This window comes from Mesoplodon bidens (assembly GCF_964165515.1).
Source record: "Mesoplodon bidens genome assembly, contig: HAP1_SCAFFOLD_49, whole genome shotgun sequence".
NCBI lineage: Eukaryota > Metazoa > Chordata > Mammalia > Artiodactyla > Ziphiidae > Mesoplodon > Mesoplodon bidens.
Window position 1 is genome coordinate 498,485 of NW_027671810.1, and position 288,358 is coordinate 786,842.

The 288,358-nt window shown below is 41.3% G+C and overlaps 5 protein-coding genes across 15 annotated transcripts; 4 read left to right on the plus strand and 1 right to left on the minus strand.

Moving 5' to 3' along the window:
* Window positions 1-5,583: 5,583 nt before the first annotated feature.
* LOC308611014 (transducin-like enhancer protein 1) lies at window positions 5,584-79,612 on the minus strand. Of its 8 annotated transcripts, none has more exons than XR_014014746.1 (6): window positions 79,081-79,611; window positions 78,187-78,287; window positions 76,684-76,747; window positions 76,525-76,569; window positions 13,907-14,070; window positions 5,893-5,982 (listed from the first exon to the last, which is right to left on the minus strand). XR_014014746.1 is itself a non-coding variant. In XM_081259966.1 (5 exons), the coding sequence occupies exons 1-5, from the start codon at window positions 79,102-79,104 to the stop codon at window positions 5,878-5,880; spliced, it is 339 nt and encodes a 112-aa protein (XP_081116092.1). In that variant the 5' UTR covers window positions 79,105-79,609; the 3' UTR covers window positions 5,584-5,877. The 8 variants fall into 8 exon arrangements, 5 of the variants coding, with proteins under 5 accessions (XP_081116092.1, XP_081116093.1, XP_081116095.1 ...); XR_014014747.1 differs by lacking the exon at window positions 5,893-5,982 and adding an exon at window positions 14,702-14,819 and having other exon boundaries at window positions 14,008-14,070; window positions 79,081-79,606; XR_014014748.1 differs by lacking the exons at window positions 5,893-5,982; window positions 13,907-14,070 and adding exons at window positions 14,801-14,819; window positions 37,928-38,091 and having other exon boundaries at window positions 79,081-79,606.
* LOC308611016 (RNA-binding protein FXR1-like) lies at window positions 30,136-31,778 on the plus strand. The gene has a single exon (XM_081259971.1). It carries the CDS (start codon window positions 30,193-30,195, stop codon window positions 31,498-31,500), a length of 1,308 nt encoding a protein of 435 aa, XP_081116097.1. The 5' UTR covers window positions 30,136-30,192; the 3' UTR covers window positions 31,501-31,778.
* Window positions 39,876-49,068, plus strand: LOC308610986 (protein SPATA31F1-like). The gene is given in 7 exon segments (XM_081259939.1): window positions 39,876-40,482; window positions 41,442-41,558; window positions 41,560-42,607; window positions 42,888-43,802; window positions 43,806-44,678; window positions 44,680-44,994; window positions 44,996-49,068. Coding segments are annotated over 7 exon segments (3,654 nt in total). The 5' UTR covers window positions 39,876-40,369; the 3' UTR covers window positions 45,269-49,068.
* Window positions 60,542-64,057, plus strand: LOC308611010 (spermatogenesis-associated protein 31D1-like). Its single transcript, XM_081259961.1, is given in 3 exon segments — window positions 60,542-61,910; window positions 61,912-63,228; window positions 63,230-64,057. Coding segments are annotated over 3 exon segments (3,240 nt in total). The 5' UTR covers window positions 60,542-60,614; the 3' UTR covers window positions 63,857-64,057.
* A 1,122-nt stretch (window positions 79,613-80,734) lies between the features above and the next one.
* LOC308611012 (UDP-N-acetylglucosamine--peptide N-acetylglucosaminyltransferase 110 kDa subunit-like) lies at window positions 80,735-179,105 on the plus strand. 4 transcript variants are annotated; one of them, XR_014014744.1, is made up of 6 exons: window positions 80,735-80,828; window positions 109,985-110,076; window positions 116,167-116,278; window positions 120,286-120,397; window positions 156,369-156,444; window positions 156,908-156,986. XR_014014744.1 is itself a non-coding variant. In XM_081259962.1 (6 exons), exon 6 carries the CDS (start codon window positions 178,315-178,317, stop codon window positions 178,768-178,770), a length of 456 nt encoding a protein of 151 aa, XP_081116088.1. In that variant the 5' UTR covers window positions 80,735-80,828; window positions 109,985-110,076; window positions 116,167-116,278; window positions 120,286-120,397; window positions 156,369-156,444; window positions 178,306-178,314; the 3' UTR covers window positions 178,771-179,105. The 4 variants fall into 4 exon arrangements, 3 of the variants coding, with proteins under 3 accessions (XP_081116088.1, XP_081116089.1, XP_081116090.1); XM_081259962.1 differs by lacking the exon at window positions 156,908-156,986 and adding an exon at window positions 178,306-179,105; XM_081259963.1 differs by lacking the exons at window positions 116,167-116,278; window positions 156,908-156,986 and adding an exon at window positions 178,306-179,105.
* Window positions 179,106-288,358: the final 109,253 nt, after the last annotated feature.

Below are 288,358 nucleotides of genomic sequence, written 5' to 3' on the forward strand. Positions count from 1 at the left end.
TGGGGCTTGGATGGGGCAAAGGCTCCCTGTGGGACACTGGTGGGGGATGTTTGTGACACAGTCGCTGGTCCTTGAATGCCACAACTTTCTGGGGGTGTCTCTTCTTATCTCTGATCTGTCTTGTACTACTTGGAGGATAACTCTGGCCAGCAAAGATAGCTTCTTGATGGCAGGACTTGATATTTGTCAGTTTACAGGAGGGAGCCCTGTGGTTGAAAGGATGCCCCTGGACAGGCTCTGTCCAGACCTGCACTTGCGCCTTTTGCTGAGTTTTCCTAAACTGCACTGGGGAAGGAAGGGGCTCTTGAGGGTAGGTGACATCCATTGCATACTGACACCCCGGTTTCTCATCTAGGAACTTCCTGATGCCTGTCGCGATTTTCTGAGCTTCAGTTGTCCCAGTCAAGGCAGCTCTACTTTTAACTAGGCCTCTGTTCTGCACAGTTGATATGGGGCTGTCCTTTTCCTGGGCATCTTCTTGCCTTTTGTATTTTATCCCAGAAAAAAGCCATTGCAAGAAGTGCTTCATTCTTTTTCTGATATGGCCTTCAGGAAGAGGCTGTCCCTTCTGTGATAGGATCTGGGAAGACTTGCTCGCAAGTGTCTTCTCTAGTACCATCTCCTGAGTAGGGAAACGCTTCCTCCTAAGTTGGGATGTCCCGAACCCTTTATCCCCTCGATCAAGCTCTTCTGCCTTGGGCTCCAGAGGGCTCACTCTCTTTGCAGTTGGTGGGAAATTCTTATCCTGGCACCTCCTTAAGACGTGTTTAGGGACCCAAGGTTCCTGCTGCTGCTCCATCCTGATTCCTCTGTCCTCCAAATGGACATGCAGCACCTGGGAAGCTCCCATGTCCCCACCTGAGACACCCTGGGCATGAGTCAGTGAGGCCTCGTAAGTCAAGTTATCTGAAGTAAGGGATGTGTCAGTGGGTTGGCCTTGAGCCTGGCTACGCTCGCTGTTCTCCAGTTTAAAGTTCAACTCACTGAACAGTTGTTCTTTAAGGTCTAATGATTTAGGATCTTGGGGAACTGGTAATTTGGGTGGGGGGCTTCCAGTGGTCACGGTAGTTTCTACTTTATTCTCATTCACATTTATCATTTGGGAGCTCCCTGGCTTGCTAGTTGCCAACATGTCACTAGTTTTCAATTGAAGGGTATCAAGCTCCTCAGCCGTGAATACCTCCCTAGACCATCTGGGCATTGAAACAGGTTCTGACTTCTCCACCTTTTTGCCCCGTTGCATTTCTCCTTTATCACTGGAACGCACACTCTTATGCTTCGGCTCATATCTGGCCCCAGCTTGCTTTGCAAGCAGCTTTTGGGGATATCTGTTGGCTAGTTGAGTCTGTCTATGACCTGCTTTCCCTGTGATGCAGAGGGAGACAGGCAGACGAGTCTGTCTGGCATCCTTAATTCTCTGAACACCCTCTGCCAGCCCACGGTTGACATCAGAGCGTGGTTGTCTCAGGACCCTCTGTCCTCCTTTGCCCACAGGTGAGATGGCAGGGAGAGAACGATCCAGGTCAGGGGCTGAATTTGTTGTTCCCACTTTGTCTCCATGGAGAGATGCAGAGCGTCCTCTCAAGGACTTGAAGCTCCCAGATTTGGAGTCTGCCTCAGAAATCACATTGGTTGAGGAGGGCAAGTTGGCATGAGACAAGGACTGGCATGAGGCATCTTTCAATTTAAAGATCTGGATGGATTCAAGGACCTTGCGGGGAAGGGCCCACAACATCCTCATATGAAACCTTTTAATATGGGCTTCCAGCATCTGTTGTGGACTGGAATCAACAAAAGTCAGGTCCTGGAAGGTATTCAGGGGGTAGGCCTCACCCACTGATGAGGGCAAACTTCTCTGTTTTGTTCGGGTGTGGGATTTCACAGAAAGAAGCAATCTTTGCTTGATAGCATGCCATGAATTACGCACAGTCTCAGGGAGCCGACCCTCATGTATGTCCTCCAACTTCTTGCTCAAATGTACTTTTAGGACATTTTCAAGTTGTCTCCGACTTAGACTCTTTGCTGACACCCTTGAATTTTTCTCTGAGAGACTCACCATCTGACTGTTTAGGTCTTTCTCAGAGTCATACCCCAGATCCTTACCTGAAGAGCTCTTTGGGTCATTCAACAGGTGAGCTTTTGGGCCATTCTCTAGGCTGTGTCCCAGATCTTTCCCCACATCTTCCTCTAGCTGGAACATTACACCAGGGCTTTCTGGAAGTGAGTTCTCAGGAACAGGCTTCAGTAAGATGGCAATTGATTTAGATTGAGTGACAGATAAAGTGCAGTCTGGCTGTGGTGAAACAGACAGAGCTGGTGGTGCATGATGACAAGCAAAAGAATCGGGGTGATTCATTGCCTGGGACAAATCTGATAAGGGGTTGATATCTTGGGAAAGGGTGGGGTCAAGAGAGAAAATGGTATCTGGAGACAAAGTGGCCTCTCGTGGGAGAACAGGACCTGCTGTCTGAGTGTCACGTGGTAGGAGACGGGGAAAGGCAAGGGGTTGGGGTGGGGAGTAGTCCACAGGGAATTTGGAATCCAAGGAAGGAAAAGGCTCTGGTGCCAGAGAATGACCCAATGGGGAGGGTGAAAAAGAGTCAACTAAGGGGGTCATTGGGTTAGGGGAGAGAATGGAGGTGGGCAGTGTGGTAGGCTCAAGCAGAGAGGCTGGTGTTAGGTCCCTTGGAGGGACTGTTGAGAAGGCAGGGGACAGAGTAAACGATGACTCAGTCACAGAAGCTGTGGAAGCCAACGGGGACACAGAGGAAGTAGAATCTTCCAGGGCCTCTGGGAGTAGCAGCCGACTGACCTCAGCAGTTGCATTATTACACACCTCACAGAAGGGGTCTGGACATAAGAGTTGACGCAAGCGGGTGGTGTCATCGTGCCGGCCCAGGGTGCTGCAGAAGACAGGAAGTACAAAGGTGCAACCAGGACCAGAACAAGGAAAGGGGGACCTGCTGGCCTGGCAGGGGTGGGGTCACTGGAAGCCTGCTGCCCCTTCACATTGCTCCACATCCATGAGTTCACAACATGCTCAGTAGCCCTCACCTCAAGGCCTTCATCACATACTCATTCCTATGCTACCCCCTGCCATGACTACAGCAGGTTGCACTGAATCCCTGGAATTGCATAGAACATGCTAAGGGGGGATCAGGAAAGAAGGGGAAAGAGTCACCTTTTCAGAATAGAAATCAGCTGCGTTTTCTCCTCTGTTTCTGTCTGGTGACATCTCCAACCTGAGAAACCAGGAGAGTGGGTTATATGTAATGAAGGTAGAAGCACAGGGATAATAAAGGAGTCCCCTTATGGGAAACCCTTGGGATATTAGACTCTGAAAGACCCAAGAATTAGTAGATGAGGTCAAATGGTCAGTGATATTAACATGTGTATGTTGCTTCTTGTAAAGTACTTTCACATGCATTTTATCTCATGTGATGCTCAAAACCACCATGTGAAGCCCAGAGATCAGTGTTGCCTTAGAGAGGGATCTGATCATCCAGGAAGTCAAAGGACTTTTACAAAGTCAGGACACAGAAGTTCTGACTCTTGACATCTCACCTGGCCACCTGTTGGGAAACACCCATTGCCCAGGTCCATCACTGCTTCATGCCCAGCGATGAGCAGAGCAGGGAATCTGAGAAGTGTCTCAGGCTCTGACTGCCTTCCCACAAGCCTCTCCTCTGAGAACTCTGGTCTCTGAGAGAAACTGTACCTAGCAGTTGACATCCTCAGAGATCAGGGACCTTGGATCTCCTGGAAAAGGCAGGAAGGGTCACCCTTGGAGAGTTCAGGTGGGATAGGCAGAACCTTACCTTTTGGTGTTCCACCTTTCCTTCTCCTCTTGGCTCTGCCCTGATGCTGAGAACAAAAGAAAAGAATGAAGGGCTGGGGCTCATTTCTCTCACTCTTCTCTAGGAAACTCAGATATTCATTATCCGTGAATAATATGACTCTCTTTTAATTAACAGAACTTTATGTTCCTTCTTTTTATCAATTTTAAAGGTTTAAAATGCTTTCCATTTTTTTCTTCTTTGACAAACTCAAAGAAGGACTTTCGACTATGAGGTCCACACTTGATATTCTCAGTCAGAAGTCATCTGCCCAAGGAGGGCCTAGCATCTGAGGCCAACAGTTACGTCCATGTCCCTCAGATAGGACCCTGTATCCTGGAGCTCAGCCTCCAGCCTATGGTCAGAGGCTCAGCATTGCTGCTCTGATCAGCCCAGCACAAAGGAAGGCTTTGTCGAGTGATGCCTGACATGAGAATGTGAGGCATGATCAAGCAATGGGGAACTCTGTTCTCCTGCAGAGATCCCAAACTCTCTAAATAACCCAACCCAGGGCCACAGAATTACTGTTTGGGATTTTATCCTGGAGTCCTCCAAACACTCAGATGGGACATGGGCTTCCACTGGAAGCAGCCGCAGAGCACAGGGAGACCAGGTCGGTGCTTTGTGACCGCCTGGAGGGGTGGGATGGAGAGGGTGGGAGGGAGGGAGATGCTTGAGGGAAGGGATGTGGGAACAGATGTATATGTATGACTGATTCACTTTGTTATAAAGCAGAAACTAATAAAAAAAATGCACACACACACACACAAAATGTGGGAATAGAAATGGAAACAACAATAAAGAATCTCCGTTGGGGGCTCACCCAGGGCTGCTTACCTTTCGGATGTCTTTGGTTTTACTAAAGATAGATGAAAATGGCAAGCGCACCAGGTACCACAGGAACAGAAGAAGCAACCCCAACCCGCACAGGACGACGAGGTTTTGGTCAGTATCCAAGGATGTTGAGTCACAGCTCGGACATGGGTCAGTAAGCTGTTCAAAAACGAGAGAGCGTTCCATTTTCTGAATTCCGTTTTCTGAATCACAAGGCTGCTTGAAGTTACTGAAGTTATTGAGCAGTCCCAGGCCTGCATCACAGAGCACTGAAGAGTCACAAAGGGTTTCTGAGTGTGGGGGAGGGGACAACATGGAGAGGGTGTGTCCACGGCCCCTCCCCCACCCACCAGTCCAGCAACCCCTTCCGCCCCTGCTGGGCCTTCCAGGTCCCTCTGCCCTACCCTGCCATCCTATTTTCCAACTCCATCCTTTCATGGTTTCATATATTTACAGTAATGAAATTTTCTGCTTGTCCCATCGGTAACCCAGATACTACCTGGGTCCCCTCTACTGTTTGATAGAAACTTGACTTGGGTCTCACCAATTCCACTGCCTTAAGTGTCTGAAATACTGTCTGGAAGTTTTGCTTGTACCCACACATTTATACTCAGGATCATATATGTCCTTAAATCCATCTTTCCTATAGAATCTTTTCACTACGCAAACCCAGTTCTAAAGAACTTAAAAGTTCTTTTATCCAGTTTTGTGAATGTTGAATAGGGAATTTTGCTTTTTGTTGCAGTCAGCCGTTACCATCTTCAGTCAGAGGGGCTGACTCAAATAATTAAAATGAAGAATTCATTGTTCAACATTCATAAAACTAAAGTTACTATAAAATAAATGTAAATAATTAAACTTTCACGAGATCTTGAGGATAAGTCTGTAGCACTTATTTTTCTGAAGTTAGTGAAGCTTAAACTGCATAAAGACTTTTAGGACATGCTACACACACACACACACACACGCACCCTTTGACAAACCAATCTGGTATTTTCAAATCTAAGAATAAAGTGTTTTCTCATTTTATTCCAATCTTCCATCTTTTGTTTTGACCCTACTTCTTCCTACTCTACCTAAAATACAGACAGTCCCTGACTAGGGGACATCAATTTTCTAACATGTGCACAAATCCCTGTCCTAGTCAGTTTGGGCTGCCGTAACAAAACACCATAGACTGGGTGCTTAAACAACAAACACGTATTTCTCATAGTCCTGGAGGCTGGGAAGTCCGAAATGAAGGCAACAGCAGATTCTGTGTCTGGTGAGACCTACTTCCTGGTTCGTCAACAGCTGTCTTCTCCCAGCAACCCTGCAGAAAAAGTGGGTGAGAGAGCTCTGTGAGGTCTCTTCTATAAGAGCATTAATTCCATTCACGAAGGCTCCAGTGTTGTGACCTAATCACCTCCCAAAGGCCCCATCTCCTAATACTATGATATCATATTGTTGGCCTTAGGGTTTCAACATATGAGTTTGGTAGGACACAAATATTCTGTCCATAACACTACCCAAAGGCTGTGCTAAGTCCTCTGGTGGCACGGTGGGACCCAGGAATGTCAAAGCCTTAGAGAAGAATCGAGTCTTGAGCAGCCTTACCTGATTATCCTTGTGGGCCCTGTAAATATCATCTTTTCTTAAGTGTGCCTTGCCACAAAGGTTGAGAAGCTCTGCTCTATATAATCATCCCCATAAATGTTTGAAAATCAACTACCTGCCATGCTTTTTTTCAGGCTCCTCTTGTCAGGTTTAAATAATCCCAGTATTTCCCTCCCCTCTTCCTACATCTTCCTTTCTAAACTCTTTATCTTCATGATAGCTGTTCTCTGAACTGTCTCCTAATTTCTCATGTCTTTCTTAAACTGTGATGCCCTTTATTTGACACCCATGGCCTAGCACAGTTACTTGATCTCCTGTGAAAGGGTTAGACAGCCTTCAAACCCACAGAGTCTTCTTTCAATTATGCAGGAACAGGTAACCTACCCTGAGGATAAAATCTGCCAAGAGGCACCACTTCCTCCTGACCTTGATATGCAGCCTCAGCCAAGTTTTCATTTAATAAATATTTCCTGCTGGAAACTAGGAGACCCCAGTACCTGTAAGTCGCAGGCTCTGTCCTTAAGGACCTCATGGTGCAGTTTTAGGGGCAAGCCCTACACAGGTCAAGAGTTACATAACCGCACAGGAGAGGTCCCCCATGGCATTTGTGAATTGGCAAGTGATCTCTGGAATAGATCAGAGAAGGGACAGATGCTATGGGTGATAACTGCTCAGACATTTTATGCTCCTTAGGAAGGTATCCCTGCATGCCTCTCCAATTTTCTGATACAAATTAACGATCCTTGGAGAAGATGGTTATAGAAGAGCTTTTCTCTTTTAAAAGGGCACATGTTGGCTAGATATCCTTACATACATGTGTGTGCCTTGCGTGTAAAACTTACAAGAAGTTTCAATAAAAAGGCTTTTCCCAAAATGTTAATAAGATTCCTTTTCAGAACCTGGTAGAGCTCCTTCAAAATTGAAAGAAACAAAGGACTAAATGTACAGCACTTTTTTTTTCTTTCTTTTTTTTTTTGTACCAACCACAAATAAACTCCATTGGTATTTAGTAGGAGAAGTTCACAGCACTTATCCTTCCTAGACTAACATCAATGATAAATTATAAATTTATTTGTCTAATTTATAGAACATTTTGCTTTCAGCAATCTCAGTGGATTTTCACAAACATCCTGTGATGTAAACAGTACAGGTATTATTGTGCCCATTTTATCAGTAAATAAAAATGAAGCTCAGAGACGGGAAGAAACTTCCTTAGATCGTTCAGCAAGTAAGTAGTAGAGCCCTGCCTACTAAATTCCTCACATTCTCAATGTTACTATTTTAAACAATATAAATAAGTGACTTCTTTAAAAGTATGCCCTGGTACTAAAATTAAAGTGGTTATGTGATTGAGAATATTCACTTTATCCATTAAATGAGGCCAAATTTGGGAAGTAAAGAAAAGCTATTTTTGGCATCCTATCACCTCTTAGGTACCTTTTCCTTTTCATTCTCAGCACCACTATCTTGATAAGTTTTCTCTATTGCCCTCTTAAAACCTACTTTCAAGAACTCTATTACATATGATTCTCAGTAAGGTATAAATGAATAATAAAAGCTTAAAATGTCATCCCTCCCAGGAACACATGTCACACATTTTACATATATCTAACCCCAAAGCCTTGTAATAAAGCTCTCACCAGAGCATTTCAGGCAGCCATCCTGAGGTGGCAGTGGTGGCTTTCAGTAGAGTGAGATCTTCTCCTCTCCACCCAATGACATCTTCCCAGTTGACCTTCGTCACTACACAGAAGTCTGGTCCCAGATTTCAGGCTGCACATGGTTAGATTATCCCCAAGAAAGAGTATTTTCCAAAAGCTCTACTAGAATAGTACACTGCCTATTGGAGGAGACTCAGTAGGGATAAGTCGTTCGTCTAGGATTGTCACATGTCCTCAGTGCTCTCGCTCACACACTGGCCACAGTCCCAGGGATGAGCCACGTAGAGGGAGCTTTTTTTAGGTTACCAAAAAACCTGAAGAACAACAGATTCTATTTAAAACTGAACTGAACACTGCCGCTTTAAGATGTTCTTCGTTCATACACACACCACACTTTCATTGAACTCTACCATGTAGTATTTCTAGTAGAAATATCAAGAAAATAAGGCATTGCCTCTGCCCTCAGGCAGGTCATAGTTCAGTAAGTAAGGCCTGCAAACAAGTATAATAAAGTGATATGAACTATAAAAGAAGTAGGAATAAGAACACAATGAAAATACAGATGAAAGAGCAATTAATTCTTCCGCCAGGAGGGAGATGAGAGAGAGGCAGGGAAAATTTCAGACGTGGTGCCAACTGAGACGGGCCTTGTGAGGTCACCTCCTCCTCCTCTCCATCCTTGCCCTGGCCCTCTTCCTGTTCCTCACCCCCTTCCTCCTCACCCTCCTTTGCTTCTTTCTTTAGACTTTAATTTTTAGAGCAGTTTAAGGTTCACAACAAAACTGAGCAGAAAACACAGAGCTCCCATATGCCATCTGACCCCCCCAACACCCCTCCACACACACATATAACCTCTCCCACTATCAACATCCAGCACCAGGGATTCCCTGGTGGTGCAGTGGTTACGCCTGCCAATGCAGGGGACATGGGTTCGATCCCTGGTCCAGGAAGACCCTACATGCCACGGAGCAGCTAAGCCTGTGCACCACAACTACTGAGGCAGTGCTCTAGAGCCTGTGAGCCACAACTACTGAGCCCGCAAGCCATAACTACTGGAGCCCACACACCTAGAGCCCGTGCTCTGCAACAAGAGAAGCCACTGCAATGAGAAGCCCGTGCACCGCAACGAAGGGTAGCCCCTGCTCACTGCAACTAGAGAAAGCCTGCAGGCAGCAAAGAAGACCCAACACAGCAGAAAGGAAGGAAAGGAAAGGAAAGGAAAGGAAAGAAGGGAGGGAGGGAGGGAAGGAGGGAGGGAGGGAGGAAGGATATTAAAAAAAAATGCAGCACCAGAGTGGGACATTTGTTACAATCATACCTACATGGACACATCATTATCACCCAGAGCCCATAGTTTACGTGAGTCAGACAAGTGTATAGTGACATGTCTCCACCATTGTAGTATCACACAGAGTAGTTTCGCTGCCCTGGAAATCCTCTGTGCTCTGCCTCTTCACTGCACGCTCCACCCTAACCCCTGGCAACCACCAATCTTTTTACTGTCTCCAGTGTTTTGCCTTTTCCAGAATGTCATATAGTTGAAATGATACAGTGTGTAGGTAGCCTTTTCAGATTGGCTTCTTTCACTTAATGATATGCATTTAAGGTTCCTGCATGTATTTTCATGGCTTAATAGCTCATTTTTTCAGTGCTGAATAAATACTATTCAGTTGTCTGGATGTACCACAGTTGATTTATCCATTCACCTTAGACATCTTGTTGCTTCCCAGTTTTGGCACCTATGAATAAAGCTCCTATAAACTCTTTTTCTTAACAAAGCACGTTGTTGAGGCATAATTCACATACCATATAATTCACCCATTAAAAGTGTACAGTTCAATGACTTTTAGTATATTCACAATGTTGTGCATCCATCACTACAATCAATTTGGGAACATTTTCATCACTCTAGAAAAGAAACTCTGTTCCCCCTAGCCTTCACCCTTCAATCTCATCACTCTCCCCAGCCCTAGCTTACCACAAATCGACTTTCTCTATAGATTTGTCAATTCCAGACATTCATATAAATGGAATTATACAATATGTGGCCTTTTATATCTGGCTTCTTTCACTTAGCATAATGTTTTCAAGGTTAGTCCATGTTGTTCCATGTATCAGCACTTCTTTTCATGGCAAGTAATATTTCATTTTATGGATATACCACATTTTGTTTATACACTGATCAGCTGATGAACATTTGGTTTGTTTCCACTTTCAGCTATTATGAATAAAGCTGCTATGAACATCTATGTACACATTTTGCTGCAGACATATGTTTTCATTTCTTGCTTATTCATTTTTGCAATAACTTAAAGTCACACTTTGTCTAAGTTTGTTGTTTTCTGAGATTTTGGTAATATAACCATATCAGACTCCCTATGAAATGAAAGCTTTGGAGTCTAAATGCAGTTTTTGTCAAATGTCTGGGTGCATCAATTTGCCCTCCTGCCAACACTCTCAAAATTAGCCCTTGAGTCAGCAGGAATGATGGTGATGCATAATGCTTAACATTTAAAAGTAATGAACACCTTATGTTCTCAAGTTCCTATTCTTAGAAAATCAGAGGAGGGTGTGCGAAGAGAAAGTGCAATCCAGCCAAAGTGAACATGAGCAAACCTATAACATATATAAAAGTGCATGTGTGGTCACACTAAAGCATTGGGCATGTGTCTGAGGATGAGAGTAGCCAAAAAAATGAGGCTGAGAAAGAAGGGGACTCAACTGTGAATGACTTTGAATGACAGTTTAAGAAGCCTGAACTCTGGACCAAGGGAGTGGGAAGCTAAGGTTTTCATAACCAGAAGAATGGCATTCCCAGATCTCTGTTTTGGAAAGATGACTGGCAAGGTGACTGAGAGTTAGGGGGAAACATGCAAATTATATCACATAGGACTCTTTCTCTTGCAGATGATAGAAAACCTAATGAATACTAGCTTGAGCAAAATTTTTAATTTACTGGCTTCTATTTCTCTATAACACAGGAGCAGATTCAGTTTCTGACTTGCTACCTCTTGGTTCTGCTTTCTTGGTGTTGACTCATTCTCAAGCCACTTCTCTTATAGTCCCAAGGTGGCATCCAGCCAGGAAAAACAGAATTGTTGTCCCAGTTTCTCAACCAAAGTCCCAACATTCGAGTGACTGGGACCAGCTCAGGTCATAAGAACACCCATGAAATAATTACTGGGAACCAGAGAATACTACTGGCCTAGTCTAGGTCAGTGCTACTCAAAGTGTGGTCCATGGACCAATGCCTGTTTCCACATTTTTGTTACCATCTACACCAAGATAAGTTTAGACAATGGAATATTACTCAGCCATAAAAATAAACGAAATTGAGTTCTTTGTAGTGAGGTGGGTGGACCTAGAGTCTGTTATATGGACTGAAGTAAGCCAGAAAGAGAAAAACAAATACCATATGCTAACACATAGATATGGAATCTAAACAAACAAAAATGGTTCTGAAGAACCTAGGGGCAGGACAGGAATAAAGACACAGAGAATGGACTTGAGGACACGGGGAGGGGGAAGGGTAAGCTGGAATGAAGTGAGAGAGTGGCATGGACATATATACACCACCAAATGTAAAACAGATAGCTAGTGGGAAACAGCCGCATAGCACAGGGAGATCGGCTCGGTGCTTTGCGGCCACCTAGAGGGTTGGGATAGGGAGGGTGGGAGGGAGATGCCAGAGGCAGGAGATATGGGGATATATGTATATGTATAGCTGATTCACTTTGTTATACAGCAGAAACTAACACACCATTGTAAAGCAATTATACTCCAATAAAGATGTTAAAAAAAAGGTAAGTATAGAAACTGAGGAGGGTTAGAAACTTGTACTGCAATTTGAGAGAGTCATTAAATTTAATAATAAAAACAGGCTTATATTTTGTATGTCATAGTTTGTGTGTCATTTTTCCAGTGATTCATTTTTACTATATTATATACAAGTACCAGTCCACAGTGGATGGGGGTGTGGGAGATGAAGCAAACTGGTCCTTCACCACAGATAGTCTGAGAAACCGTGGTCTCATATACATGGTCCACTGTGAAGCCTGCGGGTGAATCAACATTCTGGAAGCACACAGGGAGACTTTGGGGAGCTCTTTCCCCTCGCCATGAAAGAAGGCAAAAATAAATGTCCACTATAATCGGGATCTTAGTTGGAGAGAGGAAGGACATTCGCAGACTTACTTTAGCTCTCTTATTTTCTCAAGCTTTTGTCCACGTTGATCTGCCCTTATTCAGAGTCCCTAGTAAGAATTTACTCTGCATAAGCTTTGGATATGGCCAGTTTAATAGGCTAAACATTACATGGGCATTCACCTGCCTTGCCCATTAAAACTTGTATTACTAGAATCAAAGCATTTGAATGGCTCTCTTAAGCCATTAAGAGAAAAACAACTTTGAGCTAGACTAGCACAAGGTAATTACTAAGCTGAGTGAAATTCCTCTGCCATGCTCTTGGCACTGAGGTATGGAAACTCTACAGCCCTATAAGAAGTCTGAAGGAAAAAAAATGTTTTATTCAAATTTCAAGGGTCTAAGTTTCTCATTAAAAGTACATTTTAGAAAGTTGTTTTAAGTTAACTTGCTAGGGCAGTTGTACGGCAAGCAGACGGATGTAGCAATTTGTCAAACTGCAGCTTTCATCTCTCTTTTAAAATAATATGGAAACAATAAAAACACAATTAAAACTAAAATTAAAAAAGCATAATCTGAAAGAGTATTTTGATTTTTTCTAATTAAAGCTCTGCAATTAAAGTTTTGCTGGAGAACAACCTGTGTTTTTAATCTCACAAAGCGCTAATAAATGCACAGAATTTGAGATGTCTGCTAAAACTCAGAGCTGGAAGTGACCTTGGAGAACCTTCTAGTCTGGCTTTCTCATTTAACAAATTGGAAACTGAGGCCAGAGCAGGTTTATTTCTTTTTTCCTTAATCCTTTCTTTCGTGTGTGTGCATGTGTGTGTTTTCTCTTGGTGTCTGCACATAATTTAGTCACTCAATATAGGACTTTCTTCTTTCCAGTATGAAGACAAGGACTCAACAAACACCAAAGTTTATGCAGTACTACCTCAAAATCTGCAATTTTTGCCTAAGTGAACTTCACAAACCATTGAGATAGTAATGCATTTTTGTGAAAACCAAATGGAAATACAGCATGTGCCTTCATGCCTTCTGCAATAAAATAAGCTGAATGTAACTTCAGTATTCTTTGGTGACCCCAGCTTAGTCTAATAAACAGCTGTGATACTGCAGAGGAGCAGGTGTAGGCTGTCTGGGACATGGACACATGTGCATTGTCTCCAGCAGTGCCCCACAAACCTGCTATCATTTTAAAAGTCCATCACCTGTATTTTAGGAGTTTACCTCTTTTTCATATAAACACAACAATTGTTTGCCAAATGTACATATGCAGTGCAAAACTGACCTATGACAGAACTGCCTTTAGCAGGTCACAGGGCTACCCTAAAAAGTTAATGTAGTTTGGATCACTTTTATCCCCTCAGGGGGTGAGGGAACGACAGGAAGGAAATGGAATATAACAAATAATATAAGATTTGGTGGGTACTTAATTTGTGCCCCAAACTTTCACTCATTTCATTTCTTAACTATCTTGTGAGAGAAGAAATATTTCTCTCACTCACAGATAACAAGACTGAGCCCCAGAAAGATTAAATAACTTGCCCAAGGCCATAAGAGCTAAAAAGTGAAAAAGTAAGGATTTGAACCAAGCTTGCTTTGGTCCCAGACGTGCGTCTTCAGTCCACACAATACTGTCTCAGAGAGTAGAGTCACTGGGTGTTGATCACTGACTTCATTTTAACATGCCAGGAGCTATATTTTGCTGTATAACAAACCACCCCAAAAATTAGTGGCTTAAAACAATGAACATTTTATTTGCTCATAATTCTGCAATCTGGGTTGGGCTTGGCTGGGTGACCCTTCTGTTCACCTTACTGATGGGCTACTCACGTGGATTCATCCAGCTGGCAGGTCAGCAGGGGCCTGGGCTTGACTGAGACACTGGGATGGCCAGGCTTGTCTCTCAGGACCTCTCCCTCTTATGTGGCTTTTCTGACAGCCTCTCCACATAGCTCCAGCAGGCTAACAGCATTCTTATAAAGCAGATCATGGCTCTGAAGAGAACAAAAGCAGAACTTCTTAAGGCTTGGAACAAGAACTGATAGAGCATCACTCTGCCACTTCCAGTTAATTAAAATAAGTCATACTCCCAACTCAGGTTCTAAGAAAGAGGACTACACAGAGGCAAATACTGGGAGATCACGTGGGGGCCAACAGTGTAACAGTGGTCGCTATACTCTTCTTGAACTGTGGCACAATCAACTGTAAAAGTTGCTGTTTCTTCTATACCTTCCATTTTTCTTATGTCCAGTTTTTCACTCTTTTCCTGTTTGTTTCTCCACTTTCTCCTACCATTTCTTAGCTTTTCTGCGTTGTAACTGGCCTTCCCTAGGCAGCCACAAATAAAGGATGCCTCTCCTTCAGAGCAGTGAACTGACCAATCGCATCTTGTCAACCCTTTTCTTCAGGTCATCAGTCTTTGCTAAAGTGTTCTACTGACAGAGGTTTCTTTGTCTAGGTTTTTGTTTCATTTTGCTTTGCTTTATAAACTGGGTTCAAAGCTGGAAGTCTAATTTAAAGGAAATAGGACATTACTGCCTCAAGAAGCAACTTAAGTGAGTACATTTAAAAGCTTCACCCTTATAAATAAAATTTAGAATCTATCATACTCCTCTTCAGTTTTACCTGCAAGAAGGCAACATGTCCAGTTCAATGGCCAAGGCAACAAATCAGTGTTTATCATGTTTTACATGCTTTAAATTCCTTTAGCAGTCATTCACCAGGGCAGAGAAGGAAGAGAGGCCTGTAGGAATCAGATAACTTCCAGCATTACAATTCTAGTTCACAGCAGGTTGCTTCTTACACATAGCTAAAATGAGATCCGATTAAATTTCCATTGAATCATTCAACCTGTCTGATCACTGCTTTCTGCTGTCAGGAGAGCATTAATGTCAGCATTCAGCCTTCGCTCATCATGTGGGAGAAGGATGTGTGTAGGGGGTGGAGGGTGGCTTGGGCATGGCTGGGGGGAGGAATGAGGGATGGCTTCTTAGTAAGGTCTGAGAAAGAGGGAGGTTGCTTTATTTGTTGAGATGGGGTGATTCAACTCCCAAAGTGAATTCTGAGAGACAGCTGCACACAGAAGAGAGATGGTGATTAGAACTAATTATTGTTGTTGTAGATGTTTTGCATTTCTATAGCACTTTGTATTTACAAAGAATTTTGTAATCACTTATTAACTTTCCTGCACCAGAACCTTGTGACATGGGCAACAGTACCACAGATGTTTGTATTTGTCTTCTGGGAAGAATTTTGAGCTGCTTTGGCCATATACTAGAATTAAGGAATCAAAATCCTTATTGCACCTCTTTTACTTCCTTTGTGACTTTGAGAATCCGAATAAGAAGAACTTGAACACTGTTTTATTCTCTAATTTTATTATGAAGAGTAACTCCTGAAGATGGTTTAGTACTTTGCTAAATTAAAAAAGATATTATATATAGGTACATAATAACAACACTAACTTCTCAAAAATTGTTTTCTTCAGATTTAAAAAAAATAAAATTAATAATAGTGTCTATATCATATTTTTACATATCAAGTGTTTAGCATAGCGCCTAACGTATTTACCTAATGAGTGCTTAATACATGTTATCCATTATTAATACTGTAACAAGACCCAAGTAACATATGCATTCTTATTGCCTCCACTTGATTTCTTTCTTTCGTGTTCCTGTCTTTGGGTAAAGATGCATGCAGATGTACCTTCACTTATTCAGCAATATTTATTGAGTGACTACTGTTTATCAAGCATTGTTCTTGGAGCTAGGTATAGAGCGGTGAACAAAAAAGGAGTGCCTGCTCACATGAAGCTTATATTCTGGCAGGATGGGGAGGACTCACATCATTGTGGAGGAGGGACTTACATTCTAATGGGAGTTAGGCTGGGATAGAGAATAGAAGCATGATTAGGGTATATTTAGAATATGTGTGGAAAAACTTGTTCCTGAAACATTTATATCAAAATAGTATTTTGTTATAGCAATAGGTTAAGTGTTTATGTTTAAGCTATTTATATAAAAGTATTTAAATATATACTTGTTTATTTTAGGAAAAATATACTTAGGAATTTATAAAATATTTAAAGAAAATATTATTTTATTTATTATAATATAAATAATAATACCACCATACTGAAATTTTTTAAGATAGAAAAAGTATCTATAATTTCATTACAATATTATTCCTTTTAAGTCACCTGCTTCAACGTAGGAAAAATGGGCTCAGTTTCCTGACATTTGGGCATGCCTTGGAGCAGCAGACAGCTCAGTGGGATGGCAGCCGTGGGAAAGGATATCACCTAAAGGCATCCTGAACTCCCTTAGCCCAGAGCCTGCTTTGAAGGGATGAGGTAAAGGGAGAGGAATATTGGCCATGCTGAAAAAGAGCAGGTAAAGATGAGTAGACTGGATCAGAATTAAGTCCCTGGGACATGCCAGGTGCCAGAAGACCAGAGAGAAGGTTCTGGAGGTCGAGAGGAGCCCCAGGTTCTCACTGTTGCTTTCTCAACCTCAGGTGATTTCTGGGGAAACAGCTGCCCCTACCCCCGCAAGGTAAAGACTTCACACTTTTCTTTCTGTTAGGGTATAAGGGCTGTGGATTGACATGCAAGCCAGAGTCCTTGCTTAGATGACCCTGAAATGAGTTAATTTGGAGTTCCACAATCTGTGATTTTGGCCTCTTGCCCTCTTTTCCAGCTTCCACCAATGTCTTCTCAGTCTGGGTTCTTGCCTGGATACATCCAAATTTTGATGCAGTTTCCCAATTTATTCCTCACTCTTCGGACACTGAAATGAGTTGATGAACAACTTGTAGATTTTTTTTTTTTTCCCAGTACGCGGGCCTCTCACTGCTGTGGCCTCTCCCATTGCAGAGCACAGGCTCTGGACGCGCAGGCTCAGCGGCCATGGCTTACGGGCCCAGCCGCTCAACGGCATGTGGGATCTTCCCGGACCGGGGCACGAACCCGTGTCCCCTGCATCAGCAGGCGGACTCTCAACCACTGCGCCACCAGGGAAGCCCCAACTTGTAGATTTTTAAGGTCAGAATTAGAGTTATGGAATTGAAAAATATGCCCAAAAAGGTCATCTGGGAAGTTTCTCTCCATGTTCCTGACCCTGTCTGAAAAGTTTGTTTGTTTCTTTGTCCTGCTTAAAACTTTAGTTCTCTGACAGCAAGATTTCATAAAATGAGACCAACAGTCACACAGTCACCAACAGTCATACCAGAAATCTTCATGAATATCAGGAGTAAATGTCCCCAATCTTGATGGAAATGTGTTGGGGGCTCTTCTGCCTTCTTCTAGGCCCCTTCCTGAGACACTCCCTTGATTCTGCTCTGGGTGTGAGCACTAGCTGCAAAGCCCTTAAGCTTTCTTTATTCTGGACACTAGGCCCACTGGCTTCCTGGCACCTCCTTTAATGGTGCAGCCTCCATGCTTTGTCATTCTGTTGGAAAATCCTATAAGGTTTAGGAACAAGAGATGTTGTTTTAGGAGAAAACTCCCAATGGTGTCTCTGATCTCAGGTTCCTTCTATGTTACCAAAGGAAAAGTCAGCCAGGTCATCCGCTGACATGAAGAGACCCAGGCAGGAGTCCACAGCAGCACTTCAGTGCACTGAGAAACCTGCATAAACAGATGCCTTGTCCCAGGTGCTGAGAATTTAAACTTCAGGCTTGGATGAAGCCCCTAGACACATTAGGGAGACGACCAACAGTTTTTCTATTTTACATAGAAATGCTAATCTCACTTGCAGAAGAGAAGTACCAAAATAGTATTATGATTATAACAGTAGAAATGTAGGAGTGTGGAATTTGTAATGTTATAGACAAATTAAGCACGAAATGCAAATACCACATCAGAGTGGGCTGTGTATCCAGATCTCAGCTGAAATTCTCGGAAAGGGTTACAATGGCTAACTAGTGCAGCTGACTAAAGGGCTACGATGTGAGGAGATGGAGTGGGTAAAAATAGGTGATGTAGAGAGAGGAGGAGGCAGTCTTAGGTTTGTGACATCTCCTCAGCTCTTCTGGGGAGGTTGTTCATAGATTTGAATATCTACAGTAATGAGTTCTTCCACTGAAATACATATACTTGAGAATTAATAACTGTTACTTGGGAGGGTAATACAGACTGCTGTGTATGATGACATGACAACTTGAAGACTTAGTACGTTTGGGCTTCTCTAACAATACCATAGACTGGGTGGCTTATATTTTATTTATTTATTTTTTTTTTTGCGGTATGCGGGCCTCTCACTGTTGTGGCCTCTCCCGTTGCGGAGCACAGGCTCCGGACGTGCAGGCTCAACAGCCATGGCTCACGGGCCCAGCCGCTCCGCGGCATGTGGGATCCTCCCAGACCGGGGCACGAACCCGTGTCCCCTGCATCGGCAGGCGGACTCTCAACCACTGCACCACCAGGGAAGCCCTGGGTGGCTTATAAATAGCAGGAATTATTTCTTTTGGCTCTGGAGGCTGGGAAGCCCAAATCAAGGTGCCAGTCAGTAGATTCAGTGTTTGGTGAGGACCCAGTTCCTGGTTCATAGATGGCCATCTTTTTGTTGCAATCTCAGATGGTGGAAAACAGAGGGGGAAGCAAGCTCTATCCTGACCCTTATAAGGGTACAATCCCATTCATGAGGGCTCCACCTCCATGACCTCATCTAATCCTAATTACCTCCCAAAGGCCCACTTCCTAATACCAATCACATTGGGGTTAGGGTTTCAAAATGTGAATTTGTAAGGGACATTTAGTCCATACAAAGACATTTGATAACCTGCAAATCTGATTGCTTCAATCCTCTGCTCAGAGTGCTCCAATGGATCCTAGTGCCAATAGCACAAGTCACTCATTATTTATTGGTTTGCTCATATTATTTTTTTCATTCTTTCCACAAATATTTGTTGAGTAGCAGTCTGTGCTAGGTGCTGGCGATGTAGCAGTAAAGAAGACAGACAAGGGACACCCACCCCTCTTGGAGCTTGTATCTTGTGGAGACAGACAATAAACAAATAATTTAAATGGAGGTGGTATTTTAATAATAAACTAATGTGGATTTGTTTCACAGACATCCTAACCCCAATCATGTTTCCCAAATCCAGTCGTATTCCCTTGTAGCCATTCCACCAGTATGTTCTCCACCATAAAGAACCATAAGATAGAGGGGAAACTCCCTCCAGAGAAAATGATGAAGTAAAAGAAAGCACTTTCATTGAGAGTAGGGGTGTGGAGGTGGGAGGATGTAACAGAAATATTCAGATAGTGCGAAGGTGATCTGAGACCCTTTGAGCCTGATGGCAGGTACAAACCTTGGAGAAGCTCTAAGTTTGATGTGGAGGTGGGGAAGGGGAGAGTAGACAACGAAGGAGCATCTGTGAAGGCAAGTGTCTGGGTAAAACTCCTCCCCAAATGCTGCTCGTTCTCAGTGGTCTGTTTTTAGAATGCAGAGGTTCAACAGTCCCTGTGTAGCCCTAGAGTACTGTGAGGAAAGCAAGACCAAGGGACACCGGAGCCACTGAGATGATGACCGTAATGGAGGTTGCTGGTGGTGCTTGTTGATCCCAAGTGGATTCCAGAAGGACAGAAACTAACAGTCAGGGATGGATTAGAGATAAACAGGGTGAAAGAGCTCAATTGAAGACCAGCAGAAAAAGAGTACGGAGACCAGCTGTACTCCCGTGTTTCCAGGGAAGAGTAGTAGACTTTCCCTGACACTGGGACACTGTGTTTGAGAAGCGAGAGGGGAAAGGGAAGAACACTCCTATGAGGGCTGAACTTCGAATTGGCTTAATACTTACCAGAAAGTGACTATCACATATGAGAAGATCAAGAGACAAAGGAGAGAATGAAAAGAAGCCTGGACTGATAGGAAAAGTTTAGCTCATGAGAGTCTTTTTTTTTTTTTTGCCACAAAGCAGAAGCATAATATTTGTCAATTGATTAATGTTTTAAAACACAAGTTTCATGAGGCCACGCCCCTACTTAAAATCCTTCAATAGTTTTCCATTACATTTAGAATGAATCCTAAATCTTTAATAGGGCCTAAAAACCTCTGTGATATTGTGGCCCTCCAACATCTTGTAGTACCGCTTCATTTTAATCTCACCAGTCAGAATAATAATAAGCTAATATTTACTGAACAATTACAAACACCCTATGAGGTAGGTATAAATGAGGAAACCAAGGTCCAGAGAGGTTATGTAACTTTTCCAAGGTCACACAGCAAGTTGGGGGCATAGCTGGGATTCAAACCCAGGCCATTTGACTTTGGAACCTGGGCACTTCACCACCACACTGTACTGTCTGTTTCAGTTCCTCATAGTGCAAGTGCTTTCCCACTTCAACCCCCTTGTGTACTTCCCTGTCTAAAACGTTCTTCTTCAAATAAACTCACTCTTTCAGTCTCAGCCTAAATGTCACTTCCTCTGCAAAGCTTTCCCTGATAGCCATATCCCCAAGGTTAGGCTGCATGTCAGTCCTATACACATCAGGATACCCTTCTTATTCCTAAGTAGCACTTTTTGTAATTTTATATTTATTTTGTGTGATAATATAGTGCTGGTGGGAGGTTGGGTCAAAAATTTTAAACTCGAACACATACACCAAAAAAAGTAGCTTTTTAAAAAAAAAAAAAAAAAAGCTGACCTAGGGAATTCCCTGGCGGTCCAGTGGTTAGGAATCTGCACTTTCACTGCTGAGGGCCCGGGTTCCATCCCTAGTCGGGGAACTAAGATTCCACAGGCTGCGGTGCTGCCAAAAAAAAAAAAAAAAAAAAGCTGATCTAATCTTACATTTGAGCCCCAGCCCCCTTGTTTGTATTTCTGACTTGTTTTGAAGAGCATTAGGAAAGTCCTTATATATATAGATAAGTGGTTGTAAAATTTAACAATTTATTTTTATGTACTGTCTTTCCGTCTCAGGATTTTCTTCAGTTAAACAGAGCCATTAGAGAAGTTTTATTCCAATTTTTGTAAAACTTCATAGTTTGGTAGTTTCCAGTGTGTTAAAAATTAGTAGAGGGCCCATTAGAGAGTACATGCTATTGTGTATTTATTTAAAAAAATGTTTATGGATAAAACAGAGCAATGGGCTTGCATGACATCATGCTTATAATTGAAACTAGTAGTCCTATGTGGAGTATTTGCTGGTGCTAGGGGTTATGTTCCAGGGGCTGATGCTAAGATGCGTAACTTACTGAAGCAGCAAAGAACAGGATGATTAGGAAGAGGTATAAAGAAAGTTTGTAAGAAAAACTGAGAGTCAAGCTGAGAAGCCAAAAGCAGTTGAGACATCTGGTGGCAGGATCAAGGCTGAAAATGAGAGAAAAATGAGAAAAATGCACGTACAGGTTTTTTGTGTCATCAGAGGCTTTCATTTCACTAGGTAAATACCTAGGACTGGGATAACTGGGCTGTACGGTAAGTCTGTTAAATTTATAAGAAACTGCTAAAATGTTTTCCAAAGTAGCTGTACCATTTTGCATTTCCACCAGCAATGTATGAGAATGAGAGTTCCAATTGTTCTACATCCTGACTGGCACTTGGTAACATCAGTTTTGTTGTTGTTGTTGTTGTTGTTTTGGTTTGGTTTTTAGGCATTCTATTAGGTTTATACTACTATCTCATTGTGGCTTTAATTTGCATTTCCCTAATGACTAATAATATTGAACATCATTTTACGTGCTGATTTGTCATCTGTGTATCTTTCTTTGGTTAACTGTCTGTCAAGGCTTTTGTCCATTACAAAACATTACAGATTATTTCCTGTTCCTCTACATCCTTGCCAGCATTTGGTGTTGTCAGTGTTCTGGATTTTGGCCATTTTAATAGGTGTTTAGTGGTATCTCATTGTTGTTGTGTTTTTTTTTAATTTAACATCTTTATTGGAGTATAATTGCTTTACAGTGTTGTGTTGGTTTCTGCTCTATAACAAAGTGAATCAGCTATACATATACATATATGCCCATATCCCCTCCCTCTTGCGTCTCCCTCCCACCCTCCTTATCCCTCCCCTCTAGGTGGACACAAAGCACTGAGCTGATCTCCCTGTGCTCTGTGGCTGCTTCCCACTAGCTATTTTGCATCTGGTAGTGTATATATGTCAACGCTATTCTCTCACTTCGTCTCAGTTTACCCTTCCCCCTCCCCATGTCCTCAAGTCCATTCTCTACATCTTCATTTTCATTCCTGTCCTGCCCCTAGGTTCATCAGAACCATTTTTTTTTTTAGATTCCATATATATGTGTTAGCATATAGTATTTGTTTTTCTCTTTCTGACTTACTTCACCATGTATGACAGACTCTAGGTCCATCCTCATTGTTTTAATTTGTATTTCCTTGATGACGTGATGTGGGGCATCTTTCATGTGCTTATTTGCCATCTGTATATCTTTTTTTGCCCATTTTAAAATTGGGTTGTTTGTTTTATTACTGTGGAGTTTTGAGAGTTTTTTTAATATATTTTGGATAAAGTCCTTTGTCAAATATCTGATTTGCAAATATTTTCTCCCCATTTGTGGCTTGTCTTTTCATTCTCTTAACAGTATCTTTCAAAGAGCAGAAGTTCAGAATTTTGATGAAGTACAATTTATCAATGTGATCTTTTATGAATCTTGCTTGGATAGTATATTTAAAAACTCTGTTCCTAGCTCAAAATCACAAAGGTTCTCTTGTGTTTTCTTCTAAGAGTTTTAGTATTATACTTTGCCTTTAGGTCTGTGATCAGTCTTGAGTTAATTTGGAGTGTGTGAGGTATAAGTCAAGAATCAGTTGGTCTTTATTGTGAGGGGGGTGCAAATGGATGCACAATTATTCTGGCACCATTTGTTGAAAAGTCTTATCATTTCTCCATTGATTTGGCTTTTCACTTTGATCAAAAATCATTTGTCCATTTATGTGTTGGATCTATTTCTGGACTCCCTGTTTTAGGAATTGACTATAATTTTTTTCCTTAAAGGGCCAGATATTAAATAGTTTAGGCTTTGCAAGTCAGATGGTCTCTGTTGCAACTACTCAACTCAGTTACTGTATCATGAAAGCAACTATAGACAACATGTAAACGAATGAGCATGACTATGTTCCATAAAACTTTATTTTCAAAATAGGCTGTCGGTCACATTTGGCCCACAGGCCACAGTTTGCCAATCCCTGCTCTGTTCTGTTCCATTGACTTTTGTGTCTCTCTTTTCTCCAGTACCACACTGTGTTGGTCACTGTAGTTAAGCCTTGAAATCAGGTAATGGGAATCCTCCACTTTACTTTCCTTTTCTTCAATTGTTTTGGGTATTCTACTTTCTTTGCTTTTCCATATAAATCTATAAGAAATCCTGCTGGGAATGTCCAGATCAATTTGGGGAAAATTGAAACATTAACTAAATTAAATTTTCCAGTCTTTAAACTTAATATGTCTCTTTGTTTATTTGGATCTTCTCTGATTTTTTTCATCAGCAATTTTTTTCCATCAGCATTTTGTAATTTCCAAATATTTGGGAATTTTCCAGAAATCTTTCTAGTCATTAAATAATGACTTGCAGTTTAATTATTTTATGATCAGACAATATACTGTGTACAATTTTAATTTTTAAAAAATTGTTAAGTTTTGTTTTACGGCCCAGAATATGGCTTATCTTGATGAATACGCCATGTGCACTTGAAATGAATGTGTATTCTGCTCCTGTTGAGTGGCGTGCTCTATAAATGTCAATATGGTCAAGTTGGTTAATAGTATTGTTCTGGTCTTCTATATCCTTGCTAATTTTTGGTCTACCTGTTACAGAGAGAGCGGTATTTAAATGTCCAGGTGTACTTGTGGATTTGTCTCTATCTCTTTTCTATCAGTTTTTGTTTCATGTATTCTGGAGCTCTGGGTTCTTAGGAGCATATACATTTAAAATTGTTCTCTTCTTGGGTAGTTGCCCCATTCTTCACTATAAAATTTTCCTCTTTACTGCTGGTAATTTTCCTTGTTCTGAGGTCTGCTTTTTCTGACATTGAAAGAGCCAATCCAGCTTTTTTTCTGATTAGTGTTTGCATTACCTATCTATCTATCTATCTATCTATCTATCTATCTATCTATCTATGTATCTACCTATCTATCTACCTAGTAGGTTTCTTGAAAGCAGCATATTGTTATATAGTTTGGTCTTTTAAAAATTGAATGTGAGAATTTCTTTGTTTTATTTGGTATGTATAGACCATTTATATTTACTGTGATAATTGAAATGGTTAGATTTAGTTGTACATTTTATTATTTTCTTGTTTGTCTTTGTTTCTTGCTCCTCTTTCCTGGCTTCTATTGGAATTTGTGCATATTTACTAATATTCTGTTTTAACTTATTTACTGGCTTTTGGCCATGTAGCTTTGCATCATTTTTAGTGGTCGCTCCAGTGATTATAATATATCATACATACCCAGCTCTCACAGTCTATTTAGATTTAATATCACTTCGAGTGAAACACAGGAGCCTTGCAACCACAAAGCTCCCTTTATCATGTCCCTTTATCAGTGTCTTATGTATTACATCTATAAATACAATGTTGTAATTGTTGGTTTCAACATTCATACATATATTAAAGTACTTAAGAGTAGAAAAATAGTCTATTTATCCTGATATTTACCTTTTCTGTTGTTCTTCCTTAATTCTTGAAGTTTCAGCTTTCCTTCTGGGATCATGTCTCTTAGGCCTGAAGAACTTCCTTTAGAATATCTTTTAGAGCAGGTCTACTGGTGACAGATTCTGTTAGTTTTCTTTCTTATGAGAATGTTTCTAGTTCATCTTCATTTAAAAAAACCTTTAAAATTAAGATATAGTTGAGGTACAATATTATATAAGTTACAGGTGTACAACATAGTGATTTATAATTTTTTTAGTGATTTACAATTTTTAAGGTTATACTCCATTTATAGTTATTATAAAATATTAGCTATATTCCCTCTGTGTTTGTATAATATATCCTTGTAGCTTATTTATTTTATTTTATTTTAATTTTTTTTAAACTTTATTTATTTTTGGCTGCGTTGGGTCTTCGTTGCTGCGCACGGGCTTTCTCTAGTTGTGGTGAGCGGGGGCTACTCTTCGTTACAGTGCGCGGGCTTCTCATTGCGGTGGCTTCTCTTTGTTGTGGAGCACGGGCTCTAGGTGTGTGGCTTCAGTAGTTGCGGCACGTGGGCTCTAGAGTGCAGGCTCAGTAGTTGTGGCGCATGGGCTTAGTTGCTCCGTGACATGCGGGATCTTCTCGGACCAGGGCTCAAACCCATGTTGCCTGCATTGGCAGGCAGATTCTTAACCACTGCACCACCAGGGAAGTCCCTGATTTTATACATAATAGTTTGTACTTCTTAATCTGCTATCCCTATCTTGCCCCTCCCCACTTCCCTCTCCCCACTGGTAACCACTAGTTTGCTCTTTATATTGTGAGTCTGTTTCCTTTTTGTTATATTCGCTGGTTTGTTTTATTTTTTAGATTCCACATATAAGTGATACCATACAGTATTTGCCTTTCTCTGTCTGACTTATTTCACTTAGCATAAGTACCCTCTAAGTCCATCCATGTTGCAAATGGCAAAATTTCATTCTTTTTTATGGCTGAGTAGTATTCCATTGTATATATATACCACATCTTTATCTAGTCATCTGTTGATTGACACGTTGCTTCCATATCTTGACAGTTTGAACACTGGGGTGCATGTTAGTTCATCTTCATTTTTGAAGAACATTTTAGCTGGAATGTGGAATTTTAACACTTTAAAGATGTTGTTACACTGTCTTCTGGCCTCTATGGTTTTTGATGAGAAATTCAGTCATTCAAACTGTAACGTAGTATTTTTCTTTTTTTTGTTAATTTTTATTGGAGTATAGCTGTTTTGCAATGTTGTGTTAGCTTCTATTGCACAGCAAAATGAATCAGCCATACATGTACATATATCCCCTCCCTTTTGGATTTTCCTCCCATTTAAGACACCACAGTGCATTAAGTAGAGTTCCCTGTGCTATACAGTATGTTCCCCTCAGTTGTCTATTTTATGCATAGTATCAATAGTGTATATGTGTCAATCCCAATCTCCCAATTCCTCCCACCTCACCCCTTTCAAAAGCCCCTTGGTATCCATACATTTGTCTCTACGTCTGTGTCTCTATTCTGTATTGCAAATAAGGTCATCTGTACCATTTTTCTAGATTCCATGTATACATATTACTATATGATATTTGTTTTTCTCTTTCTGACTTACTTCACTCTGTATGACACTCTGTAGGTCCATCCACGTCTCTACAAATGACCCAATTTCATTCCTTTTTATGGCTGAGTAATATTCCATTGTATATATGTACCACATCTTCTTTATCCATTCATCTGTCGATGGACATTTAGGTTGCTTCCATGACCTGGCTATTGTAAATGGTGCTGCAATGAACACTGGGGTGCATGTGTCTTTTTGAATTATGGTTTTCTCAGGGTATATGCCCAGTAGTGGGATTGTTAGGTCATATGGTAGTTCTACTTTTAGTTTAGTTTTTTTTTTTTTTTTTTTGGCAGTATGCGGGCCTCTCACTGTTGTGGCCTCTCCTGTTGCGGAGTACAGGCTCTGGACGTGCAGGCTCAGCGGCCATGGTTCACGGGCCCAGCCGTCCCGCAGCATGTGGGATCCTCCTGGACCGGGGCGTGAATCCGTGTCCCCTGCATCGGCAGGTGGACTCTCAACCACTGCGCCACCAGGGAAGCCCTACTTTTAGTTTTTTAAGGGACCTCCATACTGTTTTCCATAGTGGCTGTATCAATTTACATTCCCACCAACAGTGTAAGAGGGTTCCCTTTTCTCCACATGCTATCCAGCATTTATTGTTTGTAGATTTTTGGTGATGGCCATTCTGACCAGGGTGAGGTGATATCTCATTGTAGTTTTGATTTGCATTTCTCTAATTAGTGATGTTGAGCATCCTTTCATGTGTTTGTTGGCCATCTGTATGTCTTCTTTGGAGAAATGTCTATTTAGATCTTCCACCCATTTTTGGATTTGTTTGTTTGTTTTTTTTGATATTGAGCTGCATGAGCTGCTTGTATATTTTTGAGATTAATCCTTTGTCAGTTGCTTCATTTGCAAATACTTTCTCCCATTCTGAGGGTTGTTTTTTCATCTTGTTTATGGTTTCCTTTGCTGTGCAAAAGCTTTGAAGTTTCATTAGGTCCCATTTGTTTATTTTTGTTTTTATTTCCATTCCTCTAGGAGGTTGGTCAAAAAGGATCTTGCTGTGATTTATGTCCTAGAGTGTTCTGCCTATGTTTTCCTCTAAGAGTTTGATAGTTTCTGGACTTACATTTAGGTCTTTAATCCATTTTGAGCTTATTTTTGTGTATGGTCTTAGGGAGTGATATAATTTCATACTTTTACATGTCCCTGTCCAGTTTTCCCAGCACCACTTATTGAAGAGGCTTTCCTTTCTCAACTGTACATTCCTGCCTCCTTTATCAAAGAAAAGGTGACCATATGTGTGTGAGTTTATCTCTGGGCTTTCTATCCTCTTCCATTGATCTATATTTCTGTTTTTGTGCCAGTACCATACTGTTTTGATTACTGTAGCTTTGTAGTAGAGTCTGTAGTCAGGGAGCCTGATTCCTCTAGTTCTGTTTTTCTTTCTCAAGATCGCTTTGGCTATTTGGGGTCTTTTGTGTTTCCATGTAAATTGTAAAAATTTCTGATCTAGTTCTGTGAAAAATGCCATTGGTAATTTGATAGGGATTGCATTGAATCTGTAGATTGCTTTGGGTAGTATAGTCATTTTCACAGTATTGATTCTTCCAATCCAAGAACATAGTATGTCTCTCCATCTGTTTGTGTCATCTTTGATTTCTTTCATCAGTATCTTATAGTTTTCTGTGTATAGGTCTTTTGCCTCCTTAGGTAGGTTTATTCCTAGGTATTTTATCTTTTTTTGTTGCAGTGGTAAATGGGATTGTTTCCTTAATTTTTCTTTCTAAACTTTTGTTGTTAGTGTATAGCAATGCAAGAGATTTCTCTGTGTTAATTTTGTATCCTGCAACTTTACTTAATTCATTGATTGGTTCTAGTAGTTTCTGGTGCCATCTTCAGGATTTTCTTTTTTTTTTAATTTATTTTTTGGCTGCGTTGGGTCTTCATTTCTGTGTGCAGGCTTTCTCTAGTTGCTGTGAGCAGGGGTTACTCTTTGTTGCGGTGTGCAGGCTTCTCACTGTGGTGGCTTCTCTTGTTGCAGAGCACAGGCTCTAGGTGCTCAGGCTTCAGTAGTTGCAGCATGCAGGCCCTAGAGCACACAGGCTTCAGTAGTTGTGGCGCATGGGCTCAGTAGTTGTGGCACGCAGGCTCAAGGGCACACAGGCTTCAGTAGTTGTGACACACGGGCTCAGTAGTTGTGGCTTGCGGGCTTAGTTGCTCCATGGCATGTGGGATCTTCCCAGACCAGGGATCGAACCCATGTCCCCTGCATTGGCAGTGGGTTCTTAACCACAGTGCCTACAGGGAAATCCCTTTAGGATTTTCTTTGTATGGTATCATGTCATCTGCAAACAGTGACAGTTTTACTTCTTTTTTTCCAATTTATATTCCTTTTATTTCATTTTCTTCTCTGATTGCCGTGGCTAGGACTTCCAAAACTATGTTGAGTAATAGTGGTGAGAGTGGACACCCTTGTCTTGTTCCTCATCTTAGAGGAAATACTTTCAGTTTTTCACCATTGAGAATAATGTTTCCTGTGGGTTTGTCATATATGGCCTTTATTATGTTGAGGTAGGTTTCCCTCTATGCCCACTTTCTGGAGAGTTTTTATCATAAACGGGTGTTGAATTTTGTCAAAAGCTTTTTCTGCATCTATTGAGATGATCATAGGTTTCTTTTGTTTTTTGGTTTTTTTTTTTTTTGCGGTACGCGGGCCTCTCACTGTTGTGGCCTCTCCCGTTGCGGAGCACAGGCTCTGGACACGCAGGCTCAGCGGCCATGGCTCACGGGCCTAGCCGCTCTGCGGCATGTGGGATCTTCCCAGACCAGGGCATGAACTTGTGTCCCCTGCATCGGCAGGCGGGCTCTCAACCACTGCGCCACCAGGGAAGCCCGATAATATGGTTTTTATTCTTCAATTTTTTAATATGGTGTATCACACTGATTGATTTGCATATATTGAAGAATCCTTGCATCCCTGGATAAATCTCACTTGATCATGGTGCATGATCCTTTTAATGTATTGTTGGATTCGGTTTGCTAGTATTTTGTTGAGGATTTTTGCATCCATGTTCATCAGTGGTATTGACCTGTAATTTTCTTTCTTTGTGATATCTTTGTCTGGTTTTGGTATCGGGGTGATCGTAGCCTCCTAGAATCAGGTTGGGATTATCCATCCTCTGCGATTTTTTGGAAGAGTTTGAGAAGGATAGGTGTTAGCTCTTCTCTAAATCTTTGATAGAATTCACCTCTGAAGACATCTGGTCCTGGATTTTTGTTTGTTGGAAGATTTTTAATGACAGTTTCATTACTTGTGATTTGTCTGTTCATATTTTCTATTTCTTCCTGGTTCAGTCTTGGAAGGTCATACGTTTCTAAGAATTTGTCCATTTCTTCCAGGTTGTCCCTTTTATTGGCATATAGTTGCTTGTAGTAATCTCTCATGATCCTTTGTATGTCTGTGATGTCAGTTGTAACTTCTCCTTTTTTATTTCTAATTTTATTGATTTGAGTCCTCTGTGTAATGTAGTATTTTTCTCTTGTTGTTTTCAAGATTTCTTTATCTTTGGTTTTAAGAAACTTCTAAAAAACTTGATTATGATGTGTCTGGGCATGGTTTGCTTTTAATTTGTCCTGTTTGGAGCTCATTGAACATTTTGAATGTGTAAGTTTATGACTTTTATTAAGTTTGAGCAATTTTCAAGTCATTGTTTCTGAAATTATTATGAAATCCTTACAATCCTTACAATTCTAGAACTCATAAGCTAAAATTATATTTCCAGATCTTTAACCTGAAGAGCTTAATCATTAAACAAATGATTAAGTTAGTTAATAAACCATCTTTGGATACCTGAACTATTTCTAAGAAACAGATGCATAAATACCACTCACTAAAGCAACTGTTAAGAGAGTAAATATTTTGAGTGACATGCATTTGCGAAGTATTCGTACGAAGTTGATGCTTATGTCCAGAAATGAAGAGGCCAGTAAGCATTTAGAATGCACAAAACAACTTGCAGCAGCTTTTCATGAGGAATTTGTTGTGAGAGAAGATTTGATGGGCCTGGCAATAGGAACACATGGTAGTAACATACAGCAAACTAGAAAGGTTCCTGGAGTTACAGCTATTGAGCTAGATGAAGATACTGGAACATTTAGAATCTACGGTGAGAGTGCTGATGCTGTAAAAAAGGCTAGAGGTTTTTTGGAATTTGTGGAGGATTTTATTCAGGTTCCTAGGAATCTTGTTGGAAAAGTAATTGGGAAGAATGGCAAAGTTATTCAAGAAATAGTAGACAAATCTGGTGTGGTTCGGGTGAGAATTGAAGGAGACAATGAAAATAAACTACCTAGAGAAGATGGGATGGTTCCATTTGTATTTGTTGGCACTAAAGAAAGCATTGGAAATGTGCAAGTTCTTTTAGAGTATCATATTGCTTATCTAAAGGAAGTAGAACAGCTAAGAATGGAACGCCTGCAGATTGATGAACAGCTACGACAGATTGGTTCTAGGTCTTATAGTGGAAGAGGCAGAGGTCGTCGGGGCCCTAATTACACCTCCGGTTATGGTACAAACTCTGAGCTGTCTAACCCATCTGAAACTGAATCTGAGCATAAAGATGAGCTGAGTGATTGGTCATTGGCGGGAGAAGATGACCGAGAGAGCCGGCATCAGCGTGACAGCCGGAGACGCCCAGGAGGAAGAGGCAGAAGTGTTTCAGGGGGTCGAGGTCGTGGTGGACCACGTGGTGGCAAATCTTCCATCAGTTCTGTGCTCAAAGATCCAGACAGCAATCCATACAGCTTACTTGATAATACAGAATCAGATCAGACTGCAGACACTGATGCCAGCGAATCTCATCACAGTACTAACCATCGTAGGCGGTCTCGTAGACGAAGGACTGATGAAGATGCTGTTCTGATGGATGGGATGACTGAATCTGATACAGCTTCAGTTAATGAAAATGGGCTAGTCACAGTTGCAGATTATATTTCTAGAGCTGAGTCTCAGAGCAGACAAAGAAACCTCCCAAGGGAAACTTTGGCTAAAAACAAGAAAGAAATGGCAAAAGATGTGATTGAAGAGCATGGTCCTTCAGAAAAGGCAATAAATGGCCCAACTAGTGCTTCTGGCGATGAAATTTCTAAGCTACAGCGTACTCCAGGAGAAGAAAAGATTAATACCTTAAAAGAAGAAAATACTCAAGAAGCAGCAGTCCTGAATGGTGTTTCATAAACTGAAGAAGTTCCTAGTTTACAGTTCTTTTACATTACATTTTACAATAGTGCTTGTACAAGCTTGCCAAAGATAGAATATGGATCGCCAGTCTTTACATCGCACTTTCAGTTCCTCCATTTGGAATTCAGAAAGGGGAGGGATCCTGAAGAAATCATATGTTAAACATAACTTTGACACCTACTGTGTTATAAAATATATCATCAGATGTGCCTTGAGAATAGTATATGTAACATTAAAAAAAAGTTGCTGGCAAAAAACAAAACAAAACAAAAATACCACTCACTAAATATAATTTTGATTTACTCTCATTTCTTGGAATGACAGTATATTAACAAATACGAAAAAATATGCAAATTCACCAGATGATTATTTGCCACCTCAGTTTTTCTTAAGATGATATGTAGTAGATGCCCATGGAAAAACTACCTAAATCACTCTTGCTTTTCTGTCTTCTAGTTTTCTCCTATGTCTGGAGAAAAGAAAAGCTGGTTACTTTAGTTAAAGATGATCATTAATATAATTGGTTGACTATTCTAGGCATTTTTCTCTGTTTCTTCAGTAACTAGAACAATGCCTTTAACATACACCAAAGCACCCAATTTAAATCTGTTGATTCAACTGTGGCAGTGAAGATAAACACCAAGATTGAGCCTAAGCTATCTTTACAACAAGAAGTACCCCTTTCACAATGTAAAAACATTTGTTTTCTGGGGTATGGGTGGGGTATGGTATTAGCTCCATAAGTTAGAAGAGAAAGGAAAAACTTATAGAAAGAAAAAAACTCCAATAAAGAAATTAATAGGACTGGGAGGATAAGAAAATAAGACACCAAAAGAAAAAAAAAATACAAAAAGAGGACTAAATTGGGTGAAAGGAAGGACAAATGAAAAGACATAGAATGTGACGGATAAAACATAGCAGTTTGAAACACTAGCCTTTTACCAATGAATGTTTTATTATTAGAAAAAGAACTTTCCAAGGTCAATAGGACAATCAATTATCAACTACTTAAAATACTAATGATGTGTAGGAGTTTCACATTTGGGCTTTGGACAGAGGTTCAGCTCAACAGCTTCTCACTCCCTTTCCTCTCTTTCTTCTCCTCCTCACCTCTACTCCTTCCTCTCTCTTTCCTTCCCATTCCCTCAGGACTACCTGTGCACATACCCACAAAGATCAAAAAGTCTGTAGAGAAATGCACCCACGCAGACATTTATACCTAGAAACACATATGGTCAGATTCAGGAGACCCATCTACACAGTTCATGTCCACGTGATGCAGAAAAACACACCCACAAGGAGATATCCACAACCTCAGTTTTCACACAAAGACAAAAAGAAATCTAAACCTCACTTCATTGAGATCGAATATATACAAAATAAAATGTACCCATAGTAAAATAAATATTTCAGGAGTCCTTCTGTTATTTCCACATATCATTACACAGAGGCACCAGCCGCTTTATCCATGCTGACTGCTGCATGTGGATCACTCTCTTCAAATTCCACGTATTAAAATCCTCTGTCTGCTTCAAGCACCAGTTTAAATGCCATTTTCTACAACATGGAGCTTTCCCAGATCACTTCAGCCAAAAATAACCTCTCTCCTCTTTAGAGGAGATTTATGTAGTAGTTTATCTGTACCAGGCACAGTCTGAGATGTTTTGAGTGTTTCTGTATAACTAACTGTTATTTCCTGCTTTTAAGTTATCGGGATTCACTTATGGATAACATTTATTACTCTCCCCCCCACCCAAATGCTTTATTCAATAAATAGCCTTTGATAGATACTACTCTGTACTAATGGGAAAAAACTGAGGCACACAGAGGAAAGTAGCTCAGACTGAGAAATAGTGGTGCTGCTCTCCTCTGTGAGGAGGCCGGGGATTGTGGTCTTTGCAGCAGCCTCATGTTTAGAATTGCCCTCCCTGCCTCTGCAACTGGTCAGGAGAGTGGAGACTAACTAGGAGGAACGGAAAGGAGGGAGAACTAGGAGTCAGTGTTCCTCAGCTGTACAAGTAGAAAGACTACATCTTGTCAAGGTTCTCTGAGCCAGTTGGTTTCCTGAAGAAACCAACTGTATTTAAACTGAATTACCAACTGAAATTAAACTGAAAGGAGTCTGAGGCATAAAATCGTCATGCTAATTTACAAATTTATATTGAGAAATATAATCCCGAGGGACCTGGAATACTCCTACATGCTAGTCAGGTCATTCTCTTCGTATAGGTCCATTTACACTGTAAGTTACATTCTAGTCAGAAGGCACTTGATGAGCCTGTAATCAAGCCAGGCGTGTGAATGGGACAGTCTCAGATGCTAATGTCACTGGGCTGTTGCCCCTGGGGGACATACCTGATGAGAAGTAGGTATGACCTGGACGACATTGGACACCTTTGGACCCAGCCTTGCTGTTTGGCTCCTGTTTTAGAGTCCTTTTATTACTGTGGCCCTTCTTTTCAAAAACAACTGGACATGTGAGTAGTCTGCAGTTTCAAACATCTTATAATCATATGTTATGTCCATTTCCTCTCAACTTGATTGAATTGAAGGTTGCAAGACTTAGTGGAGTTTAGAAACAAACTTTTTATCCATCACTAAGTTGCTACGTGACCTCAGGCTAGTGTTACTTTACTTACAGGTGATTCAGTTTCCTCGTATATAACATGGCAAAACAGTACCTGGGTCTGGTTGAGGGTAAGGACTGAATGAGGTGATGTGTGTAAAGGGCCTGGCACATAGTACTTTTTCTCAGTCAGGGTCAATTCTCCTTTCCTCCTTGTGTTCCTGAATTCTTAACTTCCATTTACAGATCACTGTCTAAGTTAGGTCATTGCCAGAGATGGCCAAACTCACCTATTATAGGAGAATTTTTTTTATAACATCATCCGCAGATAGCTGCTTCAAATTTCATCCAGCAATCCCACTTCTGGTTATATATCTGAAGGAAGTGATATCACTATCTCCAAGAGATATCTGTACACGCATGCTCATTGCAGCATTATTTATAATAGCTAAGACATGGAAACAACCTAAGCGTCCACTGACAGATGAATCGATAAAGAAGATGACATCATGGAATATTTTTCAGCCATAAAAAAGAAGGAAATCCTGCCATTTGCAACAACACGGATAGACCTTGACAGCATTATGCTAAGTGAAGTAAGTCAGACAGAGAAAGACAAATATTGTGTGATCTCACTTATATATGGAATCCAAAAAAAACACCAAACTCATTCAAACAGAATAGATTGGTGGTTGCCAGTGTCAGGGAGTGTGGGTGGGAGAAATGGATGAAGGTGATCAAAAGGGACAAAATGCCAGTTATAAGATTAATAAGTTCTGGGGGTCTAATGTATAGCCTGGTGACTGTAGTTAATATATTTGAAAGTTGCAGAAGGAGTAGATCTTAAAAGTTCTTATTACAAGAAAAAAATCATAACTCTGAGGTGATGGATATTAACTAAACTTATTGTGGTAACCATTTCACAATACCTACATACATCAAATTATTATGTTGTTCCCCTTAAACTAATACAATGTTATGTGCCAATTATATCTCAATAAAACTTGGGTGGGAGGAAGAATTGTTGCTCTTTGGAGGCCATTTGCTCCCCAGTACACACCCCAAAGCCCAGTGCTCTATTGCTTGAGGATTATTTTTGACACTTATTTAATACATAGATTGAAAGACTGTGCCCCTAGAGATTCTGATTCATTAAGTCTGGGGTGAGGCCAGGAAATGTATATTTTCACAAGCTTCCCAGTGATTCTGATGTAAGGCCAGGATTGAGAGCCATTGGAACAGACGGCCTTTTAAAGTTCCTGAAACGGAGTCCTCGGGACTCATTGGGTGGGCACGTGCTGCCCTCTAGTGCCTCTAGCTGCTTGCTACACTTCTGCGTAGCGCAGTAACCTGCTGTGAAGCGCTGGTGGTCTTGCAGATACTACTCTGGGGTGTGTCCAACTCTTCCTGTCCAACTCTTGGGCATTAATAAAAATGCTAGCATATAAAAATGTTGCTTCTGAATGGAAGAAGCTATGCCTCTGTCCCCATCACCTGAGACATCTAAGGTATTCACTAGTATTTTCTGAGAATGAGACACAGCAAAACTCCTAAGTAAGGCTTGTGTGGAGGGACAAAATCACATCAGTGTCCTGTCAGGATTTTTCTTTATCGGGCTGTGATATGACCCATGGTGCATATGAATCAGTAATCACGAACAGTTTCCTGAAGAAATTCTACTATTACAGTAATTGTGGCACTGGAGCATTATCATGCAAGCAGGGTCCAGCTTTACCAAGTTTTCTAGAAACAGACGAATCTGAATCCTTTACAGTTGTGTAACCCTCCAGAGTCCACAGAGGCCTTTGATGTACTTCATCTCCCTTGTTTGCCGTTCAGGATACACCATGAGGCAGGAAGGGCAAAGCTGAAGGTCCACGCCCACATCATTAAAAGCAACAGTGGCCATGATCAAAAAATCTACAAACAGTAGATGCTGGAGAGGGTGTGGAGAAAAGGGAACCCTCTTGCACTGTTGGTGGGAATGTAAATTGATACAGCCACTGTGGAGAACAGTATGGAGGTTCCTTAAAAAAACTAAAACTAGAACTACCATATGACCCAGCCATCCCACTACTGGACATATACCCTGAGAAAACCATAATTCAAAAAGAGTCATGTACCACAATGTTCACTGCAGCTCTGTTTACAATAGCCAGGACATGGAAGCAACCTAAAGTGTCCATCGACAGATGAATGGATAAAGAAGATGTGGCCCATATATACCACGGAATATTACTCAGCCATAAAAAGAAACGAAATTGAGTTATTTGTAGTGAGGTGGATGGACCTAGAGTCTGTCATACAGAGTGAGGTAAGTCAGAAAGAGAAAAACAAATACCGTATGCTAACACATATATATGGAATCTAAAACAAAAACAACAAAAAAAAAACTGGTTCTGAAGAAAGTAGGGACAGGACGGGAATAAAGATGCAGACGTAGAGAATGGACTTGAAGACATGGGGAGAGGGAAGGGTAAGCTGGGACGAAGTGAGAGAGCGGCATGGACATATATATACACTACCAAATGTAAAATAGCTAGTGGGAAGCAGCCGCATAGCACAGGGAGATCAGCTCGGTGCTTTGTGACCACCTAGAGGGGTGGGATAGGGAGGGTGGGAGGGGAGATGCAAGAGGGAGGAGATATGGGGATATATGTATACGTACAGCTGATTCACTTTGTCATACAGCAGAAACTAATGCACCATTGTAAAGCAATTATACTCCAATAAAGATGTTAAAAAAAAAAACAGTGTGTGGACTTCCCTGGTGGTGTAGTGGTTAAGAATACACCTGCCAATGCAGGGGACACAGGTTCGATCCTTGGTCTGGGAAGATCCCACATGCCACGGAGCAACTAAGCCCGTGTGCAACAGCTACTGAGACTGTGCTCTAGAGCCCACGAGCCACAACTACTGAGCCCGCGTGCAACAACTACTGAAGCCCGTGCGTCTAGAGCCCATGCTCCGCAACAAGAGAAGCCACCACAATGAGGGGCCCGCGCACCGCAGCAAAGACCCAACACAGCCCAAAATAAATAGATTAAATAAATTAATTTAAGAAAAAAGAAGTGATCCATTAAAAAAAGAAAAACGATGGTGTGTTCATTACATGAATGTGCCCTTGTTTAGGAAGACGCTGATCCCACTGTCCTATCCACACAAGCACCCTCTGTCAGTGGGTACCAAATCAATAAATAAACCAGTACTAAAAGTCTGCTCTGCAGAAAGGCATAAGATTGTCATTTGACTCTACCTCAGCTCTGAGACAGAGGAGCAAGGGTGGATAAGTTGCTATAGAGCAGTTTGCAGCATATGGTTTTAACAGTTTGGTGGGATGACAGTGGCTGTGGATTATCTGTTAAGTAAATAGTAAACTCGTTGGAGCTGGTGCCAATGTTGCCAAATTTGGTGATTTTGTCTGGGGCAAAGAGGTCAGGCTAATGGAAGACTAAGCAGTGTTGCAGCAGTAGCTGCAGGAAGCAGGAGCTGGTTGTGTAGGAGATATAGTGTTCTATGCACCTCCTCTTCATTCCATTGGTAACCCTGGGGTTCTGGGGATGGCCGAACGAGCAACATCTGACACTGGACCTATAAGACTGAATGAAGTTTATTAATTACCTACATTCATAGTCCAGGGAAGGAGGACCCCAAGCACCACGCAGTGCCATACCGGTTCAGGTTAACGGGAGACTGTGAACCTTTGCAGCAGCATAGAGGCCGGCAGCAGCTGCAGGAAGCTGGAGCTTGGTTTGATAGGAATAACGACAGTAATAAAAGATTCAAGCCACTTTGTACGTATCTTGATCTACTGCTAAAAAGCTGATGCAAGATGTTTTTTCACTGATTATTGTTTACCTGTCATTCAGTGCTCTTTAGTTGGAAAAGTCTTCTCATTCCTGTATTATGGAATTTACAAGTTCAGGAAAGATGTTGAAATGGCTCAAATTCATCCCGTCTTCAGGGTGAGACTCTTCTTAAATTATCTTAAATGTAAGGATCTATTTTGTATTTATTTTGTTCTGTAAAAACAGGGCATTTAAGAAAAACATTCACGAATCCATTTTTTTGCCAAATTATTTTCAGAATATTCTTCCTTATAGGTAGCAAAAAATCCCCTTATGCTAACGATTGGGTTTTCTTGGCCTTTTGTTTTTTAAATTGTGGTAAAATATACTCAATATAAACTTTACTATTTTAACCACTTTTAAGTGTACTTGTCACTGACATTAAGGACATTCACAGTGCTGTGCAACCATCACCATCATCCATTTTCAGAACTTTTTCATCATCCCATACAGAAACTTTGTACCCATTAAATAACTCCCTACACCTCTCTTTCCCAACTCCTAGTAAGGCTGGTTCTTGATTCAACTCTTAATAAGGTGGGTTCTTGATTGTGAATTAATCTTGTCTTTGAAACTAGGTTTTTAAGTGTCTTGAGAGCAGGCAGGTAACATAACTCAAATGTCTTTGTACCTTTGACACTGTCCAGCTTAGGGATGAGACTGGGAGGACTCCTTCTTTAACTCTCAGTAAGTTATTTAAAAGAACAGAAGCTATGTCCTTTCCTTGACACATTAATCACTGTTCTTTTCCTGAACCTCTTGATACTGACCACCTATATTGCCTGTGGCATCAAAACCTTCACCGTCCAAGACTTAACAAGACAATGTGTGCACTGTCCTCTTGTGTGTTTTCTAGTTATCTTCCCAGTACAGGTGATATAGTTCATGGAGTTCCTCTGTAGTAGGAGGAAGAGAGACAGTAGCCACTGTCTGTTTTAGGGCAGACTCAGTTATCTGGGGATAGATGCCCGACTGTTATCTGAAAGAAGAAGGCTGAGCCAACAGGATATAGAGAATAGAGCATGAAAGAGTATTTGCTTCCTGTGACTTGGCACCTTTAGGCTCAGGCTCTACACTGTGTCACATGAGTTTCTCCTAGACAAATAAAGGTCTGTGATGCTATGCATGACGGGAAACAGGAGGGCTTTGTGATGCAGTCTACTGGTCTGGTTCTGTGCTCTGTGAGGCAGAGATGATAGGTCTAGAATTTGGAGGCATTAGGTTCTAAGACCCTGAAAGCCTAGGAAGCCTAGAAAGGGGGATGGCTAGTGAGGTTTAGATTATGTTGAGGCCTACCTTTATTCTGTGGGATGTTGGATATCCTCTTTACACTTATGGCTGCATCATCATTATTGCATTAATTATTTGGCAAGTGAGAAAGAATTACCAAGATTTAAGATTGGGACCTAACAGGAGCTGCTGCTGGGTAGGGAAACGCTATGACTACGACTGAACCAATTAAGCCTTAAACAAGGTTTTATCCCCTCACTGTCTCTTGTTACTCTTAACCCCTTACCCCCTTTTTGTTTTTTAATGGAGGAAGTTTCCTCATTGGATCCCAGAACAGCTTCATATTTGGGTGATTCTTCTGGTTGGTGGACATTTAGGGCCTTGGATGGCTAAAGTCCTTTGGCTACTGTGCCACCCATCCTTTATTCTGTTCCTCCCTTTCTCTTGTCTTATCCTGATCTCTCCACAGAACTTGTTCAGGGAATGGGGGTGGAGGTATGGAGTATGAAGAGCCTAAAAATGAATCAGAAATAAGAGAAAGGAAATGATGGTGTGAAAAAGGCAGAGTAGGAAAAAGCAAGGTAGGAGAATGCGTAAAATTGGAACACAGAAAAAGCTAGGGAAATATTTGCAGGTTTTGTCTCAGTTTAGACATGAAAAGAAGAGAGCACCCCAGCTTCACACTCTCTTTTGCCTTTCAGCGTCACCAGAGAGTCAAACAAAGGGCTAAAGATAAAACATCAAGAGGTAACGTCCCAGTCTCTGCTCTGACTTCTCTCCACTGTGGGTGAGGCTCCCATGAACGCTGTCCCTCAATGACCCCTGGTGCCAGGCACCAAGTGCTCTAACCACTGAAGGCCCAGTTCCCCAAGTGGACAAATTCTCCCAGAAGACTTTTTTGGGTGGGAAATCAGAGCCTGGGAATATTCCAGAATTCTCCACCTTACCCCTGGGAATGAAGAGGAAGTAGGGGAGTGAGTAAGTAAGGGCTCTGTCCTTAACTGTGTCATGTACTAGTTTTATGACCCAGTGAACGTCGCTTCAGCTCTCAGTCTTGTTATCCATAAAATGGGCACGGTGATGCTGTCTCACTCACAGTGTGGTTGTGAAGGTCGAAGGAGATTAGGTCCAGGAGAGCACGTCATACCTGGTTACGTTGTAGTCAGACGTGCGTCAGAGCACTGGCTCTCCTGTCATTCAAAGATCTCCAGCTTCCTGTAGGATGTCCCTGAATCCTCTCCCGTTCCATGTAACACTGTCTCCTGGTTTCTCAGCTAGGAGACTTTCCCGGGAAGAAGCTGAGAAGCCATGGGAGCTGCTGTCTGTCATGAGAAGGTGATCTCTTGCTCTTTGCAGTCTCCCACCTCCCAGCCTGGCCTGTGATCATTTCTCCACTTGGCCTGGGGCAGGGTTGGGGAGGAGCATAATGGCTGGGAGGTAGCCAGACACAGTGGAGCCTGGACACTGGTTGAGGGTTCCCAGAGAAGAGGGTGGGATCAGACGTCTCAGGAGACAGGAGTCCTGCAGTTCTGCTCTGGGCTAGGCTCACGAAGGTCCTGGAATTCAGGATTTGACTAGTGCAGGATTTAAAACTACATGGGTTTTCACTCAACCACAAGACAAGTTAGGAGGCTAGATAATTAAGTGCATACATCAGTCATCATTTTCATATTCTTTACAGCTAGACCCTTTCAAGGGCAGACCCCTGGACCCTGCTGACATACCTCCTCTGGTTTTATCTTCAGGGAGGCCAGTTCCTGGGACAGCCCTCGGGCAGGAGCTTGTCATATTATCCCCCTCTTAAGATCTCTAGAGAATAGGGATTGGCTTCCAAGACATGTTGTGTATGCCCTGTAATCCCCAGAATGCAGAGTTCCCACAAGGACCTTCGTAGCCCCAAGTGAGGCTGACTCCAGGTTCTATCTGGTGATGTTCCTGGTGCTGCACCATCAGGTAACCATGGGCTCCCCCATCTGCCTGGTTGCCTTCTCCTAGTTCAGCTTCTCAGCACAGGTCAGCAGAGAACTCACCCACCTCCCAGGCTCTCAAGGCCCTGCGTTCCTTTCAGTTGTCTGAGACTTTGCCCAACAAGCCCCAGGCTCTCAGCCCAGCACACCATAACTTGCCAAATGACATTTCCCTAGGAAGACAAGTAGATGAGTAAACACCCAGTGGGTGCAGGCCTCAGAGTTTACAGGGCTAAGGGGGGCAGTGTCAATCTCCAGGCCACACACTTGAAAAGAGGCAGATGTCATTCCATGAGTTACAAACGGTTGCCATGTTTCCCTTCCCAGCCAGGACTGGCTTCCTCAGGAGGGGAGCGTGCGGCAGATCCTGTGTGCAGATCCCTGCTGCCAAACCTGCAACGCTGTGGCTCTGGAGATTCAGCAGGTAGTGGTGGGTGAGAACACTGATCTCCCCCACTTCAGGGGGGTCATCGCAGGGCTCTTCTTGCCTAGAGGTTTTGTCCATGTCTAATGTGTCTTTTGAACAGAGTCTGGAGCATGGCCCACACTCCAAAGACCTTTCACTTCCATCTGCTACCCTCACAGTGTCACAGAAATCCTTAACCCAGTCAGCTGCGCAGTCAACTGGTGCAGCCAGCATCCATGATTTCTGGGCTGAACACCTCATGCTAAGGCAGGGATTTCAAGTGCCAGAGATGCCCAGGGGCCCAGAGACTATGTTTTCTTCAAGGATTGAGGAACCTAGGGTTTCAGTGAAGCTGCAGGAGATGATGCAGAGCAACCTCAACCTTGTCTGTGAGAACCAAGGCCATCAGCCTTTAAATTCCCAGGTCTCTCCGCTGACCCTGAACCAAGAAATTACTGCCCTGATACATCCTGTGGCCTTGCAGACGGTCACTGTCCTCCCTGCCCACCTGCCGTCCCTGAGTCCTGAAGTCCTGAGGCTTCTTGAGCTACATGTAAAAAAATGGATGCATTTCCAGAGGTGGGGGCTCCCCAGACGTGTGGAAGAGTCTCTGAGGCAGCTTATGCCAAATCCACCATTATTTTACCAACCTGTATATAACCAACCAGTTTCTTTCATTCAGAATGATACTTCTCAGTTCTCTGTTGAGAGATTTGGGACCATTTCATACCAGAACTGGGGTCCATGTATGGCTGGCCAGCCTACCCAGGCCTTCTGGGTTTCTGAATGGTCCATTATGGACCCAGAACAAATACACTGTTACCAGCAAATCCCAAACCATATGGCTCTTGCCGTGCCCTCTTCAGCCCTTAAGGAATTAAGTGGCCTTTATCTAATGCCTGGGCAACAGGCTAATGACTCAGTGGGCCATGTGCAGCCGAAATATAGCCAGCTATTCTGTGGTCTTCCTTCTCTGCACAGTGAGTCCCTGGGTGACGCCTTCTTGGGTCCTCAAGGCCTCTCCATGAATGAGAACATGTCCAAGCCCCGCTTAAAGGACCCTTTTTTTTTTTGCATTTTTTTTTTGCATTTTTTTATTAGTTTCTGCTTTATAACAAAGTGAATCAGTCATACATATACATCTGTTCCCACATCCCTTCCCTCATGCATCTCCCTCCCTCCCACCCTCCCCATCCCACCCCTCCAGGCGGTCACAAAGCACCGAGCTGATCTCCCTGTGCTCTGCGGCTGCTTCCCACTATCTATCTACCTTACGTTTGGTAGTGTATATATGTCCATGCCTCTCTTTCGCTTTGTCACAGCTTACCCTTCCCCCTCCCCATATCCTCAAGTCCATTCTCAAGTAGGTCCCATTCTTCCCGCAGCAGCATGCCAGGAGGCAGCTGGAATTCCACCTCCAGAGACAGTTGATTCACCACCGCCGGGGCCTGCCGCAGAAGATCCAACAGTCCATTCAATTGTTCCTGTCCCCCACTAACCAGCAGACTATGTCCCGGAGCAGCACATCCCTAGACAGTGTGAATGGTCCCCGGCCTACATCTCTAGAGGCCACTGGGGCTGATGACCCATTCTCACCCATTGTGGACCCAGTGACAGTCCCCCTGCCACACTTGTTTGACCAGACCAAGGCAATATTGCAGAGCCATATCGACTCCAAATGTGGGCAGATTCACCAGGGCAACATCCCTGCCTGTGTATATAGCCCTTGGGAGTGCATAATTCCTGGGGGCCTGGAAGTGGCTCCCTTCACCTGCATCCCAGAAAGCAAGCCCCTGGAACTACAGGCAGCAAGTGACTCGGACCTACAACAGAAAATTACACCCTGGATGCCAACGGCCCTTGATCAGCAGCAACAAACCTCACCAGATGCTGTCATTGAACGTCCTAAGCTGCTCCGAGCCCTGTCTGAGGGAGCCATTGAGAAACTGGAAACAACTTTACGGTACAAGTGTCTGGCCTTCTTGTTAGGGCTGCCGGCTCTTTATTATGTGGCTCCCTCTAGGGTCATGGCCCCAGCAGTCACTTCCCAAGCTATGATCACAGAGATGGTACCTAGGCCTATCAAATTCCCAACAGAACCTCTGACTCAGATGACCTCACCTGAAGAGCAGGGTCTAAGTCCTGGGTCAGGCTTTCAAGATGCCAACAAGGCTTGTGCAGACATTGCAGATGAATTCCAGGCTGAAGTGCAGGTGCAAGAAGTAATTGAGATGGTGCCTCTAGAAAGTCAGACAGAGCCTGCGAGGCCCTCCTCACTTGGATAACACATCTTGGCCAAACTAAATTTCCATCTGAGAAAGAAGAGGCTAGAGATACAACTGGGAATTCCCATAAAGTCAAGGAAGTCCAGGAAACAACTTGTAGCAACCTCAGAGAACATATGCACACAGGAGTCTCTTGGGAGTCTAAACAACCAAGGAAACACACTGCTCCAGGAACTCCCCATCCCACGAGATATGCCACGTGCCCCAGATCCAGAATGCCTCTATCTCAAAGAACAGCTGGCCACTGAGTTGAAGGCAGTGTATCAGAAACAGGAGCAACCCAGTTCCAGTGCAGTATCCCATGGTTCTGTCCACTGGGCCTCCAATATCTCGCAACCCAGTGGGGACCTGACAGAGGCCCAGGTGCTTTGTGGTCAGCTGGAGGCCAGTGTGAACAACCACAGCCTGAAGGAGACCTGGAGCCCTGAGCCCCAAAGCCCTGACAAGAGCAAGGACTTAGCCCAAGTACCCACACTGGCAGAAAAGAGAGAGGAACCAGGCAAACCCAAATCGGCCGGGGACCACAGAGAAGGGGATGCCGTGTTTGCAGTCTCCTCCACAAGAAAGAAAAGCCACTCTGCTGAAACCGAGAGGCCAGAAGGGATGCTTCTGAATGGGACACCCTGCAGCCCCTGGCGACGGAGACATCGCTTTCACCCTGGTGCTCTCTGTCAACACTGTCCCCAGCATCGCCCTCAGCTTAAACTCCCAGAGCTACCTCCTGGAGTCCCTGGGGGGAAAGACTCTGAGAAGAATGACCTGCAAGACAGTCAAGCCAAGCTCAATGTCATCCTCAAACCAGCAAGGGTTCCTGAGAATGCCCAGCCTGTGGTGCCTCAGGTGTCACAGGGCCAGCCTTTCCTGGGCCAACTCTCTCCGGGTTAAGCCGTTGCAGGGCCAAAGTTTACAAGGTCGGGTTTTTCAGGGGCAGGTGATGCAAGGCCGTACTCAAAAGAGGCCCAGCTTTTCAGAATCTGGCTGGAGAAATAAGATGAAATCTTTTCTGCACTTTATTAACCCCAAGACAAAAGGCAAAGGGCATGAGGAGTCCATGTCCTCCACATCTGAGAAAGTGGCCAACACCAGAAAAGAAAATGTGGAAAAGAGCCTGGCTTCAGCCAGAAGTCCCAAGGGGCAAACTAAGATGAAGACAAGAGGGGACCCTAAGGCCCAGTTTCCGCCCACTGAGAAAGCAGGTGGGCTTGGCGTTCTTGGATGTGCCCCACTCCCCAGACAGTAAGCTCCGGCACCGCCCCCGCTCCCATCAACTCCACTCTGCCTCAGTCCTGGGCATCCCCTGCCGCTGCCCTCGGCACTGCACTGTCCTCGAGTGGCTTGTGTCACCCAACCAGGGAACCCACCCTAATTCCCAACTCTCACCTCGGAGGGAAGCACTGGTCTGCTCAAGAAGACCCAGCTCAGTCAAGAGACTTTGTAGTCTATCCAACGTCAGCATTCCTTGAAGAGGACTGCTACTGTCATTTTCATTGACGTGCAGGTGGACAGAGGTGCCACCCAGAATACACTGTGTGTCTCTAAGTAGAGAGGTGTGCATCTGCTCCTTCTCTCCACTGCGGTGCGTTCAGGGAAGGCATAAGGGAGGTAAATGTCCTTCCTATCTGCGGAAGGGGCTTTAACCCACACTTAAGCTGCGTAGCATTCCACCCCACCCCCATCCTGGACTACGGGTAAAGGGACTTGAACAGAGAGGGAAGGCCCTTGTCTAAGGTACATTGAAGGTAGAGGTCAGGCTTGAATTTTATCATGGTGTCCTTCGGCCCAGAGGAGCAATGTGGACGTGAGGCTAGAACTGTCAAGGAGGAGTGGCCAGGAATCTCACAGGCAAAATTCACTGATGACTTCTATATGTGCCCACACTCTGGAAGGGAGGTTTTTAGGAGAGTGCCAGTGTTCCAGCCTTGAGCATATAGGTAATATGACAACAGTCAAAAGCAAATGATAGAGTCTCCCCTCTCTGCTCCCTGTTGGTTATTGGTTAGATATTTCTGGAGAACTCACTTGGGAGGCCGCTGTAGCTCTCTTGCCTCTATCCCACCTCCACTGTCTATCAGCTGCATGGACTGAATGACACTGGGAATGAAGATCACAGTAGAACATGGAGAGGGGCTGGTCCCCACTCCCAAGGGTAGGCAGGGAGAGAAGCAGGGAGGGAGAGCATGTAGATGGAGGTCTGAATATCTGGGGTAGAAGTTGACATGTTCCTGAAGAGGGCATGATAAGAGAAAAGGCTGGTTAGCTGTGCACTCTAAAGAACCTTGAGCCAGGAAGCCAACCCAATACCCAAGTGCTTTTAGGGGATGGAGATGAATAAACTGAGTTTTGGTCTGTTGTCCATAGTGTGATGAAGAGCAGTGAGTTGAGCCTTGTTTTCAAAGGCAATGCATATTAATTTACAATTTCTGAATACTCACCCTCAACCCCACAAAACTGTTTTCCAGTGTCAGGGATTGGTATAACTATAAATCTGTGTTTTTGCTCAGCTCAAACATGAAGTCAATGACTGTGTTCTAATCTTGATATATCTCAACTTTGCCCCCTTTTTTCTGTGTTTACTGCCTTTGCTTGTTAGATTACTCATCCATTCTTGCCTAAATAATACAATAGTGTCTCATATCCCCAGGGCTTAGGATAGTGGTGGCATAATAATACCTTAATAGTACTTGAAAGTCTGGGCTTAGGAGGCAGACAAATCATTACATTAGTATGATGAGTGCTATGGAATAGGGAATGCTGACACACGATTACTGGGTACTCAGCTCATGAGGACCTCAGGTCACAATAAAAATAACCTTGATTATGCTGTACACCTTAAACTCATACAGTGCTGTATGTCAATTATATCTCAAAACTGGACAAAAAAGAATTTAAAAAATAATTTTGAGAAATATCTTACACTCGGTTAAAATATTTACTTACTATATGCAAGGGACCATAGCTAACATGACAAAGACACAGGACTTGCACAATGGAGCTCATGATTGCATGGGATAGTCTCACATGCCCAAATTGTCTAATCAACACATATACTTGAATGTCTAATATTCACCTCAAACTATAGAACAATGAACTCCTGATTCCCTGCTCCAAGCCATCATCTAATTACACGTATGAAACAGTCTCCAATCACAGTATTCCCAACATCACTTAATGGCAGCTCCATCTTTCTAGTTGTTCAGGACAAAAACATTGGTGTCATCCTTGACATTGTTTCCCTAACTGTCCATATCCAGTCCATCCTGTTGTCTCTACCTTCTGAAATGAATTCAGAACATGATGACGTCTCTCACTCACTCTGCTGCTATGATTCCTGCAGTAGCGTCATAACTAATCTCCCAGCTTCTGCCTGAGACCATACTTCCAACAGTCTATTCTCAGCACAGAAATGTGATGGTCCTCAGGGAAGGTCCTGGCTGTAGAAGACTAGATAGAAAGATAGATTAAGATTGAATGATGTTGATGATGATGAAGATGAATATGAAGGAGGAAGAGGAGGAGAAGAATGAAAGAAAGGAAGGAAAAGAAGGAAGGAAGGAAGGAAGGAAGAAAGAAAGGGAGGGAGAGAAGGAAGGGAGAAAGATACGTAAAACCATGAGACTGGATAAGATCACCAAGGCAATGATTGTAAATGAAGGGAAGGTCTAAAGACAGGCTCCGGGATACCTCAACATTAAGAATTTGGAGGACAAAGTAGGTACGAATAAGCAGAGACTGAGAAGTAGCAGCCAGTAAGGTAGGAGGAAAACCAGGAGTGTGGCATACTGGAAGGCAAGAGAGGAAAGTATTTCAAGGAGAAAGTGATCAACTGCGTGAAAAGTCGCCAATCCGCCAAGTAAGATGAGGACTCAGAGTTGATCGTTAGATTTAACAACACAGAGATCATTCATGGCCTTAAGAAGAATAGACTCAGGTGAGAAGTGGAGGTAAAAGCATGACGGGAGTGGATTCGAGAGAGAGGAAGAGCAATTGGTGATAGCAAGTGTAATCAACTGCTTTAGGGAGCTTTGTTCCACAGAGGGGCAGAAAAATGAGATAGCACCAAGAGGGCTTTTTAAAGGTAGGAGATATAGCATGTTGGATGTTGACGGAAAAGATCCAGTCTAGAGGAATAAACTGATGATGGAGGAGAGAGAGGGAGAAATGCTAGAGCAATGTTGTGGTGCAGAAGTAACATAAGAGGAGTGAGTCACAGGTTGAAGGGTTGGCCTTGGCTAAAAGCACAGACGTTTCACTGATGGTTAAGTAGAGACAAGGTGACAGTAATGTGGAGGGACTCTGTGTCTCATGAGAAGAGTGGTTTTTCTACAATTAAGAGAGCAGGGCAAATACCTAAGGGGGCGAATGAGGAACTGGGAAGGATCATGGCTGGGGGGAGGGGCTGATCCATAGAGCCAAAGCCGGAGACAAAAAGGACTTCTGGAAGTTGCCATGGCAAGGTGTTTTATTAGGGCCTAAGGAGCTGATGGCAGCATGTGAGCCCAGGTGGGCAGGACAAAACGTTGAAGCTGGTGATCGCCTGGTAACAGGTACGGCATCCTAGTGTTCAGCCGGGGACCAGGGAGTTTTGGTGTTTGGAGGAGACAACTGGGAAGCAGCAAGACAAAGAGGCTGCCCTGAGTGGTTGGGAGGGAACTCTGGACACCTCATTTCTCTCAGAAGTTGGCACCTCTGTAGTCCCACTTTCTGACCTACCACAGAGGAGAGAGTAAGGGCAGAAAGTGCTGTGGCTTCCTCATGGTGAGGTATGGGGGACTGTGGGATGCCCCCGCCTCAGTGTTTCCTAAGGAAACCCAAGATGGCTCAACATACCATCAAACCAGGAGGTGGGGGCAGGAATCTCTTCCTCTGATAGGACTCAGCACTTAGCACAGTGTATCCACTCCTAGCAGGATGCAGAAAAGCCAGATGGGAAGAAGCATGAATGTGTCCCTCCTCTGAATGGTGATTCTGTGCCTAAGAGTTGGGGGCCCAGCCCCTGGGGGTAGAGAGATGAGCTGGAACCAAGACCTTCAGGATTCTCAAGTCTCAGCAGAGTTAAGAGCTGAGAGAAGACAGGGTCAGAGCCTATAATTCACGCAGGATGTTGTAGAGGGATGAAGCCTTGCTCATTCCATCCTGTAACCCTAGCACAAGCCCCACCTTCCAGCTCCCCCTAGGCTCAAGAGGTAAAATCAGAATGAAAACTCTCATGGCAGGGCACAAACTCAAGTATTTACTCTTCCAGAATTGGTGGTAGATTCTAGGAGTACATCAATGCCTGCCTGGGACCTTTGGAGTTTCCTCTGCCCTCTGAGGTACCACATTGTCATGGCGAAAGGTTTTGACCTTCTGGAGCCCTTCTCCTGGTCTCTGAGGAAAGCAATTCAGAATTCTATAGAGAGAATTTAAGGCAACTGCCTTCCTGCAGTGGAGGAGAATGGCTTCTCCACAAAATCACTTCTGTGAAACACTAAGTCCTAGCGAACAGGGAGCGTGGCTGCTTCCTTTTTGTACCTCCTCACTGCAGCCCACACAGAGAGGGCAACAAACACAGGACGGGCACAGGAATAAACCCCACAGAGATGCTGCAATCTGCACCATGTGAGAGAACAATAAGGATAATCTTATTTTAATAAGCCAAATCCTCTTAAATTTTATAAATATTTATAACACAAAAGTCTCACTGATCACTGTGTTTAAGGGTCAGAGCAGCAAAAATGTAAATGTTGGATTGGGCCAAACTGGAAGCTTCCATGAGAGGAGCTCAGAAATGTTCCAGCTAGAGGAAGATGTGGGGAAAGATCCGGGACACAGCCTAGAGAATGGCCCAAAAGCTCACCTGTTGAATGACCCAAAGAGCTCTTCAGGTAAGGATCTGGGGTATGACTCTGAGAAAGACCTAAACAGTCAGATGGTGAGTCTCTCAGAGAAAAATTCAAGGGTGTCAGCAAAGAGTCTAAGTCGGAGACAACTTGAAAATGTCCTAAAAGGACATTTGAGCAAGAAGTTGGAGGACATACATGAGGGCCGGCTCCCTGAGACTGTGCGTAATTCATGGCATGCTATCAAGCAAACATTGCTTCTTTCTGTGAAATCCCACACCCAAACAAAACAGAGAAGTTTGCCATCATCAGTGGGTGAGGCCTACCCCCCTGAATACCTTCCAGGACCTGACTTTTGTTGATTCCAGTCCAAAACAGATGCCGGAAGCCCATATTAAAAGGTTTCATATGAGGATGTTGTGGGCCCTTCCCCGCAAGGTCCTTGAATCCATCCAGATCTTTAAATTGAAAGATGCCTCATGCCAGTCCTTGTCTCATGCCAACTTGCCCTCCTCAACCAATGTGATTTCTGAGGCAGACTCCAAATCTGGGAGCTTCAAGTCCTTGAGAGGAAGCTCTGCATCTCTCCATGGAGACAAAGTGGGAACAACAAATTCAGCCCCTGACCTGGATCGTTCTCTCCCTGCCACCTCGCCTGTGGGCAAAGGAGGACAGAGGGTCCTGAGACAACCACGCTCTGATGTCAACCGTGGGCTGGCAGAGGGTGTTCAGAGAATTAAGGATGCCAGACAGACTCGTCTGCCTGTCTCCCTCTGCATCACAGGGAAAGCAGGTCATAGACAGACTCAACTAGCCAACAGATATCCCTAAAAGCTGCTTGCAAAGCAAGCTGGGGCCAGATATGAGCCGAAGCATAAGAGTGTGAGTTCCAGTGATAAAGGAGAAATGCAACAGGGCAAAAAGGTGGAGAAGTCAGAACCTGTTTCAATGCCCAGATGGTCTAGGGAGGTATTCACGGCTGAGGAGCTTGATACTCTTCAATTAAAAACTAGTGACATGTTGGCAACTAGCAAGCCAGGGAGCTCCCAAATGATAAATGTGAATGAGAATAAAGTAGAAACTACCGTGACCACTGGAAGCCCCCCACCCAAATTACCAGTTCCCCAAGATCCTAAATCATTAGACCTTAAAGAACAACTGTTCAGTGAGTTGAACTTTAAACTGGAGAACAGGGAGCGTAGCCAGGCTCAAGGCCAACCCACTGACACATCCCTTGCTTCAGATAACTTGACTTACGAGGCCTCACTGACTCATGCCCAGGGCGTCTCAGGTGGGGACATGGGAGCTTCCCAGGTGCTGCATGTCCATTTGGAGGACAGAGGAATCAGGATGGAGCAGCAGCAGGAACCTTGGGTCCCTAAGCATGCCTTAAGGAGGTGCCAGGATAAGAATTTCCCACCAACTGCAAAGAGAGTGAGCCCTCTGGAGCCCAAGGCAGAAGAGCTTGATCGAGGGGATAAAGGGTTCGGGACATCCCAACTTAGGAGGAAGCGTTTCCCTACTCAGGAGATGGTACTAGAGAAGACACTTGCGAGCAAGTCTTCCCAGATCCTATCACAGAAGGGACAGCCTCTTCCTGAAGGCCATATCAGAAAAAGAATGAAGCACTTCTTGCAATGGCTTTTTTTCTGGGATAAAATACAAAAGGCAAGAAGATGCCCAGGAAAAGGGCAGCCCCATATCAACTGTGCAGAACAGAGGCCTAGTTAAAAGTAGAGCTGCCTTGACTGGGACAACTGAAGCTCAGAAAATCGCGACAGGCATCAGGAAGTTCCTAGATGAGAAACCGGGGTGTCAGTATGCAATGGATGTCACCTACTCTCAAGAGCCCCTTCCTTCCCCAGTGCAGTTTAGGAAAACTCAGCAACAGGCGCAAGTGCAGGTCTGGACAGAGCCTGTCCAGGGGCATCCTTTCAACCACAGGGCTCCCTCCTGTAAACTGACAAATATCAAGTCCTGCCATCAAGAAGCTATCTTTGCTGGCCAGAGTTATCCTCCAAGTAGTACAAGACAGATCAGAGATAAGAAGAGACACCCCCAGAAAGTTGTGGCATTCAAGGACCAGCGACTGTGTCACAAACATCCCCCACCAGTGTCCCACAGGGAGCCTGTGCCCCATCCAAGCCCCACCCGCAGGCGTCAGGCTGGCCAGGCACCCACCACTGCGCTCAGCACTGCTGAAGGCCCTGTGTTCAGACATCTGTCTCTACTGTCTAGACAGAAAACACTTCCCCAGGATTTCCAGGGATGAAGACTTCCCATCCAGAAATAACTCCTTCCTTGTAGAGATTATTGATTCTCCCCAATAAATATTTATCTAATAATAGTGTATCTTTTCTGTGTACTGTGTACTGTGTTGGGGGCATGGGTTTTGGGTAACTCAGGGGCATGGGTTTTTGGGTAATTCAGGGCTTATGTGTAAGGGAAAGGAAGGAGATAGTTCAGCTCTTACTGATTGCTTCCTTTGGCTTTGGCTAAAAGGTGACCAGTCCTCTGGAGTTCTTGCTGAGAAATAGATATCGTGCCCCTTCCACCCCCACCACCCCCCCGCCCCGCCCCAAAGCCCATTTCCTCCCCGATGCAATTTGAGGAGATGGGCTTTGTCTTCTGCCCCTTAGCTTAGCCTTAATGAAAATGTAGAGCAGCCCACATCTACCCCCTCACTGAATGTTTTATATCCTGTAGAGAAGTAGGGGAGATAGGTCTTTTATGGAAAATGTCAGAGTCAATTGCTGATAAGCGTGACTCGGCAGTGTGCCTTCCCTTTTGGAGCAGCAAAGACAAACCAAAGGAGCTGCATGTGCATCAGCCGCCCCCATATCCTAAGACCCTGGAGGACCAGTTACAGCAAAAACCTATCCAGTTCTTCTGGGGTCTCCCGTCTCTGCACAGCGAGTCCTTGCCCTCTGCTGTTCATGTCTTGGCTGACAGTTCCTCAGTCTTTATTTTCAATGGAAACTCGAATGCCTCCACAGGCCAAGAATCACCAGTGCTTCCCGATCCCCTGCCTCTGTCCTTGCCTGAGATTCAGCCTGAACCCTTGCCTCAAACCCTGCCTCAATCTCAGCCCCTACCTCTCACTCAGGTCCAGTCCCAGGCCGACCCTCAATCCCCACTCCCAGTCATACCATCTGATCCTCTACCCCAGATTACGATCTGTGGAGTAAGTTTCCACAGACCTCAGGAGGAGTCAGAGTCTCTCTCCTCATCTGAAATTCAACAGCTGGAATGGAACATTTTGCAGAAACAACAGGAAAATTTGTGGGGTTTACCCTCTGTGGTCCAAAGATCTCGGGAAGACTTTTGTCCATCAGCTCCTAACACTCCTCGCCACTGGGCCCCCCAGGCCCATGTTTCAATCTCCGTCCTTCCTGGGGAGTTTCCTCTCAGTGAGGAACTTCAGAAGAAACTAGAGCATCACCTTCGAAAGAGGTTCATCCAGCACGAGTGGGGCCTGCCCCACGGAATCTACAAGCCTGTGTCACTGAGATTGCCTCCAAATGGTTTTTCAGAGGCATCTGAGTCGGAGAGCAATAATGGAGCCTCACTGATCTCTGTGTTTAAGGGTCAGAGCAGCAAAAATGTAAATGTTGGATTGGGCCAAACTGGAAGCTTCCATGAGAGGAGCTCAGAAATGTTCCAGCTAGAGGAAGATGTGGGGAAAGATCTGGGACACAGCCTAGAGAATGGCCCAAAAGCTCACCTGTTGAATGACCCAAAGAGCTCTTCAGGTAAGGATCTGGGGTATGACTCTGAGAAAGACCTAAACAGTCAGATGGTGAGTCTCTCAGAGAAAAATTCAAGGGTGTCAGCAAAGAGTCTAAGTCGGAGACAACTTGAAAATGTCCTAAAAGGACATTTGAGCAAGAAGTTGGAGGACATACATGAGGGTCGGCTCCCTGAGACTGTGCGTAATTCATGGCATGCTATCAAGCAAACATTGCTTCTTTCTGTGAAATCCCACACCCAAACAAAACAGAGAAGTTTGCCATCATCAGTGGGTGAGGCCTACCCCCCTGAATACCTTCCAGGACCTGACTTTTGTTGATTCCAGTCCAAAACAGATGCCGGAAGCCCATATTAAAAGGTTTCATATGAGGATGTTGTGGGCCCTTCCCCGCAAGGTCCTTGAATCCATCCAGATCTTTAAATTGAAAGATGCCTCATGCCAGTCCTTGTCTCATGCCAACTTGCCCTCCTCAACCAATGTGATTTCTGAGGCAGACTCCAAATCTGGGAGCTTCAAGTCCTTGAGAGGAAGCTCTGCACCTCTCCATGGAGACAAAGTGGGAACAACAAATTCAGCCCCTGACCTGGATCGTTCTCTCCCTGCCACCTCGCCTGTGGGCAAAGGAGGACAGAGGGTCCTGAGACAACCACGCTCTGATGTCAACCGTGGGCTGGCAGAGGGTGTTCAGAGAATTAAGGATGCCAGACAGACTCGTCTGCCTGTCTCCCTCTGCATCACAGGGAAAGCAGGTCATAGACAGACTCAACTAGCCAACAGATATCCCCAAAAGCTGCTTGCAAAGCAAGCTGGGGCCAGATATGAGCCGAAGCATAAGAGTGTGAGTTCCAGTGATAAAGGAGAAATGCAACAGGGCAAAAAGGTGGAGAAGTCAGAACCTGTTTCAATGCCCAGATGGTCTAGGGAGGTATTCACGGCTGAGGAGCTTGATACTCTTCAATTAAAAACTAGTGACATGTTGGCAACTAGCAAGCCAGGGAGCTCCCAAATGATAAATGTGAATGAGAATAAAGTAGAAACTACCGTGACCACTGGAAGCCCCCCACCCAAATTACCAGTTCCCCAAGATCCTAAATCATTAGACCTTAAAGAACAACTGTTCAGTGAGTTGAACTTTAAACTGGAGAACAGGGAGCGTAGCCAGGCTCAAGGCCAACCCACTGACACATCCCTTGCTTCAGATAACTTGACTTACGAGGCCTCACTGACTCATGCCCAGGGCGTCTCAGGTGGGGACATGGGAGCTTCCCAGGTGCTGCATGTCCATTTGGAGGACAGAGGAATCAGGATGGAGCAGCAGCAGGAACCTTGGGTCCCTAAGCATGCCTTAAGGAGGTGCCAGGATAAGAATTTCCCACCAACTGCAAAGAGAGTGAGCCCTCTGGAGCCCAAGGCAGAAGAGCTTGATCGAGGGGATAAAGGGTTCGGGACATCCCAACTTAGGAGGAAGCGTTTCCCTACTCAGGAGATGGTACTAGAGAAGACACTTGCGAGCAAGTCTTCCCAGATCCTATCACAGAAGGGACAGCCTCTTCCTGAAGGCCATATCAGAAAAAGAATGAAGCACTTCTTGCAATGGCTTTTTTTCTGGGATAAAATACAAAAGGCAAGAAGATGCCCAGGAAAAGGGCAGCCCCATATCAACTGTGCAGAACAGAGGCCTAGTTAAAAGTAGAGCTGCCTTGACTGGGACAACTGAAGCTCAGAAAATCGCGACAGGCATCAGGAAGTTCCTAGATGAGAAACCGGGGTGTCAGTATACAATGGATGTCACCTACTCTCAAGAGCCCCTACCTTCCCCAGTGCAGTTTAGGAAAACTCAGCAACAGGCGCAAGTGCAGGTCTGGACAGAGCCTGTCCAGGGGCATCCTTTCAACCACAGGGTTCCCTCCTGTAAACTGACAAATATCAAGTCCTGCCATCAAGAAGCTATCTTTGCTGGCCAGAGTTATCCTCCAAGTAGTACAAGACAGACCAGAGATAAGAAGAGACACCCCCAGAAAGTTGTGGCATTCAAGGACCAGCGACTGTGTCACAAACATCCCCCACCAGTGTCCCACAGGGAGCCTGTGCCCCATCCAAGCCCCACCCGCAGGCGTCAGGCTGGCCAGGCACCCACCACTGCGCTCAGCACTGCTGAAGGCCCTGTGTTCAGACATCTGTCTCTACTGTCTAGACAGAAAACACTTCCCCAGGATTTCCAGGGATGAAGACTTCCCATCCAGAAATAACTCCTTCCTTGTAGAGATTATTGATTCTCCCCAATAAATATTTATCTAATAATAGTGTATCTTTTCTGTGTACTGTGTACTGTGTTGGGGGCATGGGTTTTGGGTAACTCAGGGGCATGGGTTTTTGGGTAATTCAGGGCTTATGTGTAAGGGAAAGGAAGGAGATAGTTCAGCTCTTACTGATTGCTTCCTTTGGCTTTGGCTAAAAGGTGACCAGTCCTCTGGAGTTCTTGCTGAGAAATAGATATCGTGCCCCTTCCACCCCCACCACCCCCCCGCCCCGCCCCAAAGCCCATTTCCTCCCCGATGCAATTTGAGGAGATGGGCTTTGTCTTCTGCCCCTTAGCTTAGCCTTAATGAAAATGTAGAGCAGCCCACATCTACCCCCTCACTGAATGTTTTATATCCTGTAGAGAAGTAGGGGAGATAGGTCTTTTATGGAAAATGTCAGAGTCAATTGCTGATAAGCGTGACTCGGCAGTGTGCCTTCCCTTTTGGAGCAGCAAAGACAAACCAAAGGAGCTGCATGTGCATCAGCCGCCCCCATATCCTAAGACCCTGGAGGACCAGTTACAGCAAAAACCTATCCAGTTCTTCTGGGGTCTCCCGTCTCTGCACAGCGAGTCCTTGCCCTCTGCTGTTCATGTCTTGGCTGACAGTTCCTCAGTCTTTATTTTCAATGGAAACTCGAATGCCTCCACAGGCCAAGAATCACCAGTGCTTCCCGATCCCCTGCCTCTGTCCTTGCCTGAGATTCAGCCTGAACCCTTGCCTCAAACCCTGCCTCAATCTCAGCCCCTACCTCTCACTCAGGTCCAGTCCCAGGCCGACCCTCAATCCCCACTCCCAGTCATACCATCTGATCCTCTACCCCAGATTACGATCTGTGGAGTAAGTTTCCACAGACCTCAGGAGGAGTCAGAGTCTCTCTCCTCATCTGAAATTCAACAGCTGGAATGGAACATTTTGCAGAAACAACAGGAAAATTTGTGGGGTTTACCCTCTGTGGTCCAAAGATCTCGGGAAGACTTTTGTCCATCAGCTCCTAACACTCCTCGCCACTGGGCCCCCCAGGCCCATGTTTCAATCTCCGTCCTTCCTGGGGAGTTTCCTCTCAGTGAGGAACTTCAGAAGAAACTAGAGCATCACCTTCGAAAGAGGTTCATCCAGCACGAGTGGGGCCTGCCCCACGGAATCTACAAGCCTGTGTCACTGAGATTGCCTCCAAATGGTTTTTCAGAGGCATCTGAGTCGGAGAGCAATAATGGAGCCTCACTGATCTCTGTGTTTAAGGGTCAGAGCAGCAAAAATGTAAATGTTGGATTGGGCCAAACTGGAAGCTTCCATGAGAGGAGCTCAGAAATGTTCCAGCTAGAGGAAGATGTGGGGAAAGATCTGGGACACAGCCTAGAGAATGGCCCAAAAGCTCACCTGTTGAATGACCCAAAGAGCTCTTCAGGTAAGGATCTGGGGTATGACTCTGAGAAAGACCTAAACAGTCAGATGGTGAGTCTCTCAGAGAAAAATTCAAGGGTGTCAGCAAAGAGTCTAAGTCGGAGACAACTTGAAAATGTCCTAAAAGGACATTTGAGCAAGAAGTTGGAGGACATACATGAGGGTCGGCTCCCTGAGACTGTGCGTAATTCATGGCATGCTATCAAGCAAACATTGCTTCTTTCTGTGAAATCCCACACCCAAACAAAACAGAGAAGTTTGCCATCATCAGTGGGTGAGGCCTACCCCCCTGAATACCTTCCAGGACCTGACTTTTGTTGATTCCAGTCCAAAACAGATGCCGGAAGCCCATATTAAAAGGTTTCATATGAGGATGTTGTGGGCCCTTCCCCGCAAGGTCCTTGAATCCATCCAGATCTTTAAATTGAAAGATGCCTCATGCCAGTCCTTGTCTCATGCCAACTTGCCCTCCTCAACCAATGTGATTTCTGAGGCAGACTCCAAATCTGGGAGCTTCAAGTCCTTGAGAGGAAGCTCTGCACCTCTCCATGGAGACAAAGTGGGAACAACAAATTCAGCCCCTGACCTGGATCGTTCTCTCCCTGCCACCTCGCCTGTGGGCAAAGGAGGACAGAGGGTCCTGAGACAACCACGCTCTGATGTCAACCGTGGGCTGGCAGAGGGTGTTCAGAGAATTAAGGATGCCAGACAGACTCGTCTGCCTGTCTCCCTCTGCATCACAGGGAAAGCAGGTCATAGACAGACTCAACTAGCCAACAGATATCCCCAAAAGCTGCTTGCAAAGCAAGCTGGGGCCAGATATGAGCCGAAGCATAAGAGTGTGAGTTCCAGTGATAAAGGAGAAATGCAACAGGGCAAAAAGGTGGAGAAGTCAGAACCTGTTTCAATGCCCAGATGGTCTAGGGAGGTATTCACGGCTGAGGAGCTTGATACTCTTCAATTAAAAACTAGTGACATGTTGGCAACTAGCAAGCCAGGGAGCTCCCAAATGATAAATGTGAATGAGAATAAAGTAGAAACTACCGTGACCACTGGAAGCCCCCCACCCAAATTACCAGTTCCCCAAGATCCTAAATCATTAGACCTTAAAGAACAACTGTTCAGTGAGTTGAACTTTAAACTGGAGAACAGGGAGCGTAGCCAGGCTCAAGGCCAACCCACTGACACATCCCTTGCTTCAGATAACTTGACTTACGAGGCCTCACTGACTCATGCCCAGGGCGTCTCAGGTGGGGACATGGGAGCTTCCCAGGTGCTGCATGTCCATTTGGAGGACAGAGGAATCAGGATGGAGCAGCAGCAGGAACCTTGGGTCCCTAAGCATGCCTTAAGGAGGTGCCAGGATAAGAATTTCCCACCAACTGCAAAGAGAGTGAGCCCTCTGGAGCCCAAGGCAGAAGAGCTTGATCGAGGGGATAAAGGGTTCGGGACATCCCAACTTAGGAGGAAGCGTTTCCCTACTCAGGAGATGGTACTAGAGAAGACACTTGCGAGCAAGTCTTCCCAGATCCTATCACAGAAGGGACAGCCTCTTCCTGAAGGCCATATCAGAAAAAGAATGAAGCACTTCTTGCAATGGCTTTTTTTCTGGGATAAAATACAAAAGGCAAGAAGATGCCCAGGAAAAGGGCAGCCCCATATCAACTGTGCAGAACAGAGGCCTAGTTAAAAGTAGAGCTGCCTTGACTGGGACAACTGAAGCTCAGAAAATCGCGACAGGCATCAGGAAGTTCCTAGATGAGAAACCGGGGTGTCAGTATGCAATGGATGTCACCTACTCTCAAGAGCCCCTTCCTTCCCCAGTGCAGTTTAGGAAAACTCAGCAACAGGCGCAAGTGCAGGTCTGGACAGAGCCTGTCCAGGGGCATCCTTTCAACCACAGGGCTCCCTCCTGTAAACTGACAAATATCAAGTCCTGCCATCAAGAAGCTATCTTTGCTGGCCAGAGTTATCCTCCAAGTAGTACAAGACAGATCAGAGATAAGAAGAGACACCCCCAGAAAGTTGTGGCATTCAAGGACCAGCGACTGTGTCACAAACATCCCCCACCAGTGTCCCACAGGGAGCCTGTGCCCCATCCAAGCCCCACCCGCAGGCGTCAGGCTGGCCAGGCACCCACCACTGCGCTCAGCACTGCTGAAGGCCCTGTGTTCAGACATCTGTCTCTACTGTCTAGACAGAAAACACTTCCCCAGGATTTCCAGGGATGAAGACTTCCCATCCAGAAATAACTCCTTCCTTGTAGAGATTATTGATTCTCCCCAATAAATATTTATCTAATAATAGTGTATCTTTTCTGTGTACTGTGTACTGTGTTGGGGGCATGGGTTTTGGGTAACTCAGGGGCATGGGTTTTTGGGTAATTCAGGGCTTATGTGTAAGGGAAGGAAGGAGATAGTTCAGCTCTTACTGATTGCTTCCTTTGGCTTTGGCTAAAAGGTGACCAGTCCTCTGGAGTTCTTGCTGAGAAATAGATATCGTGCCCCTTCCACCCCCACCACCCCCCCGCCCCGCCCCAAAGCCCATTTCCTCCCCGATGCAATTTGAGGAGATGGGCTTTGTCTTCTGCCCCTTAGCTTAGCCTTAATGAAAATGTAGAGCAGCCCACATCTACCCCCTCACTGAATGTTTTATATCCTGTAGAGAAGTAGGGGAGATAGGTCTTTTATGGAAAATGTCAGAGTCAATTGCTGATAAGCATGACTCGGCAGTGTGCCTTCCCTTTTGGAGCAGCAAAGACAAACCAAAGGAGCTGCATGTGCACCAGCAGCCCCCATATCCTAAGACCCTGGAGGACCAGTTACAGCAAAAACCTATCCAGTTCTTCTGGGGTCTCCCGTCTCTGCACAGCGAGTCCTTGCCCTCTGCTGTTCATGTCTTGGCTGACAGTTCCTCAGTCTTTACTTTCAATGGAAACTCGAATGCCTCCACAGGCCAAGAATCACCAGTGCTTCCCGATCCCCTGCCTCTGTCCTTGCCTGAGATTCAGCCTGAACCCTTGCCTCAAACCCTGCCTCAATCTCAGCCCCTACCTCTCACTCAGGTCCAGTCCCAGGCCGACCCTCAATCCCCACTCCCAGTCATACCATCTGATCCTCTACCCCAGATTACGATCTGTGGAGTAAGTTTCCACAGACCTCAGGAGGAGTCAGAGTCTCTCTCCTCATCTGAAATTCAACAGCTGGAATGGAACATTTTGCAGAAACAACAGGAAAATTTGTGGGGTTTACCCTCTGTGGTCGAAAGATCTCGGGAAGACTTTTGTCCATCAGCTCCTAACACTCCTCGCCACTGGGCCCCCCAGGCCCATGTTTCAATCTCCGTCCTTCCTGGGGAGTTTCCTCTCAGTGATGAACTTCGGAACCTCTCATTTCTCAGTCCTGATGTCCCGACACTCCTGGAGACACAAATCCAAAAGAGGAGCGATTTCCTGATGTGGAAGGAAAAGGAAAAGAGAAAAGATTCTTTTCCAGAACAACTTAGGCCACACTACCAACTAAATTCTTCATGGAAAATGTCAGAGTCAATTGCTGATAAGCGTGACTCAGCAGTGTGCCTTCCCTTTTGGAGCAGCAAAGACAAACCAAAGGAGTTGCATGTGCATCAGCAGCCCCCATATCCTAAGACCCTGGAGGACCAGTTACAGCAAAAACCTATCCAGTTCTTCTGGGGTCTCCCGTCTCTGCACAGCGAGTCCTTGCCCTCTGCTGTTCATGTCTTGGCTGACAGTTCCTCAGTCTTTATTTTCAATGGAAACTCGAATGCCTCCACAGGCCAAGAATCACCAGTGCTTCCCGATCCCCTGCCTCTGTCCTTGCCTGAGATTCAGCCTGAACCCTTGCCTCAAACCCTGCCTCAATCTCAGCCCCTACCTCTCACTCAGGTCCAGTCCCAGGCCGACCCTCAATCCCCACTCCCAGTCATACCATCTGATCCTCTACCCCAGATTACGATCTGTGGAGTAAGTTTCCACAGACCTCAGGAGGAGTCAGAGTCTCTCTCCTCATCTGAAATTCAACAGCTGGAATGGAACATTTTGCAGAAACAACAGGAAAATTTGTGGGGTTTACCCTCTGTGGTCCAAAGACCTCGAGAAGACTTTTGTCCATCAGCTCCTAACACTCCTCGCCACTGGGCCCCCCAGGCCCATGTTTCAATCTCCGTCCTTCCTGGGGAGTTTCCTCTCAGTGAGGAACTTCGGAAGAAACTAGAGCATCACCTTCGAAAGAGGTTCATCCAGCACGAGTGGGGCCTGCCCCACAGAATCTACAAGCCTGTGTCACTGAGATTGCCTCCAAATGGTTTTTCAGAGGCATCTGAGTCGGAGAGCAATAATGGAGCCTCACTGATCTCTGTGTTTAAGGGTCAGAGCAGCAAAAATGTAAATGTTGGATTGGGCCAAACTGGAAGCTTCCATGAGAGGAGCTCAGAAATGTTCCAGCTAGAGGAAGATGTGGGGAAAGATCTGGGACACAGCCTAGAGAATGGCCCAAAAGATCACCTGTTGAATGACCCAAAGAGCTCTTCAGGTAAGGATCTGGGGTATGACTCTGAGAAAGACCTAAACAGTCAGATGGTGAGTCTCTCAGAGAAAAATTCAAGGGTGTCAGCAAAGAGTCTAAGTCGGAGACAACTTGAAAATGTCCTAAAAGGACATTTGAGCAAGAAGTTGGAGGACATACATGAGGGTCGGCTCCCTGAGACTGTGCGTAATTCATGGCATGCTATCAAGCAAACATTGCTTCTTTCTGTGAAATCCCACACCCGAACAAAACAGAGAAGTTTGCCCTCATCAGTGGGTGAGGCCTACCCCCCTGAATACCTTCCAGGACCTGACTTTTGTTGATTCCAGTCCAAAACAGATGCCGGAAGCCCATATTAAAAGGTTTCATATGAGGATGTTGTGGGCCCTTCCCCGCAAGGTCCTTGAATCCATCCAGATCTTTAAATTGAAAGATGCCTCATGCCAGTCCTTGTCTCATGCCAACTTGCCCTCCTCAACCAATGTGATTTCTGAGGCAGACTCCAAATCTGGGAGCTTCAAGTCCTTGAGAGGAAGCTCTGCACCTCTCCATGGAGACAAAGTGGGAACAACAAATTCAGCCCCTGACCTGGATCGTTCTCTCCCTGCCACCTCGCCTGTGGGCAAAGGAGGACAGAGGGTCCTGAGACAACCACGCTCTGATGTCAACCGTGGGCTGGCAGAGGGTGTTCAGAGAATTAAGGATGCCAGACAGACTCGTCTGCCTGTCTCCCTCTGCATCACAGGGAAAGCAGGTCATAGACAGACTCAACTAGCCAACAGATATCCCCAAAAGCTGCTTGCAAAGCAAGCTGGGGCCAGATATGAGCCGAAGCATAAGAGTGTGCGTTCCAGTGATAAAGGAGAAATGCAACGGGGCAAAAAGGTGGAGAAGTCAGAACCTGTTTCAATGCCCAGATGGTCTAGGGAGGTATTCACGGCTGAGGAGCTTGATACTCTTCAATTAAAAACTAGTGACATGTTGGCAACTAGCAAGCCAGGGAGCTCCCAAATGATAAATGTGAATGAGAATAAAGTAGAAACTACCGTGACCACTGGAAGCCCCCCACCCAAATTACCAGTTCCCCAAGATCCTAAATCATTAGACCTTAAAGAACAACTGTTCAGTGAGTTGAACTTTAAACTGGAGAACAGGGAGCGTAGCCAGGCTCAAGGCCAACCCACTGACACATCCCTTGCTTCAGATAACTTGACTTACGAGGCCTCACTGACTCATGCCCAGGGCGTCTCAGGTGGGGACATGGGAGCTTCCCAGGTGCTGCATGTCCATTTGGAGGACAGAGGAATCAGGATGGAGCAGCAGCAGGAACCTTGGGTCCCTAAGCATGCCTTAAGGAGGTGCCAGGATAAGAATTTCCCACCAACTGCAAAGAGAGTGAGCCCTCTGGAGCCCAAGGCAGAAGAGCTTGATCGAGGGGATAAAGGGTTCGGGACATCCCAACTTAGGAGGAAGCGTTTCCCTACTCAGGAGATGGTACTAGAGAAGACACTTGCGAGCAAGTCTTCCCAGATCCTATCACAGAAGGGACAGCCTCTTCCTGAAGGCCATATCAGAAAAAGAATGAAGCACTTCTTGCAATGGCTTTTTTTCTGGGATAAAATACAAAAGGCAAGAAGATGCCCAGGAAAAGGGCAGCCCCATATCAACTGTGCAGAACAGAGGCCTAGTTAAAAGTAGAGCTGCCTTGACTGGGACAACTGAAGCTCAGAAAATCGCGACAGGCATCAGGAAGTTCCTAGATGAGAAACCGGGGTGTCAGTATGCAATGGATGTCACCTACTCTCAAGAGCCCCTTCCTTCCCCAGTGCAGTTTAGGAAAACTCAGCAAAAGGCGCAAGTGCAGGTCTGGACAGAGCCTGTCCAGGGGCATCCTTTCAACCACAGGGTTCCCTCCTGTAAACTGACAAATATCAAGTCCTGCCATCAAGAAGCTATCTTTGCTGGCCAGAGTTATCCTCCAAGTAGTACAAGACAGATCAGAGATAAGAAGAGACACCCCCAGAAAGTTGTGGCATTCAAGGACCAGCGACTGTGTCACAAACATCCCCCACCTGTGTCCCACAGGGAGCCTGTGCCCCATCCAAGCCCCACCCGCAGGCGTCAGGCTGGCCAGGCACCCACCACTGTGCTCAGCACTGCTGAAGGCCCTGTGTTCAGACATCTGTCTCTACTGTCTAGACAGAAAACACTTCCCCAGGATTTCCAGGGATGAAGACTTCCCATCCAGAAATAACTCCTTCCTTGTAGAGGTTATTGATTCTCCCCAACAAATATTTATCTAATAATAGTGTATCTTTTCTGTGTACTGTGTACTGTGTTGGGGGCATGGGTTTTGGGTAACTCAGGGCTTATGTGTAAGGGAAAGGATCGAGATAGTTCAGCTCTTACTGATTGTTTCCTTTTGCTTTGGCTAAAAGGTGACCAGTCCTCTGGAGTTCTTGCTGAGAAATAGATATTGTGCCTCTTCCACCCCCGCCACCCCCCCACCCCGCCCCAAAGCCCATTTCCTCCCTGATGCAATTTGAGGAGATGGGCTTTGTCTTCTGCCCCTTAGCTTAGCCTTAATGAAAATGTACAGCAGCCCACATCTACCCCCTCACTGAATGTTTTATATCCTGTAGAGAAGTAAGGGAGATAGTTGTTTTATACCTGAGAAGCGTTAAGTGCAGGTATACTTTCTGAAAATAATGCTGTAGAAGAAATAACAGCTTAATCATTATTTAGAACTCAGTGACCAGAGGCTCCTACAGGGGGCTGAACCCTGAATGGCACTATTTGGGCAGAGGTGTTGCTCTACTGGACCCTGGGCTACTTGCCGTAGGGTCCAGGAACAGCACAGCAGCTCCTTAAGAATCTGTTATGTGGGTCATGTTAATATATCGGGAGAACATACTTTAAACTTGATATGGAGGTTTCCTTACTAGAAAGGCACCCTGGGGAAGTGGTTCCCCTCCCGGGGTATTTTTTCAGGCTGCTCAGTTAATGACTGTTTTTTTTTTTTTTTGCAGAGGAAAAGCACCACTCAGCTGTCAGTGGTAGGAATGTTGACCAGGCAGCCACCTACCTCCCAGGGTAAAATACAGCTGAGAGTAAGCAAAAGATGTCTTAAAGTGAGTGGGAAAGTAAGAAAAAGTGAAGGGAAAGAATGTCCTTACTGGTGGAACAAAGTTCATGCCTCATCATTCCCATATTCTTACCCTGTCCTGCTCCCCCATTCCTCAATCTGATCCAAGCACCATGTCCTTGAGGCTGACCAGAGAACTGCATCTGTGTCTTTATATTTAAAGTGGGTGTTTTGTAGACAACATATAATTGGATCTTGCACTGACAGTCTGTCTTTTAATTGGTGAATTTAGAACACTTACATTTAGTGATTTTTTTATATAGTTGGATTAATATCTGTCATATCTGTAACTGTTTAGTATTTATGTGTATTCTTTTTTTCTTCTTTTTTTCTGCCTTTTCTGATTTTAAACAAGCACTTTATATGATTCCATTTCTCTCTTCTCTTAGCATGTCAAGTATTCTTCTTTAAAAAATATTTTCATGGTTGCCCATGAATTTGTAATATACATTTCCAACTAATCTAAGGCCACTTTTATATAGAACATTATACCACTTCATAGGTAGTGCAGGTTCCGTTATAACAGAGTTCCCAATTCCTCCCTCCTGTCCCTTGTAACACTGATGTCATTTATTTCACTTATCCATATACTATAATCACCCAATACACTATCATTAGTATTATTAGGTCAACTGAGAATAAGAAAAATAGAAGTTTTGAGTTCCGGCAGAGAGCGCGGTAAGAAGCGGATCGCGGCCTTCTAGCCCGGGGCCCTCCAGGCCCTCCGGCCTCTGGTCGGCAGGTGAACTGGGGGGCCCCCGGGACAAGCTCAGGCTGCGTCTTGCCGAGCCCCAGAGCCCTCGCCGCAGCCGCCCACTGACAGGACCCGAGCCTGGAAGCAGCAACGAACTGCTCCCCCACCCCCACCTCCGCGACCTAATGGCGGCGGCCCCTCGGAGCCCAGATCCCGCTCACCGCTGGTCTCTTGACCCCACGCTGCAGGGATTAGGCGACGCCCCCGGCAGGCCACCGAGGACGTGGCGCCTTTGGGCGTCGGGCGTGGCAAGGTGAGAAGAATGGCGGCCACTGGAACGCCGCGGAGGGCCGTTAGAGCCTCGAGGGCCCGGGAAGGGGGGTCTACGTGGGCGCCAGCTCAGCCACCCTTAGGCCTTGGAGCCCGCGCGGATCCGGGACCTGAGGTGACCTCTCTGCCCCAGTTGGACGAGACCTCACCTCGTCCGGACAACGACGGACAAAGGCCTTAACGGGCCCGGAAGGTGAGCGGAGCCCCGGTCGACGACGGGTGGAACGTTCGCGGGTCATCGGGCGGTTGGTCGTCGTTCTACCAAGACCTCGATGTCGGAAGATAGAAATGGTAGAATAACGTACCACATGCGGCCAATAGGAAGTGCCAGCCACCCTTTGGGAAGATTTACTGGCCGTTTATAGAAGGCCTGTGTATATAATATGAAAAAGCTGCTCTCAACTTTCCCCCCAACCTTTCGAAAGAAAACTTTTCGCTACATATAGGCCTAGATGTGAAGAGGTTGCCGACGTACGATTGAGTTAAAGTCACATGTCTTGTAAATGCCCATTTGTTTCTTTAAAAAAAACCGTAGAAAAGAAATGTCTTCTGGAAATGACTTTTCGAAATGGTGTTGTTTGACCACCTCTAGAGGCGACATCAGGAGCCACAGAGGTCCACGTTTGTTCAGTGGGTTAGAGGACATGGAATGCAAGATGTTGAGGAGGAAGAAAAGAAGGTTCTGTGCCAGACTGGTCACAGTTAGAAGACATTTGCATATTAGAATCATTGTTTTGTGTGTGCATTTGACTCCTTACTACTGTATATGTAGTTGACAATAAGTACTTTTTTGAAATATCTAGTCTTTCTAGATGTTCTAAAGTGCCTGATATATGTTCAAAGTAGAGGTAGTAAAGGGACATTTTGTAAATATCTTTTTGTTAAAATTCGTATGAAATGTTGTTTTGGGGGGGACGGGTGGCCAAGCCACCTTTTTTTTTTTTTTGCGGTACGCGGGCCTCTCACTGTTGTGGCCTATCCCGTTGCGGAGCACAGGCTCCGGATGCGCAGGCTCAGCGGCCATGGCTCACGGGCCCAGCTGCTCCGCAGCATGTGGGATCTTCCCAGACCGGGGCACGAACCCGCGTCCCCTGCATCGGCAGGCGGACTCTCAACCACTGCGCCACCAGGGAAGCCCAAGCCACCTTTTTGAACAGTAGGCAGTATGCACTGTGTTTGTTTGTGCACTGGTTCAAGGTCGGGGGGAGGAGAAGGAAGTGCAAAGAGCTCTGTGCCAGTGTGTTTATAGTGAGGCAAGATTAACCATTGTCTTTTTTTATGTTCCTGCATTTTGTTTCACTTTGCTGTGTATATAGTGTATATAATGGACAAATGAGTCCTAATTTACAACACCTAGTCTTTCTAGATGTTAAAGAGGTTGCCAGTGTATGACAAAAATAGAGGTAGTAAATAATACATTTTGTACATTTTGTGTTAAAATTTCTAGGAAAGATTGTCTTCTGAAAATTTGAGCATGATAGCCCTCTGGGTTGGTGGAGGGGGGAGAGAGAGAAGGGGGTTGGTCTTAGAATGGCTAGAATGCTGGTATTTTGAAGACACTCTCAGATTATAACTGTTACATGTGTGCAGTTCATTCAGTACTGCTCTGTATATAGTGGACAAATTAAGTCCTTATTTGAAACATCTAGTCCATCTAGATGTTTAGAAGAAGTGCCCAACGTATGTTAAATGTAGAGGTAGTAAAATATCACTTTGTAAATACCTTTTTGCTAAAATTCACAGGAAGTACTGTCTTTGGGAATGTTAAATGTTAAACCACCTCTCTGAGCAGTATACTATTGTCTATACTTGTTCAGTGGTTTGGAGGAGGGAAGGAAAGAATTGCAAAAGGTAATATGCTAGTGTGTTCATACCTGGACATTTTCAGACAAAACCATTTATTGTATGTTCATTTTGTTTTCCTGTGTATATAGTGTGTATAATGGACAAATTGAGTCCTAGTTTTGCAACATCTAGTCTCTAGATGTTAAAGGGGTTGCCAGTGTATGACAAAGTAGTAAAATTAGCACATTTTGTATACTTTATTGAAATTCATAGGAATGCTTGTCTTCTGTAAATGACTTTTGGATATGAATTTGTTCAACCACCTCTAAGCATTACACACGCACGTACTTGTCCACTGGATTGGCGGTGGAGAGAAGGAAGTGAGGGAGGAAATGGTTCAGGCCAAAATGGTCATATTTAGAAGATACCTCAGATTATAACCATTGTTACATGTGTGCAATTTTATTTAACAGTGCTGTGTACATAGTGGACAAGTAAGTTCTTATATGAAATATCTGTTCTTTCTAGATGTTTAGAAGTGCTTGATGTATTTAAAAGTAGTTTTAGTAGAATAATGCTTCTTGTAAATAGCTTTTAAAAACTGATGGGAAATACTGTCTTTGGAAATGGAATTGTTAAACCTCCTCTCTGAATGGTATACTCTGTGCTTGTTCATTGGGTTTAGGGAGGGGAGAGGGAAGATTGCAAAAGATGTTTTGCTAGCAGGTACTAGAACATTACAACTTATCCATTGCTTTATATGTTACATGCATTTTGTTTAACTTTACTGTATATATTTTGTATATACTGGACCAGTGGGTCCCAATTTTATAATATCTAGTCTCTAGATATTAAAGAGGTTGCCAATATATGACAAAAGTAGAGTTAGTAAACTAACACATTTTGTACACTTTGTGTTAAAATTCATGGAAAGGCCGTCTTCTGAAAAGGGCCTTTGGAAGTGAAATTGTAAATCACATCTAAGTGACACCTGTGCCTGTACTTGCCCAATGTTGGATGGATGGCAGAAAGGAGGTACTGGGAGAAACGAAGTGTTCTAGATTAGAATGTTCCTATGTAGAAGACACTTTCAGATCTAACCATTGTTACATGTGTGCAGTTTATTCAACACTACTGTGTATATAGTGGACAAACTTAAGTCCTTATTTGAAACATCTAGTCTTTCTAGATGTTTAGAAGTGCACAAAGTATGTTAAAAGTAGAGGTAGTGAAGTAACATGTTTTGTAGATATATCCTTTTGTTAAAATTCATATGAAATACTGTCTTTTAGAAATGGAGTGATCAAAATGATCAAACCACCTCTCTGAGCAGTACACATTATTTTATTTGTGCTGGTTCAGGGAGAAAGAAGAAAGTGTAAAGGGCTTTATACCAAGACTAACCATTGTCTGGTGTGTCTCTGCGTTTTGTTTTACTTGGCTGTGTACATAATGTACATAAGGGACAGAGGGTCCAAATTTACAACGTCTCATCTTCCCGGGTGTTAAAGAGGTTGCCAGCGTATGACAAAAATAGCTGATAACTACATTGTGTACTCTTTGTGTTAAAATTCATTGGAAAGACTTCTGAAAACAACTGGAGGAAGTAAAATTGTTAAATACCCCCTAAGCATTACAGATGCTTATTATTCTTGTCCACTGGGTTGACAGAGATGAGAAGGGGAAGCTTCTAGGCCAGAGTGTTCCTGTTTAGGAGACACTTTGTGACTATAGCCTTTGTGTGCAGTTTCTTCAGTGCTACTACATGTATACATAGTGGACAAACTTAAATCTGTATTTGAAACATCTAATCTTTCTAGACGTGTAAAAGTGCACAACATATGTTGAAAATAGCTAAAAGTAAGACCTTTTAAGTATTTTTTTTCTGTTAATTCATAGGAATGGTTGTATTGGGGGAGTGGAAATTGTTAAACTTGAGTCTTGGAGAGTAAGGTGACTATTCACTGGGTGGTGGGGAGGCGGGGAGCGGACAGGGAAGGAAGTACAGAGAAGGGATCTGTGCCCATGAGTCTTTAGACAAGTTCAGATTGTGTAACCATTGTTCTATTTGTGTGTTTTAGTTAATATTGCTGTGTATTAAAGAATAAGCAAGTCCTAATGCCCAAGGTATATTAAAAGTAGAGGTAGTAAGATAACCCCTTAATAAATGCCCTTTTGTTGGTTTTTAGGAAGGGCTGTGTCTTCTGGGAGCGTCTATGTTAATCCACCTCTTGGAGCTAGATATAGTCCTGTACTTAGTTGCTGATATGCTGGGGGAGGGGTAAGAGGAAGGGTGAAGGGAAGGGCTCTTAGCTAATATCTTCATATCTAGAAGACAGTTTTAGGTTATAACCATAGGTCTAAATGTGCATTTTTGTAAAGTACCAATGCTTATTATGGACAAGGTTCATTCATTATTTTGCAGCATCTAGGCTTTTTAGGAGTCCTGAGGTGACAATGTATGATAAAAAGCAGAGCTAGTGAATTAACCAATTTGTAAATATCTTTGTTATAATTGGTAAAAAAAAGTGGCATCTTGCACATGGAATTGTTAAACCATCTGAAAAATGTACACCAGGACTTGTTCATTAGGTTGGCAGCAGAGGGGCAGAAGGAAGTATAAAAGGGAGGGAAGTATGTGGATGTGTTCCTTTTTATATTTTGATGATAACCATTGATGTGTGTGCATCTCTTAGCTGTACTATAGGAATACATTGTTAAGTAATTCAGTGGAAACATACCTCCTTGCTAATACTTTAATAGTTTAGATCAGATAATGAATCCTCTTAAAAGCATTATACTTTGGGTACTGTGTTGCTTTATGTCTCATTTTTAATTGAACTTTAAGGGAATGTAGTATTTTAATCATAACTCTGCCAAAATCTTTATCTAGAGGCCTGTTGCGATTTTTGTCTTTTCTGAAGCTTTTGTCGCCAAGAAAGGATTACATTTTTTTTCCTTCCAGATTGAGTTGGTGTAGTGTATTTTTGGTTATCAAAATACTCATAGCTTTGGGACTTTGAAATGATAAATATTCATGATGTGTGAAAAAGCATGATACATAACTGTATGATCTTAATTACATAAAAATGGATGCTTACTTGTGTTTAAATACACAAACAAGACCTAGAAGGATGCATCAGATGGTAAACTGCTTGTGATGACGGATGACTTTGTTTTTTGCTTCTTGTGTTCTTTGGTTTCCTATTATGCACATGTTAACTTTTAAGAAATAAATGTTATTTTGAAAACCTTAAAAAAAAAGAAAAAGAAAAGTTTTGTTTTACCTTCATTTATTCCTTCTTTTCCCTTCCTTTATGTAGATCTGAGTTGTCCTTTTCCTTCTCCTTGAAGAACGTTTTTAACATTTATTCCAGGGCAAATCCGCTGCTGATGAGTATCTCAGCTTTTGTTTGAGAAAGTTTTTATTTCTCCTTCACTTTTGAAGGATAATTTCACTAGACACAAAGTTCTAGGGTGATTTTTTTTTCTTGCAACACTTTCAATATTTCACTCAATTCTCTTCTTGCTTGCATGGTTTGTGATAAGCCCATAATTCTTATCCTTATTCCTTTAGAGGTAGGATATTACTTTCTTCTGTATTCTTTCAAGATTTTATCTTTCAGCTTCCTACAGTTTTAATAAAATATGTCCAGGTATAGACATTCTTCGTATTTATATGCTTGGTGTTCTCTGAGCTCCCACAATCTATGGTTAATCCGTCATTAATTTTGGAAAATCCTGGGCTGTTATTTCTTCAAATATTTCTTATTCTCTCTTTCTTCTCCTTTTGGTATTTCAATTACATGCATATTACACATTTTGAAACTGTCTCACAGTTCTTGGATATTCTGAGTTAAAGTTTTTTTTAAAAATTCTTTTTCTCTTTGCATTTCAGTTTGCAAAGTTTCTACTGACATATTTTCAAACTCACTTACTCTTTCCCTGGCCATAGGCAATATACAGGTTCCGAAGCCTGGTGGGGACTCATGCCTCTGGAGGAATGAGTCCCCTCTGGTGAGAGGAGCCCTACTTTAGGGCCTGCCTAGTCTAACCCTTTTTACAGAGTGGAAAACCAGGGCCAGGCAACTTGTTAATGACTCACCCAGTCACTAACTGAAGTCCCTAAATAAGTGACCTTAACCCACTCTATCTTACACCAAGGTAGATCCCAGAGATCAGCGGGGACATTCCGGCCTCAGCCCAGCCCAGCCCTCTGGAGATGGCAGAACAAAGGGGAGGGGAGGAGAGGGAGGTTCTCTGACCCAACACGTGCCTCCCTTGCCTCACCGGACCCTATCCCATCCTGTCCTTACATAAAATGCTGATATTTTGTTCCTCATGGGTTTTTTGGTTTTAATTTTGAACTTTAAAAATACTGTTCACCTTGAGTGCTAAACTTTTTGACACCTCCTTTAAACTCTGTGCCAGAGGCAAAGGCCCCACTCACCTCACCCTAGGCCAGGCCCTGGACAGAAATCTGCAACTAGCCCAGCTGTGGAAGGGGTCAGGAGGGTGCTGCTTAAGGAGTGAAGAATCTGCCCTGCTTGCCAATAAAAAACAAAGGCTAATCCTGCACCTCGGAATCTAGGTTCTAACACAGGGAGCTTTATCTCTTAACTCCTACTTGTAAAGGACAGGCCTGGCTAATGAAATCAAGTGGGGGACCACTCCAACCTTGAAGACAGCTACCTTCTTTGTATTACAAGGTGGAGCTTAACTCTAAGTTCCTATACTCCAGCTGGTCAGTGCCATTCTGAGATACTGACTTAAAAAAAAAATCTCAAAATGAGAAACTGCAGACCGAAAACCCAATGGTTTAAAAACAGGAAGAAAGGTAAAAGGCACAAATTGTAAGAGTCACATCTAAGGAATTAACCCACAGGTGAATCCCTAACAGTTCCACCTTAACACTTTTAAAACACTACTAAAGAACAATTTCTTTCTAAAGAGAAACTTTAAAGCACACATCAAAACTGTGAAAGCAGTTTCACTCCAAAATTTATATGGTCTGAGACACTGTGCTTGCTGAACTATCACACAGAGTTTGGAAATGTTCAGCTCTCGTCTGGTTGTTTTTCTCTTTCTCCTCTCCTTCCCCACCCCACAATCAGGATTGCAGAATACTTTCCTTTCAGAGCTAGTCCTTTCATTTATTTTTAAATTCTTCCACCACCCGAGAGCCCTAAGCACTCACTGCCTGCCTTCAGAAGAACACAGACACAGAGAGGCAAAGTAAATGATCAAACTCACCGCATTGCTGGGGCTCAACCAGAGCCCCGATAACACATTTCAAATTTTCTTTGGTTCTTCGACCCATTTTAACCTGCGGACAGTACTGCTCAGTTGGTTACAACTTCCTACCTACCCACAGCTGTGGTCCCCACAGACCAGTCAGTAATGCTGATTTTCCTAATTTTTAGAACGTGAGGCTCACCCCAAGGTGTCTCACAAATGATGAAGCTGATCAAAACAGACAAACACTGAGAACACGCACGCAGTGGGGTAGACTTGGGTCGCTAAGCACAGGCCCAAGGGTGATTCCACCACTGGCCTCCTGCTCCAGTGGCAGTGGGGGAGGAGGGAGACAGGGAAGAAGCGCTGAATTGGGAACCAGGTGAGCCAAACTCAAGCTTCAACAGATGCTTGGCCCTGACAAGTCCCAGACTCTGAGCACGCACCCAAAGTTGCAGGCAGAGCAAAACACCTACCCAATCTAACACCTACCACCCAATCTACTTCACAGGATGAGGCAAATCGCTTTTGAAAACTAAGTGCTATACAAAGTTGCCACCAATGACAACTCATGGCACGGCTTCATCAGTGTGCTGAAAAGGTATACAAGTGGGATAAATCAGGCTTATATAAGTACTTACAGTGCATCTTATTCCCCAAAATATCAAAGGAGGTAATACCACTCCACATGACAGAAAAAAAACTTTCAATATCACACTGCCAAACACACTAGGCACAGCCCTCAAACGCAATTAGACTCATGTTAACCTGCTACTTTTTCATGTACCCTAACACTGGTGGTATCAGAATTGCTCCATCTTTCATGAAAAGTCTCCACCTCTCTGTATAGAGATATCTAGAGTTTACACGACCTACCTGAAAAGAGGACAGGCAGGAATCTATAAAAGGCTCAAAGGAAAAATATTTTTGTCTTCATGCTACAATTAAAGATTTAAATATCCATGACCATCCTGATTTCGTTGACTTTTCGGTAACCAGCCACAAATAGAAGCAGAGGAAGTGAGGGGAAGGCTTATCAGGAAGTGTTGACACAACATAAACACAGACTGCGGGCACCAAACCAAGTAAGGAAACCACAATTATACCATTCTTGATTTGGATGCACTTCCACTTTAAAACTTCCACACGGAGAAGTTGGTGGTGAGATTTGACACTGAAACCTCTCAAACTCACTCCTCCAACAAAGCCGCTGAAAGGTGGGGAGGAGAGCGGTCATCACACTGGAGACAAATCTTAACAACATTAAAGCTCTCTCCGCGGAAAGTTTCCCCATCACTGCATTTTTTCAGTAACAAAGATGTTGTCAGAAATGACAATTTTTTGTCCCCTGATGATGCCTTGCTAGCATTTGGTTATAAGCCATAAAGCAGGACTAATTTCAGCCTGTCAGGAGTCTCACTAATGCCCAGTTTCCCCCTAGAGAGAATTCCTGTCAAATCTAATGAGAGCTCCAAAGGCCCTCTCTACAATATAATGAGCACTTAGGCCATGCTGGTGATCAGGCGGCAAAAAGCATCAGTTTGAGCCTGGCTACACCCTGGGGGCCAGACGTCACCAGTTTTAGTAAGAATTATGATTACTAGCTGCACCAAATGCCTCCTCAGAACTTATTATTAATGTGTGACATTCAGAAGCATGTTTTTCAAATGTAAGGCCACTATAAACTGAATTACAATTACAGCACTGTTCTGCATACCACTCTAGTTAAGGGTCTGTCAGCATTTACAATATAAACTAAATTTCAGGGGGCTTAATATCCTACTATGAAGAACACAGCGTCTCTCAGCTTTTCACATCTTTCAAATTACTAAGCATATTATTAATGCACACTGGCTCATGGACAGACAATATATACCCACAAATGCCCGATGGAATACAGAAACTCATTAGAAAACTATTTCCACACCATGGGGTTCCTGACCCTCCTCGCCCCTTCTTCCTTCTTCCTATGCGATAAAGAAGAGGTCACTCCACCAAGCAACCTACAGGAACCCAGAAGAATTTCACACCTCCTGTAGCTCCCCCAATAAATCCAGCACCAGCACACATCACATAGAGGTGGCATTCCCTTGTATGGAGTCGGTGAGGTTATTAAATCCTTTGAGTTCATGAGTTTAAGAGAAAGCTCAATCTCCTCTTACCCTTCCAGAATATTTGTTGGGGGAAAAAATGTGCCTTTAGGGTGACTTAAAAAAAAAAAAGTGGCACGTTAGAACTCCTTGACCAAGTCTATTTGCGTAATTAATTTAAATCATCATATATCTTCTAGCTTAATTACTATCAACAAGTTACAATTGCCTCAATCAGGCACTAGCCATTTAAGCACACAGAAACAAAGGCACAAACCCAACATAAACTAGGCTACCAACTTCGCAAATCAGAATAAAATCAGCACTTTTAAAGGCCCAATTACATTGTTAATGAAAGGCCCTAAACTTAACTATCTCCTTCCAAACAGATAACTGAGAACAGATCTAAGGTACATGACGATAAATTAACATTATGAAATCTATGATGAATTAAAAATCAAAGAGCGCAGAGTTACAAAAGCAGAATTCAACTCTGAAACACACTTGCTTAATGAAAGTCTTTGAATATAAGGGAGATCTGAAGGCTGAACTAATCAATTTCTCCACCGTGCCCCCCGCCGGTCAGCCATGCTCTTTAATTTAATGAAACAAGGGTTTGAGATGAAATAGCACATATACATCAAGTAAGAATTGTATTGTTGCACTTTGAAATGTGTCCAACTGTGCAACTTCATCTGATGATAATTTTTTAAGAGGCAATCGATTTCTAGAAGACTTACTGTACCAGAGTCTTGATGAAAAAGTGAATGTCAGCATATCTCCAAAATACTTACACCCTGCCATTAATGCTTTCTTTGGCAGACAATGACTACTCAATCGAGGGTCCTTTGGGCTGAGCAATCATTTAGCTTTTCTTCTCTTATGAGATCCTTAGTGCCTTGTTCCCGCTCAATATTCTTTTTATACACCATTATAGTAGCCATAAGTGTGAATTTTATGGGAACTTGCAAACTCGTAGTCATAGCTCTCGAGCTTTCCAGTCAGTAATCTTTTCATGCTTTTAAAACCACTAGGACTGAAGCAACGCCCAACATATGCTGTGGTCATAAAAGGATGCTTTTTTCACCTCCAAACCTGCATCAACTGAGACATTTTTCAAAAAGAGGTTTGCTAATAAGCCACTGATCCTGAGTGTCACTTTCTGTAGCCCCAAAGCATAGGGAGAACTCCATAGTTAGTCATATTCCTTGTTTAACCCGAATAAGGACACTCCCGAATACCCTTCTTTCCCACAGAGATTCACATTTCTTTCCAAATCAGCATAAAAACATTAGCTATTATGAACTTCAGAACTCTACAGGATACCCAGATCTTTCAAGAGGAAAATAAAGGTATCCAGGCAGAAAAGTCAAGTCAGAGCCTCAATTCCTACCTGCCTATAAACAGGCTAGTTTACACTTCCAAAGTACCTCTCACCCAGTAACTTAAACATTCTATAATTGTCAAGAAGCAGCTCCTGCTGCAGAATACTGCCACCAATTTGCAGGAAGGGAAACCAAGGCTGAAAAATGCCATACAAATCCCCCCCCTACTCCTGAGGACAAAGCCAGTATAATAAAATCATGACTTACTTCTCATTTCGAGATTTTGCTAAAGCTTACCTGTTTATGCATTTCTATGTTTAATCCATATGACATTTCATAATACTGTAAAAAGAAAAAAGAACCAAGTATTTCATTAACTCACATTTTGTAATGCCGAGAACCCATATTTGTTAATATTACGTGAAAAGGAAAAAAAGCCTAATCTTTGATACCTACCATCACATAGTGCCTCTGCATTTCTGTCTTTTCACTTGCCAGTTTCTCACATTCCAATTTAAGGCTACGAAAACAAAACAGGCAACTTAATGTAAACATTATGTCACTTGTTTTAACATCTGCCTCACATATTTGCACTTCAAGTAAAAACACAGACCAATTTGGAAAAACCATAAACTATCTAGGTAAACACCCAAAAGCTTTGTCCTTGCATTTAATAGGGAAAAAAGGAATACGATGAACAGTACAAGGTATCCACTCAGCAACTATTCTTTTCCTTCTTGGTACAGACCTGGTCTCATGCCAAGAATGAAAAAAATCTTTCAAAACCTCTGATCTACTCAGAAGACTGATTTCTCCTCCTGGTCATCTGTTCACTCGTACTTGCTTCCCTGCATCAGAGTTTGCTTCCCTGGACTTCACCAAAACCTGGCCTTTGCACAACCTTCAGTCTCAGGCATAGGCCATCTCTGCCAACTCAAATAGTCTCTAGGTTTGAAAACTGTACCTGTAAAGTTACTTCTACAATTGTTGGTCCCTTTTAAAACCTTTGTTTTTTAATTCCCTGCCGAAACGTGTTACATAGCTTCTGCAATTAAGTAGGTTGAAGTCTTCCCTGCTTGGTAAACATAGAGTAGGCAGGTATGCTTCAAGCTCTAGAGATTATCTTCAAGTAGACAAAAGGCCAATAATCACAAAGCCTCTGCAAAATAAGAAAATTCACACCCAAGCATCTGTGTTTTTCAAGTGTGACAAAAATAAAAACTGTCATTACACAGTTATTTCTTCACTCTAATCAGCTAAAACTTAATAGAAGCGGGAAGAAACTAACATTTCTAGCAAGTCCACTATGGACAGGGTGCTTTACAAATAATTTACATTTATAAATTTTCTGAAGCAGCTCTCATTAGATGAAGACGCTAAAGCTGAGATGGCTATAAATGTGACTCCAAGCCCTGTCCTACCCAAACCAATCCAGAATGAAGCCAAAGCAGGTGGGCTTCCCTCTACACACATCCACCCCACCGCCCCCCTCACCACCGCTAATGATGGGCACAGCTGAAAGCATCTACCCTCCATAATGGACTTTGCCTCAAAGAACTCAATTCTAGTATGGCCAACAGTGATTTCAACACCCGCTTTGCCTCCCTGAACCTGTACTCCTGAGCTGGGGCATCGACTGAACCAAGGTTTCAGCTCAGCCTGTTGCAAAATAAATAAATGAAGTGCAAATATTGACAGTTCTCATGCAACTCCTAAATACACGAAAAAAAGGCTCCCTGGAACAGCAACAAACGGGCAAAAGGGAAACAATGGGAGGAGGTGGAGACAAGAGGAGAGGCGGCCCGGGAAGAGCCGGGAAAGGGGGTAACGTGAATGACAGGTCTTAACTGCGACTCCACATGCCACCGCCTGGACGCAAGTACTAAGTACAGCCGCCGCCGCCACCAGGGGCACGGAGCTGCCGGGGCGACCGCTCACCGGGCGCGGCCGGACACGCACCTGTGATACTGCGCCTGCAGGAACTGAAATTCCTCTTTAATCCGGTCCAGGGACTCCGGGATAGTGAACTTGAAGGGCTGGCCTGCAGCCTGGTGCGGCGTCTAGGGACGACCAGCGAGGGGGACCGAGGGACGGATATGAGGGCGGTTGGATAGAGAAGTAAGTCAGAGAACAAAAGAGTGGGTGGGACATAAACAAAAAATAAAGTTAGAAGTGGCGGAAAACAGAGCCCCAAACTCGAGTTTGCGCTTCACTTTGGGGAGAGGAAAGGTAGACCCTCCCAGATCCGAAGCTTCTAAAGAGGCTTGGAGCCTCTTCCAGCCTCCAGGGCGGGTCCCGGTAAGCGCGCCCGGGTCACCTGGCTGAAGGGACAGGAGCTTCCCGGCGGCGGCCGCCGGGGAGCACCTGGCCAGATTGTCGTCGACACCGCCGCCCTCTGCCTCACCGGGGCGATAATGACCCCGGGCACCAGAGGAGAAAACCCCCTTACGCTCCTCGTTTCCAGTGTCGCTGGGGCCACCTCCAGGCGCGCCGGAACGGGGGCCGCATTGACATGTAAATAGGCGAGACGAGAAACAAAGGGGGGCCGCCCTACTCGTCTCGGGGAAGGGAGAGGATGTGGCCGCAGTAGAAACCCCAGTCTCCCCGAGCGCCCCGCCCGCCCAGTCTAGACGTCAAGTAGGAGGGAGCCCAGAGCAAAGGGGGGAAATTGAGTTTCAGTCCACTCCCCACCACAGGAGGGGAGGGCCCGGGACCTCCCAAGCCTAGCACCCCTGGAGGCCAGGGTCTCCGCCAGAATGCAGCAGCCACCCACCTCCTCACCCACAGCAATAGCGCCCACCCCCCACCCCGCCACTACCCTGCTCCCTACTCAACCACCCGACCGCGCCTCACCGGGTGCCGGCTCTGCGGGAACATCGCTCTGGCGGCGGCCGCGGCTCTGCTCCTGGGCAACTCAATTCTCTGCTCAATTTCCAACTTTAATCTCGCCGAGGAAAATTAAGCCGGGAAGCCAGGCAAAAGCGGGTAGCGCGCTGGCCACGCACGCAGGCGCGCTCGGCGGGGCGCACAGGCCACTCGGCGCCGGGCCGCTCCTGCTCCCGCCGGTGCGGGCTCCCGCGCTCAGGGCCACATCACGGGGCAACACGGGCCCGGCTGCGCCAAAAACCTGCGGGGCGCCGCCGTCACTCGGGAAGAGGGCGCGGGGGCTACGCTCCAATCCGCGGCCCTCGGCCTCCCGTGCTGGGAGGTGGGGGCGCGGTGACTCCCGCCGCGCTCCCCTCGGCGATCCGCGTGCGCCGCACCCGTCCCGGGCAAACAAATCCAGGCGGGCTGCCCTCCTTTGCTATTCTCCGGGTCCGCCTATTTTCCGGGTTTTCCCCGCGGCGCTGGCCGCCGGCGAGTTGCAGGTGGCGCGGCGCTCCGGGCTAACCCCACCCAAACAAACGTGACGGTGTACAGGCCTGACCCCCGCGGGTCCAGGCAGCGCCCACAACCAGGCACCCGCGGGCTCCCTGGAGGCGGCGGGGTGCGAGGTCCCGGCCGCAGCAGAGGCTCCGCGCCCGGCGCTCCGCAGCCTTAACCCGAGCCGAGGAGCGCGGGATGACGATGAGGCGGAGAAAGTGAGGAGGGCGCGCCGGGAGGCAGCTTGGCACGCCCAGTGCGGCCGGCTCTCGGTGTTCTCCGCGGTTAAACAAACCCTCCTAACCCTCCTGGGCTACTCCGCGGAGGGCAGTCCCGCAACCGCTCGCTGCTCCTCGAGCCCTGGGCGCATCCGGGCGCCGCGGCCCGCGCGCACTCGTCCTGCACGGCCGGCGCGACCGCTCCGGACCTTTCCTCCGAGCCTCTCTATAGACCCCCTTTCTTTCCTTCTCTTCGTCCGCCTCTCCGCAAAGGGCGCTCCAGCTCGCTGCAAAGTTCTCTCACGACGCGGGGAACGACATCCGAGATGGTGGGGAAAAGCCCAAGAGTGCTCTCCACCGCTCGGCCTCCCTCCCCGGCGGGCAAACTCCGCGGGCGAGTCCGGAGTATTTGCGGCGGAGGTTAAGTCGCCGAGGGACACCGGAGGTCCGGGTTGGTGGCGCGGGTCCCGCCCGGCCGTGCCAAGGTGGGGGTGGAACAGTCGGCTGCCTCGGGGACGCAGGGCACAGGGTACCCGCCGCCGCCGCCGCCGCCCCTGCAGCCGCCGCCGCCGCCCGCGCCTCTCGCGCCGGTTACATTAACACGCGGTTTCACTCTCTGGAGCTAACCAGCGCCGGCCCCACCCAGCCCCGCGCGGGCGGGGGGCGCGAGCGCTGAGCCGGCGGGGGACGTGGGCCCGCTCGGGTCGGGGGGAGCGGGAAGGCCCGCGTCAGCCAATCGCGTGCGCCGCGCCCAACGTGGGGTGCTGACGCAACGTCTCCTCAGAGCCTATGGCAGCGCGGCACCGAACGGACTGTCTCCCCCTCCCCCCCTCCTCTCCCACCCCGCTCGCTTCCATCTCCGCCATCTCCCCCGTCTCCCCTCCCATCCACCCCCACCCCTCCTCCACCAGCCGCGTCCTCCCGGGCTCGGTGAGGAACTGTTCCTGGAGGAGCCGCGGGACGCCGAAACCAGCCAATGGGAAGCGGCGAGACGCGGAGATCGGCACTGTAGATGGGAAGGTCAGTGAGAAGGAGAGTGGCGGGGCTGGGCTGTCAGTCAAAGTAACGTGGGGCAGCCGAGGGAGCGCGCGGGAGCGCGCGAGCGGGAGGGACCCGCGACTGTGCATCCGCGGAACCTGGGGGCTCGAGTGTGCAAAACTCCTGCCACTTGTTCACTTTCCCTTTAACGAAAATCCTCAGATCTCAGTGAAAGTAACTCAGAGACTAACCGCGGAGTTTCTAATGAGGGAGAATGGGTGCTTTTTGCTGGTTCGAGCCCAACGCCTCTTTCGAAGCTGGCCCCTTGTTTGATGCTACTCTTGAAAGTGAGGTCACATTCAAAAATTTCTCTGAGGATTGTTTTTCCTTGAGCTGCCTTTTCTCGGACTCACGAGGAGTGGACTGTGCACTTCGTGGAAAATGCATAAATGAGCAACTTATTGGCTGGCGTACGTACACCAGCGGCTTAAGACTAGGCTTCTGATGCCCACGCCCCCTTTTGCACCCAAAGTGGTAGGAATTGGTTTTTATTGGAGTATTTCAAACCACTTTGCAAAAAGATTGGCCTGACTTGGTTTGGCGGGAAGGATACCCGCGGTGCTGCCAGGGTAAGGCACACGCGTCCCAGTCACAGATGCGTTGTTTTGCCCGCGGCGCGAAATCTCGGGTCCTTCTCTTGATAGTCCTGATTTCGTTGTGTTGGGAAGTAGAGGGCTGCTGAGAGTTTTAGGGGCCTCTCAGCAACATGACCACGAGTCTGTTTCCAATTACTAGAAACAAAGGGAGACAATGGGATAAACAACACTGAGACCTGAAAAACCTGTCCTGCCCACCCCATCCCCATAGTTCGGGTGGTACACCCCCCCCCGCCCCCGGCAGAAATGTGTAAGGAGCTAAATGGGAAGCGTTGGGTAAAGGACGTGGAAAAAATTCTGATGAGGTGGAACTTGACTTTAAAAAGGATTTTAAATAAACAGGGCATACTGCGTCGATCTCCAGTTTTGTCTGTTTTTCTAAGTACATCCCACAGAAAACCTTCAATATTGCCGCATTTATACTTGAGTTTAAAGAGCAGTTCAGTTGAGCTATTTCCACATGATTGGTACGTGAATAATGCTGTTTTAGCCAGATGGTGGTGAATTCTTCTATGAGAAAGACACATCTTTGGCAAGCATTCATCTTATGTTGGAACATACTTAAGTTTTTGGTGTTAATGGCCTCCGTGTTACCATTATTTTACTTTCAAGAGAGTTACGGAAACGCATTTATTTAAACAGAAATACAATTTATTCAAAGATTTGCTTTTACAGAGATCTTTTTCTTGAAATATTAAAAGAATCATTTTAGATAATACATTTCACTGATGGAGTTCTTAAATATGTATGATATTGATTTGCCTATAATTGGATCAATCCCAAATATCAATATAAATGGAAAATTAGAGGAGTGATTTTAGCCAGTCTGTACAACACCATAGTAATTCTCAAACAAGTTCAGCATTGTGGCTCACTAAGTGGGGTAAGGGAGGGGTTCTATTATTCATTTTGCTGACATGAGAAATGAACAGGAAGAAAGCACTGCCCCTTTTCTTGGTTAAACTTGGTGATGACGAGAACAGGCTTGCTCCACATACAGAACTTTCTGAGTACTGCCATGGGCAACTAAGCTTTGCCCATTGGCAACCTGTGTGCCTTGAAATCATGTAGTGAATGGGCCACCTATACTAGTTTGTGGTTGGTTCATCCCATAATCACCTCCAGGATTGTATAGAAAGTGCTTAGATGCCACAAATATGCCTGTGAATGCTGGGACAACTAGGACAACTGAGACTTTTCTCTGGCTTACCCAAGCTTTACTTTGATTTACTGGCACACGCTGGTACTTAACTTTAAGTAGAGAAGTTAGAACAGGAACAAAACTGTTGCTACTTCTTTTTCTCTCCCCTCCCCATCCCCTTCAAAATCAGTTCTAACACATTGTTTTTAAATGTTCTCTAATATAACTGTTCACAGCAAACATGTCTACTCACCATATTTCCTAGTTTGCCAAGGGTAAAAATTGGAAATTCTCTTTTAACTAGTGCTTCTTTACCAGTAGAGTTTGAATCCCCAGGCCTTCTGATTTCCTTATGATGTAGTATCTGGAGAAAAGAAAGAGTACTGATTTGAAAACTGGAAGGCCTTTAATTGTTTGCATGAAGATGGTCGGGTTTTGATGGCTTCTTTCTCTTACAGCACATCCTCCTTAAGACAGAAGGCTGGGCCCTTTTTCAAGGTCATGTTTTCTATGTGATTGTCATGCTGTAATAATTATACTACAAAACTCTCATCAAACTGCATTACAAATGATGCTGTTTAAACAATCAAGTAGCTTTAATCTTATGTTTTAAATAAATAATATATGTGCAGATTGCCTACAGCCTTTTTAAAGGAAAATAGTCCTACTCACGAAATCTATAATTTTGGTCTGCTGTTTAAAGTCTGTTAACCACAATCTTCTTTACCTTTAACATATTCATATGTTGATGATGTTTTTTACATGAAATAATATTAAATACCCCTTGTCCATAGGAAATTGTCTCTGAAAAAAGTTCCCTCTTTATCCTCTGCAAGAGAAACAAAAAGATTGCCAGATTATTTATTTTATCATTGATGCATATATGAGTATATTTCCATTCATTTGTTGCTGAGTTATCAAATTTTCAACTCACCAATAGTATAAGTGATTACAAAAACTAGGTCCTATCTATAGTATAGGTGCTAGACACAATGGGAAAAATTATGAATGCTGATCATAGAAATTATTCATCTTTTAAATCTATTACTGTATTATTTGAAATAAATAATAATTATGCACATTTATAAAAGATCACTTTTGTTATTTTCTCTTCCTTTCAGCTGTTATACATTTCCTCATTTGACTTGTTTTTTTTTTAACTGGAAGTGTTCTTAAACCTAAGAATGTAGGGTCCAGAAGAAATCTTCCGAGCATTGCTTTAAAAAGCTTTTTTCCCCTCACCACTTTACCAAAGAAAAGGGCAGGATGGGCATGGTGGGTGGAGGGGAGAAAGCAGAGAAGAAAGAAAAAAAAAGTCAGTAGCAGATCCATGCAGCAGTAAAACCTCAAATAAAATCACATCCAAAGAATCTCTTGTGGTTTCACACAATATGGTCAAATTAGAGATTGCAGGAAACCAACTAAATTAAACTGGGAGCATTTGAAGAGAAACGAGCAGACTTTATGAAAATGACACATTGACTGACCAGTATGCTTTTTTTAATCAACAATTTCTTTGTTAAGACGCAGATCAAAGGAACCTGCATATGTTTTCATTTTGTTCTAACTAGAAAATTACATCCAGATGTTTAATAGGCATTTGGTTGGTTTTTCAGCATTGATTAGATATGTTGGTTCTGTTTGCTTACAAGTATAGCCGGATCATTAGCTAATGCAAAGAAATGTTTGCTGTGAGTTGCTAATTAGGGCTTTTGGAAACCCTCCATGCTCAAGAACAATTTGTACAGTGGCCAGAGAACTTGTGGGACTTGGGGAAGTTGTTTTCCTTTCTCTGTCAGGGTGGGGAGAAGCAGACAGCCCAGTTCCCTAATCTCTTTTTGCCTAGGGGGATTGCGATGCTATCCCCAAGGACTGGAGTGCAAATAAATTAGGAAGAGACCACACAGGCATTCCCAAACCCAGAGATAAATGTGCTCTTTCTGGAACCACCACCATGCTGTCTTTGGGGGTTGGGGGAGCGAACATCTAAAACGCTGAACGTTAACATGTCGAAGATGCTTGGTGCTAATGTTATCAAATACACAGCCTTTTAAAGTATACTTTAGAGACAGATGGGAAAGCCCTTTATGATAAATGAGTGTACTTGAATTCATTACTGTAGTACTTATAATTGAAAATGTCTCCTTCGCAATTTCAGTACTTTTACAGGGTACAAGAGACCAAGCTTTGGAAGGGGGAGGCTGAGGCTCGCGAAAGGAGTGAGGGCGTGTAATTTGGGAGAGGAGGATGAGACTGGGAGGAAATGCAGTGTTTACTTTCACAGCCCACCCATTTGTTTACCTTGTTGAAGCCCCAAAACTTGTCAGAGATCAGCTGTTCACACGGTGTTCAAATAAACTGAGAATTTGAGGCACCAGGCGGATAAACTTCTTAGCTGGCCAGTCATGTTTTTAAAAACACTTGGCCTGCGGAAGAACACCACCTCAGCCGGGGTGAATTTTGTTTATGTAGGTCTGAACTTCTAGAGAGGTGTAGGTCCAAAATAGTCTGTGTTTAGAAGTCATCCTAGAGGTGCAGATACAAATGTTCCTCTACATCTCACCGGCCCTTCCAGGCCTGCTTACCTCTCTTGCCCATGTATGGCACACGTGTTAATTTGTTAATGTGGACTGGTAAAAGTTGGGATAATACACTTTTTTTTTTAATCCTTTCGGTTTAGCAATAAGCTCAACAGAAGCTGAAGGGCATTTGGTAGACAAAAGAACAAGTAGTTAAAGGAAGCACCTTTGATGGCTCCTTCCTACATATTCGCATAATGGAGCAAACCCTGGCCACTTAATACCCTCTGCAATTATCCACCTTGCTGCAGGCCTTGGACTTGCTAGGAAACCAACCTTAAACAGGGGCACCTTTCCTCTGGCCTTAAAAGCCTTTGCTTTTGGCAGTATTATTTAAATAACTTTTCTTCCTGAAGCTAGCAATTTCTCTGAAGGGTTAAAGCTGAGTTCAGCTAATCTCTGCATCGCTTGGTGCTCCTCACAGTTGAAGGCAGGTGAACTCTGGAGAGGAGAAAGGGGCTAGAAAGCAAGTGAATATTCCAGATACCTCCATGGCTTCTAGAATGCTAAGTCTAGACCTAGATGAACAAGTCAAGTGACATAATTACAGAATGTTGGAACATTTCACAAGACAACTGGCCTGGGCTCTTTAAAATGTCAGCGTCGTGAGAGGGAGAAAAAAAAATTGGAGAAGGACTGTTCCCTAAAAACAAAGACATATGATGAAAATGCAATATCTGAATCTTTATTGGCTCCTGGTTCAAAAACCCCCAGCAACTATAAAAGATGTTCTTGGGCAGTTTTAACGTGAACTGGATATTAGGTACTATGGAATTATGGCTAATTTTTTTTTTTAATGTGAGAATTGTGGTCGTGTCACAGAATGTTCTGAGAGGATGCATGGTGATACATGCAACATCAAATGATGTCTGCAACTGCAGGAAAAAAGTGTGGAAAAAGAGAAAGCAAGTCTGACAAAAAGTCGACAGTTATAGAATTTAGGGATAGAATCTGCAGCTATTCTTTTTTTTTTTTTTTTTTGCGGTAAGTGGGCCTCTCACTGTTGTGGCCTCTCCCATTGCGGAGCGCAGGCTTTTCAACTTTTCTGTATGTTTGAAATGTTTCATGATAAAAAGTGGAAAGCCATTTTAGGTTCATTGTCTACATCTTTTTCTTCATATGTTAATGAAAATTCCCTTCGTAGTTGAAAGACTGGCTTATGGGCTTCCCTGGTGGCGCAGTGGTTAAGAATCCGCCTGCCAATGCAGGCGACATGGCTTCAAGCCCCTGTCCGGGAAGATCCCACATGCCGCAGAGCAACTAAGCCAGTGCGCCACAGCTACTGAGCCTGCGCTCTAGAGCCCACGAGCCACAACTACTGAGCGCGCACGCCTAGAGCCCGTGCTCTGCAACAAGAGAAGCCACCGTGGTGAGAAGCCCGCGCATCACAACGAAGAGTAACCCCTGCTTACCGCAAGTAGAGAAAGCCCGCGCACAGCAACAAAGACCCAACACAGCCAAAAATAAATAAATAAATAAGATTGGATTATGATGTTTCTACTTTTAAAGAGTACGAAAAAATTGGCAGTCGTTTTCTTTTTTTCCCCAGATCATGTTAAAGATATTGTACTAACACCCAAAGTATTACCTGGTATTTTTCTCTGGATCTTTTAGTTCTTGTATTATGTATGATATTTTATTTTTGTTTGTTTTTTCTGCAGTCTCAAATGTCCCTTAGTTATCAATTAACATACAATGGAAATCTTTAAATAAATTAGGACATTACATTAGCAATCCTCTAATGCATCGTTTTGTGGGCCATCAAGCTCTGAATCACCAGAAAATCTACCATAAAATAAAAAAACTGCTTACATATTAAGAATAAGGTAGTAGCAAATAAATCTTATTTCAGTTTCTTAATTCCCATTATAAATAGTTGTTCTCCTGACCTTTTCATCACTTGAACCCAGAAATGAAATTTATAGATTGTTAGTTTGATTTGGAAATTTCCTTAGTATTTTGAAATATAATGCTGAAACAGATTATTGCTCTGTGTACTAAGCTTTAAATATTAATCTTATAAAGAAATGAAAATAGCACTAAATCTTGTATGCTGATATTATGATCATCTAGAATCACAGAAGCACATATTTATGATGTGCAAATAAACAGTTTTCCAAAAAGTTGTGAAAAGTGACAAGGCATAATCTGAGGGTTGACAGTTGGAATGCCCCATCCATCAATTTTTTCTCTTTAATCGTGGCTATTTAGCATGATTTTGTTTTTCCTATCACCATTATGTTGACTGAAAGGAAACATTCTGTGACAATGGTAAGCAGATTCCAGTCTGTGTGTGAACAGATTAAATTCACAACTTCCAGTGAAAAACTTGAGTGCATTAAAGGGAAGCAAATATGAAAATATAGGAAAACCAGTACTTTTTACACAGTGTCCAATATATCTAGCCACCATCCACATAAGCAGTGCTTATGTAAAATGAAAAAGATAAAAATAACTCTTTCACCATGACAGAAAAAGCCCCATGGGGACAGAGTTACCATTCTGGTTTCCCCCATTGGCAGTCTCCACACTTCAGAAGAACTAGCAAGCTCCAATTGGCACTTGAAAAAGTGTTACAAAACACTGACAAGTATTAGAGAAATGTTGAGTAATGTATACAGCCTGCCTCAAGGAATAATACCTTTCTTAAGAAAACTGGTTTCTAATTAGTATCCCTAAGGATATGGGTATCTCCAGGTAACTCCAGTAAGTTTTTCAAGAAGTTATTTGCCTTTGCTGTTGAGTGGAGGCATCATCATATTATATCTTTAATTTCTGAAAACTTAAAAAAAAATTGGTAGGTTAAAAAGTCAATGGACCTTCATAGAAAAGAACAAATTTTGCCATTTGCAGAAACATGGGTGGACTTGGAGGGTATTATGCTAAGTGACATAAGTCACTGAGAAAGACAGATACTGTATGCTATCACTTATATGTGGAATCTAAAAAATACAACAAACTAATGAATATAACAAAAAAGAAGCAAACTCACAGATACAGAGAACAAAATAGTGGTTACCAGTAGGTAGATGAGGTGGGAGGAGTGGCAGGTATAAACCATTGGGTATAAGATAGGCTCAAGGATGTATTTTACAACACAGGGAATAGCTAATACTTTGTAATAACTGTAAATGGAATATAAGCTTTATAAAATTGTATAAAAAATAAGTAGTCAATCAGTGGACCTTAAAAAGGAAGGAAATTCTGACACACGCTACAACATGGAGGACTTTATGCTAGTGAAATAAGCCAGATACAAAAAGACAAATACTTCATGATTCTACTTATATGAGGTACCTAGAGTAGGCAAATTCATAGACAGGAAAGAGAACTGAGGTTGTCAGGGGCTGGGGAGAGGAAAGGGTGGGGAGTTATTGCTTAACAGGTACAGAGTTTTAGTTTGCAAGATGGATAGAGTTCTGTGGATGGATGGTGGTGATGGCACCACAACAGTGTGAATGTACTTAATGACACTGAACTGTGCATTTCAAAATGGTTAAGATGATAAATTTTATGCGTATGTTACCAATTATTTTTTTAAAGTCAGTAAGATTCCTTTTTTTGGGTTATGTACCAGTTTTACAGTGGATTCTTATCCTATTCATTTCCTGAAGTTCTGCATACCATTGTTTGTTTATTGAGCACTTACTACGTGTCAGGCACTGTTCTAAGTGCTTTATTGTTTGTATTACCTCATTTGACCCTCAAGGCATTTCTATTACCATCCCTATTTTACTGACCAGAAACCTGAGGCCCAGAGTCACTTGTAGGAGAGCTGGGTTTTGAATCCTGGTATTCCAGAGAACTCACTATCAGCCACTGGCCACAGCGAGTACTAGTTACCCTTCAGAGTGCCATTTCTTATTCTCTCCTCAAATCCCTCATTGATCTATTGATAGAAACACTCATATGTATTTTGCTCACAAGCTTGGTAGGCTTTCTTAGTACTTTGGAGGTGAGGTTGATAATTTAAGAATTTATATTCCTGCAAACAGAGCTCCCTCGGGGCTCTAGAACTGTGTCTGCCAGCAGAGAAATGCAGCCACCTTCAGTCGTGTGCTTTCTGGCAGCACCTGATCCATACACCAAATTACAGTTCAGCAAGAAAAGATAGGCTCAGTAGCCCGCTGAAGCAGAGGAATGCTAGAGACAGCAAATCTTAATTTCAACTAGGACAGCAAAGCAACTGTCCTGATTCACAACGTTGCAAATATTACAATTTTAAAAATAAAAAAAGCAGGGGGATATACAGAGTTCTGTGATTAATGATGCTTTGGGATGTCCCGGTAATGGTAGACATGTAGTCTGGGTCCTGATAATATGTTTGGAAACATTTGACCTGTTGAATGTAAATGGATTGTTTCTATACTCCAAAACCCTCTTAAAATCAATGGATTTGGAGTATCTTTGGCCATGAACCATACTAAGAAATGCATTTTAAAAGTCTCAGTTCAGTTCTCTCTCTTTCACATACACAGGGGTCATATACACAGGTAGCAACACAATTTTAAAACACTACTTTAAATTATGTTATTGTACTAGTCAGGGTTCTCCAGAGGAACAGAACCAATAGGAGAGAAAGAGAAGAGATTTATTAAAGGAATTAACCCGTGCAGTTATGGAGGCTGTGAATCTGCCATCTGTAAGTTGGAGAACCAGGAAAGCCAGTGGTACAATTCAGTTTGAGTCTGAAGACCTGAGAACCAAGGGGCTACTTGTGTAAGTCCCAGAGTCCGAAGGCTAGGGAACCAGGAGCTTGACATCCCAGCTCAAGAATCGAGGAGAGCTGGCCCATCCTCCTTTTTTTCTGTTTGGAGGCCCCCAATGGATTGGACGATGCCCACCCACGTTGGTGATGGTGATCTTGACTTAGTCTACTGAATCAAATGCTTATTTCCAGAAGCGCCCTCACAGACACACCCAGACTGCTTCGTCAACTATCTGAACATCCCTTAGCCCAGTCAAGTTGACACCTAAAGTGAACCATTACAGCTATAGAATTTTTCAATTTGATTATTAACAACTTCAGCTTATGGAAAGTCATTAACCCCCAAACCATATTCATGCAAAATGGTGACACAACTCTACTCAATAACATTAGGACAGATTGTTCCTTCCTTTACATTTTTGGCAACGATAACTCATAATCCCTACCTTAAATGCCGCTACAAAGTTCCAGATCAATAGGATTCAAAGCTCTTCAGAGAATTTCCCTGCATAATTCTTTTGTCACTCCCTTCTCTGCTGGCCCTTTTCTGCCTCAAGTTTCCATCTCCCCTCTCAGGATCCCCATCCTATCACTCACATCCCATGGCATCCCTCATCCTCCTTCCTGCCCCATCCCACCCCAAGCCTAGAGTGGTTTAACAAAAAGAGTACCAGACTCAGAAACAGAGGGTCCTGAAATGGAATCGCTATCTGCCTCTTACTGTATGACCTTGGGCAAACTACTCCCCCGCTCTGAGCATCAGTTTCCTCACCTATAAAACCAGGATAACAGCACAGGTCTCTCAAGGTGGTTGCAGGGACTGAAAGAGATAAGCTGAGATAACACAGTATCCTACTTCTCTCAGTGCTTGATCCTGAGAACCTTGTTCCTTTCCCTCTTTTGCCTGGGGCTTCATGAAGGCCCTACCCTAGGTTACTAGGAGCCGGGGGATTACCACCCCTGCTATTATGCATCCTTGAAAATCAGATAGCAGCACAGATTCTAAAAGTGTGTTCTGTGGAACTCTAGTCCAACCATGGCCCAATACTCTGGGGCCCAAGAAATACATCACCATGGTGTTTCTCGGAGGCAGGAGCCATGGGTCTTGAATGTCTTCCCATTCATAGACTGTTTCATACTCAAGGAAAAACACCCCTGGTACATATGTCTTTTTTGGAAATGAAAATACAATTTGGGGTGGGAGTGCTATGAAAACAAATAATGAACAACATACAGTGGTTATTCTGGGTGGCTAAATGCCCTGAGTTCCCCATTTAGATAATATAATAAGAAAAATGTGGCTAACCAGTGAGAGGTTAATGGAATTATGTCTCAAATACGCTCTTCTTGAGTGTCACACCATCTCACCCAATGAATATGAAGCTGTGCGTTGGAAAGACCTTGAGAAACACATATAGAAGTTATAATATCTAATCAGTCAGTTAGATATTAACTGAACTCTTTTGAGGAATGTGATCTGGCCTAGGATTCTTTTTGAACTGGAAACTTCCACTTTGCTTTCATATCATCTATTTTATTAGCGATGGCCAAAGCCTCTCAATCTGTGAATAAGGTTTAGTGAGAATTGATAAGCCCTGCCTAAGTAAAAATCCTAATGGCCATGGGTTGCTGTTCTGTAGTAGAAGTCAAACTCAATTATCTTTAAATTCAACAATTCTCTGTCAACCAAGGGAATCTTTAGGACCTCTTCTATGTGTCTTTCTTCATTTGAAATCTTTTGTTTGAAATCAGGCCTACTTTAGAAAGACAAAAATATTGAAATACAAAACCTTCATTTATGAGGAGAGTGAAAGGAAAAGAAGGGATTTTTCTTTTTTTTTCTTTTGGCTTTTTCCAGTAAGGATGATTAAACCATCGGGTAAACAATCTTGGCTACTCAGATCAGACTTAAAAAAAAATCCAAAACCCTCATGATTTATAAAGCGTAGTATGCTTAGCATTGCTGTGTACAGAGACCAATTCTACCAGCTTTTACATCTCCATTGCTCCCTCCCCCGACTGCAGCCATTTAAGGGGGAGTTCTATTTGGGAAGATAGAACAAAGCCTATTTTTATGCTGTGAACAGTGCAGAGCTCCCAGTGGTGGAGGAGGGGAGAAGAGGAACGAATAATGAACAAGGAAGAGAAGGCGGTACTTAGTTCTCCTTAAATTTTACTTAGTAAGAATTGCTTCAGTGCCAAATGGGAGGCATATGTAGAATTTGCAGTCTGTCAGCTCGTACCCAGTGTCTTCAAACAAATCCCAGGAAACACCGTCCTCTTTTTCAATAAACATGTTCACATAATAATACATTAGCAGACAATAGGATCAGCATGGACTGGAAGGTGTACAGTTACACTGGGCTAGAATTACGAAATTCTTTCTATGAATGAAGTATTCTCATTTCCATCATTCTTTTGGGTTGAGTATGGAAGACAACATGGTTTGGGGGAAGGGCCAGGGGTGTGGGTGTTGGTTGTGGATGGAAGATGTTAATGATGGGGACTTTTTATTTCCAGTGCAAAAAGAGCATAAGATGTTCCTCCTGTGAACCCTGTCATTCACATTCTTGAAAAGTGTTTTGAAAGGATTCTGCACAGTTCTACAATCTCATCAGATACCCAGTAGGGATCTCAAGCTGGATTTAGTTTCACTGAATTTAGCTCAGTGGTCTATACAGTTCTTCCATATGAAAAGGGAATCAGTAGGGCAACAGCCTCTTCAAATATTGGCTTTAGTACTCAGAAAAGTACATATCCTATGCAATCCAGCAAGCCTTTAAAGTGAATGGAATTTCTTTGGTGAAGTGGGTTTTTTTCCAGCCACAACAACTCTTTTAGGGGCTAATGCCCTACTCATGAAGCTCCATTTGTAGACCTTTTCACGAGCCATCTAGACAGTGTCATTCACCTGGGCTGTTGGTCCTCAGTAAGTGGACATTTTCTACTTTTTAAATTCATTAAGACTTAGCTGCCCCATGTTTCATTTGGGGGGATTAAATGGAAATTAAAAGTTATGAAGCATAATTTATTCCAGGTAACAAGTTATGAACCAATATGTTTATTTGGATGTACCAAAAACACGGTTCTGTCCAGGCTTTGAGAACGTCAGGAACTATATAAAAGTTAATTCCTCTTTCAGAGAGCGCACAGTATAGCTGGGAAATCAAACTTATACTTTATTTTTTAAAATTTTATTGAAGTATAGTTGATTTACAACATTGTGTTTAATTTTTGCTGTATGGCAAGGTGACTCAGTTATATATATATATATATATATATATATATATACATTCTTTTCCATTATGGTTTATCAAAGGATATTGAATATAGTTCCCTGTGCTATACAGTAGGACCTTGTTGTTTATCCATCCTATATATAGTAGTTTGCAGCTGTTAATCCCAACCTCCCAGTCCTTCCCTCCTCCTCTCCGCCTCCCCCTTGGGAACCACAAGTCTGTTCTCTATATCTGTGAGTCTGTTTTTGTTTTGTAGATATGTTCATTTGTGTCGTGTTTTAGATTCCACATATAAGTGATATCACATGGTATTTGTCTTTCTCTTTCTGACTTACTTCATCCTTGTTGGTTATCCATTTTAAATACAGCAGTGTGTACATGTCAATCCCAAACTCCCTAATTATCCCTCCCCACCGCACTTCCCTCCTGATAACCATAAGTTCGTTATCTAAGTCTGTGAGTCTGTTTCTGTTTTGTAAATGAGTTCATTTGTATCTCTTTTTTTTAGATTCTGCATATAAGCGATATCATATGGTATAAGTGATATCATATGGTATAAGTGATATCATACAATATTTCTCTTTCTCTGTCTGACTTAACTTTACTCAATATGACAATCTCTAGGTCCATCCATGTTGCTGCAAATGGCATTATTTCATTCTTTTTAATAGCTGAGTAATATTCCATGTCATATACACACACACATATACCGCATCTTCTTTATCCATTCATCTGTCGATGGACATTTGAGTTGTCTCCATGCCTTGGCTATTGTAACTAGTACTGCTATGAACATAGGAGTGCATCTATCTTTCTGAATTATAGTTTTGTCTGGGTATATGCCCAGGAGTGGGATTGCTGGATCTTATGGCAACTCTGTTTTTATATACTTACACTTTAAATGATGAGTACTAACAACAACAACAAAATTTTAAGACAGTTCATGCTAAGGATCAAATGAGTGTTACATTCAATGAGCCCTGTAGGAATCAGTGGAGCCATGTGCCTGGAAATGGTATCATGAAGTCTTCAATACCTCACTGAGGGACTCAGATTCTTTCAGGTGGCACGTGAGCCTTGATGCTATGCTCCTGGTAGGGCACAACCAAATACTGACATATTTCATTCTCTCATACAAATAAAGACTAATTTTACTAGCAGAAAATGGCTCATAGCTATGCAGTTTAAAGTAAAAGCCATGAATACAGCTTCATGAAAAATCTGGCTATCTAGCTAGGCCTGGGCAACTGTCTTTGAGCTTTGCCAATAGTATTTGTTTTCTACTCCTTAATTCCTTCCAAATGCTCATAGCACCAAAGGTATAAACAACTTATAGGGTGAAGACTTAAGTTTAAAAGTTCTGTCCATTAACTTAATTTGATTTTTAGTTGGTGAAGAACAGGCACAGAGAAGGCTGTCATTGTTCGAATTTAGCAATGAATTACTTTGGCCCGGCTCCTGAAACCCTCTCATCCCCTGAAGCATAATTTTGGGACCATTTGCAAACTGTAGGAGTGATCAGAGGGGGATCTTCAGGTGCCATGGCAGGTTGAAGGAAGATGCCTTTTGGAACCTTTATAGTCCTCCTTATTATCATCATCATTTTCTAGCAGTGGTTTCTGAGTTCACTGGTCTAAGTACTTTATCTACGAATTCATTTATTCTTCACAACAATTCTAAAGTCAGTACTATTATCACCTCCTGTGCTGGTTAATTTTATGTGTCAACTTGAGTAGGCTAAAGGATACCCAGATAGCTGTTAAAACATTACTTCTGGGTGTGTCTGTGGGAGTGTTTCTGGAAGAGATTAGCATTTGAATCAGTGGACCAAGTAAAGAAGATAGTCTTCACCAACATGGGTGGGTGTCATCCAATGGATAGAACAAAGAGGAAGGGCAAATTTGCTCTTTGCTTGAGCTGAGACAGACATCTTCTGCCCTCCAACATCAGCACTCCTGGTTCTAGAGCCTTAGGACTTCGACTGAATTACACACTGGCTTCCCTGGTTCTCCAGCTTGCAGACTGCAGATTGTGGGGCTTCTCAGCCTCCACAGTCATGTGAGCCAATTCCTATAATAAATCTCCTCTCATCTCTCTTTCTCTCTGCGTATATATACATCCTATTGGTTCTTTTTCTCTGGAGAACTCTATTACAACTCCATTTCACATATGGGAATACTGAGGCACAGAGAGTTAATAGCTTTCCCCAAATCTCACAGCTAGTGGGTGGCAGAGCCTCTCTGCAGTCAGCATTCCTTAAGCGGGGTGCCTGCCACCCCTCAGGTAGATTAGTGACTACCCCTTTGAGCTAAGGCCTAACTTCTGGGTTTAACTGAAGGAGCTGGACCTGGAGAAGTCCAGTTTGGAGATGGTTGGAGTTCCTGTCACCCAGGAGCATGAGAAAATCCCTGGAAGAAGAGAGTTTTCTTGAGCTCACGGACAGTAGCGACAACACAAAAGTGGCACATTTTTGAACAGGCGCAAGATTTGTCAAGATAAACTACATCTGCTCTGATTCTTTCCTGGCATCCTTTTTCCTCACTTCCAGTCCTTAAGGAAATTGAAGCAGCTTGTAGTAAGACTTGTTCTTTCCCAGGGCCTCTCGGTCTCCTGTGCAGTTAGTTTGAGTGGGCAAACGTGCACTTTACCACAGGGAAGAGAGAATAGACACTGTTGGAAAATGTGCCTGGTAGCACTTCTAGGAGAGGGGATTTCTCCTCCCTTTCATCACAAATGGTTACGTGGGAGACTCCCTTTTGCCCTCGTATTTCCACCCCCTTTCTGCTCTCTTCTTGGCCTCCTCCCTCACCGTCCTCCATTCCCTCCAAATGACAATCTTGGACACATTTATTGAAGGGTGTCATTACTGTAAGACACTATGTTCCATCTTTCCCTATTTTGCTTCCTGCCATCCTGAAGCACCAGGCTAGTGTTCCCAGTGCATTCTGAGGATACTTAGACTAACGAGGTAAACAGAGGTAGGGAGCCTTGCTTAGGAGTCCTGGCCTTGGCCCCATCTTTCTCTACATGTGAACCAGAGACACACTGATTTCAAAGTGCGTAGGTGTGGGAGCTGGTTATGGCACTTGCCCAGCTGGTTCTTTTTCCCCATTTGGCTGTTGTTCAGGGTGTTTCTGTTCTCCCCTTCAGCAAAGATCCCTGGAGGAGTAGAGAGGGCAGTGACAGGAGCTGTACCTCAGAACCCTTTTCTGAACTTCTGATATCAGGTGGACAGTGTTAAGTAATGCTAACTGGCTGGGGTGAGAGAGGCAAAGGTATGTAGTCCCAACAGAGCCCACAAATGGACTGGCTGTACCTTTGTCAATATTGAATCAAGAGCCATAAAATATTTCATCTTCTCTAATCCAATAATCCCACTGTTGGAACTGTGTCCGAGGAAAGAGTTCAAAGTAAGACAAGATAATTACAAGTATAGCTGGTGCCCAGATCTTAGTTTCTAAATACTGTTATCCATGGATGGGTAACAGAGCCCCTTGGAGAAATCACTCATTCAGATCTGGGGCAGGGAAACCTCTCACTGTCAGTAAGTAAAATGGTGCTCAGAGGATGAAGAGTTTTGGGTGGAGAGGTAGTGAATTCTGCTTTGGCTTGAGTTTGGGGTAGCTGGGAGATACACAGCTGGAGATGTTCAGTGGGGGATGCATAGATGTGGATGTGTAGGTCTGTGTAGACATATAGGTATAAATATAGACATGGTGCAAATGGATAATAGGGCCGAATAGTTCCCTACATCACTTTGCAGAAAAATTCTCTCAGATGCTTGGGAACATGCATATTTCTGGGACCCACCTCGGGGAGTAGGACAAACTGCATTTTAAAGTATTCTCCAAATCACAGTTTGTGCACGTATCAGTCTAAGAAATACTTATTTAAAAGATTGTGAAAATGCAAAGAGCCATTATGAGACTGAGAAGATAGAGAAGAGGTAGCCCTGGATAATGCAGTCCACAGAGCCAAGAAACAGAGTGTTTTACTGCAGAGCCCTGGACCATGTTGCTGAGAGGGCAAAAGAGTTACTACAAGCATAAATGTGAAAAGAGAAGCCATAAAAGAATAGAAGAACATATGGGTAAAATTTTACCTGATCACAAGATAGAGAGCGTTGTAAGCATAAAAGCAAAGGAAGAAAACAAAGTATTGCCACGTTTGACCACATGAATGTTAAATACTTCAGCAGGTGAAAAAAATGAAAAACATTAATATAAGAAATGGGGGGCGGGCTTCCCTGGTGGCGCAGTGGTTGAGAGTGCGCCTGCCGATGCAGGAGACGCGGGTTCATGTCCCGGTCCGGGAAGATCCCACATGCCGCGGAGAGGCTGGGCCCGTGAGCCATGGCCGCTGAGCCTGCGCGTCCGGAGCCTGTGCTCCGCAACGGGAGAGGCCACAACAGTGAGAGGCCCGCGTACCGGAAAAAAAAAAATGGCGGGGGGGGGAAGAAAGGGGGAAATCTTGTAGCATAGAGGTTCAAGTAAAGTAATATCATTAATATATGAAACTTATATAATCCACTCAGGAAACTATGACTATCCTAGTAGAAAAATGAGCAAACACATGAACAGGCAATTCCCAAATGAAATACAATTGTCAATTATATGAAAAAAATGAATATGAAATGCATATTAAAGCAAAAATGAAGTGCCTTTTTTTCCCCAGATTCCCCATATAAGTGACATCATGCAGTATTTGTCTTTGTCTGACTTATTCCACTTCGTATGATGCCCGAAATGCCATTTTTAACTCCTTAAGTTGGCAAATACTGGTACCAAAAAGTGTAGTAATGCTCTGGCCTAGAGAGTCAGGGAAACAAGCAAAGTCCTCCACTGTTAGTAGAATGTATTTGGTGCAATTTTTCTGAAAGGCATTTGGAAGTATATACCAAACATTTGAAAATATTTCTACCCTTCAAAAGCAATTCTTCTTCTAGGAATTTATCTTTCACAGTTATGTAAAAAGATGTTCTTTCCAGTATTACTGGTAATATCAACAAACTGGAAACAATTTGAATGCCCAACAACAGTGATTTGGTTCAATAAATTATGGAAGTCATATAATGCTATATTTTCAAAAGCCTTTACAAAGCGTGCTTTAGTAAAAGGATTCCAAACTTGGGTTCCAGGCAGTAATAGAAGTTGAGTGTGAAGTAGGCTGGATATAGAGTGAAGACACGGAGAAAAGAAGAACTATTTCATTTTCCTCTTAGTTCTATCACTTTTTTTTTAAAGAGTGTTAAGTGAAATTATAAACAGCAACTGACGATCTCTGTTGGAGAACAATAGGGAGCAGTGGGGACTGCAGTAAAGGAGGAAGCACAGCCCTATCTCACAGGATCAGCCGAGCTCCATGTGGTTGAACACCCTGTGAGCCAATCAGATCTATTTATTGGCTACCAATTTCCAACCTTTGCTTTCAATTTTTTTTGGCAAGAAAATGTTTATAATTGTTAAGTGAAAAAAAACAGGTTCCACAGTAGTAACTGTCTAATAGTGAATGTAGTATATCATACTATGATATTGAACTGGATAATACTTGTGTGTATTTGTACGTGTGTATGTGTGTACATCTTAATATATGCACAGAAAAAAGCCTGGAAAGAAATAAGCTAAAGTGTGGCTTTATGTAGGCCTTGGTGATCACAAGCTGTTTTAATTGTTTCTGTGACGTCTTTGCATTTTTAATATTTTCCATAACAAATGCCTACACATTATTTTTAAACACAACCAAACCCACCAACCAAAGTTTCTTTGGAAACACCTAGGCTCAGTTTTGACGTCCAGGGAGAACCTCCCTGGACAGCGCAGATGGAGTCCTCTCGAGCGGCTGTCCTGTCAGCTCTTCCCCTGAAGCGGGGTCTGGTAGCCTGGTTGTCGTTGCTGTTATTATTCTATTGTCTTTGAAATGCTCACTGGCGTTTGGCAGCCTTGTGCTCATCACCATTGCCAAGAAGTTTATGCAAGTGTGAGCCAGTGAGAGTTTACCCATTCTAAGTTTTGAAAAAGTTCTATTTCTTCATAGTTAAAGATGTACACTTTTTTTTTTTTTTTTGCGGTACGTGGCCCTCTCACTGCTGTGGCCTCTCCCGCTGCGGAGCACAGGCTCCGGACGCACAGGCTCAGCGGCCATGGCTCACGGGCCCAGCCGCTCCGCGGCATGTGGGATCCTCCCGGACCGGGGCACGAACCCATGTCCCCTGCATCGGCAGGCGGACTCTTAACCACTGCGCCACCAGGGAAGCCCGAGATGTACCCTTTAATAAAGATAACTATACAAACGTTTACTATCAACTGCAGACCTGGCAGTGTTATTAGTTTAAACAGCATGAATCCCTGTGCTATACTTCAGTTGTTCAAATGTCCTTATGAAAACAGTTATGAAAAAGTTACCATTCATACAGGTACGTGGGCAGTCTTTTTTTGTTGTTGTTCTTTACATGGGCAGTCTTAAACATCAATAAGTTGGCTGTTTTCCCCTGAGCTGGAGAACAGCAGCCGATTTACACTTTGGAAGTCAGGCCAGCAAATCTAGAGAAGGCAAATACAGAGTTGCAAACCTGTGAGTGCTTTTATTCCCTTCACAGACTTCCAGAGCAGAATGGATTGCTTTGCAATTGTGAAGGGGAAAAAAGAAAAGAAGGAAAGAATGTGTTGGCTTTGTCTGCCCGTGGTTTGAGTAGAGGGGAATTTTTTTTGTTCTTTTTTGGATGAAGAGTGGGATCTTAATGGGCGCTGCTAGTCGGCCGAGGCAGCCTCTGAAAGCTCCTCTTGTCAGAGGAGCCCAAGATAGAAGGATCCATTGTTTCCCAGTCTGAAGTTATCACTCTTCCCTTTATCCTTTCTTTTGGACCTTTTAGTGTTTGCTTTATCAGAATATTTTAATCCCTACTGTGGTGACTGGTGTAATTTATCTCATTAAGCCTCTCCTATTTTCTTCTGTTTACATGACCAATATTATTATGTTTTATGGGGCTTATACCAACAAGCCACTCCTTTGTCCCATTGTTTCAGCTCTAGGCCAAAAATCAACAAATGAAGTTTTATCTTTCCAATCTTGGACCTCACCTACTTGTCATTCAGTTTGTACAGGTTGCATGAAGAGCATGTTCCTTTGAAAACAAAGCAAGGATTCATTTTTATGACCTAAAACCAAACAATTACCTTTCTCAAAAGGTCCTGGTCATCTCTTATAGACTGGCAGAGACTCGCCTTATGAGGTGGAAAAAAAGCAGATACTTCCTTGTGGGTTGAAAGCCCAAAGTCCCCTAGCAATAACGCCCTGCTCCCTAACTAGTGTATCTTCCATAGTGTATAGAATATCCTAGAAGCAGAGAACCTGAGCACTGGAAGGCACCTAGTGAGGTTATCTCATCCAAACCCCCGCCCTTCAGCAAGACCACACCCAAGCCAGACTGAGCCAGACCAGAGGAGAATCAGTCGTTTTTAAAGGCATATGAAGGAGAGCCTTCACTCAACCAGTCACAAATACCATGTCAGAAAATTCCTTCTCTAAAAAACCAGCCTAATAAAAGCTTTGTCATTTCCTCAGTCACCCTTTTTCTTTTCCAGATTGAAAATAACAGGGTACCATCCTCAGGGAATCAACAACAGTTTAATGAGCAGTAACTTCCTACAAGGCAGTGGTTCTCAGATGTTAGTGCACATCCGAACTGCCTGGAGGCTTATTAAAAACACACATTGCTGGACCCCACCCCCTAGAGTTTCTGATTCCTGAGATGGAGCAAAGATGGACAATTTGCATTTCTAGCAAGTTCCCAGGTGATGCTGATTTTGTCAGACCAGGGATCCCAGTTTGAGAACTGCTGAGCCTAGGAACTCGAAAGGAGAAATATGAGGATAATTAAGAGGCAGAAACAAGTGGAGTAACAGCAAGTTAAACAAGTTAACCTCTACACAGAAAATGGTAAATGCCTATCAGATAAGTTCTTTGCTGTCAGACGGAGGCCAGTGGGGAAGGCTGACCACAGCGGTAATTTAGGATGTTAGCCATTAACACAGGAACCTGCGGGAGCACAGCTGAGGAGTGTGGTGTTCTGGGTAGGTGGGGAAGAGGCCAGGAAGGCTACCTGCAGAACTGGAGGCCTGAGGAGTAATTGCTGGGTTGACTTTTAAAGAAGGGAAAGTATCCAGACAAAGGTCAGGGCTAGGCATGTGCTCTTCCAGCAGAAGGAACTGTATGGAATTAAAGAGGAGTGGTGGAGTTTTTACGGAAGAGCAAATCATCCAATTTTCTCAGAGGGGAGAGTGGCAAACGAGGTTGTGATGACAGAACTGCAGAGGTAGGCAGGGGCTAGATCACGAAGGAGCGTCAGAGCTGGTTTAAGGAGTCTGGCAGGATTCTAAAGGCCATTATTTGGCATAGAATATAAAGAACAATCTAATAAGACTCCATGAACATCAGAGATGAAAAGAGAATACACAGCTATCCCCAATCCTTGTACTTCCTTCTCTGTAACTAGGACATCTCTACTGGGTTTACTCTGGCTTGCAGCTGATGTCGAGGCCTTGCTAAGTTTCTAGCCTAAGTGTGGACAAAATCCCCTTTCCTTTTAGTTTAGTCGAGAGCTTTTGGAGTTTCATAAAGGGAAATTTGTAAAGACACTAGGCAAACATGTATGAAACCAAAGTGAATAGAGAGAATACGGAAGTTGGGTCTAGAGATAAACAGACGCTTCTAGCTCCAGCTTTCACTAGCTATACAGCCTTGAGCATGTTACTTAACTTCCTGTGCCATAGTTTCTGTATTTAAATAGAGACCTAATTCCCTAACAAGATCCATAAGATCTTATGTGTTCTGGCCCCTGCCTGCCTTTTCAGCCTCATCTTATGGCCACTGATCTTACTCTTTTATTTATTTATTTATTTATTTATTTATTTATTTATTTATTTATTTATTTATTTATTTATTTTATTTATTTATTTTTGGCTGCATTGGGTTTTTGGTGGTGCACGCAGGCTTTCTCTAGTTGCAGCGAGCAGGGGCTACTCTTTGTTGCGGTGTGCGGACTTCTCATTGCAGTGGCTTCTTTTGTTGTGGAGCACGTGCTGTACGCGCACGGGCTCAGTAGTTGTGGCGCAGGGGCTTAGCTGCTGCGTGGCATGTGGGATCTTCCCAGACCAGGGATCGAACCCTTGTCCCCTGCATTGGCAGGCGGATTCTTAACTACTGTACCACCTGGGAAATTCCTGATCTTTCTCTTTCTGCTCCATCTGCATAAATCTTCTTCAAGCTCGTGTTTGTCATGCTCCCTTCTACCACAGGGCCTTTGCACATACTGTGTCCTCTGTCTGCAATAGTCTTGCCTCCCTCTTCAGTAATTACTAGATTTAGATGTAAGGCCCACCCCCTCTAGGAAATCTTTGATCTCTCTGAATAGGTAAAATCCCTCCATAGGCTTTTTTACTCTGAAGAACTTATATGATAGCACTTAATATTATTAGTTGTGTAACTGTTTGCTTAATGTTTCTCTTCTCCTAGACCAGGGGTCAGCAAACTATCTCCATCTTTGGCCTGCAGCCTATTTTTGTAAATGAAGTTTTATGGAAAAGCAGCCACGCCCACTTATTTCGATATGATCTGTGGCCACTTTTGTACTACAGTGGCAGAGCTGAGTAGTTAGAGCAGAATTTATGGCTTGAAAAGCCTAAATATTACTCTGGCCCTTTACAGAAAAAAAGCTGCCAGTTCCTGTACTTGACTATAGTCTCCATGAGAGCCCGTACAAAGTCTATATTTGCTTACTCACATATCTTCAGCATCTAGCCCAGTGTCTGCTACATGGAAGATGCACAATAAATAAATAAATGAATAAACAAACGAACAATAAATGCAAGGAGATTTTTTTTAAGTGTCTATTTTACTAGAATGTTGAAAGGGTTAAATAAGATAATATATGTAAAGAACCCAGCAATAGAGTGCCTGAAACATAGCAGATGGTTAATAAATGTTGGTAGTTATTATTCTTCTCAGTCTTTCCTTAGTGCATTTTAGTCTTCTCTCTGGGTCTGGACCTAAGCTGTCCCCTGGCCCTGGGCTGAGTCGCATTCCTGTCCTTCACCTGTCCTACTTTCTCTTGCCCTCTGGCCTTTGCATGTCTATTTCTGACCCTAGGATTCTTTTCTTGGTCTCAGATTCTTAGGAATGTCTTCTCCACTCTTCCTAGAGATTTCCTTCTAGGATGTTCAGTCTATTTGAAGCATATTATTCTCAAACCTTGTCGTAGCCTTAGGGTGACCCTCCTTTAACCTATCCCCGGGGCTTGGCTTCACGAGGGTCATCTAAGTGATGGCAGTTATCTAAGTGATGGCAGTTTTGTCTTATTTTATGGCCACCTCTTTCAGGGACAGCAGGCAATTTCTTCTCTTCTGGTTCAGCAGGAGAAGCTGTAGGATTGGAGGAGAGCTCCTAATAAGAGAGCAATGAACAGAGGCTCGGGAACTGAACCTGTGTGGCTTTAAGGCAGAAGGGATCGAAGCGCAGCCCAGAGGCTGTTCAGCCTGGACACAGGCCCAGCTGGTGCAGAACCTAAAAAGAGGGGGTTTAGTAAAACCAGGGGTCAGCTAACTGTAACCTACAGGCCAAATCCAGGCTGTCTCCCATTTTTCTGTCCCTTTCATGCTAAGAATGGTTTTTGCATTTTTAAATGGTTGGGGGAAAAAAATCAAAAGAAGAAGAATATTTTGTGATACATAAAAACTATATGAAACCCGAATTTCAGTGTCCGTAATAAAGTCTTACTGGAACACAGCTGTGCTCATTCATTTACGTCTGTGCCTGCTTTCACGTCACAACAGCAGAGTCCTTGGCGTCAGAGACCATAAAGCGGAGGATGTTTACTGATAGGCCCTTGAGAGAAAAGGTTTGCCAACCTCCGAGTTATACGAGTAGCCTGAGCTGCGGACAGTGACTTTGACCTGAGCTCGTGAGAGCCTCTTTTGAGTTCAGTGTTGCATGGCCTCTACAAACCCCACCAGATCCCAGCCCAGGGTGCAGCCCAGGGTGAGGTAGGGAGAGAATGGGTTAATTAGATGGGTTAATGAGAGGAATCCTTCTTGAAGGAGGTGGGAAGGGATGAGATGAGAGAACACAACAGTCTGGTTCAAATGCTGGTTTCGCCACTTAGAGCAGTGGGAGCTTGAGCCAGTGTCTTACCTTCTCTGAGCAGCAGTTCCCATATTTTATAATGTGAATAATTATCCTCTCAAATATACAGTGACATGGTGAACACCGAATGAGCTAATGCATGCAACAATGCCTGGGGTGTGGTAGGCACTCAACAGATATTCACTACTATTACTATGTGTGGATGGAGTACACCAGTGGAAGAGTTGGCTTTGGGGAGGAAAAAGCCATCTCAGTGCATCCCATGGAATAGTGTAAAAAAGTAGACATTGGAGAGACACAGACCTGGGTTCAATTCTGCCTCCGCTAGTGTACGCATCACTGTTGTATGACCCTAGGAAAGTTGATTAACTTCTCTGAGCCTCAGTACCCCACCCCCAGCTACCCCTCCTTTATGTAACTCAGATGTCAAGTGGGACCTTCCTACTCTTTGATTTAGGAAACATTTCCTTATGGAACCACCTGCCACCATCTCAAGTAAAACCCATGGGACTCCTGTTTCACCCTGTGCCAACAAGGCCATTCAGAAAATTCTCTTTCAACAAGCATTTCACGAATTGAGTAAATTTACTGGAGATTTGAAGAGCTATACTTCTGAGCGTGGGATCATATTGTGCCCCACACAGTCTTTTTCTAAACCTCCTCCCCTCCTCTTGCTTCTACCTCCCTTCTTTCTGAGTGAAGAGGCCACAGTACACACACCCCTTTCTCCACCCATTTCCCTGTACCAGCTGCTAAAAGGATAAATTTCCTCTAACCCCTAACAAGCAAAATAGGCATAATTATGACTACCTCACGAAGTGTTTGTGGGACTTAAATGAGGTAATGTGTCTGCCAGCTCCTGGCATGCAAAAGGCATCCCCTCCCCTCTTGATTCTTACTTTGCGATTTGAAGGAACAAAGAGAGAAGCTGAGAGATATTTTGACATAGGGGCGAGGGTTGATAAAGCAGCCAGGAAGGTCATCTCCTTGACCATCACCCTCCAGTGAAGTAGAAGAGATTATTTGCCTGGAGAAACTGGGAGAGGTGGAGGGACTCAGGGCGGAAGCCAGACAAGTCTGGTTTTTCTTGGAGTCCATCCAAAAGGGTTTAGTTACTAAAACAGCAGTTCCTTTACATAAATCCTTCAGGTTCTTGAAAAATATTATTAACTCACTCCTGCATCATAAATAATCCTAATTTTATTAATTTTGCCTCTCAGGCCAAGGCACAGCTCCTGCATGGCCCCCTCTCCTGAGCATACAGCTGAAGGGGCAAGGTCCCCAGGCAGAGGGCAGTACCTGAGCCCTGGGCTGAATGGTGTTACGCGGGCTGCAGTTTAAACTGGCATTCCCTGATGTTTTCCAAGCCCTTTCAGAGTGGGCTCTTCTTAGTAATCTTTCCTTAGGTGTAGGACTCAGAATGGGTGGTTTATTGGCAAGGTTCTGCATGCAGAGGCATGGTAATTCTGTTACTTGTCTACTTGGACTTGTTTGATGTCCTGTTTGCATTAGTATTCTTTTTCTTTTAACCTCAGAATTATTATTATTATTTTATTATTATTATTTTTTTACTCCTTCCAAAAGAGCTGATAGATGGCTCTCTTCTATTTTGCTTTGGGCCAAGGATGCTTCTACCCAATGTTGTGAAAACAAATGGTCCTGATTAGTCAATGCCAAGTTGTATCCTCTACCCTAAGAGGCCCTTGCTCTCCTCTCTAACTGCCCCCACCCACCTCCCTCCCTCTCTCTCTTTCTCTCTCTCTTTTTCTTTTTAAACTGAGATTTCTCATAGTTTTCTTTCCAAAACAAAGTTGAAGGGTTAGCAACACCTGTCTCTTTATATGGTGTTGTTTGGGGCTTAAGAAAAAAAAAAAAGACCTAGGAGTTTAGGAAACAAGTGTTCAGTTCCTGTTAGTCCACTGTGTGTCTTCTGAAAGAGGCTTTATTAAATGTTTTGGTTTTATGACTTACTGTTTTCCCCAAATGTAAAAATAATTTGTGTTTGTGTGTAAAACGTGGAGACACCAAAAAATATAAAGAAACGTAAATAAAAACCATGTACTGAGTTCTTCCCCTGTCGGAAACTCCACTGTTAACATATTTTTTTTAAATTTATTTTTGGCTGCATTGGATCTTCATTGCTGCACACGGGCTTTCTTTAGTTGTGGTGAGCGAGGGCTACTCTTCGTTGTGGTGCATGGGCTTCTCACTGCAGTGGCTTCTCTTGTTGCAGGGCACGGGCTCTAGGCACGCAGGCTTCAGTAGTTGTGGCACTCGGGCTCTAGAGAACAGGCTCAGTAGTTGTGGCACATGGGTTTAGTTGCTCCGCAGCATGTGGGATCCTCCCGGACCAGGGCTCGAACCTGTATCTCCTGCATTGGCACACGGATTCCTAACCACTGCGCCACCAGGGAAGCCCTGTTAACATCTTGATGCATTTCCCTAGACTTTTTTCTCTGCAAATGGGCGTACATAGTTACCAAATGAGATCCTATTGTGCACACAGTTTTTTGGTTTTTAATTTAATTTAATTTAATTTAATTTTATTTTATTTATTTTTTAACATTTTCATTGGAGTATAATTGCTTTACAATGGTATGTTACTTTCTGCTAACAAAGTGAATCAGCTATACATATACATACATCCCCATATCTCCTCTCTCTTGCATCTCCCTCCCACCCCTCTACGTGGTCACAAAGCACGGAGCTGATCTCCCTGTACTATGCGGCTGCTTCCCACTAGCTATCTATTTTACATTTGGTATTGTATATATGTTCATGCCACTCTCTCACTTTGTCCCAGCTTACCCTTCCCCCTCCCCATGTCCTCAAGTCCATTCTCTAGTAGGTCTGCGTCTTTATTCCTGTCCTGCCCCTAGGTTCTTCAGAACCTTTTTTTTTTTTTTTAGATTCCATATATATGTGTTAGCATATGGTATTTGGTTTTCTCTTTCTGACTTACTTCACTCTGTATGACAGTCTCTAGGTCCACCCACCTCACTACAAATAACTCAATTTCATTTCTTTTTATGGCTGAGTAATATTCCATTGCATATATGTGCCACATCTTCTTTATCCATTCATCTATTTATGGACGCTTAGGTTGCTTCCATGTCCTGGCTATTGTAAATAGAGCTGCAATGAACATTGTGGTACAAGACTCTTTTTGAATTATGGTTTTCTCTGGATATATGCCCAGTAGTGGGATTGCTGGGTCGTGTGGTAGTTCTATTTTTAGTTTTTTGAGGAACCTCCATACTGTTCTCCATAGTGGCTGTATCAATTTACATTCCCACCAACAGTGCAAGAGGGTTCCCTTTTCTCCACACCCTCTCCAGCATTTATTGTTTCTAGATTTTTTGATGATGGCCATTTTGACTGGAGTGAGGTGATACCTCATTGTAGTTTTGATTTGCATTTCTCTAATGATTAGTGATGTTGAGCATCCTTTCATGTGTTTGTTGGCAAACTATATATCTTCAGTGGAGACATGTCTGTTTAGGTCTTCTGCCCATTTTTGGATTGGGTTGTTTGTTTTATTGATATTGAGCTGCATGAGCTGCTTGTATATTTTGGAGATTAATCCTTTGTCAGTTGCTTAATTTGCAAATATTTTCTCCCATTCTGATGTTTGTCTTTTTTGTCTTGTTTATGGTTTCCTTTGCTGTGCAAAAGCTTTTAAATTTCATTAGGTCCCATTTGTTTATTTTTGTTTTTATTTCCATTTCTCTAGGAGGTGGGTCAAAGAGGATCTTGCTGTGATTTATGTCATAGTCTTCTGCCTATGTTTTCCTCTAAGAGTTTGATAGTGTCTGGCCTTACATTTAGGTCTTTAATCCATTTTGAGTTTATTTTTGTGTATGGTGTTAGGGAGTGTTCTAATTTCATTCTTTTACATGTAGCTGTCCAGTTTTCCCAGCACCACTTATTGAAGAGGCTGTCTTTTCTGCATTGTATATTCTTGCCTCCTTTATCAAAGATAAGGTGACATATGTGTGTGGGTTTATCTCTGGGCTTTCTATCCTGTTCCGTTGATCTATATTTCTGCTTTTGTTCCAGTACCATACTGTCTTGATTACTGTAGCTTTGTAGTATAGTCTGAAGCCAGGGAGCCTGATTTCTCCAGGTCCATTTTTCTTTCTCAAGATCACTTTGGCTATTCGGGGTTTTTTGTGTTTCCATACAAATTGGTGCACACGGTTTTGAGGCCTGCTTTTCTGCTTAACATTTATTTCATGAGCATTTTCTCAGCCTAAAAATTCATCAAAAGCACCCCTCTTAATGGCTATGTAGTACTTGTAGTATTTGCTGTCCCTAACCTAATCATTCTCAGATTGTTCCACATGTAGCCTGTGTCCAGTTTTCCACCATATAAATAATGCTGCAGTGAGCTTCTTTGTACTTTGTCCTTGTGTATCTGTAAATTCCCATAGAAAGTATTCCTAGAAGTAGGATTACTGGCAAAATAGAATCCTGGAACTTCACATTAGTCTTTACTGACTTCAGTCAGCCCAAGGTGTTACCCCTTGGATCACATAACAAATTTTTTAGTAACTAAAATAGCAAAAGGGTGGACTTCCCTGGTGGCGTAGTGGTTAAGAATCCGCCTGCCAATGCAGGGGACACGGGTTCGAGCCCTGGTCCTGGAAGATCCCACATGCCGCAGAGCAACTAAGCCCGTGCACCACAAATACTGAGCCTGTGCTTCAGAGCCAGTGAGACACAACCACTGAGACCGCATGCCACAACTACCGAAGCCTGTGCACCTAGAGCCTGTGCTCCACAACAAGAGAAGCCTCCATGTTGAGAGCCCACGCACCACAATGAAGAGTAGCCCCCGCTCGCCGCAACTAGAGAAAGCCCGCGCTCAGCAACGAAGACCCAGCGCAGCCATAAATAAATAAATAAATTAATTAATTAATTAATTAATTAATTAATTAAAAAAAATAAAATAAAATAAATAAAATAGCAAAAGGCCTAGCTGATGTTTGCATATTGCTGGTTTCACGGTATGCAGCTTGGAGACAATATAATATAATGATTTTGTGTCATAATTATGATTTGGAGATATTCCAAGGTGATAATAGTAATAGCTAACATTTACTTGGTGGTTAATACGTGCTAGACTGTGTTTTGAGTGTTTTACAGGTACTAACTCATTTAGTCTCACCACAAGTCTAAGAAGTAATTAGTATTATTATCCCCATTTTATAGTTGGGAAAGCTGAGGCAACAGAGGGGTCAAACTACAAGGTAAGTAGCTGAGCCAAGATTCAAACCCACGCATTTTGGCTGGGAGTCCATTTCCTTAAAGCACTTGATGACCCTGCCTGGAAGTAACCAAGTGGGTAAGATTCTTCACCCCCGACATGCCACAGCTGCAGTGGAGCGGGAAGGGGGATGGTGAATCCACTGCTCACTGCCGAGCTGCAGCCCTCCTTCCCCCAGCTCTCATTGCCCCCTTCCCTAGCTGTGCACCCGCCTGGGTAAGGACAGGAGAGAAAGCAAGCTGCAAAAAGCACCCAGTTCTGTATCTGAAGGGGAAGAGGAGCACATATCAAGGTGGTCTCAGGAAGCTGCTTATTCAGGAAGGGAGGGAAGAAATAAATGCAAAAACACTGCTTCAGGGTCTTGGTTGTTTTGTTTTGTTTTCATTCTTGGTTTTCACAATCATTAGAGCATTAGACTTGCCTAATTAGAAGCAATGTTTCCCTTACGTTTTTCACCAATTTCATTTCAGGGTGTTCCTGGCTCATCTGTTGATGCAGTGCCAGAAGTGAGCTGCAGAACAGGAGTTACTGGAGATGACAGTGACCATGAGTCCCGAAGGAGGTAACTAATCATTTTTGGTCCTGTCCACTGCTGAGCGCCTTGGTTACAAATGACCTCTAGACAAGTGTTCAACCTGGATGGTTCTAAAGGCATCTTGTTGGAGAGAGCACTGCATGGGACCGGAGTTCTGATTAATGGCCATTTTCTTTTGTCCCGCCTCCTTGTGTTTCCTTAAAATAATACTGGTGTTACAAAAGACTACACAGGGTGTTTCTGTTTAGGTAAAGTCGACTGGTGCCGGGGTGAAACAAAACATAACACAACCACTGCAGCAAAACACAAACACAGAGCAAATCCGTCCTGCTTCACCTCCCCCTGGCCAGGTTCCACATAAGGAAACCCAGCCAGAGGATTTCCCTCGGTTCGCAATGGCTCAGGACAGAAATGTATAAAACTTTGAACAGCTCCAGCAGTGACCCAGGGAAGAAATGAATCACAGAACCTTTCAGGGATGTGGCCAGCCTAGAAATCCTCCCACGGGTGTAGGTCTCTGCAGTGGGGGACCTGGAACAGCCAGAAATATACCTTCAGTGTTTGCTCTGCCTGGATCTGACACATAGAGGCATTCAACCAATGTATGCTTAATTGCAGTGGGTTCTGTTGGAGTGAATGGAATAGTAAAAGGCAGAAGTAGAGATGCTTTTTCCTTTGATTTTGAAATAGTCTAAGAGCACTGATAATAATAGTAGTAATGATAATAATAGTTAACATTGTTTCCTGTGGGCCAGGCCCTGTTCCAAGCAATCTCTCCTTCCCTCAGGGGCAACCTCTATCCTTATTTATAACCCCATAGGTTAGTTGGCAAAGGGAGATGTTTAATAGGGGGGAAATTATCAAAGTTCATCAAGAGTCCTCAGTTTCCCTGACTGCCTCTGTGATCTCTAATTGGCCCAGTTGCTCAGAGGCCCTAACAGCTAAAAGGTAGTAAAGTAAGGAGTCAAGTTCACATTACAAATTGGGCCTCAAAAAATAAAAATGAAATAAAAAAGGTTCATTATTGAGTTCAGCCTCCTTGAGGTCACATCAACCTGATCCACTTCCTTTGTTGTAGAGATCCAGAAGCACCCTTTCAGATCTTGAGGATGGGATGGGAGTGGGGAGGAGGTTGTATCCACCTACCTAAGCAGGTTTGTAAACAAACGACAAGCAAATTAAAGGGGAGTCCATGGTAGAGTTTTATGTACAGCTAAAAACATCCAAAATGCCTTCTAATACTCAAGAATTATATAAGGTCTATTGTTATGTGTAGAAGCCTCTGAGCCCCCCTTCTAAGAATTCTCCCAGGAGGTTGGGGATTGGGAGTAGCAGCCATGTTGGTGACATGTGGTCCTTCCCCGTGTTGACTGAGGGGACTGGAAGCAGACACCGGACTCAAGGCCAGCCAATTGGATCCTCTCTCCCAGGAATTTAACACTGCAATGAAAGGATGCTGGTTAGCGTGGGCTGGTCTCTTAAACCAAGGACATACAACTCAAGAGCTGTGTTAGTGCACCATAGGCAGCAGAAGCACAGAACACCTGACTGCAGGGAGAAGGAAGCAGATGTGCAGGGAGACAGATGAGGGCCCTGAAGTAAGATACTGGAGAAGAGGACAGAAGGAGAAAAAGAGACAGCACTGGAGCAAAGTAGCTGATTGGCCTCTGCTGGTTTTCTAATTTAGTTCCTATTCAAACCGCCCTGAGACCCAGCTGTGCCTCTTCTTCTGGGGTGCCGTTGGCTACTCTTGAACCTTTATCCTATAACCTCTACTCTTTTGATAATGCTAACTTGAGGGGCTTCTGTTACGTGCTGTTCCAGCTACAATGGCTGTGTAACAAAAACCACCCCAAAATTGAGTGGCTTAAAATAAGAACACTTATTTTGCTTAAAAATCTGCACTCTGAGCAAGGCTTAGCATGGACAGCTTGTTTCCACTACAACTTGGTTTCAGCTGGGGTAGTTTGAAGGCCAGGAGCTGAAATTGTCTAAACTCTTACGTATGCCTGGCCTGGGAAGACTCAAGCAGCTGGGGATTGGAAGAGCTGGAGCTATGTGGAAATCTCTCTGTCCATCTATGGTTTCTTTATCATGGTGGCTTCAAGGTAGATGGATTTTCCCCTGGAGGCTCAGGGCTCCAAAGGTACAGTTCTCAGGGAGAGAGGGCCAGGTGGAAGCCATATCACCTTTTATGACCTAGCTTCCAAAGTCATGAGGTGTTATTTCCACTTCATCCTATTTGTGGAGGAAGTTACAAAGATCCACCCAGGCTCAAAGGGCCACTGCCTCTCAATGCAGGAATGTTACCATCACATTGTGAGAAGAACATGTGATGTATATTAATGTGGACATCTTTAGAAAATAGAATCAGTCATACTTGTAAACAAAAGAACCTTGATTAACATACGGAATAATCCCAAAAGCTCAAAAAGGTATCAGAGTTCCCATAAGATTATCAGTGTTATGATGGAAAATATCCTGGTTTCTGCATACAGTGAGAATTCTTTCTTTTTCTTCTGAATTAGTGAACATTGAATTTATCCATAGATGGTCTCACTGGGTTCTGCCCAGGAAACAGTATTTTAAAGTTGACTTGTCTCCCTGATTCTGGAACCATCTTGTCCTTAATTTTGCCATAGAATTAGATGTGGATTAAGTTCAAATCCCTTGTTGTTTGTAGCAAAAAGTTTCTCGTCATCTTATTTTCAAATGTCATTTGCAAGCATATCCTTTCTTGCTTGGTGAATGAGCTTTTTTCTCCAACTGTACTCTACTCATACTTTTAATAAATAATCAGGTTTTCAGGGTGCAAAATACTCGAGAGCTGTAAAGTAGGCACTGCTGAAAGATGTGTTAACTCCTTCGGGCCTCCAAGGTGCTATTTCAAATGTTACTGCTTCATATCCCATAATAGAAGCTTGAACCTTATCGATGGCCTTTCTTTGTGTGTGTAGAGGGTGAAGGCTAGGAAAGGAAGAGTTGGTGACCTGGAACGGGGAGCTGAATTAACTCTTTCAGCAAGGCTTAAAAGAAAAGATTTTAGTCTTTTATAAACTCTAAAAGATACTGAAGCTTCCAGAATAAATCAGTACCTAAGATAGTGTTATTAGATGCAATAATTACTGGAATGATAAAATCCTTGTTGATGCTAACTGAAAATAGGTATGTTCTATACTTACTTTATAACAGCATTTCCAGTACTGTCCTAGAATGAAGTTAACTATAAAAATATGCACATTCTGACTACATATAGAAAACTTCAAATTGTCATCTTTTTATTATCAATAAAGTTTACTCAGGTTTGTACAAAATTCTTCAATTTATGGGTTCAGCCTGTTGTTTGATATGTGGAATAAAAAGATAAGACCATTGATGGCAAGTTTTCAAAATTCTACCTATAATAAGTGAATATGCATGAATATAGGGCCAGCCTGAATAATAGGTATATTTTGGATTTTGTACAACTAGTGGTCTGGTAAATATTTAGCAACCAGCTTATCCGAGGCTGGGAGTAGGAGGGTCTTGACTTACAGCATTTGCCGATTTCTGTGATGTAAATATTTCCACCATAGCTGATTTCATGCTCCTAACATGGCATCACCGAATGCAGAATTGGGAGGAGACATGTTCAGTTGGCTCTTCTGAGCTGTATGAGCCAGTCCTGCACACCACTGATTACAATTATGGGAAAGCCAGTTGGATGACTCCTGGATAAACCTTGTTATAATACTACGGGGATAATAAGAACTTACTGTATAGCACAGGGAACTCTACTCAATACTCTGTAATGACCTATATGGGAAAAGAATCTAAAAAGTGGATATATATCTGTGTATAACTGATTCACTTTGCTGTACAGCAGAAACTAACAACATTGTAAATCAACTATACTCCAATGAAAATTAATTTTAAAAAATACTAGGGGGAGGGGCTTCCCTGGTGGCGCAGTGGTTAAGTATCCTCCTGCCAATGCAGGGGACATGTGTTCGAGCCCAGGTCCAAGAAGATCCCACATGCTGCGGAGCAGCTAAGCCTGTGCGCCACAACTACTGAGCCTGTGCTCTAGAGCCCACGGGCCCCAACTGCTGAAGCCCGTGTGCCTAGAGCCCATGCTCCGCAATAAGAGAAGCCACTGTTATGAGAAGCCCACGCACCACAACGAAGAGTAGCCCCCACTCACCACAACTAGAGAAAGCCTATGCGTAGCAACGAAGACCCAATGCAGTCAAAAATAAAATAAATAAATAAATTAAAAAAAACCTAGGGGGAATAAAAGACAAATTTCAGGTGGCAAGATCTGCAGCAGAGACATTTAATGCCCATCGACTCTCCATTTACTCCCCCACATTTCTCACTGACCAGTGGCCTGGGGACAGAGATGGAAGCATTTAAAAGTTGGTATGCAACCAGCAGCCCTCTCTTTCCTTGCCACCGCACCACTCCAATAAAGGAGGTCACATGTTACCAGTGGTGCAGATACAAGATGGGAGAACCTGTATCAACATGGTTCCATGAATGTCTGTGTGGAGCTCAACCCCTTTACACCAACACTGGATGTGTACCATGCTTCAGTGAGCGATGCCCAGCAAGCCATCCCATACAGAATGGCTTAAGACAACAATTTATTGTTTTATCTCCCATTTCTGTGTGTTGGTTAGGCTCCACTGGGCATTTCTTCTGCTCTTCTCACTTAGGGTCTCATGTGGTTGTAGTCAAAATGGTGGCTGGGGCTGGAGACCTTGGAAAGTTTGACTGGGATTGAACTGAGGATGGCCTCTTTGCTGAGGTCTGGCACCTAAGTGCTCCTCCACGTGGAGTCTCATTCTCCAGCCGTCTGCGCGTGGCCTCTCTTTGGCAGTGGCAGTGGCAGTCAGACTTCCTATATCATGAGTGACTTCAAATGCAGAGGCTGTCAAGATTTCCTAAGGCTTCTGCTCCATTTTCTTGGTTAAAGTGAGTCATGGGATCAGCACAGAGACAGACTGGGAGGTGACTAGACAAGGGTGTGACTACCAGGAGGTAAGAGTCACTGGGAGCCCTCTTTGGAGCCTAGCTACCACATACCACAAGTAAGAATTAAGCCTTTGTTATGTTAAGCCACTTAGATTTCAGGGTTAATTTGTTCCCTTGGCAAAACCTAATCTGACTGGTCCAGAAATTGGTACTGTATTAGTGAAGATAAGATAGATGGTGCTGCAAAAATAAACCCCTAAATCTTAGCAGCTTAACACATGGGCCTCTGGGCGACTTATGGCTCTCTAGGACTGTTGCCTTCCAATGATGACTCAGGGGTCTCGGTTACCAAAGTGATGACTCAGGCCACTTGCATTTTGTTGGTGCACCATCTGGAACATGTGGCTCCCAGCTCACCTGGGTAGGAGGAAAGAGGACAAGGGGAACTCATGGCTCTTAAGTACCTATTAGCCAGAACTAGTCATATGCCTCTTGCCCCAACTATAAGGAGGCTGGAAAATTTGGGGGAGCACATGGATATTTGATGATTAATAAATATCTCTGTCATGAAGTTATATGGAGCTCTTCGCCTCTTTCGTTTTTCCTCCCTTCTCACCTCACCCTCTATAAAAATTTTAAGAAAAAGAGAGAGTTGGGGGCAGGAGAGGGAGATAGGAAGGAAGGAAACAGCAAGGAAGGGAGGGAAAGAAGGAAGCAGGGAGGGAGGGGTGGAAGGAAGGAAGAACACCGGAAAGAATTTATAGGATGCAAATACAACGACTAAACTATTAACAGAACTATTAACAAGTACTGCTAAACAAAATCTATTAAAAAATAATAGCAAAGGCTTTCACTGTGTTTTTAGCTTTTTTTTTCCTTTTAATCAGCAATGATAAGGAAACTAAACCAGATTAAGTGCTATCTTATTGGAGATACAAAGGCAAACAAAGGGAAAGAAGTGATTGAAGAGCACTTCAGAAAGCTCAGTACATTCAAATCAGCAGGGCCTGATTACTCACATCCAACGGTGCTTAAGGAATTGGCAACTGTAGTTGCAGGACCACCAGCCTTTATTTTAGAAAAGGAAGGTTGGACAGGAGAAGGTCCTGACAAGTAGAATCTGCAGATGGAGTATCGTTGTTTTTTTTTTTTTTTCAACAGAGAAAAGCACAACTGTAGTAATTATAGACTCTTCAGCTTATCTTGGATACCTGGGAAGATACAAGAACAAATCATCAAACAATCAATTTGCAACCATCTAAAAGAGCATAAGGTACTGGGTAGTAATCAACATGATTTTGTGAAGTACAAATTATGCCAGACCAATTTAATTTTACCAAGAGAGGATGATGAGCCTGATGCAAGAGGGGAAAGCAGTACCTACAGTTGAACTTCAGTAAGGTTTTTTTGTTTGTTTTCTTTTCTTTTTTTATCCATCCCCTGACATTTTCAGCATCAACTCTCCAAGAGGATGCTACCTAGATCAACAATTGGGTGGGCACGACTCTGGATGAGGCACTCAGCGTGATAAAAACAAAGATTCTGCTCTAGGTTGACATACTTATTAGTAATAGTTATTGTTATTTTAATCAGTTGATGTGGACAAAGAAGATGACAGAGGTAAAGAAGATGTTGAGATAAAAATAACATTCTCTACTACAGAGGGGAAGTATGAGAGAAAAGAGGAGATATAAAAACCAATCTAAGAAATCCAGCAGCTAAATAATATGGGATCCAGGAAAGGAGAACAGAGAAAATGGCAAAAGGGAAATTTCTAGAGAAATTATATAAGAAAATTTCCCAGGAAAGGACATACATGTTTACATTAAAAGAGCCCACTGAGGGCTTCCCTGGTGGTGCAGTGGTTGAGAGTCTGCCTGCCGATGCAGGGGACGCGGGATCGTGCCCCGGTCCGGGAAGATCCCACATGCCGCAGAGCGGCTGGGCCCGTGAGCCATGGCCACTGAGCCTGCGCGTCCGGAACCGGTGCTCCGCAACGGGAGAGGCCACAGCAGTGAGAGGCCCATGTACCACAAAAAAAAAAAAAAAAAAAACAAAAAAAAAACAAACCCACTGAGGGCCAAGTACAGTAGATGGGGAAAATAAGCCACTTGGATACAACACTGTAAAAATTTAAAACTCTAAGAATAAATAAAATTTGTAAAAGTTTCCAGAGGGAAAAATTAGGCCACCTACAGAGGAATGAAAATTGAGCAGCCAAATTCTCATTAACCTCTCTGGCTGCTAGAAGATAATAGAGTGGTCCTTTCAATTCTGGGGGAAATTGAATTTAAAAATAATTTCTATATTCAGCCAGCCTATCATTCAAAGAGTAGAATATAGGCATTTCACATAAACCAGCACTTGGAAAGTTTACTTCCCAGACTCCTTTCTTAAGAAGTTACTTGAATATGTATTCCAGCAGAATGAGGATATTATCCAAGAAAGAAGAAGGCGAGGGTCCTAATATTGGAAACAGAAGTAGAGTATAATACAAAGTCTTCCAGTTTAGAGCAGGAGAATGAAGAGTTCCAAAGGTAAGGACTCTTGGGCAGGAGAGAACTCCTTGCAGCTCATGGTGTGATTGAGGGAACACAAAATAAAAAGAAACAAAAAACAGAAAAGACTTGAGTGTTATGATAAAGTATATATTTAGACAATAAAAATGACAGGCAATTAAGAACTCCAGAAAAAAACAAAAAGCTAACTGAGAATGTTATGGTCCAATTTTGAAGAAGAAGAATATGTAGGATTTTCAATAATATATAGACTGTTAGAGAAAAACTAGTACATGGTGTTAAAACATTATCCTTTGAGTAGGTGAGGAGTTATGACAGTGCCCTCCTAGAAAAGGAAGTGGCAATCCTAACATTCTCCTTAGCTTGGCAGTGCACGATGTTGATGTAGTCTTAATAATGTAAGTACTTTGGCTTTAAACTCTTGCAGTCAATGGACAGAGTAAGGAAGATCTTGGCTATGTTGCAGAAAAAAGAGGCAAACATTAATCTTCATAATATGAAAGTATAGCTGACCGAAGGTGGGAAGTGCAAAATGAAGGAAATACGAAGAGAAGAATAGTGTCACTGACACCCTCAACTTCTATAATGAGAAGTCAAGATACTCAGGTTTTCAGAATGAGAAATTGAGGCATGACATAATATTTAAAGTTACAAGGGTAACCACAACAAAACTTAAAAATAATGATATAACTACCCCAAACTGGGAAGAGTTGGGAGGAAGAAGAAGATAACATAAATGAGCTAAATGCTTATCTTTTGTAACTGGAGGCCATCCATAACCAAGAAATTGAAAAGAGGAATCACATATTCAAAGAATGTATAATTCATGAGTGATTTTTCATAGGCATACGTTGAAGGTCGTGGGCACAATCTCAGAGCACAGGTATCAACAATCTCTATAGCTTAAGGACACATTATGGTGTTGATGATCTTGCAGCCATGACATTTTTTCCCATTCCATTAGCCATGTCCTGTTATAAGATTATACTTGCAAACTTAAAGCCCTATCTGCTTTAATGCTTTTTAAGTTTTTCTCAGAATTATCTCTAACATTTCACAGAGTACTCTCTCCAAAATTAATAGCATGGTATATGGCCATGTGGCCTCTTTATGGTATTTTATTATATCTAATTTCTGTTCCCCAAGAGTATATTCTCAGAATTAGGGTTTTGCCTCCACTGGATGAAAGCTTAGATGACCTTGTTATAGGAGAAAAACTATTTTAATATTATAACTCTAAAAATTAAAATAATACAAAAGTCACTTGAATCACTTCTAGATGTTCCTGTGCATTTAAATAACAGCATGTTAACAAGCTCCTGTTAAATGATGGCAGATGCAAGTAGAACTCTGCTGTAACTTCATAATTGAGGTCCAAAAAATTCAGTCGTGTAATGTGTGGGACCCACTTAGTGCAGAGTTCATGAAATGACCAATGTGAACTGGCTCCAGGAGGACAGGAGCCAGTCACCAAACTCGGCATATCCAAATTTCCATTATCAAAGAGTGTGTAATTACAAGCTCCACAGTATTTCTGATTACTGGCTAGAGTGGCATGCCACATAGCCACACACGTAAACTCAGTTGCCATACACACTGCCTACTAGCTTTAAATTATGCAATTCTTTTTTTTTTTTTTTTTTTTTTTTTTGTGGTACACGGGCCTCTCACTGTTGTGGCCTCTCCCATTGCGGAGCACAGGCTCCGGACGAGCAGGCTCAGTGGACATGGCTCACGGGCCCAGCTGCTCCGCGGCATGTGGGATCTTCCTGGACTGGGGCATGAACCCTTGTCCCCTGCATCGGCAGGTGGACTCTCAACCACTGTGCCACCAGGGAAGCCCTAAATTATGCAATTCTTTATTACTCTTGGCAAGAGTTAAACTATTTCAAATTTCACAGAAATTGGTACTTACCTAATAGGGCAATTACACTATTTCAAATATTCATTATTCTAATTTCTCTACAACATGAGTATATTGTAAAAGAGCGGTATTTACTTTTTAAAATTAGGGCAAATCAGGGGGGTGTTTGCAACCAGAAGAGCTAAAAGCAAAAATCTTTAAAACAGTGTTCACAAGAGGTGGAATTAGGGTTGGGTAGGGATCATCATAAGCTTCTCTGTATCATTTCTTGTACACTGTTTAACTTACTGTAAGGTGTATTTACTACTCTAACACAGTAAGTATTATATTATAGTAATTAGTTTCATAAAAACAGTAACGGTTGCTGCTCTTAATGTTTCTCAGTGACTGGTCCCTGCAATACTTGTTAAAAATGCAGAATCCCTGGTTCCAAACACAGTCCCAGTGAATATGACCCCCTCTACAGGGGCCCAGGAATCTGCATTGGAACCAGTGGTTTAGACCCAGATCTTACTAAAGGCTCACTTGTATGTCTTCTTCAAGCATATTTCAGGATTGAACTTCTTGTGAAACCATCACATGCTGCATTGCCTTCTGTGGTGTTTACCATATCCCAGCATCCTTCCTTCCATTTCTGTACCACTAAAATGAAGAAAAAAAACCAAAACGACCTCACTGTCTCTCTCTTTTGGTGTATGATATTATCTAGGGGAACAGCAGTTCTTTTCAAGGTCCTTTAAGCTGTGCAACCTCTTGAACATGGAACAGCTAAGAAAATCTCAGTTTTAAAATTCATGACAATGACTGGTTTCTTAATTATGTAAGGAGAAAGATTTTGAGACTGTCTTTATATCTTATTTTGGTGCTAATCATTTTTTCTCATTCCCATGACTGCAGGAATATTGATCTCAGTGTTACTTTGACCATTAATGAATTTTGATGGCAATAAGCAGAGACGCACACCTCCAGCCTCCTGGGAGCTTAATCTTCTGCTACAGCGTTTGCATTTGTAAGTCAGCACCTGTGTGATCCATATTCTAACTATTTGTTATTCTCCTTTAATTACATATCGGTGGTGGTCCATCTGTAGCCTGAGAGCAACCAACTGGAGACTCAAAGAAATTATTAAAGTGTTAACTTTAAACTAGAAGGCCAAAAGGAAACATATTGGGTTTGTTCCTACCCATTCCAGAATGATGTTTCAGGAACGATTATTCCCTCTCTTGTCAAGGAAACTTGGGTCTAAAAAGTTAGTACAGAAATTTTACCTTCAGAGAAGTTCTCACCTTAAATATTTCCTGTATCACCAGTATTTCTGTTAGCATCAGCTTTACCTCATCTGTCAAATACCATTTTGTTTGGCAGGTGATACATTTTAAATCCTGTACTTCCTACTTGGTCCTGATCAGTCACTCAAGTCGGGGTTTAGGGAATTGTAGATGGTCAAGTCAGTCCCCGAAAACTTTTCCTTTTAGCATTTTGGCAACTTTTTATTTTGACATAATTTCAAATATCTATAAAAGTTTCAAGAATTGTACAAGAAATCCCCTTTACTGAGATTCATATTTATATCTTGCCCCATTTACTACCTCTCTTTCTATGAATCTGTCTATATTGCACACTCTCTTTCTTTCCTGACCCATTTGAGAGTAAGTTGAAGACGTTGTACCCCTTTACCCTGAAATATTTTGTTATTTTCCTAAGAATAACATTCTTTTTAATAACCATGGTTTTATCAAAATCAGGTATTTTAATGATATAAACCACAGTCCAAATTTAAATTCAGATTTTCTCAATTGTCCCAATGATGTCCCAATAATTAGTTGTAAGCTGATTTATTCCCCAGACCAGGAGATGTAATCCAGGATTGTGCATTGTACTGAGTTGTAATATCTGCTTTGTTTCCTTTAATCTGGAAAAGTTTCTGAGCCTTTGTCTTAACTTGACATCTTTTAAAGAGGGCAGATCAATACTCCATTTTTTTTGCTTTGTCTTTCTTTTTTTGGGGGGTGGGGGGAAGACTCTTCATTCTGGGTTTGACTAGGATGTCCTCATGTTTAGACTTGGGTTATGTATTTTTGGTGGAGATACCATTGAGGTGAGGTCCTGTCCTTGTCAGTGTACCATATCAGGGGTACCCAGTGTCCATTTGTGATGTTAACTTTGATCACTTGGTTCAGGTGCTTACTCCACTGTAAAGTTATAGCTTTTCTCTTTGTAAATTACAAGTGTTTTGTGGGGAAATCTTTTGAGACTGTGTCAATATCCTGTTTATAAAATTTTTTCTGACTACTTTGCACTGATTGATGATGCTCTAACTCCATCATTCCTTCTAGATTTATTAGTTGGCATTTTGCTGTAAGGAAGAGCTTTCCTTCTCTCCATTTACTTTTTTTGCTTATTTAAGTCTGAACTCATGGATTCTTAGGTTATTCAGTGGGTTATAATCTATTTCTGTCCTTTTTAATTTTGATGCTTAAATGTTCTCAAATTTGGCCAGTGACAGCCCCTTCAATCTGTTTGTCTTTTTGACATGTTTCCATGATGCTTTGAAGCACTACCTTAGTTTCTGTAGCAACTGGCTCATCTTGTATTCCCTCTGCCCCCTCCCTGGACTTAACCATTTCTCCAATGAGCCCCCAGGTGAATTTTTTTTTTTTTTTTTTTTTTTTTTTGCGGTACGTGGGCCTCTCACCGCTGTGGCCTCTCCCGTTGCGGAGCACAGGCCCCGGACGCACAGGCTCAGTGGCCATGGCTCACAGGCCTAGCCTCTCCGTGGCATGTGGGATCCTCCCGGACCGGGGCATGAACCCGCTTCCCCTGCATCGGCAGGCAGACTCTCAACCACTGCGCCACCAGGGAAGCCCCCCGCAGGTGAATTTTGGTAAGATAATCAAATTTATCTTTTGTGCCTGCCCCTCCCTTTTTCTCTTACCTTTCAGTAACCTGTCCCATGAGTCCCTACTGTAACTGTGATTTTCAGTATCTCTAGTTAGAGAGGAAATTCTGATAAATTCATTCACCTTAAAATTGTTTAGGAATGATTGCATTACCCTTCTTAGAAATGTTTGCATTTTAAAAAAGGAAACCAGTTAGAAAGCAATGCTCAGTTAAACAACAATATTAATCACAGAATGTTACTGGTGAAGGAGACTTTAGATCACAGGGTCACAGACTCAGCCCCCCTCAGCCCCCTAAGAGTTAGCGTGAATGTGTGTGTGAAAAGCCCAGTGATGTCAGCAACAGAGTGGTACAGACTGGGCTAAACTGGAGGGTGCGAGCCCACCTAATGATATTTAAATTAAAATAAATAAATAAACACTGGGCAGACAAAGCAAAATTATTTTATTATCCTTCTTTAGCAGAGGGTGGTCTATTAATGACTTTTGTGTTAAAGTAAAACTAAACTAATGGTTTTAACACTGTGCTTGGGGGAGCCACCAAGATGCTTTATGGAACTTTCCTGGGGGTTCTGGATATTCTGTGGACAGATCCACTCTCGACCTCCCAATCCTCTTCAGCCAGAGTCGCTTCCTTGTTATCAGTTTGATGTGACAGGTACTGTGGGAGTCTTGTTTGAAGGAAGGGATCTGTGGATTTTAAAACAAGTTCAACAAACACTGATGTAGTCCAGCCACCTAACCTTGCAGATTCTTGCAGATAAGCAGACTGAGGCCATCCTGGGATAACCAGTATTGCCGTGATCGTTACTGGCAGAGTTAAGCCTAAAACCCAGGTCTTCTGATGCTTGGTCCAAACTTTCTTCCCTACATAAAGTTGCTTCATCTAATGGTGGAAAATCAGGTGCTAGTGGCGAAGGTTATCCTAATGTCGTATCAGGTACACAATAGGCCGTCTCTAAGTAAAGATGTCCCTGGTTGATACACAGCCTTTCATGCTCTGAAGACAAATACCCGTCCTGATTCTAGAGCTCTATAAATTGAGCATGTAAGTGAATATTTAGGTAGAAAAATCAGGTCATCAAACACTTTAGTCACTGGTTAGCATGTTAAAATGATACTTTCATCCATAAGGAGGTATGATTTCTAATAAATACATCAGATAATTTTTTCAAGTATATTCTTAATACTCCTGGAAGATTTTTGCTAATTGATAGACTATCAAAGACTATTTCCTTTTCCATTCTTAAGAAATCATCTTTTACTATGATAAAGTTTTTCATTTCTTCAGTTAAAATGTATATGCTTAAAAGAAAAATGGTAAGATCTAGTATAAATCACTACATAGACATCATAAATCATTTGAAAGAGGACTGTTTTCATCAATGTAGGGTTCTACTCAAACCTGTAGTTCTATTACAGTATAATATTTAACAGCTGGCAAACTCTTGCCTAAGTACTTTACTTTTTAAATTTTTAACCTTTATCTCTGCAAAACTTAAAACTGGAGTAATTTCTGAATGCTCTCACAAGCCAGTTCAAAATTCCTGCATCTCTTTCGTTTCTCACATGAAACGGAGCTTTGTCTTCAATTGTCTAGTTTATTTTTCTTGATAGAAATAATATTTCTCCAAGGTTTTAAGAGGAAAAAATAGTATTAACATATAAGTTGAATGTTAACACTTCTGATTGCTTCTAACATCCTGATATGATTAAAAGAGGACAGAGAGGCCGGGAAAATCCTTACAAACTAGATTTAAAATATTGCTCATTTAAACATCTCAGATCAAATGTAGTTCTGTTCAAGTATAACTCACTACTGGTAAATGCTAAATTGTTCTTGAAGCAAGCATTACTTCAACTTTTGTGGATTATTTTCTTAAATTTTAGACTTTACCATTCACTCCTTTCACTTTTTATTGTCATTTTTTTGCTCATTTTGTAAGAAGGGAGTTTTGGGTTTTATTTTTTTATTTTTTTTATTTTTTTTTTCTTTTTGTGGTATGCGGGCCTCTCACTGTTGTGGCCTCTCCCGTTGCGGAGCACAGGCTCCGGATGCGCAGGCCCAGCGGCCACGGCTCACGGGCCCAGCCGCTCCGCGGCATATGGGATCCTCCCAGACCGGGGCACGAACCCGTATCCCCTGCATCGGCAGGCGGACTCTCAACCACTGCACCACCAGGGAGGCCCATGGGTTTTATTTTTTTAAAGGAAATACTAAACGTAATGAATGAAACACATGTTATTACTGAGCCTAAAATGAATTGCATTAGCATTAGTATCTTTTATCTAATAAATTATAGTGCATATATATGCTTACCTATTAAAAAAAATTTAACTTGTGGATACCTATATTCTAATTAGTGTTCTTTTTTTTCTATCAAATAATTTATCACTGGATTTGTCACTTTACTAAGCCAGTTTCTTATTGAACATGTGAGTTTTCTTCTCTTTTTATTAATTTCATCATCATAAGACTATATGCATAATTATTCTGTTTCATCAAGAAACAGTTTTAAATGCTCACAGCGTTCATGGATGTATCCAGTTGTTTGTTATTCTTTCTCTCCTTTCTCTTCCTTTTTCTACCTTGAAGTTACCTTTTAGCCATAAGAGGCAGGTTATAGGCAATAGACTTTGTCTGTAAAATATAATGCCTACTTCACGGGGCTATTGGGAGAACTAAATACAATAATGGAAGCTCCTAGCACAGTGCATGACATCAGTATTTACTTTTACATTTTGGTCCTTTAAGGAATTGTACTTCCACAAGTTTGACAAGTTCTCAAAACTGCTGTTCTGGGCAAAACTTCACTTTCAGTAAAATGAAAGCCTGTGAGTAACTAAGTATGGCTCTTTATAGGGGTTACATTGAAATGTAATAGGTAGATTTAGAGTTTTGCCAAAGATGGGAGCAAGACAGCTTAGTGTGAAGGGAGGAGCCTTGGTCATGGGACAGCTACTACCCCCTCAGTCACTGACTCACCGGGTGACCTTAGCCACTTTGCTTTTGGGCTTCAGTTTCTTCAGCTGTTATTAGGATGTGGACGGTCTCCAGGGTGCTTTTGGTTCTAAAACCTGGTAATTCTACAAATGCAGCACTTTTAAAAAATGGATTTATCCTTGTGGTGAAAAAATTCCTGGAAGATATATACCATCACATTCATGCTGGGGGTGCCCAGGTGATGGCAGGAGGGATGGCCTTCTTTCTTCCCCCCTCTCTCCCTCTTTTCTTCCCTCCCCATCTCTTTCCCTTCTTTCCTTCCTTCCTTCCCTGACTTGTTTCTTCTTTCAGCAGTTATTTATAGCACCTTCCATGAGCCAGGCACTACGGAGTGAGCAAGAAGTTCAGCTTGGTGAACTTCAGTGAGCTCATCTTCCATGAGCCAGGCAAGAGTGAACAAGAATGTTTCAGTCCAGCATTCATGAAGCTAATAGTCTTTTTATCTATTTCTTTTTTTTCCCCTAAAAAATGTCAAACATATAGAGAACCAGAAGGAACAGTAACTTGAACATCTATATCTCCTAGATTTACCAACTGTTAACATCTTTTATTCTCTGTGTGTGTGTGTGTGTATACACCCATATGTATATATATACACACCCATATGTATATATATATATGTGTATACACACACACACGTTTTTCTGAACCATTTAAAAGTGCAGACACCATGTTTCGCCTCTAAGTACCTGAACGTACATCTCCAAGAATCAGTACACTCTCACAAGTAACCATAATACCATTATCACACCTAACTTAGGTGACCCACCCCCAAATTAGCACCAATCCTATAGAATTATATAATGTCTATTCCATATTCAGATTTCTTTAATTATCCCAAGAATGTCTTTTATTGCCCTCTTCATCAAATCCTGGTTCACCAATCAAGGTTCACACATTAATTTGGTTTTTATTCCTCTGTCTCTTTTAATATAGAACTGTTCCCCCACTTTTTCTTTTTTAATGACATTCACTTTTTGAAAAGTGCAGGCTCATTGTCTTACAGAACATACAAAGTTCTAGATTTGTCTGATTGTTTCCTTATGGTGTCATGTAACTTATTTCTGTATTCTGTGTATTTGTTGTAATCTGGAAGTCTAGATGTTTGATTAGATTCATGTTAAAAGTTCTTGGCAAAAATATTTTATAGGTGAAGTTGTGCTACAAAGTTAAATATATTTGAAGTTTTCTACAAAGATCATCTATTACTAATGATGAAGAACTAGAAATAAATTTAAATTTATATAATACATTGAATATAGTGGAAAAAAGCATGAGTTTGCTAGCAGAGGCCTGGATTTGAGTACAGATTCTATTCTCTCTAGCAGCTTGACCAGATTAATTAGCCTAGTAGTTTAGCTCTCCACAGAAGACCGGAGAAGACAGAATCACTCCAGGAACCTTCTTGAAATATGCATGCTTGTCCCTCCACTCCACTCCCTGGTATTTTTTTTAAAGGGGGACTTTTTTATACCACCCCTCATCCCCAGGCCACCCTTCTCACCCCCACCCCAGGCTTAAATGCCACCAATTCTGTGTGCCAGGTGTCCTTATCTGAGAAATTTGGAAAATCTCTACCTTGAAGGGTTATTGTAAGTATTGGAGATTAATAATAACATGTGTAAAGTACATAGCACAGAGCCTGCCGCATTATTATATGCTCAATTCACCACCACTGTTATTGTTATTACATCAGTAATTTGCAAAGAAGGGAGAGAGAATTTGAAAAGGGACAGGAAGTGGTATAGTACAGAATATTCAGTTTCTAAGTGGTTACTTCAAAAACCTTCCAAGAGTGTTTGTGCTCATGCAGTGACATCAGTAAAAGTTCAGCTGAGACAGTGCTATGACACAGTAATCATTAACATTTGTGCAGCCCTTTACAGTTTACAAAGCACATCCACGCTCATTATTATGTTTGATATATGCCCTCTTTCACGAAGATCAGCTGCGCTTAATGCTTCGCCCAAGGACACAGCGTAATCAGTGGGGGAGCTCAAATTAGGAATTCTGATTGTAGAACAGACTTCTTTTGCTGAAAATGTGCAGCCTGGAACAGACACCAAATGTCTCTTTTCTAAATTCCTGACCAAGGGACTCTTTCCTTATGGTGTCCGTTACTGAAATGTTTAGTTTAAAACTCTTTTGAGTCTATTTCACACTTACAGCTCCTCATCTGTCGTATTTTATCTGCGTTGGGTGACATTTCCTGTACTGTCGTGTGTTGTCACTCAGCCAGAAGGCTTTAGTTATTTCTTGCTCTTTGCTCTAACAGAGAGAAGTACTGTTTAATGAATCTGAATTAACACCATCAGGTGCATATTAAAAATGCATCCGGACCTTTCAGCTGGACTAATTTCCTTCCTAACATTGTGTAGCACTGGGCAAATTAAAGACTCAGCCAAAGATTGGCCCTTGTTTTTTGAAGCAGTTAGAATTGGTGTTTCTTTGTGTTGACCTTGATATTTTTTACCTGGTCATGTATAGCTCTTTTTTGGATAAGAAAAATATTACTATTTTAAACAAAAACTGACTATCTTTGGTTTAGCAAACTAGTATAGCATAAAACATCTTAGAGGAGATGACTTATTCTTTATTATTCAGTTTAAGGTATTTTCTAGTTTCTTTTCTGATTTCTTCTTTGTATCACAAGATATTTAGAGTTTAATTTCTTAATTTCCAAATATTTGTGATTTTTTTTTTTTTTTTTTGCGGTACACAGGCCTCTCACTGCTGCGGCCTCTCCCGTTGCAGAGCACAGGCTCCGGACGCGCAGGCTCAGCGGCCATGGCTCACGGGCCCAGCCGCTCTGCGGCACGTGGGATCCTCCTGGACCAGGGCAAGAACCCATGTCCCCTGAATCGGCAGGCGGACTCCCAACCACTGCGCCACCAGGGAAGCCACTTGTGAACTTTTTAGTTAACTTGTTGCTAGTGGTATCTACATTTCTATTCATATTAATGTTTTAGCATAATTCTGCCATGTCCAGGGAACATATTCTGTGAGATTTCAGTCTTGTAAAAGCAGCTGAGACTTGCTTTGCTGTCCAGCATTTGTCAGTTTTGTAAGTGCTCCAAGTGCACTTAAAGAAGGAAATGTTTTCAGTAGCTGTTGGTAGGAATGTTCCTTGTATATCAGTTACACGGTGTGTTAATCTTGTTCGAATCATGTGTATTTGCTGATTTGCTTTTTTTTTTGCTTGCCTGTTTGCTTACCCTATTATTTCCCAAGGGTTAAAATTTACGTTAAAGGGACTTCCCTGGTGGCACAGTGGTTAAGAATCTGCCTGCCAATGCAGGGGACACGGGTTCGAACCCTGGTCCAGGAAGAGCCCACATGCCACAGAGCAACTAACCCCGTGCACCACAACTATAGAGCCTGTGCTCTAGAGCCCGTGTGCCACAACTACTGAGCCCACGTGCCACAGCTACTGAAGCCCGCGTGCCTAGAGCCCATGCTCCACAACAAGAGAAGCCACCGCAATGAGAAGCCTGCACACTGCAGTGAAGAGTAGCCCCCACTCACCACAAATAGAGAAAGCCCGTGCTCAGCAACAAAGACCCAACACAGCCAAAAATAAATCTTTTTTAAAAAGTGTTAAAATCTCTCACTAAAAGTATAAATGCATTTCTTTCTTCAGTTTTTGATAGATATTTTTTGGAGGCAAAGTTATTAGGTGCATACAAAATTTAGAATTGTTCTGTCTTGTGAACGTAACCTTTTTCTCAGAATGAAGTGTCCCTCTTTGTCTCTAGGGATGCTTTCTGCTTCAGACACTACTTGGATACTAATACAGCTATACTGTGTTTCTTCTGGTTAATATTTGCATCCTTTTTGTCATCCTTTTCCTTTTTCTCTCTGATTATTCTCAATCTTTTTAATATTTCACATGCGTCTCTCCTTAATATTTTGCCATATTTCCTTTACATAATTTTTGCTCATCTTTTAAAATTAAGTTGTAGACATTGTGACCTTAGCATATATCTTCCCAGATAATCTCCTAATATCATCTAATACCCAGCCCATACTGAAATACCCACAGTTGTTCATAAGGTGACTTGTATAACTGTGTGGCTGCAGTTATAACTGCATTTGACTGTGTGGCTCTTAGTCTTTCAAAATCTAGAATAAGCTAACTTAATCGATACACTGTTGTACCAAATGACCATAAGGAAATGAAACATATTTTAAAGATTACTCTTAACTATATATAAGAAATATAGTCAGTACATCCCATTTGTAATAATAATCTGAAAAACACAGAAAGTAGAAATGAAAAAATAGCAAACACTTGTATATCTTCCACCAATTGTGAGCATGGCTACCTTCCTGGTATTATATTTATCTATTTCTGATTTTTGAAGAAATCTTAGTCTGTTTCACATTATATGCTCATTATAGAGGCTTAGAAGTGAAATTTCTGAGACTAAAGGTATAACCTCTTTTAAGGCTTTCCAGGATGGTGTTTCAAAGTTTAACAATCCCAATGTGCTAAAGCTTACTGCATTAGAAGGGATGTCCTCTTCAAAGCAGACACCACATGGGTAATTACTTATCATGGATATTTAATTATCGTGGATAATGTGTTACCACACACCTATAGTGGAGATATCCTGGGGTAAAAACTGAAAAAGGTAGATACCTTCTCGGGCTCCCTCGAAGCTAAGCCATCAGCATGTAACCTGGGATTAACCAGTCAAATTAGCCCCCTTCAGACTTTCAGGCTGAAGCCATTTACACAAAGAAGCAGGCACAGTGGAGACTCCTTCTGGGGGATATAGGGACAGCCACTTTGAGCAAGTCAGCATCTGATATTCAGTGCTGAGGTAGTAATTCAAGCCATGAGGTCCAGCATTCAGTGGTGGTGGCAGCAGTGTCCTCACCAGAAGGACGCTGGCATGATTTTTGGCTCTGGTCTTGGCCAATGTCTTATTCTTTCCCATTTCTTGAGCCTGGTTGTCCAGCCTTCTCTGGCCCCCTGTCAAATCTCAGTATCCTTTAAGAAACACTTCTCTATTGAAACCAGCCAAAGTTTGATTCTATTGCTTACAAAAAAAGAACTTGACTAACTTTCCATGCAGGGATTCTCCCTTCTATATAGCAGGACCTGTTTCAAATGGCAGGAAAATTGGCATGCATGAGGCAGATCAGGGAGAGCAGAGAGGGCTCAGCAAGTTAACTTCTCAGGACTGGGAGTTGGGAAGAGTCTAGTTGAAACTGGGTCAATATTGGAAGGAAGGTAAGAGCAGCTTCTTAAGAAGGTAACATTTATCCTTCTTGGGTACCTGACCTGGTTGTCAGCAGAGTGATTGCAGGGCCAGTTCAGGAGTCCAGCCCTTGTAAATGTGACACCAGAAATGTTAGACCTCCAGATGGTGGTAAGCCAAGTGGCCTTGGTTGAGACTGTGACTGTGCATCTGAGACTCTAGGTGGGATAGAGGGACAGTGGCCGATGAAGCTGTGTAAGCTTGAAGTAGAAGCTAACAATCACCATGGAAGGCCATGCCACCACTTTGAGAAATTCTCTTTGGCAATTTCTTCAGAACCAATTTTCAAGTAATACAACCAAAGCAGCCTCATTCCATAGGAGGCCAACTTTGTGTCTGACCAAAACTGGTATTGCCCCAGCTTGTTCACCGTTCCCATGGGGATTGACTTGGAATTGAGTAGAAATTTAAATAAATTTTGGCAGTTTCAAAAATCCGGAAAACCAAGGTTGTAACCACTGAGATATTTTTAAAAGCATTGCCAGCTCTAAAGGCAAGCTTTAGAGTATTTATTTAGCCTTTATGTATTTCCAAAGTTATATCAGTACTTCGCATCAACTATCTTATTTTAATCTCTCAACAGCCCTGAAAGGTAGGCGTTAGTAACCTTGTTTTATGGATGAAAGCACAGGCTGAGAGGTTAATTATCAGATAAGACAGCACGTCTTAAAGCGAGAATTCAAACGCAGATCTGGTTCATGCTAAAGCACATGCTCTTCTCAGCATTACTGTTGTCTCCTCAGGAGACTGCTTTAAAGAGAACAGTATACAGCTGACTATAAATTCCAGCCTTTAAAAGTCACAGTTAACATATCCAGAAGCCCATTTGTGAAATATCTCACAGCATTCTGCCAAAAGGCTGTGAAATCTTTGATTAAGGGGTTAAAAATGGTGAAAAGTAATAAACAGTAGGTCTGACTACAACTCAAGTAGTAAAACACCTTCACTGATTTTCATACTCAGCAAAAATATTTTTAACGATTAAAAAAAAGTCATAGTACTCACTCTACTAACTCAATGACATGCTGAAATATTAGCCTAGCTTGTGTAACCTTAAACGCGGCCGTGCTCTCTGGGCATGATGCTTTCTGCCAAGGGGCGGAAGAGCGGGCCCACTTGTGAAGGGGTTCTTTCTGGGCATTTCTTTCCTTGATTCTTTCTTTCTTTCTTTTTTTTTTTTGGCTGTGTTGGATCTTCGTTGCTGCATGCGGGCTTTCTCTAGTTGCAGCGAGCGGGGGCTACTCTTCATTGTGGTGTGCATGCTTCTCATTGCAGTGGCTTCTCTTGTTGCAGAGCACAGGCTCTAGGCATGCGGGCTTCAGTAGTTGTGGTGCATAGGTTTAGTTGCTCCGCGGCATGTAGGATCTTCCCGGACCAGAGCTCAAACCTATGTCCCCTGCATTGGCAGGCGGATTCTTAACCACTGTGCCACCAGGGAAGTCCCTTTCCATGATTCTTAATGTGTGTTTGTTAAGGACCACACACACACACACACACACACACACACACACACACACACACACACACTAGCTAAAAATCTAACCCTCTAGATTTCATTTGGCTAACCTCAGGCCAGTCTTCACACTGCCGCTAATGCCCACCAGAAAGGAGAAAGAACGGGGAACAATCACTGAACTGCAGTGCTTTTACACTTCCTCGCCGCCAACAGTGAGGGAGGGACTATTGTGTAGATTGTGAGGGGGAGGTGGGGTAAGTGTGATTGGACTGGGGAGGTGGTGAAGATTTCAGATTTTCTTTTTAAAAATAATAGTTTGCTGCGTGGGCATCAGCAGGGGGTAGGGGGGTGCCTGCCCTGCTTGGTGGCGCTCATCCCACAGACCCATTCACCGTGTGGTTGTCTCTATGTTAGGAGCCGGTCTGGGGGTTGCTGAGCAGATCGAGTCTTCGTTAGTCTTTGCTCACCTTGGGTGGTGCTCTGTCCGTTTCACCGCCCAGTCACTGACACGGTGAGGGTTGTCACTGTGGTGCTGTGTTGTCTTAAGGGTTCCGAAAAACAACAACGGCAACCACCAAGCAAACAAACAAAACCTTTCTGCTTCCCAAATCTGTCCCCAAGGGAAGATTCAAAGGGTGCAAATGCTGTTCTGGGCCAGATGGGCACTAGTGTCTCTGTTCTCCTCTGAATGTGGGCTTGGTGGTAGGAGGCAGGAAGGGGCCCAGCAGAGGGGTTTTCTACGCTGTTGCCCTTCTGCTACAGTTGTTTCAGATGCCCCAGCTCCAGCCAGCCAGTCCTAGATTGTCTCTGCACAGCACGCAGAAAAACCTTTGTTTTGTAAAAGTAACTCCTATGATTTCTCCCAGCCTCGGACCCTGCTTAGTTAGGGGCACTGACCAAGAGGTGAGTCATCTCTGCCCATCCTGGGGAGTGAGGAGGGGACCACCCATGGCTTCCCAGCTGCACTGCCTGTGGAGCAAAGGGTTCAGAAGCAAAGGATTTTTAAAAATATAATAATATAAAAAGAACGAAAGAAAGAAGACCTCTGAAGATCCTTACTGTTTCCTGCTAACTCCCACAGCAATTGCCCTTTCATTAGTGTGGTATAACAATGTGAAGGTTTTTTTTCACTTTGATATCAGCCTAATTCTTGAGATTAAGCTTGGCAAGCCACTTATCAAGGTTAGTGAGAAGAAAGGTGTGTGACTGGGAATCACCACCTAGTCCTTTAGCTATTATACATTTTCATGTTCATCCTTTGTGGAGTAAGACAATAATACTATACTATAGTTTAGTTTAGTATTGTTTACTATAGTCAAACAATACCACATTGTTTTACTACTCAGGATCCCCTTGGTTGCTAGCAACCGAAATCCAAACTGAACTTGTCTAGGAAAAAGGGAGGGTTTATTGGGAGGATATTGGGATATTTTAATTAACCAAAGGCAGGATTAGAAGTCAATCTATGGGGATTCCCTGGTGGTGCAGTGGTTGAGAGTCCGCCTGCTGATGCAGGGAATGCTGGTTCGTGCCCTGGTCCGGGAAGATCCCACATGCCACGGAGCGGCTGGGCCCATGAGCCATGGCCGCTGAGCCTGTGCGTCGAGAGCCTGTGCTCCGCAGCAGGAGAGTCCACAACAGTGAGAGGCCCGTGTACCGCAAAAAAAAAAAAAAAAAGTCAATCTATGGGAAAGACAAGGAAGCAGTAAAAAATTTAATACAAAACGATAAAACTGGGAGCCAAAGTGCTACCAGGATTCTCTCCCTCTGCCTTCGTTTCTGCTTCTCCTGGTCGTCCACGTCATTCTGTCTCAGTGTATTGTACAATAGATCTTGAGTTTCACAGTTGTCGGCTAGAGCACGAAAGGGGCCCTGACTTTATTTCTTAATTCCAGATCGAAAAATCTTAGGGAAGGTGCTGATTGTCCTGAGTTTAGGCAGGGGCCCCAGCCTGCTCAAATCAATTGTGTCAGTGGTATGGGGTCATCTAAGAACTTCTTGAACCATATGTTTGGAGTGTGGAAAGGAGCAGTTCCAAGAAGGGAGTTTCTTTCTTGGAAGGAGGGAGGGGTTCTAGTCAAACAAAATAGCAGATACCCACTATAAATATATGTAATATAGTTGCACATAGATCTGAAAAGAATTCTTATTTGATTTTGACCATCTTGGCAACCAGAGTCTTGATAAAAGCCAGCAATTAAAAACCTAATCCAGACACGTATATATGGTAAGAACTATAGGATTCATTCATTCATTCATTTTAACTTGGGACTCCAAAGAAGGCAAAATATGGAGAATGACTGGACTCACATTCTAAAGAAAACCAAATACATAGTAGTTTACAGTCATATTTATATACACTATTGTGTAAGGGGTTTTAGTGAATTTTTATGTTCACCTCAGGTTCCTCCTGAAAGAAGCTAGGACCACTGTAAATTCATGTGTCTAAGGGAATTCTCTATGCTTGTTCAGACTGGATTCTCTTCTGCATGCTCTCCATTGCTTTTGTCTTATTTGGTTTTGTCTGAGATGTCCACTTTTTACCTCTTATTTCTGACTGTTGCCTCTGCCAACCCACGGGAACAGCCGTGCTCACCGTGGTCTCCTGGCCTGATTGAGTTCCCTCTGTGCGCTCTCAAGGGCGTCCATTGTCATTCTGCTGAGATGGCTGCCTCTCCAGGTGCTGATGGTGGGTGGAATGTTCGAAGCCCCCTAGGCAGGAGGAGCTTTCTTCTCCTGACTGGTAAGAGCACGTAAAGAGATTGTTCCTTTACTCAGCTCCCTGGTGTAAGCTTCTGCATGAAACACTCCTTCTCTCTACCACCCATCTCGCCTGACTCCCTGCCACAATATGTTGCCAGCAACCTAGATATTACTGTTCATTAATTCATGCCTAACATGCAGTGGCTTATACTAGGTGTTATTGAATGTCTAAAAATAGGCACAGAGCCTGGAAGTGAGAAGTGAAAATTGCAAAATGTCTGGGTGAAAAAAATGATGGAACACAGAGCAGGCCTTTTGATATATTTCCTTCTGGTTATCTTTTACAGGTTAAATAAGACTAATATTCATGGTGAACCCAGGGCAGTTAGCCTCTTCAGATGTTTTACTTCTTAGCCTTTTCCAAAATCTGTTTTATTAACAGGACTTTGCCTTGGTTGCGGCCATTTGTATAAGACATTTTGCATTATGTGTTTGCAATCGTGTTTGCATGTTTGCATTTCTCAAGTTTTGCCTGTCAAATCAGGCAACTAATTTCAGCAAATATACTTTCATGTCCACATGACTATCATCGGGGCATAAGACTATACTAAAACAAACCCCCCAAATGGTCTTTAAGAGTAAAAGGTTTTATATTTTCTATTTATAGGAAGAATTTGGGGGGAAGCAGGAGAGTATAGATTTATTTTTTAAATAGTATAATTGAGTAGATAATTTAAATGCAAAACTGTAGGCTAGTATTTTCTGATTGTAACCTGAACACCTGATGGGGCAAAGAGGGTTGCAGTATTCCTATTCTTGATTACTGAACAACAGACCTTTCTGCTTTTCTTTTCTTTCTTTCTTTTTAATTGAAGTATAGTTGATTTCCAATATTATATTAGTTTCAGGTGTACAAATAGTGATTCAATGTTCTTATAGATGATACTCCATTGAAAGTTATTACAAAATAATGGCTGTGACCTTTTTGCTTTTCCTTCCTCCTCTGCTTTCCTGGGACAGCACTCTCTATGAAGTGTTAGCCCACGGCTTGCTCTTATCCTGTTTTCTAGGAGACTAGGCTAAGACATCTTCTAACATGCTGTAAACATGATTTCACAAATAATCTTAGTACTATGATTTTATTTAGTCTTTCTAACAAATCTATAAAGTGAATAGCCTAGGCCCACTCGTTACAAATGTCAGGGCTGGAATGTGTATCCACAATTTTTGATCTTAAGTCAAGGACCTTTCACGTTATTCGTGTTTCTCAAATTAGGGTCTGAAGATCCTTGAAAGCCTGCAGTTGTATTTTCAAGGGGCCTTGAGTTCTCTGCAAGAACTTAATTTTGTGTTTTCCTTTTGATGATCATAATAAGTGACTGTCAACATATTTTGGTTCCTTTGGATGATCAACTTAACAGAGAGCTGCCATGTGCTTTCAGGGCCTGGATTTTTGTCTGTGTTTGAGATTTTTGTTGATTCCAGGGAGTGCCACTTTAATTGTTGGAGACAAATGATTTGGAAAACACACACACACAGGCAGTTAATATGTGAAGGTTGTTCTCACCAAGTGAAGGCCCAATGACTTCATCACAGGATGTACAGAGGAAGGCTCTGCGTCGTTTAAATGGAGACAGGAGGTGGAAGCATTGAGTCATCACACAGCATGGGGTCAACAGACTGGACTCAGAGGAGCCTGCACATCGAAGAGAGCGCTGCATTCAGATCGTGGGGTAGAGTGGCCAGCTGCACGTGTCCGAGTGAATTCAAATTGTTAATTCGGATTCTGAGTCCTACATGTGTCGACCAGCAACTTAATGTTACGTTTATTGTTGTATGGGGAATTCCCTGGCAGTCCAGTGGTTAGGACTCTGAGCTTCCACTGCCGAGGGCCCGGGTTCGATCCCTGGTCGGGGAACTAGGATCCTGCAAGCCGGGTGGTACGGCCACACACACACACACAAATTATTGTTGTATGATCTCTGTATGCAGACATTCTTTATGTCTAGTTTTGCACCATATGAAATTATTTCATAATTTATTTGTCTGCTTATCTATTGTCTTTTATTTTTGTTTTTTAAATTTTTATTTATTTATTTATTTATTTTGTCTGCACGGGCTCTTTGTTGCGGCGCACAGACTTCTCTAGTTGCGATGCGCGGGTTTCTGTAGTTGGGGCACGCAGACTTTAGAGCGCATGGGCTCAGTGGTGGTATGTGGGATCTTATTTCCCTGACCAGTGATCGAACCCGGGCCCCTTGCATTGGAAATGCAGAGTCTTAACCACTGGACCACCAGAGAAGTCCCTATTGTCTGTTTTTTTTACATTAGGATATAAACTTATGGAGAGCAAAGGCCTTGCCTCTCTAGTTTTCTCTTTTTCATGAAAGTTGGAGTCTTGGGGAAGGAAACAATCTAGAGAGACCTTATAGACCAAGTGCAGAAGAGGGTCTAGGATATAACTCTAAGGAAGTTAAGTATTTGAGAGGTGAATAATAGAAGGTAAGCTGGCAATGTAGGCCAAAGGAACATCTAGGTGAAAGAGGAGTGTAAAATCATGGAAGACATTGGAGGACAGTGTTTGAAAAAGCTGGTCAGAGTCGATAGTATAAATGCTGCCTAGAAGATAAATACAGTGTCTAATGGCTGTGGTGACTTGGAGGACATTGGTAACCCTGGAGGAAGTATATTTTGTTGAAATGATGGGGTGAAAACCAGCCTAGAGTGGAGAGAGAGAGGCATGAGAGACGGAGAAGTTGAGGCAGTAACTGTGAATGACTCAACTCCTTCATGAAATTTGGCAGTGAGAGATCCAAGGATGTAGCTAGAGTTGGGCATGAGCCAAGGGAGGAATTTTTTTTTTAATGGAAGATAACTGAGCTGATGGACTGAGACTGAAAGAGGAGTTGAAGTTGAAGGAAAAGGAGCGATGGGGGATAATGGATGTCACCAAGTTTGTGAGAGGCAAGAGGGATAGAATCAGAAGACAGAAAGAGGTAGGCTTCAGAATGAGTAGGCCACCACTTCCATTATGATAGGAGAGAAGGAAGGATATTTACTCAACACCTGCTATTAGGAGACAACAAGGAACATGGTCCCCATCCTCGAGAAGCAATAGTCCAGTTGGAGTGGCAAGATGTTGCAACAGAAAAGAATAATAACTCAGTCTGTGATAAGCCTACAGGCAATGAGTGCCGGAGCATTTTGGAGGAGAGCAAGATGAGCTCCTGATGCTATGATCAAGGAAGTCTTCATGATAAGTGGCATTTGATTTGGAACTTGAAAGCAGAGTAGGATTTTACTACCTGGAGATGTAAGTGGTAAGAGAAAATAAAGGAGAAGAAGAGTGCATTTCATGTGGAGGGACGGGCATGAACAAAGGATTGAAGTACTGTACTTCAACTGGTTTATCCTTCAGCAAAGAAACAGGGACTTTTTTTTTTAATCTGTACTCTGATAGAACACAGCAATTGAGAGGAAGAAAGAGACCTTAGAAATTATCCCGTCTAATGTCCTTATTTTTCTAGGTATGAAAACTGGGGTGCAGAGGGATGGAAGTGACTGCTGAAAGTCACAAAACTATTTTTTGGCTGCACCACGCAGCTTGTGGGATCTTAGTTCCCTGACTAGGGATGGAACCCGGGCCCTCGGCAGTGAAAGTGCAGAGTCCTAACCACTGGACTGCCAGGGAATTCTCTGAAAGTCACAGAACTCTTAGGTGAGAGTTGGGCTCTGGTTCACAAAGGTAGTTTCCATGATAACATTATTGTACGTGTTGTAAGGATAGAATACATTCAGTAAAACTGCACCTGATTTTATTAAATTACATCAGAGGTGCAAGGGAGTAAAGACCAGAAGAACTTTACATTTTTCAAAAAGAGATATAGTTATTAGTCACAGTGATTATAAGAATTCTAAGTTTTGCTCTGGAGCTATTTCATTTTTACCTGCATTAGTAAAGAGAGAAGGATAATTCGTTATTAGGAGATTGATGATTTCCTGCAATTCACCCAACATACTGGTGGTCTCTTATGCCTTGGACCAGTTAAGCCCCAATTGGCCAAAAGTGAATTTGAAGAAAAATTTATGCCGACTCAAAGTAAATATTTACAATAGAGGAGGAGGAGGAGGAGGTATTAGTTTCCTGTGGTAGCTGTAAAAATTACCACACACTTAGTGGCTTAACACAGGTATACCATCTTACAGTTCTCAAGGTCAGAAGTCCAATGCAGGTCTCACTGGGATAAAATCAAAGTGTTGGCTGAGCTGCATTCTTTTTTGGAGACTCCGGAGGAGTATATGTTCCCTGCTTTTCCAGCTTCTAGAGGCTGCCCATGTTCTTTTGCCTTGTGGCCCCCTTCCTCCATATCAAACCCCAGCAACACTGCACCCCTCTAACTCTTTTTCTCTCGTAACTAGAAAATTTGATCTCCCTCTGACCACACCCAGGAAAAGAGGTTCCATGCTTTTAAGGACTTATGTGATTAGCCTGGGCCCACCTGGTTAATCCAGGATTATCTCCTCATCTCAAGACCTTAATCACATCTGTAAAGTTCCTTTGCCCTGTAAAGTAACAAATTCACAGGTTCTGGGATTAAGACATGGACGCATTTGTGGGGAGGGGCATTATTTGGCCTACCACAAAGAAGAAGAAAGAGGAAAAGAAAAATCATGGATTATTAAAGAGATGAGTTACAGATAACTGGAAAAGAAAATGAGCATGAAGAGCCAGTGTAAATTCACTAAATCATAGCAAGTGTCACTTTCTTATTTAACAGAGTTACTGGGTAAATAGATGTGGGGATGCCAGGGACAAATTTATCAGCTTGGTTTTTCTCTCAGGATGTTCTTGTGGAAAGATGAAGGAATGTGTGTCAGATGTCAGTGCAATAAGCTCTATTCACAACTCATTAAACAACTGATGAAAAGTGGAAATGGATGTAAACCTAGATGAAATCCTCCTTATGTGTCACAGGGCTTTTTGTCCTTGGTCCTTCTTTAGTCACCGCTTTATCAGTGACTTGGCTGAGGACTTAAAGGTCAGGCTTATCGAATCTGCAGGCAACACAATAGGATTCAAAAGTTAGAGAAAATCTTAATAAACTGGGAAGAGAAGATGAAAGCATATGAACTGTTATAATAGGAAATGTGAAGTCTTCAATTTCAGGGAGAAAATCAGTTAAATACAGGATGGATGGTACTAGATTTGGTGTCAGTTTATGTGGGGGGAAAAAAAGGAAAACAATGGATGCATCTGTGAAAGTAGAAGTGATGTTAAAGGCATCAATTAATGATTTTTGAGTATTTCCTATCAGGTACTGTGCTAAGAGCTTTACATATGTCATACACTTTCACCCTCAAAAAAATACCTTATGTCTGTCTCACAGATGATTTTTTTTTTAGTATTTTGAGATGTGAAGTAACTTGTCCAAGACTGCAAAATTATCTATGAAAACAAATTGGGGTCTGACTCCAAAGCCCATACTCATAATAGAATCGCAGGGGAATTTTTCAAAAGCCGAGGAATTGTAGCTACATTAGTAAAAATACAGTGCCCACATCGTAACAGAAGAAATCTCGGGTGTATCTTCCAGTTTGTGCTCTTCATATTAAGAGGGGATTTGATACACTTGAATGTGCATAGAGGAGTATGACCAGGATCATGAGTGGCTTGGACACCAAGGCATAGGAGGAGTGATGGAAAAAACTTGGTATAGTTTGCCTAAAAGAGAGTTGGGTTGAGATGGATAGCACAAAAGTATAATTGCTTACGAAAAATACTTGAAGGCAGAACAGTTTTCTCTTCCAGAACTTGTGTGGAGGCAGATTTTGTTCAAGAGAACTTGTTGTTAATGGTTTATGTTATGAAGTCAACATTCAAGTACAGGCTTGGTGTGAGTTCCTTGGAAGTAGCAACCAAAGTACTTTCATCTTTGGGGTTAAACGATGCTTGGCAGGTGCTCAGTTTGTTTGGGCAGAATATGTTAACAAGTGACTTTGTCAGGGATATCATATAAGAAATTAGTGAATTAAGAAGCAAGTTGGGGAGAACATATTTGCAAATGAAACAACAGACAAAAGGTTAAGCTCCAAAATATACACACAGCTCATGGAGCTCAATATCAAAGAAACAAACAATCCAATTAAAAAATGGGTGGAAGACCTAAATAGACATTTCACCAAGGAAGACATACAGATGGCCAAGAGGCACATGAAAAGATGCTCAACATCACTAATTATTAGAGAAATGCAAATCAGAACTACAATGAGGTATCACCTCACACCGGTCAGAATGACCATTATCAGAAAATTCTAGAAACCATAAATGCTGGAAAGGGTGTGGTGAAAAGGGAACCCTCCTGCACTGTTGGTGGGAATTTAAATTGATACAACCACTATGGAAAACAGTATGGAGGTTCCTTAAAAAACTACAAATAGAACTACCATACGACCCAGCAATCCCACTACTGGGCATATACCCTGAGAAAACCATAATTCAAAAAGAGACATGCACCACAATGTTCACTGCAGCACTATTTACAATAGGTGGGACATGGAACCAACCTAAATGTCCATCAACAGATGAATGGATAAAGAAGATGTGGCACATATATACAATGGAATATGACTCAGCCATAAAAAGAAACGAAATTGAGTTATTTGTAGTGAGGTGGATGGACCTAGAGTCTGTCATACAGAGTGAAGTAAGTCAGAAAGAGAAAAACAAATACCGTATGCTAACACATATATATGGAATCTAAAACAAACCAAAATGGTACTGATGAACCTAGATGCAGGGCATGAATAAAGATGTAGACATAGAGAATGGACTTGAGGAGGGAGGGAGGGGGAAGCTGGGGTGAAGTGAGAGAGTAAGTAGCATCGACATATATACACTACCGAATGTAAAATAGATAGCTAGCGGGAAGCAGCAACATAGCACAGGGAGATCAGCTCCGTGCTTTGCGATGATCTAGAGGGGTGGGCTAGGGAGGATGGAGGGAGGTTCAAGAGGGAGGGGATGTGGGGATATATGTATGCATATGGCTGATTCACTTTGGTGTACAACAGAAACTAACACAGTATTGTGAAACAGTTGTACTCCAATAAAGATCTATTAAAAAAAGAAGCAAGTTAGAAGAGATGGGACTCTAGGGTTACTGCCAAGTTTGGGATTTTTCTTTTATTTGATTTAGATTGTAGACTTGAGATAAGCAACCCATAGCCCTGGGTCCACTGCCCTTCTTGGCTAACTGGTAAGTTAATGCAAAGTTCTAATGGCCTGATTAACACTAAGTTCTAATGACTTGAATATCAACATCAAAACTATTTCATATTTGAATTACTGTTAAGTCTCTAAACATGGTGACGTTTTAATTGTTCTCGAGTAGCCTCCATTATTTTTTCCCCCTGCATTTTGGCAGGATTGATTGGATAAATCATAGAAAAACAAATTAACTTTGCAATCTGGCCACTTTCTGTAAACAAGCTAGCAAGATAAGGGCTGCTGAGGGATTATAGCTATGACAATAGCCGTCTTGAGTCAAGTGGAATTGCTTTAGAGCATTCATGTAGAAAGTGAGTCATAAACTGTGGAGCAGTAAAGATGACCAAGAGGATACAGACATGGAAGGAGATATCGTAGAACTGGGGCAGAGTCAACAGTGGCCCATATTATATTTTGAGGAGCTTCAAGAAAGGCCATTGTCCAACTTTAAAAAAGATAATGTTGAAGCCATATGTGTTTATCAAAACCCCATCTTCAATGCAACAAGATATATAAATATTAATCTGTGGTTCCAGTGGAGTAGACAGCTGAATTTCTCCTAATATTCTTACATTTCTTTTGCTCTATTTTGATGCCCAGCTATTAGACTCAAGTGGGGTGGGTGTCACTGAGTGGCAAGAGTGTAGTACTGTTAGATCCGTTCCCCCAACCCACCAGCATTTTATACCCAGTTATTTGTAACCCCTGTCATTACTGTCTCACAAAGTTCATTATAATATGATACCATGTCACCATGGATACCTACAAGTGATGCATTTGTACAGTTATTTAGCCCTTTGGAAGGTGCCTCCTTGAAATTTAATTTGTGGGATTCCCAAGTTATTTCCCATTACAGTCATCCTGGCTACCAACCACTTACTCGTTTGTCTTAGGGACCTGAAATTCCCACTGTTAGAGTTATTCCTTTAGTTTTCAGAGAAGACTCTTTCAGAAAGGTAATCCACTAAATCACTGGAATAGAGTTAATTTATCAGATCAGTTTGCCTATCTTTTCTTTCCTAGGATTCCCTATGTATCACTCAGGATCTCTTTAGGAAATGGATGGCATATTCAAGCTGGGTAATTGAAGATAATTTAATGAAGCGTCTTTTTATGAAGCATGTGTGGCTTAGGAGCAGCCCATGCTAATAACACGTGGCTTCATTAGCCCACCTAGGCCTGATGGGGCAAGGGTCAGTTCCTGGAACCTGGAGAGGTGGTTGCCTGAAGAGGCTACCTGAGAGTTGCTGTGACATTTGGTGGAGGGATGAAGCAGGGAGCAAGCTGGAGAATAAATATCCAGCCTTCACTCTTCTCTCTCCTTCTATATACTCTTGGTCTCCCACATTGACTAAACCCAAACAAAACCAGAGGACATAGAAGCCCACTGGTGTCATCCATATAAGTCAGTCTCCCGGGTCAGGGCAGAGAGTGGATCTGGAGGGGCAAAAGGAAGAGATCCAGCACAATCGGTAGCAAAGTTGGAGTTTCCACTGTGCTCCACCTCCATACCTTCACTGTTCCTGTGGGCCATCCCATTTATAGTTTCTTCTCCTCCCTTCACCCTGTAGGTGGATGTCCAAATAACTCCACCTGAATCTCCCCTTGGCATCTCACTCTCAACATGCCCTGAATGAATTAATCACACTCATCATCTTTATGCCCTTTATTCCCTTGTATTGTCATAGTTAAGGTATCACTATTTTAGTGCCCAAGTCAGAAATCTAGGAATCATTTTATACCACAATCTTTCTCTCACCCCGATGTCCTATCACCAATTCTGCTCATTTTGCCTCCAAGATATTTCTCTCTCTAACTCCTTTTTTTCTTTATTTCTACTCCCAGTTTTCTGGTTTAGGTCATTACTACTTCTTGTAACCTGTCTTCTGGCCTCTAGTAAGTTCCCTCTTGAAACTGTGACCCACATTGCCATCAGAGTGAGCATTTAAATATCAAATTCTGTTTCATTCATTCGTTTATTTAGAAAATATTTATTGTAAACTATTATGTGCCATATATTATGCTAAATGTTAGAAATTCAGAAATGAATAAGACATGTTCTCTGCCTTCAATTATAATCTCATGGTAGAGAGAAGTAAGTATATAGATAGATAGAATTATAAACCAGGCACTTATCTCATAATAAGGGTAAGAGTGGCAGAGAAAACTCCCTGGAGAAATTAACACCTAAGCTTAGCCCTGAAGGACTGATAGGAGTTAATCAGGTAAAAGGAAGGAGAGGAGGAGAGACAGGTAGGGAAAGATATTTCAGGCTATGAGTGCAACCTGGTGCACATCCTAAAAGCAAGAGAGAGCATAAAGAGCTGGAAGAATTTAAAGTAATATAGTGTGGGCGAAGCAGAAAGTATGAAATCACTGGTCAGATGATGAAGAGTTTTAAGGACTTTAGACTTCATCTCAAAGATTATGAGGACCCCAGAGAACTTTAAGCTGAGGATTGGCATGATCAGATTTGTGTTTTGGAAGGATTACTCTTATAGTTGTTTGGAAAAGAGATTTGAAAGGGGTAAAATTGGAGGCAGATTAGCCAGTTGTTAAGAGCTTTTACTGAACTCAGGAAGTAGTGGTAGATACAGAATGATCCAAAATATATTAAAGTGGTATTATTCATAGGAGACATTGAAGGATTGAACTTGGAGGGTGAAGGAGAGAAAGAGATCAAGACTGATGCCTAGGACTCTGGTTTGGGCAACTGGGTAGATAGACAGTGCTAATGTTCACCGGGGTAGGGAATTCAAAAAGATGAGGTGTACGAACTTCAGGTAATGAACTCAATTTTGGACACATCCAGTTTGTGGTTCTTGCAGGCCATTCAAGTGGAGACTTTGAGTTGGATGTTCATATCTAGATTTTAAATTATGTCAAGAGATGAGGTTTCTCAAGATAGTCCTATTGAATGAAAATAGGTTCCATGAAAGACCAACATGTAAAGCTTGTTGGGGGAAAGAAAGAACAAGTTCCAAAGAGCTAGGAAGAAAAATCTTCAGTCACCATTATCTACTGGATCAAGGCCAAGCTCTTAAGTTATAACTTTTCTCTCTCACTTTATCTCATGCCAATCCTCAGTTTAGAATTTATGTTCTATTAGTTCTTTTAGGTTCTATTCTATTAAGTTTTGTTAGAACAAGTTGCTGGTGGTTCTTGATGGATACCCAAGTCTCTATTCCTTGGATATCTGTTTGCTTTTAGCCTTTTCTTTCTCTACCTGGAATATCTGTTCCCTCTTCTTTATCTGGTTACACCCTAATTAGCCTTCAAAAGTAACCTCAAGCTTGTCTGCTCTGGAAAGACTTAACTTGAGTAACTTTGGTTGAACTAGATGCTCCCTCCCTCCTTCCTTCCCGTAGCTTTTGCGTGTATATTTATCCTAGCACTTATATGATATTGATATCATCTGTCTACCTAGCTTACTACAAAAATTGTTTCATTAGTTCAAGAATTGTATTGCAGGTTGGATTCCCCAGGAAGCAGATTCTGAGACAGACTTTAGTGTACAAGATGTTTATTCAGGAGTGCCCTTGGGATGAACACCTGTGGAAAGGAGAAGGCAGCAGGAGTGGGCCAAGGGAGAAATCAAGCCCTGTTGCAAACCCAGCTGCCTCATCCAACACCATAAAGAGGTCTGGAGCTGAGTACCCTTTCAGAGTTGTTCTAAATTGGCATGGGATGGCCGGGCATCCCTTACCTGATCAATCATTTGGCATGGACCATCCCAGGAAGGGGCATGACATTGGAAGAGGCAGCTCTGCAGCCGAAGCAATGCTTGCAGTGGTTGACAGCTGAAGGCCATCTGCTGACAGCACTTTCTGCAGCTGGGACAGCACTTCATTTCCTGAAGGGAGATGGGGCGGTGCACTGCAAAATCTACCACACACCAGATATTTTTCTTTGCATTTCTGGGGCCTGCCATACGATGTGGCAGATGCAAACTGTGGGCTGGGACTGAGTAGTGGTTATCCTCCTCAGACAGGCTTTTGACCTCTAGTTCTCCAGACACACATTCTCCCTGCTCCCTAATACATGGAACCCTGCCTGCTGCATGTATTGACATCTTTTGAGTTTGCCACCCCTGTTAGTTACTAACAAATGTTTATTGAACTGAACAGAAGTCAGTATCCCTGAATTACACTTCTCAAGAACATTCATATATATTTATTTAATCCTTTAAAACAACCCTAAAAGTTAGATATAATGATCACCCCCATATTTACAGATGAGGAAACTGAATCCCAGAGCGGCTCAGTCATTTGCTTAAGGGTCTCTAGCTAGGAAGTGGCAGGATTATGACTTAAGTGTTCTTATTTAGAACCTCATGCTCTTCCATTATGGCATCTGAAGGCCTTGGGGGTATTCCTGCTGGAAGACGATTGGGTGGGCCTAGGTCTTGATTAGGCGCGATGGGAAGAAAAAATATCTTAACAAAACCAAAAATATTCAGGGAGGAAGAAACTGGAAATTTTCTAAGCTGGCAGAAAGGACTGGAAAGGAATACTATTCATTTAGGACCTTCTTTCTCAGATGGTTTCAAAGGAGTAAAAACAATTAGAGCTGCAAGACAGAGTAGGAGACAAGACAAGGTTGATGAACAAAGGGGAGAGCAATGTACGAAGATAGCAACATTTCATACACAGCCACACACACACTGAAAATGTGTCAGCAATGCGAGGTCATTGTTAACTGCCAAGAATAAGTCTGAAATAGATTGTTAAATAAGAGATAGTATTGCCAAGGCTGAGTTGTTTGTCTGCCTCAAAAGGACAAATTCTGAGAGGTGGAATGAAAGAAAATTTATCCAGTTGACTACAAAATGGAAATATGATGGCTCCAGTGCTGGATATGGATTAGAACTTTTTTTTCCATTACACTAAACTTGACCAATCAAAAGGCTTTGTAAATTACATTTTTCTTCTCTACATAATTTTTTTTTTTTTTTTTTTTTTTTTTTTGCGGTACGTGGGCCTCTCACTCTTGTGGCCTCTCCCGTTGTGGAGCACAGGCTCCGGACGTGCAGGCTCAGCGGCCATGGCTAATGGGCCTAGCCGCTCCGCAGCATGTGGGATCTTCCTGGACCGGAGCACAAACCTGTGTCCCCTGCATCGGCAGCTGGACTCTCAACCACTGTGCCACCAGGGAAGCCCTCTACATATTTTTTAATAAAGGATTGTTTTTTCAAAAAGAAATGCTTTTTCTTTTTTTTTTTAGGTTCTCCTATTATTTACTTTACATTAATTACCAGATGAATATTTTTTATTAGTTTCTGCTTTATAACAAAGTGAATCAGTCATACATATACATCTGTTCCCACATCCCTTCCCTCATGCATCTCCCTCCCTCCCACCCTCCCCATCCCACCCCTCCAGGCGGTCTTGTTTGGTGTTTTTAATCGGGATCGGTATGGAGCCTCACTCATGGTAGATCTGCAGTATTTGTTTATTTCTGCTGTGAATTCACGGCATTTATGTTTATCGATAGTTCTTGCTTCATGGGATACTTATTATTTTCATGTAATAAAAAACAGATATTAGGCACTTTATGTATGTTGCATCTGGGTAATTCCCAACGGCATTGTTTATCATCAATGCAAGTGTCACATTACCTGAGATACCTTCTCCAGCTCTCTCAGTCAGAGCAGCTTGATGCCTTCTCTTTTGCCTTTAGAACTTCGGGAAATTCATACATACACAGAGATCTAATAGGCACACACACATCTATACATATAAACATGCATGTACATGTATATATATCCACCCATGTAAATATTTTACTTATTCTTTATTTCAATAAGTTTTTTCATATTTGTGTGATTTTTAACAACAATAACAGAACCCTACGGGGTTAAGCATAGCATAGGCAGACTTTAAAGTAGAGTGTGAATATTTTAAAATTAACATACTATAAAGATGGAAAATATTATATGAAAATTGAACAAAGCAACTTGATCATTCCAGAATAAATGCTTAAGAATTATGTGACTTCTATAATACAACTAAATAACGCTTTCATATATGTACAATAACGTTTTCTGTTTCTCTAAAAGAAAAAAAAAAGGATTACATGGCTTCCAATAAATGTGTCCCTTGGCTCTTTTGTTTTTCGAGTTAAGTTTTATTTGGAGCAAAATGAGCACTGCAGACTGAGAGACAGCATTTCAGACAGCTCTGAGAAGCTGCTCCAAGGAGGCAAGGAGGGGAACCAGGTTATATAGAAGTTTTGTAACAAAGGGCAGGTAGTCCGAACATCAAAAGATTATTGTTAATTAAGGAAAACCAGATATCTCAACTTAAGGAATTCAGTGCTTTTCTGTCTGAGTCACGTGACTATACTATGCACACCACAACTTTTGGCCAAGCTATCAAATCCATATTAGGGCTTTGTTTGCTTCCTTGATTGTTTATATATCCATAGCTATTTCCGTGTTCTTGCCAAGTTCCAGCTTGTGTTACACTTACATTTCTTTAAGACTTTTGAATAGTATTACCGTGTCATTAACAATAACTCAATTTCAGCTTTTCTACCAAAAGCTGAAATTGAGTTATTGTTGACGACACGGTAATACTTTAGAATAATATTTCTTATGGAGTCAGGAAAGCTGAAATTGAGTTATTGTAGATGACAAGGGAATACTATGCTAATAAAAGACTAAAGGCACCCTGCATCCTTGATACAAATTAAAAGATAGATCAAATGCCTTCGAAGAGGAAAGTCTACCCTCTTTCCCTGAAATAGATAAGAAGAAATACTATCTACTAAGGAATGTGAAAGAGAGATTTTGATTTGTAATGAATATATCATTTTGGAAGTGTGCTTTGGTATCATTAAGTCTTCATTTATTTTCTTACTGATTTACTCAGCCCCCATTATTTTCTGCCATATGCATTACCCCATGTTAGATGCTGAAGTGGAGAGGGGTGATAGCAAAGACGAATTGGGGAAAATGGAAATTAACAGTGTACCAAAGAAAACTTAAAGGTCTGCAGAAAATCGTAAGGACATCTGGAAGAGGTGGTCACTTGCTCTGGCTTGAGGGAGCTGGAGAAATCATTTCAGGTGAGGTCATGCACGTCTTGGTCCAAACATTGCAGTGCGACTTCACCAGGTGAAAAGGATAGGTATTCCTAGAAGACACACTAGAAATCACAGAGTGGGGAGAGGAAATCAACAGCAACAAAAATATAACAGTGCATTAGGCAATAATAAAAGTTTTCAAAATGACTAGTCATAGGGTTTGGGAAGAATTTTAAGACAAGGTGATTAATAAAAGAGATAGGACCACACTGTATAAGTTTTTGTTGTTGTTTGCTTCATAATTCCTAAAGAAAATGGCAGAGTCATCCAGTACAGTAAAGTGTAATGTTTACAGTCAAAGAAGTCTCAAGGTAGGGTAAGAAGCAACAGTAGAGCTCTGGTCTGCAGTGTCATGCATTCCAACTGCCTTTTCTGTGCTTTTTCTTCCTTTTGTGCTCTCTGCAAGTCACTTAGTGTTCTTATGTTATCTTCTGTGTTTCCTCTTCTTAAAAACATCCAGCAAAACCAATTCGGCCTAAGGTGTAGAGCCCCAGAGTGAGGGCCATGCTAAGCCACAAGAAATGACACAGATTATGGAATCAGGATTATTAAAGAAATATCACTGGGGAGAAATAAGGTCGTGTCTATGCTAATTACCGACATCCAAAGGGAGTATGAACTCCTACGTTTTACTTAGTGGCATTACCTAACACACATTTCTACAGTGAGGCAGGAGGAGAGGTAATCATCCTCAGAAATGTAGTTGTGAACATATTCTTAGTTCTAACACACCACTCCTACTTGTCCTGCTCTCCCAATTCACTTGGCCACATGACTTGTTTTGACACTACAGGCCATTGGGTACCAACCATCACGGATTAGTCTGTAAATATGTTTTCTACTTTAGATGCCTAATTTCTCATTCGTTATTTGCTTTGTTCCCTTCTATGTCCAGTCACTCTCCTATCTATTTTCTCTAGTCTCTAAAAACTTGACAGCAAATTTATGGTAATTAAAATTTTATTTGATTTTTATTACTTCATACATTTAACTTACATATCACAACAAAGTACTTTGTGAGCAGAGTGGAAGGTCATTGCATTAAGGAAGTTTAGGGACACTAAAAAGAGATTTTGTGGAAAATGTAATGTTTAACCTGGATATACCTATAGGTAAGATTATAAGGTGGCAGAAAAGGGAGTGTCAGGCAAGAAGTTTGGAAGCCAGTAGGATTAGAAGTATTTAAGAATGTCATAACCAGGTGGCTTGAAACTGTCCTAAAATGCAGTAACCAACCATTGTCACTGGTTGGTTTCTCTGGAAGTAGATGTTGAGGATGGGGTGGGGTGGGGTGTGCAGAATGTTTAAGAAGAATCAACACCCAATGAAAGACGAAAACAAGGATTGCGTCAGGAATAAAAATGATAAAACTTTTAGAAATTATTAGTGTAAGCCACTTTTAATAGATTAAAAGAGACATGATGCTTTTGATTATCCCAGTGTTTACAGAAAATGGCACATGACACCATTTAACACCCTTTCATAGTAACCAGAACAACAACATAAACCTCAGCAGACGAGAAATGAAAAGATACTTATTTTAACTTGATAAAGACAAAAGTCAAAAAACAAAACAAAATAAACATCATACTGGACAGTGAAGTGTTTAAACCGTTTCTTTTAAAATTGGGAACATGAAAAGAATGCCCACTGTCACTTCTCTATTCAGCGTTGTGCTAGGAAGTCTAGCTAAAGTAGTAAGACAAGAAAGGAAACTATCATGTATAAGAAATATAAAGGAGGAAACAAAATCATTATTAGCAGTAGAGAAAATAGTTGTCAACATGGAAACAAAACTCTAAACAAAGTTTTGAATTTCACAGACAGTTTAGCATGTTTGCAGGATATAAGAATATTACCCTAAAAAACGAATGCAGTTACATATCACAGCATCAAATTATTACGAAACATGAAGACATCATTTATAGAAATATATAATGCCCAAGAATAAATCTAAAAGAATATGTGTTTATGTCCTTTATGGAAGAACATTTTCAAATTTTATTGAAAAACATTGGATAAGTCCCAAGACATTATTAACAGAATATCAGTTTTCCTCAAATGTGTCTAAATACCATTCTAATAAAAATCCCAAAGGTGGTACTTACTTAACTGGGAAGAATATTCCAAAATATATATGGCAGAAATAGGGCCAAAATAGCCAAGAAAACAATATTTCTCTAATAGCCAGATGCAGATTCCAGGAAAATGACATATAAATGAATATAAGTAATCTAATATTTTTAGAATTTGCTTTGGCCATACTCCTAGTCTTATTCTACTTGTAGCAGATGGCTTTAAAGAGCATTAGCTATGTATATATTAAATATAATATAAATATATCAATATTAAATATTATATTGATATATAAATGTAATATACTAATATTTATATTAATGTATAACAATTATGTATTATATTAATATATATTTTTGCCTAGCATATATTATATACAAAATGTATGAGTAATGAAATGTATTTATATGGTTAATATGTTCATAATATTAATATGATAAATCCTGTAATATTGATTATAAAACAATTATAATATATAAATTATATATATATACATATTTATATATATATATTATAAATATATAATTATTATTATCTGATATAATACACTATAGTTAACATATTCTATATAACACAATATATCATGTATTAGTATAAGACAATTATATTATGTAACATGAATATAATACATCTATACAACTATATATATTTTAATTATACATTATACATACAAGTATGTATAGCTATTTATAATTTTATTTACATAGGAATCTGTTCATCATAACAATTGATGTAAAAATATGCAATATTTTCAATCAAATGGGCCTTAACCTCACTACCTACACATAACTACTTTTACAGTCGTGAACCCTGTCTAACTCATGCTTGCATATCTCTCAACCTGCTTTTCTACACATGCACATAGACACACACTTATACACGATATATATGTATACTACCAGTTTTCAGTTCAATGTATATAACTATATAATATATATAATTATATTCCTGTGCATGTATACAAATATAAATCAAAGGTATGTGTTTAGGTATGTATTTCATATGCTTATAGAACTATATCATACAAATAATGTATGTGTATATAAATACATGACTATATACATACATACACAGAAATATACTTATTTAAACAAAAGGGACCTAAATAAACATAGTTCTCTAAGAATAAAACTAGTTATGTCTCACTGTTTCAATAACAGTTTAGAGTTTTCTACTGTATGTGCTTCTATAATTGTTATGAACAATTCCCATTTGTTGAATGTTAAGTTGTTTTAATGTTTTGCCATTATTAATGAAGCTCTAAAGAATACGGTGGGCAAGATTACTTGAAAAACTCTCCTAAAGGAAAAGGGTTAGGTATGCTAGGTTAAATGTACAGAACTTATTTTTAAGTGCGTGGTTGATTTTTGAAGTATGCAGTAGAAATTTCCCGGACCTGTGAAAGAAGGGTGGTACATGTGTGAGAGTTATAGCTATGTTAGGAGTGGATTGAAGATATTGATAGCTTAGAACAGAAGCTGGAAATCCTGTTTTTATGGAGCTAAGTGACAAATATTTTAGGCTTTGTAGACCAAAGAGGCAAAATTGAGGTTAATATTTATGTACTTAGGTAACCATTTAAAATGTTACCAGTTAAAACGTGAAAATTATTCATAGCTCATAGGCCATAAAAATAGGCATCTGTCTGGATTTGGAACACAGGCCATAGTTTAATGACACACCTGACATAGAGACTTGTTTTTAAGTGGCCATGACCACATGAGAGGCAGGAGGTAAGACTCCATCCCTACTAGATGGGAAGTTAGAACTAAACCTATCTATCCCTAGCTTCACCTTCAATGAAAGGGTGTGCCAGGAGAAAAAATATCTGCTGGCAAAGGGAGACTAAGACCCAATTCTCTTGGCCTCTGCTCTGGGTAGGAAACAGGTAGGAAATCTCGAGAATTCTGAACCCCAGATCCGTGTTCACAGTGTTTGGGTTGCAAGTTTATGTGCGGTCTTGCAAACAGAAGCTAAGAAATTAACTTAAAATGCTCCCAAATCGGTGGTATTCCAAACACAAAACTAAACCCTTTCTGGAGAGGTAGATCTTCAACACAGGCCTAGAGCCTTCCCACAGATAAAGTTTAGCTAAACATGAGCTCATGATCTAAATTTACACAATAATGAAGAAATCAGCTAGAAGTGGAGAGAATCAGCAAAAAACAATCAATACCAGAATTAGATTCCCAAGGCCATCCATCAGATGTTGGACTAATCAGGTGCAAGGCAGAAAATATACATAAAACTAGAACTGAAACAAGGAACAAGGATGTTTTAAAAGACTGGGTAGGATCTTTAAAACATTTTTCAAGTACGTCATTGATAAAGCTAAAAACTCAAAGGTCATGTAATACAGCAGATTAATCATGGAGAAGAGTAAATTTATGCTGTTTTTAAAAATATGGCAGATCAGATTTTCTGCCTAATTATATAAGTAGATTTATCTTTAAAAAATACACATTATTTTAAAGACTTATTGGCTGTAAAATAAGTTAAGGGTGTTTCAAAGGGCTTCTCTCCAAAGAAAAGTGAGAAGTAGCAAAACACAGAAAGTCGAGGGGAAAAAATGTCAATATATACATTGCGATAGGGTGAACTTAGCCTTAGGCTAGCAACAATGTGGACGAGCTGACCCTTAGATACTTACAACTAAGCTGGAATCTTCAAAAAGTTCAAGTATTTATAACTAAAAAGATTTCTTAAAATTAATAACCAAGTGTTTTAATTGACATCAGAAGAGTAAAACAATAAACCCTGAGAACATAGAAAAATAGATAATAAATATATGAGCCGAACTTAATAAAACAGAAAAAAGTATAAAATTGAGGAGATTTAGTAAGTCCAAAGAATATTCTTTGAAAAGATTTAAAAAACACACTTTGATTAAGCAAAACAAAAACATAAGTGAATAATATACAGAAAGAATCAGGACAATGTTCTAGCAGAGAATATATGAAATGCCAGTAAATTTGAACATTTCTGTAAAGTGGACAATTTCCTAGCTCCTAAAGTTTACCAAAACTGACACAAGAGGAAATTTATAGCTGGAGTTCTTTCAGCAGTAAAGGAATTATGTCAATAGTTTACAGTCTTTCACCAAGAAAATACCAGACCCAGCCAGATCATTTGGGAGGTGAATTCTATCAAACTTCTGTTAAACAGATAACATCAATATTAACTAAGAAAAACTTCTAGAGATAGCGAAGGAAGAATTCTCCTTTATTCATCTTATGAAGTCTATATAATCCTAATACTTAAAATAGATTAGGACTGTAAGGAAAAAGAAATTTACAGGTCAAATTTACTTGTAAATATAAAAGCAAAAATTTTAAACTATGATATTAGCTACCCAAGTTCACTAGAGTAAGAAAAATCATGAGCAAGTTAGGTCATCCAATGAATGAAAAGGTAGTTTAAAGTCAAGAATATATATCAATAGATTGAAATCACCACATTTTATTTCTTTCATCTGTCTCTTTAAAAAATTGATAAGTACTTATATTGATCTCTGTTGTACTAGGCACTGTGCTAAGTCACTTACATATTTACTCCTTTAAACCTTCGATCATCCCTGGGGGAAAGTTCTATTTTGCTTCCATTTCTTAGCTAAGACTCTAACCCCCAGGAAAGTGAAGCAACATTTGTAAGTTTTTGTGGATGGTCAGTGATGGGACCAGTACAGGAACATCCACAGTCTGTGCTTGGAAACAGTGCCGCATGTTGACACTCACATTACAGATGAAAGGAAAGGAACCATGCACTTACCATATAGATTAAATCTCACATTCCAGGTTAAAGGAAAGGAACCATGCACTTACATTATAGATTAATACCCACATAACAGGTTAAAGGAAAAAGAAACATGTGCTTCTCTCAAAAGTTGTAAAGAAATCATATCCATTTCTTGATATATTTCCCAATTTCTTTTGCTTGTTTTCTGACCTTTGTAGTGCATTTTGCCATGAGGCAAATTTTAATTCTTATATAATTAAATGTATCCTTTTTTCTTTGTATCTTAGAAAGGTATTCCTCATGAATACTTTATTTCATGTCTCCCAGGTTTCTGATACTTTTACAGTTTCATTATTTTTTAACTTTTAACTAGTTGCTGTATCAAGAATTTAGTAATGATAGCCATATTTTCCCACTTTTGTTGAATAATTTTTGCTAGTGATCCAAAATGTGAATTTTATTTTAATCTCAATTCCCCTATGCTCTTGCATCTAATTTTAAGATGCTTCCTATTCCACTGGTTGTTTTGTCTATCTAAAATAAATGCTACCTTAATTATAATGTAATTATAATGTAATAAATGTAATTAGTCAACATAATATGACATATAATAAATAGCATATATAAAATAACAAAATATAATTTACCATATAACAAGGTCCAAGGAGAGGAAAACTATACAATCACTTGAAATATCCCGCAAAAGATAGTTTATAAAATTCAATATTCATTTTTAATTTGAAAGAAAGAGTAAAATAGGGATTGATGAATCCTTCCAAAATAAGAAGAAATTATATGTCTACAAGAGAAAGAGGTAAATGATAAACTTTAGTAACACTGGCAATAAATGCAGGACAAGATGAGGATGCCTGATATAATGTTAAAGAAAAAGTATTATGTAACATTGTTTTTGCAGCACTGTTGAGTTCAGTGAAAAGAGAATCTCATAGAAATGAGTATCTCCTTCTTCTTAATGTCTGTACACTTGTCCATTGCATGAACATAATAGCTTATTTAGCCAATATGTTACTGATCTGCATCTGGATTTCTAGGTTTTCATGGAATTTTATTATGCACAATTGTTTCAAACACTAGGACTTCCTCTTATGTTTATATCTTTTGAAAGAAACAATATCTCCACAGATGATTTATCTGTGCTGGCTGCTAGCTGACTTTGGGTACTTCTCAGTTCTTCCCTTTACCTTCCTTGTCATTATGAAAATGGAAGGCAAGAAGGTCTCCTGTTTAGAGACTGTAAAGATAGATCTTGGTGATAAAGTCTTGGTGGTAAAGGCTAAAAGTGTCAACCCAGAACAAACGTTTTTCCAGCTGTAACTATGTGTGAATCCCTTGGCTTGATTCCGTAGAGGATGTAAGACAAGACTGTAGAATCTGCCGTCAAAGTGCTTCCAGTAGGATGAGCTAAGTGAAGTATGATGGCATATGAAATTCAAGACAAAATATAATGTCTCCTTTTCTCTCCTAGCAAAACTTGGTGGAGTGAATGTAGAAGTCACTGTATGCTTTGAATTAAAGGAACACAATAAATCTTGTTTTGGAAGGTAAGTATTCTGGTCTCTTTGTCTAGAAGAAGGAAAATGAGGTTAACCAAAGTTAAACTCATAAATAATTGAGCATTAATTAAATATCTGCGGTCTATGTTTGTCTTTGATCATAATTTCTCCCAATTTATAGACCTCTTTGATACTTGATGAATCCTTGTCAAAGATGCACTTAACAATGATTATTACTTGTGTATTAGGTTTTGCCTGGGCCCTGAAGAAACTATCCTAAATTACCAGCTATGATTGTCACTTGATTTCCTCACAGAGAAAAATCAGAACCCCTTGTCTTAAGTGGCTTGGAATGTGAAAGTAGTTAGTCTCTTAGATATTGTTAGAGGACCCTAGAGAGCCCATTGGTGAAAGTTTGGAAAACATTGGGCTTCTTAAAATTGATTCTTGTAGTGCTTTAGGAAAGATCACTGAACCAAAAGGATAACGGTGTTTCTGGTTCTGTTGTTAGCGTTCTCCATGGAAACATTGCTGAAGCTTCTGGACTCAATTTCCTTCCCCATGTGTGAATGTCACTGAAAATATCCAACTCCATTCTATCCCCATATAACTTCAGAAACTACGCAAAATGAAGACTCAAAATTCATTTCAAATAATGAAATGAATATATAAGGTAGAATGGAACTGGAAAAATACCTGGTTTAAATTCTGGAAAGTACCAACTATACAATTCTGGATAAGTTGCTTACTCTTGCTTAGTCTAATTTAATGCCCATCTCACAGGAGGTTATGATGATTAATTTAATATCTTTGTATAACACACAGTGTTATGTAATTTCTTCTTGTTTTTCTTGAGTAAATTCGTATCCTTAAAGCAACTCACTGTAAACAATAGTTACTTACTTGCTTAAATTACTCTTATCTTCTATTATCACCTGAACTGTGTCCTGCTCAAGTTAGTATGTGGAAGTCTTAACCCCCAATACCTCGTAATATGACTGTATTTGGAGATAAGGCCCTGAAATAGGTAACTGAAGTCAAATGAGGTCAAATGGGTGGGCTCTAATTCAATATGACTGGTGTCCTTATAAAAAGAAAATATTAGGACACAGACATGAACAGAGAGAAGACCATGTGAAGACAAAAGGAAAACATGGCATCTACAAACCAAGAAGAGATACCTCAGAAGAAATCAATCCTGTTGACACCTTATCTCAGATTTCTAGCCTCTACAACTGTGAATGAGTAAATTTCTGTTGTTTAACCTCCCCAGTCTCCGGTACTTTGTCATGGCACCTCTAGGAAACGAATACAACTTTTTATGGCCTCCTTGTCTCAAGTTGAAAGTTCAGTATTTGGCATCATAGCTAAGAAACAAAAATATCATCTACATTCGTTGTTGTAGCCTTTCTTCCCCATTCTCATTGCCAGTAATTTCCATATTTGGGTCTGTTTTCTGTATCTTGTAAACAGAGCGTTACACTCATTTCTAGTCTTACTGTTAATATACAATAAATGTGCAGATACCGAATAGATTTTGGAGAAGTGCAACATATAGTTGGTACATGTGTGATATGTGTGTATTCATATAATTTATACTTTTTCTCTATTTTCTTCCTTTGGTGTGAGCTAAGTTTCTCTGCTTTTGTGACTAGCACTCCTGAATACTAATCCCTGAATTTAATTCACCAAAAATTATCAAAAATAATAATAATCTGGGGAAAGAGAGAGTGATAGAGGGAGATGAACAATCAGGCAAGGGCAGTACTATGAATTATTAGGGTCTTATTAATAAGATTATGTTAGTCTAGAGGAAATGACCGTAAGTATCATCAGTGAGCCCAGTTGGTCTTTACTGACTGCTAGACACATCCCTGAGTTCTGTTCTTAGTCTCCAACTGTATGATTACTACTGTCTGGAAGTATTATTTGAACAACTAAAGTCACTTAATGGAAAAGGAATATGTCTTTAGAGAAGCAACAGTCATTTTTCTATCTGATTAAAAAGCAATGTTGACTGTCTGGAAACCTCAGTCATATTTGTAAGCAGGAAAGCATTGGCTATTAAAAGTGGATGATGTAAAGAGATGAGCAGAAACTTTGGTGATAGGTATACCTGGATTTAATTCTCACTTCTACCACTTGGCAGCTGAATAGCCTTAGGCAAATTTCATACCTCCCAGAAATTCACTTAATTCAGTCTGTAAAATGGCATAATAACTTATTATAGCATCCTTTTAGGAATTTTAAATCACTTATTGAAATAAAATTACACACTATATAGACAAGTATGGATTCCTCAATAGGTGTTTGACCTTTCATTTCTCCAGTATCCCACCCCCATCAAATAAAGAAAAATACTTTTTAAAATTTATGAATATTTAATTGTTCTAAAGTTAAAGCCATAAAAATAAAAATAACCAAATGGCCTACTATCATACCATTAGAAGAACAAAAAAATAGGTCTTCATGAGAGTTCCAAATTAGAATACAAGTTTTCATTAGGCACCTGTTTATGTATGCTATTCTGCTCTTTACAATAAATAATTAAATTTAAAAGACTTATTTCCTCACTTTTAAGACTTTATTAGTTTACAAATTACATATTGACCTATGCTAAATTTTATACCGACCCATGCTAATGAATTCAGTACAGAAAACAATAAACACTGAAATCAAGCAAACTACACACACACACACACATATATATATATACATATATACACGTATATATATATATTTTATATATATATATATATATATATATATATATATATATATTACTTGAATGCATTTATATCCTACCGTGTCTCATAAATCATTGTGGTAACTCATCGGAATACAGACAATCAAATATAATGGTAAAAGCACTTAATATAAACAGGGTCAAGGATACATAGACAGAAGATGAAGAAAAGATGAGGGAAATGTGAACAGGAGGAAGTGTAGTTAATCGAGTTGTATGTTTTGCCCTTAATATTCTCTGTGTGGGGACTTCCCTGGTGGCACAGTGGTTGGGAATCCGCCTGCCAGTGCAGGGGACATGGGTTCGAGCCCTTGTCTGGGAAGATCCCACATGCCGCAGAGCAACTAAGCCAGTGCGCCACAACTACTGAGCCTGTGCTCTAGGGCTCATGAGCCACAACTACTGAAGCCCACGTGCCACAACTACTGAAGCCCCAGCACCTAGAGCCCGTGCTCCACAACAAGAGAAGCCACAACAATGAGGAGCCCGCACACCACAACGAAGAGTAGTCCCCGCTCGCCCCAACTAGAGACAGCCTGTGTGCAGCAACAAAGACCCAACACAGCCAAAAATAAATAATAAATAACTTTATTTTTCAAAAAAGATTCTCTGTGGATAAAACAACATGTAAATAATTGGTTACAAAGCCACATTATTTTAAGGTGCCAGACTGCACCTTAACAGTCTGACACAAAGGGACAGCACAGGAAAACTATTCAAAGATAAAGATTTTTAAATCTTTGCAGTTTGAAACCTTTTAGAGCAAGTGTAATGAGCTTGACACACATTTCAACACTCAACATGTTAATCACATGTTCAAAGTATGTCTCAAACTCATTGGAAATAGCTGTTGTCTCTGTCCCTGATATCCAAAACTGATCTGTGATGTGTAAAACTCAGGAGGTATTGATATCCACTTTTTGGCATCTGAACAGGAAACAAAGTTGTTTTGCAGTGATAATAAAGAATGAAGTAAATGCAAAAGGATACAAAAGACAAAGTACTGAGGGAATGTATTAACAAAACGAGTCAAACTAAATTCTGGTGAACTGGGGCCTACGATTGTACACACTCCATGGAAATACCCCAGCCTAAATACTGGCATACGAGGAAGGGTACTGCGAAGCCCATCACAGTATAATCCTTTAAAATGTCCCTTTCAAGGTTGGCTCCACTCAACACTGAGTATAGGTAATCTTCCCATGTGGCAGAAACACTGGCTGCCCAATGATTGACCAAGAAATTAACACACTAATGAATAAATGATGCTAATTTATTTCTATCCCTGACAACGGGAAACAACACACACTCTGTGTCAATGGTATGTCCTCTTTCCCACTTTTCTAAATGGTAAATTATGGTTTTCCCTTCATTGCTTTATATCATGTGTGGCAGGCATGTTGGGAAATGGCTATCAATGGTTCTGTTATTGATTTCTACCTTCATTTCACTGTGGTTAAACAAGATACTTTGTATGATTTCAATTTCTTAAAAATGTATTGGTACTTGTATTGTGGCCTAACATATGGTCTCTCCTGGAGAATGTTCCATGTGTACTTGAGAAAAATGTGTATTCTGCTGTTGTTGAGTGGAGTGATCTATATATGGCTGTTAGGTTTAGTTGGTTAAATGTGTTATTCAGTCCCCCTACCTCTCTACTGATCTTCTGTCTAGATGTGTTATCCATTATTGAAAGCAAGGTATTGATCTCCAACTATTATTTTAGAACTATCTATTTCTTCCTTCAATTCTGTCAATGTTTGCTTTCCATATTTGGGGGTTGTTTGGTACATATATGTTTATAGTTGTTATATCTTCTTGATAGATTGAACTTGCTATCAACTTATAGTGGCCTCCTTTTCCTCTTGTGATAGTTTTTGATTTAAAGTTTTTTTTGTGTGATATTAACATAGCCATCCCAGATCTATCTTCCTTCCTTCCTTCCTTCCTTCCTTCCTTTCTTTTTCTCTCTCTCTTTCTTTTTTGTTACTATTTGCTTGGGATATTTTATGCTATGCTTTAGCTTTCAAGCAACTTGTGTCTTTTGCAATCAAGTGAGTTTTTTGCAGACAGCATATACTTGGATTATGGTTGTTTTTAAAGTCCATTCTGCCAATGCTTATCTTTTTATTGGAGAGCTTAATCCACTTACTTTTTCAAAAATTACTGATGAGGAAGAACTTAATTCTGTCTGTTTCCTGCTTGTTTTCTGTATGTCTTATGCATTTTTTGCCCCTCATTTACTCCATTACTGACTTCTGTGCTTAGCCGATTTTCTTGTGGTGAACCCTTGATTCCCTTTTCATTTCTTTTTGCATATAGTCTATTGATATTTTCTTTGTGGTTCTCAAGAAGATTACATTTACCATTCTAAAGTTAAAACAATATAATTTCAATTGAAACCAACTTCAGTAGCACACAGAAACTCTGTTCCTCTACAGTTCCATTCCTCCTCTTTACATTATTGTTGTCACAAATTGCACCTTTATACTTTGTGAGCCCAATAACATGAATTTATGATTATTTTATGCATTTGTTTTTTCAATCATGTAAGAAATAAAAAGTAGAGTTACAAGCCAATAACACAATACTGACTTTAGTATTTGCCCATGTATTTATCTTTACTGGAGATTTCTATTTCTTTCTACACCTTCGAATTGCTGTCTAGTGTCCTTTCATTTCAACCTGAAGGTTCAATTTAGCATTTCTCCTAGGGCAGTGGTAGGAAGTTGTAAAACAAACGCCCTCAACCTTTGTTCATCTGGGAATGCGTTAATTTCTCCCTAAGTTTTGAAACCAGTTTGGCCAAATATAGAATTCTTGGTGGACAATGTTTTTCTTTCAGCACTTTAAATATGTCTGGCCTCTTGCTTCCGTGGTTTCATATAGGAAATTAGCTCTAATCTTTTTGAGGATCCCTGCTTTGTAACAAATTTCTTTTTTCTTTCTCCTTTGGGAGAAAAGATTCTTTCTGTCTTTTGGCTTCTGAGAGTTTGATTGTACTGTTTCTTACTGTGGGTTTCTTTTGGTTTCTCTTAGTCCTGAAATCAGCCAAAGATTTATAGCAACCAAACACATACTGAACCAGGGAAGAGGCAATTTGAAAATGGCAGGAAAGCTTTGTGGCATTTTTACTTGCCCTTGCCCCATCCACTGTTAGTGTAGTGATGTTCTTAAAGTGGTGGAGTCTTAATGCAGTGATAGTCTTAAAGTAGCAGCAGACCATTCCTAGTATGGGACCCTCAATCCTGCTTCAGGAGGGAGCAGAAGAGACCGTACTGTCAGATTATTATGTGTATCTGTTCTAACCTGTCTGGGAGCTACCTGAAGGACTGACACAAGATGCTTATCTCTGCCTTAGCTAACTTGGAACACAGTCTGGAAAAGCAGCGGTCATTGCTCAAAAAAAGTGCAAGGTGAGCTAACAAAGCACAGATGGCTGGGGCAGAAGACTGTGCATTGAAATACAGTAGACCACAGAAGATGCAGGAGCCAAAGTTGGTGGAGATTCTTTGGGAAATTAGAACCTACAAAAAGTACACATGTGTCCGGAGAAACTAAGAAAGCCACATGCATACTCAAGATAAGATGCATGTTCTGAAAACACCAGAGGAGTCTCTAAGCTTTGACCATGGGCTGAGCCCTGAACTCAATGCAGGTCAGCTAAATGTTGAAGGAGTGATCCAGCAATCTGCACAATGGGCAGAGGTGTGTGGTTTTGAGTGTGCATGTGGATGTGCTTGTGTATATTTATTTTTGTTTGTTTTAGGTGCAGGAATTCAAGGAAATCTCTGTCAAAACATTAGCTAAACATGAACTAAAGGAACAGAGACTTCAGTGCGTACATACGATAAGGAAAACAGTCATTGCAAAGATAGTTTGGAAAGGTCCCTAAACAGACTACTACAGCCTTGAACAATCAAAAGCCCAGGAAACCCTGGGAAAGTGGGAGAATCTGATTTCCATAGATACCACATTATAATATTTGAAAGACAAATTTTCAACCAAAAAAATCACAAGGTATACAAAGACATGAAAAAGTATGGTCCATTTAAGAAAACAAATTAATTGATGAAACCATCCCTAAGGAAGCCCAGACATTTCTCCATTGCATATTCTTGCCTCCTTTGTCATAGATTCATTGACCATGAGTGCATGGGTTTCTTTCTGGGCTCTCTATTCTGTTCCAGTGATCGATGTTTTTGTGCCAGTACCATACTCTTTTGATTACTGTAGGTTTGTAGCACAGTCTGAAGCCAGGGAGCATGATTCCTCCAGTTGTGTTCTTCTTTCTCAAGACTGTTTTAACTATTCAGGATCTTTTGTGTTTCCATACAAAGTTTAAAATTATTTGTTCTAGGTCTGTGGAAAATGCCCTTGATATGTTGATACAGACTGCATTGAATCCGTAGATTTCCTTGGGTATGATGGTCATTTTAACAATATTAATTCTTCCAATCCGTGACCCTGGTATATCTTTCCAGCTGTTTGTGTCATCTTTAATTTCTTGTATCAGTGTCGTATAGTTCCCTGGGTACAGGTCTTTTACCTCCTTAGGCAGATTTATTCTTCTGTATTTTATTCTTTTTTACGTGATTGTAAATGGGATTGTTTCCTTAATTTCTCTTTCTGATAGTTCACTGTTAGTGTATAGAAATACAATAGATTTCTATATATAAATTTTGTATGCTGCAAATTTACCAAGTTCATTTTTGAGCTCTGATAATTTTTTGATAGTGTCTTTCAGATTTTCTATGTATCCTGCCATCTGCAAACAGTGACAGTTTTATTTTTTCCTTTCCATTTTGGAGTCCTTTTATTTTTTTACTTTTCTTGTCTGATTGCTGTGGCTAGGACTTCCAAAACTACCTTCAATAAAAGTGGTGAGAGTGGGCATCCTTGTCTTGTTCCTGATCTTAGGGGAAATGCTTTCAGCTTTTCACCATTGAGTATGTTAGCTATGAGCTTGTCATATATGGCCTTTATTATGTTGAGGTATGTTCCCTCTATGCCCACTTTCTGGAGAGTTTTTACCATGAATGGATATTGAATTTTTTTCAAAAGCTTTTTCTTCATCTATTGAGATGATCATATGGTCTTTAGTCTTCAATTTGTTACTGTGATGATAAGAGACCTAAGACAGCTACAGAGGCTAAGTGACCTTTCCCTCCCTGAATTGGTAGGTATCCTTGTTCTGCCTTCTAATTGAGTTAGTATCTGAGTAAAGAACTGCCAGGTGTCATTTAGTTCACAATACACTGCTGTGGCAATATAGAAATGAATTTGCCTAAATCATTTGGCTTTTCTAAATTATAGTAAATGAATATACTGAATGAATACTTCAACTTAAGGAAATGTTCTTAAAAATATATTAATGTAGGGACTTCAGCGGAGAATTGTAAACAAAATAAATAATTCAGGTAAAATTAAAGTACACTCAGTTGTATCCAGTTTCCTCTTGTAAATCTCTCTTTTTCATGTGAGTGGACAGTCACTGGAGAATATCTGTCTTGGGGCTAAGGAAATCTAAGCCTTCTTGGCCACACTGTATTCTCTTATGTCATTTAATAAAGACACCAGTTGGGTTGCTGAAAAAATAGTGGGAAAAATCAATCCCTCACATCCAAAGGGCAGCTCTTGAAAATATGTGGATTGTTGTAGTCGTTTTGCTCTTCTGGCCTCAGAAGTTCTAATCTTAACCTTAGCCCCTCATGCAGAGAGACTTTTTAAACCAATTCGCACATTACTCATTATGTGACTGTTGAATAAGAGAAACCCAGCTCTTTTCCTGTGCTTTCAACCAGTTATCTTCTTCAAAAATTTGTTTGGATTGTTATACCTTATTCTTGCCTGGCAAGGGACTTATGGGAAGGTTCTTATTGTTTGAAAGTTTGGTGCCAGTATCTGCAAAGAAAGAAGAAAGTAAAGAAGGAAAGGTGTGTTTATCAAACATCCCAATAGTGAAGGTGTGTGAAAGCAACTTTTGAAAAAGTGAATCTGTCCGAGTTTAGCCGTATTATTACATCTTATTTTATTCATTGAACATAAATAATTATCAGTGAATCCTTTCTAGATTTTCTAGTTTCCCAAAGTTCCCTGTATTCACATTCTAAGCTGAAAAATGGTATTTTAAGTCACTGCTCTCCACCTTATATTATTTATAATCACCCTCATGACCTCTTCCTTCAAAGAAACGTGATCCTGAGAAGTGTCCTTTGTTTGTCTTTGTGGAAGAAGTGATGTGGATGCATCCTGGAGACCTGTGAGATGTTTAAATTGTGGCCTAATGAAACTAGGATGGAGAGTTCTGGAAAGATCTGGAAAGATGGCTGGTAGAGTGTGGCCAGATGTGGGAGAAGAGAGACGTACAGAGAGAGGGAGAGGAAATTTTCAGAGGGAGAAAATTAAACAAATAATTCAATAAGTTTTGTTGTGTGGTGTGGGATGCAAGCCTTTCTCCCCCCCTTTCCTTCACAATCTCTTTGTTAAAGACTGTGTTTTTCATTAGTTTTACTAAGATAGGATTTGCCGTTTTCTTTGGATACTGAGAATGGACCCATGGAAACAGTTACATTTGGGTTATCTCTAACTATCTTTAATGAAGAACATAAATATTGGCCACTCTATCTATGCACATGCTATCACCATGCCTTTTTTGTTCTCTGTTCATATATCTAAGTCCTCTTCTTGAGGTCAATCTCAAATCTCATCTGAAATGTACATTTATTGATAGATTCAACCCATAATGAACTGTCCCTTCTTTGTCCTCCTTAGGCTCTGATTATTTATAAAAACTCATTTTTGAACTTAGAAACTGTCCAATATGATATATTAGTTATTTCATCAACATCTTTTATATCCTCAACACAGTTATAAGCTTTTGTGGGGCTGGGATCATACATTCTGTAATTTTTCTCAGTACTTACACTTACTTTGATAGAAAGCGCATTCATTCATCTAAACATCATTTATTGAGTGTTAATTAAATGTCTCAACTCAGTAAATATTGTTGGAATGAATGCATGCATGAATGAGGGAGTATGCAATAGGTAGCCTAATGTACCGCCCGATGTGAAAAAACCAAAAACATAAACACAAAAGCAAGCCAAAAAGTGGCCCAGGACTTTCTGTAAAATATCCTGCTTTTGTTGGATGAGGCCATGAAAATCAAGATGCTCCTGAAAGGTCTTAAGAGCTGACCAAGAATAGTAAACAACTGAAATTCTCTCAGGCTTATTCAACCCTATCACTGGACACATTTATACCTCTCAGGAATGTTATTAAAAGAAGAGATTAATAAAGCTTTTATAGATGAGTTGATAAATCTCTAAATATTTAAATCTTCATTTCCTCCTAGGTGTCTCTATTTTGGGTTTCAAAAGATTTCAAGAAACCACAGGATAATTAAAAAATTAGACATTAGCTTTCTTACCTTCATGTTTTTTGATGGTAAACACATTTTATTTTCTCCATAGTGCTGCCCAATTTCCACCAGTACAGTTCTTAAGTGAATTTTGCTCTGGATGGTGGGATATATAAGATGTCAATGAATTGTTTGTATAGGTTTTAGAATTCTTCAAAAGGGCCTGGCCATGGAAATGCATTGAATATTACTTAAATAAGTAAAGTAACTTCCTCAGAATTATTATTCTATTCTGGTTAGGATACTCTCTGCCCTGGTTTGTTAAAATTTCCCTCTAGAGTGGTTTTAATTTTGTTTCTGATAGGGTCCTAGGATTTATTGCCACACCCATCCTGCATCTGTTTTTCTTTGAATTACTCTCCTTGCATTTGCTGATTCCTACAGGGCCTTACAGGTTAGTGACAACCTGGCCATCACAACTCTGGGAAGGCCTACTTTTCAGAGGTGTTGATGTTTTCTGTACATGAAGGTTTTCAAGAGATACCAATCTTCCTCACCACCTCCCTTGGCCCTCTTAATGGACTAAGCAGTTCCTCATGAAATTTCTGTAGGATATCTGTACTAACTTCTCAATATTGTTCCATCCTGGGTCTAAATTCCTGGCCTCAAGGTAATGTTAGATTTCTAGCTCCAGCCCCTATTTACATAAGGCCTATACTAAGGAACGGAACCCATAGACATCAGTCTGCTCTTATTTCTCTGGATTTAATTTCTCTGTTACTTTCTGAAACATGCAGGTGTTCCTTTCTTTCTTTTAATCTCAGCTATGTGCTTTTAACTTTTTCAAAATTGACCCAGAATTTACATGTGTCTCCAGTAAGAGTACATTAAATTGAGCTTAGTCTGCTCTTCTACTGGCATATTTGAGATCCAAATAATTTGCTACTTAACTGGATTCAGTTACCTGTATATTTCAGGCACCTAAAACTCACCATGTTCCAAATTTCCCCCTTTATTGTTAGTAATTTTCTTGGGAATCTGGATAACATTAGATGGAATAAAGTTAGTGAGTGGCCCAGGATTGCCTGAAATTTTGTTTGTCAGAGTGGCCAGGGAAAGTTAAGCAAAGAAGACAACCAAATGAAAAACAGAATCACATTATTATGGCTGAGACAAGATTCCATGCAGAGCTCTCTGTAGAACTGGGTTGGGTCATAACTTATGCCAGAGCTCTAGGTGGGGTTGACACCATCTCATGCCAAGCTCTCAGTTCTGGGCTAACGTCATCTCTGGTCCACTCTATGGAGTGGAGACTTTGGAGGAATGGCCAATGTGTTCTGCGGTGTAGGAAGAGGGAAATTGTGAACGTTACTTTCTAAATTGTGGAGGAACTAACCACTGTAAATGTGCCTTGAACTATGGTTTTTAATTTGACCAGTCAGATCAATGACTTTCCCCTTGAATGAAATGCTGCTACGTATATGAGCAGAAAAACAAAACTGGTATAAGGAATAGATAGCTAGTGGGAAGCAGCCGCAGAGCACAGGGAGATCAGCTGGGTGCTTTGTGACCACCTAGAGGGGTGAGATAGGGAGGGTGGAAGGGAGGGAGATGCAAGAGGGAAGAGATATGGGGACATATGTATATGTATAACTGATTTACTTTGTTATAAAGCAGAAACTAACACACCATTGTAAAGCAATTATACTCCAATAAAGATGTTAAAAAAAAAACTAGTATAAGGAGATGGAGAGACTGGGAGTCTTATTTTCCCAGCAATTCACTTTTCCTCGACCACAACCTTCCCTTGAGTCTCCTAGACCTTGGGGATGATCGCAACCCCTTGGGTTGGGTGATGGCAACCCCATCTTCACTAGAACCTCTATAGTTAACTTTGATTTTTCCCACTCCGTCTATCCATCCCATGTATGCAGTCAGACATTTGATCTTGGACTTTTACTGACAAAATATCCTTGAATATAACCATTTCTTTTCACTCCCACTGCTACTGCTTTTGTCACTGCCTTAACTAGGGCTTTATCTTTAAGTCCTTTATATAAATATATAAATAAAATATACAAATAAATAAAATATAATATTAATTCTGATGATTTTAAAGTCTTTTCTTGATAAAGACTTTTCCTGATAAAGATACACAATATCTTATATAAATATTGTTGTATTATCTGTTCCTTTCTTAGAATTTTAGTCATATGATTCTATCTCTTGGTATGTCTAGAACTTTTTGATTGAATGCTGACTATTTTATTTGGCTTTTTAAATTTTTCTCAGTGGAAATGTTGTTTTGCTTCAAAATATTTTACTCTACCTGGAAATAGCAAATCTTCAAATTACAATTTTTTAAATGCTTTCAAATATCAATACTATAGGTGTCACAAAATCTAGAAAAATGACATTTGAAAATTAACTACTGCCAGATGTGTCTCTATAAGACTTTTTCCCAACTCTTGTAGCTATATATTCTTTAACTGCCTCCTCATATGACAGTTTATGTGTTTTAGAAATAAAATTTTGAGAAATAAACTTCGTAGTTTATAGACATAGATTTCTTTTAACATGGTTGATTAGAGTTTGCTTTTAGTTATTAATAGTTTAGAAAAGTTTATTTCAGCGTCACAATTTATTATTGATAATGTCACATCAATTTTCATTGTTAACTTTGAGAAAACCTCTATGGATTACTTCCTCATAAATATTTACTATTATAAATGCATTACTGATTTCAGTACTGCTATAGGATTGTGCATTACAGGAATTCTGATAAAATACTCATTCACACCATTCCATTACACACATTATTGATGGGGTATATTCTTTTATTTATTTATTTATTTATTTATTTTTGACTGTGTTGTGTCTTCGTTGCTGTGCGCAGTCTTTCTCTAGTTGCAGCGACTGGGGGATACTCTTTGTTGTGGTGTGCAGGCTTCTTATTGCGGTGGCTTCTCTTGTTGCAGAGCACGGGCTCTAGGCATGCAAGCTTCAGTAGTTGTGGCTCATAGTCTTAGTAGTTGTGGCTCATGGGCTCTAGAGAGCAGGCTCCATAGTTGTGGCACACGGTCTTAGTTGCTCCGTGGCATGTGGGATCTTCCCGGACCAGGGCTCAAACCCGTGTCCCCTGCATTGGCAGGTGGCTTCCTAACCACTGTGCCATCCGGGAAGCCCCTGCAGTATATTGGTGTTGTTTTTTTTTTTTTTTTGCAGTATGCTGGCCTCTCACTGTTGTGGCCTCTCCCCGTTGCGGGGCACAGGCTCCGGACATGCAGGATCAGTGGCCATGGCTCACGGGCCTAGCCACTATGCGGCATTTGGGATCTTCCTGGACCAGGGCACGAACCCGTGTCCCCTGCATTGGCAGGCAGACTCTCAACCACTGCACCACCAGGGAAGCCCTGGAGTATATTCTTGACAGAAGGAAATTTCCGTTTTGACTAAGCATTGAAGAAACCTGAATCTTTGACTTATCTTTCACATGCCTGATGATTGAAATAATTTTCCGCAGAATAACTTCTGGTTTTATACTTTTCAGTTCTTTTTTTCTTCTTCAAATGCACATGCTTTGAGAGCTGTGAAGTGCAAGACATGGCTATATTGTAAGGTGGTTTTTGTCCTTACGCTTCTGTGTCTTGTGCTAGTTAAGTCAGTAGAGTAGTCAGTAAGAGTACTGGAAGTTATTCCTGTAATGGGATATTATATAGTCAATTACATATGGTGGTGTCTGAAAATCACATAATAGCCTCACTTAAAACATCTCCTTAGCCGGATTTCAAAAAAGCCTGTGACCAATCCAATATGATCCAACATAGCGGACTATGATAGAAGAAAAATTGGCAAAGAAATAGACGCTTGTCTTACCTGATGGAAGTTAAAATATCTCACTTTTGGCAATTTTGCAAAAACATATAATTACATGAACTAATTTCTAGGGTTCTTCGTAGGACCTAAAAAGGAACCCATAGAGTTGTGGAACAACAATAGAAGCTACTGTGATGAGAAGCCCCGGCACCACAACAAAGCGTAGCCCCCGCTCGCCGCAACTAGAGAAAGCCTGCACGCAGCACTGAAGACCCAATGCAGCCAAAATAAAAATAAATAAATAAAAATAAATAAATTTATCTTTTAAAAAGTAATACTCAGGTTTGAGTCATGAGAAATTTGATGAGGAGAAATTAGCTAATGTTTTCAGAACTTTTAAAATATCAAACTCAGTCTCTAAGATTTTAGCATTATATACAACATCGGTTACTTATTAGTGGTTTGGGAAGGCCAATTTAAAATTTTCTCATCTTACTGTATTGAAATTCATGGCCGTAATGTTTTCCACGTTGACTATATGAATGATGAAGAAAAGTCAATCATGTATTTCATTTCCAACTGGACAGAAAACAATATTTTAAAAAGTGTTTGGACTACTGACTTTTGATTTCTTCTAAGGCAAATGGATAGGTAATTTTTATTCCCTGATTAGGAGAAAAATGGTGGAAGAGGGCAGGGTTAAGAATTAAGATTTCGAGTCGGAGCGCAGGGAGAGGACTGGGGCTGGCGGCAGGAAGAGAGCCTGAAGGGGTTAGTGCACCACGGCTAGCCCGGAGGGAGTCCGGGGAAAGGGTCTGGAGCTGCTGAAGAGGCAAGAGACTTTTTTCCCTTTTGTTTCCTGGTGCGCGAGGAGAGGGCATTAAGAGGGCTGCTTGGGGAAGCGCCGGAGTCAGGCGCGAGCCGCGGGTAAGGCGCGGACCTCGGACACAGGCGTCGGCCGCCGCCGCCGCCGCGGCCCGCCACCGCGGCCTGCCGCCGTGGCCCGCCGCCGCGGCCCGCCGCCGCCGCGGGGCCTGTGTGCGAGCGCGGGTCACTGTCCGCCCCGCCTTCCGGGGGGCCTGTGCACCCCGCCACTGCCGGGGTCCCGAGACCCGGGGACGGCTTTCCCGGGAAAGCGCACGGAGCGCCACGGGCTGCTGCAACGTCACGCCGGCCTCTGCCGCCGCAGGCCCGCCCCACACTGCGCGCCCCTCCCTCACCTCTGCCTGAGTGAGCCAGAGCCCCCGAATCAGCGGCTCCTTTAAACCCGTCCTGTCTGAGCGAAGAACGGACGCCCTCCGGCGACCTACGCGCAGAGGTGGGGCCAGGTCCAAGGCTGAGACCCGGGAGCTGTGAGAGCAGAGACAGGGAAATCTCTCTGTGCAGCCTCGGAGGCAGCGGATTAAAGCTCCACGGTCCATTTGATGTGCCCTGCGTCTGTGGAGTGCATGAATGGACAGCGAATCATCCCAAATTGAGGAAGTGGACTTTGAGGACAAGAATTAAGACTTTCCCCCCTTTTCCTCTTTTTACAACGAATTATTCCAAATTAAGGAGGTGGACTTAGAGAGCAAGATTTCAGACTTCTCGCCCTTTTCCTCTTTTTACAACGAATTATCCCAAATTGAGGAGGTGGACTTGGAGAGCAAGATTTTTGATTTCCCCCCCTGCTCTCTTTTTGTGAATGTGTATGTGTATTCTTCTGTGTAAGATTCTCTCTGTATAGCTTTGCTTCCACCATATGTCCCAGGGTTCTATCGGTCCGTTTTTTTGTTTTTTTGGGTTTTTTTTTCCAATAATTACTTTCTAATTTTAATAATGCTACTATATTTCATACTTTATTCTATTTTACTTTACCTGCTCTTTCTTTTTTCCTACCTTCCCTTCCTCCCTCCCTCCTTCCGCACCTCCTTTCCTTCTTTCTTTTTCTTTCCTCCCTCCCACCCTTCTTCTTTCCACTTTCTTTTTCTTTCCTTCCTCCCTCCCTCCCTCCTGTCTTTCTTCCTTTCCTTCCTCCCTCCCTCCCTCCTTTCTTTCCTTCTTTCTTTCCATCATTCCTCCCTCCCTCCCTCCTTTCTTTCTTTCTTCCTTCCTTCCTTTCTTCCCTTCTTCCTTTCTTTCCCTCTCTCTTTCTTTCTTCTACTAATTCTTTCTTTCTACTTTTTCTCCCTGTTATTCTGAGCCGGGTGGATGAAAGGCTCTTGGTGCTGCAGCCAGGAGCCAGTGCTGTGCCTCTGAAGTGGGAGAGCCAACTTCAGGACACGGGTCCACAAGAGACCTCCCAGCTCCACATAATATCAAGCAGTGAAAATCTCCCAGAGATCTCCATCCCAACACCAGCACCCAGCTTCAGTCAACGACCAGCAAACTACAGTGTGGGTCACCCTATGCCAAGCAACTAGCAAGGCAGGAACACAACCCCACCCATTAGCAGAGAGGCTACCTAAAAACATAATAAGGCCATAGGCACCCCAAAACACACCACCAGACGTGGACCCGTCCACCAGAAAGACAAGATCGAGCCTCAACCACCAGAGCACAGGCATTAGTCCCCCCCACCAGGAAGCCTACACAACCTACTGAAACAACCTTAGCCACTGGGGTCAGACACCAAAAACAACGGGAACTACGAATCTGCAGCCTGCAAAAAGGAGACCCCAAACACAGTAACATAAGCAAAATGAGAAGACAGAAAAACAGCAGGTGAAGGAGCAAGATAAACACCTACCAGACCTAACAAATGAAGAGGTAATAGGCAGTCTACCTGAAAAAGAATTCAGAATAATGATAGTAAAGCTGATCCAAGATTCTATTTCCAAGATCCATAATCTTGGAAATAGAATAGACAAAATGCAAGAAACAAGTTAACAAGGACCTAGAAGAACTAAAGATGAATCAAGCATCAATTAAAAACACAATAAATGAAATGAAAAATACTCTAGATGGGATCAATAGCAGAATAACTGAGGCAGAAGAACGGATAAGTGAGGTGGAAGATAAAATAGTGGAAATAACTGATGCAGAGCAAAATAAAGAAAAAAGAATGAAAAGAACAGAGGACAGTCTCAGAGACGTCTGGGACAACGTTAAACACACCAACATTCAAATTATAGGGGTTCCAGCAGAAGAGGAGAAAAAGAAAGGGACTGAGAAAATATTTGAAGAGATTATAGTTGAAAACTTCCCCAATATGGGAAAAGAAATAGTTAATCAAGTCCAGGAGGCACAGAGAGTCCCATACAGAATAAATCCAAGGAGAAATACACCAAGACACATATTAATCAAACTGTCAAAATTTAAACACAAAGAAATCATATTAAAAGCAGCAAGGGAAAAACAACAAGTAACACACAAGGGAATCCCCATCAGGTTAACCGCTGATCTCTCAGCAGAAACTCTACAAGCCAGAAGGGAGTGGCAGGACATAATTAAAGTGATGAAGGAGAGGAACCTGCAACCAAGATTACTCTACCCAGCAAGGATCTCATTCAGATTTGATGGAGAAATTAAAACCTTTACAGACAAGCAAAAGCTGAGAGACTTCAGCACCACCAAACCAGCTTTACAACAAATGCTAAAGGAACTTCTCTAGGCAAGAAACACAACAGAAGGAATATACCTACAATAACGAACCCAAAGCAATTAAGGAAATGGGAATAGGAACATACATATCAATAATTACCTTAAATGTAAATGGACTAAATGCTCCCACCAAAAGACACAGAGTGGCTGAATGGATACAAAAACAAGACCCATATATATGCTGTCTACAAGAGACCCACTTCAGACCTAGAGACACATACAGATTGAAAGTAAGGGGATGGAAAAAAGATATTCCATGCAAATGGAAATCAAAAGAAAGCTGGAGTAGCAATTCTTATATCAGACAAAATAGACTTTAAAATAAAGACTATTAGAAGAGAAAAAGAAGGACACTACATAACGATAAAGGGATCAATCCAAGAAGAAGATATAACAATTGTAAATATTTATGCACCCAACATAGGAGCACCTCAATACATAAGGCAAATACTAACAGCCATAAAAGGGGAAATCGACAGTCACACAATCATAGTAGGGGACTTTAACACCCCACTTTCACCAATGGACAGATCATCCAAAATGAAAATAAATAAGGAAACACAAGCTTTAAATGATACATTAAACGAGATGGACTTAATTGATATTTATAGGACATTCCATCCAAAAACAACAGAATACACATTTTTCTCAAGTGCTCATGGAACATTCTCCAGGATAGATCATATCTTGGGTCACAAATCAAGCCTCGGTAAATTTAAGAAAATTGAAATTGTATCAAGTATCTTTGCGACCACAATGCTATGAGACTAGATATCAATTACAGGAAAAGATCTGTAAAAAATACAAACACATGGAGGCTAAACAATACACTACTCAATAACGAAGTGATCACTGAAGAAATCAAAGAGGAAATTAAAAAATACCTAGAAACAAATGACAATGGAGACACGACGACCCAAAACCTATGGGACGCAGCAAAAGCAGTTCTAAGGGGGAAGTTTATAGCAATACAATCCCACCTTAAGAAACAGGAAGCATTTCGAGTAAACAACCTGACCCTGCACCTAAAGCAATTAGAGAAAGAAGAACAAAAAACCCCCAAAGCTAGCAGAAGGAAAGAAATCATAAAGATCAGATCAGAAATAAATGAAAAAGAAATGAAGGAAACGATAGCAAAGATCAACCAAACTAAAAGCTGGTTCTTTGAGAAGATAAACAAAATTGACAAACCATTAGCCAGACTCATCAAGAAAAGAAGGGAGAAGACTCAAATCAATAGAATTAGAAATGAAAAAGGAGAAGTAACAACTGACACTGCAGAAATACAAAAGATCATGAGAGATTACTATAAGCAACTCTATGCCAATAAAATGGACAACCTGGAAGAAATGGACAAATTCTTAGAAATGCACAACCTGCCAAGACTGACTCAGGAAGAAATAGAAAATATGAATAGGCCAATCACAAGCACTGAAATTGAAACTGTGATTAAAAATCTTCCATCAAACAAAAGCCCAGGACCAGATGGCTTCACAGGTGAATTCTATCAAACATTTAGAGAAGAACTAACACCTATCCTTCTCAAACTCTTCCAAAATATAGCAGAGGGAGGAACACTCCCAAACTCATTCTACGAGGCCGACATCACCTTGATACCAAAACCAGGCAAGGATGTCACAAAGAAAGAAAACTACAGGCCAGTATCACTGATGAAGATAGATGCAAAAATCCTCAACAAAATACTAGCAAACAGAATCCAACAGCACATTAAAAGGATTATACACCATGATCAAGTGGGGTTTATTCCAGGAATGCAAGGATTCTTCAATATACGCAAATCAGTCAATGTGATACACCATATTAACAAGTTGAAGGAGAAAAACCATATGATCATCTCAATAGATGCAGAGAAAGCTTTCGACAAAATTCAACACCCATTTATGATAAAAACCCTGCAGAAAGTAGGCATAGAGGGAACTTTCCTCAACATCATAAAGGCCATATATGACAAACCCACAGCCAACATTGTCCTCAATGGTGAAAAACTGAAACCATTTCCACTAAGATCAGGAACAAGACAAGGCTGCCCACTCTCACCACTCTTATTCAACCTAGTTTTGGAAGTTTTAGCCACAGCAATCAGAGAAGAAAAGGAAATAAAAGGAATCCAAATTGGAAAAGAAGAAGTAAAGCTGTCACTGTTTGCAGATGACATGATACTATACATAGAGAATCCTAAAGATGCTACCGAAAAACTACTAGAGCTAATCAATGAATTTGGTAAAGTAGCAGGATACAAAATTAATGTACAGAAATCTCTGGCATTCCTGTACACTGATGATTAAAAATCTGAAAATGAAATCAAGAAAACACTCCCATTTACCATTGCAACAAAAAGAATAAAATATCTAGGAATAAACCTACCTAAGGAGACAAAAGACCTGTATGCAGAAAATTATAAGACACTGATGAAAGAAATTAAAGATGATACAAATAGATGGAGAGATATACCATGCTCCTGGATTGGAAGAATCAATATTGTGAAAATGACTCTACTACCCAAAGCAATCTACAGATTCAATGCAATCCCTATCAAACTACCACTGGCATTTTTCAGAGAATTAGAACAAAAAATTTCAAAATTTGTTTGGAAAAACAAAAGGCCCCGAATAGCCAAAGCAATCTTGAGAACGAAAAACGGAGCTGGAGGAATCAGGCTCCCTGACTTCAGACTATACTACAAAGCTACAGTAATTAAGACAGTCTGGTACTGGCATAAAAACAGAAAGACAGATCAGTGGATCAGGATAGAAAGCCCAGAGATAAACCCACGCATATATGGCCAACTTATCTTTGATAAAGGAGGCAGGAATGTACAGTGGAGAAAGGACAGCCTCTTCAATAAGTGGTGCTGGGAAAACTGGACAGGGACATGTAAAAGTATGAGATTAGATCATTCCCTAGCACCATACACAAAAATAAGCTCAAAATGGATTAAAGACTTAAATGTAAGGCCAGAAACTATCAAACTCTTAGAGGAAAACATAGGCAGAACACTCTATGACATAAATCACAGCAAGATCCTTTTGGACCCACCTCCTAGAGAAATGGAAATAAAAACAAAGATAAACAAATGGGACCTAATGAAACTTCAAAGCTTTTGCACAGCAAAGGAAACCATAAACAAGACCAAAAGACAACCCTCAGAATGGGAGAAATTATTTGCAAATGAAGCAACTGACAAAGGATTAATCTCCAAAATTTATAAACAGCTCATGCAGCTCAACATCAAAAAAACAAACAACCCAATCCAAAAATGGGCAGAAGACTTAAATAGGCATTTCTCCAAAGTAGATATACAGACTGCCAACAAACACATGAAAGAATGCTCAACATCACTAATCATTAGATAAATGCAAATCAAAACTACAATGAGATATCATCTCACACCAGTCAGAATGGCCATCATCAAGAAATCTAGAAACAATAAATGCTGGAGAGGGTGTGGAGAAAAGGGAACACTCTTGCACTGCTGGTGGGAATGTGAATTGGTACAGCCACTATGGAGAACAGTATGGAGGTTCCTTAAAAAACTACAAATAGAACTACCATATGACCCAGCAATCCCACTACTAGGCATATACCCTGAGAAAACCATAATTCAAAAAGAGACCTGTACCAAAATGTTCATTGCAGCTCTATTCACAATAGCCCGGAGCTGGAAACAACCTAAGTGTCCATCATCGGATGAATGGATAAAGAAGATGTGGCACGTATATACAATGGAATATTACTCAGCCATAAAAAGAAACGAAACTGAGCTATTTGTAATGAGGTGGATAGACCTAGAGTCTGTCATACAGAGTGAAGTAAGTCAGAAAGAGAAAGACAAATACCGTATGCTAACACATATATACGGAATTTAAAAAAAATGTCATGAAGAACCTAGGGGCAAAACGGGAATAAAGACACAGACCTACTTGAGAATGGACTTGAGGATATGGGGAGGGGGAAGGGTAAGCTGTGACAAAGCGAAAGAGAGGCATGGACATATATACACTACCAAACGTAAGGTAGATAGATAGTGGGAAGCAGCCGCAGAGCACAGGGAGATCAGCTCGGTGCTTTGTGACCGTCTGGAGGGGTGGGATGGAGGGAGATGCATGAGGGAAGGGATGTGGGAACAGATGTATATGTATGACTGATTCACTTTGTTATAAAGCAGAAACTAATAAAAAAAAAAGAATTAAGATTTCAAGAGCATGAGAGGTAGATGGCCAACCAGAGTTCCTAAGGTTCAGTGCCTGTAACTGTTGCCACTGCTTAATCCTGCCAAAGCAGTGGTACGGCTGCTGCGCTCGTGTTTGCTACCTCTAGAAACATTCTTGCCAGTAGTGGCGGCAGCGGGACTCAATTACCCCCTTTTTTTCACTCTCTCCAGAAGCTCCAGATGGCGTCTTACGTGGGCAATGTGGCCGACAGCACAGAACCGACGAAACGTATGCTTTCCTTCCAAGGGTTAGCTGAGTTGGCACATCGAGAATATCAGGCAGGAGATTTTGAGACAGCTGAGAGACACTGCATGCAGCTCTGGAGACAAGAGCCAGGCAATACTGGTGTACTTTTATTACTTTCATCTATACACTTCCAGTGTCGAAGGCTGAACAGATCTGCCCACTTTAGTACTCTGGCAATTAAACAGAACCCTCTTCTGGCAGAAGCCTATTCGAATTTGGGGAATGTGTACAAGGAAAGAGGGCAGTTTCAGGAAGCAACTGAGCATTACCAGCATGCATTGCGTCACAAACCAGATTTCATCGATGGTTATATTAACCTGGCAGCCGCATTGGTAGCAGCAGGCGACATGGAAGGGGCAGTACAAGCTTATGTCTCTGCTCTTCAGTAAAATCCTGATTTGTACTGTGTTCGCAGTGACCTTGGGAACCTGCTCGAAGCCCTGGGTGGCTTGGAAGAAGCCAAGGCATGTTATTTGAAAACAATTGAGACACAACCGAACTTTGCAGTAGCTTGGAGTAATCTTGGCTGTGTTTTCAATGCGCAAGGGGAGATTTGGCTTGCAATTCATCACTTTGAAAAGGCTGTCACCCTTGACCCCAATTTTCTGGATGCTTATATCAATTTAGGAAATGTCTTCAAAGAGGCACGGATTTTGGACAGAGCTGTGGCAGCTTACCTTCGTGCCCTAAGCTTGAGTCCAAATCATGCAGTGGTACATGGCAACCTGGCTTGTGTATACTATGAGCAAGGCCTGATGGATCTGGCAATAGACACCTACAGGCGAGCTATTGAATTGCAACCACATTTCCCTGATGCTTACTGCAACCTAGGAAACGCTCTCAAAGAGAAGGGCAGTGTTGCTGAAGCAGAAGATTGTTATCATACAGCTCTCCGGCTGTGTCCCACCCATGCAGACTCTCTGAATAACCTAGCCAATATCAAAGGAGAACAGGGAAACAGTGAAGAGGCAGTTCGCTTGTATCGTAAAGCATTAGAACTCTGCCCAGACTTTGCTGATGCCCATTCAAATTTAGCAAGTGTATTGAAGCAGCAGGGAAAACTTCAGGAAACTCTGATGCATTATAATGAGGCTATTCGAATCAGTCCTACCTTTGCTGATGCCTACTGTGATATGGGAAACACCCTACGGGAGATGCAGGATGTTCAGGGAGCCTTGCAGTGTTATACTCGTGCCGTTCAGATCAGCCCTGCATTTGCGGATGCCCACAGCAATCTGGCTTCCATTCACCACGATTCAGGGAATATTCCAGAAGCAATTGCTTCTTATCGCACTGTTCTGAAGCTTCAACCTGATTTTTCTGACGCTTATTGTAATTTGGCTCATTGCCTGCAGGTTGTCTGTGATTGGACAGACTATGATGAGCGAATGAAGAAGTTGGTCAGCATTGTGGCTGACCAGTTGTAGAAGAATAGGTTGCCTTCTGTGCAGCCTCATCATAGTATGCTCTATCCTCTTTCTCATGGCTTCGGGAAGGCTATTGCTGAGAGGCATGGGAACCTCTGCTTGGCTAATATAAGTGTCCTTCATAAACCACCGTATGAACATCCAAAAGACTTGAAGCTCAGTGATGGTCGACTGCGTGTAGGATACGTGAGTTCTGACCTTGGGAATCATCCTACTTCTCATCTTATGCAGTCTATTCCAGGCATGCACAATCCTGATAAATTTGAGATACTCTGTTATGCCCTGAGCCCACATGATGGCACAAACTTCCGAGCGAAGGTGATGGCAGAAGCCAATCATTTCATTGATCTTTCTCAGATTCCATGCAATGGGAAAGCAGCTGATTGCATCCATCAAGATGGTATACACATCCTTGTAAATATGAATGGTTATACCAGGGGTGCTTGAAATGAACTCTTTGCTCTCAGGCCAGCTCCTATTCAGGCAATGTGGCTGGGGTACCCTGGGACTAGTGGCGTGCTTTTCATGGATTATATCATCACTGATCAGGAAACTTCACCTGCTGAAGTTGCTGAGCAGTATTCTGAGAAACTGGCTTATATGCCCCATACTTTCTTTATTGGTGATCATGCTAATATGTTCCCTCAGCTGAAGAAAAAAGCCGTCATCGATTTTAAGTCCAATGGGCACATTTATGACAATCGGATTGTGCTGAATGGCATCGACCTCCAAGCATTTCTTGATAGTCTATCAGATGTGCAAATAGTCAAGATGAAATGTCCTGATGGAGAAGACAACGCAGACAGCAGTAATACAACTCTTAATATGCCTGTCATTCCTATGAATACTGTTGCAGAAGCGGTTATTGAAATGATTAACAGAGGACAAATTCAGATTACAATTAATGGATTCAGTATAAGCAATGGACTGGCAACTACCCTGATCAACAATAAGGCTGCCACTGGAGAGGAGGTTCCCCATACCATTATTGTAACCACACGTTCTCAGTACGGGTTACTGGAAGATGCCATTGTGTACTGTAACTTTAATCAGTTATACAAAATTGACCCATCTACTTTGCAGATGTGGGCAAATATTCTGAAGCGTGTTCCCAATAGTGTACTGTGGCTGTTGCGTTTTCCAGCAGCAGGAGAAGCTAATATTCAACAGTACGCACAAAATATGGGCCTTCCCCCGAACCGTATCATTTTTTCCCCTGTTGCTCCTAAAGAGGAACATGTTCGGAGAGGCCAGCTGGCTGATGTGTGCTTGGACACTCCACTCTGTAATGGACACACCACAGGGATGGACGTCCTTTGGGCAGGGACCCCCATGGTGACTATGCCAGGAGAGACTCTTGCTTCCCGAGTTGCAGCTTCCCAGCTCACTTGTTTAGGCTGTCTTGAGCTGATTGTTAAAAATAGACGAGAATATGAAGAGATAGCTGTGAAACTGGGAACTGATGTAGAATACCTGAAGAAAATTCGTGGCAAAGTCTGGAAGCAGAGAACATCTAGCCCTCTGTTCAACACCAAACAATACACAATGGAACTAGAGCGGCTCTATCTACAGATGTGGGAGCATTATGCAGCTGGCAACAAACCTGATCACATGATTAAGCCTGTTGAAGTCACTGAGTCGGCCTAAATAATGACTGTGTGCCCAGGAGAATTACCCCTGTAGCTGAGCCTCAACCTTCTGGGGGAAAGGGAACTACTTTTTCAGTATCATGTTGCAGATGGGTGACACACAATGATAAGAAATAGCACAGCCAGACTTGCTTCCTGCATGATCATGACAGGGAGAGACACAAGAGATGGGAAACTGCTGTTCCACAAGGAGATTCCATCGAATTTTGCCGCAGCCAGGTGTCTGGAAGGTCTGGAAGGTAAGTCTGGCAGGTCTGATCTCCCTTGGTCTTCCAGGGGATGGATGGTTAGTGTGGAAGGGAGATGGAGATTGCCCAGCCGTTTTGTGATTATCATGGATTGATTGAGTCTTCTGAATTAATTTTTTTCTTTCTATTTTGGGTATGGGAGCTTTTAAAAATGTTTGGTTTCAGGTATTTTTATTCATGTGAAGTGTATATGATTCTCTTGAGATAAGATATTAAGCTGAACTATTCCTTGTTTTAGTTTCTGAACTCTACAGATAAATGGGGACTTTGCTGGTGTAGTCTTTTTATAGGTTTTATAAACTGCTTGAGCCTATATCAGTCATTTTAGTGTCTGACATAACGTTTGGAACTCTCAGTGCTTTTTTGGTTTGTAGATGATGGCTTCAATTCTTTTTCTGGTCCGTTTCCTTCTTCCCTTCCCCCCACTGTAAAAATTCTCCTGTAACTTGGCTAACAAAAAACCAAGTCTGATTCAAAACCTCCCAGAGTGTTTCTCTTAAACACATCATCGGGTGCCAAATGAAGATTCTTAGGAGTGCTTATTAATTATGAAGGGCACAGTTGTGGTACTGTCACTGATGATAAAAATAATGGATTGTTGGCCTAGAGTTTTGTCCTATTTCACCAGTGTTTTACTGTTGACTGCCCCTCTATGTTGCTTCCAAAAGTGATAGTGTGTGATAAGATGTTTACTTTCATTTCTAAAGTTTGTTTTTTTTTTAGGTGAGCCCTGTTCTTCCTTTTTCTTTCAGCAGAAATGAAATTCCAGGTAAGTATAAGTATTCAAATATTTGATCAGTAATTCACAGTTATCTCCAGTACATTAAATAACTTTCATCAAAAAACATGTTATAGGTAAAAAGCTCTGAAGGACCAGCTATGTATATGATAATTATGTTTCAGGCCTTCTAGGGTATTATATATAATAACTTGTCTTCTGGTCGTGGTCTTGAAGTCTTTATGGATTCAGCCTCAGTAGTAGCGAACTGCACTGCTACTTGGTTTGGAGTACAAATTAGGCTTTAACCCTCCTGGAGGTTGAGTTTTTGGTATTGAAAACCATAGGAATGAAATTATTGTATTTCAACAAAGGATCGAGGGCTTGAGGCTTAAAGAAGCCAACATATGTGTGGGAAGCAGTCAGCCTTGAGAGCACCTTCGGACATGCCAGGCATGCCGCTGCTGCTCGAAGGGACTGTCCCTACTTGTTCCCCTCCTTGTTCCAATCCATGGGAGATAAATCACCAGGGCCCAGAAATGAGAAAGAAAGTAAAATGAGACAAGCAAAGCTGTCTCCCCGCTGCACATGCAGGTTATTTTGGATGATTCTGGGTTTATGGGTTTTCTCCCAGGGAAGTTAACCTTGAGCCGAGACAGTCATTAGATAATGTAAACCACCGTCTGGCAACCTTCCCTTTTCTAGTCTATATAATCTGCACCTGTAGCATAATGAAACTTACCTTGCAACCATCAGTTGTCTTGGTCCTTCTGACCCCATTCGTTGGTGCTACTTCAGTTCCTTACCCCGTCCCTTCTGACCCTGGGCGGTGAAATCCTCTTTCTGAGGCTGGTCCATGGCAAGTGGCACCCGAACAGGGACCTGAAGCGTGAAGTCAATTAAAAGGAAAAGAAAGTGCAGGTAAGAGAACCCTTATGCAAAATATGTGTGGCCACGAGTAAAAGTGAAACTAATAGAGGCATAAGGCAACAGTCAGAAGTAAAATAAGATGGGGCAAAAGGGCTCAAAGGAGCGTGAATTATTTGCTCAGGTTTTACTTTCGATGCTTATAGCTCGGGGTAATAAAGTTTCTACCTCAGAGTTGACTGAATTTTTGCAGCATATCCATGATGTATCTCCCTGGTTTCCTGATGGCGACTCTGTGACATAGAAATCTGGCCGAAAGTTGGAGAAGATTTAAAAAATTATTATGAGTCTCGAAGGCCTACTCATACTGCTGTTGTTACATTTAGTTTGTGGAATCTGATAAAAATATGTTTAGGTTCTTCTCATGATAGTGTTGATTTGAATGTAAAGTCAGAAAAATATAAGCCTCTGACAGAAGACAAGACTGTATTATCAGCTACTTTGTCGCCACTTCCTAAACCGAAAGAGCTAATTAATTTAAATATTTCAGATGAAGAGGAACATTTTGACTTAACCGATGAGGCTTTTAAACATAAAAGAGAGAGAAAAAAAAACATAAAAGAGAGAATCATCCTGAGGATGATCTTCTAATGGCTATGATAGATAAGTCAGTGAAAAAGCTGCACATTAGTAAGGACTGTCTTCCTCAAAAATCTACATCTGTAAAAATGCTCAGTCTCTTGCAACGTGCTGTATAAGCAGCAATAAAATGAGGAGAAGATCCTATTTTCTGTTGTCCTGTCATAGAAAGACCTGATCCTAATAATCCTCAACAGGCTATTAGGGAGCATCAGGCTCTTCCTTTTAAAGTTTTGAAAGATTTGAAATCTGCTTGTGCTCATTATGGGCCCACTGCTCCTTTTACTACTGCTATGGTTGACACTATTGCAGGAGAAGCTCTTTCCCCCGCTGATTGGAAGTCTATTGCACGAGCTTGTTTAAATGGTGGAGATTATTTAATATGGAAGTTTGATTTTTATGAACGGGCTGCTGAAGAAGCAGAAAAGAATGCTACCCATGATATTCCAGTGGATTATCATATGCTGATTGGGGAAGGACCATATATTTCTTTACAAGATCAATTAACTTATACCTTTGTTGCTTATCCTCAAATAAATCATTTGGCATTACAAGGCTGGAGGAAATTACCTTCTACACACAAAACTGAGGATCTTTCAAAAATGAGACAGGGACCTGATGAACCATATGCTGATTTTGTAGATAGATTGTTACAGGCGGTGGGGAGACTCATTGTGGATGGACTCACTGGTACAATTGTAGTGAAGCAACTTGCTTTTGAAAACGCTAATAATGCATGTCAGGCTGCGATTCGACCTTGGAGAAAACGGGGAACACTGGAGGATTATATTCGCCTTTGTGCAGACATTGGGCCTGCTTATATACAGGGTGCTGCTATGGCTGCAGCATTAACTAAAGTGAGGTTTAAAAACAATCAAAAGAGAACAAAGACTAGTTTTCAATGCGGAAAGGCAGGTCATTTTGCTGGAGAATGTGGATCTTTTCATTGTAACCCTGCTCCTTCCTTCCCTACTCAAAAACCTCCAGATGGTCAGAAAATCCCTGGTTTATGCCCTAAATGCAATAGGGGAAAATGTTGGGCACGAGATTGTCACTCAGTGGCCCACAGGGATGGGACACCACTGTCGGGAAACACCTCCCGGGGCCTTCCCCGGCCCCAACAAATAATAGGGGCAACGTCTGTGTATCCTCCTCAAACTATCAATCAGACATTAACCAAAAACAAAAACATACAATATCTTCGCTCTCCAGAGCAACAGCAGGAAGCACAGGACTGGACCTCAGTACCTCCGCCAGATATGTATTAGCTCCTGAAATGGGTCCTCAGGCCCTCTCTATGGGCATCTATGGACCTTTACCCAAGGGTTTGATTGGACTATTATTGGGAAGAAGTAGTGTCGCCATGAAGGGTTTAACTATTATGCCAGGACTCATAGACTCTGACTACGAAGGAGAAATAAAAATCATGGCACAAACTATTAAAAATATAATAACGATTTCTCCTGGTGATAAAATTGCACAATTGCTACTTTTGCCCTTTGTACCTCGTGGACAAATTTTACAACATCAAAAGAGAGAAACAAAGGCTTTTGGATCATCTAGTGCTGCCTACTGGATTCAGAAGATAGGGAAAGAACGTCCAGAAATGAAATGAACCATGAATGGAAAGGTTTTTTCAGGTTTGTTAGACACTGGAGCTGATGTCTCTGTTATGACGCAGATGTACTGGCCTAAACATTGGCCCGTTAGTCCTATTATTACAGAACTTCAAGGAATAGGACAGCGTTCTTCTCCTATGCAAAGTAGTCAGTTATTATTATGGCAAGATAGTGAGGGCCATTCAGGATACTTCCAGCCTTATGTTTTGCCTGGGCTGCCTTTAAACCTCTTGGGCCAAGATATATTAAAAGAAATGGGAGTATTACTTTATAGTCCAAATTCTCAAGGGCTGGGAACAAATCAAAAAGGAACTGTCTATCCTATTGATGTGAAAATAAAAAGTGATAGACAAGGTTTGGGTTTTTCTTAGGGGCCTTGGATTCTCCTCCACTCACTGCTGATCCAATTACTTGGCTGAGTGATGACCCTGTATGGGTGGACCAATGGCCCCTCACAAAGGAGAAATTAGAAGCTGCAGAACAATTAGTACTGGAACAATTAGGGCATTTAGAAATTTCCAGTAGTCCTTGGAATACTCCTATTTTTATTATCAAGAAAAAGTCTGGAAAATATAGGTTATTACAGGGTCTAAGAGCTGTTAATAAAACTATGCTAATAATGGGAGCTCTTCAACTAGGCCTACCCTCTCCAACAGCCATACCACACAATTATCATCTTTTAGTTATAGATTTAAAGATTGTTTTTTCACTATTCCTTTGTTTCCTGAAGATAGAAAACATTTTGCTTTTAGCTTGCCTTCCTTAAATTTTAAGGAACCCATGAGGAGATTTCAATGGAAAGTATTGCCTCAGGGCATGGCAAATAGTCCTACATATGCCAAATATATGTGGCTCAGGCCTTAACTCCTGTGAGAAAAAGGTTTCCAACGTTATATTCATACATTATATGGATGATATACTTTGAGCCACTGATAATATTTCTTGATTAGAGACTGCTTCTCAATTTTTACAACAATCCTTACAATCATTTGGCTTGGTCATTGCCTCAGAAAAAATTCAAAGACAATCTCCATTTTTCTATTTGGGAAAATATATTGATAACTCTACCATTAGGCCTCAAAAACTGCAAATTTGAGTTGATAATTTAAAAACATTAAATGATTTTCAAAAATTACTTGGAGATATTAATTGGCTAAGGCCTTCCTTAGAACTTACTGCTGCTCAGTTAGAGCCTTTATTTGATATTCTTAAAGGTGACTCAGATCCTTCTACTTCACGCTCTATGACTCCAGAGGATTTCAAGCTTTACAAATAGTTAATAGAGCTATCAGCTCTGCACAGTTAACTCGAATACATACTCACCTGCCCATGTCTTTAGTTGTTTGTCCAACACCTCATGTGCCTACTGCCATCTTATGGCAAACTGTTGGAATTATTGAATGGATTCATATGAAAACTACATCCTCTAAAGTTATCAACCCTTATTATGAACTTGTTATTAAGTTAATAATGCAAGGTAGAACTAGATGCTTACAACTTATAGGTATAGAACCTTCTCAACTTATTATCCCTTATTCAGTTAGTCAACAAAATTGGCTTTTTCAACATAGTAATGAATGGGGTCTTGTTCTTGCAGGATTTTCAGGTACCTTGGAATGCCATTAGCCTGCTGATAAATTGATCCAATTCAGCAAACTTAACTCTTATATCTTTCCTTCTATAATTAGGCAACAGCCTATTCCTCATGTACCTTTGGTTTTTACAGACGGTTCTTCTTCAGGAGTGGCTACTGTAATCATTGACGACGGAACAAAACTCATTAAACAAACTTCCTTGACTTCAGCTCAACGTGTTGAACTGTATGCTGTCATTATGGCTTCTAAACATTTGCCTTCTATATCTTTTAATTTGTTTTCTGATAGTAAATATCTTATTAGCTTATTATTTCTTCTGGAGACTGCGACCAGAGGATATACTAATGACCCTGAATTATCATCCTCTTTTCGTTTGCTTCAACAGCTTATTCGTTCCCACGATGGTCCTGTTGCAGCTCTGCATATCCGTGCTCATTCTAACTTGTCTGGTCCATTGTCTAAAATGAATGCGACTGCAGATGTTTTAACTCGATCTAAACGTGATCTTTATCCTGTGCATTTTCCTCCCCCAAATAAAGTTAAAGTTACTCTTCCTCCTCAATCTCTTTTCCCTAAAGCAGGACATATCCCAATTTACCATCCTCCTCCTTTCCCGTTCGTCATGCTGTCAAGAATGGCTAAGGTATTGCATTCATTATCTTCATACTGTTGATACTCATGGTCCATGTCCTGGACACCCTCATATTATGGTAAGTTATGATCAAACTGCTTCACAAGCAGCACAACAATCGCATGCTTTACACCATCAGTCGGCGGCTACATTACGCAAACAATTTTCCCTTACTCATGAAGCCACCCGACAAATTGTTAAGCAATGCCCACAATGCTTACCTCACCTTCCTGTTCCACATTATGGTGTTAATCCTCGTGGATTATTACCTAGTCATTTATGGCAAATGGATGTTACTCATATCCCGTCTTTTGGGAAATTACAGTTTGTTCATGTCACTATTGATACTTATTCTGGTTTCCTCTGTGCTACAGCACAGACCTGAGAAGCTACTAAACATGTTATCACTCATTTATTACACTGTTTTGCTTTCATGAACCTTCCCCAAATTATTAAAACAGATAATGGGCCCACTTACACTAGTGTTGCTTTTGCAACATTTTGTAATTCATTACAAATTACCAGTATTACAGGCATTCCATATAACCCTCAAGGACAAGGTATTATACAACGTGCAAATAGATTTTTAAAGCTAACTATTGAAAAAACAAAAATGGGGGAATTATATAGAACAACACTACATAACCTTATAAATCGTGCTCTGTTTATTTTAAATTTTCTCACCGTTGACAGGGGAAAGGTTGGTGGCTGAGCCAAGATTGGCCTTTCAATCTCTGGAGGTCCTCGGGAAAGATCCGCTAACCAGCACTTGGCGTGGTCCTGATCCTGTGTTGATTTGGGGATGTGGTCACGTGTGTATATTTCCCAGATCAGCTCCTGGACCTCTCTGGCTTCCTGAGCGCTTGCTTAGTCAAGCAAATAGATGGCTCGCCACAGCTCACAACTAGTTCAGAAGATGAAGAAGCTCTGCATCTCTCCCGAAAATTTGACAGTGTTGATTCAGAAAAAGAAGAAGAAGAGGAGACCACTTGCCAGGACGACTCAAAGGAGTGATGTTCCAACTTGGGGACAAATTAAACAATTGGTTTCACGAGCTCAAGGGTTAGTGAAACAACAGAATAATCCTGTTACACCTGTGACTTTATTTTTGGCTATGTTGGCAACCATTTCGTGTGTTCCCTCTGTTAATGCAGCAACTTACTGGGCCTATGTACCTGATCCTCCACTATTACAACCCATATCTTGGTCTGAAGCAGAGTTTCCTGTATTTTACAATGATACTGTTTATGGGCCTCTTATTGGGAATATAAAACAAACCAATATGTCTGTAAATTATACTAACTGGTTTAGTACCTATCCTGTCTGTCTTAGCCCATTGAATCTGGAAACTGGATGTGTAAAGGCTATTAGTTATGAGCATACAGATGTTTATGAGGGAACGGATCAGTGAATTAGTTTGTCAGGCTCTCCAGGCATCCTTCGTTTTACAGGAACCAACATTACTCTTACATGCCCGGCTACCAGCCGACGAGAGGATCTTAAGGATACCATCATTTGCTATAAAAATGGGCAACCTATTAATATTAGAGGTTGACTCTCATATGCCTCACCACTTAGGGATTCCGCTATTACTATAGCCAAGGTTACAGGTGAAGATTCAGGAAATTATTTGTGTATGAAGCGTTTACTTGGAGGACAAGGGATACTTATGGCTGGACATATGGTTACTGTTCTTAAGAGAAAATCAAAAAATCAATTTCCTCCTTTTATGACCATTAACTTTCCTGGATCCAATTTTGAATGTTGCAATGCATCTTGGAATAATAACCAAATATGGTGTACTATAGATTATACCAAGGGGTAAATTCTTATCTCTTCTGTTCCCGTCATAGATAGGTTTATCGCATTTCAAAAGAACTGGGATATATGGAAACTAGCTCTAACTTATTCCAATACACCTGTTATAACTTGTGTTGCTCCTCCATATACACTTTTGATTGGTTCTATTAACATTGGTAATTCTTCCAAAGGAGGATATAATACTAGCTGTGTTCATTGTATTTTTACAGTTGTATGTTCCCTTCTGCAGGAACACAATCTGTGCTTATACTAAAGCAACCCATATATGTTATGGTGCCTGTATATCTGAGAGAACCTTGGTATGAAGATACTGGAGTACAGGCATGGGTGGAACTCTCTAAAGCCTTGCAGAGGAGACGCTTTATTGGGTGGCTAATAGTAAGTTTACTTGCCTTGGCTGCTCTGTCTGCTACCGCGGCTACTGCCCGTCTTGCTCTTTCACAGAGTATTAATCATGCTCACTTTGCTAATCAATTATCTCAAAATACCAGTCTTGCTTTATCTTTACAAAGTCACATAGATTTACAGATGAATAACAAGTTAGATGAATTTAAAAACGCCATTTGGGGGATTGGAGATCAGATGGCAGCATTAAAATTGAGGATGCGTTTAGCTTGTCATGAAAAGTATACATGGATTTGTGTTACTCCTTACAAGTACAATGACTGTATTTGGAAATGGGAAAAAGTAAAAATGCATCTGCTGAGTGTTTGGTCAGATAATAATATTAGTCTTGATCTTAAGAAATTAAATGCTGAAATTCAGGATATACAAAATGCACATCTTGATGATATTTCGCAAGAAGATGTAATTAAAACTTTACTGGACCATTTAAAGTGGTTAAACCCTCAGTCGTGGATTACTGGAGGGTTGTCAGGATTTATTACCCTGGCCATAATTTGCCTATTATTGATAATAATCTTCTCATGTCTGTTTCGTATCCTCATGCAACAATATACTACTCTCGGCACTACGCTTCATGGAATTATTTTGCAGCAAAAATTAAAAAATAAACAAGGGGGAACTGAGGGAAACAGTCAGCCTTGAGATCAGGCTAAGGACATGCCAGGCATGCCGCCGCTGCTCGAAGGGACTGTCCCTACTTGTTCCCCTCCTTGTTCCATTCCATGGGAGATAAATCACCAGGGCCCAGAAATCAGAAAGAATGTAAAATGAGACAAGCAAAGCTGTCTCCCCCCTGCACATGCAGGTTATTTTGGATGATTCTGGGTTTATGGGTTTTCTCCCAGGGAAGTTAACCTTGATCGGAGACAGTCTATAGATAATGTAAACCACCATCTGGCAACCTTCCATTTCTAGTCTATATAATCTGCAACCGTAGCATAATAAAACTTGCCTTGCAACCATCAGTTGTCTTGGTCCTTCTGACCCCATTCGTCGGTGCTACTTCAGTTCCTTACCCCGTCCCTTCTGACCCTGGGCGGTGAAATCCTCTTTCTCCGGCTGGTCCGTGGCACATATGAATAGATGTTTTTGTCTTGCTGTACTGCACATATGCTGTCTAGTAACAGATATTTTGTCTGCTAGTAGTGTTGTAGATTATGTCTTTCCAAAGTGCTGAGGCAGTGCACCTATTCTGTAGTTGCAGCTGATGCCTGAATGTATCCTAGCTGACAAATTATTGATTAATAAGGACTTGAATTTCTAAAGATTAGTACTGTTAACCAAAATCTGAGCAAGGAGTCTCAAATGTAATTCTTAGCCAGAATTACATGTTAATGAACCATTTAACAGTGTAAATCAAGGAACATCAGTGTAGGGATTTCTTTTCATTTATTTTTTACCTGTTTGAAATATCAGTTAAAGGTTGGCAGCTTGGTTGCAGACGAACGGTCGTTTTGAAGTTCACCAAACTACTTAATGTGGAATGGGATAATAGACTTCCAACGCCCTCAAGGCTGTGACCTTGCAGCCATTTTACACAGCACATCATCATCCTATAGGGATGAACCTTTCCCTGGTCCGAAAAGTAGCCACTCTGTTGAAACTTTGCTTATTGTAACAGGCTTTTGTTTCCAGGTTACATGTCTGTGGAAGACTTAATTCTGAATAGAGATATAGATATTACTGGAAACTAATTGTTTTTCTATTATACTCTGCTTTATCAAAAAAGTAAAACATTTAAATTGTGCTACAAAAATTCAGATGTTGTCTTGCAATCTTTAAACAATAAATGAATGATTTGCCCTTAAAAAATGAATTAAGCAGTTAAGCTGTTGGTCCCACATCAGACAAATCATCCCTATACCTCCTGTCAATATTGTTAACAGAGACTGTTATTTTATGAATCCTTATGATCCCGTGATTCTTTCTTTCATGTTTCAGGGCACAGCAGGTGAGAGAGTGGATTTGTTAAACTGGGTGGGTTTATCCTTCTTTTATGCATTCCTTCAATTTTATGTTCATTTACTTACTATACACATATGGCAATAGAAGCTGCTAAAGCAATCATTGCTATTCTGCAAAACAACAAGGCACAGAAGCAGATGTCTTATTTCCGAGATTTCTCCCCCCAGGATTATTGTGATTAAAGATACTTTCCCGCAATTTCCTGGAGAGGACAAGGGGCTACTCGCTGGAGGTTTTTTAATGACTTGGAGAAAGGCTCAAATATGCCCCCATTATGGTAATCCACCCCAGGGGCAAACCACACAAGAATATTATGAATTTATTTTATTTTTCTATCCTTGCAAAGGTAATACTCAGCTCATTAGAATATGAAAACTATACTGTCAAATTTCAGAATTACATGGATGAAGAAAATCACCAAAGTGGCATCATATCATGTGTGTTATAGTTGTATTGACTATATTGACTATATTAACTATGTTGTGTTAACAATGTATTGTATAACTCTATATTGAAAAGGCAAAATGCCGTACCTTATTTCAGAGAAAATAATTATGTTGGCAAACCCCAAATTGTACATTGTAGACAGGTCCTAGGAAAAGAAGATTTAATTCATAGTGGACAAGAGGTTAGCTTCTGTTTTCAGCCATGTGCTATTTCAAGAATTAAACATCATGAATAATACAGGATATAAGAGGAATAGTCTAAAGACGGAAAAGCACATTTTGATCAGGAAAGAGAATTTAAGGCTTAAGTCTTTATTTTTTTTAAGGAAAACTGCCTTATTACTATGAGATAAGAAAATTGTTTCCTTCTCTTCTTCCCTGCTTTCTTCTTCTTCTTCTTCTTTTCTTTAACCTTTTTTACTTTGGATATTTGAATATTTGGATATTTGACCTCTAAGCTGAGATGACTGGAAATGCCTCCTCTGGGCACTAAATGCTGACATCTCCTGATAAGAGGGAAGCTGCAAAGTAGAAGAATTGAAGGTCAGTATGTTGATATTGGTCTCAAGCGCATTGATGTACATTTGTGTATTGGGGAACGGGAGTGAAGCTTGAGAGTGGGCCAGTGGGGAGGGGTAAATATTTTGTGATGCTGTCTACCTATGGGCTTATAAAGTTTACAGCTGCATTAGGAGGACAAGCATTACCATTCGCATGAAAAGTAGGGCAGACGTGAGTTGCAGAAGCTTCTAGCCATACACATAGGGAAATACATAAATGATACACCTTATTGCATTCACCCATTCACCCTCCCCTGTTCATGCTAATTGGAAATTTCTATCCATTTCAGAGAAGTAACACAACTATCAATCATTTTCCCTGGCACGAATCTTCCAGGAGGAAGAAAATGGAACACACCTAGCAGCAGAGCTCACGCACTAGCCCATGTGTCTTAGATTTAATATCTGATCACTAGCTGGATTGAAGCCAAGAGGTGGTTCACAAAGTTGCTGCATGTTAGAATCACCTGGGGAACTCTGAGACCTCCCCGTGCCCAGGCTCCTTCCTAGACCTACTGAATCAAAATCTCTGGGGCTGGGACCCAGACACCAAAGTTTCTCTTAAAAGCTCTTTAGGGGAAGGGATATGGGAACAGATGTATATGTATAACTGATTCAGTTTGTTGTAAAGCAGAAACCAATTTAAAAAAATATTTAATACTAAAAAAAAAAAAAAGCTCTTTAGGTAATTCATATGAGCAGCAAAGCTTGAGAACCAGCCCAATAACGAGAACAAACGTATTTCACACAGATAAAGTGGGGCAATTCATATGTTAAAAGAACATGAATATATATATATATTTCTTTTTTTCTCTTTATTCTGTTTGTGTTTCAAATAGGCTTTTTTTTTTCCTTCTGCAGAAAGCGTTATTGTTTCCATTTGGTCCAAGGCTTGGGAGAGGGCTCCAGGGCGGTTGCAAAGCTGCCTAGTGGCTGCAGAGCTGGGCTTCAGGCAGAAGCTCTGACACCAGAGGGGCTCCTCAGAGGCCGCTGGACTTCAGAGACTCCTGTTTGTGCTTGAGCGTGAGCCTTTCGAAAAGATACTCGCCCAGCACAGCCTACGGACCAGCCAGCCTGCGGAGGTTGGTCAGGTGGTCGCCCATCTTCTTGATGAGTTTCAGCTGCTCCTCCAGGAAGCGGCTCTCCAGGAAGTCACAGAGGTGGGAGTCTGCGCGGGCAGGACGCAGGGCGCGCAGATCCGATAGTGCCTGGTTCAGGTTCTTCTCCCTAAGAATGGCGGCTTGCACAGTGTCCTGGGTTTTACCCCACTCATCTTGAGAAGGCTTCCGCGCATCCTGGAAGAGGGCGCGGCCGCAGCACTTGTTTTGCATTTTCAAGAGTCGCTGGGCGCCCTCACACTTCTCTTGAGCCAGTTGGCGAAAAATGTGGCCCCCATTGTCCAGAGTCCCACTGTTGCTGTGGAAATAGAAGCTTAGAGAGAGGTAAGTGTCCACAGATGCATGTTGAACAGGCGGTGGATGGCGGCCTCCACCTCGATGGAATAATTCTGACGAACCTGGGAACTCGTGGTTGATCAGTGATAAGGAGCTAAGCTCCCAAAACGGTGTTGGCCTGTCCTGGAGGCTGAGGATAGCTGAGTGGCTGATTCCAAAGGTTGCGACAGGAAGCAATGTTGGAGGGTGGTCGGGGGCTGGAGCAAGGAGTGTCCCTGGGTCTGTTCATTCCAAACACTGTTGAAGCCAAAGACAGATCTGCAGGACTGCCGAGTGCACTGCCTCAAATAGGCTTTGATATAAATGAACAAGAAGTCCAAGCAAGGACAAAACTTACTCTTCCCCCCACCAAAATAGCTGGTGATACTAGGATCTAGATCTGGGAAGGGATTCTTCCATTACTTTAACATTCCAAGCCACTAGAGCAGTGGTTCTCAAAGTATGGTCACCTTGTAACCAAGCAGTACCCTATGGGGCCTTCCTAGGACAGACCCATCCCCCATAGCCTCTGCTGTAGTTCCTCTCTGAAGTACTCAGATAATAGTATCTCAGGCATATTTCTTGAGTTTTCAGATGCTAAAAACCACCACCCAATGGAAGAAATTAACTCTTTGATGATCATGAGCACACAGCCCCCAGACCTTATGGCACCTAAGGATGGATAATGTTACCTGCCCTGTGGCCTCAACATCAGCCAGTCAGAGGATTGTGCACGAGCTGATCACATTCCCTGGGACGTCCCTCCCTCACGTGGCCTTTAAAAATGCTTTGCTGAAATCCTTTGGAGATTTCAGGGTTTTTGGAACACGGGCCACCCCTCTCCTTGCTCGATCCTGCAATAAACCTTTCTCTGCTCCAGACTGCAACCTTTCGGTTTGTTTGGCCTCACTGTGCTTCAGACACACGAACGTGCATTCGGTAACAACCTGAGCAGCTTTACCAGCGTCCCCTGATAATGTGTCAGATATTCAAGTTTTAGGGCCCTGTCCCAGCCCTATGGAATCAGCAACTCTAGTGGGGCTCAGTGATCTCTGTTATAACTGGCCCTCCAGATGATTTTTATTCACCTTAAAGTTTGAAAATATCTGCATTGTCAGCTGCCAAAGCGTCCACCAGCAGGTGAAGGGGAGAGACGCCTGGAAAAGATAGGGAGTAGCCAAGGCAAGTAAAGCAGCATTTGCCGTGGTAGTAATGGAGAATGCCTTTTCTCCACTGGTTGGCACAGACTAGTATCTGGGGGCAGTGGCAGGGTTATTTAGGATGCTTTACATTTCAATGTAGAGTGACCTCTGTCCTGGTTTGCCAGGGACTCCCCCTGTGTGAGCACTTAAAATCTCATCCTGGCAAACCCCTTAGCCCTGGATTTGAAAAACATGAAATTTAGGGGAAACATGATCTAGGTTTAGGGCAAGTCACAAGTGCTAATTAAAGCTAAGCAAGTATGGACAACATCTAGCCTTCTTTACCCCTTTGCAGGAAGGTAAATCTGATTGGGTGAAAGAACTTATTGTTAAGAAATCTTTGTAGAAACATCCCCTTCTGCTTAGTCCGCTGGTTCTCACTTCTGGCTAGACAATGGCGTCGTCTGAGGAGATTTAAAATGATTTTATTGGTTTAGGATGACCAACTGTTGGTGTGAGGGTTTTTAAAAAGTGCTTCAGATGATTCTAATGTGCAGCCAAATTTAGGTGCCACTGCTTAAGCTTTTGAACCGCTGCTACATATTTTCACCTCATCTTCCTAATGAGAATATCCAACTGTAGTTGGTTTGGTTTTTTTTTTCTTTTTCTTTTTTTTAACTGTCTTCTTATAAGATTTACTGTCTTAAATAAGATTGAATGTACAGAAAATCCCGCTAGTCCATCTGGTATAGCTGGATCCTTAGAGTAATATCGTTAAGATATATACCATTTAAGTATTGTGATTGGCCTTTTTAAAATTAACATATGCATTGAATTAGTACCATCTGTTTTGAAGTTGTCACGTTGGGTAGCTCTACCTCTAATCTGCTGCCATTGCTAAATATCTGGACACCTCTTATTAGGAATTGCTTTTAAACATCTTTCGGGGTTAAAACCAAGATTGCTGTATTATTTGTACTGGGACCACAAAAACCTCACAAAGATCCCCCGCTGTACTTTCTACCCCCATCTCTAACCCTTGGCAACTTCTAATCTGTTCTCCATCTCCACAGTTTTGTTATTTTAAGAATAATATGTAAATATCATCATGAATTACTTAATCTTCGGAGATTGGCTTTTTAAAATTTTTCCCTCGGCATCATTCCCTTAAAGTTCATTTCAATTTTTGCATATATTAATAATTTGTTCCTTTTTGTAGCTCGGTAGTATTCTATCATAAGATTTTATCACAATTTGTTTCAACATTCATGCATTGAAAGACATTTGGGTAGTGGCCAGTTTTTGGCTGTTATAAATAAAACTGCTATGAACATTTATGTGTAAGTTTCTGTGGGAACTTAATTAAGTTTTTGTTTCTTTTGGATAAATGCTCAAGAGTACAATTACTGTGTTGTAGGGTGAATCTACTTTTAGGATGAAAAGAGACGGTCAAGCTGTTTCTCAGAGTGGCTAAACCATTTTATTTTCCCACCAGTGGTGTGATATCATTTTTCTATGTACTCGCCAGCATTTGATGTTGTCACTATACTTTAATTTTTGTTATTCTCTGATATCTCATTATGGTCTTAATTTGCATTTCCCTAATGGCTAATGATGTTGAGCATCTTTTCATGTGCTTCTTTGCCATGTGTATATTCTCTTCCATGAAATGTCTGTTCCTGTCTTTTGCCTATTTTCTAGTTGGGTTTTTTTAAGTTGTTTGGAGAGTTCTTTGTATATTATAGATACAAATCATTTGTCTCATGTGGGATTTTCAAATATGTTTTCCCACTGTGTAATTTGAGTTTTCATCCACTTAAAATGATCTTCTATGAAGCATTTTTAACTCATTTTGATGAGATCCAATTTATCAATTTTTGCTTTTATTGATCATACTTTCGGTGTCAAGTCTAAGAATTATTCACATAGTTCTAGATGCCAAAGATTTTCTCCTATTTTTTTTCTAAAAATGTCCTGCTTTTACATTTAAGAATATGATCCACTTTGATTTAATTTTTGTGTAAGGTGTGGAGGTTTAGGTTAAGGTTCATTTTTTTTTTTTTTTAAAGATTTTTTTTGACAGTTTTCCTTTATTTATTTATTTATTTATGGCTGTGTTGGGTCTTCGTTTCTGTGCGAGGGCTTTCTCTAGTTGTGGCAAGCGGGGACCACTCTTCATCGCGGTGCGCGGGCCTCTCACTGTCGCGGCCTGTCTTGTTGCGGAGCACAGGCTCCAGACGCGCAGGCTTAGTAGCCGTGGCTCACGGGCCCAGTTGCTCTGCGGCATGTGGGATCTTCCCGGACCAGGGCTCAAACCCGTGTCCCCTGCATTGGCAGGCAGACTCTCAACCACTGCGCCACCAGGGAAGCCCCAAGGTTCATTTTTTGTTTGTTTGTTTTTGTCGAGGGATGTCCAACTGTTTCAGTACCATTTTTTGAAAAGTCTGTTGTTCCTTGATAGCTTTCACACTGCTGTCAAAAACAAGTTAAATGTATTTATGTCAGACTATTTCTGGGTTCTCTATTCCATTCCATTGATCTGTGTATCTAACCTCCATCATTACTGCAAAATCTTGAAATGGGGTAGATTAATTCCTCCCATTTTAATCTTCCTTTACAAATTGTTTTAGCTATTCTTCAGCCTCTTCTTACCATATAAATCTTAGAATAAGCTTGTCTATATCCACAAAAACCTTGAGGGCATTTTAAGAGTAACTCTGTTAAGCCTCTTAACTTGGGGAGAATTGACATCTTTATTATGTTGTGTTTTCTAATCCATGAACAAGGTATGTCTCACTATTTGTTTGGGACTTTTAAATTTTTCTTCATCAGCATTTTGTAATTTTCAGTATAGAGGACCTATAAATGTCTTATTGGGCTTATATTTAAGTATTTATTTAGGTCAGTTGTAAATGGCATCACATATTTTTATTTAAGCTTCTACACATTTGTTGTTAATATATAATTTGATAAAACTGTGTTGATTTGTACTCTAAAACATTTACAAACTAATATTATTTCTCAAGCTTTTTGTGGATTCCTTGGTATTTTCTCCATTTAGATTATCATCTCCTCTTCAGATACCGTTTTACTTTTCCTTATTTAATATAATAGTATATATTACTATTCAACATTCAGTAGGATATATTCCTTCCTATTCAACATAGTAGGAATAGTCCTTTTATCTTTTAAATAAGTGTTTTAAAAATTTAACTTTTTTTTTTTAATTTTTTTTTTTTTTTTTTTTTTTTTTCTTTTTGCGGTATGCGGGCCTCTCACTGTTGTGGCCTCTCCCGTTGCGGAGCACAGGCTCCGGATGCGCAGGCCCAGCGGCCATGGCTCACGGGCCCAGCCGCTCCGCAGCATATGGGATCCTCCCAGACCGGGGCACGAACCCGTATCCCCTGCATCGGCAGGCGGACTCTCAACCACTGCGCCACCAGGGAGGCCCTAAAAATTTAACTTTTAAATTTATGTATTTATTTATTTTTGCTTTATTTTCTTACTAGAACCTCCATTAATATATTTAATAAAAGTGGTGAGGGCAGATATCAGTGCCTTGTTTCTGATCTTACAGAGAAAGCATTCAGTCTTTCACAGTTAAATATAATGTCGGTATAGGTTGTTTGTAGATCCTCTTTATGAGTTTCAGTATGTTCCTTTTCTATTCCTAGTTTGCTTGGGGGTTTTTTTCTTCTTTTTTTTAATTTTTTAATTTTATTATTATTATTTTACAACTTTATTGGAGTATAATTGCTTCACAATGGTGTGTTAGTTTCTGTTTTATAACAAAGTGAATCACTTATACATATACATATATTCCCATATCTCTTCCCTCTTGCATCTCCCTCCCTCCCACCCTCCCTATCCCACCCCTCCAGGCAGTCACAAAGCACCGAGCTGATCTCCCTGTGCTATGCGGCTGCTTCCCACTAGCTATCTACCTTACGTTTGGTAGTATATATATGTCCATGCCTCTCTCTCGCTTTGTCACAGCTTACCCTTTCCCCTCCCCATATTCTCAAGTCCATTCTCAAGTAGGTCTGTGTCTTTATTCCTGTTTTACCCCTAGGTTCTTCATGACATATTTTTTCTTAGATTCCATATATATGTGTTAGCATACGGTATTTGGCTTTCTCTTTCTGAGTTACTTCACTCTGTATGACAGACTCTAGGTCTATCCACCTCATTACAAATAGCTCAATTTTGTTTCTTTTTATGGCTGAGTAATATGTCATTGTATATATGTGCCAAATCATGAATGGGATTGGATTTTGTCAAATGCTTTCTCTGCATTAATGGATAGGATCACATGACTTTTCCCCCTTAATCTATTGGATATGGTGGATTACATTGTTTGATTTTCAAATATTTAACCAACTTTGCATAACTGGAATAAATACCACTTGGTCATGATATATTATTCTTTTTATATATTTCTGGATTTAATTTGCTAATATCTGGCTGAAGATTTTTACAGGCAATTTCATAAAACATATTGGTCTATAGTCTTCTTCTTTTTATACTATTCCTGTCTGGTTTTGGTATCAAGGTAATACTGGCTTCATAAAATTAATTAGGAACTGTTCCCTCTACTTCTATTTCTTATCAAATCATGTAAAATTGGTTTTAATTCTTTAAGTCTTGGGTAAAAGTGAAACACCTAAGCCTGAATATTTCTTTTGGGAGTTTTTATATGAAAAATCAGTGTTTCTAATGGTTACAGGAAAATTGAGATTATCTATTTCATCTTGGCTGAGTTTTGGTAGTTTTGGGTGTAGAAGAATTGGCCCATTTCATCTACATTTTTGAATTTAGAGTGTAGACTTGTTCATAATAACTTGTCCCTTATTAACCTGCAGGATATGTCATGGTATCCCTGGTTGCATATCTGATATCTGTGATTTGTGCCATCTCTGTTTTTACCTTTATCAGTCTTGCTAGATCTTTATTGATTAAATTGTTTATTTCCAAGAACCAGCCTTTTGTTTCATTGATTTCCCCCCCCATTTTCCTGTTTTCAGTTTCATGGATTTCTGTTTCATCTTTATTATTTCCTTCTTTCTGCTTGTTTAGTGTTTTTTTTTTTTTTTTTTTTTTTTGCAGTACATGGGCCTCTCACTGTTGTGGTCTCTCTCGTTGCGGAGCACAGGCTCCGGACGTGCAGGCTCAGCGACAATGGCTCACGGGCCCAGCCGCTCCGCGGCATATGGGATCTTCCCGGACCGGGGCATGAACCCGCGTCCCCTGCATCGGCAAGCGGACTCTCAACCACTGCGCCACCAGGGAAGCCCTTGTTTAGTGTTTTTTCCTCTTCCTTTTTTACTATTGTAATATAGAACATGAGATTATTGCTTTGAAATATTTTATTTCCCAGTTTAGTTCTATAAACTTCCCTTTTAGCATTACTTTCACTTCATTCCACAAACTTGGATCTGTTATATCTCCATTTTCTTTTATTCTATGCATTAAAAATTTTTTCCTTGACGCTGTCTTTTTTACCCATGAGTTATTTGGAATTGTGATGTTTAGTTTTCATGTGATTGAAGATTCTCCTGTTGTCTTTCTGTTATTGATTCCTAGTCTGATTGCATTATGGCTAGAGAACATACTCTCTATGATTTTAATTCTTTTAAATCTGCTAATGTTTTTTTTATCACCCAGTATATGGTATATGAGTGAATGTTCCACGGACACTTGAATATGTATTCTGCTCTTATTGAGTGTGTTCTTTAAATGTCAGTTATGTCCTGTTGATTGATGATGTTTTCAGTTCTTCCATATCCTTGCTGATTTTTCTGTCTGGTAGTTCTATAAATTGCTGTGTTGAAGTCTCCAATAATAATTGTGGATTTAAAATTTTCTCCTTTTACTACCTTTTTCAGTGTTTGCTTCATGTATTTTGAAGTTCTGTTGTTTGGTGCACACACATTTAGTATCCCTAGGTCATCTAGGTGGATTATTCCTGTTATCTTTATGTAATGACCCTGTTTGCCCCTAATAATTTCCTTTGCTCTGAAATCTACTTTATCTGATATTAATTTATCCATTCCTGCTTTTTCTGATTAATGTTCACATGATATATCATTTTCATCCTTTTACTCTGAACTACCTATATCATGATGTTTAAAGTAAGCTTCTTATAGACAGTATATACTTGGATCATGCTTGTGATTTTTTAATCTACTCTTCCAATCTCTGTCTTTGACTTGGTTACTTAGATCATTTACAGTTAATGTAATTATCGCTATGTTAAAGATTAGGTCTACCATTTTATTTTTTGTTTTGTCTTTTACCTTAGTTTCTCAATCTTGTGTTTCTCTTATTTTGCCTTCTTGTGGGTTACTTAAACATTTTTAATAAGCCCATTTTAATTAATTTATTTATAATCATTTGTGTATACTGTGTGTATAGTTTTCTTAGTGGTTGCTTTTGGCATTACAGTATACGTATGTAACTTATCATAGTCTACTGGAATCAGTGTTTTATTACTTCAAGTGAAGTTTCAAACTTTTACTTCCATTTAGGTCTCTTAATATTCCCCAGTTTTAAAGTATGATTTTCTGTAGTATTTCCTTTCTCTACATTGAGTACCACATCAGATGGTGTCCTAATTTTTGCTTGGACCATCATATAGTATTTAAGAAACTCATGAGACTAATGATAGTCTCTTCTATTTACCCCATTTGTTTTCACCCATTCCATTGTTCCCCTTTTCTTTCTGAAGTTCCCAGTGTTCTGTTTTTGTTTTTTTATGTTTTCATAAGTGTAGGTGATATCTGGTCTTTCCAGTGCCATTGGATATGAGTTTCAGGAAACCCTGAGCCTGGCTCACTTAATGCTGCTGAGTTGGAGGGTTTGTATATGTGGGGCCTGTTGGCTCAGCAGATGCTAGCCGATTACACTAATGTTGATGGGATTAGTGCCACAGGAGGATGGGTTCCCATTCAGGCTATGCTGCTGCTACAGTAGAACAAGGGCCCCTCTACTCCAAGTGTGGGGCAATGACCTGCTGCTGTCACTGCTTTGTATTAGGCTGCTTTTCCTCCGGTGTGTGATGGGATCCCATGGAAGCTGCTGCTGTTGCTGTCAATCACAGTGTTAAATTCATTTCAGAAATACTTAAGTATAAATATATAGCCTGGCTCTTGTAGAACCTCTGTATTTGTTTTTTATTGCTTTCATACAAATTACCACAAATTTAGTGACTCAAAACAAGGTAAATTTATTACCTTACAAGTCTGACATTGGTTTCAATTGAGTAAAGTAAAAGTGTCGGCAGGATCGACAGACGAATGGATAAAGATGTGGCACAGGGATTCCCTGGTGGTGCAGTGGTTGGGAGTCTGCCTGCTGATGCAGGGGACACGGGTCATGCCCCGCTCCAGGAAGATACCACATGCTGCGGGGTGGCTGAGCCCATAATCCATGGCTGCTGAGCCGGCGCGTCCGGAGCCTGTACTCCGCAACGGGAGAGGCCGCAACAGTGAGAAGCCCACTTACCACAAAAAAGAAAAAAATGTGGCCCATATATACAATGGAATATTACTCAGCCATAAAAAGAAATGAAATTGAGTTTTTTGTAGTGAGGTGGATTGACCTAGAGACTGTCATACAGAGTGAAGTAAGTCAGAAAGGGAAAAACAAATACCATATGCTAACACATATATATGGAATATAAAAAAAAAGAAAAAATGGTTATGAAGAACCTAGGGGCAGGGCAGGAATAAAGATGCAGCCATAGAGAGTGGACTTGAGGACACAGGGAGGGGGAAGGGTTATCTGGGATGAAGTGAGAGAGTGGCATGGACATATATACACTACCAAATGTAAAATAGATAGCTAGTGGGAAGCAGCCACAAAGCACAGGGAGATCAGCTCTATGCTTTGTGTCCACCTAGAGGGGTGAGATAGGGAAGGGAGGGTGGTAGGGAGATGCAAGAGGGAGAGGATGTGGAGATATATGTATATGTATAGCTGATTGACTTTGTTATGAAGCAGAAACTAACACACCATTGTAAAGCAATTCTACTCCAATATAGATGGTTAAAAAAGAAAAAAAAAAAGTGTTGGCAGAGCTACATTCTTTTCTGGAGGCTCTTAGGGGTGTTTCTGTTCCCTGGACTTTATCTGCTGCCAGCGGTCACTTACACTCTTTGACTCAGAGTCCCCTTTCTCCACCTACAAAACCCCAAATGTTGCATCTCTGTGATTCTGCTTCTATTAAGTCATCTCTATCTTTCTCTTTCTACAATTGGGAATGGTTTTCTGCTTTTAAGGACTCATGCAATTAGATTTGTTCCATGAGGTAATCCAGGATAATCTTTCTATCTCAAGGTCTATAACTTCAGTCATATCTGCAAAGTCCTCTTCACCATGTAAGGTAACATATTAATAGGTTCCAGGGATTAGGGTGAGGGCATTTTTAGGAGCCATTATGCTGCCTACCACACCCTTAACAAGTGACCTTGAGAAAATGACTGAGATTTTTAAAGCCTTACTTTCCTCAAACATAAAATGGAAAGAAAGATAACTAGTTAATATCATGAAAGTGAAACAGTATATATGAAATCAACTAATTCAGAAAATAAGATTTCTTCTTTTTCTTTATGATTTACATGATTCTCAGAGTTCAGGTACTTGAAGAGTTACTTTTTTTAAAACAGAACTAAGGAATTTCAGGGTTCAGATGCTGTAAGATTGTCTGAATTATCTGAGTAACAATTAGCTAAGCACAGGTGTAAAGCATTTGATTTACTCCCTAGTGTTCTTTATCTTCTCCTCCCACTAAATGCATATCCCTTGTCTAGCTCCAGCCAGTAGAGTCAGAGCTTGTTTTACTGTTTAACTAAAGTTCAATTTAAATTCTCTCTACATCTCCAGATTCTCAGCCCTGGTTGCATATTCTATTCACTGGGGAGATTTCAAGAACTACTGATGTCAAATTTCTACCTATCATGGATATTTGAGGAGGGACCTGGAATGAAATGCTCTAGCTTATGGCTTTTGGCGCCAAATCATGTTACCTGTAGAAGGTATCTTCTAGGTATGAAAATAGCTCAGATAAGTCAAATTTCTCAGTAAAAGATGACAAAACTATGGCTTAGGTGGTAAATTTTCCATGTCAATTTGTCTGGGCCACCATGTGCAGTTATTTGGTCAAATATTATTTTGGATATTTCTGTGATGGCGTGTTTGTGTTTTTGAAATTATGTACGTATGTATGTATGTATGTATGTATGTATTTATTTATTTATTTATATTTTTGGCTGCATTGGGTCTTCGTTGCTGCCCGTGGGCTTTCTCTATTTGCAGCAAGCGAGGGCTACTCTTCGTTGTGGTGCACGGTTTTCTCATTGCGGTGCCTTCTCTTGTTGCAGAGCATGGGCTCTAGGTGCACGGGCTCAGTAGCTGTGGTGCATGGGCTTAGTTGGTCCACGGCATGTGGGATCTTCCCAGACCAGGGCTCAAACCCGTGTCCCCTGCATTTGCAGGCAGATCCTTAACCACTGTGCCACCAGGGTAGTCCCTGTGATGGTGTTTTTGGATGAAATTCATATTTAAATTGGTGGTGGACTTTGAGTAAAGCAGATTATCCTCCATAATATGGGTGGGCCTCATCCAATCAGTTAAAGTTCTAATAAAACAAAGACTGACTTCCCTGTGGCAAAAAGGAATTCTGCCAGAAGACTTACAGAAATTGAACTGCAACTCTTCCTAGAGTCTGTAGACAGCCTAACCTGCAGATTATGAATTTACCAAGCCTCTATTATTGTGTGAACCAATTGTTTAAAATCTCTCTCTCTCTTTCTCTATCTTTATATAGATATGGATATAGATCTAGGTATCAATATTGATATCTAGATCTATATCTATCAATATATATGGGCACATTGTATACACCTGCTGTTGGTTCTGTTTTTCTGGAGAAACTTGACTAACATAGTGGCCCATATAAATAAAAGGATGAACCCAAGTTCACCCAGGTAGAAAGTAGTACAATGAGAACTGGAACTTAAGGCCTCATGACTCATTCAGCTGTGAACACTGACCCAGAACTGGGGTCCGCAAACTCTGGCCCACTGATCAGATCTCGCTTGACTCCTGGTTTTGTGCATAACGTTTTGCTTGAACACAGCCACACCCATTCATTAAGGTATTGTGCATGGCTGTTTCTGTGCTACAGCCGCAGATAGGCAATTGCAACGGATACGTATGGTACACAAAATCCAAAATATTTACTATCTGACCCTTTACAGAAAAGATCTTCTGACCCTTGCTCTAGGATGCCATCTGATTTCTGATAGCCCCGAGGAGAATAATTCATGCACATTGGGATAGATTGTTAATCTCATGTCCTCCTTATGTCAAAGATCTCTTAAGTGCTCACCCTTGCAATAGCCAGCTTGGGGAGCACTGTCTGAGGATGCAGAAATATTTCTTGTCAGGTCTTTCCAATCCACACTGCTCCCTGACTATGGTTCTTAAAACCTATTTTTGAAAAAAAATTTATTGGAGTATAGTTGATTTACAGTGTTGTGTTAGTTTCAGGTGTGCAGAAAAGTGAAACAGTTATACATATATATATACCCACTTTTTTTTTTTTTTTTTTTTTTTGCGGCACGCGGGCCTCTCACTGTTGTGGCCTCTCCTGTTGTGGAGCACAGGCTCCGGACGCGCACGCTCGGTGGCCATGGCTCACGGGCCCAGCCGCTCCGCGGCATGTGAGATCTTCCCGGACTGGGGCACAAACCCGTGTCCCCTGCATCGGCAGGCGGACTCTCAACCACTGTGCCACCAGGGAAGCCCCACTTGTATTTTTTTTTAGAGTCGTTTCCAAATAGCCCATTACAGAGTATTGAGTGGAGTTCCCTGTGCTAATAAGAAGAGCAGGTTCTTATTAGTTATCTATTTTATGTAGAGTAGTGTGTATATTTCAGTCCCAATCTCCCATTTTAACCTCCCCTCCACAATCCCCGGTAACCCTAAGTTTGTTTTCTACATCCGTGCCTCTACTTCTAAAACCTGTCTATTTTAACCAACTACCACTCATTGCTTACTGTCTCTGGCTTCATGTACTTGATAATAAATCTACTTCTTGTTCTATCCTGGATGACATGTCCCAAGGACTGAGATAATATCTTATTCTACATAACTTGTCCTTGATATTGTCTATCTTGGGGTCTTCATCTATGTCCCAAAGAAGACAGTCACACTCTGTCTTCTAGTACTACTAATAATACCACATTTTAGGGCATGAATTTGACCCAGTGCACTGAACTATCCCTTTAGAAGCTGTATGCAACCTGTCACTGGGTTTTAGCACAGGGGTAGAACTCAGATTAGTGTTCCTATTTAAACAAATCTACTTGACCAGAAACCTTTTGTCTCACCATTTATTTTATTACACAAGTAACTTCTCTCTTTGCATCTATGATGTAAATATTTTTAATTTCCTAAATTATCTGAAAAATTATTTAGAGCTTCCATTTCAGTAGGCATTGGAATTGCTGTGTTAGGACTATTGCATTATTTGATTTCCAAATGTTAAATTAGGCTTCAAGCTTTGGCCAAGAGTAGACAGGAAAGGGTTTAAAAAGAAATGAAGAGTGGGAAAGACTTCTGATGCAAGGGAGACTTAATAAAGATTTGATTTTGAATCAATAATTTAAAATAAAGGTTTGATTTTGAATCAATAATTTATGTCATTGCAAAATAGCTCCCTGGTAAAATTCAATTCTTTGGTAATCATTAACTACAGAAATTAACAATCAAAATATGCAGTGATCTTTTTCATTTTCTAAAAACAAACCTATATCTAGATGAGAGGAGAATTCATTTCATAACCCAGGCTCTGGACTTACGACTGCAAGTCCAGTCATCTTTCAACCGTACCTGCTAAGTTTCTGTCTAACTTCTTGAGCATGAGATAATGGCTTCAGCTTTCATCCCCTTCCTCAGTATATAGCTTGGTGACTATGAGTAAGGGATCTAAAACTTGAGAACTTGGGTTCAAATCTTGACTCTAAAATTTACTGGTTGAGTACTCTTGAGCATGTTATCTGTTTTTGCCTCAGTTTTCTCATCTATAAAATAGAGATAACATTATTTCTCTCAGCGAGTTGCTATGAGGGTTAAAAGAGAAAATTCAGGGCTTCCCTGGTGGCGCAGTGGTTGAGAGTCCGCCTGCCGATGCAGGGGACACGGGTTCGTGCCACGGTCCGGGAAGATCCCACATGCCGCGGAGCGGCTAGGCCCGTGAGCCATGGCTGCTGAGCCTGCGCGTCCGGAGCTTGTGCTCTGCAACGGGAGAGGCCACAACAGTGAGAGGCCCGCATACTGCAAAAAAAAAAAAAAAAAAAAAAAAAAAAGAGAAAATTCATACAATGCAAGAATTTATCAGTTCTTGGAACACAATAAATACTGAAAAGAAATGTTAGCCGTTATCAAGGGCCCCTCATTTTATGGATAATAGAGATTAGTTTATATAGGTCTAATATTTACATATACATAAACATTTTGTACTTATATGTGTGTATACATTCTTCTTAAAAATTGAGCGTCAACATTCACACCTAAAAGTATGTGCTCTGTGAAATGTAGATCTCCTGTGTACAGACACAGTGCTATAGTTATCTATTGCTACATAATAAAGAAGTCCAAACTTAGTGGTGAAACAAACAAAAATTTTAATATGTGCCCAGATTCTGTGGGTCAGCAATTCAAACAGTACACAGAGGAGATGGCTTGTCTCTACTCCATGACTGATGTCTGAAACCTCAGCTCATGAGGATTCAAATGGCTGGGCTGGAATCATCTAGATAATTTAATTCACATGTCTGGCCCTTGAGATGGGATGACTTGAAGACTGGGCCCAACAAGGACTGTTGCCTGGAGTGCCTATAGATGGCTGCCCATGTGGCTTGGACTTCTCATAACGTGGTAGTTAGGGTTCAAGATAGAGTATCCCAAGAATGAGTGTCCAGGGTTCAAGCATTCCACGAGACTCATGCAAAAGCTGCATGACCTTTTATAACCTAGTCTTAAATGTTACATAGCATCACTTTCATTACATACTAATGCAGGCGTTGGAGACCTTTTTCCATAAAGTGTCAGACACTCAATATTTTAGGCTTTACAAGCCGTACAGTCTCTTTTGCAACTACTTAGCTCTGCTGCTGTGATGTGAAAACAGAGACAAACAATACATATACTGAGGAACATGGCTGTGTTCCAATAAAGCTTCATTTATAAAAGCCGGTAGAGGCCTAGATTTGGCCCACCAGCCATAATTTACTGACCATAATTTACTCTATTGTTTGAAGCCATGGAAAGCCTGCCTAAATTCAAGGGAAAATGCACACATCTGGATGTGAAGAATGGCAACGAATCTAAGACCCTGTATTAAAACCACTACATAAGAGGATCTGTCTGCACACCTTGTTTCTCCCATGTATGGTGGATATGAGGTATTGGGACATCTTACATCTCTGTAAGCCTGGGTCAATGTCAAAGTTGGAATCTGAACTCAATGACCTTGATTTCTGGAATAATTGGTAACTCTAATGATGACTTCCTTACCCTCCTTACCCCAATAAATGTACCACAAAAGATAGATTTCAAGTAAACAGTTGCTTTATGGCAGATTTTTATTGTCTCCATTGACTGAATTATTCCATTTTGGTTGGAAAGCATGAGTTTTGTTTCTTTCCTAAAGAGATCTGCAACTTTTCAGATGTGGCATTTCACTCTACTGAGGGGATGATGTAGGGTTTTATAAACGGCAAAAGCAGGGCAGGCTGAGTTCACTCAGATCATACTAATGCTTACAGGAATAACCGAAACTGGAACACAGGCTTCCAGGTTTTCCTGTCCTGTGCTCTTTGCGGTAGGTGCCATTGTCTGCTGGGCCTGGCAGTAATAAGTTTTGACCTTTACCTCTCTATGCTATTGTGAAGTGGTTTTGGGCTTTGTTAGTTTTCTTATGAGTTAGTACTAAATTGTGTCCATAAAGTAGGCTGAATTCCTCAGGGAAGGATGCTAGCTGTTACTGTGTTATTACTGCAAATGTTGTGTTGGTGACCTTTTTTTCTTTTATTTTGTCCAGTTGTATCCTGAACTTAAAAGTTATATTATCCAAAATGGAAGATGTGCATCTGGTGGAAAACACTAATTTAAGGGATGAAAATTCCTGATGATTGCTTCAGTCAACCCTTAATACACACTGAGCTTCATTAGTAAATAGACAACTCTCAGACCTTTCCCTTGGAAGAGGTCACATAATCAGGCTTCGTGCTGATTTCGCATTCTGTTCGTTAGAGATGGAGGAAATTAGAGTAATTGGCTGGTACAGGGAAAGCACAAAGAACTTTCTTCTGTTTTTGTGACGCATCCCATAATAAGGGTTGAAAATGAGACTGGAGGTAAGAAAGTGAAACTCAGAAGAGCAAAGGAGAGAGGATATTGTTTCTTTGAAAATATTCTTTCAGTGTTGGCCCAGAAGAAATATGAAGCTGAGGAAATTTTTTTTTAAATGATGATTTTTGTGTTAACGATGTGAGTGTGGAATTAGTAGGAATCAGGAAGCAAGCATCCTTTTCCACCAAGGACTTGGGAGCAAATGAAACCATAAATGCTCCCCGCTCTTGGAAACCCTTTTGGAGCAGTAATCAGAGAAGGGTAAAGGCAAAGCCTCAGGGCAGAGGTGTTCAGAGCAAAGGGATAGGAGGAGAACAAAAGGAGAGTGGATATTTTTAGAGCTGTCATTTTGAAATTTACCTGCTTCTGATTCAGTGCTGCTTTGCTACTGTGTTGGTCCAGTGGAAATCCTCAAAGCAGGAGCAGCCCTATTTTAAAATAATCAGGTTAGAGCAAGTGACTTGAATCCAGGTCTCTTTAGCTCAAGAGCACAGAGGAGAGTGTGAGGAAAGAGTGAGGCCACAAGGAATTGTTCACTGGGTACATTTTCCCCAAACCTCACTAACTGGGAGAAACTGACCACTGGATTATGTGCCTTGAAGGAAAGCAAAAATGTTGAAAGCAAAGAGTGTGGAGCTTGTTTAGAAAGCAAGCTCTATCATTTGGTCACCTGCTGATGATAATAGCATTGGCTGAGACCTGACCATTTAGAATGAAGGCACTTCTGTAGGTAATAAGTTGCAGGAGGGCCAGAACTGAGTATGTCTGTTTCAGCATTTAGCATCGTTTAGCATCTTCGAGCCCGGTACATTATTGGCATATAGTAGACTTAAAAATGAATATTTGTGGATTGTCTGAATGAGTGGATGGATGTGTGTGATTCATATCCTATTTGCAGGTCCTATGCCCTACAGTGGATTTTCAGTGTCAGATTGTGAAAGTATTTATGACGGGGATTGGTATTGTTCCCTATCTAATGGATAAAGATTACACATCAAAGGACTTTACATTGACATCCCAAAAGCCTCATAGGAATTACTTAACAAAAAAATAAAATTGGATTCTGTATAATTTCTAATTTATAAGCTGGCCAGAACACTGGTATTTCAGCCAGTCCTCTGGTAGTTCCGATGATGTCCCCATGATGACCCAGGCATAATCAGAATGGCTTTAGGATTTGAGAGCCAAAATGTTCCTCAGTATTTACTGCTTTGCTAGTCCATTTAAGAAAATGGACTATTGAAAAAATAGCTTCAGACACAATATGGCATTTTATGATTTAGCATAAAATCCGAGAAATATAGAAGTTATCTGAAGCCTGCAATGGTAAAGTTCCCTCTGCTATTATTGATGTTTTTGTCTTTGAACAAAGATTCTACATCAGTAATGCTACATATATATATATATATATATTATGCTCTTCAGGTTAATTTCCTATTCTCTCTAAGGAAGTAATTGGTTGGTTGGCATGAGAGATGGTGTGGCTTCCAAAGGTGAAAAGTATTATTTTGTTGTAATTTCCAGCTACCTAAGGATGGGAGAGGCCCAGGACACTGCAGTCAGTATATTATGTGGAACAGGTTATATTGTGGTTTATTTATGAACTTTTACATGTTTATTTTCTATTCAAGTTTGTGTGCTCCTTTTTGAGTTTTGGTAGATAAGTGTTTTGTAACTTTGGAATATTTCGAGTTATATATATATAACTTTTATATATATATATTTTAACATAGTAGTTAAAGCCATGGAGAGTGTACTAGTCTACCTAGGTTCAAATTCTGGCTTTACCCTATGACTTTCCTGTGGCTTCCTCTGCTCACCTATTAAGAGGGAGTATAATAAGTCTGCTGTGGTGAGTTATATACTAAGTGCTATTTAAGCATTTGCTATAATGATTATGTATACTCGAAGGCAAGGAACTTGCCCCTTGATCGTCTCTGTATTCCTAGTGCTTCAGAATTCCTAGTGCTTTTCTAGTGCATTGTCTTAGGATAGAGATAGCTCAGTATAGTTCTTCTCACTATAAAGTACTGTTATGTTGAAAGTCTTTGCTTCTGTACTAATAATCTATGACATATCTGCTGAGGACAAGGAATAGTTTTAAAACTGCAATGGATAACAAAAGATTCTATGATGTAATGCCTTTATTATGTAATTATAAAACTAACAAATGATCATGGTAGGAAATTTGAAGACTCCTAGACAAAATAGAGATCAACAAAATTTGGAACTTTCAGAGTGTAGTGTTGTCCATGAATATTAGTGCTTGCATATTTTCCAGGACTTTAAATAGACTCTGCTTCTTAAGAGTTTATTCATGATATTTTATTTTAATGATGTTTTCATCATAGGGACACACACACAAAGAAATCTGTTAAAAAAAAAAGAAGGACGTGTAAATCAGTGATGTTTCAGATAGCCACATGAAATAAAGTGAGAAAGGTCAACAAGCTGAAAGAATGTGGAGTAGCATCTCCTTAATTGCTTACATAATTCTGATAATGACCTCTTTGTGGATAAAGTAATTAATGGGGAATCTAATTCAAGAAAAATGTATGAACTTCAAGTCTTCTCGAAGCCAACTATTTCTTTCCACAAAAGGTTACTTTCCACGGCCGTGCTTCCTCATTACTTGACAGGGAAAGAGTATTGTATGGCAAAGGGTCTTCCCGAAGGAGGGTGCTTCCCACACTGATTGTCATAAATGACTTCGGAATTACTGTTGCTGTATTACCAAAATCTTAAACTAGGCTATTTTAGACAAATGTGGTCCTTAGTTAATTTTTAGAGCTACAAACTGTCAGAAGGCTCCGAAATAACAATTGCCTGGCTATTCTTCAGGGTGATCACAATATGGTAATGACCTTGAGGTATCACTAAAAAGCAGGAAGGTGTGACTCTTCCTTTGGTTCCAGGGTGAAATGCGAGTTGGAGTTGGAGTTGGAGTTGGAAAAGAGGCCGACAACCCAGTGATAGAGAAGGAAATGTGAGGTCATTAGTGAAAAACCAGGTTTACGTTAAGGTGAAGAGGCATGAGGAAATGGTCAACTGTTACAGTATTACAAAGATCATCAAGAAGCATATCCATGAATGTGGTTTGTATTGCAATCTGCTGAGAAAGAGACAAATATCCTGGCCTGGACTTCATGGAGATTATATTTTATTGATTCTGATAATAGATTATTGTTGAAAAGGGCCTCCTATAAATTATAACCATGCAAAGGCAGCAAGATAATTTGTTTTTTCTTTATGTATGTGTTTCTCTTTCCTACTCACTTCTCTCTTAGGGGAAGATTAAATCACAAAAGACAAAAATGTCAAATCTCAGCTATTCATTTTCAAAATGATGTTTTTTCCAAATTCAAATGGAGGCAATAGGTTAACTGTTAAGATTTGTAAGACTCAAAAAGCTAGATTTTTACAAATTGTAGCCAAATTTTATTCCATAAATAATAGCTTTGGAAAGAATATGTGATGATGCAAAGTTGGAAAAAGCTGGTTTTTCTTCCGTAAATGACTTCACCGTGTTGGCAGAAGAGGCAGAGAAGAAATCAAAGTAATTAAACATGGGGTGAGTTTTTCTGATAGGGGACTCTAGTGCTTTAAAATAGACTAGATAATCCTCGGGATAATCTGAGGGTAGAATAGACCAGTGCCTCATTTCCAATCTGGTAACCTGGAAGAAAAGAGTGTATTTCCTTTGAGGTCTTGAGAGGTTTTTCTTCTGCTTTGTTTTGTTTTTGGTTCATTTTGTAATCAACCTTATTAAGGTATCATTTACATACAATAAAATGCAGACATTTTTAGTCAACGGTTCAGTGACTTTTAATTAATGTGTACATTTGTATAACTACCACCCCCATAAAGATCGGTAACAATTCTACAACCCTAGAGAGTTTCCTCCTAGGCTTTTGCAAAAGTATCCCCATCTCCCACCCCAAGGCAACGACGGATCTGGTTTTTATCTTTAGAGATGAATTTTGCCCAGTTTAGAATTTCATGTAAGTTGAATAATACAGTAGGTGCCCTTTTGATCTGGCTTCACTTGCTCAGCGTATGGTTTTTGAGATTCATTCATGTAGGGATGTTTTAAACCAGGACGTTAGCCTGGGTGGCTCATGTTGTCTGAAGGCACCTATAGGTACATCTGAGTCTCTGGCATTGTCACTGTCTGTTCTAGGCTCAGTATTTTCAACTTTACTGAGAAGCACAAGGTTGAAGTAAGGAAGATCATTGTCAGTATAATGGAGGTGAAGTGGGTTCTGTTATATAATATCCTCAGCATAAATTGACCTGCTTGGAATCATTGTGTTGATAATCAACAAGGATACTCTTCCTCCAAAAACCTTGATACTATAAAACTTCTAAAGGGCACTGTCCTAGGACTCTTTTAGTTTTCATTTTTTTGGGAAACATTTCTGGAAAATTCAAATGCTTACAACCTGAAAGAAGCAATTATTCACCTGAAGGCTAACTCTGCTAAAGTTGAGTTGTCCGACCTTTACATGCCGATAGAACCCAAATAGCCTTGCAAAACAATGCTCTCTTATTGGATATGAGCATGTAGATTGTTTAAGATGGACGTGTATATGCAGTAAAGTGAAAACACAAAGAATCTTTGAGTTTCCCTTGCTGGGTTTGTTTTTTGTTTTTGTTTTTGTTTCATTTAAGTTTCTATAGCATATGCTAATAGTTTAGGGTAACCTCAGGTTAGTTTTAGGTCCACTCTTTACATAAATGTTGAAGTACTCCATACCCACCTTTTTTCTACCTTCCTTCTTTTCTTCCATCTTTCCCTTCTAACTTCTTATAATCCATTATACTTAATCCTGCATTTGTTGAGGTGGCAATTAGTGTAGGAAAATTGAAAGCAGTGTGAAATTTTGCTGTTCAGAATGCATGTTGACCAAATTCTATATTGAGAAAAGGTCTGAATTTACCCACAGTAACCCATTCTCAGCGTCTCTGAATAAAGGCCATAGAAACTGGGCTATATATAATATCCTGACAGGTATGTAGAATTCATAGCAATTGCCCTCAAAGAGCTTACCTAGCGTAGATGCATATGAATGCATTTAATGATTGCTTTATTGGCAGCAGTGCCAACCTACACAGTGTCTATTTTGTTTTATATCATTATCATTACCTGCTGTTTACCACTGTATACATTCCTAATGGTGTGGTTTCTATGGCTTGTGTATTTCACGGCCCAATAATATGTAATTTATTGCACACTTTAGTGTAGAAGATGGAGACTCCATAAATTTTCGTGTGCTCTTTGCACCCTTTGGAATGTATTACATTGGGATCAGGCAAAGTAATAAATTTATTTCAAATGTGCGTGATAGCTAAATATCAATTAGGACTGATGGGCAATATTTCACCTTCCAGCAACATAACAGTTTTTAAAGACTAAGCCATTGAATGTGGAGTTCCTGAACATGGGACTCAGTTCACTGGGATCCCTTCTTAGAAAAATAAAGGAAAACTTGAATTGGATATGTGTGGCTTATTCAAGTAGTAATTAATCAGTTACATTTTGGTTAACTTAATTTGTCACAATCGTTTGGTATTTTATTAACTCTCTTCCCCTTCATTCCCTGACTCTCACGTGAATGGATCATGCGTATCTTAAAACACACTAAGTCGTCTTCCATCCCTGTTAATCTAACTACAAAAGCACACTTTCCTTATCCAATGTAACTTACTGTCTCTTAGAGTAGCTGTGCTTTTAATTCTCTACAAAATTAAAACCAGCAAAGAGAAACATTTTCAAGGAGCCAGCACATTGTAGAGCTTTAGAAAGAAGACTTTAGAATTAAGGGCAACTATATCATTTTATAGCTAAAGCACCTGAGGCCTAAAGTAGGAAGGTAACCATCGAGGTCAGGGAAAGGGGTTGAAGATCAGGTTTCAAGCTGAGAAAGAGTCTACAGGGACTCAATCTGAGCAGGTCAAAAACTGAAATGAGACCACGAATGTTCTGGGAAGGCTGGCATCTGGCCTCAAGTGTGGGATTCAGACAGGGAGTGGGCCTGGGGGGAACTGAGCTTCTGCAGTAAGCAGAGAAGTCCACCTCATCTCCGGAAAGTGCCACTGACATCAGGGAGTTGAGGGGAAAGAGCAGTGAATTCCAGTCCACCTGAGAAAGCAGGCCAATCTGATTAACTCTGAATTTAGGCTTATTTCACATACTTGTTGAGAAAGAACCTGGACAAGAGCAAGTCCTGCACGGCCTTTTTAAATCCATGCCCAGTATTTTCTGGTGGAGCTGCTTAAACCCTCCAAGTGACTCCAGTATTTTAATTTCACTCTATATTTAATTCTGACAGTTCTATGATTGATTATTTACTTGGCAAATAAGTAGAGTCACAAAAGAGTGCGAATGTATTTTACAGGATGAGGATGGGCGGAGTGGAGCAGTCTGGAATAGGACACCAATAAAAAGGGATCTTGGTAAATAAATGCGTCTATTAGAAATGGAGAGGAATTCACAAGGAAATTAGTGCCTGACACCACGCCCTTCTCTCTGCATGTTTAGAAGCTAGTTTCTAATTTTATTTTCATAGGAGATGTCCCTGTGATGAATTGTCTTTTACCTCCACACTATTTATCACATGGACATATTGTGAAGTTTATGGGAGAGAAAGTATTAGAATTTGTCTTGGAAACAGCTATAAACATTTCCTGGAACAATCTAGGGTAGAAGGAAAAGGAAAGGAAGGTGGAAACAAAGGAGAAAGACAGCTAATGATGCTGGAGTCTCTCGCTGGGATTTGTGGTATCTCTTATTGAAACTAAGTACAGAAAGTCAGAACTTGACTGATTCTTTCTTGATCACGGTTTGTTTTCATTTTTGTTTTTTTCTTGCTCTCTCATCAGTTATTCCAGCCAGTGCTATGTCATTTTCAGTTTCAGTAAGCATTTTCCATTTGCATTATTCATGCAAACGTTGATTGAACTGATGACCCCGAGTTATTACGGAAACATTAGATACACCAGTGGATACATTTCTTAATTTTAGAAAAAAATTACCAAGTAAAGGTTAAAATAACTCCTCTTAAATTTGTCATTAAAAAAAAACTTCTCCTAACATACAATACCTCGTTGCCTAATAATGCCAGATAAATGAAGAATTCCTATGTATTCATGAATGCAGGCTAGTCTGTATATTTTTTGGCAGGTATGACCGTTACCGTGGGTAACGGCCTGGTTTGCTGGCCATGTCCTGTCTCCTAGAAAGTTGTAGTTTCTGTTGTCTTTAAGTTGGTCCATTGGATATCAGAGGTGAATTTATAAAACTATACTTCCCTTTACACTTACTTTGTTTTGTTTTGTTTTGTTTTACTTGAAGTATAGTTGATTGACAATGTTGTGTTTCAGGTGTACAGCCAAGTGATTCAGATATATATATTTCTTTTTCAGATCCTTTTCCATTATAAGTTATTACAAGGTATTGAACATAGTTGCCTGTGCTATACAGTAGGACATCATAGTTTATCTACTTTATATATAGTATACACTTACTTTGTGTGATCCAGGCTGGTCAGACCACATGATTAATTTTCAATTCTGATATAATTTTTTCAGGTCCAACCTCAAATCTTTGATAAGAAGGTATTTTAAAATAAGTTTAGCATGTGTGTGCTCTAAATCCAACAGTAGTTATTACAGATATGGTTTTGCACTAGGTATTCCTCTCTTTTTTGTTCTTGGCCAACCAATTGAAAATTAGCTTTTATTTTCTGGTTGGTTTGCTAGATGTTTATGACTATAATAAAAGTCTTAAATTTTGTCTCATATCTTAAAACACAATCTGAATTAGCAATGGATATTGTGCTATACATAGGGGCTGTGATATAAATATAGTTTCTAACTTCAAAAACATATAACCTAGAAAGGAACACAGGCACATATGCAGCAATTATGGCAACTGCATTTGTTTACTACGTGAAATAGTACTAAGATGGATAAAGTGCTAGCAAGCCTTGAACAGCCAAATCAGCTTCAAAAATAGTTGTGCAGTTCTTTAAAAATATTTTTAACATTTTTCCAGCTACATATAGAATATAACAGCATAAAAACGGTATGGGTTTTATTTTAAGTAGTTAAGCATTTTGACATCCTCATAATGAAATTAAATCCAGAAGGAGGTTTCTCTCCATGATCTCTTGAAATGGTCCTTGATCATCCACAATATTTCCCATCATCACAAAGGTGATACCAAGGGCAGGGAACTCCAACATTATTAAAGTATCATAAAGCAAAGTCAATTTTAAGAATATAATGTCCCCAAACTGATAAAGGTCTTGACAGATAATTTCAAGGGAAGCATAAATTATTTTCTGTTTGTCAGAGGGCAAAAATATTTAGATTGAGTAAATGAATGGTAGAGTTTTTGAGTGGAGTGTCCTTAAAATATTATGTAGATCTGTACTGTCAACAGATGCTAGCTACGTGGCATTATTTATATGTAAACAAATTTTAAAATAAGATTAAAAATTCAATTCCTCAGTTGCATTTGCCATATTTCAAAGATGTTTATTGGCTCCATGTAGCTATTGCATACTGCTTTGCATAGTCCAGGTATAGAATATTTTCATTATCACTAAAAATTCTATTGAGCAATACTAAAATTATACCCAGATATTCACAGAGAAGGCAACCAAGTCTCAAGGAAATAATATAACTTCCCCAAAGTCACACAGCTATGTTTTTAAAGAAAAACAAAATGACACAAAGGAAATAGTAACAGAGGCATTAAAGAAACCCAGTAAGTTTCTGGAGCAGTCAAAGTAGGGCTTAAAAGTGCATACTTAGCTGTTAGCAGGGTTGAAGCTCTTGATGGTTGGTAAGATCTACTTGCCTGAATTTGGACATTAGCATTTTATGCAATGAATTAAAAGCAAAAAATCATTTCAACGTGTGGCTGCCAGCTCCATATTTTTAGCCACTGCTGTGCTTCCAGATTATGTTTATCACTTTCATATACAGGGCACCAGTGTGAAATGTGATGGTTTATCTGACCCCAGAGAAATCAAGAAATCTTGTGGGGGCTATGTCTATATTTGAAAAGGTTGATTTTTAAATGCATCATGCAGACTGGCCCTGTTTTTAAAGGGATTCCTGCCATCAAATAATCAAAATGTAAACTCTCTTCTCACCTTGCAAAAGTCAAAGATAGTCCCTGCATCTTTATTATTTCCTTGAAATCCAAATAGTATTTTTCCATTCCCTAACTTGTTTTCCTCACAGTGTGATCAACTATTGCCAAGGAAAGAAAGGTTAGATTTATCAGTCAAAGTTTGCTAAAGGCCCCCTAGGTAATTGAACGCTCAGGAGAAACAATCCTCATGTATTCTTTTTCTGTTGTTTCAATAGCTTTGTAAAGAGTCATTTCAGTATGTTTGGTTCTGTAGCAGAGGTTCGGTGAAGCGCTTATCTTCCTCAGAGGTCCAGAAAGCCTGCGAGTCTGCGGGTAAAGATGGGTAAAGAGAGAGAGGGAAGGAGGATAGAGAGTGGCTCAGGGCTGAGATAAGGACAGTGTTCTACAGCCTCCTGGGGTGAGGCTGGGGTGCACAGACACCCACAACTAATCTAGACAGAAACTGAATAATCAAGGGGACGACCACTGTGAAGTCGTGTGGTCACCTCTCCCTCTAGAAATAAACATTGCCCTCAGTAAGTCTCCTCCCACCCCAGAAGAGCATTAGGAAGGTCTGGAGAGGGGGATTATTGGCAGAAATGGAAAAAGCAGATTGAAGGGATTAGCCTGGAGCACAGAGACCAAGAAACCCAAGCCAGTAGGTGGAAGGCAGACTTTTCATGGAAGTCTCCAGGCCCAAGTCAAGTTCTGGGACCACCAAGTACAAGTCAAAGAGTGCTCATTTAACCCCAAAGGGCCCCCATGGGAGTGGAGGAAGACTGGACAGAGAGGGAGAAGGGGCCAATGAAGGTACAGTATTTACTATGGGATTTAACTCCTGAAAGGCCTCCCAGTAGCTTCAGATCTGCTCAAGAATCCTTCATGTCCTGCTGGTTTGCAGTGAGTGGCTCACAGCTTCAAGGCCTCCTCTGCCAGCTAGAGAACTATTTCAACCATCCTGCCTCTATTTTGGACTGTAGCAATGCAGACAGGAAACCTGACCCCATTTTCAGGTTCTAAAGAGAAATTCTAAGTACCTGAAAGACTAAGGAACATGGTGGCTTTTATTTAAGATGGCGAGCTAGAGAGCACATACCTGGACTTGGGCCTGCAGCAGCACCAAATTGCACCAAGAGTTCCCTTTAGTTTCTCTCGCATCTCTGTTTCTCCTTTTCTCTCTGCTGGATTAGCCACGGGGACTCCAAGTTCTTCACTGTGTGGTCCCGGTACCAAGAATCTCCTGGGAATTATAAAGCTATTCACCTTCTACACCGAGCACTTCTTATTTTTTCCCCAGCAACGTTAAGTCATCCTTAAGAGGAGTCAGGTGCTAACTCTTAAATATATTTTAGTCATTCCTTTGTACATTAAGTGCTCTTTCTTGGAGACTGCTCCTGACGTGGTGTTCACCGTGCTCTCAGCTGGCCTCCTGAAGTTCTGCCCTGCCTTCCCCACCAGGTACAGTTCAGGAGCTGCCTACCTCAGGGTGATAGGTTACCTTCTAGTTGCTTTATTCCTGTCCCTTTTACATTTAGAGAATATAATTTGAATACATAAACTTCTCTGTGACCACAGCTTTATTTGCAACCCACAGGTTTTGTTATGGCATATTTTCATTATCATTCAATTAATAAAATTCTAACTCCCATTGCGACTTTATCTTTGACGTACATAATGATCAGAAGTATGTTTTTAATATCCAACTATTTGGTAAAATATTGGTTATATATTTTAAAATTTCTTGCTTATTCGGAGTCTTGTTTTATAACTGGAATATAGTCAATTTTATAAATGTGCCATGTGCACCTAAAAATTTCTGCGTAATATATATATTCCATCATTTTTGGTGCAGTGTTTTATGTAAATGTAGGCCAAAGTTTTTAATGATGGTATTCAGATCTTCTCTAATCTGCTGATTTGTTCTTGTGGTTCTACGTTACTGATCTAGGTAATTTAGATTTTTCTATTTCTACTTAGATTTTTGGAATTTCCCTTCATCTATTGCATTGAAGTTTTGATTTATAATATATTCCTTGTAAAGTAACAGTGGGTTTTATTATCCTGCCTTGTCACCAGTGATACTTTTTGCTTTCAAATCTATGTTAACATTAAAAAATCTTCTTCAATTTTACTTATTGTTGTTAGGACATAAGTTTTGAATCCTTTAATTTTCAATCTGACTCTTGTCTCTTGTAGGTGGCATAGAGTTAGGTTTTTTGTTTGTTTCAATAATCCTTGTCCTTTAATTTGAGTATTTACAGTTAATGTATTTTCTTATAGACCGTTTACTCCTCGTTTACTATTTGTCCCACCTTGTTATGTTCTTTTTGCTCTTCTTTCTTCCTTTTAGATTTCTTCAAATTCCATTTTCCTTTGTATTAGCTTGTTATTTTTACCTAAGTAGCAGTTACACATGTACCATGACTTATTAGCTCTTTTACTGCTTCTCAAGCAATGCTGAGATCTTAAATTTCTTTTACTACTTTTCCTCTTCCATTTGTTTTAATGCATTCTAATTTTTGATATATTTTATTATTACTCTTTTGTGCTGTTAGATTTTAGTTAGGTTTATCCACTTATTTATCCTTTCTGTTATACATAATTCTTTATAAATTCCTTATTTTCGTCTGTGATAATCTTCCTTCTACCTGCGGGTCTCCCTTTATAATTTAATTCAGTCAGTTCTGATGAGAACATATTTTCTAAATTTTGTTTGTCTGCAAATTTCTTATTTCATCTTTCCTTCCAAACAACATTTTCTCTGCCTCTAGAATTCCCAATGGGCAGTTCTTTTCTTTAGCACTTAAAAGTGTTATTCCATTATTTTCTAGTATCCAGTTTCATTGAGAAGAAAGCTGTAATCTTAATCCTATTGTTCCTTTGAAAGTAATCTCTCTCTTTTTCCTCGGGCTGCTTTTAAGATGTCATGATTTTCTTTACTATTCATGAATTGTACTGTGGTGATCTTAGGTGTGCTTTTCTTTGTATTTGTTCTTGTTGCATTCTTTAGTGCTTATTGAATTTATGGCTCCACATATTCTTTTTAGTTTTAGAGAACTCTCAGCTGTTAATATTTCTGAAATATTGTTTTCATCCCAATCTCTCTCTCCTTTTTCTTTGGACTCCAGTTTACACATATGATAAAAATGTTTACTGTGGCCCATATGTCTCAAATGCACTTTTGTGTACTTTTTATTCTTTTCGTTTCCCATGTTTTAGTCTTAATATTGTTACTACGCTATCTTCCAGTTCACTTACCTGTCTTTACCTGTGTCCAATCCACTACCGAGTTTTAAATTTCGTATAATTTTTAATTCTATCAGTTCAACTTCAATCAGTTTATAGTTTCTAGTTGTCAAGTTAAGTTCTCCACCTTGTCATCTATTTTCTTGAACTTGATAATATTTACCAAAATATGTATGAACTTTAATGTTTAGGTCATCTATGATTCTGATTCTGTTTTGTTTTTTATTCTAATTCTCCTTTTCTTGGTAGTCTTGGTGGTTCTTCAGTGAATACCAGACTTGGGATATGACAAGTTGTAGGGAACCTGAATGATGTTACAGTTGCCCTTTGAACAACCTGGGTTTGAACTGCACAGATCCACTTATACATGGATTTTTTTTCAATAAGTAATACAGTACTACATGATCTGTGGTTGGTTGAATCCTCAGATTCAGAACCACAGATAAGAAGGGCCGACCATAAAGTTATATGTGGATTTTTGACTGTACAGGGAGTCAGTGTCTCTAACCCTTACCTTGTTCACGGGTCAACTATATTTTCTTGAGGAGAGAATTTCCTATTCTTAGGTAGGGAGCAGAGGGGAAGATCACCTCAGTCACTGGACCAACTTCATACTCATTTTCCTTCTTTATAAGGTTCAGTGTAGATGTTGCATCAACCTTCCTAACACACAGACACACACACACACACACACACAGAGACACACACAGAGACACACACACACACACACACACACATATGTAGAGACTTTCAATGTCCTAATTCATATCATTCGTTTTCCATTGGGCCACAAATCTTTCATAGGTTCTGAACCCCAATTTTGTCTCTTCAGCATTATGAGCCAACTAAGTCTTTGCTTTGACTTCAGTTAGCTTTTGTTTGACTTCTTAGCATCTTGCCTTATCTACCTATTATACATGGAAAATACTGCAAGGGAACACTGTTGCTGAATCCAGCTCTGTTCTCTGAATCTTTACTCTCTCTGTGATTTTGGTCCTTAAAATTCTAGCTGCCTTGTTATTTCTCAATTCCAACTCTGGTTTCCTTAGTCCTATGACATTGTCCTAAGATCTACTGGCTTTTCTACCTCTTAGGAGCCACATTTGGTTTCTCAGACTTTTGCTCTTCATCAGTAGTTTCTAAATGACTGGGCTAGAAAAGCATGTGCAGAATATTGTTCTCACTTCAGTGAGTTTCTTTCTCTATTTTACTTTTCTAGGTCATGGCTACCTCAGTAGCTTTCTAATGCTCACAGTCCAATGTTGCTTATGATTTATTTGGCCTTTCTAGTACGTTTTCCTAAGGTAAACTGATATAGTTGGAAACAGAAGTTTGTACCCACCATTTTAAAAATTCTGTTTTGTCTTTCTATGAATTCTCTTTTTGTCCCATCTTCTGTCACGTTTTCCTACCCAAACTTCCCATTCTCACCGATAGATTATTTTAAGATTAAAAATTAAGATTTTTAATTTTTAATTATTTTAATTTTTAATCTTATTTTAAGATTAAAAATTAAGGTAATATGATAATTTTGAAAGGAATTAATTTTGCTTTGAACAAGAACACAGATTGGTGAATGGAATACGGAAGGTTCCTTAAGAGCTTTCTCATCTCTAAGAGTAGTATCCAAGCATCGGTACCATTATAAGTTTGTCAACTATGGAATAAAGCAGTCTTTATAAAAGCAGCATTATTCAATAATCTCAAAAACTGCTTCACTTTCCTGCTCACGCCACGAATGTCCAAATGTTCAATAGGAGCAGAGAATCATGGGATGGGACGTGGAGAAATGGCCTGTCATAGTAACTATAAATATTGGAAGAATGAAATTACAAATAAAGAGGGTTTTCTATGAATATATTTGAAGTGTTTGTTCCTAAAGAACTTCTAGAATAAGACTCAGAAGTTTAACATAGAAACACCTCTTGATAAGTATGAAACTCAGTAAAATTTATCTCATCATAGTTTTTTCTTTTGTGTTATGTGACTGTCAGAGTCACACAAAACTGTGTTTTTCTGGACTTCACAGATCTTCTTATTTTTACTATGGGATCAGTGACCCTACATTTTTGAAACGTGGTAAAATCATTAAAATTGGAACATTTCCCCAGAATCCAGGGCATGTGACTTACATTTCTGTAGAAGGCAATATTATATTTCTGTCTAGTTCTGGGGTAAACATTTTCATACCTGCCAAATCCAATTTGACTAATGTATCGTTTTTACAGTGCATTAGTGTAAATTAAATGGTAAATTCAGTCAAACTGTCATTTCATACATCAAAAAGGAAAATCAGTCAACACAACTGTCTGACTGAAATGAACGAAGAAACCAATTCAAGGCAAACAACTGTCCCAGTAGACTTGTATAAATACAGTAGTGGTGTCATGTGCAGAATTAATCTTCCCTCACCCTTAACTGGAGAACACTCTGCCAGCCAATTCAGTCACTCAAATGATACTGAATTATAATATTCCAGTTTCCTTTACTCTCAGTTACTGGTGACTGCCCTTCCTTCTCCTTCATCTGTCCATCAGTGGAGAATGTCAGAGCAGGAGAATAGTAATATTGGCCTATTGTAATGTACTGTCTTGAATTCTACAGCTTCAAAATTCTTAGGCTAACTCAATGATCTTAAAGAGTCTGGTGCAGAAAGGATATGTGAATTAAATCGCAGACCTCTGGCTGACCCTTCCAGCACTAACACCCCTTATTCCTGATTCTAATATATCACAGAATACTCAAGAGGAAGGTTTTGAGTGGTCAGCATAAATATGGCTCCAAAGCAGACACATGGAAAGAAATGTTGTCATCTCTGATCCACTTTAAAGTTGACTTGTCTTTTACTCATAAACCAGATTCAGTGTGAATTCTGTTCTGCTAAAGGTTAGAGAATCTGTTGGAGGAGTGTGGCCAATTCTTTTGAATTTTTTTACTCTCTTACTTATTGTTTTTTTAACATCTTTATTGGAGTATCATTGCTTTACAATGCTGTGTTAGTTTCTGCTTTGTAACAAAGTGAATCAGCTATACATATACATATATCCCCATATCTCCTCCCTCTTGTGTCTCCCTCCCACCCTCCCTACCCCACCCCTCTAGGTGGTCACAAAGCACCGAGCTGATCCCCCTGTGCTATGCGGCTGCTTCCCACTGGTATCTATTTTACATTTACATATATGTCCAAGCCACTCTGTTACTTCACCCCAGCTTACCCTTCCCCCTCCCCGTGTCCTCAAGTCCATTGTCTACGTCTGCGTCTTTATTCCGGTCCTGCCCCTAGGTTCTTCAGAACAATTTTTTTTTTTTAAGATTCTATATATCTGTGTTAGCATACGATATTTGTTTTTTCTCTTTCTGACTTACTTCATTCTGTATGACAGTCTCTAGGTCCATCCACCTCACTGCAAATAACTCAATTTCATTTCTTTTTATGGCAGTAATATTCCATTGTATATATGTGCCACATCTTTATCATTCATCTGTCGATGGACACTTAGGTTGTTTCCATGTCCTGGCGATTGTAAATACTGCCGCAATGAACATGGTGGTACATGTCTCTTCTAATTACGTTTTTTTAAGTGTATATGCCCAGTAGTGGGATTTCTGGGTCGTACAGTAGTTCTATTTTTAGTTTTTTAGGGAACCTCCATACTGTACTCCATAGTGGCTGTATCAATGTACATTCCCACCAACAGTGCAAGAGGGTTCCCTTTTCTCCACAGCCTCTCCAGCATTTATTGTTTGTAGATTTTTTGATGATGGCCATTCTGACTGGTCACACAAAGAACTTTGGCATGGTGTTCATCATCTAGCTTATCCTAACATGCAGACATTTCTGAGAGTAAAGTCAGGTCTTTGCCAGAGTGGGTTGCTTATTTGGGCAACTGGGTCCAATCAAGAAGGACAAATGTAGGCTGCCAGAGTAAATAAGGAGAGGAAAAACAAAAAGAATGAGACATATCATTCATCAGTGATTTTCCCCCCAATATTCTTAGCCTCCACCTATCTCCATGTTACTGGTAACACGGGAACTAGACTGAACTATCAGGTAAAAGGTCTCTACAGAAACTGAGGTAATATAGAAAATAAAAAAAATAAAATATAAAATTGTAAATTTTCTTCCTAAGGATAATTGAGATGATACTTCAATAATAACATGAGATCAGGGGAAGTCTCAAGAAATTTTAGAAAACTTGGATAAAGTAAGAAAACATCTGTTCACCAGCATCCGGATGCTTGAGAGACACCAAGACATGTGGGCCAAGTTCTGGAGAGAAGGGAAACACAGATGCAAGCTTGACATTTGGTGCAGCTTTTCTCCTTGGGGCATTTGCTGATTCAACTCATACAGCCTAGGAGCTGAAAAGCCAAGGAGTTCAAAAGACTGTAACCACAGAAGCCAAACGGCAAGAGCTCAAGCTAAAAGCAACAACTAATGGAATGACAAGCTACACGTATCCTTAGTCTCACGGGGCTGGGGTAACCATTACATTTAAAGCCTAACAAATACAAGGGTAGTTGGGAATAGGGAGAACCCAAACTTTCACATGGTAATCCCAAAGGACAATACCCGTAGAGGAAGGACAAGACAGAAATAGAGCACCCTTCACACAGACTGAAAAACAGCTTTGAATGAGCTCAAACTGAGAATGGACTAAGGTTTCCAGTCCCTATAGTAACTGTCTGCCATGGGCAAAAGGAAATCTTTTCAAGAGAACAATAACAACATCCAGAATGTGGAGGTATCTTTATAGTTTCCTAAAATAAGTTAAGCCCAATTTTAATATACAAAATAATTGGACATACCAGGAAAAAGACTAAATGATCAAAAGCTCAGAAAAAAATAAAAGAAAGAAAGAAAAAAGACAATATAAATAGACAAGGAGGACAAGAGTTAGTAGGCTTTGGTTAAAAAACAAAAAACTATGATCAAACAAAATAGACACACGGCAAATATGCATATGAAAAGATGCTACACATTCCATGTCATCAGGGAATTTTAAATTAGAACAATAATGAGATACCACTACACACCTATTCAAATGGCTAAAATCCAAATACTGAAATACCAAAGTTGTTGACGATGCAGAACAACTGAAATTCTCATTTGCTGCTAGCAGGATACTTGTCAGTTTCTTACAAAACTAAACATACTTTTACCATACAGTGATCTAGTAATCATGCTCTTTGGTATTTACCCATAGGAACTGAAAAGTTATATCCGCATAAATCCTGCACATGGATATTTATAACAGTTTCTTTCATAGTTGCCAAAACTTGAAATCAACCAAATGTTTTTCAATAGGGGAATGGATAAACAAACTATGGTATATCGGTACAAAGGAATAGCATTGAGCAATAAAGAGAAAAGGCTATGAAGCCATGAAAAGGCATGGAAGAAGCTTAAATGCATATTGCTAAGTGAAAAAAAGCCAATCTGCAAAGGCTACATGCATATTATATGATTGCAGCTATATGAACTTTTAGGAAAAGGCCAAAGTATGGAGACAGTCAAAAGATCAGTGGTTGCCAGAGGTTGTGGGGAGGGAGAAAAGGATGGGTGAAGCACGGAATTTTAAAGGCAAAGAAACTCCTGTGTATGGTTCTGTAATGGTGGATACAGGTTATTGCACATTTGTCAAAAAATCATATAATGTACAAAACAAAGAATGAAGTTTAAAGTAAACCATGGACATTAGTTAGTAATAATGTATCAATATGGGTTCATTAACTATAACAAATGTCTTACGCTAGTGTAAGATGTTAATAATAGGAGAAACTGGGTAGAGAGGTAAGGAGGTATGAGAACTCTGTCCTTTCTGTTTAATTTTTCTGTAAACCAGAAACTGCTCCGAAATAGTCTGTTAATTGAAAAAACAAATCTAGACCTGCATACAAAACTTGCACGTAAATCCAACCACAGCAGCATTATTCATAAGAGCCCCAAAGTGGAAATAACCCAAATGGCCATTTACTGTGAATGGGTAAATGAAACATAGTAATATCCACACCATGGAATATTATTCAGCCATAAAAAGACATCAAGTACTGATGCATGCTACAACATGGATGAACCTTGAAAACGTGCTAAGTAATTGTATGATTCCATTTGTATGCAATGTCCAGTCTAGACAAATCTGTAGAGACAAAGTATATTAGTGGCTGCCTAGGGTTTGGAGAAATGGGGGAGTGAGTGACCTATAATAGATTCTTTTTCTTTTGGGGGGTGGATGAAAGTTCTAAAGTTGATTGTGGTGGTAGATGCATAACACCTTAAACTGTACACTTTAAATAATATGGAAAGTAAATTATATCTCAATGAAGGTATTATTTAAAATTATGATTAATGTATTAAGAAAAGGACAACATGTACAATTTAAGCAAAAATTATCTGTGAAATGCAACCAAAAGAAACTTCTAGAATTAAAAAAGCTGAAATTAAGCACTCAGAAGATCGGTTGAACAGTACCTTAGTCAAACAAAAGAAAGGATTACAAATGTCAATTAAAAAATAACTACACAAAAATTTGGAGGGAAAATGATGGAAAACAGAGAAATAAGTACTTAAGACATATAGAGTATATGTAAAACACTGTGTCTAGCCAGCCCCAAGTCACACAGCCTAGGGAGGAGACACACAGCCTACCTGAATCACAAGGACTTCTCCAAAGTAAAAATGAGGTTCTGATGCCAGAAGTGGAAGGAATGAATTACAAAGAAATATAACAATGGTAAACTATAATGTAGATATACATCGGTAAATACATAGGTTCCCTGGGGTTGTGATCTGGTACAACAAGTAAAAAAAAAAAGATAAGACTCATAGTAGAGGCTGCTAGATTCTGCTGAGGAAAATGTCCAGGGAGGGGAGAGTTGATTTATTTCATTATTTTTTTAGAGGCCACATATAAGTGACATCATGCACTATTTGTCTTTGTCTTATTTCACTTAGCATAGTGTCCTCCAGTTTTACCCATGTTGACTTAAATGATAGGATTTTCTTCTTTTCTAAGGTTGAATAATATTCTATTGTATATATATACCATATTTCCTTTATCCATTAATCTACTATGGACACTTAGGTTGTTTCCATACCTTGGTTCTTGTGCATAATGCTACAATGAACATGGGAGTACAGATATCTCTTCAAATCATGATGATGTTTCCTTTGGATATATACTCAGAAGTGGGAGTGAGGAAGAACTTATGACACAAATCGACCATGTGTAAAAGATGTTGTAGGAATGAAAAAGTCTGAACACCTAGGAAGAGTGTGGAGTATTTGGAAAGATCATTGTTCCAGGTCATACAAAGTTTAAAATTAGGACATTTCAGTGAGCCTGTGTGCATGAAGGCTTGCTTATATTTTGGGATTTGAATACAGTGCAAAGAAGTGTTGCTAAATTTTCGATTAACATCAAAAAAAGGGTGGAAATGTTTTTTCTTTGATTATGAAACTACCGGAGAGGCAAGCCTAGAATTCTAGGCCCACTAGAATTTTCCCTGATGATAGTGCTAATTTAGGAGAAGAAGAAGGATCCAAGGCTATAGAACAATTTTGAAAGCAAAATAAGACTGCTGAGTCTTCACCCAGTGTATGAGATTAAGTTTTAATGGCATATGATGAAGTGGCCATGACACAGCCGGCAGAACTCGTTGAGTTGTTGAAAATGGCTCTTGAAGCTATAGGAAATGGACAGTAGACATAGAAAAAGAACAAGGTAAATCCCAAAGAGTGGAAGGACAAAATTAGTCAAGAGAAAAGTCAAAAATAGAGAAGAAAAGCAGTAAACTTGACAAATAAAACCAAAAGCTTGTTCTTTAGAAAGACCAATAAAATAAGCAATATTTGGCAAATATGATAGAGATGGGACTAGCTATAAAACAGAGTGATTTTTTTTTAATTACAAAAGAATACTATGGTAGCTTTATACCAACACATTTGAAAATCTGGATAAAATGGCTGATTATTGATTAGTTACATGCAGCCATTATTTACAACTGTTTTGAGTAGAGAATACAAGAAGCTTTATGAAAATAGAAAATATAATCAAAGATATACACCTTAGAAAGACATGAGTTATTTTCCAATGTATATAAAAAATTAGAAGAGTCCTAATACAAAAATCAGATATGGGGCTTCCCTGGTGGCGCAGTGGTTGAGAGTCCGCCTTCCGATGTAGGGGACACGGGTTCGTGCCCCGGTCCGGGAAGATCCCACATGCCGTGGAGTGGCTAGGCCCGTGAGCCATGGCCGCTGAGCCTGCGCGTCCGGAGCCTGTGATCCGCAACGGGAGAGGCCACAACATGGAGAGGCCCGCGTACCGCAAAAAAAAAAAAAAAAAAGTGAGTGACAACTTAAATGATATATGGAATATTTTGCTGACTTACAAGAGCATGCAGAATTAACTATGACCCAGTTGAAATGTTAATTTTATTTTAATGTGTATGTTGGGGTGGAGTCTTCAAGGTGCCAGAAAACAAGCATTCACCCATCCTGTTTGGAACTGCAGCACACAGACACCTTCAGTTACCAGTTCTGTTCATTCCACAGAATCATCTTGAGAAAACATACTGTTTTTTATGGACCTGGTATATATCTTAATTAGTTTGAAGAATTTCCCAAATACCTGTTAATATGTAGTTCTCCAATTCCAATCTTGCCACATCCTGTACCAGTGACAGCACATACGAGTTTTATTTTTCTTTCTTTCTCTGGGTTGTTCAGAACCCAACGAAAGAACAATGGAATGTCATCAAAGAGATCAGGGTTCTTGACTCAGATTTACCATAAAATAATAGTGTCCTCTTGGGAAAATTATAGTTATTCTAGGCCCTTTTCCTTTTCTTTCCTTTGACAGAGCTGCACTAGATGACCCCAAGTAACATTGCACTCTTCGCAGTAGTAGCTTAGATGTTATTGGTTTTCTGAAACAAATGAAGACAATGACACATGAAACTGTGCAACATCTGTGTAACTATGTGTTCTTAGAGTTGCCTCCATTTTACAGATGATAAGATGGCTGAGCACAGAAGTAAATGTTTTGACCAGAGGTTCCAGAGTAGATGGAACTGAACCACAAGTTTCCTTCTTTCCTGAAGCTCACTTAGCCAAAACATAGGCTTCTGAATATTAAGCTGTAAAGCATATTATCAGTATGCTTTAAAAGAAGTGGTTCTTCTGGGATTTCCAATTAATAGCAGGAGGTTTTGAAATTCTTCAAAGATCATCTAATTTTGTGAGATTTACAGCTCTATTTTCCTGTCAAGCAAGTTGTATTAGTGCCAATCATCTGAGCTTCTGGATGCTTCTCTGAACCTCTTGAAGTTTTCTTCTTGTTATCTGAAATTCATGCCAGATAAGCCTTTTTCTAGAGCGTATATACAGACTTGTGTATTTTTATACAGAAAAGCGATGCAGTGAGACAGGACGGGGGTTAAGCCCTCATTCTCAGAGTGGTATTGAGCTCCTGGTGAAATATAATCATCATTTCCTCAGAATCGAAAAGCAGTTATCTCTAGTTTTCAATCCCCTTAACTATTTATACATTTATGTATGATACATGTATTTATTGTACCTACTAGGTGTGTTCTCTTTGGGAAGTACAAAGCTCTTTGAGACATAGGTTGTTCATTTTTTTGTTTTCCCACAAATACTGCAACCTTTTGAGCAGGAAGGTCTATATTTTACTAACATCTAGAACCAACAGTTAACAAGGTGTCTAAGATGTAGTCAATAAATATGAAATACATAAATGAACACATTTTTAAGGAAGGGCCAGGACATGAACAAATAGAAATTTTTCATTTTCAGTCACAAAGAAACCAGAGACATAAAAATGATACAGACAACAAGTGCTACGGTCATTCAGAGAAGGCATAGAATAGATACAACAAGGATCTCCTCTATGGCACAGGGAACTCTACTCAATATTTTATAATAACTTATAAGGGAAAAGAATGTGAAAAAGGAATCACTGTGCTGTACACCTGAAAGTAACACAACATTGTAAATCAACTATACTTAAATTAAAAAAACAAACAGACAACAACAACAACAAAAAACCAAAGAGGTCTTAGAAGTTTTTATGAGATTCCATAAGAGAAGCCATATGAGGATGGGAGAGACGGCTTTTGAATCAATTCAGAGGAGAAGTCACAGAGAAACTTGTCTTTGACCTGAACTTGAGTTTCCATTAAGACTGCAACTCAGGGATATTACAGATGAAGGTAATCACATAAACTTACTATACTGAAACTTGCAGAGGTTATGAGCATTGTTCAAGATCCCAAAGCAAGGGCATTGTGGAATCAGAATTTTAAGTGAGGCCTAATGAACTAAAAACAAACAAACAAAAGAACAAGCCCTTTCTGTGATACCATGTTGCCTTTGAAGTCGTTCTATTGGTGGGTTGGTAGAAACTGGTTCCAGTGTTTCTGGCAGGAATGACTAGCTCTGTCCCCCCACTGTCCCCCGCCCCCGAGTTGATCCTCAAAGTTTCCTTTAGAATGGACTTGCTAAAATGCAGACCTGCAAGTCTTCATGACGCCTGGGTCCAAGCATTTCTCCTGCCATTGCCTACTTCACTTCTGGATTATATGAACAATTCACTGTCTTCTTTTATGCTTTTCCCTCCTCCAAGAATTCCTTTCTCCCTATGGGGCACCTGGGAAACCCACTTCAGTTTTCAAACCTCAGTTTACATATTATGTGTTTTGTGCAGTCTTCTTTTTAGTGTTGTGATCACACGCTCCTTTTTGCTACCCTTGCACTTCTGCGTGCCTGATTGCTGCACTCGCTACACTGTATTATAATTGTATTTTTTACAGATCTCTGTCTTCTCCTGGGCAACATTCCTTGGGGCCAGGGACTACCTTTTTTCATCTATTGATGTTGCCTTAGCATGTTATTTGTTGTGAAGTAGTTAGTTATAAAAATGAGATTTGATTAAATTGAAAATTGTTATGTACATATTAGTTATTATCATTTACAGATATAACAGGAAAAAATATTAATGTTGGTGCTGAAACTTCACTGCTAGTAAATGGTGGTGGTACTTGACTTCACATATTATTTTCCCCACTATTTTATATCTTTCTACCTGATATGTCTTCTTTATTTCCATCTATGTTTCTTTATTACTACACCAAGAAAAACAGGGATAAGGGTAGGGCTAGGCCATACTTGGCTGGAATAGTAAACAAATTGTGTGGGGTTTTGGTGAGAAAATCCTGAAGCATACAGGTCTGCATCTTCCCTTTGCTGCATGTGGAGGGTTCTGCTTCTAAAGACTTTTATTAGCAACTAATCAAGATGGGTTTTTTGGTTTTTTTTGTGTGTGTGTGTGGTACGTGGACCTCTCACTGTTGTGGCCTCTCCCATTGCGGAGCACAGGCTCCGGACGTGCAGGCTTAGTAAACATGGCTCATGGGCCCAGCCGCTCCGAGGCACGTGGGATCTTCCCGGACCACTGCGCCACCAGAGAAGCCCAATCAAGATGCTTTTGCACAAGGCTCCTGATAAGCTTTTGGTATACTAAGAGTAAATCAGAGTTAACGTAGCTTCTGATTTCTTTTACATTGTCAGTGTGGATGATCATTTTTTACTGCTGGGGGTGGTGGTGGTGGGGAGTGAGGGAATGTTCCTTTCCTGCTCCTGATGTTTTAGTCCTGTCAAGAGAGCTCGTAGGGTCCTATTAGCGCTGCTTCTTTACTGACTCTGCCCCAGGGTGATCAAGTGACTTATATTGAAAGCTTGAAAAGAATTAAGCGTGCATGCTTGCCTTGACTAATTCTGTTCTCTCCCTTGAGAGTGTGAGTAAGTGTCTTCTGTTTCTCTCATTCTGTGTATTACTAGTTAGTAAATCTGCCCCATTCTGGGGTTCAGTTATGTGATCATTTCATTCAAACTGGATTCTCAAGCCAGGGTTATCAACAGTAACAGGAATATTCGGCCCTCCATCTTTTCTCTTATTTTCTAATTTATGCCAAACCAAATGGAATTAAGGCATTGTAGCTGCTGAAAGGTAATTAAAAGACCCTAACATTGGGTGCATTACCTAGGAACACTGAGAAATGAAAAGAAAGGAGCAGACATTTTGGAGAGGAAAATGTCCATGTGGAAAATATTTTGGTACTGCCAAGGAAGGTATTCCAGTGCCTTGGTCTTTAATGTGTGGTGGGATGTTGGGACCTTTGACTGTTTGAAAATATTTAAGTTTGTGCAGTAAACTGCTGAAGCCTAGAAAAGGTTTAAGACATGCTGTATTATTCTCCCGTGCTTATTGTAACAGACTACCACAAACTTGGACGCTTAACACAATAGAAATTTACTATCTCACAGTTGTAGAGGCCAGAAGTCTGATATCAAGGTGTCAGCAAGGCTGCTCTCCCTACAGATGCTTTAGGGGAGATTCTATCCCTTGCCTCTTTCAGCTTCTGGTGGTTGCCAGCTTCCTTGGCTTGAGGCCACATCACTCAGTTTTTGTCTCTGTCTTCACATCACCCCCTTTCGGTGTCTGTATCTTCTCTTTTGTGTGTCTCAAATGTCCCTCTGCCCTTCTTATATAATAAGGACAATTGTCATTGTATTTAGGACCCATCCAGACAATATAGGATGGAAATCCCATCTCAAGATCCTTAATGACATTTGCAAAAACCTTTTTTTTCAAATGAGGTAACCGTCAAGGATGAGGACATGGATATATCCTTTTGGGGGCCACCATCCAACCCACTATACTAGCCGTAAGATACTTTGATTGTGGTTGATGGCTGCAGCTTATGGTGTGGGAAAGTGGCTGTTTCTTTAGAGCCACTTAAGTAAAGGTCTGACATAAAGAAAAGGGGCATTAGGGAGTTGCAGGTGACTGAGCAATACCTGGAGTGGAGTGAATAAGGCACCTGGAGGGTCTTTAGTATACCTGGCACTTGACTTGAGAGTGTGCAGGAGTTTACAGGGCAGAAAAGTCTCAGTCAGCTGTCCATCAGCCAGCTGCTGCAATAGCAGCCACAGCCAACTGTACCCTTCAGGTACAGTTTTTCCCAAGCAGGCTTGACTGAGACAAAGACTCAATTGTAAGGAAAACATGTTTTATAGAACTTGTCGGCATTGACACATATGGTCTACCGTAGGCTCAAGTGACTCCCCTTACATGTGGACCCAAGCTGACACTGGATTTGTCAATTATGTTGGAGAAAGAAATGTTCTCTTAAAGGCAGCTGCCTTTGGTCTAGGCAGTTCCACAGCAGAAGGCAGTGAACATGGCCATGGCGACATAGGACTGTCAAATCTACGCCTCAGAACTGGAGGTGTAATGTCACTAGACAGAACCCATTAGTTCAGTACTGCAGTATGAACCACAAGGTCATCAAACAGGAAGGATAGCTCAAGAGTCCACGTGTGATAGATGCTCAGGGCTGTGCACTGCACATGGCAAATTCACAGTGACAAATCAACGTCAGGCTAAAAGATTCCTCCTGGTTCGAAGTTCGCAGGTCAGAAATTTCAAAGAAATGGCCTAGACTAATGGACATCCTAGTGAGGCTAAAGCCAAAGAGACTTTCTCTTTCTCTCAAATGCCATTGAGTTTCTGCTATGTTCTTTGGTCAAATTCTGTACTGGATTCTGGGAACAAAAATGTGCCTAGTTTCACTCTTCTAGGAGTGGGGGATTGGCTTGCTTTTGAGATTGTTTTTAAATTTTGGGGATAGTGCTGTAAAATCAAATTGTATCGTAGTAACTCTTCAGACTCAGCATGGTTCATGAGAGGCTTGATAAACTGATAAAACAGCCAAGGCCCTGAGAGACCCAAACCCGTATCAGTCTGTTCTCTGTGTCTGTGAGTCTGTTTTTGTGTCATAGACAAGTTCATTTGTGCCGTATTTTAGATTTCACATATAAGTGAGATCATATATTTGTCTTTCTCTTCTGACTTACTTCACTTAGTGTGATAATCTCTAGGTCCATCCACGACGTTGCTGTAAATAGCATTATTTCATTCTTTTTATGGCTGAATAATATTCCACTGTATATATGTACCACATCTTCTTTATCCATTCATCCATCAGTGGACATTTAGGTAGTTTCCACGTCTTGGCTGTTGTAAACAGTGCTGCAGTGAACATTGGGGTGCATGTATCTTTTCTTTCTTTCTTTCTTTTTCTTTCTTTCTTTCTCTTTCTTTCTTTCTTTTTTTTTTTTTTTGGTCACACGGCATGTGGGATCTTAGTTCCCTGTCCAGAGATGGAACCCATGCTCCCTGCACTGGAAGTACGGAGTCTTAACCACTGGACCACTAGGGAAATCCCAGGGTTGTATGTATATTTTTGAATTAGAGTTTTCTCCGGGTCTATGCCCAGGAGTGGAATTGCGGGACCCTATGGCAGCTGTATCTGTTCTCTGCACGTCTCACATCAACCACCTGCACTGCAATCCTTGCTCTCAATGTCATTTTCGGGGAACCCAACCTGTGACAGGGACCTTGACAAGAAGAAATGGCTCAGGGAAAAGCTACCTGCACAGGGAGGAGATAGAGGCCATCGACCCTGGGGTGTGGCGGGGAGCGTGGGCACAGAGATTTGTCATTTCACCCCTGATACTCAGCCCTCCTGGCTGCCCCACTCTAGGTCACCTCGGGATACAGAGGTGACCTGGTTAGAGTCCCTGCCTGTGCAGGAATCTAGGGGCACCAGCGGGTCTGAATAATATTAGTGCAGGGTCTCCCCCACGGCACTGGGGTTATTTGGGGCGGGTCATCCTCTGCTGGGGGCCCCTCCTGGGCACTGTGTGGGGTTCAGCAGCATCCCTGGCCCCACTCATTTGATTCCAGGGGCCTCTCCACCCCAGTTGTGACCACCACAGATTTTCCCAGACATCACCAAAAAACTGGGGGAGGCGGGGGCAGGATGGCCCTGGGTGAGGACAGCTGTGTTGAAGCAACCAGCCTGGCCCAGGGCAAGGTCTGCCCCAATCCCGTCAGGGCCTGCATTTAGAACTGCCCCTTCCCTCTCCCACCTCCCCTGCCCTGCAGTGGTCTCCGAGACATCATCCCCATGTAATCAATCACACCTTCTCAGTTTACTGTCCCCAGCACCTAGAGGAGTGTCTGATGTGTAGTAGATGCTTCATAAATACTTGCTGAATAAAGGAGTTGAATAAGGGATGAGTGGATGAATGAATGAAGGTTACCATGGAAGGAGGGGGGAGATTCCCTTTCTGGCTCTCGGGGGTTGGGAGATCAAGTGAAAGATCCATCCTAAATAGGCTGACCAGCCTTCTGGGGTTCCCCAGGAATGAGGGTTTCCCCACAGTTCCAGCGCTCAAACCTGAGCGGTCCTGGGCAAGCTGGGGGCGGGTGTTGGTCACCCTATGTAAACAGTAAGAATTCCAACTGCAATAACAATGGCCAAGGACCTCTAGGGTCTTACTGACCAGGCAGAGTTCTTTACCTGGCAGGGAAAGTGACACAGGAGGGAGGGAGGAGTCTAAGGCAGAACATCCCACACGACAACGTGTGCCAATGGCCCTGGGCCCAAGGTCACACCTGACCAGGGCTTGCTTTTTTTTTTTTTTTCTGGTTTACTTTTTCCCACATGGGTATGCAATTGTCCAAATGCCATTTATTGAAAACTCCTTAATTTCCCCACTTTCTGTCATATCAAGTTCTCATATATCTCTTTCTGGACCTTTATTCTATACCATAGAGCTTTACGTCCCATTCTTGCACCACTAGGGCTGTTTCATCACTCTAACTTTATTTTTTATTCATTTATTTTTTTGGCCGTGCCGTGCGGCATGTAGGATTTTATTTCCCTGACCAGGGATCGAACCCGCGCCCCCTGCAGTGGAAATTCGGAGTCTTAATCACTGGACCTCCAAGGAAGTCCCCAGGGCTTGCTTTGACATCCATCGAATGGTGGCGGGTGGACACGGGGAGCAGCTGTCTGTGAGCCATCCTGTGTAGAAATGCAGGGTGGAGAGCAGGACAGCTGGAGCGGGAGGGGAAGAGGCGGAGGAGGGAGGGAGGGTGGGCGGGCGAGAGACAGACAGAGAGTTTCCGGAGACAATAGCTCTGGCCATGTCCTAGGGCATGAAAACTGAAAATAGCTCCTAGTGCCGGAACCTTGGAGCCGCAGCCTGTGAGCCAGGGTGACTGGCTCTCCTCCCTGGTGTGTGTGTGTGTGGGTAGCTCTGGGTTTCTCAGGCTGGGAATGGGGTGCATGGAGCAGGGACGGAGTAGGGACCCTTCTCTCTGGGACCTCGCGGGCCATCCTTAGCTCACAAAGCTGAGCCACTCCTGGCCCTACGAGTGGGGGGCTTATCCTCCCTGTCCACTGGATCACACCCCCTCACACACAACTTCCCCGTGTGTGCTCCCAGCAGCCAAGAGAATCTGTTTTTAAAAGATTTGGGTGTGGGGGGGTAAACATACAAACAAGAGCAGAATGCATACTTTTTCAGAATGGGAATGGCTCTGTGTAACCCCACCCCCAGGGTAACCACAGTCCTGACCTCTAACACCCTTGATGAGTCAGCCTTGGTCTGGGCTTGCGGACCCACGGAAGCTTCCTCATCCCCTCCTTCAGACCCCGTCTCTCCCTCGGCGTCTTTGTGAGAAGCACCTGGGGAAGTGGCACTGCTAGGCTGTACTGCTGCTAGAACTCCACCTGGGCTCCACCAGGCTCCAGCCCCCCGCCCTGTGCGCCTCTCTGACCCTGAGGCACCTCAACTGGTAGGAGCGGCATCACCTTCCCTCCCGGGACTTGTGACACTTAAGGGAGACACCGAAAAGACAAGCGTTTGGCTCCCTGGCTGGCAAAGAGCAGGTGCTCAATTGTCATAAGTGTCCGTATCAGTGAGGCTTCTCCAGACAAACAGAATCCATAGGGTGTGTGTGTGTATACACACACACACACATACATATGTACACGCATACAAAAATATACAGCTGTGTATATATGCAGTATGCATACAGACATATACACATATAGTATATGCAATACACACATACATATATACACACGTATATAAAATGCATCGTTTGTATATATACAGTATGTATACACACATACAATACACGTATACATATACACTATACATACACACATATCAAATGCATAGTTTGTATATATACAGTATGTACACATACATATAACATATGCAATAGACACACCTAGGTACATATATATCATACATATATACACACATACAAAGATATTTAGATGTGTATATATACAGTATACATACATATATAATATATGCAATACACGTACATACATATAGACACATATATACACCTACATCTAAAAGCATGTAGCATAAAAATATATATGTACTGTACATATAAATTCATCGTATATATACATATATATCATATATATAAGATATATACACATACATATACATAATGTATACACACACATACACACCTATATGTAAATATGCGCATGTACATACACATCTAAATACATATGCAAGTGTGTCTATATATAGTATATACATATATACATATAATACCTATGCAACATATACACATACAGGTATACAACATATATACACACCTATATATAAATATACACTGTATACATACATACGTACAGTGTACATATACTGTATATGTACACACACCCATATATCAATATATGGGTGTGTGTATATACACAGCATGTTCACATTTATAATATGTATACTATATATATACACATACATACATGTATACAATATATACACACAAATATATAGGCTTGTATGTATACTGTATATAGTACTTACACATATAATACAAACGCACGCACATATAAACGTGTATACATATATATAATATGTATACACACATATACAAATTAATAGGCTTGTATATATTCAGCATTTTTACATATATAGTTTTGTTTTAAGGAGTTGACTCATGTGACTGTGAGGCAAGCAAGTCCGGGCAGGACTCTGGGCTGGAGACACAGGGAAGAGCTGATGTCCCAAGGCCATTGGAGGAACAGTTCCCTCTTTCTAGGGAACCTCATTTTTCTCTCCAGTCCTTCAACTGATGGACGAGGCCCACCCACGCCGCGGCATTGACAGTCTCCTTTACGCAAAGTGGACCAATTTCAGTGTTAATCTCTTCTGAAAAATACCTTCCTGGCCACATCTGGAATAATGTTTGTGGTTGCCGGGGCCCCACGCAGTGCGCACATGAGATTAACCATCCCCGTGGCGATGATGACACTTTATTTTCTCCCTTGAACATTGTCCCTACTATTCCAATTAAAATGGCAGTGCCATGAGGGCAGGGCATTTCCTTTTTTGCCAGTACTGAGCGTCCGCGGTCTGGTGCCTAGCATAGGCTAAATACACGGCATTTTTGTGAACAGAAGCCGGGATTACAGCTGTCATATTTAATGAGGAATTATAGTCTTCTTATTGGGGGGAGGGGAGGGGTGTTTCACGGTACGTCAAGGGCGGGAGTCGAACCCGCCATCCCAGGCCCCGAGGGGTCTCCTCGGGTCCCCACTTCGGGCCGGTGGGTGTGGCTGGGGGCAGCCGAAGACGTGCGTGCGTGCGTGCGTGCGTGCGTGAGAGCGGGCGTGCCCACAGGGTGGGCCGCGCGCGCCGCGAGTGGTTCGGCCCGGTCCCCGGCTCATTGTGCTCGCCTCACGCAGGCCTGAGTTCGCAGCAGCGCTGGAGGCCCGGGGCCTGTGACCACAAAGAGGGAGCCGGGGGCCGGACGGGAGCGCGGCGGCGGCGGCTGAGGCCCAGGCCAGGCCCCCTCCCCTCACCGCCCGCCTGCCTGTCTGTTTGCCCCGCCCCCGCCGGCGGCGCCGCGCCCCTCCCCCAACCGCCAGACTAGCACGGTGCGGGGGCGGCGCGCGAAGACATGGGGGAGAAGCTGCAGCTGAGGCTGGAATCGCTCGTGGGGGCCGAGCCCGCCGTCTGCCCGTGGCCGCTGCCGGTCTACGTAAGTGCCACCCGTCCCCTCCTCCCGGACCCCCGCCTCTCTTCCCCCACGGCGCGCGCTGAGCCCACCGAGAAACGGAGCGACTCGAGTCGCCAGACCTTCTTTGGAGCCCCCCCTTCCCGCCCCGCCGTGGTTCTCCGCGGCCGTTTCCAGCCCCCGCGCGCAGGGTGGGCAGAGGGGAGCCGGGGCCGGCCGGGGGCGCAGACTCGGCCGCGGGGACCCCTCGCTTCTGAGGGGCTCCCGAGCCGGTCTGCGGTTGGCTCTGCAGGGCTGGGGACCCCGGTCTCCCCGGGCCTGGACTGCCGGCGGGCTTGCCCTTCTGTACTTTAGGATTTGACATGTAGGGTTTCTTTTGCCTGGTAGTTTATTCTTATCGCTGTCAACGTGCTTAGGTTTTTTTTTTTTTTTTTTTTGAGGGCACCCTTTCCTCCCTGTCTCCAGTTTTTTGTGTTTCTGTTTTGTTTTGTTTTAGTTAGGCATTTTGTCCCTCTGATCTTGAGTGGGTGGGCTGGCAGGACACTTGGAGAGGAGGCGTGCTGTCCCCTGATCTCGAGTGGCCTTTGGAAAATGACACGCCAAAGGGAAATTTACACACAAGTCCGGTGATTCCAGAAATGCAGGGTGTCCGGCCAGGTGGGCGTCCGGCCTCTCGTCCCCTGTGGCGGCGTGGTGCGCGTGTACCTTGTCTCAGGGTTTACGCTTGGGCCCCGCAGCCCACCTTCCAGAGGGAAAGCGCAGCGGGCGCCCTTTCGTGCGCTCAGCTTGCGGGGAACCGGCCTCCAGGCGACCCGGCGGGGAAGCCCGCGCGACCCGCGCGTGTGTGTCAGTTTTGTGGAAAATGTGTCGCGGCCGGGGTCGGGACGCTGGGACCGCCTGGAGCCGACGTTGACTCCGAGCCCAGGTTCTCCGCAGTTATCTGAGGTCCGAGGGTTTCCAGCCCTCCACTGCGCACTGGCGCTTTCTATTTTTGCCCTTCCTGTGCCTGGAGGCGCGGCTGAGCCTGGGCTCTGGCTTTTCCGGTTGGGTAACTCCAGGCGGCCCGGGTGGGCGGCCTGAGCAGCAGTGGGCCGGGCGGGGAGACATGCCAGGGGAGGGAAACTGAAAGTGGGGAGAACCTTCAGAACTCCAGCTGATCCACTTGCCTCACCTCCCCGCCCCTCTTACTGCATTTGTCATGCAGGGGATGGCTGGCCGGCACATTTTTCAAACTGTAATAATTTGTGTCTCCTTAGTAGCCGTGAAGCATAGTTCACTTGTAGTGCACAGTTGTAGGAGTTTTGATCGCCATCAGGCGGCAGAGCAATCCTGTCATGCCATTTGCTGCCCTTTGGCGCCAGGGTGCCTCTAGCCTCTTGGCCACTAATCTCCTCTCCGTCCCTAAGGTTTTGGCTTTTCCAGAAAGTCAGATAAACGGAACAACAGCATGTAGCTTTTTGATTCTGGCTGCTTTGGCTCAGCAAAAGCTTTGTGAGATTCCTCCCGGGTTTGTTTTGTTGTTGTTGTTGTTTTAACTATTTATTTAGTTAGTTATTTACTTGGCTGTGCTGGGTCTTAGTTGCGGCACATGGGATCTTCATTGCCGTGTGCAGTATGTTTTAGTTGCGGCGTGGGGGATCTAGTTCCCTGAGCAGGGATGGACCCCGGGCCCCCTGCATTGGGAGTGTGGAGTCTTAGCCACTGGACCACGAGGGAAGTCCGTCATCCCTGTTGTTGCGGGTATGAGAAGCCACTCCTTTTTCTGGCTGTGTTGTATTCCATTTTCCGTTTGTCCATTCGCCTGCGGGTGGCAGGACTTGTGGGATGTTTCCAGTTTTGAGGGGATCAGGAATAAAGCTGCTGTAAACATCCCAGGGCAGGTTTCCATGTGAACTTGGGTTCTTACCTCACTTGAGAAAATACTCAGGAGTGGGACTGGGGTCTGTGCTAAGTGTATGTTTAATAACCCTTCTGCATCTTAGAAATTGGTATTTTTGAATATTGGAAGAGTTTAGAAATCCACTGTGACCCAGCACCCAGGCACTTGAAACGAAGTTGAAAGTTCCTCTGGAGATGGTCACGTTGTCCCCGTCACTGTCTTTTATTCGAGGCAGAGCGAGGCCACAGATGTGTAACCCTTGTAAGGAAGGCCTCGTGTGTCCAGGTGCTGGCAGGACCTGGCTTTCTGGTGGTGGGCGGTTCTGAAGTGGAGAGCGTCTTTCCCTTGCTGGCCAGACCTCGCTTGGCAGGGTGCGGGGTGTGCTGCCTGCCTGGCCGGGCGCTCTTTCTGCCGGTCAGCAGCCGTTCCTGGTGTGTCTGTCCTACTACCAGGCAGGCGGTCAGGGGCCCTAGTGACGTGCTCAGCGAGCCGCAGCCTTCCTAAAGCTTTGCGGGTAATGTCTGCTACCCTCCCATTTCCCTGCTGAGGAATTTTGCTTTCTCAGGGGAAGTGAGGGGGCCAGTACTTTATAAGAGTTCCTATTTTGTGATGACTCGATGCTGAATACATTAAGAAAATGGGCTCCTTCCAGAAGCTTAACTTCTCAGAAGGTCAGATTTCGCATGTGACTGCACATTTGAAACGAGTGAGCTTGTTTGTTCATGGATTCATTCATTCTGCAAGCACCTCCTGGATATGTACAGTGAGTGTTCCAGGGGGCGTGGAGGACAGTAGACAGTATTCTTTTTTTTTGTTTGATTTTTGAATTTTATTTTATTTTTTTATACAGCATGTTCTTATTAGTCATCAGTTTTATACACATCAGTGTATACACGTCAATCCGAGTCGCCCAGTTCAGCACACCACCATCCCCACCCCCCTGCGGCTTTCCTCCCTTGGTGTCCATACGTTTGTTCTCTACATCTGTGTCTCAGCTTCTGCCCTGCAAACTGGTTCATCTGTTTGAGACAGCTGAGACAGCTTTGTACTTCCCGCTTCCAGGGGCTCTCGTGTGGGCGCTGCGAAGCGGGGTTTTAGATGGTGCAAGGTGGAGGGTGGGCACTAGAACCGGTGCCCAGTGCCCGGGTGTGCGTGCGCTAGATGGGGCGTGCGGCCTCGGACTCCTGCCGGCTCGGTGACCCCAGCCGAGTGCTCTAAGGCTTCTAGGTCTCAGTGTTCTCATCTGTAGCATGGGCTGAACAGGACTCACTCTCTCTGGAGGTTACAAGGTCTCACTGTGTTAATGCTTGTAGACCCTACAATGTAGGACTTAGGACAGTTTGGAGCATCGTTAATTGTTCCACAGATATTACCTGGTCTGTTGAACGACTTTGCCTGGTACACGCCAAAGCGATTAGGAAACTGGTATATCCCAGCTTCATTTCCTTTCCATTAAAAGAGGGCTCAGGAAAAAAAATTCTGTTTTTCAGTAGTCGTATCATATAGTGGAAAGGGCAGGGGTGTGAAGGCAGCTTAGGATTTGAATTCCAGGGCTTATGCTGTCTGTGGCCTGGGCAGGTTACTTTTGAACTGCAATCCCCACACTTGTAAAATGACATTAAAAACCACTCTTTCTGTGGGTTCTTAGAATTAATTAAGCAGGTTATGTGTGTAAAGTAGCCTGGCACTTGAATGAGTTGTCAGAACCAAGGGCTGCTGGAGACGATGCTTCCGCCCTAGGTAATCTCCCCTCCTACTGGGCGGCAGGTAGACACAAGCACAGTAGTCAGTGCTCTGGAAGAAGTGAGTTCTGGTGCTACAGAGCACAGAATCTTTTTTTAAATTTAATTATTATTTTATATTGGAGGTTAGTTGATGTACAATGTTGTGTTAGTTTCAGGTGTACAGCAAAGTGGTTTAGTTATTCATATATCCATTCCTTTTCAAATTCTTATCCCGTACAGTTTGTTCCAGGCTATGGAGTAGACTTCCCTGTGCTATGCGGTAGGTCCTTGTTGATGATCTGTTTTATACAGAGTCGTGTGTCTATGTTAATCCCAAACTCCTAATGTATCCCTCCCTCCCCCCACCTTTCCCCTTTGCAGAGCACAGAATCTTGGAAGGGAAAGTTCAGGGTAGGCTTCTTGGAGGAGGTGCCATCCTTTCTAAGGATATGTAGAAGCTCCTGGGGTGGCAGGAGGGAGCAGTGTGTGTCAAAGTTTGAGAAATATAAGAAAATATGGCAAAACTAAGGTATAGGACTAGAACTCAGGGTTTGGGAAAGAAATGAGAGTTGATACTGGAAACCTAGTGGGGCCCAACAGAACGGGGCCTTGTTTGTCCTGTCAGAAGTTTAGATGTTTATCCTGAAGGCTGTGGGAAACCCTAAAGAACGGTGAGATGGACTTCTGGTTTAGAGACTCACTTGGACCTCCATGTGCAAGGCACTTGATTGGGTGCAGGGTGAATTGTAATCTAAGGTTTCCACTTAAGTTATAAAAGGTTGGACTGGATTTTGCAGATCTGAGAGAGAATGGGTGGGGCCTGGTGACCAGTTAGAAAAGGGAGGGCAGCAAGCGTGGGTGACAGTTTACAGCTGCATCTTTTTGAGAGATATAGAGCACAGTAGGAAGGTATTGGGGGTTGGGAGAGGATCTTACTTCATCTTCAGTGCTTTAGAGGGGCCTGGTAGACAGGTCTGGGCCCAAGGTTCAGATCTGGGCTTTTGGGGAGGAGAGCTGTTTGAAGGCATGGGAGAGACTTAGGTTACCCACAAGAAGATCCAAAGAATCATAGGTCTGAGGGCTTTTTAAGTGGGTATACTGAGGAAGTTTATAAGCTGAAAGAAAGCAGCCAGCAGAGAAAGGGTGTGAAGATCTAGGAGAGGAAATGATTGTTCATTTGTTTTCAAAAAGCTGAATACTTATCGTGTGCCTGGCCCTTTTCTAGGATCTGGGGTTCTCACCATGTGTTACCTCTTCTGCAAGGACAGTTCAACTCATTCCCTGGTGAAGAGAAGTCAGATTATTCTTTGCATCCCATTCAGGTGTAGGAACTGTTCTGTACCTCTGAAGGGACTTTACTTAACGAGAGTAATAAGTTAGAAATCAAAAGAAATTAGAGCTGGAAGGGACCTTAAAAGCCACTGTACTTAATTTTGCCTAATATTTTACATTGATTGTAAGAAAAATGCAGAGCCCATTCTCTTCAGAATTCCTTCACTGAACTTTCTTTATGACTTTCATCCAGTGGGTCTAGCTTGTAAATTTTGGCCTCCTCCTAAATTTGCTTCTTCATCCACATTACATTTTGCCCCGACTATGGTAGAAACTCCTGGGTGGTTTCGCGGCCCCTGGTCTCAGTTCCTCTAAGTTCATCTGCCTACCCGGGTTGAGTGATCTTCTAACATGACAGGATATGCCTAAAATAATGCTGCTAATGGCTTGCCCACACAGAGTCAGTGCATACTAGCCGCCCAGCGTGTGCTCTGCACAGAGGCCTGTAGTCTGAACTGTGCTTTGCCAAGCCTCCTGGGGGCTCTCTGCCCTGAGGAAGGGGAGCTTTTTGTGATCACTCTCTTTATCTAATTGGTTCTTCAGCTGCGGGGCGCCTTTTTCTCATCAGCGGAGGCACCCTTACTCAGCCAGTGGTAGCCCCAGGCCTCATCACTTGTGGGATACAAGCCATGCTCTCTCCCAGGCTTGCTTGGGCCAACATCTCTATTTTTATTTCTGTCTCTTCTCACACTTGGACCGCTGGTCTTTAGTCATCCCCACCTGCAGTATTTACAGTGCCCAGCAGGTGTCAGGCTTGAGTGTATTTGCACAGGTGCTCCCTGTGCAGTTAATGCACCTCCTACTCCAACTCTGCATAGCCTCATCTTTCTAGACTGTACTCCAGGGTTATCATGAAGCCGTCACTTAGATATAACTTTTGGCCTCCATAGGCACTTCTGTGCTTCATGTCATGTGATTGAAATTTTGACTTTATAGATCTTCCTCCTTAATGAGGCTTTAAGGACAGGAGTCATTTCTAATCCTTAGCACAGAGCAGATGCTTTTTAAAGATGATAAAATGTATGGTTTAAATGACTCATTTTACAATACTTTTGCTTTAGCTTCTGTTAGAAATAAAGTTTCCAGATATTGTGTTCCTGCAATAAGAAATAACGATGTGACCTTCCAGTTGTGTAAAGCTCATCAATGCTGTGCAAGTGCGTCAGGTGCGCTAAGGAACGTGGAGCCAAGTGTTCTAGTTGTGAGAGAGACTTAACTATGTTAACAAAGGTAAGCCTCCATTGTGTCCTGCCAACATTTGACAGTTGCTTTTGGGCAAACTAAATTTATAAAATTTTAAACTGTTCCTCCCCTTTAAAGGGATTGAATATTTGGCCACTTTGGTGCACCTGTGTCTTGTGAATTGTCCAATTGGAGATGGAGGTTTAGAAAGTGAATTTTAGTCTTGTTTAAGTCTCTTCCCATCAGACTGGTCTCGTGATTTCCTACACACCATGTTACTTCCTGTCTACCTTTCCTTGGTGGTGTTCATGCCTGGATTGTCTCCTGTACCTGCTCAAACCTTGGTCCATTCTCATTTGTACCATGGAAGTTTGTCATGCCGGATACTGTCAGAACTAATTTTACTTAAGTTTGTGTTAAGGTGCAAAGCACACGTTTTGTATATTATCTGTTTTTTGTGTTTGTTTATATTTTTATGGTTTCTCTTCAAGAAATATTATGAGTAGGGAAATAACAAGATGTAAAGAGAAAAAAGTCATCATTCTCTTTTAAGTTGTTAGAACATCTACCTGCAATCATAATGCACTGTGGTATGTGTTAAAATAGGAAATCTGTGTCATGTCCCGTAGGAGCAGGAAAGTCAGTGGTGTTAGTGGGGGTGTGTCATGGAAGTAATCACAAAGCAGGTGACTGCTGGTTGGGGTCCTGAAACATTAGTGTGTGTTCCCTGTGTCCAGTAGTGGTGTGGAGGGGTCAGGAAGCGTGTCTTTCAATTTGAGGGAACAGAGGGTTTGAGGTCCTCTCTGTTCTATTGCTCTAGTATAGTATACTGCATAGCAGCTCATAAAATACTGGGTTTATAGTTGATATTTAAATCGCTGATTGATCATCAAGATTGGGATGTATCATTGGAAATGAAAATAGGAAGAGTCTTATGCTTTTTAGGTTTTTCCTTTTTTTCTGATGTCTCAGAAGGCTCTTTGACGGGGGACTTTTTATTCTCCCATACAATTCCATGAATACTTATACCCTGGCACTTATTTTAATGGCATTTTCAATTTATAAATGTCTCTGAAACACATACTGTAAACTATTTGAGGGTAATGACCATGGCCATTGATGGCACATCTTAAATGTGCATCGTGTTAATGTTTGAGTGTCAAGTGGTCTACCATCAGTGCTTCCTTCTTTCACCCAGTTTTCTTCCTCATTTCTTTCTCCAAATTTGTCTCATTTTTCTACTCTCCCTTTTGCTTCTCTGTTCTTGCTTTCTCTTTCCCATTGCATGTGTCATTCTTCTTCTTCTTCTTCTCCTCCTTCTGACTTCATTATTACGGCCAACCAAAACCTTTTCTAGGATTGTCTCTATCTTCCTTTCCTCTTCTTTGCCATCCACAAACTCTTACAGAATATTCTTGCTTGACTCCGTTACTTCCTAGCAAACCCATGTACTTCCTGGTCACTTTAGAACATTGAAAAGTGTTGGAATTTTTAAAAATAGGTAATTATAATCAGTCTTCTTTCACCTCTGGCATAAGACTCTTCTTCCTCAATCTGACCATTCTTAAATCTAGAAGTACTCCAGCTCATTGGTCTCCCTTACCCCCATGTTTAGGCCAAAGAACTTGTGAAACCATAGCCCTGTTTAATACTTGAATTTATCAAAACATAAGAGGGCTAATTCTGCCTAAGGGCACCAAAGAAGAATAAAGACGCCACAAATAAACGTTTAGTCCAGATTTATAGTGGACTCTTAAGTGCCTAGTTGAGTGCTAACCGTTAACTCACTTGAACAACAGGGAGGTCATGACACAAACTAACATGTTAATTGTATAGACACTTCACTTCACCATTCCTCAATGTAGCTGATAAACTGCATCCAGTTAGCTTAAATAACATGAATGATGAATTTCCCTGTGTATATAAATGGGGAGTTTCTAAAGTTTTTGTTTTCCCTTTGTACAACTACTGACTGCCACCTCGCTTGGTCAGTGCAATAGAAAATGATGACTAAGAAACACATTGTCTCAGTATCAGTGGACATTATGTCCTAGTAGTGTATAAAAATCTCAAAATTCTTAATCTAAAAGGTAGTTCTGCCAATCTTATATCCTTTTCCTTTGTTAATATATATATCCAATCTATGAAGGTCTCGGTTTCCTTACTTAGAATATGAGGTGGATAGATTTGCTGGTATCTAGAGACCTTTCCAATTTTAATATTCCCTAGTTATAAGGGCTGAGCCAAATACAATGGCTCCCTTAATCATTAACCTTGCTCATGATGAAAGTTATCAGCAAGTTCTACTTGTAAGAGATCAAACATTCATATAGATGTATATTGTAGCACATTGACTTTTACAGAACTCAAAGTAACACAACATAGTTACATTCATAGACTTAAGGTCACTGTGGTATACTTTACAATTTTTCTTTTCCCTAGTAAGGAAATGTAGATCCCTAGGAAGGGATTTCTTTCTCTGCCTTTCAGTAATGTAAGCCTTTTATTATCTCTTGGATCCTAAAAATGGGTAGGGTTTTGGCAGATGGAGCTTAGGACAGACATTCCAGGTGACAGGGACAACACGAGAAAGGGCAGAAGGAAGAATGGATTTTCAGAAAGACTTGATATCTTACATGATGAGAGCAGCGTTTCACAATCTCTGTCCTGCAGAACACTGGTTTTAGATGATGTTAATGTAGTTACAAGACAGAAGCATTTGAGAAGAGCTGTACTCTACATCCCGACATGAAATTCAAGTTTCACTTTGTTACATTACATACTCTGAAAAGTTTTGGAGGAAGGAATTGATTTATTTTTGTTTAATTCAGTCTTACTCACAGTTACTTGACAAACCTATATTCAGCTGATGGGACTGTATTTTGTGAAAGGCCAATCGGAGAAATGGTGAGATGGAGCTTAGGATATTTCTCTGTTGGGACAGGCATGTGATTATTTTTCTTATAATTCTTTACTGTTTGTCGTAACAATTGTTACTTTGCAGGAGTCAGGTTTTGTTTTTTTTTTACATCTTTATTGGAGTTTAATTGCTTTACAGTGTTGTGTTAGTTTCTGCTGTATAACAAAGTGAATCAGCTATATGCATACATATATTCCCAGGATTCAGTTTTAAGCCCTCTTTTTTTTTTTTTTTTTTTTTCGGTATGCGGGCCTCTCACTGTTGTGGCCTCTCCCGTTGCGGAGCACAGGCTCCGGATGCGCAGGCTCAGCGGCCATGGCTCACGGGCCCAGCCGCTCCGCGGCATGTGGGATCTTCCCAGACCAGGGCACGAACCCGTGTCTCCTGCATTGGCAGGCGGACTCCCAACCACTGCGCCACCAGGGAAGCCCAAGCCCTCTGTTTTTACCTGAGTTATTGGGACTCTTAGAAAGCTCAACAGTCCTGGAGTCTTCATCTCTGATGTAGTTTCCAGACGCTCCTGGCACTTACCACTATTTTCTCTTGATTCTTTTCCTCCGGCTTCAGACTTCTTACGATTATGAGCTGATGGTTTTCTCAGCCTCTAGTGTCAAAACCAGCTACCTCACTCATCTTCATTGTCTCAGTTACAAGGTGTAATATTTCCCATGTTTATATGTGTCAAAATATACGTCAGGGATTGATACATAGCATATGCATAATAAAAATTGTATTTCTTTTTTTTCTTTGTTCAGAGGTATCCAAACACTGGCCAAGTTCTTAAATTGAAAGTAGAGTGATCTAACTTATTCAGCTCATCCAACCATCAATGTTGAATATTAGTCTTTTTTCTTACACATATTTCTTGTATTCCAATTGTGACATTCTAGAGCACAGTGAGTACATTTATAACTTATTACTGCATTACTACCTTGGCTATTCCTTGACCAAAATTTACTTCACACAACTGACAGCCTAATTAACCTACTAGATTTTTTTTTAATGTACGCATACATTAAAAAAATCTAGTAGGTTAACTGCATTGCTAATAACTGAATTTTTACATCTCTATGCACCCATGTATGCAACACCAGATCAAGATATTATAAAATATTTCTAACACCCTACACGGTTCTCTGTTACTTCTTTGTGTTCCATACTCTCCCAGGGCAACACCTAAGCTGACCTCTATCACCATATATGACATACATGGAAAGACACAGTGTGTATTCTTTGGTATCTGGCCTCTGGGTACATATCATTCTATCAGTAGTTTATTGTTTTATTGTGTTTTCCTGATTTTTTAAACCTAGACATTCATACAGTGTCAAAGTACCACTGAGTTCTTCATATTATTATGCTGACCTCCATCTTCAGGGGCTTTCCACAGTCTTCCATGTGTCTTTCCACCTCCTTTCTCTTCCGTCTAATTATGTTTCATTTAACCAACCTCAGCCAGCCTTCCCCCATATTCCCCAACACGTAGCACTCCTGTGTTCAGCCAGTTTTGTCCCCTATTCCATAAGCCCTTTGTGCCATTCCTGACACTGTGCCTGTTCCCTGCCCGGAAGGCCTGTTCCCTACCCTCTATATACTTGTTCAAGACTCAGTTTAAATGCTACCTGTTCTGAGAAGTCTTCTCAGAAGAAGCCAGTACTTTTTGGAATCCTTCTTTAATGAAATCCCATAGCAAGTGTAATCTGTCCTCCCTGATCTGGTATTTAATTATCCATTGTTCCTATCATATAGTGTTTGTTTTCCTTGTGTGCTGTTATTATTTATTGAAGCAGATTACAGTGACTTGAACCAGGAACTGGGTCATTTTCCTCTTCATTTTAGCGCAAGTTTCTGTGATATGAAGTTAAACTCTTTTTCCCTCACTTCCCATTCACCCTCAGCAGTTGTTAAACATGAAGTACAAGTGAAATTTATTGGTTAACAGGTTTTTGTGGTCCTTGTTTCTGGTCCCTAGGTCTAAGCTGCACTTCTGTAGTGCTAATTTGACTGATTTCTTATTGTCACATAACTCAGGAATTAACTAAATCATTACAAATTTAGCTCCATATAAGATAGTATAAGAAAAACCCAGTGGATATCAAAAGTTTTGGCCTGGAGGAGAGTGTTGTATGAGTCCTAGTTTGGTGGGACTCACACTTAATGATTGAGCCTTCCAATATTCCACTGTAAGTAAGAAAGAGGTATGCAAATATATGGTTAATATTTAACAGTGTTGATAGAAAAGAGAAGAGAGAAAGGGACGACAGATACTTTGAGGGCCTTTTGGAATTCATGAGCAATTATGATTGGATGGGGAAAAAGAAGAACCGAGGGCTAACCTCCCACAAGTGAGGTCAGGAAAGAGAGAAGGGCTCATCTGGTATGCAGGTAGAGAGGTTTGACCTACAGAATCTTAGAAAACCTCAACAATCTGAGCAGCGTTGGCAAGAGGCAAACTAAAGGGCTAACAAAAGTCTGCAAAAGTCTCACACAAAGAGCTCTGGCATGGTGTTCATCATCTAGCTAATCCTAACATGCAGACATTTATGAGAGTAAAGTCAGGTCTTTACCAGAGTGGGTTTCTTATTTGGGCAACTGGGTCAAATGAAGAAAGGCAGGTGTAGGCTGCCAGAGTAATAAGTAAGGAGAGGAAAAACAAACAGAACGAGACATATCATTCATCAGTGATTTTCCCCCAGTATTCTTAGCCTCCACCTTATCTCCATCTTACTGCGAACACAGGAACTAGACCGAGCAGTGAGGTAAAAGGTCTCTACAGAAACTGAGGTAATATAGAAAATAAAACGTAAAATTGTACATTTTCTTCCTGGGGGTAGTTGAGACGATAGTTCAGTAATCGCATAAGGTCAGGCGACGTCTACAGGAATTGTAGCAAAGCTGGACAAAGCAAGGAAACATCTGTTCGCTGGCATCTGAACGTCAGGGAGACACCAAGACGTGTGGGCCAAGTTGTGGAGAGAAGGGAAACACAGACGCAGGCTTGACATTTGGTGCAGCTTTTCTCCTCTGGGCATTTGCTGATTCAGATCTTACAGCCTAGGAACTGAAAAGCCAAGGAGTTCAAAAGACTCTAACCACAGAAGCCAAAGGGCAACAGCTCAAGCTAAAGGCAACAACTAATGGAATGACAAGCTAAGTGTATCTTTAGTCTCACAGGGCTGTGGGAACCATCACATTTAAAGCGTAACAAATACAAGGGTAGTTGGGAATAGGGAGAATCCAAACTTTCACATGGTAATCCCAAAGGGCAACACCCGTAGGGAAGGACAAGACAGAAATAGACCAACCTTCACACAGCCTGAAAAATGGCTTTGAATGAGCTCAAACTGAGAATGGACTAAGGTTACCAGTCCCTATAGTAACTGTCTGCCATGGGCCAAAGTAAATCTTTTCAAGAGAAAGATAACAACATCCAGAATGTGGAGGTATCTTTATAGTTTCCTAAAATAAGTTAAGCCCAATTTTAGTATGAAAAATAATTGGACATAACCAGGAAAAAGACTAAATGATCAAAAGTTCAAAAAAAAGAAGAAAGAGAGAAAAAAGACAACATAAATAGACACAGGAGGACAAGAGTTAGCAGGCCTTGGTTAAAAAAAAAAACAACAAAACTACTATGGTTAAACAAAGAAAATAGACACATGGCAAATAAGCATATGAAAAGATGCTACACATTCCATGTCATCAGTGAATTTTGAATTAGAACAATAATGAGATGCCACTACACACCTATTTAAATGGCTGAAATCCCAAAACCGAAATACTGAAGTTGGTGATGATGCAGAGCAATTGGAATTCTCATTTGTGGCTAGCGGGATACTTAGCAGTTTCTTACAAAATAAACGTACTTTTACCATACAGTGACCGAGTAATCCTGCTCTTTGGTATTTACCCATAGGAACGGAAAAGTTCTGAAAAGTTATGAAAGTAAGAGCCTTTACAGTGAGAAAATTCTATGATTCTATGGTTTTTCAACTCATTAATTTGTGTAGTTCATCCATTTTACTCATTGAATACACTTAAGTATATTGTTCCTTGAAATGGCCATTCAAAGTTGTTTCCTGTGCCACACACTATTATTGTTAGGGTCGGTCCTGTGTAAATCTTACCCCCACTGAATTAGTATTAACCCTAAACAAGCAACTTTCTTCCATAAGGAAACAAAAAAGAGGTTCAGAAATGTCCAAACAAAGGTTTTATAAAACTGTGTTATCAAATCTTATTTATCAAAAAACTTCAAACATAGCAGTATGAGTTCCCATATACCCTTTACTCAGCTTCCCCAAATGTTAACATTTTATATTACTAGAGTATAATTATTGAAAGCAGAAAGTTTACATTGTCACAATGCTACTAACGATTTATAGACTCGTATTCAAATATTGCCTATTGTCTTGTGGTCCAGATTCAAATCTAGGATCCCTTATTGCATTTGCTTGTCATATCTCCCCATTCTTCTCTAATCTAGGATAGTTCCTCAGTCTTTTTTTGTCTGTTATGACCTTGAACTAATGGAAAATCCTAGCCAGTCATTTTGTAGAATTTTTCTCAAATAGGATTTGTTTGATATTTTCTCATGGTTAGACTGAGGATATGTATTTCTTGACAAGAACACTTCAGGAGAGATATGCCATTTTCAGTACATATTAGAGGTGCAAACAAATCTGTATGTCTCACTACTGGGGATGCTAACGTTGATGACTTAGTTATAATGATAGCTGCAAAATCACTATTTTTCCCTTTGTAATTATTTGAGATTGTTCACATATTCTGCTTCTTGTTTAATTGTCCCATACTAATCTTAGCATCCATCAATAATTTTTGACTCCATCCTTTACTGTGGTGTTTGATGATTGTTCATTTTCTATTCCCATCATTCCCTCTACATTTATTAACTATAATTTGAGTATAAGAAAGAGCTGTTCTTCTTCTTCATTTATGTATTTATCTGGTTATTTGTTTATATATATACATACATCAGTGTGAACTTGTGGATATTTATTTTATTCTACGGGTTAAAATTTATTACTATCATTAATAGTTTTGTTTCTCAAAGTGTTCCATATTTGGTCACTGGTACTCCTTCCAGCTGTCTCCTATATTTTTCCTACATGGCCATACAATTTTTGGAGTAATATCTTACTTTCTGACACCACAAAATGCTCCAGACCCATCTTGTACTTTCCTCTGTCTCAGCCTTGAATCAGTCGTTCCTCCATGGAGTTCTTGTTTCTTGCATTAATAATGGTATTCAGAAACCAGAATCTTGGTATGAGGTGGATTTATCGCTGTCCAAGCTACCTCATTGTGTTTTCAGCAGAGAGAGCTAAAAATATATATACGAATACATAAAAATATACAAGTATCTCTATTTTCATATTATCTATCTGGGTGTGTGTGCATACACACACATTATCTATCATCTGTCTATCTACATATATATATAACTTCAAATTGATATATGAATTCAAATTGATACCTTGATTCCAATCTAACACCACAGGGTTTATTCTAGCCTCCCTTACCCTTTCCTTATTTGCAGCTCTTTTCTTTAACAATTAGAAACCTGATTCTCATTATTTGCAGTCTATTTATTCATTTGCTCAATTCTGGAATACACATAAAATATTTAAAAATCATTAACCTGTACATGTGTGAAAAATAAGTTTACTAACAAGTTCAATATTTGTGTACATTTCTTTTTGTCTTTAGCTTTTCAGTATATATTGTGCATGGTTAATTACAGTATATTAAAATACTATTTTCCAAAGTTACTTAGGTTAGCTCTTTCCCACCTCCTTCAGTGTGTTTTTTTATCTTCTGCAGTGTGAGAAAATCCAGTACTTTGTGTTCAACTCAGACTACCAAACCAGAAGTTCTAGCAGAAAAGGTGATAATCCATATGTGCACTAAGATCCCCAGGTGATTCTTTTCATTGGAGAAATATGAGGAACACTGCTTGCCGTCTCTACAGCTAAGATGTCTAAAATGAAACTTCAGTTATTCCTTCTTCCAAACTGTCCCATCCTGCAAATCTTTTCTTGCTCAGTGAATGGTGCCATGATTCACACAAAAAGTAACTCAATGCAAAAACCTGGGAATGGTCCTCAATTCCTTCCTTTTCTTCACTTTCTGCATAGACTGCATCATTAGGTCCTCTGGAATCTCATCTCTCTCTCTCTCATCACATTTATAATGTTTCTCTTCATCTTCATTGCCACCATCTTAGCCACTACCATTTCTCCTTTGCTCTACTTGAACAGCCTAGTATCTACACAACTATCTTTTCATTTAATTGCTTTCTCTTGCATCTAAGATAAAGTCAAAATCCTTAGCCTTATAGATTCTGGCCTTCCCTTTTCTTGTAAGTTGTATTTTCATACTTATAAGTGCAGGCACACTCACACACATGTATTGTTGGTATTGTTAGTTTAGGTTTTGTTTGCCCTTCCATCCTAGCATGAGAAAATTAAGAAACAAAGTCAAACCAAAAAAAAAAACTTTAAAAATAAATTTGAATAATATCCTTTCCCTCCAGAACAATTCTCTAAAGCAGTATTACCATTAATGGCAGTACAGACCAGAATTTTTTCCCTTAGACATAAAGGCATGGTGAAGAAGTCTCATTAAAAACTGGAATCTAAGCTTTCAATGTCAAATTCTGTCTCTAATCTTCTGCAGTAAGCCATAATGATTAAAGTATAGGAATCTGAATCAGAGGTCTGGTTTAGTATAATCTTTTTTGTAATAAGCTTTGTACCTTAGACAAGTCATTTACCTCTCCATTCCTTAATTTCTTCATTTATAAACGGAGATGTTAAGAGTATTGATATTCAAGGCTAATGAAAAAAGAATGCATCTGAGTACTGTATCAAACACTTTAAAAAGTAACCAGTTCAGGTTCTCTGCCCATTTTTAAATTGGAATATCTGGGGGGTTTTGATATTAAATTGTATGATTTCTTTAGATAATTTGGATATTAACTCTTTATCAGATATATCATTTGAAAAAATCTTCCATTCAGTAAGTTACCTTTTCATTTTGTGATGGTTTTCTCCTCTCTGCAAAAGCTTTTCAGTTTGATATAATAACACTTGTTTAATTTTACTTCTGTTGGCCATGCCTGAGGAGATAGACCCCCCAAAAATATTGCTAAGATCGATGTCAATGTATTTTTCCTAGGGGTTTTGTGGTTTCAGGTCTTAAATGTGAGTCTTTAATCCATTTTAAATTTATTTTTATGTATGGTATAAGGAAATAATTCAGTTTCACTCTTTTACAAGTAGTTGTCCAATTTTCCTAACACCATTTATTGTCTTTATTTCATTGTATGTTCTTGCCTCCTTTGTTGTAGATTAATTGATCACATAACTGTGGGTTCATTTCTGGGCTCCCTATTCTATTCCACTGACCTGTGTCTGTTGTTATGCTAATACCATAACGTTTTGATTACTATAGCTTTGTAGTATAGTCTGAGATCAGTGCATGTCATACCACCAGCTTTGTTTTCCTTTCTCAATATAGCTTTGGTTATTAGAGGTTGTTTGTTTGTTTGTTTGGATGATTCTATACAAATTTTAGGATTATTTGTTCTAATTCTGTGAAAAATGCCATTGGTATTTTGATAGGGGTTACATTGCTTTGGGAATACATACAAATGACCAAAAGACACATGAAAAGATGCTCAATATCACTAATCATCTGGGAAATGCAAATCAAAACCACAGTGAGATATCACCTTACACCTGTCAGAATGGCCATGATCAAAAAGGGAACCCTTGTGCACTGTTAGTGGGAATGTAAATTGGTGCAGCCACTATGGAAAACAGTACAGAGGTTCCCCCAAATGTTAAAAATAGAATTACCATATGATCCAACAATTCAACTTCTGAGTATCTATCCAAAGAAAAGAAAAACACTAATAAGAAAGGATGTATGCACCCCTCTGTTCATTTGAGCGTTACTTATAATAGCCAAGATATGGAAGAAACTAGTGTCCATAAATAGATGAATGGATAAAGAAGATGTGGTGTATATATACACATATATATAATGAAATATTACTTAGTCCTAAAAAAGAATGAAATATCTTCACTTGCAACAACATGGATTGACCTAGAGTACTAGGTGTGCTAAGTGAAATAAGTCAGACAGATAAGAACATATACTGTATGATTTCACTTATATGTGAAATCTAAAAAATAAAACAAAGAAAACCAAAGAGAAACAAACTTGTAGATACAGAGAACAAACTGGTGATTACTAGAGGGGAAGGGGGATAGGGGACTGAGAGAAATAGGTGAAGGGGATTAAGGGGTACAAATTTCCAGTTATAAAATAAATGTCTTGGGGATGCAATCTACCGCATAAGGAATCTAGTCAATAATACTGAAATAATTTTGTATGGTGATATATGGTTACTAGACTTATCATGGTGACCAATTCAAATGTATTTAGATGTTGGATCACTATGTTGAACACTTGAAACTAACATAATATTGTATGTCAACTCTACTTCAATAAAAAAGTGACCAGTTAACATTAATTGGTATTATAATTACATTTTCTCTGCATCAAGGCACATTTTATTGATTTTTTCATTATAAAGTATAAAAGTACCTTTTACTTTCAAGATGAGTTCTAAGATTACTTGCTAATGTTAATGTGGTAATTTAAAATATGTCTAGATATAATTTAATTTTAATTGCCTAACACAAATATGTCTGATATTCACCATTATGAATTCAAACCTATGAGTAAAGATGTCAAATGAGTCACCAAAACATTTTTGTGTATTGCCTCTCATTGAACCCTAAATGCTAACAAGACTTTTTGTTGGAATGAGGGATCAAAGTTTTATACTCTTTAAGAACTAATGCCATAGCTGTTTTATTTTTATAAATAAAGCTCTTTCCGTTTACTTTTTAGTGTACAATTTTTGAATGGCCTGGAAAGAGAAAAATTATTCTTTGGGCTGACAAAAATGATAAAGAGGCTCATTGCTGATGAAGGGAAGAAGACAGAAGAATAGAGAAAGAAGGATTTGTTCCTCTTCCAAAAGGGGGGCAAGATACTAGAGCTTTCTGCAGGGAAACTGAAGCACACCTTTCTTTCTGAGATTTGAAAGGAAGAGATCCCCTACATTTAAATATCTAGAGTATATCTTCCATTTAAAAATGAACCTAGCTAATCATCCAGTGAGGAAGAAAAGAGTAAAATAGCCTTTGACCAAGTCCTTTCTGTGGTGTTAAATGCAACTAATTATAATGAATATCACATATCTAATGAGTTCAAGAATTCCCCTTGGAAGAATTGGTCTGTCCTTTACAAAAAAGAGAGTTCAAGTGAGTTATTTGCATTTGGTAGGGAAGCTCTACTGTCTAAATCATACTCATTTAAAGGTGAAGTTCAGGGCTTCCCTGGTGGTGCAGTGGCTGAGAGTCCGCCTGCCGATGCAGAGGACACAGGTTCGTGCCCCGGTTTGGGAAGATCCCACATGCCGCAGAGCGGCTAGGCCCGTGAGCCATGGCCGCTGAGCCTGCGCGTCCGGAGCCTGTGCTCCGCAACAGGAGAGGCCACAACAGTGAGAGGCCCGTGTACCAAAAAAAAAAAAAAAAGGTCCTGTTCAAAGTCTGCCATAATTTGTTATTATATATGTAATTTTTGAATGTAATATACAGTTACATATGTATATAACATCAACAAGAAAGTGACCCACTTTAGAGTCAAGAAAACATATAGGTGAAGTGTAAAAGGGTTGGAATAGATATACCATAACAGTAACAACAAAACAAACCAAGACAACAACAACAAAACTGGAGCAGCTAAGAAAATATCAGAAAAAAATATATTTTAAGACGAAAATTTTTACTAGAGACAAAGATATTTTAAACTCATAAAATGATTATACCATCTAGAATGTATAATAATTATAAACTTATATGCACCTAACAACAGAACTTCAAAATACAATGAAGCAAAATCGACACAATGGAAAAGAGAAACAGACAGTTCTACAATAGTAGTTGGATACTTTAATACCTTTCTTTCAATAGCAGAACAGACAGAAAATCAACAAGAAAATAAAAAACTTGCACAACATTATCAATCAACTAGACCTAACAGCCATCTATAAAACATTCCACCCAACAGCATCAGAATATACATTCTTTTCAAATGCACAAGGGGAATTAGAAATAATTTGAGATGAATTAAAATGAAAGTATAACATATTAATACTTGATTGGTCACACATAGTCTTTTGAAAAGCAGAGGGGTTAGACAAAGAGATCTAAATTAATTACAAAATCATTTATTATTCTGGGAATAAAAAGAACTGGGCTTAGTCTCAGTTTTGCCTTTCTTTATCTTTGTGTCTGTTGATCATCTTGGAATAGTCATTACATAGTCAGAATACAGTTGCCATCTCAGGAATCAAATACTGTTATCTCTAGGGCTACCATAGCAAGATACCACAAACTTGTTAGCTTAAAAGAACAGAAATGTATTTTATCACAGCTCTAGAAGCCAGAAGATCAAACTCAGAGTGTTGAGAGGGCCATGTTCTTTCTGCCTCAAGGGGAGGATCCTTCTTTGTCTTAACCAGATTCTGGTGGTGGCCATCAATCACTGGTGTTGGCATTTTTTGATTTGCAGCTGCATCACTCTGGTCTCTTCCACTGTTGTCACATGGAATTGTCTCTGTGTGTTCCTGTCTCTGGAAACAATTTAAATAGAAATTTCTATTTTTAAAAAACAAACTGTTGATTACTATGCTCTATTTAGATAGTTCCTCTAACCCACACCCACCTCCATTTCCCCATATGTATTTGAGAAGGAAAGAGGAACTCCTGTGAGCTATCCTATTGGAAAAAATCAATGATACATTGTTTTACTAGAGATGTCTCTTACCTAAAATATTTGAATTAAATATAAAATCTGGGGAAATTATCACCCAGTTTCCCTCTTCTAGAGGCATGATCTAAAAGATAGGCAGCAGAATATTTTATACCCATGAGGTTTGCTGACATTATTGATTTGATCCAGAATCTGTATTTTCTCTCTAAAGAAAACAGTATTCTCTCTTTCCTTTCTTTAATTTATAATGTTGATGTCTTAAGATTATTGTCAGAGAGGATGCTTGTAGTTCAAATGATTTGGCTGTATTTCACCAGTATTATTACAAGATAGTCAAACAATGGTTGGGCTCCAGTATAGACCTCAGTCCCTTTGTTCCACTGGGATACGGATGTGAAAGCCAGTGTTTCCTTATATTCCAAAGACCAAATAAATAAAACAAATAAATAAACACACAAAAAAACCAAGTAAATGAAACTATCTTAAAACCAACTCTCTTTCCTTCCTCATCCATGTTAATTCTCTTCTACCTAAAATTACTTCCTGGAAGTGATTTTTATGTTTCTTAGAGCCTCTTTATGTATATATCCACACTAATGCATATAAAACTGTTCCTTTTAGATCTTTTACTTTTTCCATTTGAAGAATTATTTTCACATGTCATATAGAGTTTATCCATTGTCCTAGATATGCATTTTTCCTGTGTATTTGAGCATCATAGGAAGATAAATTCTACTCTTGAAAATGTTAACTGGTGACTGAGACACAGAAAGCTATTCTTCTTACCATTTTTCAATAGTGAGTAGTAGATTCTGTAGGGGTGGAATTTTAAGATGTAAGTATACTGTTTTTCTACACTCCAATTACGTTCCCCTTTTCATAGAAATTGACCAGTGAAGTGTCAGAATCCATGTACATACAATCCATTAAGTTATTAGATACAACGTTGGTCAGAAAAGCATACTGTGAAATGTTGCTTTTATTTAAACTCCCACTATTTTCACTCCATGGTTTCAAGATTTGACTTCTTTATTGCCCTCTGGTGGTGGGCTCTGTGAACTGCATATTTACGGGTCTGGTGCACATATCTTCCTGGAGGTATTCAACTCCTCAGGTACAAGCTAAAGAGTAGATGATAAGAAGCATTCAGATTTATTAAAACTAACTAAGAATATCAGTAGCCTGACTGTTGTTTCTAAAAATATAAAATATTTATCCTTCTGTTGTCAAACAACCATATTTCATGAAAAGAAGTATAAATCCTTTTTTGCTTGCAATAAAAGAACAATAATTGAAGGTATTCTTCATTTGGACCAAGTACCTTCTCTGAAAATATAAGTTCAAATAGGAGTTGAACTTTGCAAAATATTCTTTAGTAAATAAAACTCCACATATAATTTCAAATTATCATTTAATTTTACCTTAAATTTAAATATCTATATTGACTTAAATGGTGTACTCTGTAATTTTGGATGATTCCCTCCTTTATATCTTCTTCCTCTCTTCAACAAGTAAAATACATATGAATGCCTAACGTGAGGTAGGGTATTCTCTGTGAAATAATGATGTTGGTATACTTGATTTTGACTTAGCAGAGGGATTGAGCCTCTGTGTTGGTGAATTCTCCCCAGGTGGTGCGTGGGGAGAGGGTCAGGCATGTCTCTGTGCTCCTGAAGTTTTCTCTGTGAAACTGTCAACCTCCAATATCAGAAATAACTTCCTTCGTCAGAAGGGATTTTCAGACATTAAAAGTTTTCTATTAAAGTGCAAGTATTTTTAAAATCTATAAAATATAGGGCATTATAAATTTTCTTTAGTTACTACAAGCTGAATTTTAACTGAGAAGACTGGGGACTCCATGTATGTGTACATGCATGCATGCGTGCATGTTTGTGTGCTACACACGTGTGTGTGTGTGTGTGTGTGTGTGTGTGTGTGTAGGTCTACTGAGGATACAGAACATATTCTGGACATGAACGAGCAGTGGTGTATCAGAAGGGAAAAGAATATAAAGGACCAGCTTCACCTGCTTAATTTGTCCCCTGACCTGGTGTCATCTTATTTTCCACCATCCTTTGCTGATCTGTATACTAAATACCCAGGGTTCCTGGGTACCCCCAGGTACCTCTGTAAGTTTTACAAGCCTATCAATATCCCATGTACAGTGGATGGAACCTGGACTTTTTGCCCATCTAGTTTTCTTTTCCCTCAGAGTTTTCATTTGAGTTATGTCATGGGGTAGGTACTGTTGTGAAAATTTGTGCTCACTTGTTAAATAGAAACTACTTATTTAACTGTTTAAACAAATAAACAGTATCTTAAGTCAGTTGCACGGCACCTCCAGTCTCCGCAAAGCAGAGTTACTTTGGGACAGGAAGTTCTTTTAGTTTCCCCTTAAATCAAAATACAAAGTTATTGAGCAATTCTAGGACCAACCCTATAGTTGCAAACTTGGGAAGAGATCACAGGATTCTGTAATCGTCTGCTTATCCCCTTACTGGGACAGCAAATAGCTCAATAGTTCTTATACTGAAGTTAAAAGGAAGAAGAATACCGGAACAAAGTCTGCATTTAAAGTCTGTGTCTTATTTTTATTTTCTCTTGGCACATAGTAGCTAACCGTTAAATGTTCTCTTGATAAATATTAAAAACACACAAGATACTTCATATACTAGGGGTCATAAAATTTCAACTTTTCTTTTGGTGTAGGGGTTGATGATGAAAAGTTTGGAAACTTCTGATCCATGTTAATGTTCCTGCTTTGAGAACTGCAGGGCGCAGCTTTTAGGTGGAAAAAGTTGCCAAGAGGACCAGAAGTAGAATAAAGACATTTATGTAATTGTTCCTTATAATTTCATTTATTGGTTTTCAGCATCTAACTTTGAAAAGTTGCCTGAGGCTGCCTAGGGTCTGCAATAAGGATCACAGCTGTGCTGTCCTACCCCCTCCCCACACGTGGGAACAGAGCCTCCCCAGCAGTGCTAATAGAGCCCCATGGCTTTCCGCCCACCTCGGTACTGCTCAAGGCAGTGGCTTTTTTCTACCAGCCTCACCCTTCTCCATTTGAATCTTTTTCTTCTTTCCAGTTTTATTGAGATGTAATTGACATATAACACTGTATAAGTTTAAGGTGTACAGCATCATAATTTGATACATGTATATATTGCAAAATGATTACCACAATAAGGTTAGTTAACACATCCATGACCTTACACAATTAATTACGTTTTGTGTGTGTGTGTGTGTGTGATGAGAACATGTAAGGTCTACTATCTCAGAAACTTTTGAGTATGCAATAGAGTGTTGTTAACTATAGTCACCATGCTGTACATCAGACTCCCAGGATTTATTCATCTTATAACTGGAAGGTTATACCCTTTGACCAACAACTCCCCATTTCCTCCACTCCCCAGCCCTTGATGGCCACCATTCTACTCGGTTTCTGTGAGAGCAGCTTTTTTAGATTACACGTAAAAGTGAGATTATGCAGTGTTTGTCTTTCTCTGACGTATTTCACTTAGCATAATGCCCTCAAGGTTCATCTAAGTTGTTGCAAATGGCAAGATTCCCTTATTTTTTAAGGCTGAATAACATTCCATTCTACATATGTGCCATATTTTCTTTATTCATTTGTCTGTCAATGGACACTATAGAAACAGAAACCCACTCAGTTCCTACAAGTGTCCAAGGTAACAATAGACAAAATATGGATGTTGGTGGGTGTAGATCCAGGCAGTAGGTTAGACTACATCCCACAGACAGGAAGGCCACTATTTTAGGAGGAGCTGCTTTGAATATGAATCAAATAATAATTGATTTATATGTCACCAGTTCAGAACTAACTCATCTGTTTTAGACACCTCACCATAGATATGAAATGAGAATGAGTGGAAAAGGAGGCTTCTGAAGGCAAACAGTCATAAAACCCATTATTCTTCTGTAAAAAGGAGACTATACAGTCTTACCTTTAGAACCTCAAATCAAACAAAGACATGTAGCAGCCTCAGTAGGATATAATCACCACAGAAGAAATACAAGCAGAAGGCAGAGGAAAAAGAAGTGCCATTTGGTATGGGAATAAATAGCTCTGTATGTCTCAAAAGCCTCCTATAAACATGTCTGGGTGTCAATATAGTGTAATAATTAATATCCATAAACCCTGAGTCTTAAGAAAAAAGAACTGTATCTTTTGCTTTCTTTTAGAAAGGGACAGAAAGGTAACTATATTTGCTTTAAGAAATACAGAGACTTAGTGCACTTAAATATTTGATCAAATAATTTTAAAAATGTTTCTTACAGTATACATCATTTTCTGATGAAACGGGTAAAATAAGGTTCTAGGGTGTGAGGCAGGCATGAGGTATTATACACATTTTCTTTTCTGTCCTTTTGTAGCTGAATATCCTTTTCCAGGCCTAAAGAAGTAGTAAAATTATGCATCTAAGATTGAATAAAAGGTTTCATAGACCTATTTTACATATATGCCATTAGATTTCCACAGAGTTATTTCAGGCTGCTGACAGGCTGCTTGCTTGAGCTGAGACCCCTCTAAACAAAGCCCAGGAAGAAACTAACAACTGTGAAAGCCAACTTATTTATTCTGTGAGTAACTTGGCTGCAGAGCAGACTAATTACCCCTTTAACCACACTGTTTGAACTCATTGTACTTATCTGGGAATCACTATTCTGAAAGTAGAGAAGGGGACTAGGGAAGTTAAAAGAGACAAAAGATGTAAATATGGTCTCTTTGCAGAATCTCAAAGGTCAGGCAACAGGCTTATTTCTGATGGTTTTAAAAAGAGAAGATGAGCTGTGGTTTAAAGGTCCACTTTGGAATTCAAGTTCTACCTCAGATGTAGCCTGAATGCTAGTCTCCACCTGGAGTGAATCACTGAAGGATCATTTCTCAGCACATAGTCAGTGTTTTTAAAATTTTCATATGATTTTATCCCAGTGAATAATATTGATGAGGGATTTTGAAACTATTAAATTCCGCCAAAGGACTTAATTTTGTAATGATACCAAACCTTGGAAAATAAAGGAAGTAGAGATTGGTGAATCCTTGACAAATGATTAGAGTTATAACTGATTGTTTCATAAGGAAAGATAGGGAATGGATCATTTAGGAACCTGAATGAATACTTGGAATCTCATCTATTTCTGTTAAAACTACAGGTTAGTTGAGCTCAAAAATTGTAGGTATAAAAATTGTGTTTTTTGGTAATAAAATTTGTTTTAACCCTTCTCTCAATTATGCATTTAAATGTTGACCAATTCACAAGTAACTGTTTACCGTCAATGGATTGGCAAGTGGCTTTGGGATCATTCATTTTATAGTCTGGGATTTCCAGTGTTATCTTTATTTTCCCATTTATACTCTATTTCATACATTTTATTAGCAGCAGTAGTAGAAATAGTAGTAGTAGTATCATTATTATTTAGTTAGAGTAGATTTGTTTCTGTAACTTCTTACGGTCAGACAGATACTAAGCAACACACATTTTGAAAGCACTGGTGTTGGAGTAAATTCGATGTTGATGAGACTAGTCACTGCCCTTAAAGGAGCTTGTCTTCTAGTTGGAAAGATGTGACATATACAATAATCTGAGGCATTAAATAAATACATGGGTCTGAGGGCAGAAGATCCTGAAGGAAGCAAGCTGCAAAGAACTCATTTTGAATCCTGGCATTAATATTGGCAGATCTCCTCACACCTTTTTAGGACAGTTATAGACAAAGCAGGTAGGACTGGAGAATACACTACAATGGCCAAAATAAGATTTAATGTCATTTCAGCCTAGGGGATTCTTTCTAGGCTTTGAGTATATGATAATTTAAATGCCCCCTAAATAGTAAATTTACTTTAATGCTGACAATGTAGAAAAGATATTTTGCTGCAAAAGTATACACAGTAGTAACAAGTGGATTTTGGAAGAAACTAATATTTTGTCTTATACTACACTATTGCCCTAGACCTAGCAGCAGCCTTTACTCTTTGTTGTTTTCTTCTAAGACTAAAGAGCCTCTTTATTTTTTTCCACCAACAGATCTCAGAGCAATCTGAGTGCACTGGCCAGTTGGGACACAATTATCATTAGAATTCTTGGCTAGAGAAGAAAGCTCCTAATTTAAGAATGGCTTTTTGCCTCCTGAGAGCTCAGAAGAGCAAATTGCAAGCCATCTATATTTATAAAACATGTTTTAGTATGGGAAATTTCAAACATCTACAGAAGTAAAAAGAAAGAAGTAGAAACGTTCCTCAATTGTTCTCATCACATGTCCATTTCAGGCCAATACATTTTCTCTGTATCCTCTCTAACTACTACCACCATAATCCCCAGCAATTTTAAAGCAAATCCCAGGTTTCTTTTTCTCAGTGAAAACGTCAGTATACATATTTCTAAAATGCAAGAACTTCCCTTTTTAAGCTCAACTATGTCATTATCACACATCCGCAAATAATAATAATTCCTTAATATCACCAAATAGCCAGTCAGTTCATGTTTCCTTGATTGTCCTATAAATGTATTTTCATTTTAATAACCATTATTTATTTGATTGCTGATCCAAACACAATTTCTTTCAAAGTATAGGTTTAAAAGAACTCAATTTGCTCATTTTTCTTGCAAGTATTTGTCATTGAATTCAAAGCATTCATCCAGTAGGGTTCCCAACTGTCTGGATTATGCGGATTGCATCCCCTTTATGCTTATATATTTATCATGCTCCTTTGGCCCATGTATTTACTGTCAGTTGGTAGTTAGATCTAGAGCACTGACATAATTCAGGTGTGATTTTTTTGTCAAGTTTACTTCATAGATAATATTGATGAATTCCAAAAGGAACTATAAAGTGTCTGTCTTACTGTGACGTTGCGGCCATTAATGATCAATGTCTAGATCCATTAATTTCTTAAGGGTACCAAATGGTGATATTCTACTAATTAGATTATTATTCATTTACTAGCTAGAAGATGATTTCATCAACTACTTGGTTGCCCTGAGTTACAGTTTAATTAGGAAAGGAAGAATAAATGTTTCTTTTATTTTATTTACCAGTTTTACAAAAAAAGAAAAAACAGGAGAGAGAAAGGTTGACTCCAAAGTAGCTTCCGAAGATGACTAATGAGGTATTTTCTTTCTTTGTTGTTGTTTTCAGTGAGGTGGTTATAAATATCGATGCAGAGATTGTCCCCTCTTAGGTTCACGGATCCTGTTCAAGTTGGCTCCTGAGTCCTTTCCACACAACCACAGTAGTCTTTGAAGTCTTCCCAGCTCTCTTGTATGACAAGGTGTAACAGGAACATCTTGTTCGTTTCTTATGCTGGATTTGAAATCAGCTATTTCTCCAAGGAGGCATTATCCACTGTGTTTATTCAAACTTGTGTTGCTTCTAGTTTAACCTTCTCTCGGGACATGATTTTTTTTAAACAAATTACTTACTGAATTTTTTCACCTTTTCAAATCTTGCTATTCTCCAATCACTTCATTTCTGAATTTTTCTGATTTCTTTTATGTTTTTCTTAAAACCAGTTTCTATTCCTTTTAAAATTTCTTTTACTTTTTCCGCAATATCAGGCAATAAATTTCATTTGTTCTGTGGACGTGTCTTTCTGTCACGTTTTCAGGATTTGCTGGAACTTTCTTTTCCCCCTTCTTTTTTCTTTTTTCTTTCTCACTGATTTTCTACAGGATGTGAGTGGAATACTCTTCTGTCACTCATTTTTAAATGAAATAAGTTTCCACTTTAGGAGGGAATCATAGATCAGAATATAATTTCTAGCTTCAGAACTCCAGGGCTCACTATCTTCTATTATTTTCACAACATAATTTAAAAAAATGACCTTAAAATTTCTAAAATCTTCCTCCTCGGCCCTCCTCTGCCCATTTACCCAGGGCTCCTCTTTCTTGTCCTTGTTGAGTATGGGGATTTGTTCTGGAATGGTGCTTTGGTTTGATAGGTGTCAAGGTTTCACAGACCCCAGAACACTTGGCATCCTCAGAACATTTCAAAGTTCTTGCACTCAGCTGCAAAGTGGAGCCTGCAACGTTCACTCCCGGTTTCTGCCGCTGTTCTCAGTGAGTTTTTCAATCTCAGTGAGTTCGTGAACCATAGTAACCTTTGGCTCTCCTGAAAGAGAGAGAGAGTCCTTCCCTCGTCTTCCTCCCACACACCTTGGGATACACATATGTAGGTCTTTTTCCTGTTGTTGATTTGTTCCTACCTGGCTGTATGTTGCAGTTAATGTGGACACCTTGTTGTAGATGTTGTCTGTGGGTTTTTGATCTTGCTATCCTAGATGCTTTTCTTTCTTCTTTGTGGGGGTGGGGGCTTGTGTATTTAGGGGAGGGGTGGCATATTCAGGGATAAAAATCTTCAAATCCATCATTTCCCCAGAATCCTCTGCCATTAATATTTAAAACAAAATCATAGGAATCATTATCCGGATCCTTAGGATAATCATTACACTGTATCTGTCTTTTTTCCAGGCTTCAAGCTGCCTGTGGCTCCCCACGTTAGTATACTGACATGACTGGGCAACGCCTAATTTGACAGGTTCTTTCTGTACTACCTTCCTCCTAATCATGACAGTCTTGTACGCTATACGTAGTCTTCTTTACTGATAGGGAATTTAGAAAATACAGGAAGCAATGGGTTTAATAGCTGTAAGTGGAATTAATATATTATTTTTCTCAGGTAAAATATCATAAGACTCCTTAGGCCAAAGTTGTAAAATGAAATCGCAAATTTCCTGGAATCATTTTGCAAACGTGAATGCCCACATAAAGTACACTAGGACTTGAATCCAAGGAATAACACATTTTTAGAGCCTCCAGATTTATAAACTTAGTACAATTCTGCATTACTTCTTAAGGCAACTGAAGAAAATAATTTTGTGATCAAATAAATATTGATTTTATTAACATAGTTATTTTAAAAGTTTATAAAGCTTTTAAAAAATGTTAAGGCTCTATCAGCCTCATCGGTTGTTATTTTCTAGAATCTTAGAAAAAGGAACAGTCGTTTGAGGGGAAACATGGTATAAAATGGGAAGAGAATCTAACAGTGAAGATAGTTATATCTCTTCCTGTGTGATGAACTACTGCTATGCTTGGTGGTTTAAAACAGCAGGCACTTTATCTCCTCACAATTTGTGAATCAGCAGAATGGGCTGGGATCCCCTGGGTGGATCTATCTTGCTTTCACCTGAGGTGACTAGTGAGGCTGCCATCATCTGGTTGCTGGTCTGGGGCTGGTTGCTTTCACATGTCTGGCCATTGGTGCTGGCTCCACTAGGTTAGCCAGGCTTCCTAACATGTCAGGTTTCCATGAGGATGAGCCCTAAAGCACGAGTACTCTCCAAGCTTCAGCTCTTGATATGCCATTGGGCCAAAGCAAGTTATGTGACCAAACCCAGGTCAAGGTGGAACAAAACTACACAGGGTGAGAAAACGGGGGGGGAGGGGCATTTGCGCTGGGGGTCAGTAGTCTAACAAACTGCTGCAATAGCTATATAAAGAAAAGCACCCCGGAGGACAACTGGTAAAAAATAAATGCGTGCGGGGTGGGGTGGGGGTTTGGCATGGGGGGGCAAAGGCAGTAAACAGGGGCTACCAAAATCCGAAGATTCTGGAATTTTTGGAAAATCCACTGGGATTAAAGGAGTTAGACAACCATGTTCTGACACCAGAAGAAAGGTCCCAGTTGAGCCTCAGGGAAGTCTAGCGCTCTTCCTCCATCGCATCAATTTCCACATTTCTTTGACTCAGCATATTTGTAGAATGAATCATGACTTTCTATAAATTTTTAGTTCAGTTTTTCAAAGAAATAGTGACCTCGCTTCTATCTGCTGTGCCACAAAAATGCCATAGAAAAGAATTCCTTCTGTTAAGTTGCTCACTAGGTGAAATTGTATGTGTAACCTAGTAACAAAGAGGTATTAAGAATCGCCACAGCCGAGCCGGCCCTCCGCACCACGCACCCTATAGCAGCCAGTGGGTGAGCCGGGAGTCGAGGAGGTCACCGTGGGAAGGAGGGGCGCGGGCAACGTGTCAGCCTCCTTCCGTCTCCGTGGAGCCACCTCCGGCCTCTGGTACAGTGAGTCGTCTGCGGCAGCCGTCGGTGGCCAGCCTTGCAGCGCTGTGTTCTAGGTCAGTAGCTTCCAAGACTCCAGTTGGATTCACTGGAGTAGGCAATGTGGGGAATCCAATGGCAAAAGAGCTCTTGAAACATGGCTAGCCACTCACTATTGCTGATGTGTTCCCTGATGCATGCAAAGAGCTTCTAGATGCAAGTGAACCCGGTAGTGTCTTCTGCAGCGGATGTAGCCGAAAAAGGTGACAGAATTATTACAGTGCATCAATGCGCTAGAAGCTTATACTCTAGCAAATGGAATTCAAAAAAAAGTGAAGAAAGACTATTAATAGATTCCAGTACTGTTGATCCTATGGTTTTGAGAGAATTGGCCAAAGAAGTTGAGACAATGGGAGCAGTTTTCTCAGATGCCCCTGTTTCTGGTGGTGTGGGAACGGCTCGGTCTGGCAACCTCACATTTAGGATGGGAGGGGTTGAGCTGCTGTGGTGCATGGGCTCCCATGTGGTGCATCGTGGAGCTGTTGGGACTGGCCAGGCTTCGCAGATCTGCAAACACTTGCTGTTGGGTGTTCGTAGGATTGGAGCTGCTGAAGCTGTGAATCTGGGACTCAGGTTAGGGCTTGACCCAAAACTCTTGGCTAAAATCCTAAATACGAGCTTAGGACGATGTTGGTCAAGTGACACTTACAATCCTGCACCTGGGGTGATGGATGGAGTTCACCTGGCTGGTTACTATCAGGGCGGATTTGGAGCAACACTCATGGCTAAGGATCTGGGATTAGCATGAGGCTCTGCTACCAGCACGAAGAGTCCAATCCTTCTGGGCAGTCAAGCCCATCAGATCTGCAGGGATGTCGTGCGTGAAGGGCTACTCAAAAAAAGACTTCTCATTCGTGGCCCAGTTTTTGCAAGAGGAGGAGACATTCTGAGTTTGCCCTCTGGCTGTGAACACTGAACCATTGAAACCAAACTGTGTCTTGGAGCCCCTTATGGCTCACTCCACAGGAAAATGGGCTTAATCAAAGGTCAACTGTCTGCTTTTGAGTGTCTAGGTCAGGGGTCCCCAACCCCTTGGCCTCGGATGGGTACCAGTCCGCAGCCTCTTAGGAACTGGGCTGCACAGCAGGAGGTGAGTCGCAAGCAAGCCAGCTATAAGCTTCATCTGCCGCTCCCTATGGCTCACATTACCGCCTGAACCCCACACACCCCGCCCCACCTCCCCGGAAAAATTTGCTTCCAGGAGACCGGTCCCTAGTTCCAAAAAGGTTAGGGACCTCTGGTCTAGGTCACAATAGATCCTGGGATTTTTCACCCATTTTAAACTGCTTATTCTTTTTATCTATTTAACAAACATATCATCTGTAATTTTTTTTTTCTGCAAGCCACTGATGGTAACTGCTAGCTAGCTAGCTGATTGGCCTTTTTCAAAAGTTTGATTCCTGAGCATCTTCAGCTAAAACGCTGCCTACTTCACTCAGGATATTATTTACTCCACTTTACAAATAAAACTAAAATTGTTTTCAACAGGATAAAATCTATCCTCGAGGAAAGAAAAGAAATTGGTGTGAGAAAAGGTATTAGAGAAAGGGGAAGTATAGTGAATTACTACCTGTGTGCCTCAGAAAATGTGTCCTGTTATCCCAGTGGTGATATTCTTGCATTGAGATTACTGGTTTATTTTCTAGGAGTTGTTAAAGCAAGAGAACTCCTTGCTGCATGTTATGTAATTTGGACTCTGTTACAATTATCTTGGTGTGCCCATCTTGTAACAACTTCCCATACTCAGCAAACTGTTTTTTTCATATTTTTGCTTCCTTGTACATTTTTACTGCATATTTTTACTTCAAAAGAATGACATCTTTAGAACTGTTTCAGAGCCAGCAATGATATGTGCTTTAGATAATTATTACACTATGCTAAATATAACCATATTATTTTGAATTCAAATAAATTTCTATGCTGATAAAAAAAGAGAGGCACATTTCATCAATGTTTAAATAGTATCCTTCCTCCTCTAAAACTTAAAATAGGATTCAGTCTGATTCCTAAAGGGTTATTTTCTTCAACAACAAGAGCTGACTTAGGCCATTTCTTGGCAGTGGAATCTGAGCATAGAGGTCTCTGTCTGACTGCCCTTTGATTCTCACTCACAGTATCCTGGGTGAATGTAATGGATGGGCGTGCCCTTATGACTTAGCCCACTGCTACTGCTCCTGATGAGGGTTAATGGTGTGGGCCACTTTAAATCTTGCCCAGCAAAGTGCTGACATCTGGGGTTTCCTATCAAGTTTACCAGATATTCCACAGTAATTTCATAATTTACACAACATAAAAACACTGATCTTGAGCTTAGGAAAGCATTTCATTTAAACAGATACAGAACACTACTCTACAAAATGGTTTAAAATTTGTGAGCAATTACATTCAATAAACTCTAATATAAATTAATCTAATACAAGTAAACTAATAGTTGCAAAGCTACTGGTCGCTTCAGAAGCGGTGGCTACGGATAACTTCAAAGTTGTTTCCTCAATGCATTAAGAGGCGAAACTATTTGCTGTCAACTTCTTCTTGGGGAAGCTTTTTTCCTTAGTTTGATGCTGATTCGCGTTATGAATGTATAGGAACCATTACTGGTTCTTCCTTTCCATATTCAGTGCACCATTATACTTCTGTCCTCTTAAGATCTGGATATCTGTTACTGCTACTGTTGGCTGGAGCCTGGCAGGAGGAAAGCTATCAAGAAAAAAGGTCAACAGGTGTTAAAGAGTTTTAGCATACTACTGAGACTTTTTATCTACCATAATCATAAGAAATAATAATTAAAATTACAGCCTGGTCAGTGAGACCTTGAGTAAATTGTGGAAGCATCCATGTTTCATACAGTTTCAGGGGATGGATATTTCCTGTTATTAACTCTATATCCTCTTCAACTGGAACAGAGAGACCTTTCTCTGTTGAAGCAGTTTTGTCTTTTTCCTGGGCATTTTTAGTTTTCTCTTATGAGAGACTTGTAAAGCTTACATATACAAACTTACACATACAAGTATAAAGCAAAGAAGGTATAGAGTAGTCTTGAGAGGACACTGTTTTGTAGCAGGCACACAAGACAGAGATAATACTCCCTGATTGCATTTGCCTGCCTAGCCCCATCTCCTTTGTGGAAAGCATCAGCATTCTGACTGGTCTCTGCACCCCACTAACTGGACGGAACACTGCATTGGCATTCTTAGGGAGCACTGATGGTCGCTCCGGAAACTGTGGTTAGAGCTTGTGCAGCCAAAGTGCACAGGAAAGAAACAAATATACTTCATATAACATGCTTACTCTGTTTTGCTTAATTAGCACTTATTCCCTGTAAAAGGCTGATTTCCGCTTTGACAGGGAGTAATCGAACTCTGTATTCACCCAAACCATAAAATTAAAGTTAACATACCTCAGCTTTTCATCCTACTGGAAGAAATGTATGAAATCTAAAGTTATTTTTTAATTGCTGCTGTTTAGAATGCCTGAGGCCCATTTGATGAACTTGTTAAAGAGCACTGTTAATGAGGGTATTTTTCGTTTCTTTCTTTTTCGACCACAGCGTGAATTCTCAGCCCAAAGTGTGCCCTGTTACCCACAATAGAAACGGGGAAAAGTGAGAGTCTGTCACCACAAAGCATGAGACAACTACAAATACTTCTCTCCCAGAGTTAACATTGATGACAGTCTTTGTGGAAAAGGACTTCCTCTTTTTGCATGAATACAGTAGAAATGCAAGTCGTATTCTCCATAATTTCACTACTGGAAAAATAATTTCATAGTACATATATATATGTATATGTATATACATATATATACATATATATATATATATATATATTTTTTTTTTTTTTTTGCGGTACGCGTGCCTGTCACTGCTGTAGCACTTCCCGTTGCAGAGCACAGGCTCTGCACGCGCAGGCTCAGTGGCCCTGGCTCACGGGCCCAGCCGCTCCGTGGCATGTGGGATCTTCCTGGACCGGGGCACGAACCCGTGTCCCCTGCATCGGCAGGCGGACTCTCAACCACTGCGCCACCAGGGAAGCCCCATAGTCCATATTTTTTATTGGTCTTCTTAAAAACATATACAGTGTTTACAGTAAGGAGTAAAAGAGAAGATTTTCAATGTGATATTTCAAGGAGCATTTTGTAAAGGCGGGATCCAGTCCCAACTTTGGAAAATTAACACACACCTATGAGATCAGAGAGTCACCTGCAAAAAAATTTATTATGTTTTTCTTTCATACTAGTTTCCTAAAGGTGCATTGTTACTTCTTGGTAATGTAATAGAAATGACTATATGGTGGCCATTTGAGGAAGAAGTAGCTCTTACATAAGTGTCTAGTGACCTTATCTCTTTTGATACGATACCTCTTGGTTTCAGAGGCTTGCACAGATTTCCTCTAAATGAATAAACTTAGTAAGATTTTCCTAACTATCAATTAATCTAAAAGTAGATTTAGAAATCTACTTCTGAAGCAGTTTTGTTAAGTAATTATTGGTGAGTTCTCTTTCTGATTGGTACTTTTTTCTGCAAAACAAATCCCTGTACTTAGAACAATTAATATCACCATCCCTGGCTCCTTGATTATTACACAGTGATGTTTCTTGAGAAGAAAGCTTACCCTTTTAGGGGGGAAACTTCAGTCCATGAAGTAAAACTTCATTAAAAGTAGATCTTCTAATGCCAGTGTGATGCAGATCAGTATCCCCTTTCTTTTGACTTTCCAGGCTGTGTGAAGAGAATGGTATGGTTTGGTTTAGGAAGGGTTGTAGCTTAAGAGGATTGCATTATGTTTCTGTGTCACTTTGGGGAGCTTTATTTCTATATTATATCCTGTTCTGTAAAAACACCATAGTCATTCTCTTACTTATTATTAAATAATTAAACGCTGCCCTTTGTTTACTTTCCCCTTCTGATCAGAAGACTCCTCTCCACTCTAGGCCTTGATCTGAGTTCCAATTCATCAGCTTGTAGTAGCTACACTTCTGGTTTCTGAAGTCAGACAGATATGGGTCCCATTTCTGTCTTCATCAGTTATAATTTATTCTCTGATATATGCATACCAGAGCTGGCAGTGACAAACATTTTGCTTCTCCTTATTTTCCCAGGGTTCTGTGCATTTTAATAGAGGATCACAATATTTTAAGTAGAGCTGGGATGGGGTGGAAAGAAAGAGCAGGAAAACATGCTTTTAGGAAGGTCTGAAATACAAATCACATGGAGTTAAGTGCTTGAGAGAAAACCACCCCTACCTGAGTATTGTCAATAAAGTAGCACAGGGAGGCAAACGAATGAATTGTTCACTAAAAATATTTTTCTTTAGAAGAATAAAATTCACAAGAAAGCCTCATTGCAAATAAAATATATTTGTTTTCCTAAAGGAAGATATTTGAAAAGTCATAGTAAATACCTGCTTTGACCTTCTGTGTCCCTAGTGTTCTATCTCCACTAAGTTTTATGCACACTACATAGAGGAGGAGCCTGAGTCTCAAAGACCATAAGTAAGAGATGGATTCCAGAGCCTTTGCAAGGTCCATTATGCCCCATGACTTCCCATTGCTTGTGCTGTTCATCCAGATAGGTGCTTAGGATACCAGAATGAATACATCTCTTTCGAGAGGTTTTTAACAGACATTAGATACTAAACAAGTACAACACCTAACAAATAAAACAGAATGCTTTATTTAAAGCAGAAACAGAATAAATGCTCACCTAGTATCGTTTAAATCCCCTTTAAATTATTTTTTGAATCAACATGTTTATATTTGAGGGTATTTTCTTATTTTTTCCTAGTTCCTTTTACTTGCACCTCCTTTCTTTTTCTCTTTTCCCAACTGAAATGTTTATGGTTTCAAAAGTAATTACTTCTTGAAGAAAGTTTTCGTGTATACTAAGTGCTACCTAATGGAAGCCATAAGCATAGAGTCTGCTAGCATTTAGAGTGGTATAATACACAGCCAGGTTGAATCAAGTGGGAGAGAAGGTTAATCGTTCTTTTAAACTGGCAGTGTTGCCGGAGGTGGATTAATATGCTTTTTGAATGTCTTATGTGCTGCAAGTCTCCTTGATCACAATCACTATGTTAATGGTTGAGGTTTTGAATTAGAGGTGTCTCCTGGGCTCAGCTGGGCCAAGTCCCTTCATCTCTCTGGCCATATTAGGTGATAGTTTTCTCATTTCAATACACGACCTATGTTAGAGGGAGTGTTGACTATACCAGACTTTTAACGTGGGCACCCAGAAAGTGGAAGAATCTCTCTATTGGTGATTAATCATAACTCTTTTCACTGTGAATACAGTCCTTCCCTTAGGTAAGGCAGGAACACCATGAAAAATAGAAAGTTCTCGGGTGTCTGTGGAAGCTGGAGTGCTCTCGACCTGTCAGCTCACTGGCAGAGCAGGCTTCGTCCGGACACTAGAGAACAAAATGTGAAATTGGCACCAGCCAGCCTCTCCATTGCACAGGATATCCCTATTTAAATTTGACAACCAGGATATTTTACAATTTGAAATGCTTGTCATCTGGTTTTCTTTAGTTTTTTCTTTGGGTTGAAAAGACTGAGAAGCTTGTTAAAAAATCTGGAATTCTGATGGTGAGGCTTAACCAGATCTATTGAGTCATCAATCAGCAAACATTGACCAACGCTTACCATTCCCCCAGTTACTATACTGAGGACCCAGACATGTCTCAGTTAGTGGCCTTGCTCATTCACTGTATTTACAGTACTTTTTTCTAAATGTAACCAGAGCTCAGGTAAAGACAAGACATTGACTTGAGTCTGAAGTAAACAAAGCTGACTGGTCTGATCCCTTCAGTTTCCAGAATTATTTTGTTTCAGGTAGTAATTTTCCCAGACGAATAGAACAAAGTTCTATCGTCTATTTATTTAATATTTTATCACAATAGTCCTTGCCCCTTTGACCTCTAGTGAGGAAACTTGCATAAGAAACTGAAATATGCTTAGGTTCTATGGGTAAGTGCAGATAATGATATGAATGAAATTGAAAATGAAAGCCAAAGGTAGAAAAGGCAGTTCTGAATAGATTAAGTAAGACAGAGGTATTTGAAAAATCAAGTAGAAAAGATACCATAAGGAATGGAGAGCTTCTGGAAGTTTTCTAATAGGTGAGGGGTTGGTACATCTTTTTTTGTTTTTTTTTTCTTAATAACATGTCTGGCAGTTGTATGCCAGAGAAAGTTATAAGGGGGTTGACTATATGCATGCAGTCCAGTGAGAACACTGTTCCTGTAGGCCACTGACTGTGTTCTGAGTGTACATTCTATAGTACTAGAAATTAAGTTAGGAAACAAAGGGTGATCTGCTGTCATTTTAAATGAAATTTCACAAATGATTAGAGCTAAAAGGTGTCTTTTTTCACTCAGCCAACACATTGAGCACGTACTATGGGGCAAGCACTGTGCTTATGGGTAAGAGATAAAAGAAAAAATAAAGGCCAGAGGAACTCAAAAGAGAGTGTGAGAGATGCATGAACAACTCATTACAATCGAATAGAGAGAGGCTATTAAATAAATCATAAAAATATAAATTTGTAAAATAGAACTCGGAGTCAGTAACCCTTCTAGGGGATATTAAAGAGAATGCCAACAATGAGGGGGTCTTGGAATTAGGTTTTGAATGTCAGTAGGTATGTTCCACGTGGAGAGAAGGTCAGGGGCATACCAAGCAGAAGGAACATCCTGGACTTGAGAACCAACACAGTATATTTCAGTGATTGTAAAGGAGATTTTTGTTTGACTAGAGCGTAGGGTATAAGTTGCCAAATGGTAGAAAATAGAGTATAAAAGTTAGGCTGGAATGAAAGTATAAAGTGTCATAATTCTTATGATGAAAGATAGGTGTTTTCTACAAAATGGGTTACTTATAAATATTTTAAAAATAGAGACCCCGAGAGAGGAGCGCGCCCGAGGAGCAGCCCCCGAACTGGAGCCTCGGGAGCCCGGGGCCGGTGAGCGAGTGCCCGCAGGGTAGGTGTTGTGTCTGCAGGCCTGCAGGCGGTTGTGGAGCCTGCGGCCCTTGGAGAGCAGGGCTTGGGAGAGCGGGGCTTGGCCCGCCCCGGGGCTTGGCTTTGCCCGCCCCAGGGCCCGCAGTAGAGCCACCGGGAGGGTTTGACCGCTTCCCGGAGGTGGAGGGGCCGGGCTGGAGGACAGGGCTGGCTGCTCCGGATGGGGCTCCCCTGGGACTTGTGAGCTCCGGGTGTCCTGGGGGAGCAGGGTCCACAGGCTCGGCCGGGACGTGCCGCGTCCTCCCCTCCGTCCAACCCCGATCCACCTCCTTCCCCTCCTGTCGCCGTCTCGGCATCTCGCGCGTGTGTCTCAAGGCGCGTCAGCACCTTGGCTGTCTAATGTAAGCGTCCGCCGCCCCCCTGGGTTGTGCCCTGTGGAGTCGCCCAGTGTAATCGGTGCAGGATGAGTCTGCAGGGCTGCTGTCCTGCTGCCTCGGGTGAGGAAGGAAGCGATGGGGCCTGAGGAGGGAGATGACTTGTCCTAGATCCTCACCGGGTGTGCACGTGGGGTCGCTCACAGGACTCCAGACTCCTAGGGCAGGTGTTCTGTCCACTTAAAGTCAGTTTTAATAAAAGATGTTTTTGAGCGTCGCACGTAAGTTTGTAAAGTTTGTACAAATCATTGCAAGACTGAAAGGCACCTGAGTGTGTCCCTTTATTCTGGGTATCCTGTGGATGTTCTGATCTAAGTTGTTAACAGACTTGGAAGAGATAAACTATAAGCGTTTTTAAATTTCATATTTAATGACGGAGGTTTATTTTAATAGGATTCAATGTACACTCGCTACGGAAAAATAAAGTATCCCCTTAGGTACTACAGTCACGTGGGAGTTACAGACCTGAGGGTGGTTGCTCCCTCCTTATTCTCACAGGCCCTTCTGAAGGTGAAAGGACGGGTCTCCCACAGGTGTCTCCTGTGGAGCACGGGGCGGGTGCTCGTGCACCCCGAGCCGCTTCAGTCGTAGCTTCACTGCCTGCGTTTTCCTTCTCCAGGTCCGCCTCCACTGTCACAGTCCTGCACGTTGTTCCAAGAGCAGCGGAAAATGAATCAGCCTCTGGTGAGTTTTGCTGTTTTCGTATTTATCTGCTGCTGTTCCTTTGTGATAACACCTTGGGAGGCGAATAGTTCAAAAGTTAAAATGGGAAAGTAGGAGTAGGTAAAAGATGTGGTTAGACAAAGCGTAGAGGAGCAGGTCAGCACCAAGTGTTTCTGGCAAGTCCTACGTGTAGATCCCACGATCCTCTTAGAGCCACAGTACAAGCCTCGTGTTCTTGACATTGGTGGCAAAACACCATCCCTTGCTCGACTTACATGGTCCTGCCGAAGCACTTTTGTTCTTGGGCGTTAAAAGGTTTCCCTGAGGATCCCGCTGTAGGCCGTGAGCCTTCCTGAGCGACAGCCCCTAACGTGTTGACATTGGTGCCTTCCTTGTGCTTCCTGTAAGCCGAGAGCGTGCTGTCCAGGGAGCAGTCAGTGCATATAACTTGTCGGTTCAGTAGAACACCGTTGTCACATAGGTACATTGTTTTCAGTGCTCAGTCGAGGGATGCAATGAGGATCATCTGGAAGAACAGCCTTGTCACCCTTCCAGTAAATTTCGCTCTTTGTCTCTTACAATCTCAGAGGTTCGCGTTACACACCATGCAGTGAGGTCTCTGGCAAAGATCCCTTGTTTCCCAGCTGAATTGTATCGTGCAGCCTGCGGTCTTGGTTCTGCCCCTCCACGGAACCTGATCCGGTTGAGGTGACCTGGCATCCAGCATACAAAGCAGTGGAGATTTGCCAGTCGTCACCTCAGACCACTGTCGCCTTGCCATCCGCAGAGTCTGCTCTGTGGGTTTCTGTGACAGATCTCTCCTTGCTGTCTTCCTGACTGATTCTTTCCTCCGCCCTCTGTGTGTGTTGTCGTTTCTCCCTTGGTCCATGACTCTCCACCCCGTCTGATCTCACCCTCTGGCGCTTTTCACCTCCAACTCTGTCAGTTCTCCCACCTGGACCAGACAGATGCCTCTGTCCAGCCACTTGCCAGCATCTCTATGGAGTTTGTCCAAAGGGCACCTCGGATGACTAGATCCAGTAGATCCAGAAATGATTATTTACAGCTCCCCTGCCCCTTGCCTTGAGCTGTTGTCCCTGGCGGCTCATCGTTGCATCATCCAGCCTGTCACCTACCCAGAAAAATGAGTTCCTTCTAAAGTCCTTCTCCATCCTCTGTTACCACGTTGTAGTGTGAGGCTTGTTAATGTCGTCTTCTAAATGGTTTTTATTCGTTCTCCTTCATCCCATACTTGTTACCATTAAAACAGCTTATCTGTTCATTCCTGTAGTTACAGAAACTTTTTTTCTGTGCCGCTACCTCTTTCCTCCAGCAGCTCAAGTGTATTCTCCACGCTGAGTATTTCTCCTAAAATATTAATCACAGCGTTTTGTCTGCATGTGGGAAGCACTTTAGAGGTTCCCTGGGTGACTGGACAAACGAGGTTGCCGTTCCGCGGAGCCATTAACCATCGAGCCCAGCACTGGGGGGAGGTCGTACCTCGCCAATGATGCGTTTGGATGGATCTGTGAGGTGAAATCCTGATCGGAGAGGCTTAGGAGAGAGGAGTGGGAGAACTGGGTTTGTTCTGGTCCCAACTTTTTCAAGACATTTTGCTGTGACGGGGAAAATAGAAACTGGACAGTAGCTGGGGTAGGAGCTGAGGTCCGGGGAGGATGTTGTGTTGTGTTGTGTTGTGTTGTGATGGGAGAAATAACAGTGGGAATTGATCCAGTAGATGCGTGTGGGGGAGGGGAGAGCTGCTGGCCAGCGTCCTGGAGTGGGGAGGGGATGGCAGAGCTGGGTTGCAGGTGGGGAAGCCCTCCGATGGCTTCTCTGTTCTCAGGGAAGCAGCTCCTCAGCTGAGGGTGAGGGTGAGGTTGGGGGTTTGAGGGGAGAGCAGAGCTCTGGGGCCCAGCTCCATCGTGACCATCAGCACACACAGTCCAGCCAGCTGGGAAGACTGTACTTGCCTTCCCTGCCTGAAAAGCCATCTCCTTTCATAAATGTGGGAGTAATTACTCTTTGGGGAGCCTATGTAATTACATGGGTGCTTCTCAGCTCAAAGCGAATTGAGTGCCAGTTCTGGCCACGGACATTTTCTGCTCTGCTGATGGAAGGATCCCCAGAGGAAGTGTCCTGCTTGCCTGGCTCTTGGCCTCGAGGACCCTTCACACCATCTAGTGTTCTGTCTTTTATCTTTGACATAAACATCAAATGTCTTCAGGTTGTGCATGTGATCTTAAGAAGCAATTCCCTGCTTCCAGGAGCTTCTGTTCTCCTCGGGAAAGGCACTTCACAGACGTAATTACAGGAGAGGACGGGAATCCTGCCCGTCGATACGTAGGGAAATCCAGAGTGCTGACAAAGCAGAGCCTGCTTTTATTTATTTATTTATTTATTTATTTATTCATTTAATTTTTTTATTTGTTTACTATTTAACTTATTCAGTTTTGGCTGTGTTGGGTCTCTGTTGCTGCGCGCGGGCTTTGTTCTCTAGTTGCAGCGAGCGGGCGCTACTCTTCGTGGCGGTGAGCGGGCTTCTCATTGCGGTGGCTTCTCTTATTGCGGAGCATGGCTTCTAGGCATGCGGGCTTCAGTAGTTGCGGGTCCCGGGCTCAGTAGTTGTGGCGCGCGGGCTCTAGAGCGCAGGCTCAGTAGTTGTGGCGCACGAGCTTAGTTGCTCTGCAGCACGTGGGATGTTCCCGGACCAGGGTTCCAACCCGTGTGCCCACCATTGGCAGGCGGATTCTTAACCAGTGTGCCACCAGGGAAGTCCGAGAGCCTGGTTTTAAATGCATTGTCAGAGCACGTGGCTCAGTGACTCGGGGAAGGGGGACGGCCCTGAAGTGACCAGGACTTGGGTAGCTGCAGAGGTTGGCGAGGCTCTCAGAGCAGCGTGAGGTGGACTGGATGAGGCTCCTGAGGTGCTGGTAAGGACCTCCCTCCTTAGGATGTGGGCCTCCCGTCAGGAAGAGCGGGACGTGAAGGCAGGCAGACCCTGAGGTTGACTGAAGAGCCTCCCCTCTGTGCTGGTTTTGGTTTCTTCCTGTGCAGAAACTGAAACCTTGTAATTGGGACAGTGAGTCATCTGATCAAAAGATGTCATGTGTAGAGACTGTGGACGGCATGAAACGTGGGGTGGGGTGCGGTGGGTCAAGTCAGGGGGACTCTGGGCTCCAGCGCGATGCCCGACAGGAAGGGGCGAGGCCGCGGCGTGTTCCCGCTCATCCTAGGCCCCGGTAAGCAGTATGGACGTTCCCTTGGGGTTTTCTGACTCGTGAATGAGGTTGAGAGTATTTTCACGTGCTTAGAAGCTGTTTCTTCTTTTTAATTGGTAGACAGTGTTTAGAGCAGTTTTAGGGTTCCAGGAGAGTCGAGCAGACAGCAGTTCCCTACGCCCGTCCCTCTGGGTTCCCTCCCTCGGTAACATGTCTCGCCTGTGTGGCGCGTCATCTCAGTGATGGATCCGCACTGACACCTAATTCTCCCCTGGAGTCTGTAGTTTATATTAAGGCTCACTCTCTGTGTCCTACTGTTCAGGTTTGGACAGGCGTGATGACCTGCAGCCACCACTGCAGTGCCACCCAGGACCATTTCACTGCCCGAAACATCCCTGGGGGCCACCTGTTCACCCGCCGAGTGCCCCCAAGCCCCCGACAGCTGCTGGTCTTGTTACTGTCTGTGTATTTTTGCCCTTTCCAGAATGTCACGTAGTTGGGAGTCCTTCATTCTGTGGTCTTTTCAGACTGGTGTCTTTCTGTTTTTATATGAAGGGCCTGTTCATGTCCACTGCCTGTCTTACTGCCCCAATACTTTCTTGTTTTTGTTTTTCTTTTTGTTTTTGTTTTCTGCTGTACGCGGGCCTCTCACTGTTGTGGCCTCTCCCGCCGCGGAGCACAGGCTCCAGACGTGCAGGCTCAGCAGCCATGGCTCAAGGGCCCAGCCGATCCACGGCATGTGGGATCCTCCTGGACCAGAGCACAAACCCGTCTCCCCTGCATCCTTTGGCACTGGAAGGCTTCCAGAAGCCTCCCCCTTCCATTGCAACTGAGGAAGCAGGTCCTCAGCTGACGGTGAGGGTGAGGTTAGGGGTTTGAGAATAGGCAGTTGGAAGAACTCCTCAGTCTGGAAGACACGATGTGGGAGGGAATCTGAGTAGCTCATGTAACGTGTGTATAGATTATTCACTAAATCTTGAGTTAGCTCTTAAGATTGAGAAGAAGCAGCATTAGGGAATAATAAAGCAAGCTGTCCTCCACATCCTAAGACACGGTACCAACTGAGACTATAAATCTGCAGGTCCAGATTCATTCACAGATGGTAAGCTGATGGGAAGCTGTTACCAGAGTTAGGGGGGTAGGAAGCAAATTCCCAACTTCAGATGCTGTAGAGGGTAACGACCTGCCTCTCTCATGCAGGGGGAGATAGAATTCTCAGCTCAATGGCTCAGGACTCTGGTCCATTATCATGGCTGTTCTAATCTGTTTCTGAAGTGTTCTTTTCTACAGCATTTAAAAAAGTGACTGTATTATCCTGAACATTTTTATCAAGTAACAAATCAGCTGATATAAATGCATAAAGTTGGCTGAAAGCAGGCCAGGATTTCAAAGCCCCTTCGGCATGTCTAGGTTGGGCACACGTCATGGAGCCTAAGAGTTTATTTAGATGGGGAGTCTTAAAAAGCCGCAACTAAAAGTGACCATAAAATCATCAAACTTTAAAGTTGGAAAAAGGCTCATTCTTTTTCAAATGTAAAAAAGCATTAACTGAGTCATTAAATGAGCTTTTAAAAAAGCCTCCTGGCAAGAGAGTGACAGATATAGAACTTTAAACCCATGCCTCTGAGGCCAATGCTCTTTCTATCATAAAATGTTTCTCCCTAACATTTGTTGAATCAAAACACACACACACACACACACACACAGACACACACACACACACACACACACACTGTTAAGACCCAGGGTTCACTCTTCAACTTGCTTTCAACCATATGGAAACTTTATGGATTGAGTCTTTCAGATATTATTTCAGAGCAGATAAGCCAAATGCTATTTCTCTCACCTGGCTCGAAGCACTGTTTAGTCTTCTCCAACTGGGTATAATTATTCACTAGGGATCTCACTTATTGTTCAACACTCAAACTTGTGATGGCTATGCTGTGGACTCCATTGTCTTGAGAGGAAAGCTTACACACCAAAACATTTGGGTGGGTGAAAGGAACACAGGAGAGGGGACTAGAGGAAAGTTATCAGTGAATATGTAGTGAGTTGTTGCTTTTCTACCTTGATTATGCCTGACTGGCTATTTTTATTAACATGAGCTTGCGCTACATGCTTGATGCATGACACACGCAGACTCCCTTAACTTAGAACATAATTGTGGCACATGTATCTCCAGCTACAAATATAGATACCAAAGAGCCTAAGGAGCTCTGAGAGTCATATACCTTCATTTATTTTTTGAGTTTTTCTTTTTGTGTGAGAATTGAATAGAAATAAAAGCTAAAAAATATCCCTTATTCACCTGGCAATTTCTTTTCATCTTCCTTTTCTCAGGTAACATCTCCTCTAGGAATCCTCCCATACCCAGGAAAAGATAGTTTCTCCTGCTCTTTACAATCACAACCCCCTGGGCAACCCTTTCTCATACCTTTTATAACAGAGTGTTGAATTGTGGATTTACTTGTCTGAATCTTCTTTAACCTGTGAGAAAATTGAGTGCAGGGGCTGAATCTTCCAACAGTGTATCTTCCAGTGCCAAGCACAAAAGTGTCAACTAACATGTAGCTTTAAAAAAAAGTATCTTGTACATATTGTAAGTGTTCAGTACATTTGTACATCAAATACATGAAATAATCAATGCTAAGAAATACAATAGGAAAAAAATAATGTTAAGGAGGATTTATAAATGAGTAGAAAGGGGATTTTAGGGAAGAAATCATGATTTAAGATTATTAGGTTTTTTAACCTGGTATAGGTTGAGGATTGCTACAGAAGAAAAGGCAGTTCAGTACTTTGAAAATGTGTGAAGTCTATATTCATTAGTTCATCAGCTAAAATAAGGTGGTATGCCCATAGCTGCTCATCTTTCAATTTTTTTCATAAATTTCAACTTGTTGAAAATATTTTTGAAACTAATTTTCTTTACCTTTTAAATTCTCTTGGAATTAAACATGGTGATTTACCACTAAGACCTTCAAGATGTATTAATTTATTTAGGCCACCGTAATAAATTTCAGAGAGAGTCTTTGTACAGAGATGCATTTTAAAAAACACAGTTAATCACCCAAAAGTAATTTATAAAGGAATTCAAATTTTAACCATTACTCATTAAAAAAAAGGAGAAAGGAATTAAATTCATAAAAAGTTGAACATTCTTAAATCTTCATACCCTACTCAATTTTCTTGTACTTCAGTGCTGCAGAATCTCTAATGCAGAAATCCTCAATTATATCCAGCACTTTCTGGCTTTTCCCTTTTCTTTACAAACCCTCCATTCTTTTCTTTTTCTTTTTTTTAAACATCTTTATTGGAGTATAATTGCTTTACAATGGTGTGTTAGTTTCTGCTGTATAACAAAGTGAATCAGCTATATGTATACATATATCCCCATATCCCCTCCCTCTTGCGTCTCCCTCCCACCCTCCCTATTCCACCCCTCTAGGTGGTCACAAAGCACTGAGCTGATCTCCCTGTGCTATGCGGCTGCTTCCCACTAGCTATCTATTTGACATTTGATAGTGTATATATGTCCATGCCACACTCTCACTTCACCCAGCTTACCCATCTCCCTCCCTGTGTCCTCAAGTCCATTCTCTACGTCTGTGTCTTTATTTCTGTCCTGCTCCTAGGTTCTTCAGAACCTTTTTTTTTTTTTAGATTCCATATATATGTGTTAGCATACGGTATTTGTTTTTCTCTTTCTGACTTACTTCACTCTGTATGACAGACTCTAGGTCCATCCACCTCACTACAAATAACTCAATTTCATTTCTTTTTATGGCTGAGTAATATTCCATTGTATATATGTGCCACATCTTCTTTATCCATTTCATCTGTTGATGGACATTTAGGTTGCTTCCATGTCCTGGCTATTGTAAATACACCTGCAATGAACATTGTGGTCCGTGATTCTTTTTGAATTATGGCTTTCTCAGTGTATATGTCCAGTAGTGGGATTGCTGGGTCGTATGGTAGTTCTCTTTTTTAGTTTTTTAAGGAACCTCCATACTGTTCTCCATAGTGGCTATACCAATTTACAGTCCCACCAACAGTGTAGGAGGTTCCCTTTTCTCCACACCCTCTCCAGCATTTATTGTCTGTAGATTTTTTGATGATGGCCATTCTGACCAGTGTGAGGTGATACCTCACTGTGGTTTTGATTTGCATTTCTCTAATGATTAGTGATGCTGAACATCCTTTCATGTGTTTGTTGGCAATCTGTATGTCTTCTTTGGAGAAACGTCTATTTAGGTCTTCTGCCCATTTTTGGATTGGGTTCTTTGTTTCTTTGATATTGAGCTGCGTGAGCTACTTGCAAATTTTGGAGATGAATCCTTTGTCAGTTGCTTCATTTGCAAATATTTTCTCCCATTCTGAGGGTTGTCTTTTTGTCTTGTTTATGGTTTCCATTGCTGTGCAAAAGCCCCATAGCAGTACTGTGAGTGTCACTGAAGCAAACTTGGGTCCACTTATCCACATGCAGTAAACCCAATCTACTGACACTGGGTTGTGGTGAAAGAAAGTGCAGTGTTTTATTGTAAGGCGCCATACAAAGAGTCCGGGACAGCTAGTACTCAAAAAGCCTCATTTTCCTGATGGGTTTCAGCAAAGTGTTTTTAAAGGCAAGGTGAGGGAGGGGAGTCCCAAGGTATGTGATCAGTTTGTGCACAGTTCTCTGGTTGATGGTGAGGTTACAGGACAGTGTCCCAAGGGTTAAGGTCATCAATTCTTTGGCTCCAGTAGGCCTGGGGGC

Bases quoted from the DNA above. Each gene is read 5' to 3' on its own strand.
- LOC308611012 (XM_081259962.1), top strand. From the start codon at position 178,315: ATGGCGTCTTACGTGGGCAATGTGGCCGACAGCACAGAACCGACGAAA.
- LOC308611014 (XM_081259966.1), bottom strand. From the start codon at position 79,104: ATGTTCCCGCAGAGCCGGCACCCG. The intron at 78,288-79,080 runs GTGAGGCGCGGT...GGTCGTCCCTAG, and splicing joins TCCCGCAGAGCCGGCACCCG to ACGCCGCACCAGGCTGCAGG. The intron at 76,570-76,683 runs GTAGGTATCAAA...TTCTTTTTACAG, and splicing joins TGCAGAGGCACTATGTGATG to TATTATGAAATGTCATATGG.
- LOC308611016 (XM_081259971.1), top strand. From the start codon at position 30,193: ATGCATTTGCGAAGTATTCGTACGAAGTTGATGCTTATGTCCAGAAAT.